At 54.1% G+C, this 262,795-nt stretch overlaps 9 protein-coding genes, 2 long non-coding RNA genes, 1 other non-coding gene and 10 gene segments (V, D, J or C); 12 read left to right on the top strand and 10 right to left on the bottom strand.

The window, feature by feature from the left end:
* Nucleotides 1-10,714: 10,714 nt before the first annotated feature.
* LOC136789504 (immunoglobulin heavy constant alpha-like) lies at nt 10,715-14,506 on the top strand (the record flags this gene model as incomplete). The annotated part of the segment is given in 4 exon segments: nt 10,715-11,225; nt 11,540-11,863; nt 12,452-12,763; nt 13,982-14,506. Coding segments are annotated over 4 exon segments (1,536 nt in total), but the record flags the coding sequence as incomplete, so codon positions are not given.
* A 6,587-nt stretch (nt 14,507-21,093) lies between these two features.
* LOC136789526 (Ig mu chain C region-like) lies at nt 21,094-44,300 on the bottom strand. The segment is given in 7 exon segments: nt 21,094-21,219; nt 22,025-22,152; nt 26,696-27,028; nt 28,140-28,463; nt 29,575-29,892; nt 31,531-31,836; nt 44,161-44,300. Coding segments are annotated over 7 exon segments (1,494 nt in total).
* A 10,924-nt stretch (nt 44,301-55,224) lies between these two features.
* Nucleotides 55,225-55,873, bottom strand: LOC136789532 (immunoglobulin heavy variable 3-23-like). The segment is given in 2 exon segments: nt 55,225-55,667; nt 55,774-55,873. Coding segments are annotated over 2 exon segments (474 nt in total).
* A 3,354-nt stretch (nt 55,874-59,227) lies between these two features.
* LOC136789529 (uncharacterized) lies at nt 59,228-60,515 on the top strand. The gene has a single exon (XM_066989585.1). The coding sequence runs from the start codon at nt 59,232-59,234 to the stop codon at nt 60,060-60,062; it is 831 nt and encodes a 276-aa protein (XP_066845686.1). The 5' UTR covers nt 59,228-59,231; the 3' UTR covers nt 60,063-60,515.
* Nucleotides 60,516-60,689: 174 nt separating this feature from the next.
* On the bottom strand, nt 60,690-70,716 carry LOC125181919 (immunoglobulin heavy variable 3-74-like). The segment is given in 2 exon segments: nt 60,690-61,546; nt 70,632-70,716. Coding segments are annotated over 2 exon segments (474 nt in total).
* LOC136789531 (immunoglobulin heavy variable 3-23-like) lies at nt 61,578-62,656 on the top strand. The segment is given in 2 exon segments: nt 61,578-61,942; nt 62,049-62,656. Coding segments are annotated over 2 exon segments (579 nt in total).
* LOC136789530 (immunoglobulin heavy variable 3-64D-like) lies at nt 64,549-65,506 on the top strand. The segment is given in 2 exon segments: nt 64,549-64,696; nt 64,803-65,506. Coding segments are annotated over 2 exon segments (669 nt in total).
* A 2,383-nt stretch (nt 70,717-73,099) lies between the features above and the next one.
* LOC106049916 (immunoglobulin heavy variable 3-23-like) lies at nt 73,100-73,905 on the top strand. The segment is given in 2 exon segments: nt 73,100-73,209; nt 73,316-73,905. Coding segments are annotated over 2 exon segments (642 nt in total).
* An 835-nt stretch (nt 73,906-74,740) lies between these two features.
* Nucleotides 74,741-76,694, bottom strand: LOC125181912 (uncharacterized). Its single transcript, XM_066989597.1, has 2 exons — nt 76,490-76,694; nt 74,741-76,376 (listed from the first exon to the last, which is right to left on the bottom strand). The coding sequence occupies exons 1-2, from the start codon at nt 76,692-76,694 to the stop codon at nt 75,229-75,231; spliced, it is 1,353 nt and encodes a 450-aa protein (XP_066845698.1). The 3' UTR covers nt 74,741-75,228.
* LOC125179674 (immunoglobulin heavy variable 3-23-like) lies at nt 76,499-77,617 on the bottom strand. The segment is given in 2 exon segments: nt 76,499-77,206; nt 77,313-77,617. Coding segments are annotated over 2 exon segments (612 nt in total).
* Nucleotides 77,618-78,825: 1,208 nt separating this feature from the next.
* LOC136789505 (immunoglobulin heavy variable 3-23-like) lies at nt 78,826-79,606 on the bottom strand. The segment is given in 2 exon segments: nt 78,826-79,331; nt 79,438-79,606. Coding segments are annotated over 2 exon segments (639 nt in total).
* A 958-nt stretch (nt 79,607-80,564) lies between these two features.
* On the bottom strand, nt 80,565-81,573 carry LOC125181846 (immunoglobulin heavy variable 3-21-like). The segment is given in 2 exon segments: nt 80,565-81,034; nt 81,141-81,573. Coding segments are annotated over 2 exon segments (489 nt in total).
* A 10,325-nt stretch (nt 81,574-91,898) lies between these two features.
* LOC106029528 (uncharacterized) lies at nt 91,899-104,673 on the top strand. Of its 3 annotated transcripts, none has more exons than XM_066989578.1 (4): nt 91,899-92,071; nt 97,676-101,767; nt 102,784-103,008; nt 104,448-104,673. In XM_066989578.1, the coding sequence occupies exons 2-3, from the start codon at nt 98,576-98,578 to the stop codon at nt 102,994-102,996; spliced, it is 3,405 nt and encodes a 1,134-aa protein (XP_066845679.1). In that variant the 5' UTR covers nt 91,899-92,071; nt 97,676-98,575; the 3' UTR covers nt 102,997-103,008; nt 104,448-104,673. The 3 variants fall into 3 exon arrangements, with proteins under 3 accessions (XP_066845679.1, XP_066845680.1, XP_066845678.1); XM_066989579.1 differs by lacking the exon at nt 91,899-92,071 and adding an exon at nt 94,354-94,372; XM_066989577.1 differs by lacking the exon at nt 91,899-92,071 and adding an exon at nt 95,111-96,968 and having other exon boundaries at nt 97,378-101,767.
* Nucleotides 104,674-105,186: 513 nt separating this feature from the next.
* Nucleotides 105,187-121,945, top strand: LOC136789534 (N6-adenosine-methyltransferase catalytic subunit-like). The gene is given in 13 exon segments (XM_066989591.1): nt 105,187-105,361; nt 105,397-105,401; nt 105,868-105,947; nt 105,949-106,132; nt 107,889-108,266; nt 109,695-109,870; nt 109,965-110,178; nt 111,510-111,697; nt 114,905-114,943; nt 115,051-115,159; nt 121,418-121,483; nt 121,559-121,671; nt 121,764-121,945. Coding segments are annotated over 13 exon segments (1,758 nt in total). The 5' UTR covers nt 105,187-105,267; the 3' UTR covers nt 121,876-121,945.
* A 63-nt stretch (nt 121,946-122,008) lies between these two features.
* LOC136789535 (TOX high mobility group box family member 4-like) lies at nt 122,009-137,373 on the bottom strand. The gene is given in 14 exon segments (XM_066989593.1): nt 122,009-122,207; nt 122,322-122,491; nt 125,516-126,175; nt 126,177-126,308; nt 126,446-126,517; nt 128,963-129,162; nt 132,752-132,781; nt 132,894-132,941; nt 132,944-133,087; nt 133,090-133,151; nt 135,038-135,245; nt 135,248-135,284; nt 135,379-135,447; nt 136,827-137,373. Coding segments are annotated over 14 exon segments (2,106 nt in total). The 5' UTR covers nt 137,043-137,373; the 3' UTR covers nt 122,009-122,149.
* Nucleotides 137,374-140,255: 2,882 nt separating this feature from the next.
* On the top strand, nt 140,256-194,028 carry LOC106029424 (chromodomain-helicase-DNA-binding protein 8-like). The gene is made up of 38 exons (XM_066989554.1): nt 140,256-140,723; nt 152,049-152,765; nt 156,216-156,605; nt 157,917-158,293; nt 160,058-160,172; nt 160,258-160,452; nt 160,598-160,666; nt 160,759-160,814; nt 161,201-161,318; nt 161,628-161,711; nt 161,809-161,946; nt 162,039-162,160; nt 162,267-162,510; nt 164,242-164,418; nt 165,673-165,816; nt 165,966-166,221; nt 166,500-166,713; nt 166,807-167,002; nt 169,694-169,861; nt 171,116-171,295; nt 171,394-171,504; nt 171,604-171,869; nt 173,270-173,469; nt 173,550-173,706; nt 175,436-175,525; nt 176,531-176,634; nt 176,733-176,847; nt 177,854-177,929; nt 178,023-178,077; nt 179,282-179,480; nt 180,919-181,127; nt 183,257-183,745; nt 188,528-188,703; nt 190,431-190,622; nt 190,769-190,900; nt 192,301-192,444; nt 192,592-192,636; nt 193,774-194,028. The coding sequence occupies exons 1-38, from the start codon at nt 140,256-140,258 to the stop codon at nt 194,026-194,028; spliced, it is 7,443 nt and encodes a 2,480-aa protein (XP_066845655.1).
* On the top strand, nt 177,649-177,731 carry LOC136789542 (small nucleolar RNA U6-53/MBII-28). The gene has a single exon (XR_010828233.1). It is a non-coding gene; the product is annotated as a small nucleolar RNA U6-53/MBII-28 (small nucleolar RNA).
* Nucleotides 194,029-194,990: 962 nt separating the features above from the next.
* LOC106029506 (FACT complex subunit SPT16) lies at nt 194,991-214,863 on the top strand. Its single transcript, XM_066989547.1, is given in 28 exon segments — nt 194,991-195,167; nt 196,986-197,078; nt 197,165-197,335; nt 198,573-198,750; nt 198,829-198,968; nt 199,055-199,153; nt 199,156-199,208; nt 200,010-200,182; nt 200,267-200,357; nt 200,448-200,521; nt 200,622-200,713; nt 200,715-200,735; nt 200,869-200,934; nt 201,792-201,887; nt 201,965-202,080; nt 202,158-202,311; nt 203,998-204,125; nt 204,229-204,364; nt 204,462-204,588; nt 204,681-204,799; nt 204,875-205,000; nt 208,504-208,616; nt 208,720-208,795; nt 208,945-209,114; nt 209,218-209,347; nt 210,712-210,841; nt 213,704-213,781; nt 213,883-214,863. Coding segments are annotated over 28 exon segments (3,381 nt in total). The 5' UTR covers nt 194,991-195,101; the 3' UTR covers nt 214,248-214,863.
* Nucleotides 214,864-215,238: 375 nt separating this feature from the next.
* Nucleotides 215,239-233,391, top strand: LOC136789500 (heterogeneous nuclear ribonucleoprotein C). Of its 7 annotated transcripts, none has more exons than XM_066989541.1 (10): nt 215,239-215,360; nt 218,011-218,028; nt 221,143-221,189; nt 225,003-225,246; nt 227,719-227,794; nt 227,976-228,023; nt 229,314-229,474; nt 230,968-231,069; nt 232,787-232,938; nt 233,056-233,391. In XM_066989541.1, the coding sequence occupies exons 1-9, from the start codon at nt 215,254-215,256 to the stop codon at nt 232,905-232,907; spliced, it is 924 nt and encodes a 307-aa protein (XP_066845642.1). In that variant the 5' UTR covers nt 215,239-215,253; the 3' UTR covers nt 232,908-232,938; nt 233,056-233,391. The 7 variants fall into 7 exon arrangements, with proteins under 7 accessions (XP_066845642.1, XP_066845641.1, XP_066845645.1 ...); XM_066989540.1 differs by having other exon boundaries at nt 227,719-227,833; XM_066989543.1 differs by lacking the exon at nt 215,239-215,360 and having other exon boundaries at nt 217,911-218,028; nt 227,719-227,833.
* LOC136789501 (uncharacterized) lies at nt 218,370-220,999 on the top strand. The gene is made up of 2 exons (XR_010828224.1): nt 218,370-220,904; nt 220,935-220,999. It is a non-coding gene; the product is annotated as an uncharacterized lncRNA (long non-coding RNA).
* Nucleotides 233,392-234,610: 1,219 nt separating the features above from the next.
* On the bottom strand, nt 234,611-248,141 carry LOC136789499 (tetratricopeptide repeat protein 5-like). The gene is given in 14 exon segments (XM_066989538.1): nt 234,611-234,765; nt 236,234-236,304; nt 236,307-236,377; nt 238,252-238,427; nt 240,424-240,570; nt 240,737-240,793; nt 241,650-241,694; nt 241,696-241,742; nt 242,397-242,471; nt 242,474-242,519; nt 245,251-245,280; nt 245,282-245,460; nt 246,725-246,956; nt 247,986-248,141. Coding segments are annotated over 14 exon segments (1,419 nt in total). The 5' UTR covers nt 248,079-248,141; the 3' UTR covers nt 234,611-234,615.
* Nucleotides 248,142-248,905: 764 nt separating this feature from the next.
* On the bottom strand, nt 248,906-250,680 carry LOC136789539 (uncharacterized). The gene is made up of 2 exons (XR_010828231.1): nt 250,540-250,680; nt 248,906-250,253 (listed from the first exon to the last, which is right to left on the bottom strand). It is a non-coding gene; the product is annotated as an uncharacterized lncRNA (long non-coding RNA).
* Nucleotides 250,681-262,795: the final 12,115 nt, after the last annotated feature.

Below are 262,795 nucleotides of genomic sequence, written 5' to 3'. Positions count from 1 at the left end.
CCTGGCCCCATACCCAGGCTCCCCCATTTCTTTGTCCATGCCGGAGATTTGGGCTCAGTTCTGGAGGTTTTGGGTCCGTGGCGGATCCCCTGGGATTGCTGAGGAGTCTTGGGTCCAAAAACGGAGATTTTTGGGGTCCGTCCCAGAGCCCCTGCGGTCCTGCTGCTGTTTTGGGGTCATTTTGGACATTCTGGGACCGTGATAAGATTTTTGGGTCCGTAATGGAGATTTTTGGGTCCATACCGGAGATTTTTGGAGCCCTTCGATCTTTGCTTGAGATTTTGGGATCAGATTGGAGATTTTGGGGTCCAAAACGGAGATTTTGGGTCCGTGATGAAGATCAAGAGTCCATGACGAAGTTTTTGGGTCCTTAACAGAGGTTTTTGGGTCCACGCTGAAGCTTCTTGACCTTCGGTGGAGTTTTGGGGTCTATGTTGGATTTTTTGGGTCCATAATGGAGATTTTTTGGTCCATCTTGGATTTTTGGGGTCCTCCATGGACATTTTGGGGTCCTTGCTGGAGATTCTGAGTCCATAATGTAGATTTTTGGGTCCGTGATGGAGGTTTTGCAGTCAAAAATGGAGATTTTTGTGTCCATGATGGAGGTTTTGCAGTCAAAAACGGAGATTTTGGGTCCACGATGGAGGTTTTGGAGTCAGAAATGGAGATTTTGGGTCCATGCTGTTGATCTTGAGCCTTGCTGGAATTTTGGGGTAGATACTGGAGTTTTGGGGTCCGTGGCAGAGTTTTGGAGCCCATAATTGAGGTTTTCGAGCCCAGATGCAAATTTTGAGGTCCGCAACGGAGATTTTGGGGTCCACGTGGGCTTTTTTGGGTCCTCCTCAAATCCCCTCGACCCGCGCTGAGATTTTGGGGTCAAGAGCGGCGATTTTGGGTCCCCACCGGCGATTTTGGGCAACGAGCTCTGCCCGGAGCCGCGAGCGACAAAAACCTGCGATAACAGAAATAACCCAAAATTACCCAAAACAACCCCATTGGCCGCCTCCCCCGGGGTGGAAAAAAAAACAAGCTGTCAGGGCCGATGACGTCATCACCACCCCCACCCTTTCCCGCGTTTGGGTGAATTTCTGCAGAAATTGGCCACCGTGGCAGCAGGGGGGCAGGAGAGGCCCAAAATTGCCATTTCTGTCCCCGTTTTGGTGCCGTTTGGGGGTGTTTTCGCGCGGTGGCCGCTGGGGGTCGCTACGGGACCGCTGTGGGGCGATCAATAACCAGTGGGGTCAGTTATGGGGTCAATAACCCGTAGGATCGATAACCAATAGGGTCAATAACTGATAGGGCCAATAACCCGTAGGATCGATAACCAATAGGGCCAATAATGGGTAGGGCTAATAACCCGTAGGATCAATAACCAATAGGGTCAATAACTGATAGGACCAATAACCAATAGGGTCAATAACGGGTAGGACCAATAACCAATAGGGCCAATAACGGGTAGGATCGATAACCAATAGGGTCAATAACGGGTAGGATCGATAACCAATAGGGTCAATAAACCATAGGATCAATAACCAATAGGGTCAATAACTGATAGGGCCAATAACCAATAGGGTCAATAATGGGTAGGATCGATAACCAATAGGGTCAATAAACCATAGGATCAATAACCAATAGGGTCAATAACTGATAGGGCCAATAACCAATAGGGTCAATAATGGGTAGGATCGATAACCAATAGGGTCAATAATGGGTAGGATCGATAACCCATAGGATCAATAACCAATAGGGTCAATAACTGATAGGGCCAATAACCAATAGGGTCAATAATGGGTAGGATCAATAACCAATAGGGTCAATAAACCGTAGGACCAATAACTAATAGGGTCAATAAACCATAGGATCAATAACCAATAGGGTCAATAATGGGTAGGATCAATAACCAATAGGGTCAATAAACCATAGGATCAATAACCAATAGGGTCAATAAACCATAGGATCAATAACCAATAGGGTCAATAACTGATAGGGCCAATAACCAATAGGGTCAATAATGGGTAGGATCGATAACCAATAGGATCAATAACTGATAGGGCCAATAACCCATAGGATCAATAACCAATAGGGTCAATAAACCGTAGGATCAATAACCAATAGGGTCAATAATGGGTGGGATCGATAACCAATATGGTCAATAACCTATACGGCCAATAACCCATAGGACCAATAATCAATGGGGTCAGTAAATAATAGGGTCAATAACCAAAGGGATCAATAACCAATAGAACTGATAACCACTAGGGGCCATAAAATACAGGATTGATGACCAATAGAGTCAATAATCAATAGGACTGGCAATCAATAAGGTCAATAATCAATAGGACTGACAACCGATAGGGCCAATAACTGATAGGATTAAGCACAGAGAGCCCGTATAATGAACGAATTGATCCCAAACCCAGGTAATTCACCCCAAAACCCAGGTAATTTACCCAAACCCCAAGTAATTCACCTCAAAATCCAGTTATTTTACCCCCAAATTCCAGTAATTTACCCCCAAATCCTGGTATTTTACCCCAAAATCCAAGTACTTTACCCCAAAACCCAGGTAATTCACCCCAAAATCCAGGTAATTTGCCCCCAAATCCAAGTAATTCACCCCAAAATCCTAGTATTTCATCCCCAATCCCAAGGAATTCACCCCAAAATCCAAGGAATTCACCCCAAAATCCAGGTATTTTACCCCAAAACGCAGGTAATTCACCCCAAAACCCAGGTAATTTGCCCCCAAATCCAAAGTAATTCACCCCAAAATCCTAGTATTTCATCCCCAATCCCAAGTAATTCAACCCAAAATGCAGGTATTTTACCCCAAATCCAGGTAACTCACCCCAAAATCGCAGTCACCCCAAAATCTGTGTAATTCACCTCAAAATCCAGGTAGTTTACCCCCAAATCCATGCATTTTACCCCCAAATCCAGGGAATTCACCCCAAAACCCATGTCACATCCCAAATCCAGGTAATTACCCCAAATCCAAGTAATTCAACCCAAAACCCAGTTAATTTACCCCAAAATCGATGTCACTCCAAAATCCGGGTAATTTACCCCCAAAATACGCATATTTTACCCCCCAAATCCAGGTATTTTACCCAAAATCTGCGTATTTTACCCCCAAATCCAGGTAATTTACCCAACATCTGCGTATTTTATCCCAAATCCAGGTACTTTACCCAAAATCCGGGGAATTCGCCCCAATTTTTCTTCTCTCCCCCTCCAGGTGGGTGCCGGCGGTGGAGGAGAAGACGCGTGGTGAGAGGTGGGTGCGGGAGGGCCACCAAGAGGTCACCTTGGTGGGCCACCATGGGCCACCAAGAGGTCACGGGGGCCACCGAGAGGTCACGGTGGTGGCCACCAGGAGGTGATGGTGGCCACCAGGAGGAGGTGGTGGCCACCAGGAGGAGGTGGTGGCCACTAGGAGGAGGTGGTGGCCACCAAGAGGTCGTGGTGGCCACCAAGAGGTCGTGGTGGTGGCCACTAGGAGGAGGTGGTGGCCACCAAGAGGTCGTGGTGGCCACCAAGAGGTCGTGGTGGTGGCCACTAGGAGGAGGTGGTGGCCACCAAGAGGTCATGGTGGCCACCAAGAGGTCATGGTGGCCGCTAGGAGGAGGTGGTGGCCACCAAGAGGTCATGGTGGTGGCCACTAGGAGGAGGTGGTGGCCACCAAGAGGTCATGGTGGTGGCCACTAGGAGGAGGTGGTGGCCACCAAGAGGTCATGGTGGCCACCAAGAGGTCATGGTGGCCACTAGGAGGAGGTGGTGGCCACCAAGAGGTCATGGTGGCCACCAAGAGGTCACGGTGGTGGCGGCCACCAAGAGGTCATGGTGGCCACTAGGAGGAGGTGGTGGCCACCAGGAGGTCATGGTGGTGGCCACCAGGAGGAGGAGTTGGTCACCAAGAGGTCATGGTGGCCACCAAGAGGTATTAATGGTGACGGCCACCAATGGTGGTGGTCACCTACACGTTCTCATGGTGGTGGCCACCAAGAGGAGGTCACGGTGGCCACCAAGAGGTGCCACCGAGCGTCACCTGCAGGTTCCAAAGATGGCCACCTAGACCTGATGGCCGTGGCCACCCAGATGTTCTGGTCACGGCCACCAAGATCTTCTGGCCATGGCCACCCGGATGTGACGGCGACGCTCGTGGGCGTCGAGCTTCTCCAGGACCTCGATGTCACGTCCGTAAGCTACGTACGCTTAGAGCTCTGACGGTGGTGGTCGCCTGGACCTGCTAGCCATGGCCACCTCGACGTGGGATGGAAGCCCACCTGGACGTGCTAGGGAAGCCCACCCAGGTTTGCTGGCCATGCTCACCTGGACGTGGGATGGAAGCCCACCTAGATGAGCAAGCAAAGCTCCCCTAGATGTGCTAGGGAAGCCCACCTAGGTTTGCTGGCCCTGCTGCCCTAGAGGTCCTACGGAAGCCCACCTAGATCTGCTGGGGAAGCTCCCCTAGACGTGCTAGGGAAGCCCACCCAGATTTTCTGGCCATGCTCACCTAGCTGTGCTACGGAAGCCCACCTAGATGTGCTACGGAAGCCCACCTCGATTTTCTAGCAATACTCAACGAGCTGCTCAAGCAAAGCCCACCAAGATGCACTAGGGAAGCCCACCTAGACGTGCTATGGAAGCCCACCTAGGTGTGCTAGGGAAGCCCACCCAGATTTTCTGGCCATACTCACCTAGATGAGCTATGGAAACCCACCTAGACATGCTAGCAAAGCCCACCCAGATTTTCTGGCCATGCTCACCGAGGTGTGCTAGGGAAGCTCAACTCGACACGCTGGGGAAGCCCACCAAGATGTGTTATGGAAGCCCACCTAGATGTGCTAGCAAAGCTTACCTAGGTTTTCTGGCCATGCTCCCCTAGATGTGATATGGAAGCCCACCGAGATGTGCTGACCATGCTCCCCTGGCTTTTCTGACCATGCTCACCTAGCTGTGCTAGGGAAGCTCAACTGGACATGCTAGGGAAGCCCACCAAGGTGTACTATGGAAGCCCACCAAGGTGTGCTGGCTATGCCCACCTGGATCTGCTGGGGAAGCTCCCCTAGATGTGCTAGGGAAACCCACCTCGATTTTCTAGCAATACTCAAAGAGCTGCTCATGCAAAGCCCACCTAGACGTGCTATGGAAGCCCACCTAGCTTTTCTGGCCATGCTTCCCTAGACATGCTAGGGAAGCTCACCTGGATGTGCTGGCCATGCCCACCTAGGTTTTCTGGCCATGCTCACCGAGATGTGCTATGGATCCCACCCAGATTTTCCTGCCATGCTCACCCAGATGAGCTAGGGAAGCCTACCGAGGTGTGCTAGCAAAGCTCATCCAGGTTTTCTGGCCATGCTCCCCTAGATGTGCTAGCCATGCCCACCTAGACGTGCTATGGAAGCCCACCTCGATTTTCTAGCAATACTCAACGAGCTGCTCAAGCAAAGCCCACCAAGATGCACTAGGGAAGCCCACCTAGACGTGCTCTGGAAGCCCACCTAGGTTTGCTGGCCATGCTCGCCTAAATTTTTCTGGCCATGCTCGCCTAGGTGTGCTAGGGAAGCCCACCCAGTTTTTCTGGCCATGCTCACCTAGATGAGCTAGGGAAGCCCACCTAGGTGTGCTATGGAAGCCCACCTAGATGTGCTAGCAAAGCTTACCTAGGTTTTCTGGCCGTGCTCACCGAGATGTGCTAGGGAAGGCCACCTAGACGGGCTCTGGAAGCCCACCTAGGTTTGCTGGCCATGCTCACCTAGCTGCGCTAGGGAAGCCCACCTAGATGTGCTATGGAAGCCCACCTCGATGTGCTGCCCATGCTCCCCTAGGTTTTCTGACCATCCTCACCTAGACGTGCTATGGAAGCCCACCTAGACGTGCTATGGAAGCCCACCTAGACGTGCTATGGAAGCCCATCCAGATTTTCTGGCCGTCCTCACCTAGATGTGCTAGGGAAGCCCACCTAGACATGCTAGCAAAGCCCACCCACATTTTCTGGCCATGCTCACCGAGGTGTGCTAGGGAAGCTCGACTCAACATGCTATGGAAGCCCACCTAGATGTGCTAGCAAAGCTTACCTAGGTTTTCTGGCCATGCTCACCTAGACGTGCTAGGGAAGCCCACCTAGGTGTACTAGCAAAGCCCACCCGGATTTTCTGGCCACGCTCGCCTAGATGTGCTATGGAAGCCCACCTAGACATGCCATGGAAGCCCACCTAGCTTTTCTGGCCATGCTCACCTAGACGTGCTAGGGAAGCTCACCTAGATGTGCTCTGGAAGCCCACCTAGGTTTCCTGGCCATGCTCGCCTAGATTTTTCTGGCCATGCTCACCTCGATGTGCTAGGGAAACCCACCTAGACGTGCTAAGTAAGCCCACCTAGATTTTCTGGCCATGCTCACCGAGATGTGCTAGGCAAGCCCACCAAGCAGTGCTGGCCAAGCCCACCTAGATCTGCTAGGGAAGCTCACCTCGATTTTCTAGCAATACTCAACCAGATGCTCAAGCAAAGCCCACCGAGATGTGCTAGGGAAGCCCACCCAGATTTTCTGGCCATGCTCCCCTAGATGTGCTAGCGAAGCCCACCTAGACGTGCTACGGAAGCCCTCCTCGATTTTCTAGCAACACTCAACAAGCTGCTCAAGCAAAGCCCACCGAGATGCACTAGGGAATCCCACCTAGACGTGCTCTGGAAGCCCACCTAGGTGTGCTAGCAAAGCCCACCTGGATTTTCTGGCCACGCTCCCCTAGCTGTGCTATGGAAGCCCACCTAGCTTTTCTGGCCATGCTCACCAATATGTGCTAGGGAAGCCCACCTCGATTTTCTAGCAATGCTCAACCAGATGCTCAAGCAAAGCCCACCAAGATGTGCTAGGGAAGCCCACCTAGACATGCTAGCAAAGCCCACCCAGATTTTCTGGCCATGCTCACTGAGGTGTGCTAGGGAAGCTCAACTCGACGTGCTAGGGAAGCCCACCTCGATGTGCTAGGGAAGCTCCCCTACATTTTCTGGCCGTGCTCAGCTGGATGTGCTAGCAAAGCTCCCCAGATGTCCTATGGAAGCCCACCTAGATGTGCTAGGAATGCTCACCTGGATTTTCTGGCCATGCTCTCCTAGATGAGCTAGGGAAGCTCACCGAGATGTGCTATGGAAGCCCACCAAGCAATGCTGGCCATGCTCACCTAGATCTGCTGGGGAAGCTCCCCTAGATGTGCTAGGGAAGCCCACCTAGATGTGATATGGAAGCCCACCTAGGTGTGCTAGCAAAGCCCACCCAGATTTTCTGGCCATCCTCACCTAGATCTGCTAGAGAAGCTCACCTGGATGTGCTGGCCATGCTCCCCTGGCTTTTCTGGCCATGCTCACCTAGATGAGCTAGGGAAGCCCACCTAGACGTGCTATGGAAGCCCACCTAGATGTGCTATGGAAGCCCATCCAGATTTTCTGGCCGTCCTCATCTAGATGGGCTAGGGAAGCCCACCTAGACATGCTAGCAAAGCCCACCCACATTTTCTGGCCATGCTCACCGAGGTGTGCTAGGGAAGCTCGACTCGACACGCTGGGGAAGCCCACCAAGATATGTTATGGAAGCCCACCTAGATGTGCTAGCAAAGCTTACCTAGGTTTTCTGGCCATGCTCACCTAGACGTGCTAGGGAAGCCCACCTAGACATGCCATGGAAGCCCACCTAGGTTTTCTGGCCATGCTCACCTAGATGCGCTAGGGAAGCTCACCTAGATGTGCTCTGGAAGCCCACCTAGGTTTGCTGGCCATGCTCGCCTAGATTTTTCTGGCCATGCTCACCTCGATGTGCTAGGGAAACCTACCTAGACGTGCTAAGTAAGCCCACCTAGGTGTGCTAGGGAAGCCCACCCAGATGAGCTAGCAAAGCCTACCAAGGTGTGCTAGCAAAGCTCATCCAGATTTTCTGGCCATCCTCACCTAGATCTGCTAGAGAAGCCCACCGAGATGCGCTAGGAAAGCTCACCTAGGTTTTCTGGCCATGCTCACCTAGACGTGCTCTGGACGCCCACCTAGGTGAGCTAGGGAAGCCCGCCTGGATGTACCAGCAAAGCTCACCCAGGTTCTCTGGCCATGCTCCCCTAGATGAGCTAGGGAAGCCCACCGAGATGTGCTGGCCATGCCCTCCTAGATTTTTCTGGCCATGCTCACCTCGATGTGCTATGGAAGCCCACCTAGGTGTGCTAGCAGAGTTCCCCTACATTTTCTGGTCATGCTCGGCTGGATGTGCAAGCAAAGCTCCCCTAGATGTGCTAGGGAAGCCCACCTAGGTTTTCTGGCCATGCTGCCCTAGAGGTCCTATGGAAGCCCACCTACGTGTGCTAGCAAAGCTCATCCAGGTTTTCTGGCCATGCTCACCTAGCTGTGCTAGGGAAGCTCAACTGGACATGCTAGGGAAGCCCACCAAGGTGTGCTATGGAAGCCCACCTAGATGTGCTAGCAATGCCTGCCCGGATTTTCTGGCCATGCTCACCTAGACGTGCTAGAGAAGCCCACCTAGACGTGCTATGGAAGCCCACCGAGGAGTGCTGGCCATGCCCACCTAGATCTGCTGGGGAAGCTCCCCTAGATGTGCTAGGGAAGCCCACCTAGACGTGCTATGGAAGCCCACCTAGGTGTGCTAGCAAAGCCCATCCAGATTTTCTGGCCATGCTCACCTAGATGTGCTAGGGAAGCCCACCTAGACGTGCTATGGAAGCCCACCTAGGTTTGCTGGCCATGCCCACCTAGCTGTGCTAGGGAAGCCCACCTAGACGTGCTATGGAAGCCCACCTAGGTTTGCTGGCCATGCCCACCTAGATGTGCTAGGGAAGCCCACCTAGACGGGCTAGGGAAGCTCATCCAGGTTTTCTGGCCATGCTCCCCCTAGATGTGCTAGCAAAGCCCCCCGAGATGAGCTATGGAAGCCCACCTAGCTGTTTTAGCAAAGCTCACCCAAAAAATTCCCCCATGAAACCCACCGTGCTCAGGTTCCATCCAAGCCAGCGGTGCTCAGCCTTGAGACTTTTCTAGAAAAAAAACCCAGCTTGGAGCTGTGCTGGAGGTCCTCACCTCGACCTTCTTCACGAAGCTCAAGTGCGAGCCATGCTAGCGATGCTCAACCTCGATTTTCTCAGAAAAAAGAAAAAAAAAATCCAAATTTTGAGGTTTTTGAGGGACTCTCAGCCTTGAAGTTCCATGGAAAAATCGAGTTTAAGCCGTGCACAGCTTCAATACTATCTCAAAATTATCTCAGCTTCAATATTTTTGGAGGAAATCCCATTTTTGAGCTGTTCAGTGGTGCTCAGCTTCAATATTTTTGGAGGAAATCCCATTTTTGAGCTGTTCAGAATCGATATTTTTGGAGGAAATCTTGTTTTTGAGCTGCACAGAGATGGTCAGATTCGATATTTTGGGAGGAAATCCCATTTTTGAACTCTTCAGTGGTGCTCAGAATCGATATTTTTAGAGGAAATCTCGTTTTTAAGCTGCACAGAGATGGTCAGATTCGATATTTTGGGAGGAAATCCCATCTTTGAGCTACTCGGTGAAGCGCAGATTTGATATTTTAAGAAGAAATCTCAATTTTGAGCTGCTCAATGACCCTCAGAATTGATATTTTTAGAGGAAATCTCATTTTTAAGCTGTTCAGTGATGCTCCGAATTGATATTTTTAGAGGAAATCTCATCTCTGAGCTGTTGAGTGATGCTCAGCTTTGATATTTTTGGAGGAAATCTCAATTTTGAGCTGCGCAGAGATGCTCAGAATCGATATTTTTAGAGGAAATCTTGTCTTTGAGCTGCTCAGTGATGCTCAGAATTTATATTTTTGGAGGAAATCCCATCTTTGAGCTAGTCGGTGAAGCGCAGATTTGATATATTTAGAGGAAATCTCATTTTTGAGCTGCGCAGAGATGCTCAGAATCGATATTTTTAGAGGAAATCTTGTCTTTGAGCTGTTCAGTGATGCTCAGAATTGATATTTTTAGAGGAAATCTCGTGTTTAAGCTGCGCAGAGATGCTCCGAATCAATATTTTTAGAGGAAATCCCATCTCTGAGCCGTCAGTGAGTGATGCTCAGCTTCGATATTTTTAGAGGCAATCTCAATTTTGAGCTGTTCAGTGACGCTCAGCTTCGATATTTTTGGAGGAAATCTCGCTTTTTCAGCTGTGCGGTGATGCTCAACCTCGATCTTCTCTAGGAAACTCCAATTTTGGGTTGCGCTTGCGCTGTTCAACCCCAGTTCTCTCTAGAAAAATCTGATTTTGAGCCCTACCAGAAATACTCAGCCTCGATTTTCTCTAGAAAAGCCAATTTTGAGGTCTTCGAGCAACGCTCAGCTGCAAAATTATTTTTTAAAAAAATCAGTTTTGAGCCATTTCGGTGGTGCTCAACCTCGACCTCTTCTAGGAACCTCAAATTTTTGCCATTTTTGTGAGGCTCAGCCTCAATTTTTGATAGAAAAACCCCAATTTTCAGCCAATCAAGCCACCTTTTTCCTCCAGCCCCGCTCAGCAAAAGCAGCCCCGTGTCCTCTCCAGACCACCCCCCACCCCAGCATCTCCTTACCATCAGAAGGTCCCAAAACGAGTAGAAGAACCCAAAATGGGACGAGGGCAGGGGAGCGGCGCAGCCGACGCCGCGCGCCGAAATATTTCGGGGTCGGGGGCGGGCGGGTGGGTGGGAGACCTCGGTGCGACGCCGTGACGTGGGGGTGGGTTTTTTTGGGGTGAGAAACGGCGTCGGGAGGAAACTCTTTGCCCTTGTGAACTTCCCCCCCTGTCTGGCCACGAGGTCCCCCGGGGCCCGGCGTCTCGGGGTCGCTTTCACATCGCCTTTCGGCGGAGGTCCTCCACCTGCTGGGGGTGGCGGACGGTCCTCCGGCCGCCACCGAAATTTGGGGGTTCTCCTCCTGCTCCCGCAGTCTCCGCCACCGCCCCCACCGCCTACTCGCTGGTCCCCTGCCCCGGCGACTGCGAGGGCAACGTCACCATCGGCTGCTTCGTGAGCGACTTCTTCCCCGAGCCCGTCACCATCAGCTGGGTGTCCAACGTCGCGGGTGACCAGGTGACCTTCCCGGCCGTCCAGGGCAGCGACAGCTTCTACAGCGCCAGCAGCCAGCTCACGGTGCCGGCCAGCAGCCTCCAGGGCAACTCCTTCGAGTGCAAGGTCAACCACGCGGCCACCTCCACCTCTCACACCGAAGTCATCAATGGAGACGGTGAGGAAGACGTCGGTCCTGGTGTTGTGGGATGGTTTGGTCGGCACCTAGATGGGTTGGGGGTGGTGTCAGCCTTGATCTTGGTCTTCCATGATGACCTGGTTATCTCCTAGTTGGGTTGGTGCTGCTCCTGGCCTTGCTCTTGGCCTTCCATGATGACTTGGCCAAGTCCTAGTTGGGTTGATGTTGGACTTGGCCTTCAGTGAAGACTTGGTCAACTCCTAGATGGGTTGGAAGTGCTTTCAACCTTGCTCCTGGCCTTGCACGATGACTTGGTCAACTCCTAGTTGGGTTCTGATCCTTTTCTTCTGCAGACGTGTGTCGTGTTGACCCACCGGAGGTGAAGCTCCTCAGCTACCCGACCCAAGAAGACCCCGAGAAGAAGGTCCTGCTGGTGTGCCTCATCGAGGGGCTGGAGGGCAGCAACGCCCAGGTGGAGTGGCTGGTGAACGGGGTGGTCCAGAACCTGGAGGAGGACAACTACAGCTGCAGCGGGTGCTCCAACAAGAAGGCCACGCAGTGGAGCCAGGTCAACGTCAGCCGGCAGAGCTGGGACCAGGGGGCCGAGTTCTCCTGCAGGGTGTCCCACGCGTCGCTCAAGGAGCCCATCGTCAAGTCCATCAGCACCTACTGCACAGGTGAGGGCCGTGGTGTGGGCGGGAGGTTGGATGGAGTCTTTGGAGGTGGATGGATGGGTAGAAGGTCGGGATGGATGGTTGGATGGAGTCTTTGGAGATGGATGGTCAAGATGGATGGTTGGGTGGGGTCTTTGGAGGTGGATGGACACCACGAGACGACACGCGGCCAGGTGAGTGACACCGCGATGCCAGGAAGCGAAGTGGCGACGGTGGCTTTCGGACCTAAAAAAGCAGAAATTAAGAAAATAGGTGGACGAAGCCACAAAAATTAAGGAAAAAGCGCGTTGCGGTCGCAATTTTCTGGGAAAACGCCCCAATTCCCGTCTTCTGGGGTGGGTTTTTAAGGGTCAGGTGCTCGGCCAAGAGGTCCCAGGGGGGATTCGCGCCCCCGGAGATCTGTTTTTTGGTGGGAATGAGGTCCCAAAATCTGCCCCAAAAGGGGAAATGGGGAAATATGGGGAAATGCCCCAAAACTCTGTATTTTTGGTGGGATCGAGAAGTCGGGGAGAGCGTTCGGATGCAGAATTCGGTGTCCCCTGCCCCCCCCCGCCCTGCTCAACGCCGCTCCCTGCTCCCCACCCCACCCAGATGACAAAACCAAGCTGGAGGTCTCCATCCTCCCCCCGTCCTTGGAGGACCTCTACCTCAGCCAGAACGCCAGCATCACCTGCGTGGCGGCCAACGCCCCCGAAGACCTGAAGTTCTCCTGGTCCCGGAGCGCCGGGACCGCCTTGGACGTGTCCTCCGGGGAGCCTGAGAAGCAGGAGAACGGCCTCTACCGCCTCACCAGCGTCCTGAAGGTCTGCGCCGAGGAGTGGAACAGCGGTGAGACCTTCTCCTGCACCGTGTCCGGCTCGGAGCTCCAAGAACCCATCGAGAAGTCGGTGAAGAAAGACCTAGGTAGGAAGCCGCCGTTCCTCTCCCGCCCCCGCTCGCAAGCCCCGGTGGGGAAGGAGAAGTTTGGGGCGAGGGCAGAGGTGTTTGGGGCGAAAGGTGGAGAAGTTTGGGGTGAGGACGGAGACGTTTGGGACAAAGGTGGAGAAGTTTGGGCCAAGAGAAGTTTGGGGCAAGTGGAAGCAGTTGGCTGGAGGAGCTGAGTGGAAAGGGGTTGGCCTACTGGAAGAGGTTCTAGATGGAGAGCAAGGGCTTCTGGGAGAGTCGCCGTGGCCGGTCCGATGGAAGGGTGTGGTCTCCTGGAAGGAACGTGCCCACCAGAAGGTGTTGTCCAGCAGAAGGGTCCACTGGGAGGGTGTACTGGGAGGACCTAGCCTACTGGGAAGGTCTATCGATCTGGAAGGACCTAGCCAACTGGGAAGGTCTTACTGGGAGGACCTAGCCAACTGGAAGGGTCTAGCCAACTGGAAAAGTCTTACTGGGAGGACCTAGGCAACTGGAAGGGTCTATCAATCTGGAAGGACCTAGCCAACTGGAAGGGTCTTACTGGGAGGACCTAGCCAACTGGGAAGGTCTAGCCTACTGGGAAGGTCTATCCAACTGGAAGGACCTAGCCAACTGGAAAAGTCTTACTGGGAGGACCTAGCCAACTGGAAGGACCTAGCCTACTGGAGAGGTCTATCAGTCTGGAAGGACCTAGCCTACTGGAAGGGTCTTACTGGAAGAACCTAGCCTACTGGAAGGGTCTATGAAGCTGGAAGGACCTATCCTACTGGAAGGGTCTTACTGGGAGGACCTAGGCAACTGGAAGGACGTAGCCTACTGGAAGGGTCTAGCCAACTGGAAGGACCTATCCTACTGGAAGGGTCTTACTGGGAGGACCTAGCCTACTGGAGAGGTCTATCAATCTGGAAGGACCTAGCCAACTGGAAGGGTCTTACTGGGAGGACCTAGCCAACTGGAAGGACCTATCCAACTGGAAGGGTCTTACTGGGAGGACCTAGGCAACTGGAAGGACCTATCCTACTGGAAGGGTCTTAATGTGAGGACCTAGCCTACTGGAGAAGTCTATCAATCTGGAAGGACCTAGCCTACTGGAAGGGTCTTATTGGAAGAACCTAGCCTACTGGAAGGGTCTATCAAGCTGGAAGGACCTAGCCAACTGGAAGGGTCTTACTGGGAGGCCTCCCCCGGCCCACCCTGACCTTCTCTTGCGCCCCGCAGCCGTCTCGGTGCAGGCGCCCTCCGTCTACGTCTTCCACCCGCCGGCGGAGGAGCTGGCCCGCCAGGAGACCGCGACCTTGACCTGCCTTGCCTCGGGCTTCCGTCCCCGCGACATCTTGGTCACCTGGACCCAGCAGGACCGTCCGGTGCCTTCCGGCAGCTTCTCGACCTTCGGCCCCCAGGAAGGCGACGGCGGGCTCTTCAGCGTCTACAGCAAGCTGAGCGTGCCGGCGTCCGAGTGGCAGCGGGGGGACAGCTTCGCCTGCGTGGTGGGGCACGAGGGGATCCCGCTGAACTTCGTGCAGAAGAGCCTGGACAAGAGCACGGGTAAACCCACCAACGTCAACGTCTCGGTGATCCTCACCGATTCCGACAGCACCTGCTACTGAGCGCGGGCCGGGGGGGGGCTGTAAATCCGGAAAAAGAAAAAAAAGAAAAAAAAAGTACGGTGAAAAAAATATAAGTCCGGTGGGAAAAAAAAATAAGTATGATAATAAAAAAAAAAGATGGAAATCGTGCACAAAAGTTGCGGCGCTGGCGTCTTCATCCGGTGCGTCCACCTCCTCCCAATCCCCGTCCGAAAAAAAATAAATAACGGTAATAATTCCGAAAAAAAATAATAATTCCAGAAAAAATAATGATAATGATGGAAAAAATGATGGAAAAAAAAGAGATGATAATAAGAAAAATCATGGAAATCACGCAGAAACATGACGGCGCTGGTGGCTTCATCCGGTGCATCCACCTCCTCCCAATCCCCGCCCGAAAAAAAAAAATAATAACGGTAATAATTCCAAAAAAAAAAATAATAACTCCAAAAAAAAAATAATGGTAATAATAATGATAATGATGAAAAAAAAAGATGGAAAAAAAAAAAGATGATAATAAAAAAAATCATGGAAATCACGCACAAAAGTTGCGGCGCTGGTGTCTTCATCCGGTGCGTCCACCTCCTCCCAATCCCCGTCCGAAAAAAAAAATAATAACGGTAATAATTCCGAAAAAAAATAATAATTCCAAAAATAATAATAATAATAATGATGATAATGATGAAAAAAAGTTGGATTAAAAAAAAAGATGATGATAAAAAAAAAATGGAAATCATGCAGAAACATAATGGCACTGGTGTCTTCAGCCGGTGCGTCCACCTCCTCCCAATCCCTTCCAAAAAAACAATTAATGATGATAATTCCAAAAAAAAATTAATGATGATAATTCTGAAAATCAGAATAACGATGATAATGATGAAAAAAATAAAGATAATAGTAAAAAAAAAAAAAAAAAAAAACAAAAAACAGAGAAATCACACAGAAACATGCCGGTGCCTTCACCCAGCACATCCACCTCCTCCCAAACCCACCCATCTCCCAGCCCCAATTAGCGACGGGGCTAATTAAATAGGGGTGGGGCTAATCAGTTAGGGATGGGGCTAATTAATTAAGGACAGAGCAAACCCATTAGAGATGGGGCTAATCTATTAAGGATGGGGCAAATCAATTAGGAATTGGGCAAATCAATTAGGAATTGGGCTAATCAATTAGGAATGGGGCTAATCAATTAGGGATGGGGGAAATCAATTAGGAATTGGGCAAATCAATTAGGAATTGGGCAAATCAATTAGGAATTGGGCAAATCAATTAGGAATTGGGCAAATCAATTAGGAATTGGGCAAATCAATCAGGGATGGGGGAAATCAATTAAGGACGGGGTAAATCAATTAGGGATGGGGCTAATCAATTAGGAATTGGGCTAATCAATTAGGAATGGGGCAAATCAATTAAGGACGGGGTAAATCAATTAGGGATGGGGCTAATCAATTAGGAATTGGGCAAATCAATTAGGAATGGGGCAAATCAATTAAGGACGGGGTAAATCAATTAGGGATGGGGCTAATCAATTAGGAATTGGGCTAATCAATTAGGAATTGGGCAAATCAATTAGGAATTGGGCTCATCAATTAGGAATTGGGTTAATCAATTAGGGATGGGGAAATCAATTAGGAATTGGGCTCATCAATTAGGAATTGGGTTAATCAGTTAGGGATGGGGGAAATCAATTAGGAATTGGGCTAATAAATTAGGAATTGGGCTCATCAATTAGGAATTGGGCTAATCAATTAGGAATTGGGCTAATCAATTAGAAATGGGGCAAATCAATTAGGAATTGGGCTCATCAATTAGGAATTGGGTTAATCAATTAGGAATGGGGCAAATCAATTAAGGACAGGGTAAATGAATTAGGGATGGGGCTAATCAATTAGGAATTGGGCAAATCAATTTTCCATTTCCCCTCTTTTTTTTTTGCCTATTTTTTTTAGGAAGTGGTGAGAAAGAGCAGGACGAAATGACCCGTTTTCCCCTCTTTTTTGCCCATTTTTTTAATCAAGAGAGGTGAGAAAGAGCAGGATTTACACAAATTAGGGATTCCCAGTTTGCTCCCAGCAGGGTTTTGGCCAAGAATTGGGTAGAAAACGGGGGAAAATGGGGTCTTTGTTGCACGCAGCAAAAATTTTGTAAAAAATCTGCTTTTTTGCGGCAAGGTTTTAGAGAGAAACGAGAGAAAAAAAAAAAGGGTGGAAATGTGGCTTTTTGCTGCACTCGCCCCAAAAAAATAATAATAAAATCTCACTTCCCCTTTTCTCGCCGCAGGGTTTTAGACGCGAATTGAGTAGAAAACAGGCGGAAATGGGGTTTTTTGCTGCGTGCACCAAAAATCCCTCCTTGCTGGGAGGGTTTTGGAGAGGGATTTGGTGAGGAAATAGGTGAAAAAGTGACCTGCGTAAAAAAAAAATGGGTGAAAATGTGAAATTTGGCTACCTGCATCAAAAAAATCCTACTTCCACTTTGCAGCGGGGTCGTGGACACGAATTGGGTGGAAAATGGGCAAAAATTATTATTATTGTTACTTTTTTTGCACGCACCTAAAAAACAACCCACTGCTCTTTTGCTCACGGTGGGGTTTTGCCCAATAATTGGGTGGGAAATGGGTGAAAACACGGCTTTTTGGTGCATGCACCAGAAGTCTTTGTGGCCCCGTCGCTTCTAAAAGGCCTTTGGACCGGGATTGGGTGGAAAAATGGGTGAAAATGTAGGTTTTTGATACATGCACCAAAAATCCTCATGATCCCATTGCTTGCAGAAGGGTTTTGGGGAGGAATTGGGTGGAAAAATGGGTTAAAATGTAGCTTTTTAGTGCATGCACTAAAATCCTCATGGCCCCATTGCTTGCAGAAGGGTTTTGAGGAGGAATTGGGTGGAAAAATGGGTGAAAATACAGCTTTTTGATGTATACACCAAAAATCCTCTTGGCCCTGTTGCTTGTTGAAGGGTTTTGGAGGAGGATTGTGTGGAAAATGGGTGAAAATGTGGCTTTTTGGTACATGCACCAAAAATTCTCCTGGTTCTTTTGCCTGTAGAAGGGTTTTGGAGAAAGATTGGCTGGGAAATGGGTGAAAATATGACTTTTTGGTGCATGCACCAAAAATCCTCATGGTCCCATTGCTTGCAGAACGGATTTTGAGGAGGAATTGGGTGGAAAAATGGGTGAAAATGTGGCTTTTTGGTGCATGCACTAAAATCCTCATGATCCCATTGCTTGTGGAAGGGTTTTGGAGAGGAATTGTGTGGAAAAATGGGTGAAAATGTGGCTTTTTGATGCATGCACTAAAATCCTCATGGTCCTATTGCTTGCAGAAGGGTTTTGAGGAGGAATTATGTGGAAAAATGGGTGAAAATGTAGCTTTTTGATACATGTACCAAAAAATCCTCATGGCCCCGTTGCTTATAGAAGAGGTCTGGAGAGGAATTGGGTGGAAAACGGGTGAAAATATGGGGTTTTGGTGCATGTACCAAAAATCCTCATGATCCCATTGCTTGCAGAAGGGTTTTGGAGAGGAATTGGGTGAAAATACGTCTTTTTGGTGCTGACTCCCGCCCCTTTTTTTGTCAGCCTCCCCAGAACGCATCATGGTGGTCCTGGGCAAGGAGCCGGAGCTGGAGCTGGAGGAAGACGTCACCGACCTCTGGACCGCCGTGGCCTTCGTCATCCTCTTCCTCCTCAGCCTCTGCTACAGCACCGGCGTCACCCTCTTCAAGGTACTCCCCCCCTGCACCCCCCAACAATAATAATTAGCGTTAATTAAGGCCGAGCAATTTAACGTTGGTGTCTCCCCAGGTCCTCTGAGTGCTGAAGGTCTTCGCCCATGGGTGCCCCCTCCATTGTCCCAGGGGTTGGACCGGGAATTTTTGTGCTTTTCTCGAAAATGCACAGAATAAAACGATTTTTCAGACCGTTTCCGCGGGCTTCGAGAAACCCCTTTTCCACCCCAAAATAGAGCCACGTTGCCTCGGTGATCTCCGGCAGGCTTCAAGAGACTGTTTTTCCCCCAGGCGAAGACACGTTGTTTGGTGCGTCACACCCTAATCTCCTTAAATCTCCAAAAAACCCTTTCCCCCCCCAAAAAACAAAGCCCTGTTGCGTTGGTGCTTCCTATTCAATTTCCATTGGGTTACCAAAAAAGACGATTTTCCCCCCAAAATGAAGCCTCATCGTGTCGCTCCATCTCAGCCTAATCTTCATCCAGCTTCAGGAAACCCATTTTTTCCCCCCAAAAAAGCCCTGTTGTATCGGTTTATCGCACCCCAGTGTCCACCGGGTTGCCAAAAAAACCCCTTTTCCCCCCAAAATGAAAGCACTTTGTGTTCATATGTCTCATCCTAATAAAAAAAGCTTCAAAAAACCCATTTTCCCCCAAAATGACGTCCCTGTTACATTGGTGCATCACACTAAGAACCCCCCCTTTTCTTCATCACGTTGCCTCGATGCACCCCAAACAAGTTGCCCAAAACCTCCCTTTTTTCCCCCATTTTCCTCCCCAGCCCTACACCCCTCCATGGGCTGATTGCGTGCCGGGGACCCAATATTTCAGTTTTTCCCCCCATTTTCCTTCCCAACCCCACACCCCCCCAGGGGTTGATTGCATGCCAGGGACCCAATATTTCATTTTTTTCCCCCGTTTTCCTCCCTGGCCCTGCACCCCTCCGTGGCTTGATTGCGTGCCGGGGAGCCAAAATTTCATTTTTTGGACCAAAAACCTCAAAATCCTGTTTACGATAAAAGCCATTTTCATTTCTCCTCTTTCCTCCCCGTCGTGGTTTCTTGGGCCGCTGCCTGAGTCATTCGGGGAGCAGAAACTGGTTGTTTTCCCCCCAAAAAAAGCAGCGCCGAACATCTGGATTTTGGCGTCACCCCGGCCAGATGTGTCCTGTTTACCTGAACCGCGCTTCTCCCTCTGAGTCACCGCACCCAAAATAGCCGTTTCCTGCCCCAAAACCGCCCCCGGCGCCTTTCGCACGGAGGGACGCGGTGCGTGATGGGAAAAAACATGGCAGGAGCGCGGGGAAATGCGGATTTTTTATCGAAAATACGGAAACGGAGAAGCAAAGATGGGAAATTTGGTAATAAAGTGGGATTTGAACGGTTTTTGGGGCATTTTCTGGTGGATTTCGCCCTGTTTCGTGGCTTGTTCTCCCTCCGAGGCCGTTGGCCAATGGGAAGGTGGGGACGGAGGGGGCGGGGCCTGGGCTCTGCTGTAGAAGATGAGGAAGAAGAGCATGATGAAGGTGGAGATTGTGGTTATTGCTCCTCCTCCGCCCCATTTCACGAAGCTCGGCCCACCGCAATCCCAGAGGTCCGTTGGGCAGGGGACGCCATCATTAACCCATCTAATTAACCCCTAACGACCCTTTCCCGATGCTAATTGGCTGCCCGGTCATGGTCTTGGAAGACCCAACGTGGTCTTGGAAGACCCAACGCGGTCTTGGAAGACCCAACGCGGTCTTGGAAGACCCAACGTGGTCTTGGGAAACTCAATGTGGTCTTGGAAGATCCAACAAGGTCTTGGGAAACTCAACGTGGTCTTGGAAGACCCAACGCGGTCTTGGGAGACCCAACGTGGGCTTGGAAGACCCAACAAGGTCTTGGGAGACTCAACGTGGTCTTGGAAGACCCAACAAGGTCTTGCAGGACCCAACGTGGTCTTGGAAAACCCAAGGTGGTCTTGGAAGACCCCACAAAGTCTTGGAAGACCCAACAAGGTCTTGCAGGACGCAACGTGGTCTTGGAAGACCCAACATGGCCTTGGAAGACCCAACAAGGTCTTGCAGGACCCAAGGTGGTCTTGGAAGACCCAACAAGGTCTTGGAAGACCCATCGTGGTCTTGGAAGACCCAATGCGGCCTTGGAAGACCCAACATGGCCTTGGAAGACCCAACATAGCCTTGGAAGACCCAACAAGGTCTTGGAAGACCCAACGTGGTCTTGGAAGACCCAACAAGGTCTTGGGAAACTCAACGTGGTCTTGGAAGACCCAACAAGGTCTTTCAGGACCCAACGTGGCCTTGGAAGACCCAACAAGATCTTGGAAGGCCCAACACGATCTTATCTTAATAAAATAAAATAAAAAAAATAAAATTAAAATAAAATAAAATAAAATAAAATAAAATAAAATAAAATAAAATAAAATATTACAAGGGCATGCAATCCGTTGCAAAACCCCCCAAATAAATTGCAAAAGCATGCAATCCATTGCAAAAAAAAACAAATTAATTGGAAGAGCATGTAATCCATCGCAAAAAAAAAATTAAAACAAATTGGAAGAGCATGTAATTCATTGCAAAATAATAATCATAATCATAATCATAATAATAAATAAATAATAATAATAATAAAATTGCAAAAGCATGCAATCCACTGCAAAAAATAACCAAATAAATTGCAAGAGCAAGCAATCCATTGCAAAACCTTCCCCATTAATTGCAAGAGCATGAAATCCGTTGCAAAAAAAAAACAAAAACAAATTGCAAGAGCATGAAATCCATTGCAAAAAATAATAATAATTTTTAAAATTGCAAAAGCATGCAATCCATTGCAAAAAAACCCCCAAATAAATTGCAAGAGCATGCAATCCACTGCGAAAAAAAAAAAATAAAAAATAAAAAATAAATTGCAAAAACATGAAAATCAATTTCTTTTCCAAAAAAAAAATCCCAAATCCTGGCACGATGCACGGCGCACGCACAAAACCACACGGAGCCCGGAGGGAAAAAAAAAAAAAAAAAAGTTTATTTTTCGCGGCGACTATTTACAAGGAAAAGGGAAGGGGAGGGGGGTCGCACCACGTGGAGAAGGCGTCTGGCGACGGCGGGCAGCAAAATCCGACAGGAGCCGGGTTATTTCACCTGGAGATGGGGAAAATGAGGCTTTCGGTTAATTAAAAATTCAGATTTTTGCAAAATTTGGGTGAAAATTTGAATTTATGAGTGCGAGGAAGAGGTGGGAGGTTGTGTTGTTACAACTCAACAGCTCGTTGCATGTGGTGGATCCAATTCTTCATCTTTCAACCCAATTCTGTGTAAATAAAAGTCATTAGGAGATGGGATTGATGCTAAAAAGTCTTGAAATGGGGTAAAAAATGGAGAGTTTTGCAAAATTGGGGGGAAAATTTGAATTTATGAGTGCGAGGAAGAGATAGGAGGTTATGTTGTTGCAACTTAATGGCTCGTTACATGTGCTGGATCCAATTCTTCATCTTTTAACCCAATTTTTAGTAAATAAAAGTCATTAGGAGATGGGATTGATGCTAAAAAGTCTTGAAATGGGGTAAAAAATGGAGATTTTTGCAAAACTGGGGGGAAAATTTGAATTTATGGGTGTGAGGAAGAGGTGGGAGGTTGTGTTGTTACAACTTAATGGCTCGTTGCATGTGCTGGATCCAATTCTTCATCTTTCAACCCAATTCTGCGTAAATAAAAGTCGATAGGAGATGGGATTGATGCTAAAAAGTCTTGAAATGGGGTAAAAAACAGAGATTTTTGCAAAATTTTGAGGGTAAAATGTATTTATGAGTGTGGGAGGTGATGGGAGGTTGCACCATCGCAACTCAATGGCTCTTGGACGTGGTGGATCTCATCCCCACGTCCCTCGTCTCCCGGTGACCACCCAACCAGCCCCATTTTGGGGCGTTTTCCCCCCCAAAATCCGTACCTTGATCAAGGTGACAGTGGCGCTGTAGAAGAGGCTGAGGATGAAGAGGACGATGAAGGTCGACGCCGTCGTCCACAGGTTGTTGAGGTCGTCGTCCTCCTCCACCTCCGTGTAGGCGTCCAGGAAGGCTTGGGACAAGAGGCGAGAGCGAGTTAGCGCCGTCGCCGCGGGAGTACGAAAAAAATAAATAAATAAAAGGGGGCTGGTTTTGGGTCAATTTTGAGCGATTTTAGGTCCGGCTGTCACCAGGGACGGAAAATCCCTGGGGTTTCAGGGGCTGCGAGCGGTGAACGCGGCGGCGCGGCATCCACGGGCTGGGAAACGCGGGGCGCTGAGCAAGCCTGGCCGAAAATAACCCCCCAAAATCCTCAAAAATGAAAAGTTTAACTCAAAATCATGAGATGTGAGGCCCCAAAAATGGAAGAATTCACCCCAAAAGCGGGTTGGGGGGTTGGGGGGGGCAGGGCCATGCCAATCCCTTGCGCAGCTGGATTTCTCCATGTTGTGCGTCAGAGGGTGGTCCTGTTCCTCGTTGTTTATTTATTTATTTTTTACCTAAATTGGCTTTTTTAGACCCAAAATGCCGGGTTTGGGGAATCCCATGGGGTGCCCGCCCTGCATTTGGCTCCCTTACACAGGCCGCCCCCCTTTTTTTGCAGTCAGTCGCTGCAGCGTGTGCCTGACCTCCAAAAAAAAAAAAAAAAGCCAATTTTGCATTTTTCTCCCCCAAAAATAAGCGAAGGGTCTTCTGGGAGAGGTAGATTAACCGATTTTGTGGGATTTTAGGGGGGAAAAAAGGGCCAGAATCTCGGGCAAGCTGCAGCAAGGGGAAGCGAGGCTGAGGGTGGTGTAAGGTGAGGACGCGAGGAGGACGTGAGGAGGAGGAGGACACGACGAGGAGGAGGACACGAAGACGAGGAGGACATGAGGATGAGGAGGACATGAAGAGGAGGAGGACATGAGGATGAGGAGGACACGAGGAAGAGGAGGACACGAGGAAGAGGAGGACACAGAGGAGGAGGACACGAGGACAAGGAGGAGATGAAGAGGAGGAGGACACGAAGACGAGGAGGACATGAGGATGAGGAGGACATGAAGAGGAGGAGGACATGAGGATGAGGAGGACACGAGGAAGAGGAGGACACGAGGAAGAGGAGGACACAGAGGAGGAGGACACGAGGACAAGGAGGAGACGAAGAGGAGGAGGACACGAAGAGGAGGAGGACACGGGGAGGAGGAGGACACGGGGAGGAGGAGGACACGAGGATGAGGAGGACACGAGGAAGAGGAGGAAACGAGGAGGAGGAGGACACAAGGAAGAGGAGGAGGACACGAGGAAGAGGAGGACACGAAGAAGAGGAGGACACGAAGAGGAGGACATGAGGATGAGGTGGACACGAGGATGAGGACAACACGAGGATGAGGACATGAAGAGGAGGAGGACACAAGGAAGAGGAGGACACGAGGATGAGGAGGAAGACAAGAAATTGAGGACACGAAGATGGGGAGGACACAAGGACAAGGAGGACACAAAGATGACGAGGACAGGAGGAGGAGGAGGACACGAAGATGACGAGGACACGAGGACGAGGAGGACACGAAGAGGAGGAGGACATGAGGATGAGGAGGACACGAAGAAGAGGAGGACACAAAGAGGAGGAGGACACGAGGACGAGGAGGACACGAGGATGAGGAGGACACGAGGACGAGGAGGACACGAGGACGAGGAGGACACGAGGACGAGGAGGATGCAAGAAAACGAGGACAGGGGAAGATGAGGAGGACACGAGGACAAGGAGGACACGAGGACAAGGAGGCTGCGGAAGGCGGAGGCTGCAGGAGCTGCAGAGGGCGCTGCGGGAACGAAGAGCGCGGTGCGAGGGACGCGAAGGGTCTGCGAGGAGCACGAAGTGGAGGACCTGCAAAGAGGACGGTGCAAAGAGCAAGGTGCAAAGGATTTGCAAAGAGCAAGGTGCAAAGGATTTGCAAAGAGCAAGGTGCAAAGGATTTGCAAGGACCATGATGCAAAGAGCACGAAGCGAAGGGTTTGGAAAGAGCGCGACGCAAGGACCTTCCTGCAAAGAGGTGCAAGGGATTTGCGAAGGGGGTAGTGGGAAGACCAAGACGCAACGACCGAGACGCAAAGGACTTGCAAAGACCATGATGGAAAGAGCACGATGCAAGGGGCAGGATGCGAGGGGGTGGAAAGCAGTTGCAAAGACCAAGGTGCGAAGACCAAGGAGCAAGAATTTCCAAAGACCATGATGCAAAGGATCTGCAAAGACCATGACGCAAAGACCAAGGTACGAAGAGGACGAAGGAAAGATTTGTGAAGCCCACGACACAAAGATTTCCAAAGGCCATGATCCAAAGAGGACGAAGCAAAGGATTTGCAAAAAACACGACCAAGATGCGAAGAGGACGAAGGAAAGATTTGCAAAGACCATGATGCAAAGACCAAGATGCAAAGACCAGGATGCAAGGAGATGCAAGAAAAAGGATTTACAAAGACCAAGATGCAAAGACCAAGACACAAAGACCAAGATGCAAAGACCAAGACGCAAAGATTTGCAAGGACCATGATCCAAAGAGGACCAAGCAAAGGATTTGCAAAGACCACGACGCAAGGAGAAGGCTGCGAGGAGACGCAAAGGATTTACAAAGACCAAGATGCAAAGATTTGCAAAGACCGAGGTGCAAAGACGAAGATACAAAGAGGACGAAGGAAAGATTTGCAAAGAACACGATGCAAAGACCAAGATGCAAAGAGCAAGAGGCAAAGATTTCCAAAGACCATGATCCAAAGAGGATTAAGCAAAGGATTTGCAAAGACCAAGATGCAAAGACCAAGACACAAAGAGGACGAAGGAAGGATTTACAAAGACCTTGATGCGAAGACCATGATGCAAGGATTTGCAAAGAACAGGATGCAAAGAACAGGATGCAAAGACCGAGATGCAAAGAGATGGAAAGGATTTGCAAAGACCAAGACGCAAAGAGGACGAAGGAAGGATTTACAAAGACCTTGATGCGAAGACCATGATGCAAGGATTTGCAAAGAACGGGATGCAAAACCGAGATGCAAAGAGATGGAAAGGATTTGCAAAGACCAAGACGCAAAGACCACGATGCAAAGAGGATGAAGGAAAAAATCGCAAAGCCCACGACACAAAGATTTCCAAAGGCCACGATCCGAAGAGGACGAAGCAAAGGATTTGCAAAAAACATGATGCAAAGACCAAGATGCGAAGAGGACGAAGGGAAGATTTGCAAAGACCACGCTGCAAAGAGCAAGAGGAAAAGATTTCCAAAGGCCATGATCCAAAGAGGATTACGCAAAGGATTTGCAAAGGCCACGACGCAAAGAGCACGAAGCAAAGGATCAGCAGGGCCCGCGATGCACAGAGCCGCCGCCTGCACCGCCGCGCGCCCCCCGCCCTGCCCAGCCCGGACAAAAGTGAGCTTTTGGTCTGCTTTCCAACAAAAATCCATCGTTTTGCTTTATTTCCGTCGGTTCGCCCCCGGGGAGGGGGCAGGGGGGGGGTCACAGGTTTTGCACCGCGGATACAAGTCTCGAGGGGGGGAGGTTGACAAGTTTTGGGGTTGCAGAAACAGAGTTTTGGGGGATCTGGGGTACATTTCGCATCGAAGGAACAAGGCTTTTTTTTGCACTGCAGAAACATTTCTGGGGAATTTTTAAACATTTTGCATTGCAGAAACATTTTTTTGGGGCATTGCAGAAACATTTTGAGGGGCTTTTTGGCACATTTTGCCCTGCAGAAACACGTTTTGGTGGAATCTGGACACTTTTCCCACTGCAAAAACCAGCTTTTGGGGGGACTTTAACACATTTAACAACGCAAAAAGCCGTTTGGGTGGATATTTTAGCACGTTTCCCATCGCAAAAACACATTTTTAGGGGACTTTATGAGATTTTGCACGGCAAAAAACAGCTTCTGGGGGACTTTAACACATTTTGCATTGCAGAAACACGTTTTTTAAGGGATGTTTGGCACCGCAAAATGAAATTTTGGGGAGACTTGAACGTGTTCCTGGTCGCAAAAACCCATTTTCAGGGATGTTTTCACACATTTTGCATCGGAAAAGCCAAGTTTTGGGAGACTTCAACGCGTTTCACACTGCAAAATGAAAGCTGGGGGGGATCTCAACACATCCCACGTTGAAAGAAAACGAATTTTGGGGGCGGTTGAAGGCGTTTTGTGTTGCGGAAAAGAGTTTCGATGGATGTTTTAATATGTTTTGCACAGCAAAAAGCAGATTTTGGGGAGAATCAGGCATGTTTGGGTGTTGAAAAAAAAAACAGATTTTAATGGAGGTTTTGAGAAGTTCCACCCTGTAAAATGAATTCTGGGGGGATTATAACATCCCACGTTGGAAAAAAAAAAACGAATTATGGGGGGGCAGTTGAAGACGTTCTGCATTGCAAAAAAAAAAAAAACAACAGTTTTTTGGGGGAGAGGAAGAGAGTTAAATACATTTTGCACTGAAACAACTGGTTTTTGGGGGGGGGGGGGCGTCTTGAACACGTTGATGCGAAACCGATGGAGGGAGGAGGAGGAGGAGGGGGGGATGATGATGATGATTTTTTTTAATAGCAGGAGCTGGCGGTGTCGGAGAGCACCAGGGAGACGTTGACCGAGGTGGGTTTACCCGAGGACTTGTCCACCGACTTCTGGGCCACCTGCAAGGGCAACCGCTCGTGGCCGACCAAGCAGGTGAAGACGTTGCCGGCCCCCCAGTCGTCGGTGGCCACGCTGAGGGCGCTGTAGGTGAAGTAGGTGCGCGCCGACTGCGATTCGGCGGCGGGCGGCATGGTGACGTAGTCGGAGGCCGGCAAGGGCTCGCCGTTGCGCAGCCAGCGGATGAAGAGGTCCGGAGGGTTGAAGCCCTTGGCCAAGCAGGTGACGGTGGCGGTCTCGTGGGCGCTGAGCTGCTCCGGAGGAGGGGGGAAGACGTAGAGGGCGGGGGGCTTGGCGTCGCGCTCTGCAAGGAAGGGAGACGGGGGGGTGGGATGCAATTGGAGCGCTCGTTATTCACTTTTCTTGCCAATCCGCGGTGAGATTGCTACGCTTTTTCTTTGTTTTTGCAAATTTCCAGTGCGATTTCTGTGCTTTTTCTTTGTTTTTGCAAATTTCAGATGCAATTTCAATGCTTTTTCTTTGTTTTTGCAAATTTCAGATGTGATTGCAATGCTTTTTCTTTGTTTTTGCAAATTTCAGGTGCGATTGCAACGCTTTTTCTTTGTTTTTCCAAATTTCAGATGCGATTGCAACGTTTTTTCTTTGTTTTGCCAAATCTGAGATGCGATTGCAATGTTTTTTCTTCGATTTTTACTAATTTGGGATGGAACTGCAACACCTTTTCTTAATTTTTGCAAATTTGCAATGCAATTGCAACACCTTTTCTTTGTTTTTTTATGAATTTGCGGTGCAATTGCAATGCTTTTTCTTTGTTATTGCAAAATTGTGATGTAATTGGAACACATTTTCTTTGTTTTTCCAAATTTGCAGTGCGATTGCGACACGTTTTCTTTGTTCTTGCAAAGTTGAGATGAAATTTCAATGCCTTTTCTTCATTTTTTTGCAAATTTGTGATACAATCACACCACACTTTTTCTGTTTTTTTTTTTTTTTCGAATCTGTGATGCAATTGCAGCACTTTTTCCCTACATTTCCGAATCCTCGATGAATTCGCAGCGCTCTTTCCCTACGTTCGCAAATCCGCGACGCAATCACACCTCCTTTTTTTTTTTTTTTGCAGATATGGGGAAAAAAAATAGCATCAGCGACACCAACACCACCTTTTCTCCCCAAAACTAGCAAAAAAAATCAAGGAGCGATGCGATCGCGTTCTCATTTCTTAATTTTTTGGTGAAATAAACTCAATAAATGGAGGAAGAGGGCCGCAAGCAATCGATCGCGTTCTCGTTTCTTAATTTTTTGGTGAAATAAATTCAATAAATGGAGGAAGAGAGCCACAAGCAATCGATCGCGTTCCCATTTCTCAATTTTTTGGTGAAATAAATTCAATAAATGGAGGAGGAGAGTTGCGATTTCCCCCTTCCCCCCCCCCCCAATTTGGCGAGAGGACTCACCGGTGGCCTTCTGCAGCTTCTCCTCGACGGGGAAGAGCAGCTCAGGGTGGCTGACCTTGCAGGTGTAGACCTCCTCCTTGTTCCACTCGTCGGCGCAGACGCTGGCCACCCCTTCCACCCAGTAGAGGCCGTTGGCTTGGAGGACGCGGGGTGTGGTCTTGGTCTCCAGCTTCTGCCTGTCCTCCTTGAACCAGGAGATGACCAGCCCCTCCACGGTGGGCAGGTTGCTCACCTTGCAGGTCAGCTTGGCCACCTTCTCATTGAAGATGTCCACGAAGGACGGGGGGAGCACGCGGACCGTGATGTCGCTGCTCTCGGGTTTATCTACCGGAAGAGGTCGGTGAGCAGGGGCGTTGGGGTTTAGTTGGGTTTTTTTTTTCCCCCCGCCCCCCAAAAAAATAAGCAGGTGTGCCCAAACGATGAGAAAGACAGGGTTGGTGGCACTAAAGTTGGGATTTTGCCTGTTTTTTCCCCAAAAAATAAGGGTAAGGGCAGCACTTCTACCTTCTCTAAGGTTCAAGGATGGGTTTAGTGGAACCAAAGTTGGGATTTTCCCTGTTTCTTCCCCAAAAATAAGGGTGGGGGCATAATTTCTACCTCATCTAAGGTTCAGGGATGGGGTTGGTGGAACCAAAATTGGGATTTTGGCTGGTTCCTCCCCAAAAATAAGGGTGAAGGCATCACTTCTATCTTACCTAAGGTTCAGGGATGGGTTTGGTGGCACCAAAATTGGGATTTTGCCTGGTTCCCCCCCAGAAATAAAGGTGAAGGCATCACTTCTATCTTACTTAAGGTTCAAGGATGGGTTTGGAGGCACCAAAATTGGGATTTTGGCTGGTTCCTCCCCAAAAATAAGGCTGAAGATATCGTTTCTACCTGACTTAAGGTTCAGGGATGGGTTTGGTGGCACCAAAATTTGGATTTTGGCTGGTTCCTCCCCAAAAATAAAGGTGAGGGCATTACTTCTTTCTTACTTAAGGTTCAAGGATGGGTTTGGTGGCACCAAAATCGGGATTTTGCCTGGTTTCTCCCCAAAAATAAAGGTGAGGGCATTACTTCTGACTTATCTAAGGTTCAAGGATGGGTTTGGAGGCACCAAAATTGGGATTTTGCCTGGTTCCTCCCCAAAAATAAAGGTGAGAGCATCACTTCTGCTTGACCTAAGTTTCAAGGATGGGTTTGGTGGAACCAAAATTTGGATTTTGCTTGGTTTCTCCCCAAAAATAAAGGTGAGGGCATCACTTCTGCCTGACCTAAGTTTCAAGGATGGGTTTGGTGGAACCAAAATTTGGATTTTGGCTGGTTCCTCCCCAAAAATAAGGCTGAAGATATCGTTTCTACCTGACCTTAGTTTCAAGGATGGGTTTGGTGGCACCAAAATTGGGATTTTGGTCATTTCCCCCCCAAAAAAAACCAACGTGAGGTGACCACTTACAGCCGCACTCCAGGGCCTTGCTGGTGTTCCTCATCTCCCCGTCCACCTGGCAGGTGTAGATGGTGCCGGCGTCCCACTCGGCCTCGGTGACGCTCAGGTGGCTGTCGGTGACGTAGGCGCCGGTGCCCTCGGTCACCGCCCCGGTGGTGACGGCGCCGGAGGTGACGGCGGCGCCGTTCTTCAGCCAGGAGACGGCGGTGAGGCGGCGAGGCCCGTGGACGCGGCAGAGGAGGCTGGAGTTCCTGTAGGGGCCCTCGAAGTCCTCGCGGGACGGGGGGTGGATGGAGACGACCGGGGGGACGGGGACGACCGGGAAGCCTGGTTTTTTTGGGGGGGGGAGGGGAGAGGGTTAAGGGGGGGTGGGGGAGAAGAGGAGGAGGAGGTGGAGGAGCAGGAGGAAGTTCAGGAGGAGGTGGAGGGTGGAGAAGGGTCAAGAGGAGGTTCAGGAGGAGGTGGAGGAGAAGACCAGGAGAAGGAGAAGGACCAAGAAGGGCCAAGAAGGGCCAAGAAGGGCCAAGAAGGGCCAAGAAGGGCCAAGAAGGGCCAAGAAGGGCCAAGAGGAGGACTCGGGAGAAGATCGGAGGAGATGAAGGACCAAGAGGAGGCTCAGGTGGAGGAGGATCAAGAAGGACCAAAAAGAGGTTCAGGAGAAGGTGGAGGACCAAGAGGAGGCTCAGGAGATGGAGAAGGACCAAGAAGGACCAAGAGGAGGCTCGGGAGAAGATGGAGAAGACCAAGAGGAGGCTCAGGAGATGATGGAGGACAAAGAGGAGGCTCAGGAGATGGAGAAGGACCAAGAAGGACCAAGAGGAGGCTCAGGAGAAGATGGAGGACCAAGAGGAGGCTCAGGAGAAGATGGAGGACAAACCAAGAGGAGGCTCAGGAGAAGGAGAAGGACCAAGGACCAAGAGGAGGCTCAGGAGAAGATGGAGGACCAAGAAGGACCAAGAGGAGGCTCAGGAGAAGACCGAGGAGGCCACCAACGAGGAAGATACAATAAGGAGTACGGGAATGAGGAGGCCACCAACGAGGAGGACACCAACGAGGAGGCCACCAATGAGGAGGACGATACTACAAGGAGACCCACAAGGAAGATACAACAAGGAGGACACCAATGAGGGGGCTACAACGAGGAGGACACCAATGAGTAGGACACAATGAGGAGGCCACCAACGAGGAGGACAAAACAAGAAGGCCACCAACGAGGAAGATACTACAAGGAGACCCACAAGGAAGATACAACGAGGAGGCCACCAACGAGGAGGATGGGAACGAGGAGGATGGGAGCGAGGAGGATGGGAATGAGGAGGATACAATGAGGATACCAACAAGGAGGACACCAATGAGCGGGCTACAATGAGGAGGACACAGTGAGGAGGCCACCAATGAGGAGGCCACCAATGAGGAGGACATGAATGAGGAAGATACAACGAGGAGGACACCAACGAGGAGGACATGAATGAGGAAGATACAACGAGGAGGACACCAACGAGGAGGACATGAATGAGGAAGATACAACGAGGAGGACACCAACGAGGAGGACATGAATGAGGAAGATACAATGAGGAGGACACAGCGACAAGGATACTACAAGGAGGACACCAACAAGGAGGACACCAACAAGGAGGACACCAACAAGGAGGACACCAACAAGGAGGACGTGAACGAGGAGACCCACAAGGAAGATACTACAAGGAGGACACCAATGAGGGGGCTACAATGACGAGGACACCAATGAGTAGGACACAATGAGGAGGCCACCAACGAGGAGGCCACCAACGAGGAGGCATGAATGAGGAAGATACACCAACGAGGAGGCCAAAACAAGAAGGACGGGAACGAGGAAGACACAACGAGGAGGCCACCAACGAGGAGGACGCCCAGGAGGAAGATACAACAAGGAGGATACACTGAGGAGGATACACTGAGGAGGAGGAGGCCACCACCGCTACTCACCGGGGTTGATGATCTTCACCACGGCGTTGCCGTGTGGGTGGGCGGCGCGGCAGTAGAAGGGCTGCTGCGCCTTCCCGTCCTGCAGCGGCAGCTGCAGCCGGCTGGCGGCCATGTTGCCCCCGGCCCCGCGGGCTTCTGGGAAGGCGACGGCTTTGGGGGCGGCCACGCTGTCGTTGATCGCGTTCGTCCAGGTGAGGGTGACGCCGCCGGGGACGTAGCCCACGGCCACGCAGCCCACGGCGTAGAGCGACGAGGAGGACGAGCCGCAGGAGAGCAGCGGGAAGAGGGTGGGGCCGCGGGGGGAGTCTGGGGGAGGGAAAAGGGGGAGGGGGGGGGTCAGACTGGGACGTACTGGGACGTACTGGGATGTACTGGGTCATACTGGGCCATACTGGGTCATACGGGGCCTTACTGGGCCTTACTGGGCCTTACTGGGCCTTACTGGGACATACTGGGACATACTGGGACATACTGGGACATACTGGGACATACTGGGCCTTATGGGTCCTTACTGGTCAAGTACGAGCACCCCATAGCTCTAGTAGACCCAGTTTAGTACTACCAGTACCAGAAATCCCCGTACTGGGCCTTACTGGTGCTCACTGGACTCTGTTGTCCCTTATGGGTCTTTACTGGTCCTTACTGGTTCCAGTACTAGCACCCCATAGGCTCAGTAGACCCAGTTCAGTACCACCAGTACCAGAAATCCCCATACTGGTCCTTACTGGTCCCTATTGGGCTTTACTGGTTCATACTGGTCAAGTACTAGCACCCCATAGCCTCAGTACACCCAGTTCAGTACCACCAGTATCAGAGATCCCCATACTGGTCCTTACTGGTCCCTATTGGCCTTTACTGGTTCATACTGGGCCTTACTGGTTCATACTGGTCAAGTACTAGCACACCATAGCTCTAGTAGACCCAGTTTAGTACTACCAGTACCAGAAATCCCCGTACTGGTCCTTACTGGTCCTCACTGGACTCTGTTGTCCCTTATGGGTCTTTACTGGTCCTTACTGGTTCCAGTACTAGCACCCCATAGGCTCAGTAGACCCGGTTCAGTACCACCAGTATCAGAGATCCCCATACTGGGTCTTACTGGTCCCTATTGGCCTTTACTGGTTCATACTGGTTCATACTGGTTCATACTGGTCAAGTACTAGCACCCCATAGCCTCAGTACACCCAGTTTAGTACTACCAGTACCAGAAATCCCCATACTGATCCTTACTGGTCCCTATTGGGCTTTACTGGTTCATACTGGTTCATACTGGTCAAGTACTAGCACCCCATAGCCTCAGTACACCCAGTTCAGTACCACCAGTATCAGAGATCCCCATACTGGTCCTTACTGGTCCCTATTGGCCTTTACTGGTTCATACTGGGCCTTACTGGTTCATACTGGTCAAGTACTAGCACCCCATAGCTCTAGTACACCCAGTTCAGTACGACCAGTATCAGAGATCCCCACACTGGTCCTTACTGGTCCCTATTGGGCTTTACTGGTTCATACTGGTCAAGTACTAGCACCCCATAGCCTCAGTACACCCAGTTCAGTACCACCAGTATCAGAGATCCCCATACTGGTCCTTACTGGTCCCTATTGGCCTTTACTGGTTCATACTGGGCCTTACTGGTTCATACTGGTCAAGTACTAGCACACCATAGCTCTAGTAGACCCAGTTTAGTACTACCAGTACCAGAAATCCCCGTACTGGTCCTTACTGGTCCTCACTGGACTCTGTTGTCCCTTATGGGTCTTTACTGGTCCTTACTGGTTCCAGTACTAGCACCCCATAGCTTCAGTACACCCAATTCAGTACGACCAGTATCAGAGATCCCCATACTGGTCCTTACTGGTCCCTATTGGGCTTTACTGGTTCATACTGGTTCATACTGGTCAAGTACTAGCACACCATAGCTCTAGTAGACCCAGTTTAGTACTACCAGTACCAGAAATCCCCATACTGGTCCTTACTGGTCCTCACTGGACTCTGTTGTCCCTTATGGGTCTTTACTGGTCCTTACTGGTTCCAGTACTAGCACCCCATAGGCTCAGTAGACCCAGTTCAGTACCACCAGTATGAGAGATCCCCATACTGGGTCTTACTGGTCCCTATTGGCCTTTACTGGTTCATACTGGGCCTTACTGGTTCATACTGGTCAAGTACTAGCACGCCATAGCCTCAGTACACCCAGTTTAGTACTACCAGTATCAGAAATCCCCATACTGGGCCTTACTGGTCCCTATTGGCCTTTACTGATTCATACTGGTCAAGTACTAGCACCCCATAGCCTCAGTACACCCGGCTCAGTACCACCAGTATCAGAGAGCCCCATACTGGGCCTTACTGGTCCTTATTGGCCTTTACTGGTTCATACTGGGCCTTACTGGTTCATACTGGTCAAGTACTAGCACCCCATAGCCTCAGTACACCCAGTTTAGTACTACCAGTACCAGAAATCCCCATACTGGTCCTTACTGGTGCCTATTGGCCTTTACTGGTTCATACTGGGCCTTACTGGTCAAGTATGAGCATCCCATAGCCTCAGTACACCCAGTTCGGTACTACCAGTACCAGAAATCCCCGTACTGGTCCTTACTGGTTCATACTGGGCCTCACTGGTCCCTATTGTCCATTATGGGTTTTTACTGGTCCTTACTGGTTCAGTACAAGCACTCCATAGCCTCAGTACACCCAGTTCGGCGCCACAGCCCACATACTGGTCCTTACTGGTTTATACTGGTCCCTATTGGCACTCACTGGTCCGTACTGGCCCTTACTGGTCCGTACTGGTCAAGTATGGGCATCCCATAGCCTCAGTAGACCCGGTTCAGTACAACCAGTACCAGAGATCCCCATACTGGTCCCAGTACCACCAGAACGGGTGCCACAGACCCCTACTGGTCCCAGGACCACCAGTACTGGTGCCGGAGCCCCCGTACTGGTCCCAGTATGAGCAGTACTGGTGCCGGAACCCCTGCACTGGTCCCAGTATGGGCAGTAATGATGCTGGAGCTCCTGTACTGGTTCCAGTACCACCAGTACTGGTGCTGGCACTCCCATACTGGTCCCAGCACCACCAGTACAGGTGCTGGGTCCCCCATAATGGTCCCAGTACAACCAGTAATGGTGCCGGAACCCCCTGTACTGGTTCCAGTACCACCAGTACTGGTGCCGGGGCTCCTGTACTGGTCCCAGTACCACCAGTACGGGTGCTGGGTCCCACATACTGGTCCCAGTACGAGCAGTACTGGTGCCGGAGCTCCCGTACAGGTCCCAGTACGGGCAGTACAGGTGCTGGGTCCCCCGTAATGGTCCCAGTACCACCAGTACTGGTGCCGGAACCCCCGTACTGGCTCAAGTACCACCAGTACTGGTGCTGGCGCTCCTCTACTGGTCCCAGTATCACCAGTACAGGTGCTGGGTCCCCCGTACTGGTCCCAGTACCACCAGTACTGGTGCCGGGGCCCCCGTACTGGTCCCAGTATGGGCAGTAGAGGTGCCGGAGCTCCCGTACTGGTCCCAGTACGGGCAGTACAGGTGCCAGACCTCTTGTACTGGTCCCAGTACAGGCATTACTGGTGCCGGAACCCTAGAACTGGTCCCAGTACCACCAGAACAGGTGCCGGGGCCCCCGTACTGGTCCCAGTACAGGCAGTACAGGTGCCGGGGCCCCCGTACTTGTCCCTGTACCACCAGTACTGGTGCCAGAGCTCCCGTACTGGTCCCAGTACCACCAGTACAGGTGCAGGGACCCCGTACTGGTCCCAGTACGGGCAGTAGAAGTGCCGGAGCTCCCGTACTGGTCCCAGTACCACCAGAACAGGTGCCGGAGCTCCCGTACTGGTCCCAGTACCACCAGAACAGGTGCCGGGGCCCCCGTACTGGTCCCAGTACGGGCAGTACTGGTGCCGGAGCTCCCGTACTGGTCCCAGTACCACCAGTACAGGTGCCGGGGCCCCCGTACTGGTCCCAGTACGGGCAGTACTGGTGCCGGAGCTCCTGTACTGGTCCCAGTACCACCAGTAGAGGTGCCGGAGCTCCCGTACTGGTCCCAGTACGGGCAGTACTGGTGCCAGAGCTCCCATATTGGTCCCAGTACGGGCAGTAGAGGTGCCGGAGCTCCCGTACTGGTCCCAGTACCACCAGTACAGGTGCCGGAGCTCCCGTACTGGTCCCAGTACGGGCAGGAGAGGTGCCGGAGCTCCCGTACTGGTCCCAGTACAGGCAGTACTGGGGCCGGAGCTCCTGTACTGTTCCCAGTACCACCAGTAGAGGTGCCGGAGCTCCCGTACTGGTCCCAGTACCACCAGTACTGTTGCTGGAGCTCCCGTACTGGTCCCAGTACCACCAGAACAGGTGCCGGAGCTCCCGTACTGGGACCAGTACAGGCAGTACTGTTGCCGGAGTTCCCGTACTGGTCCCAGTACGGGCAGTACTGGTGCCGGAGCTCCCATACTGGTCCCAGTACCACCAGTACTGTTGCTGGAGCTCCCGTACTGGTCCCAGTACCACCAGAACAGGTGCCGGAGCTCCCGTACTGGGACCAGTACAGGCAGTACTGTTGCCGGAGCTCCCGTACTGGTCCCAGTACGGGCAGTACTGGTGCCGGAGCTCCCGTACTGGTCCCAGTACCACCAGTACTGGTGCCGGGGCCCCCGTACTGGTCCCAGTATGGGCAGTAGAGGTGCCGGAGCTCCCGTACTGGTCCCAGTACGGGCAGTACAGGTGCCAGACCTCTTGTACTGGTCCCAGTACAGGCATTACTGGTGCCGGAACCCTAGAACTGGTCCCAGTACCACCAGAACAGGTGCCGGGGCCCCCGTACTGGTCCCAGTACAGGCAGTACAGGTGCCGGGGCCCCCGTACTTGTCCCTGTACCACCAGTACTGGTGCCAGAGTTCCCGTACTGGTCCCAGTACCACCAGTACAGGTGCAGGGACCCCGTACTGGTCCCAGTACGGGCAGTAGAAGTGCCGGAGCTCCAGTACTGGTCCCAGTACCACCAGTACAGGTGCCGGAGCTCCCGTACTGGTCCCAGTACCACCAGAACAGGTGCCGGGGCCCCCGTACTGGTCCCAGTACGGGCAGTACTGGTGCCGGAGCTCCCGTACTGGTCCCAGTACCACCAGTACAGGTGCCGGGGCCCCCGTACTGGTCCCAGTACAGGCAGTACTGGTGCCGGAGCTCCCGTACTGGTCCCAGTACCACCAGTAGAGGTGCCGGAGCTCCCGTACTGGTCCCAGTACGGGCAGTACTGGTGCCAGAGCTCCCATACTGGTCCCAGTACGGGCAGTAGAGGTGCCGGAGCTCCCGTACTGGTCCCAGTACCACCAGTACAGGTGCCGGAGCTCCCGTACTGGTCCCAGTACGGGCAGTACTGGGGCCGGAGCTCCTGTACTGTTCCCAGTACTACCAGTAGAGGTGCCGGAGCTCCCGTACTGGTCCCAGTACGGGCAGTACTGGTGCCGGAGCTCCCGTACTGGTCCCAGTACGGGCAGTAGAGGTGCCGGAGCTCCCGTACTGGTCCCAGTACCACCAGTACAGGTGCCGGGGCCCCCGTACTGGTCCCCGTACCACCAGTACTGGTGCCGGAGCTCCTGTACTGGTCCCAGTACGGGCAGTACAGGTGCTGGAGCTCCCATACTGGTCCCAGTACGGGCAGTACTGGTGCCGGAGCTCCCGCACTGGGACCAGTACAGGCAGTACTGGTGCCGGAGCTCCCGTACTGGTCCCAGTACGGGCAGTACAGGTGCCGGGGCCCCCATACTGGTCCCAGTACGGGCAGTACTGGTGCCGGGGCCCCCGTACTGGTCCCAGTACGGGCAGTACTGGTGCTGGGGCCCCTGTACTGGTCCCAGTACCACCAGTACAGGTGCCAGAGCTCCCGTACTGCTCCCAGTACAGGCAGTACTGTTGCCGGAGCTCCCATACTGGTCCCAGTACCACCAGTACAGGTGCCGGAGCTCCCGTACTGGTCCCAGGACGGCCAGTACAGGTGCCGGAGCTCCCGTACTGGTCCCAGTACAGGCAGTACTGGTGCCGGAGCTCCCATACTGGTCCCAGTACGGGCAGTAGAGGTGCCGGAGCTCCCGTACTGGTCCCAGTACCACCAGTACAGGTGCCGGGGCCCCCGTACTGGTCCCAGTATGGGCAGTAGAGGTGCCGGAGCTCCTGTACTGGTCCCAGTACGGGCAGTACTGGTGCCGGGTCCCCCGTACTGGTCCCAGTATGGGCAGTACAGGTGCCGGAGCTCCTGTAATGGTCCCGGTACCACCAGAACAGGTGCCGGGGCCCCCGTACTGGTCCCAGTACAGGCAGTAGAGGTGCCGGAGCTCCCGTACTGGTCCCAGTACCACCAGTACAGGTGCAGGGACCCCGTACTGGTCCCAGTACGGGCAGTAGAGGTGCCGGAGCTCCCGTACTGGTCCCAGTACCACCAGTACAGGTGCCGGAGCTCCCGTGCTGGTCCCAGTACCACCAGTACAGGTGCCGGAGCTCCCGTGCTGGTCCCAGTACCACCCGTACAGGTGCCGGGACCCTGTACTGGTCCCAGTACCACCAGTACAGGTGCCGGAGCTCCTGTGCTGGTCCCGGTACCACCAGTACAGGTGCTGGGGCCCCTGTACTGTTCCCAGTACCAGTAGTACAGGGGCCGGGACCCCGTACTGGTCCCAGTACAGGCAGTACTGGTGCCAGGACCCCTGTACTGGTCCCAGTACAGGCAGTACAGGGGCCGGAGCTCCTGTACTGGTCCCAGTACCACCAGTGCAGGGGCCAGAGCCCCCGTACTGGTCCCAGTATGGGCAGTACTAGCACTGGTGCTCCCGTACTGGTCCCAGTACCACCAGTGCAGGTGCCAGATTCCCCGTACTGGTCCCAGTATGGGCAGTACTGGTGCCGGGGCCCCCATACTGGTCCCAGTACAGGCAGTACTGGTGCCACAGCCCCTCTACTGGTCTGTACTGGTCCAGTACCAGCAGCCTATAGCCCCAGTACATCCAGTTTAGTATCTCCAGTTCCAGAGCCCTCATACTGGTCCATACTGGGCCAGTCCCAGCAACCAGTGCATTTAAACTCATCCAATTACAACAATCAATTAGTGCAATTAGTCCCTAGCAGCCTCTAATTAACCCAGCTCATTAAGTCCCCACACCAGCCTCGTTAAGCGCGAAGCGTTAATTGCTTTGAAAAAGTCCAAATTGGGGCAAAAGCCAAATAAATGTGGTTTGAGGACTGGGTTCAGTGGCTTAATGTAAAATTTGGAAAATTAATCAAGCTAATTAGTGCTAATTAATCCCTTCGGAAAGGTTGAAATTAAAAAAAACTTGCGGTTTTTCACCTTTCCGCACCCAAATCTTGCATTTTTGGGGGCAGGTTGGGTGGCTTTCTTTAATTTTTGCACTTTCCTGTCCCCTCATTTGTCTGTTTTAATGTCTTTCGATTTTAGCTAAAAACGGCTGAATTTGGTTAAATTGGGGCCTATAGGTTGTCGATCAAGAATGTCTAATTTGTATCTCGCCTATTTATTAATATAGAGATAATTAATAAATTTTCTATAAATTTAGTGGGCATAATTAGTTTTATAAAGATTAAAATCTCGTTAATATAGAAATATTTACTGCCGATTAATTAATGTTTAGATTTACAAATATCTCTATAAAAATATATAGGTTTCCTTCAGCTCATTAATTAAATTAAATTAGTTTATCTATCGTGATATAAATCATTAAATAGCCTATAGTAGGTCCATAAAATATAATATATATTTGATATATTCGATATATATATATTATATATAATATATATTTTATATATATCATATATATTATATATATTCCATATATCTGTTATATCTCCAATATCCTCTCTCTATATCATATTCATTAAATATTAATTACAATATTCGTTATATATTCGTTATGATATGTGGTATACATATTAGATATATTACACGCATTAGATATATCCATTAATTATATCTATTATATATTATATATAGCTATTATATATTACAGATATCCATTATATGTATTATATTAATATATTATATATTATATATTATATATTATATATTATATATTATATATTATATATATTCTATATTCTATATTCTATATTCTATATTCTATATTCTATATTCTATATTCTATATAATTCTATATTCTATATTATATATTATATATTTATATTAGATATATCCGTTAAATATATATATTATATTATATAATTATTATATATTAGATATATCCATTAATTATATCCAATATCTATTATATATTATATATGTCTATTATATATTATATATATATCTGTTATATCTACCTAATATCTATCTTATATATTAGATATACAAACTATATACATAAAATATGTATTTTATGTTATGTTTCTATACAAAAAATGTATATCTTGTATATATACGAAAAAATATATCTAATATATGCGATAGATATTAGATATAATATATATATCGATATATACATCTATGTATCTAATAAATACAACAGATTTTAGATATAATGCATATAATAAATATATCTAATATATTTATTTTTTAGATATTAAACATAGCCGGTTTATCTAATATATATAACATATATATAATATATATTAAATATGACAGATATATCTAATAGATATATATATTAGAAGCCTGACATATATATAGGATGCATTTGTTATATATATATATATATATATTAGAAATAATTACTATTATGTGCTTGCTATATTTGATATTTATATTAAATCTAATAATTCTATCTATGTATTTATTCTAGTAATTAAATCTAATTATTCTATCTATTATCTCTCCATATTTAATATATTATAAGGTATGTTATACATAAACTATACATTTCTATACGTTAAACGAGGTAGAGTGGTGTATGTATACATTAAAGCACGTAGCTAGGCTTAGAAATTGTCGATATTTTTCGAGGTGAATCCCTCAATTTTCAGGGAAATGAAACCCGGCCAGAATCAAATGAATTTGCCTGAAACCCGCTGGTTTTAGCCCAAAGCTGCTGTTTACCCCAGCCACCTGCAAAGCGGGTTATTTTTCCCCAAAAAAACAGGTGCTTTTTTTCAGACAGGATTTGCTCTCTGTTTTTCTTTTTTTTTTCGTATATTTAACATGCAAAAATGGTGAAAAACCCCCGCTTCCCCTTTTTTTGCTGTTTTCGAAACCAGAACCGAGCTATTTCGGGCAATTCTAACCTCAAAATAAAGCCAGCTGAAAAACAAGCGCAGCTGCCACTTCCGGCCACCAAGCTGGGCTGAAATCAGCCATTTTAGGTGGAAAAGAGGAGGAAAAAAAAAAAAAAAGTGACTTTTAATTTAATTTCTTTATATTTTTAAAGCTTTGGGCCGCAGTGTTGGAAATTCGTGGTGGAAAAAGAAGAAAAAAACAACAACTTTTTAATAATATTTTTTCACCAACTCCAGGCAAATAATTAAGCTCCTGGAGTCGATTTTGGGTTAAAATAAATTAAAATTATTTTAAATGATGATAATTATAATAATATCATTATACATAATTCTTATACACTATATATAACACATATTTAATATATATAATATATATAATATATAATATATATAATATATATAATATATATAATATATATAATATATATAATATATATAATATATAATATATAATATATATAACATATATTATATATAATATATAATATATATAATATATATAATATATATTATATAATATATATAACATATATTATATATAATATATAATATATATAATATATATAATATATATAATATATATAATATATATTATATAATGTACATATAATATATAATATATATAATATAATGCATTATATATTTTATATATTTGTTATATTATTATATAATATCACACTATATATTGTTATTATTATTATAATTACCAATTTAAAATAATTTTAAGCAATAAATGGAACCTGCAACCTCAAATAACCCCCCTTTTTTTTGACCTAAAAACCTTAAACATCACAAATTACTCCTTTTTTTTTCTTTTTCTGCTATAATTGGGTGCTTGCTTTTTTTGGGGGGAAAGCAGATTATTGCGTGAATTTAGCTAAAATTCTCGTATCTGCAGCCGGAGAGGTAAAAAGTCTAATTATCTTTTTACGGCTTAATTAAGAAATGCAATAAAATGGGTTCCCCCTCTAAAAATGTGCCTCTCTGCTCTTAAAAACCCCAATTCCTGGCTCTTTTCAACCTAGAACGACTAAGACTCTAAGGAGAAACTCTCCAAAAATCACTATTTTGCCCTAAACACCAGAAAAATCACTATTTAAGCACAAAATGCCTCCTTCCAAGCCTGCCTACTGCGTAAGACCCTTAGAAACTGCCGTGCCGGAAACCCTAATTTTGGATATTAAATTAAAAATGAGACTTGCGGGGAGATTTTGTGGAGTTATTGGCGAATAAAGGCAAAACTGTGCCCAAAATCGACAATAATGGGTGAAAAACGCAGGCTTAAGCCTCATTTAAAAATTAAGAGCATCAAAATTTATCGTTAAATAGCCAAATTTGGAGGGGAGGAAAAGAATAACTAACAGTCCCAAGCCACTCCTGTTTTTTGTCTAAATTAATGAAGTCCCTATTAATTAATGAATTAAAAATAAGGGTTATGATATAATATTATTTAAGGGATCTTTGTCCAAAACAAGTCAAACTCCTCCAAAACTGCCCCAAAAAATGTCCTATTAAACTTTTTTCTGGGTAAAAAAGGGATTAGATTTTGACTTGGGTGAACTTTTAACAACACTAAAATCCCCTAAAACTGCCTCAAAAGCGATTGTCAATAAAATTAAGATATTTTTAGCCACCAAGACCCCCTGAAAGTCACCCAAGAGCCCCCAAAATGCCTCATTTCAGAGAAAATCCGTGAAAAAAAAGCCACAAAATCCGAAGGATTTGGGGGGACCTAGACTTAGGGACGTCAGCCTGGCAAATTTAACTCAAACCACCCCAAAAACAGCCCAAAGAAAAAGGGAGACGTTACCTGAAATTTCGTCCTTCAGCCTCAATCTTCACCCACTATTTTGGGTCAGGTCACAATAATTTTTTCAGTTAATTAACCTCCCTGGCCATTTTCGCTAAAAACAGGGACTTTTCTGTCCTTTCGCCCGAAACGCTCTCAAAAAGCCTCAATTAGGGCTCGACGCCAAGACTAATATAATATATAATAATCAAATTGTCCTATTAAATAGAAATCTCTATTTCTTTTTTCTTAGAAACTCAAACTTTGGGACCAAACCACCGAGAAAATTAACTCCCTAGGGACGACCCAACTGCCAAACCCTAAAAAAAAAAAACACTGAAAAACTGCAAAATTCAAAGTCCTCTCTCTTCCCCTGTCAGAAATATATTTATCAAAATATATTTTCTGACATAATTTTGCGTGAAAAGTCCTTTTTTTTCCTCCCCATCTTGCCCAAACAAAGCAATTTCTCCCCCAGAAAAAAATTATAAATTTTAAATTATAAATTTTATAAATTTTAAATTATAAATTATAAATTATAAAAAATTTTATAAATATATATATATAATTTCTATATATATATAAACATATATATATTATATAATTTATATATTATATAATTTATATATTATATATAAAATATATAAACTGGGGAGAGAAAAAAATCGACATTTCCACTCTACACAAAACCTCTATTAAACTCAACTCAACAAAAACGCCAAGTTAAGCCCCAAAACCTTCCCCTGGGTGCCTTTGGCCCTCACACGTCCTTTTTTCCCCACCCCCCCCCCCAAAAAAAAATCTAAAAATAGACATTTTAGGGCTGACAAAGACTTTTTGACCTAATCCTGCCGACAAATCACCTCCGCGTGATTTGTTTTTTTTCTAAAAGACTCCCAAATCGACTTTTTGACCCAATCCTGACATCAAACTGCCTTCGGTTAATTTTTTGCCCCTAAAAAGACCCTAAAATCATATTTTTGACATGATCCTGCCATCAAGTCATCTCCACATGATTTTTTTCCCCCAAAAAAAGACCTGAAAATTAACTTTTTGACCCAATCCTGACATCAAACTGCCTTCGGTTAATTTTTCGCCCCTAAAAACACCCTAAAATCATATTTTTGACATGATCCTGCCATCAAGTCATCTCCACATGATTTTTTCCCCCCCAAAAAAGACCTGAAAATTAACTTTTTGACCCAATCCTGACATCAAACTGCCTTCAGTTCATTTTTGCCCCCTAAAAAGACCCTAAAATCATATTTTTGACATGATCCTGCCACCAAGTCACCGCCACATGAAATTTTTCCCCCCGAAAGACCTGAAAATCGACATTTTCACCCAGTCCTGACATCAAACTCCCCTGGACCGAATATCCCCCCATCAAAATCGACCCAAAAATCGACATTTTGACCCAATTCTGCCACGAAAACACCCTCCAGACGAAAATTCCCCCCCAAGTCGACCCCAAATCGGGCATTTCGACCCATCGACGGCCGGTTTGCCCCATTTTCGGCCCCCGAGGCGGGGGGCCGCCCGCCCTCCGGCCCCCCACCTGGCCCAAAATTTGAGAAAATTGTCCCAAATTCGCCGTGGCGAGACGTTCGGCAGGAGGACTTACCGGAGGAGACGGTCACCTCGGTCCCGTGGCCCCACAGGTCAATGCTACCAGCATTACCACAACGGGGCGAAGGCATCGAACCGCCGCTCAAAAACCCCTCCCACCTCTATTTTGCAGCCAAAAATATACATTTTAGCCAATTCAGGGCGTTTTCGCCTCAATTCGGGCCCCTCGGGGCACCCTGCGGGCTTAAAAATGTGGGTTTTTGTCTTCTTGGGTGTTTTCTAGAGGGATAAAATGAGGGTTTTGCTTCTTGAGTGCAGGCTGATGAGGTAGAAATGGGCAATAAATGGCTGAAAAAAGTAAAGAATGGCAACAAAAGGCAAAATAATCAACGTATCTGGGGTAAAACTGGATGCAAAGGGCAAAAAAATGCCCATATTTGGGGAGAAAACTGCAATAAAGGGCAAAGCAACACCATATTGGGGGCAAAAATGGACTTTAAGGGCATGACACCGGCATATTTCAGGAATAGCTGGCCGAAAAAATGTTGAGGAATGCCAATATTTGGGGCAAAAATGGCCAAAAAAGGTTAAACATCCCGATATTTGAGTCACAGTGGCAGAGAAATGTCCATATTGGGGGCAAAAATTGGGGATGGAGTGGGAAATATCCCCATGTTTTGGGGAAAAATGGCCATAAAGGGGAAAACTTCGTCGTATTTGGGGTAAAGAATTGTCGTATTTGGTTGAAAACATGTCGAACGGGGTAAAAACTGGCATTTGGAGACATAAGAGGTAGGGAAATGGGAATATTGGGAGAAAAATGGCCATAAAGGGTGAAATGTCCCCAGAATGCTGAGCATGGTTTTTTGTCATGGGACGTAGCACGGTGATAAACACTACTACAAGTAAAACCAGCACAACCCACAGTGACACGGGGCGGAACAAAATCCCCCAGCAGAGCCAAAACTGATGGTTTTCGGCTCAAACTTCCTCCTGCGGCGCTGCTGAGGTCATCGGCGGTGCCCAAGGGATGCTGAAATGGGCAAAAATGGGTAAAATGGCTCGTAAAAGTCTCCAGCATCCATACGGCCTCATACGGGTGTTCGAGGCAGAAATGGGTAAAAATGGCTATAAAGGACAAAAACGTTTCCATAATAGGGGGGGAAATGGCCTTAAAAGGAAAAGCATCCCCGTATTTGCTGCAAAACTGGCCATAAAGGGCAAAAATATCACAGTATCTAGGGGAAATATGGCCAGAAAAAGGGAAATGTGCATATATTTGAGGCAAAAACAGCAAAAAGAGGTAAATCATCCCCATATTTGCTGGAGAAACGCCCACGATGGGAAAAGAAACATCCGTATCTGGAGGAAAGCTTGCCCAAAATGTGAAGAAACGTCAATATTTGGGGTAAAAATGGCTATAAAGAGTGAAATGCCCCCGTATTTAGGGCTAAATTGTCCATAAAAAGGAATGGTCGTATTTGGGGTAAAGAAGGTGGAAAGGGCAAAAGTTTCCCCAACAGTGCTGCAAAACCAGCCGTAAAAGGCAAAAGTGTCCCCATATTTAGAGCCAAACTGGCCAGAAAACGTAAAATCTCGCAATATTTGGGGGAAAATGGGCCGGAAGAGGAAGAACATCAGAAGACTTGCTGGAAAACTTGCCAAAAAAGGTGAAAGCGACCTCACTATGAGGTTAAAAACTGGACTTAAAGGGAAAAATATCCCCATATGTAGAGAAAGAGTGTCCATAAAGGATACGGGAGTCTTCATATTTGGGGTAAAAATGGCCATAAATGGCAAAACACCCTCAGATTTGCTCAAGTAGAGAAAAATGACGGTTTTTGTCATGGGATGTAGCACCGTGTAATAAGCACCGTAACCACTACTAGCACCCACGGTGACACAGCAGGGACCAAAATCCCCCGGCAGAGCGGCTGCAGGCAGAGCATCTCGCGCCCCAAAATATCCTGTTTTTGCGGCAAAAAAGACAGCCCCACATTCTGGAAAAAGAAAGGCCATGAAGTGCAAAATTGTTCCCATATTTGGGTCAAAAATGGTCATAAAGGGGGATAGCAGCCCCAAACGTCGTTAAAACGGGTGATAACGAGCAAAAATATCCCCGTAAACAGGCAAGAAGTGACCACAGGGAGCAAAAGATCCCCAGATTTGGGGCAAAATGACAGTAAAAGGGAAAAAATCCTCTGTTGGGTGCTGAAAAGAGCATGGAGGCCCTTATTTAGTTAATTATTTAAATGTGAAAAGTCCGTATTTAGGGCAGCACTGGCCACTGAATGTGAAGAAATGCCAATTTGGGGGAAAAATGGTCATAAGAGGTGAAAAAAAAAACATATATAGTGCTACAAGGTCCATTAAAGGTCCATATTTGGGAAAAAGTTGGCCATAAAGTATAAAAACACTCCTATATTTGGGGCAAAACTGGCCATAAAAGGGCAAAAGGCCACAAATGGTGAAGAAGCGCCAATATTTGAGGCAAAAATAACCATAATGGGCAGGGCAACCTAAATATTTGAAGATTCAGTGGCCAAATAAAGGAAATGGTCACAACGGAGCAAAAAGAGTGGGAAAATGGTAAAATATCCCCATATTCGGGGCACAACTGGCCATGAAGGGCAAACCACCCAATTTTTGGCACGTAAGAGGCGAAACGACCCCAAAGTTTTGAGGTGGTCCCGGGGGGACTTGGGGCTCCGGGGACACCACTGGGTTGGTGGCAGATGTCCCAAAACCCGTGTTTCCTGCCCCAAAATGGCATTTGTCCCCCGGGAAAGGCCCCCCCCCAAGTGCGGCAGCGGTGGGGAGCGGAGCCGGGACCGGAATATGGTTTTTGTCATGGGATGAAGCACTGTGATAACCATAAGCCACGCACATAGCAAACACCCTAGTAACACAAGCACCCACAGTGACACAAAGCGGACCAAAATCCCCCGGCGATGTGGGGCCGCACGCCCGAGCGGCTGCAGGCTGAGCACCTCCCCCTCGTGCCCAAAATACCCCATATTTGCAGCAAAAGTGACCATAAAGGACAAAATATCCCCACATTTGCGGCAAAAAAAAAAAAAAGAGATTTTTTTTTTCAACGTGTTTTCTGCAAAATGGGCCCCATTGGATAAAAGTGTCTCTACTTTTGGGACAAAACTGGTTATAAAGGGCAAATGTATCCCAATATTTTGAGAAAAATTGTCATTATAGGAAAAACAACCATAAATGCATAGCAGAAAGAACAAAAATTCACAAAATGATCCTATTAGGTGCTGGAATGAAACAAAAAAGGGCAAATTATCCCCATGTTGTAGGCAAATCTTGCCACAAAAGCCTAAGAAATGTCCACTTTTGGTGCAAAAATTGGCCATACAGGGCAAAACACCTCAACCACTGGCATAGAAATGAGAGAAGAAGGGGAAATTCCACATATTTGGAGTAAATCTAGCCATAAAACATAAAATATCCCCATCCTTCTTGGCCAACACTGGCTTTAAAGGGCAAAAAATCTCCATATTTCTTGCAAAAATGTCATTAAAAGGCAAAACATCCCCAAATTTGAAGCAAATATTACAATAAAAAACAAAGGCACCTCCACACTTGAGGAATAACTTGAAAGAAAGGCCAAAGTATTTCCTCATATTTGGGGAAAAATGGTAGTAAGAGGACCAATATTCCTGAATTTCCAGAAAAAAATGACCACAAATGGTAAAGTGCCAATATTTAAGGCAAAAATGGCTATAAGGAGCACGGGCACCCCAATATGCAGTATAAAAGTGACCATAAAGTGAAAATCATCCACAAATCTGAGTCAGAATTAAGCATAAAGGCAACAAACAGTCCATGGAAGTTGCCAAAATTGGTCATACAGGGTAAAAAATTGGCCATTTGGAGCAAAAGTAGCCAAAAAGGCAACGAAAATCCTATCTGTGTTGGAAAAATGGCCATGGAGGGCAAAACATCTCAACTCTTGGCAAAGAAGTGGCTGGAAGAGGCAAATTTACCCATATTTGGGTAAAAATAGCCATAAAATATGAAATCTCTCCGGACATGTTGACTAAATGACCATCAAGGGCAACATTTTCCTGTATTTTGGGCCAAAATAACCAAAAATGCTCATGTTTGGGGCCAAACTGGTCATAAAGGGTGAAATGTTCCCAGATTTGGAGCCACCATGCCCATCAAGGACATGGAAATCTTCATGTTTGGGACAAAACTGGCCATAAATGGGAAAAATCCTGAGATTTTGAGCCACCGTGGCCATAAAGGGAGTGGAAATCCTTGCGTTTGGGACAAAATTGGCCGTAAAGGTCAAAAAATCCCCAGTTTTGCTCAAGTAGAGCCGAGCATCGTTTTTGTCATGGGATGTAACACCGTGTAATAACCACAACAAGCACCAGTACTCACGGTGACACAGAGAGGATCAAAATCCCCCGAAACGTCCCCCAGTGCCACGAAGCTCCACGCCCGAGCGGTCGCAAGCTGAGTTCCTTCCTCCCAAATGGCCCCAAACGGCCCCAAAAAAAGGACAAAAACATCCCTGATTTGGGGGAAGAGTGGCGAGAAAGGGCAAAATATCACGACGTTTGGGGCAACAGTGATCTTAAACAACATAAAATCTCAGTATTTAGGGAAAAAATAGACATTAAAGGCCAAACATTCACGAATTTGGGGCAAAACAGGAAAAAAAAAGTCAAGAGATGCCTATGTGAGGTGTCAATATGTCAATAAAAGGACATTTTGACCCCACTTGGGATAAAATTCACCACAAAAGGCAAAGAAATATCCTTAGTTGAAGCAGAAATGGTCATAAAGGGCAAAACATCCGATTCTTGCCACGGAGATAAAATATCCCCACATTCAGTGGAAAAAAATGGCCACGAAGGGCAAACATCCACATATTTGGTGGCAAATTGACAATAAAAGGCAAAATCATCCCCGTATTTTTTGCAAATATGAACATGAAAGACAAAGACGATTCCATATTTGGCTAAAATGTGCAATAAAGGTCCAAAAGATCCTGGTGTCTGGGGCAAAACTGGCCTTAAGAGGCAACACGGCCCCAAATCTTGGGGAAAATAGGCCAAGAAGTGCAAAAGCATCCAATATTTAAAGGGGTCAAAAGCTGGCCATAAAAGGGCAAAAAGGGCCCCAAAACTGGCCAGATTTGCTCGTTGGCCACCAAGAATCATTTTTGTTACGGGATGAAGCACTGTGTGTATCAGCACCACCCCAAGTACCACTACCCACGGTGACACAAAAGGGACCAAAATCCCCCCATGTGACCCCAAAGCTGCGGGGCTGCACGCCCGAGCGGCTGCAAGATCAGTTCCTTCCTCTGAAATGGTCCCAAATGGCCCCAAAAAGGAAAAAATGTACCATATTTGGAGCTAAAACGCCCACAAAGGGCAAAACGTCCACAGATTTTCTGCAGAGCTTGATTTTAAAGGTAGAGAAAATTCCTAGATTTTCCGCAAAAGGGGCGGTAGTGGGCAAAAGTCTCCCAGTGTTTTGAGATTTGAGAAATATTGGTAAATATTCGAGGAAAAAAAAAAAAAAGTTATTACAGGAAAAGCATTCACAAATTCATGGCAAAAAAAAAAAAAAGAAAAATCACAAAATGTTCCTATTAGGTGTTGGGATGGAAAAAAAAATAAAAAGGAAATTATCCCCATGTTTTGGGCAAACCTAGCCACAAAAGTCCTAAGAAATGTCTGAATTGGGTGCAAAATTGGCCATATAGGGCAAAATATCACAACATTTGGCATGAAATTTGGTAGAAAAAGGGAAATTTTCATCTTCTTGGGGTAAATCTATCCGTAAGACAAAAAACATCCCAATTTTCTTTGAGCAAATGACCCAAAAGGGGAAAAACACCCCCGTAATTCGGGGTTCAAATGCCTGTAATGGGCAGAGAAGCACTCATCTTTGGGGCAAAAATGGACATAATGGGTAAAACGTGCCAGGATTGGCTCAAAGAGCCCTAAACACCGTTTTTGTCATGGGATGTAGCACCGTGTCATTAGCGTAACCACCAGCACCACGGTGACACAGAGGGGACCAAAATCCCCCGGCGCCCGCCAAAGAGGCCACACACCCGAGCCACTGCGAGCTGAGCTCCTCCTTTTTCTGCCTAAAATAGCCAAAATATCCCATATTTTCAGCAAAAACATGCCATAAATACTGCATCTCCGGACACGTTGACCAAAAGACCACCAAGGGCAAAATATCCCTGAATCTGGGTCCAAAACAGTCATAAATGGCAGAAAAATGCTCATGGTTGGGGCCAAACTGGTCCTAAAGGTGAAAAATCCCCAAATTTGGAACCATCATGCCCGTCAAGGACATGTAAATTCTTATATTTTGGGCAAAATTGGCCATAAGGGGCAAAATATCCCCAAATTTGGAGCCACCATGCCCATCGGAGACATGGAAATTTTTATATTTTTTGGAAAACTGGTCATAAAGGGTGAAACGTCCCAAGATTTGGAACCACGAGAGCCGTAAAGGACATGGAAATTCTTGTATTTTGGGCAAAATTGGCCATAAAGGGTGAAATGTCCCCAGGTTTGGAGCCACCATGGCCATAAAGGACACAAAAATCCTTGTATTTGGGCAAAACTGGCCATAAAGGGTGAAATGTCTCCAGATTTGGGGCCACTGTGACCATCAAAGACACGAAAATTCTTCTATTTTGGCCATAAAGAGTGAAATGTCCCAAGATTTGGGACATTTTATGGTCCACGAGGGCCATAAAGGACTTGTAAATTCTTATATTTTGGGCAAAACTGGCCACAGAGGTCAAAAAATCCTCAGATTTTCTCAAGTAGAGCAGAATATCAATTTTTGTCATGGGTTGTAGCACCGTGTAACCCAACCAGCAGCACCACCCACGGTGACACAGGGGGGACCAAAATCCCCCAAAGCGTCCCCCGACGCCGCGAAGCTCCACGCCCGAGCGGCCTCAAGCTGATTTCCTTCCTCCCAAAGGGCCCCAAATGGGGAAAAAAAAAAACAACAGGTTTCCTCTAAAAATGTCATCTCAACATTTGTTGCTCGTATGACAACAAAATGCGAAGAGTTCTCCAAATTGGAGCAAAAGTTTGCATTAAAATTCAAAAACATCATCATTTGGGGGTGAAGATGATCATAAAGGGTAAAGCATCCCCATAAAGGGCCGAGCGTGGCTGTATTCGGGTCTAAAACGGCCACAAAAGGTAAAAATCCCTGTATTATTGGCAAAACTGGCCATGAAAGGTGAAGGCATGCTAATCTGGGAGAAAACTCAGTCTACATGGCAAAACATCATGATATTGGGGGTAAAATGGGCAATAGGAGACAAAACAACCCCAAATTTGCTGCAAACCTGGCCAAAAGAGGCAATACATTCCCACATTTGGGGGAAAATGGCCATAAAAGTGAATAAATGGCCAAATCTGGGACCAAAAAACTGCACTAGGAGTAAAATATTGTAAATTTTAGGGTGAAGCTGGCAATAAAAGGCAAGGAATTCCCGTATTTGTTGCAAACATGACCACAAAAACCAAACACATCTCCATACCTGGGGAAGAACTTGCAAGAAAGGTCAAAAGCATCCTTGTGTTTGGGGTAAAAATGGTCATAATATCCATATTTCTGGTTAAAATATCCATAAATGGACTAACAAGACCATATTGGGGTCCACCATGTTCTTAAAAGACAAACAAATGATAATTCTGGGGGGCAAACTGGCCATAAAGGGCAAAAGATCCTTCTGTCTGCTGAGAATAGGGCAATAGAGAGATAAAACTCACTATATTTGGGGTAAAAATGGCAATAAATGGGAAAATACTTCAATTTTTGAAGCCTGAATGCCCACAAAAGGCAGAGAAATGCCTGTATTTGGGATCTAAGTGGCCAAAAGGGCAAAAACATTCCCATTTTGGGGGCAGAAATGTCTCTAAATCACAAAACATCTCCATCCTTGGGGCAAAACTACCCAAAAGAGGCAAAATGTGTCGATATTTGGGTAGGTATCAAGACTGGAGGCTTGGTGTAGAAAATCTGGTCCTGGTTCAGGAATTTGGGGCATGGTTCAGGAAATTTGAGCATATTGAGAGAAATTTGAACTCAGAACAAGACTGTGGGCTCGGTTAAGAAATTTTGGGCACGGTTCATCAAATTTGGGCACATTGAGAGAAATTTGGACTCAGAACAAGACTGCGGGTTTGGTTCAGGAAATTTGGGCACGGTTCAGTAAATTTGAGCATATTGAAAGAAATTTAAACTCAGACCAAAACTGCGGGTTTGGTTCAGTAAATTTAGGCCTGGTTCAGTAAATTTGAGCATATTGAGAGAAATTTGATGAGCTTTGGCTCCGTGCAGGAAATTTGGGTTGGGTGCAGGAAATTTAGACATGGTTCAGCAAATTTGAGCATGTTGAGAGAAATTTAGACGTAGAACAAGACTGTGGGCACGGTTCAGTAAATTTGGGCACGGTTCAGTAAATTTGAGCATACTGAGAGAAATTTAAACTCAGACCAAAACTGTGGGTTTCGTTCAGGAAATTTGGTTATGGTTCAGCAAATTTGGGCATACTGAGAGAAATTTGAACTCAGACCAAAACTGTGGGCTCAATTCAGAAAGTTTGGGCACGGTTCAGTAAATTTGGGCCTGGTTCAGTAAATTTGAGCATATTGAGAGAAATTTGAAGACTGTTGGCTCAGTGCAGGAAATTTGGGTTAGGTGCAGGAAATTTAGACATGGTTCAGCAAATTTGAGCATATTGAGAGAAATTTAGACGTAGAAGAAGATTGTGGGCACGGTTCAGTAAATTTGGGCAGGGTTCAGTAAATTTGAGCATACTGAGAGAAATTTAAACTCAGACCAAAACTGCGGGTTCAGTTCAGGAAGTTTGGGCATGGTTCAGTAAATTTGAGAATACTGAGAGAAATTTAAACTCAGACCAAAACTGCGGGTTTCGTTCAGGAAATTTGGGCCTGGTTCAGTAAATTTGAGCATATTGAGAGAAATTTGAACTCAGACCAAAACTGTGGGCTCAGTTAAGAAAGTTTGGGCCTGGTTCAGTAAATTTGGGCCTGGTTCAGTAAATTTGGGCATGGTTCAGTAAATTTGAGAATACTGAGAGAAATTTGAACTCAGACCAAAACTGTGGGCTCAGTTCAGAAAGTTTGGGCCTGGTTCAGTAAATTTGAGCATATTGAGAGAAATTTGAACTCAGACCAAAACTTTGGGCTCAGTTCAGAAAGTTTGGGCCTGGTTCAGTAAATTTGGGCCTGGTTCAGTAAATTTGGGCACGGTTCAGTAAATTTGAAAATACTGAGAGAAATTTGAACTCAGACCAAAACTGTGGGCTCAGTTCAGAAAGTTTGGGCATGGTTCAGTAAATTTGGGCCTGGTTCAGTAAATTTGAGCATATTGAGAGAAATTTGAAGACCGTTGGCTCAGTGCAGGAAATTTGGGTTAGGTGCAGGAAATTTAGACATGGTTCAGCAAATCTGAGCATGTTGAGAGAAATTTAGACTTAGAACAAGACTGTGGGCAAGGTTCAGTAAATTTGGGCACGGTTCAGTAAATTTGAGCATACTGAGAGAAATTTAAACTCAGACCAAAACTGCGGGTTCAGTTCAGGAAGTTTGGGCATGGTTCAGTAAATTTGAGAATACTGAGAGAAATTTAAACTCAGACCAAGACTGCGGATTTCGTTCAGGAAATTTGGGCCTGGTTCAGTAAATTTGAGCATATTGAGAGAAATTTGAACTCAGACCAAAACTGTGGGCTCAGTTAAGAAAGTTTGGGCCTGGTTCAGTAAATTTGGGCCTGGTTCAGTAAATTTGGGCACGGTTCAGTAAATTTGAGAATACTGAGAGAAATTTAAACTCAGACCAAAACTGTGGGCTCAGTTCAGAAAGTTTGGGCACGGTTCAGTAAATTTGAGCATACTGAGAGAAATTTAAACTCAGACCAAGACTGCGGGTTTCGTTCAGGAAATTTGGGCACGGTTCAGTAAATTTGAGCATATTGAGAGAAATTTGAACTCAGACCAAAACTGTGGGCTCAGTTCAGAAAGTTTGGGCCTGGTTCAGTAAATTTGAGCATATTGAGAGAAATTTGAACTCAGACCAAAACTTTGGGCTCAGTTCAGAAAGTTTGGGCACGGTTCAGTAAATTTGGGCCTGGTTCAGTAAATTTGGGCACGGTTCAGTAAATTTGAAAATACTGAGAGAAATTTGAACTCAGACCAAAACTGTGGGCTCAGTTAAGAAAGTTTGGGCACGGTTCAGTAAATTTGGGCCTGGTTCAGTAAACTTGAGCATATTGAGAGAAATTTGAAGACTGTTGGCTCAGTGCAGGAAATTTGGGTTAGGTGCAGGAAATTTAGACATGGTTCAGCAAATCTGAGCATGTTGAGAGAAATTTAGACTTAGAACAAGACTGTGGGCAAATTTCAGTAAATCTGGGCATGGTTCAGCAAATTAGAGCATACTGAAAGAAATTTAAACTCAGACCAAAACTTGGGGTTCATTTCAGGAAGTTTGGGCACGGTTCAGTAAATTTGGGCACGGTTCAGTAAATCTGAGTGTGTTGCAAAAAAATGTAAACTCAGACCAAACCTTGGGGTTCATTTCAGGAAGTTTGGCTATGGTTCAGTAAATTTGAGCATATTGAGAGAAATTTGAACTCAGACCAAAATTGCGGGTTTGGTTCCGGAAATTTGGTCTCGGTTCATCAAATGTGGGCAAACTGTGAGAAATTTGGACTCAGAGCAGGACTGTGGGCATGGTTCAGTAATTTTGGGCGCTGTTGAGGAAACTTGGGCACGGTTCAGTAAATTTTGGGTGGTATTGAGGAAACTCGGACATGGTTCAGTAAATTTTGGGTGGTATTGAGGAAACTTGGACATGGTTCAGTAAATTTTGGGTGGTATTGAGGAAACTTGGGCACGGTTCAGTAAATTTGGGTGCTGTTGAGGAAATTTGGGCACGGTGCAGTAAATTCGGGTGCTGTTGAGGAAACTTGGGCATGGTTCAGTAAATTCGGGTTCTGTTGAGGAAACTTGGGCACGGTTCAGTAAATCTGAACACATAGCGAAAAATTCAACCTCAAACCAAGACCGTGGAGGAAATTTGGGCACGGTTCATGAGGCTCGGGCACGGTGCAAGGTTCTGGGCGCGCTTGGAACTCCAGATGGGCAGATATCGCCGCGGTGGGTTTTGTGACAGCTGCGCACGGGCTCTGAGCCACCGTGAGCAGTGCTTTTCGCGCAGTAGTAGGTGGCGGTGTCTTCGGCCTTGAGGCTGTTCATCTGCAGGGTGAGCGTGCTCTGCCCGTTGTTCCTGGAGATGGTGAAGCGTCCCTTCACCGCCGACGCGTAGTTTGTGCTACTACCACCGCTGTTAATACCCGCGACGTATTCGAGCGCCTTCCCGGGTGCCTGTCGCACCCAGTTCATGCTGAAGCTGCTGAAGGTGTATCCGGAGCCCTTGCAGACCAGGGTCAGGGACCCCTCGGGCTTCACGAGGCCCCCTCCGGACTCGTCCAACGTCGCGGCCGCCCGCAGCCCTGGGGAGGAAGGACAGAGAGCGGTGGGCTCAGCCGCACGGCACGGGCCCCCGCACGGCCGTGGGGAGCCGGGGCCGCCGGCAGCCTCCGCGGGACCGGGCCCTACCTGGGACGGCGGCCAGGAGGAGGAGGAGGGCGAAGGCGTGAGGACTCATGGTGGGCAGGGGAAGGGGGCGCCGGGTGCTGTGGGGCGCTGGGGACGGGCGTATTTGAAGGCGCCCGGAGGGGGTATTTGCATGGGGAGCGGGCTCCAAGGCGGGGGGGTCGGTTTCGTGGGGAGGGGCCGGGACCGGGTTTCGCGCCACGCTCGTTAGCGGCGTGCATCGAGATGTTTAATTACCATCCTTGATTGGCACCTGACAGTTGAGCGCGTTGATTCGTTTCATTGCGCTCTCTGCCATGCGTTAATTGGGCGCGCTGAGTTGTTTAATTGCCGGCCTTGGCATGGACTCATCGTGTTCCATTGTTATTTCATTGCATTCCCTACCATGTTCTAATTAATTGGATGCATTTAATTCTTTAATTGCAATCTTTGACATGAATTTATCATGTTTCCTCGTTGAATTATTTAATTTTAATCTCCATTATGACTCTAATTGAGCACACTTAATTATTTCGTTGCAATGTTCAACATAAACTCATCGTGTTCCCTTGTTGACTTCTTTCATTGCATTCCCTACCATGTTCTAATTAATTGTGTGTGCTTAATTATTTAATTGCATTCTTTGACAGGAACTTATCATGTTTCCCCATTGAGTTATTTTATTACATTAACTACAATGGACTCATTAATTGGGACCATTGACTTATTGCATTGTAATCTTTGATGAACTCTCATTGTTTTTTCTTCGTTGACTTATTTAATTGTAATTTCAACTATACAATCACTAATTGAGTGCACAGAATTATTTAATTGCAATCTTTGACATGAACTCATCGCCTTTCCTCGTTATTTTGTTGTAATCTTCACCGTGCTCTCGTTAATTGGGTGCACCTAATTATTTCCTTGCCATGTTTGACATGAACTCATCATTTTTGTGCATGGGGTTATCCCACACCAATCCCCACCATCTTCTCATTACTTTTGTGCACTGGATTAATTAATTAATTGCAATCATTTCCGCATGCTCATTGCTTGTGTGCATTATTTCGTTGCATCCACTGCCTGATGAGTTGATTAATTACAGCCTCATCAGCGCCCTCATCCTGTGCACACGTCAAATTGCAGAGTCTCAGACCGGGTTTTTTAATTTCGGTCTCTGCACAGAGCTAATTGCAGGTGTGCAGGGAGATTTTTAATTGCAATCAGGAGCTCATCACCTACGTGGAATGAATTATTTAATTGCAACCTCTTCCACGCAATCATCACTTACAGACCTTTAATTATTTAATTGCAATCTCTGTAGCCTGCTCATCAATTATGGAGAATCAATTATTTAATTATAATTTCCCCCATGCACTAATGGATAATGAATTATTTAATTGCAATCTCCTTTATGTAATCAACACTTATTGGGAACAAATTACTTAATTACTTTTTTTTTTTTCCCCCCCACGTAATCATTACTCAAGGACTTGGAATTGTCTAATTGCAAACTCTGGGGTCTGCTCATAACTTAATTATTTAACAATTTATTTATTTATTTATTTATTTATGTTATTTATTTATTTAAGCATTCGAACATTTAACCATTTAATTATTTAATAAATATATCAATTATTTATTTATTTATTTATTGTTTGATTATTTAATTATTCGATTATTTAATTATTCATTTATTTAATTATTTGATTGCAGTTTTCACCATGTAATCATCACATATTGAGAATGAATTATTTAATTGTGATTTCTCCCATGCAATCATCACTTATGGACGTGGAATTATTTAATTGCAATTTCTCCCATCCAGTTATCACTTATGGAAACTTAATTATTTAATTGCAATCTCTGTGATATGCTCATTAATTATGGAGACTCAATTGTTTAATTCCAATCTCTCCCATGCAATTATCACTTATGGACACTGAATTAATTAATTGCAATTTCTCCCATGCAATTATCACTGATGGACATGTAATTAATTAATTGCAATCTTTCCCATGCAATTATCATTTATGGATGTGTAATCAATTAATTACAATCTCTCCCATCACCTCATCATCACTTAAGGGCACTGAGTTATTTAATTGCAATCTCTCCCATACAATTATCACTCGTGGAAGTGTAATTAATTAATTGCAATATTTATGGACGTGTAATCAATTAATTTATGGATGTGTAATCAATTAATTACAATTAATTGTGTGTAATCAATTAATTACAATCTCTCCCATCACGTCATCATCACTTATGGACATTGAATTGTTTAATTGCAATCCCTCCCATGCACTCATCACTTATGGATATTGAATTATTTAATTACAATCTCTCCCATGCAACTATCACTTATGGACGTGTAATTAATTAATTGCAATCTCTCCCATGCAGCTTCCTCCCCTAAAATCTTCCCGGCAAGCTCCACGCTCCCTGCACGGAGCTTTTGTGCCCATGGCGCCTCCCCGCCCCCGGCCCCAGGTGTGGAGGCAAAAAATGGGTCCAGAAAACAGAAAGCGGCCACGTTTCGGGGCTGCTCCAGCTGCTGAGGTTTCAGGCAGTACCAAAATAACTCGTTTTCTGCCCAGAAATAGCCCCCGCGCAGACACCTGGCTGGCCGCGCTTGGGTGGGCGCCCGAGGCAGCGCCGAAGGTCTCAGCAAAAACTTCTCAAATTGGGGGTTTCCAGCCCAGAAGTGGGATGACATTCCCACATTTTGGACTCAGCTGGCCCAAAGATGTTAAAAATATATCTGTATTCTGTAAAAAATGGGAAAAAGAGGAAAAAAATCCATGCGATAGGTGTGTAAATGGCAAGAATAACAATAAACATCCAATTTTGATGAAAATTAGTGTTAAAAAGTAGGAATTGTGTGTTACTTGAACCAAAAAATATCAATAAAAGGCAAAGAACCCCCATCATGGGGCCACAATGCCCCCCAGAATGAGTCAAATATTCGCGTTTTGTGGCAAAGAAGGCATGTAGAGCCAAACACAACCATATTTGGGGCAAAAATAGACATGGAAGGGCAAAAAATGCCCCTACTGAGGCCAATAGGCAACGTGTCCCTCTCTTTGGGGCAAAGACGAATGGAAATGGGAAAACACTTTTATTTTTGGAGTCTGGATGCTCAGAAAAATGCCTGTATTTGGGGTCCAAACGGACAAAGGGGCAAAAGTGTTCCCATCTTTGGGGCAAATTCCCTGAGCTCAAATTCCCTTCAGTGAACCTAAATTCCCTTCTCTGAGCCCAAATTCTCTCCACTGAGCCCAAATTCCCTTCACTGAACCCAAAGTCTCTTCGCTAAGCTCAAATTCCCTTCTCTGAGCCCAATTTCCCTTAACTGAACCCAAATCCCCTACTCTGAGTCCAACACCTTGCACCAAGCCCAAACCCAGGCTCTCCCCATTGACTCGATGGCCACTTTTCACCCATGAGTTTGGGCCCATATATTGAGTTTTGAGGCAAATATGGAGATGCTTTTGCTTTGGACACATTTTTTTTTACCAAAACACATGAACATTTTGGCCCTTTATGGTACTTTCTTGCAGCGACCACCACAGAATGGGTTAAATCTGCCCAGATTCGGCTCCGGCTCGGCCTTTTTATGTTCACCCAGCGATGGCCGGGCGGTGACTCTGCTCCTCCAGGTCCCCCCAGGGCTGCGGGCGGCCGAGACGTTGGACGAGTCCGGAGGGGGCCTCGTGAAGCCCGGGGGGTCCCTGACCCTGGTCTGCAAGGGCTCCGGATACACCTTCAGCAGCTACCAAATGCACTGGGTGCGACAGGCGCCCGGAAAGGGGCTCGAGTGGGTCGCTACTATTAACAACGATGGTAGTAGCACATACTACGCGTCGGCGGTGAAGGGACGCTTCACCATCTCCAGGAACGACGGGCAGAGCACGCTCACCCTGCAGATGAACAGCCTCAAGGCCGAAGACACCGCCACCTACTACTGCATGAAAGGTGCTAGTAGTGGTTGTGGTACTGGTGCTAGTGGGATTGATGGTGCTGCTGGTGCTGGAGCTGCCGGTGATATTGGTTGTGGAACTGCTCATGAATACGGTGTTGGTGATGGTCTTTGTGATGTTCATGATGGTGTTGGTGATGTGAATACTGTCAGCCATCAACACCACCAGCACTATCACCACTCCAACCACTACACCATGCTGCCTCGCATCGTCATGTCTAGCATCACCATCGCTACTAACTCCTCCGTCACCATCGCAATCACCATCAGCACCACCAGTACCACCAGCAGCACTACCAGCACATCCCATGGCATAGCTGCTGAGTCATAGCCGGAGCCCTTGCAGACCACGGTCAGGGATCCCCCACGCTGATCCCCCCACTCTCTGTCCTTACCCACAGGGCTGCGGGTGGTTGAGACATTGGCCTCGTGAAGCCTGGGGGGTTCCTGACCCTGGTCTGCAAGGGCTCCGGATACACCTTCAGCAGCTACGCCATGGAGTGGGTGCGACAGGCGCCTGGGAAGGCACTCGAGTTTGTCGCGCTTATTAACAGCGGTGGCAGTAGCACATACTATGCGCCCGCGGTGAAGGGACGCTTCACCATCTCCAGGAGCTACTGGTACAGCACGGCCACCCTGCAGATGAACAGTGTCAAGGCCAACGACACCGCCATCTACTACTGCACGAAAGGTGCTGGTAGTGGTGGTGGTGCTGAAGAGACTGCTGGTGCTGCTGGTGCTGCTGGTGCTGCTGGTGCTGCTGGTGCTGCTGGTGCTGGTGTTGCTGGTGATGTTGACGGTGATTCCGGTCGCCATGATGGTGTTGGTGATGTTAATCGTGTTGTTAATCGCGTTGTCGTGTAGTCACCGGGACTGGCCCACCACGGAGAGCAGCCTCGCGAGGCCTTTTCCGGGTCTCTCAGCACCTGCGGGTCCTGAGGGAGCCAACGGCCTCATCGACGGTTGGGACCGGTGGATGTCCAGCTCCAGTGTTCCTTGTCTTGGTCCTCTCCCAGCACGGGAACACCTCCCTCTCTCCAGGCTTACTCCGTGGCATTCCTGAAGGCCGGTCTTGGTGGAGAAGGCCGAGGTGAAGGAGGCATTCGGACCTCAGCCTTCTCCACACCCCGCCCCATCAGGTCCCGGCCTCCTTCAGCAGCGAGCCAACGTTCTCCCGGTCCTCCTTTTGTCACCGATGTCCTCACAGAAGACCTTTGCATCGTCCTTGTCATCCCTGACCGCTCCAGCGGGCCATTTGGGTTCCCAGCTTCATGCCGGGATGCTCAGACAACAGCTCGGTGTTCCTCCCACGTACTTCCACCCCCCTGTAGGCTGCCTTTTGTGTGCGACTTGGCCCAGGAGCTCCACGTTCCTCCGTGCGGACCTCCTGGCATCATTGCCTGATTCCCTCTTTGCAGCGACGCACGGCTGCCGAGCTTGGAGGAGGTGACCCTCGAGGATCTCCGTCAATGAAACCAGCACCAGGAGCAGCACCAGCACCACCGTTGTCTCTCGCGCAGTAGTAGGTGGCGGTGTCTTCGGCCTTGAGGCTGTTCATCTGCAGGGTGGCCGTGCTCTGCCCGTTGTTCCTGGAGATGGTGAAGCATCCCTGCACCGCCGGCGCGTAGCTTGTGTAACCACCATCGCTGCTAATAAGCGCGATGTCTTCGAGCCCCTTCCCAGGTGCCTGTTGCACCCAGTGCATTTGGTAGCTGCTGAAGGTGAAGCCGGAGCCCTTGCAGACCAGGGTCAGGGACCCCCCGGGCTTTACGAGGCCCCCTCCGGACTCGTCCAACGTCTCGGCCGCCCGCAGCCCTGGGGAGGAAGGACAGAGAGCGGTGGGCTCAGCCTGGGGGGTCCAGAGTTCTTGGCAGGGAACGGAAGGAAATAACTCAACAAGGAAACACGATGAGCGCTCCTGAAATGGAGCAAGGAAATAATTCAAGGAGCCCAATTAACGACCCCATTGTAGAGAATGCAATGAAAGAAGTCAAGTCAACGAAATAACTCAGGGCCATGAAGTAACTCAGTGCAATGAAATAACTCAGGGCAATGAAATGCCCCAAGGAGGAAACGCGATGAACGCTCCTCCAGGTGCCTTCAAATGCTCCCGTCCCCAGCGTCCCCACAGCACCCGGCGCCCCCTTCCCCTACCCACCATGAGTCCTCACGCCTTCGCCCTCCTCCTCCTCCTCCTGGCCGCCGTCCCAGGTAGGGCCCGGTCCCGCGGAGGCTGCCGGCGGCCCCAGCTCCCCACGGCCGTGCGGGGGCCCGTGCCGTGCGGCTGAGCCCACCGCTCTCTGTCCTTCCTCCCCAGGGCTGCGGGCAGCCGCGACGTTGGACGAGTCCGGAGGGCGCCTCGTGAAGCCCGGGGGGTCCCTGACCCTGGTCTGCAAGGGCTCCGGCTTCACCTTCAGCAGCTACTGCATGTATTGGGTGCGACAGGCACCTGGGAAGGGGCTTGAATACGTCGCAGCTATTAACAGTGGTGGTGGCACATTCTACGCGTCGGCGGTGCGGGGACGCTTCACCATCTCCAAGAACAACGGGCAGAGCACGGCCACCCTCGTGATGAACAGCCTCAAGGCCGAAGACACCGCCACCTACTACTGCACGAGAAGTTACGCTTGTACTGGTTGTACTGCTCTTGGTTGGATTGGTGGTGCTGCTGGCGCTGCTGGCCTCATCCACGGCCCATGGAAAGGTCCCGACACAACTCGTCCCGGCACCGCCGGCGTCTAGGCTGTGCTACCACTGCTCATAGCGGGTTCGTGATGTGCTACCATCGCTCTGAATACCCGCAAACCACTCAAGCCTCTTCCTGGGTGCCTTTCGCACCTAATCCATGCTGTAGCTGCTGAAGGTGAAGCCGGAGCCCTTGCAGACCAGGGTCAGGGACCCCCTGGGCTGATCCCACCTCTTTCTGTCCTTCCTCCCCAGTGCTGCGGGCGGCCGCGACGTTGGACGAGTCCGGAGGGGCCTCGTGAAGCCGGGGGGGGCCCGGACCCTGGTCTGTAAGGGCTCCGGCTTCACCTTCAGCAGCTTCAGCATGGGATGGATGCGAGAGGCGCCCGAGAAAGCGCTCGAGTTGGTGGCGAGTATTGACAGCGAGGGTGGTAGCACATGGTACTTGCCGGCCGTGGAGGGACGCTTCACCCTCTCCAGGAGCAACTGGTACAGCACGCTTACCCTGCAGATGAACAGCCTCAAGGCCGAAGACACCGCCACCTACTACTGCGCAAAAAGTGCTTACGGTGGTGGTGGTGCTGCTGAAAATATTGATGGTGCTGTTGGTACCGGTGCTGCTCTTGGTGTTGGTTGTGGTGCTGGTCATGGTGATGGTGCTGGAGTTGTTAAGACTGTCAGCCGTCAACAGCACCAGCGCTCTCACCACCCCAACCACCAGCAGCTCTCGTGTAGTGGGAGGTGGCGGTGTCTTCGGCCTTGAGGCTGGTCATCACGAGGGTGAGCGTGCTCTACCAGTTGCTCCTGGAGATGGTGAAGCGTCCCTGCACCGCCAGCGCGTAGTATGTGCCACTACCATCCTTGCTAATATCTGCGACGTATTCAAGCCCCTCCCCAGGCGCCTGTCGCACCCAAACCACGAGGTAGCTGCTGAAGGTGAAGCCGGAGATGTTTGGGACTACCCCCGGACTGCAGCGAGGTCTGCTTTACCCACACTATTGGAACATTTTGCTCCAAAAGTTAAAGGATTTTCCCATTCGTGGCCACCCTTGCCCCAAATAGAAGGACGCGTTGCCTCTTATGCTTACTCTTGACCTCAGTATGGGCATGCTTTTGCCCTCTCATGGCTATTTTTGCCCCAAATACAGAGGTGTTTGGCTCTGTATGCCCTCTTTGCCCCAAAAATAAGCACCTGGCTCATTTTCAGGGGCACTGTGGCCCCACGATGCGGGTCCCTTGCCCTTTATGGATGTTTTTCGATGCAAATAATACACATTTCCTACTTTTTGACACCAATTTGAATGAAATTGGGGTGTTGATTATTATTCTTGCCATTTACACAGCTATCACATAGAAATTTTTCCTCTTTTTTTCCATTTATTCCGGAATGCGAGAGTATTTTTAAGATTTTGGGGCCAGCTGACTCCAAAATGTGGGAATGTCACCCCACTTCAGGGCTAAAAACCCCCAATTTGAGAATTTTTTGCCAAGACCTTCAGCGCTGCCCACCCAAGCATAGCCAGCCAGATGTTTGTGCGGGGGCTATTTCTGGGCAGAAAAAAAGTTATTTTCACACTTCCTGAAACCTCAGCAGCTGGAGCAGCCCCGAAACACGGCCGCTTTCTGTTTCCTGTGTCCATTTTAGAGAGACTGCAATTAAATTACTCAGCATCCATATTAAATAATCCATCCAATTAAATAATTCTGTGTCACGAGTGATCAGGGATCACGATGAAATAACTCAAAGCACCCCATGAATTAGTGCATGGTAGAGAATTAAATGAAATGACAAAGAAACACAACGAATGCTTGTCAAAGATCAAAATAAAATAATTCCACACGTCTTATTAATTAGGGCATAGCAGAAAATGCAACAAGTCTCAAGTTTGTTGAGTTGTTTCTACTCAGCAAAGAAACACGATGAGTCCTGCTCAAGGATCGCCCTGAAATAATTCAGTGCATGCAATTAATGAGTGCGTGGCAGGGAATGCAATGACATAATGAGGAAACTCGATGAGTGCTCCGGAAATGGAACAAGAAAAAAATCTAACGAGCCCAATTAATGAGCCCATCGTAGAGAATGTAATGAAGTAACTCAGTGCAATGAAATAACTCAGGGCAATGAAATGCCCCAAGGAGGGAACGCGATGAACACCCCTCCAGGTGACTTCAAATGCGCCCGTCCCCAGTCTCCCCACAGCACCCGGCTCCCCCTTCCCCTGCCCACCATGAGTCCTCACTTCTTCGCCCTCCTCCTCCTCCTCCTGGCCGCCGTCCCAGGTAGGGCCCGGTCCCGCGGAGGCTGCCGGCGGCCCCGGCTCCCCACGGCCGTGCGGGGCCCCGTGCTGTGCGGCTGAGCCCACCGCTCTCTGTCCTTCCTCCCCAGGGCTGCGGGCGGCCGCGACGTTGGATGAGTCCGGAGGGGGCCTCGTGAAGCCCGGGGGGTCCCTTGCCCTGTTCTGCAAGGGCTCCGGATACACCTTCAGCAGCTTCAGCATGGGATGGATCCGACAAGCACCCGGGAAGGGGCTCGAGTGGGTCGCTACTATTAACAGCGCTGGTAGTAGCACATGGTACGCATCGGCGGTGAAGGGACGCTTCACCATCTCCAGGAACAACGGGCAGAGCACGCTCACCCTGCAGATGAACAGCCTCAAGGCCGAAGACACCGCCACCTACTACTGCACGAGGGGTGGTGCTGGTGGTTATACTACAGCTGATGGTAGTGGCATTGGTGGTGCTGCTGTTGCTGGTTACGTTCGTGGTGGTGGTGACGTTGACGGCGTTGCTATTGATGGCGGTGGTGGTGATGTTGATGGTGCTGGTCACATCGGTCATCCTGATCACCCAAATCCCTGGCATTTCACCCCAAATCATTTGTTGAACCCAACTCATTCCATTGACCCCAAGGTTCTGAACTAAGCCCAAATTTCCTGCTCCGTGCCCCAACCTTGCACCCAGGGGTCCCTGACCCTGGTCTGCAAGGGCTCCGGCTTCACCTTCAGCAGCTTCGGCATGGGATGGGCGCGACAGGCGCCTGGGAAGGGGCTCGAGGCGGTCGCAGGTATTAGGAGCGATGGTAGCACAGGCTACGCGTCGGCAGTGAAGGGACGCTTCACCATCTCCAGGAACAACGGGCAGAGCACGGCCACCCTCGTGATGAACAGCCTCAAGGCCGAAGACACCGCCACCTACTACTGCACGAAAAGTGCTGATAGTGGTGCTGGTGCAATCATTGCTGGTGGTGCTGGTGCTGGTGGTGATGTTGGTTGTGGTGCTGGTCATGATGACGGTGTTGGTGATGGGTTTTGTGTTTTTCGTCATGGCCTTGGTGATGTTGATATAGTCAGGCATCAACACCACCAGCACCAGCAGTGCTCCAACCACTACCAACATCCTCCCTCACGCAGTAGTAGGTGGTGGTGTCGCTGCCCTTGAGGCTGTTCATCTCCAGCGTGACAATGTGCTACTATCACCCACTCCAAATACTCGCAACCCACTCGAGCCCCGTCCCGAGCGCCTCTCTCACACACTGCATGTCGTAGTCGCTGAAGGTAGCAGCAGCTACACCATGTACTGGGTGTGACAGGCACCCGGGAAGGGGCTCGAGGTCGTCGCGGGTATTAACACCGGTGGTGGAACATGGTACTTGCCGGCGGTGCAGGGACGCTTCACCCTCTCCAGGAACAACGGGCAGAGCACGGCCACCCTGCAGATGAACAGCCTCAAGGCCGAAGACACCGCCACCTACTACTGCGTGAAAGAAGATGGTGGTAGTGGTTACGCTTATGGTGCTAGGATTGGTGGTGCTGCTGGTGCTGGTGACATTATTCATGGCCCAGGGAAAGGCCCCGACACAACTCACCGCGGCCATGAGCACCAGCAGCACCATCAATATCTTCAGCAGTGCCACCACCAGTGTAAGCACGTTTCGCGCAGTAGTAGGTGGCGGTGTCTTCGGCCTTGAGGCTGTTCATCTGCAGGGTGATCGTGCTCTGCCCGTTGTTCCTGGAGATGGTGAAGCGTCCCTGCACTGCCGGCGCGTATTCTGTGTAACTACCACTGCTGTAAATACCCGCGACGAACTCAAGCCCCTTCCCGGGCGCCTGTCGCACACAAAACATGCCAAAGCTGCAGTAGGTGAAGCCGGAGGCCTTGCAGACCAGGGTCAGGGACCCCCCGGGCTTCACGAGGCCCCTTCTGGACTCGTCCAACGTCTCGGCCACCTGCAGCCCTGGGGAGCAAGGCCTCTGGATACACCTTCAGCAGCTACCAAATGGACTGGGTGCGACAGGCGCCCGGGAAGGGGCTCGAGTACGTTGCGGGTATTGAGAACGATGGTAGTTGGACAGGCTACGCGCCGGCGGTGAAGGGACGCTTCACCATCTCCACGAACAACGGGCAGAGCACGGCCACCCTCGTGATGACCAGACTCAAGGCCGAAGACACCGCCACCTACTACTGCGCGAAAAAAGCTCGTAGTGGTGGTAGTTGGGGTTATGCTTATGCAACTGACGGTGCTTCTGGTGCTGCTCTCATTCTTCATGGCCAAGGGAAAGGCCCCGACACAACTCACCCCGGCCACCAGCAGGTTCTCCACCCATATCTCTTCTCATTCAGTGCTGGGCTCTGGGGTCGTCGCTCCTGAGGCTTTCCACCCAGGAAGCCCTCAGGCTGACGGATGTCGCCCTGGGCGTCTGCAGGGCTGGGGCATCGAGGGCCCAGGATCCTCCTGGACAAGCATCAGCTGATGTTGGATGAGTCCGGAGGGGGCCTCGTGAAGCCCGGGGGGTCCTTGACCCTGGTCTGCAAGGCCTCCGGCTTCACCTTCAGCAGCGTCGGCATGAACTGGGTGCGACAGGCGCCCAGAAAGGGGCTCGAGTGGGTCGCGAGTATTAGCACCAGTGGTAGTACCACAAGATACGCGCCGGCGGTGAAGGGACGCTTCACCATCTCCAGAAACGACGGGCAGAGCACGCTCACCCTGCAGATGAACAGCCTCAAGGCTGAAGACACCGCCACCTACTACTGCACGAAAGGTGCTAGTAGTGGTTGTGGTACTGCTGCTAGTGGGCTTGATGGTGCTGCTGGTGCTGGAGCTGCCGGTGATATTGGTTGTGGAACTGCTCATGAATACGGTGTTGGTGATGGTCTTTGTGATGTTCATGATGGTGTTGGTGATGTGAATACTGTCAGCCATCAACACCACCAGCCCTATCACCACTCCAACCACTACCACCATGCTCTCTTGCATCATCATGTCTAGAATCACCATCGCTACTAACTCCTCCGTCACCATCACAATCACCATCAGCACCACCAGCACCACCAGCAGCACTACCAGCACATCCCATGGCATAGCTGCTGAAGTCATAGCCGGAGCCCTTGCAGACCAGATTCAAGGATCCCCCAGGCTGGTCCCCCCACTGTCTGTCCTTACCCACAGGGCTGCGCGCGGCCGAGACGTTGGCCTCGTGAAGCCCGGGGGGTCCCTGACCCTGGTCTGCAAGGGCTCCGGATACACCTTCAGCAGCTACTACATGGCATGGATGCGACAGGCACCTGGGAAGGGGCTCGAGTGGTTCGCGGGTATTAGCAGCACTGGTAGTAGCACATACTACGCGCCGGCGGTGAAGGGACGCTTCACCATCTCCAGGAACAACGGGCAGAGCACGGCCACCCTGCAGATGAACAGCCTCAAGGCCGAAGACACCGCCACCTACTACTGCGCGAAAAGTACTGGTGGTTATGCTGGTGGTGCTGGTTATTGTATCGATGCTGCGTGTGGCGGTGCTGATGGCCTCGTGCAGAGAACAGTGGAGGACTTTGGACATGGATTCTGGGGTCTCCACCCCCATCACCACTTCATTTTGTTTTGTTTTCTGACCACCCTTCATCCATTGGCCAACCTCCATCACCCTCTGCCCCCCCCGCCCATCCATCAGGAGGGTCTCCAGCAGGATCCTAGGCCCTCGATGGCCCAGCCATGCCAAAGCCCGGGGCGACATCCGTCAGCCTGAGGGCTTCAGGGGTGGAAAGCCTCAGGAGCGACGAGCCCAGAGCCCAGCGCCGAGTGAGAAGAGGTGCGGGTGGAGAACCTGCTGGTGGCCGGGGTGAGTTGTGTCGGGGCCTTTCCCTGAGTTATGGACAATGCCAGCAGCACCAGCAGCACCATCAGTCGCATAAGCATAACCCCAACTACCACCACTACCAGCACTTTTCGCGCAGTAGTAGGTGGCGGTGTCTTCGGCCTTGAGGCTGTTCATCTGCAGGGTGAGCGTGCTCTGCCCGTTGTTCCTGGAGATGGTGAAGCGTCCCTTCACCGCTGGTGCGTAGTATGTGCTACTACCACCGCTGTTAATACTAGCGACGTATTCCAGCCCCTTCCCGGGCGCCTGTCGCATCCATCCCATGGTGAAGCTGCTGAAGGTGAAGCCGGAGCCCTTGCAGAACAGGGCCAAGGACCCCCCGGGCTTCACGAGGCCCCCTCCGGACTCATCCAACGTCGCGGCCGCCCACAGCCCTGGGGAGGAAGGACAGAGAGCGGTGGGCTCAGCCTGGGGGGGTCCCTGACCCTGGTCTGCAAGGGCTCCGGCTTCAGCTTCAGCAGCTACCACATGGCATGGGTGCGACAGGCACCCGGGAACGGACTCGAAAACTTCACAAAAATTAGCAAGGATGGTAGTGACACAGACTATGCGCCGGCGGTGCAGGGATGCTTCACCATCTCCAGGAACGACGGGCAGAGCACGGCCACCCTGCAGATGAACAGCCTCAAGGCCGAAGACACCGCCACCTACTACTGCACGAAAGAAGCTGGTAGTGGTTGGTGTGGTGGTAGTGCTGGTGGTGTTGATGGCTGACAGTATTCACATCACCAACACAGTCATCATGACCAGCACCAGAACCAAGATCACCAGCACAACCAGCACCAGCAGCACCAGGAAGAGCAGCACGAGCAATACCATCACCACCACCACTCTAACCACCAGCTTGTTTCGCGCAGTAGTAGGTGGCGGTGTCTTCGGCCTTGAGGCTGTTCATCTGCAGGGTGGCCGTGCTCTGCCCGTCGTTCCTGGAGAGGGTGAAGCGTCCCTGCACCGCCGGCGTGTAGAATGTGCTACTACCACTGTCGCTAATACTCGCGACGTACTCGAGCCCCTTCCCTGGTGCCTGTCGCACCCACATCATTGTGTAGCTGCTGAAGGGGAAGCCGGAGATGTTTGGGACTATCCACGGACTGCAGTGAGCTCTGAGGAGATGAGATGTGGTGCCGGATGGCCACACGGCAGCAGGAGTTGGCTGGGAAGGGAGATGTGGAGGTGCTGGGTGGCACGAAGCACGGTGCTCGGGTTCTCTGAGTGCAGAGGGGGCCTCGTGAAGCCCGGGGGGTCCCTGACCCTGGTCTGCAAGGCCTCCGGCTTCACCTTCAGCGACTACAACATGTTTTGGGTGCGACAGGCGCCTGGGAAGGGGCACGAGTACGTCGCGAGTATTGAGAGCGACGGTAGTTGGACAGGCCACGCGCCGGCGGTGAAGGGACGCTTCACCCTCTCCAGGAGCAACTGGTACAGCACGCTCACCCTGCAGATGAACAGCCTCAAGGTCGAAGACACCGCCACCTACTACTGCGCAAAAAGTGCTTACACTGGTGTTGGTACTGCTGAAGATATTGATGGTGCTGCTGCTGCTGGTGGCTAGGGTGAGTTGTGCTGGGGCCTTTCCCTGGGCCATGAACAATGCCAGCAGCAGCAGCAGCACCACCAATCCTAGCACCATAAGCGTAACCACTACCACCATCTGCTTTCGCGCAGTAGTAGGTGGCGGTGTCTTCGGCCTTGAGGCTGTTCATCTGCAGGGTGAGCGTGCTGTGCCCGTTGTCCCTGGAGATGGTGAAGCGTCCCTGCACTGCTGGCGAGTAATATGTGCTATAACTACCGTCGGTGATGCTCGCGACAAACTCGAGCCCCTTCCCAGACGCCTGTCGCACCCACTGCATGTTGTAGGTGCTGAAGTCAAAGCCGGAGCCTTTGCAGAACAGGGCAAGGGACCCCCCGGGCTTCGCGAGGCCCCCTCCGGACTCGTCCAACGTCGCGGCCGCCCGCAGCCCTGGGGAGGAAGGACAGAGAGCGGTGGGCTCAGCCGCACGGCACGGGCCCCCGCACGGCCGTGGGGAGCCGGGGCCGCCGGCAGCCTCCGCGGGACCGGGCCCTACCTGGGACGGCGGCCAGGAGGAGGAGGAGGAGGGCGAAGGCGTGAGGACTCATGGTGGGTAGGGGAAGGGGGCGCCGGGTGCTGTGGGGATGCTGCGGACGGGAGCATTTGAAGGCGCCCGGAGGGGTGTTCATCGCGTTTCCTCCTTGAGTTATTTCATTGCCCTGAGTTATTTCATTGCACTGAGTTACTTCATTACATTCTCTACGATGGGCTCATTAATTGGGCTCGTTAAATTTTTTCCTTGCTCCATTTCAGGAGCACTCATCGTGTTTCCTCGTTATGTCATTGCATTCCCTGCCACGCACTCATTAATTGCATGCACTGAATTATTTCAGGGCGATCCTTGAGCAGGACTCATCGTGTTTCTTTGCTGAGTAGAAACAACTCAACAAACTTGAGATTTGTTGCATTTTCTACCATGCCCTAATTAATAAGACATGGAATTATTTCATTTTGATCTTTGACAAACATTCATTGTGTTTCTTCATCATTTCATTTAATTCTCTACCATGCACTAATTCATGGGGTGCTTTGAGTTATTTCATCGTGATCCCTGATCACTCGTGACACGGAATTACTTAATGGGATGGATTACTTAATATGCATGCTGAGTAATTTAACTGCAGTCTCTCTAAAATGGACACAGGAAACAGAAAGCGGCCGTGTTTCGGGGCTGCTCCAGCTGCTGAGGTTTCAGGCGGTACCAAAATAACTCGTTTTCTGCCCAGAAATAGCCCCCGCACAAACATCTGCCTGGCTATGCTTGGGTGGGCAGCGCTGAAGGTCTTGGCAAAAATTTCTCAAATTGGGGGTTTTTAGTCCAGAAGTGGGATGACATTCCCACATTCTGCACTCAGCTGGCCCCAAAGTGTTAAAAATACTCTCGTATTCTGTAATAAATGGAAAAAGGAGGAAAAATTTCTATATGATAGATGTGTAAATGGCAAGAATAATAATCAACACCCCAATTTCATTCAAATTGGTGTCAAAAAGTAGGAAATGTGTATTATTTGCATCGAAAAACATCCATAAAGGGCAAGGGACCCCCATCGTGGGGCCACAGTGCCCCTGAAAATGAGCCAGGTGCTCATTTTTGGGGCAAAGAGGGCATATAGAGCCAAACACCTCTGTATTTGGGGCAAAAATAGCCATGAGAGGGCAAAAGCATGCCCATACTGAGGTCGAGAGTAAGCATAAGAGGCAACGCATCCTTCTATTTGGGGCAAGGGTGGCCACGAATGGGAAAATCCTTTAATTTTTGGAGCAAAATGTTCCAATAGTGTGGGTAAAGCAGACCTCGCTGCAGTCCGTGGGTAGTCCCAAACATCTCCAGCATCACCTTCAGCAGCTACCTCGTGGTTTGGGTGCGACAGGCGCCTTGGGAGGGGCTTGAATACGTCGCAGATATTAGCAAGGATGGTAGTGGCACATCCTACGCGCCGGCGGTGCAGGGACGCTTCACCCTCTCCAGGAACAACAGGCAGAGCACGGCCACCCTGCAGATGAACAGCCTCAAGGCCGAAGACACCGCCACCTACTACTGCGCGAAAGCTGCTGGTAGTGGTGGTAGTTGGGGTTATGCTTATGCGACTGATGGTGCTGCTGGTGCTGCTGGCATTGTTCATGGCCCAGGGAAAGGCCCCGACACAACTCACCCCGGCCACCAGCAGGTTCTCCACTCGCACCTCTTCTCACTCGGCGCTGGGCTCTGGGGTCGTCTCTCCTGAGGCTTTTTACCCACGAAGCCCTCAGGCTGATGGATGTCGCCCCGGGCTTGGGCAGGTCTGGGCCATCGAGGGCCCAGGACCCTGATGGAGACCCTCCTGATGGATGGGCTGGGGGGGGGTCAGAGGGTGATGGAGGTTGGCCAATGGATGAAGGGTGGACAGAAAACAAAACAAAATGCAATGGTGATGGTGGTGGAGACCCCAGAATCCATGTCCAAGGTCTGTCCCTGTGCTCTGCACAAGGCCATCAGCACCACCAGAAGCAGCATCGATACAATAACCAGCACCACCAGCATAACCACCAGTACTTTTCGCGCAGTAGTAGGTGGCGGTGTCTTCGGCCTTGAGGCTGTTCATCTGCAGGGTGGCCGTGCTCTGCCCGTTGTTCCTGGAGATGGTGAAGCGTCCCTTCACCGCCAGCGCGTAGTTTGTGTAACTACCAGTGCTGGTAATAAGCGCAACCCACTCGAGCCCCTTCCCAGGTGCCTGTCGCACCCACTCCATGGCGTAGCTGCTGAAGGTGAAGCCGGAGCCCTTGCAGACCAGGGTCAGGGACACCCCAGGAGTCACACGGCCCCCTCCAGACTCGTCCAACGTCGCGGCCGCCCGCAGCCCTGGGGAGGAAGGACAGAGAACGGTGCTCTGTCGATAATAAGGCTCAGGCGCCTTACTATGAAATAACTCAGGGCAAGGAAATACCCCAAGGAGGAAACGTGATGAACGCCCCTCCGGGCGCCTTCAAATGCACCCGTCCCCAGCGTCCCCACAGCACTTGGCGCCCCCTTCCCCTGCCTACCATGAGTCCTCACGCCTTCGCCCTCCTCCTCCTCCTCCTGGCCGCCGTCCCAGGTAGGGCCCGGTCCCGCGGAGGCTGCCGGCGGCCCCGGCTCCCCACGGCCGTGCGGGGGCCCGTGCCGTGCGGCTGAGTCCACCGCTCTCTGTCCTTCCTCCCCAGGGCTGCGGGCGGCCGCGACATTGGACGAGTCCGGAGGGGGCCTCGTGAAGCCCGGGGGGTCCCTGACCCTGGTCTGCAAGGGCTCCGGATACACCTTCAGCAGCTTCGGCATGGGATGGATGCGACAGGCACCTGGGAAGGGGCTCGAATACGTCGCGAGTATTACCAGCAGTGGTGGTAGCACATACTACGCGCCGGCGGTGAAGGGACGCTTCACCATCTCCAGGAACAACGGGCAGAGCACGGCCACCCTGCAGATGAACAGCCTCAAGGCCGAAGACACCGCCACCTACTACTGCGCGAAAAGTGCTGATGGTTATGCTGCTGGTGGTGGTTATTGTATTGATGCTGCGTGTGGTGGTGCTGATGGGCTCGTGCAGAGCACAGGGAAGGACCTTGGACATGGATTCTGGGGTCTCCACCACCACCACCATTTCAATTTGTTTTGTTTTCTGACCACCCTTCATCCATTGGCCAACCTCCATCACCCTCTGCCCCCCCCGCCCATCCATCAGGAGGGTCTCCAGCAGGATCCTGGGCCCTCGATGCCCCAGTCCTGCAGAAGCCCAGGGCGACATCCATCAGCCTGAGGGCTTCGTGGGTGAAAAGCCTCAGGAGCAACGACCCCAGAGCCCAGCGCCGAGTGAGAAGAGCTGCGAGTGGAGAACCTGCTGGTGGCCGGGGTGAGTTGTGTCGGGGCCTTTCCCTGGGCCATGAACAATGCCAGCAGCACCAGCAGCACCATCAGTCGCATAAGCATAACCCCAACTACCACCACTACCAGCAGCTTTCGCGCAGTAGTAGGTGGCGGTGTCTTCGGCCTTGAGGCTGTTCATCTGCAGGGTGGCTGTGCTCTGCCCGTTGTTCCTGGAGATGGTGAAGCGTCCCTGCACTGCCGGCGCGTAGGCTGTGCTACTACCATCGTTGTTAATATGCGCGACGAACTCGAGCCCCTTCCCGGGCGTCTGTCGGATCCGTCCCATGCTGACGCTGCTGAAGGTGAAGCCGGAGCCCTTGCAGACCAGGGTCAGGGACCCCCCGGGACTCACACGGCCCCCTCTGGACTCGTCCAACGTCGCGGCCGCCCGCAGCCCTGGGGAGGAAGGACAGAGAGACCTCTGACGATACTAAGGCTGAGGTGCCTTACTATAAAGTAACTCAGGGCAATGAAATACCCCAAGGAGGAAACGCGATGAACGCCCCTCCAGGAGCCTTCAAATGTGCCCGTCCCCAGCGTCCCCACAGCACCCGGCTCCCCCTTCCCCTGCCCACCATGAGTCCTCACGCCTTCGCCCTCCTCCTCCTCCTCCTGGCCGCCGTCCCAGGTAGGGCCCGGTCCCGCGGAGGCTGCCGGCGGCCCCGGCTCCCCACGGCCGTGCGGGGGCCCGTGCCATGCGGCTGAGCCCACCGCTCTCTGTCCTTCCTCCCCAGGGCTGCGGGCGGCCGCGACGTTGGACGAGTCCGGAGGGGGCCTCGTGAAGCCCGGGGGGTCCCTGACCCTGGTCTGCAAGGGCTCCGGCTTCACCTTCAGCAGCTACGAAATGCACTGGGTGCGACAGGCACCTGGGAAGGGGCTCGAGTGGGTCGCGCTTATTACCAGCACTGGTAGTTACACAAAATATGCGTCGGCGGTGGAGGGACGCTTCACCATCTCCAGGAACGATGGGCAGAGCTGGTGGTGCTGATGGACATGCTTCTTGTGGCCAGGAGAATTTGTGTCCGGGCCCTTTCCCTGTGCCGTGCATGAGGGCAGCAGCACCGTCAGCCTCATCAACATCGCGCTCTCTATCAGCGTGAGCAGCGCCTTCATCATCATCGACCCCGTCGTCATGTAGTAGCTCAGTGGGTAGCAGTGGTGGTAGGAGGATGGTGGGAGTGGGTGACCTGGTAGGTCCTTTTCCAAACTTGGGTTTTTATGAGTCCGTGGTTCTGTGATCATTATCAACACCATCGACATCATCGACACCGTGATAATTATCAATGCCATCACCATCACCGACAACGGCATCAAAGTTACCAACACCACCAATCTTGCCGGAACCATCAATTTCACTAAAAGCATCATCGCCTACACCTCCAACATCATCCATACCATCACCAACATCACCAGCACTATCATCAACACCATCAGCACCATCACCAACATCCCCAGCAGCATCACCACAGCCAGTGGCAGCACCACCACACCAACCACTGCCAGAACTTTTCGCGCAGTAGTAGGTGGCGGTGTCTTCGGCCTTGAGGCTGTTCATCTGCAGGGTGGCCGTGCTCTGCCCGTTGTTCCTGGAGATGGTGAAGCGTCCCTGCACCGCCGGCGCGTAGCCTGTGCTACTACCACTGTCGCTAATACTCGCGACGTACTTGAGCCCCTTCCCTGGTGCCTGTCGCACCCACATCATGGTGTAGCTGCTGAAGGGGAAGCCGGAGATGTTTGGGAGTATCCAGGGACTGCAGTGAGCTCTGAGGAGATGAGATGTGGTGCCGGATGGGCGCACGGCAGCAGGAGTTGGCTGGGAAGGGAGATGTGGAGGTGCTGGGTGGCACCAAGCAAGGTTCTCGGGTTCTCTGAGTGCAGAGGGGGCCTCGTGAAGCCCGGGGGGTCCCTGACCCTGGTCTGCAAGGGCTCCGGATACACCTTCAGCAGCTACGACATGTTTTGGGTGCGACAGGCACCCGGGAAGGGGCTTGAGTTCGTCGCGGGTATTTACAGCAGTGGTAGTGACACAGCCTACGCGCCGGCGGTGCAGGGACGCTTCACCATCTCCAGGAACGATGGGCAGAGCACGCTCACCCTGCAGATGAACAGCCTCAAGGCCGAAGACACCGCCACCTACTACTGCGCGAAACATTATAGCACTGGTTGGAGTGGTGATAGAGCTCGTTCTGTTGGTGGCTGACAATATTAACATCACCAGCACCATCATCATGACCAGCACTACAGCCAACAGCACCAGCAGCACCAGCACCAGCAGCACCACCAATACCTTCAGCATAAACCCAACTACCACTACCACCAGCTTCTTTCGCGCAGTAGTAGGTGGCGGTGTCTTCGGCCTTGAGGCTGGTCATCACGAGGGCGAGCATGCTCTGATCGTTGTTCCTGTAGATGGTGAAGCGTCCCTTCACTGCTGACGCGTACCCTGTGTAACTACCATCGCTGTAAAAAAATCGCGCCGAACTCAAGCCCCTTCCCGGGTGCCTGTCGCATCCATCCCATGTAGTAGTCGCTGAAGGTGTATCCAGAGCCCTTGCAGACCAGGGTCAGGGACCCCCCGGGCTTCACGAGGCCCCCTCCAGACTCATCCAACATCAGCTGCTGCTTGTCCAGGAGGAACTTTGGCCCTTGTTGGCCCAGCCCTGCAGAAGCCCAGGGCGACATCCGTCAGCCTGAGGGCTTCGTGGGTGGAAAGCCTCAGGAGCAACGATCCCAGAGCCCAGTGCTCAGTGAGAAGAGCTGCGGGTGGAGAACGTGCAGGTGGCCGGGGTGAGTTGTGTCGGGGCCTTTCCCTGGGCCATGAACAATGCCAGCAGCACCAGCAGCACCACCAATCGCATAAGCATAACTCCAAGCACCACTATCAGCAGCTTTCGCGCAGTAGTAGGTGGCAGTGACTTCGGCCTTTAGGCTGTTCATCTGCAGGGTGGCCGTGCTCTGCCCGTTGTTCCTGGAGATGGTGAAGCCTCCCCGCACTGCCAGCGCGTAGTATGTGCTACTACCATCGTTGCTAATATATGCGACCTCCTCAAGCCCCTTCCCAGGTGCCTGTCGCACCCAATACATGGCGTAGCTGCTGAAGGTGAAGCCGGAGCCCTTGCAGACCAGGGTCAGGGACCCCCCGGGCTTCGCGAGGCCCCCTCCGGACTCATCCAACGTCGCGGCCGCCCGCAGCCCTGGGGAGGAAGGACAGAGAGCGGTGGGCTCAGCCGCACGGCACGGGCCCCCACACGGCCGTGGGGAGCCGGGGCCGCCGGCAGCCTCCGCGGGACCGGGCCCTACCTGGGACAGCGGCCAGGAGGAGGAGGAGGAGGGCGAAGGCGTGAGGACTCATGGTGGGCAGGGGATGGGGGCGCCGGGTGCTGTGGGGACGCTGGGGACGGGCACATTTGAAGGTTCCTGGAGGGGCGTTCATCGCGTTTCCTCCTTGGGGTATTTCATTGCCCTGAGTTACTTCATTACATTCTCTACGATGGGCTCATTAATTGGGCTCGTTAGATTTTTTCCTTGCTCCATTTCAGGAGCACTCATCGTGTTTCCTCGTTATGTCATTGCATTCCCTGCCACGCACTCATTAATTGCAAGCACTGAATTATTTCACGGCGATCCTTGAGCAGGACTCATCGTGTTTCTTTGCTGAGTAGAAACCACTCAACAAACTTGAGATTTGTTGCATTTTTCTACCATGCTCTAATTAATAAGACATGTGGAATTATTTCATTTTGATCTTTGACAAGCATTCGTTGTGTTTCTTCGTCATTTCATTTAATTCTCTACCATGCACTAATTCATAGGGTGCTTTGAGTTATTTCGTCGTGATCCCTGACCACTCATGACACGGAATTATTTAATTGGATCGATTATTTCATTTGGAGTCTGAGTAATTTAATTGCAATCTCCCTAAAACGGACACAGGAAACAGAAAGCGGCCGTGTTTCGGGGCTGCTCCAGCTGCTGAGGTTTCCAGGCAGTACCAAAATAACTCGTTTTCTGCCCAGAAATAGCCCCCGCACAAACATCTGCCTGGCTATGCTTGGGTGGGCACTGGAGGGAGTGCTGAATGTCTCACTTAAAAAATCTAAAATTTGGGGGTTTCTAGCCCTGAAGTGGGGTGACATTCCCACATTTTGGAGTCAGCTGGCCCCAAAGTCTTAAAAATACTCTCGTATTCCGGAATAAATGGAAAAAAAGAGGAAAAAATTTCTAAGTGGTAGGTGTGTAAATGGCAAGAATAATAATCAACACCCCAATTTCATTCAAAATTGTTGTCAAAAAGTAGGAAATGTGTATTATTTGCATCGAAAAGCATCCATAAAGGGCAAGGGACCCCCATCGTGGGGCCACAGTGCCCCTGAAAATGAGCCAGGTGCTCATTTTTGGGGCAAAGAGGGCATATAGAGCCAAACACCTCTGTATTTGGGGCAAAAATAGCCATGAGAGGGCAAAAGCATGCCCATACTGAGGTCAAGAGTAAGCATAAGAGGCAACGCGTCCTTCTATTTGGGGCAAGGGTGGCCACGAATGGGAAAATCCTTTAATTTTTGGAGCAAAATGTTCCAATAGTGTGGGTAAAGCAGACCTCGCTGCAGTCTGGGGGTAGTCCCAAACATCTCCGGCTTCACCTTCAGCAGCTACCTCGTGGTTTGGGTGCGACAGGCGCCTGGGGAGGGGCTCGAGTACGTCGCAGATATTAGCAAGGATGGTAGTGGCACATCCTATGCGCCGGCGGTGCAGGGACGCTTCACCCTCTCCAGGAACAACGGGCAGAGCACGGCCACCCTGCAGATGAACAGCCTCAAGGCCGAAGACACCGCCACCTACTACTGCACGAGAGCTGCTGGTGGTTGGGGTGGTGAGAGCGCTGGTGCTGTTGACGGCTGACAGTCTTAACAACTCCAGCACCATCACCATGACCAGCACCACAACCAACACCAAGAGCAGCACCGGTACCAACAGCACCATCAATATTTTCAGCAGAACCACCACCACCGTAAGCACTTTTCGCGCAGTAGTAGGTGGCGGTGTCTTCGGCCTTGAGGCTGTTCATCTGCAGGGTGAGCGTGCTCTGCCCGTTGTTCCTGGAGATGGTGAAGCGTCCCTTCACCGCCGGCGCGTAGGCTGTGCCACCATAGCTATCAATACCCGCGACGTATTCGAGCCCCTTCCCAGGTGCCTGTCGCACCCACTGCATGGTGTAGCTGCTGAAGGTGAAGCCGGAGCCCTTGCAGACCAGGGTCAGGGACCCCCCGGGCTTCACGAGGCCCCCTCCGGACTCGTCCAACGTCGCGGCCGCCCGCAGCCCTGGGGAGGAAGGACAGAGAGCGGTGGGCTCAGCCACACGGCACGGGCCCCCGCACGGCCGTGGGGAGCCGGGGCCGCCGGCAGCCTCCGCGGGACCGGGCCCTACCTGGGACGGCGGCCAGGAGGAGGAGGAGGAGGGCGAGCGCGTGAGGACTCATGGTGGGCAGGGGAAGGGGGCGCCGGGTGCTGTGGGGACGCTGGGGACGGGTGCATTTGAAGGCGCCTGAAGGGGCGTTCATCGCGTTTCCTCCTTGGGGTATTTCATTGCCCTGAGTTACTTCATAGTAAGGCGCCTGATCCTTTTTATCGACGGAGCACCGCTCTCTGTCCTTCCTCCCCAGGGCTGTGGGCGGCCGCGACGTTGGACGAGTCCGGAGGGGGCCTCGTGAAGCCCGGGGGGGTCCCTGACCCTGGTCTGCAAGGGCTCCGGGTACACCTTCAGCAGCTTCGGCATGAGCTGGGTGTGACAGGCGCCCGGGAAGGCGCTTGAGTGGGTCGCGAGTATTGACAGCGGTGGTAGTACCACAATATACGCGCCGGCAGTGCAGGGACGCTTCACCATCTCCAGGAACGACGGGCAGAGCACGGCCACCCTGCAGATGAACAGCCTCAAGGCCGAAGACACCGCCACCTACTACTGCGCGAAAAAAGTTGGTGGTTACGGTGATGCTTATGGTCATGCTGGTGAGATTGGTGGTGCTGCTGGTGCTGCTCTCATTCTTCATGGCCAAGGGAAAGGCCCCGACACAACTCACCCTGGCCACCAGCGGGTTCTCCACCTGCAGCTCTTCTCACTCGGCGCTGGGCTCTGGGGTCGTCGCTCCTGAGGCTTTCCACCCACGAAGCCCTCAGGCTGACGGACGTCGCCCTGGGCTTCTGCAGGGCTGGGCAATCGAGGGCCCAGGATCCTCCTGGACAAGCAGCAGCTGATGTTGGATGAGTCCGGAGGGAGCCTCGTGAAGCCCGGGGGGTCCCTGACCCTGGTCTGCAAGGGCTCCGGATACACCTTCAGCAGCTTCAGCATGGGATAGATCCGACAGGCGCCCGGAAAGGGGCTCGAGTGGGTCGCTACTATTAACAGTGCTGGTAGTAGCACATGGTACGCGTCGGCGGTGAAGGGACGCTTCACCATCTCCAGGAACAACGGGCAGAGCACGGCCACCCTGCAGATGAACAACCTCAAGGCCGAAGACACTGCCACCTACTACTGCGCGAAAAGTGCTGATGGTTATGCTGGTCCTGGTCCTGCTGAGAATGCTGGTGCTACTGGTGCTGGTGCTGCTGGTGCTGCTGGTGACGTTCGTTGTGGTGCTGGTCGTGATGATGGTGTTGGTGATGTGAATACTGTCAGCCATCAACACCACCAGCACTATCACCACACCAACTACTGCTAGAACTTTTCGCGCAGTAGTAGGTGGCGGTGTCTTCGGCCTTGAGGCTGTTCATCTGCAGGGTGGCCGTGCTCTGCCCGTTGTTCCTGGAGATGGTGAAGCGTCCCTTCACCGCCGATGCGTAGTCTGTGTAGCTACCACCGTTGTGAATACTCGCAACGTATTCGAGCCCCTTCCCGGGTGCCTGTCGCATCCATCCCATGCCGAAGCTGCTGAAGGTGAAGCCGGAGCCCTTGCAGACCAGGGTCAGGGACCCCCCGGGCTTCACGAGGCCCCCTCCGGACTCGTCCAACGTCGCGGCCGCCCGCAGCCCTGGGGAGGAAGGACAGAGAGCGGTGGGCTCAGCCGCACTGCACGGGCCCCCGCACGGCCGTGGGGAGCCGGGGCCGCCGGCAGCCTCCGCGGGACCGGGCCCTACCTGGGACGGTGGCCAGGAGGAGGAGGAGGAGGGCGAAGGCGTGAGGACTCATGGTGGGTAGGGGAAGGGGGCGCCGGGTGCTGTGGGGACGCTGGGGACGGGCGCATTTGAAGGTGCCCGGAGGGGCATTCATCGCGTTCCCTCCTTGGGGTATTTCATTGCCCTCAGTTATTTCATTGCACTGAGTTACTTCATTACATTCTCTACGATGGGCTCATTAATTGGGCTCGTTAGATTTTTTCCTTGTTCCATTTCAGGAGCACTCATCGTGTTTCCTCGTTATGTCATTGCATTCCCTGCCACGCACTCATTAATTGCACGCACTGAATTATTTCAGGGCGATCCTTGACCAGGACTCATCGTGTTTCTTTGCTGAGTAGAAACCACTCAATAAACTTGAGGTTTGTTGCATTTCCTACCATGCCCTAATTAATAAGACGTGTGGAATTATTTTATTTTGATCTTTGACAAGCATTCGTTGTGTTTCTTTGTCATTTCATTTAATTCTCTACCATGCACTAATTCATGGGGTGCTTTGAGTTATTTCATCGTGACCCCTGATCACTTATGACACGGAATTATTTAATGGGATGGATTACTTAATATGCATGCTGAGTAATTTAATTGCAGTCTCTCTAAAATGGACACAGGAAACAGAAAGCGGCCGTGTTTCGGGGCTGCTCCAGCTGCTGAGGTTTCAGGCAGTACCAAAATAACTCATTTTCTGCCCAGAAATAGCCCCCGCACAAACATCTGCCTGGCTATGCTTGGGTGGGCAGCGCTGAAGGTCTTGGCAAAAAATTCTCAAATTGGGGGTTTTGTAGCCCAGAAGTGGGATGACATTCCCACATTCTGGACTCACCTGGCCCCAAAGTGTTCAAAATACTCTCGTATTCTGGAATAAATGGAAAAAAAGAGGAAAAAAATTCTATGTGGTAGGTGTGTAAATGGCAAGAATAATAATCAACACCCCAATTTCATTCAAATTCACCTACTACTGCGCAAAAGGTTATAGCAGTGGTTGGAGTGGCGATAGAGCTCGTAGTGTTGATGGCTGACAGTATCCACATCACCAGCACCATCATCATGACCAGCACCACAGCCAACAGCACCAGCAGCATCAGCACCAGCAGCACCAGCACCAGCAGTAGCAGCACCAGCACCACCATCAATCTCACCAGCATAACCACAAGCACCACTACGAGCATATTTCGCGCAGTAGTAGGTGGCGGTGTCTTCGGCCTTGAGGCTGTTCATCTGCAGGGTGAGCGTGCTCTGCCCGTTGTTCCTGGAGATGGTGAAGCGTCCCTTCACCGCCGACGCGTAGTCTGTGCCACTACCAGTGCTGCCAATTTGTGCGACCCACTCGAGCCCCTTCCCGGGTGCCTGTCGCACCCAATACATGGGGTAGCTGCTGAAGGTGAAGCCGGAGCCCTTGCAGACCAGGGTCAGGAACCCCCCGGGCTTCACGAGGCCAATCTCTGCACTGCCCGCAGCCCTGTGGGTAAGGACAGAGAGTGGGGGATCAGCCTGGGGGATCCCTGACCCTGGTCTGCAAGGGCTCCGGCAATGACTTCAGCAGCTACACCATGGGATGGATGCCACAGGAGCCTGGGAAGGGGCTCGAGTACGTCGCGAGTATTAGCTACAGTGGTAGTTACACAGCCTACGCGCCGGCGGTGAAGGGACGCTTCACCATCTCCAGGAACGACGGGCAGAGCACGGCCACCCTGCAGATGAACAGCCTCAAGGCCGAAGACACCGCCACCTACTACTGCGCGAAAAGTTCTAGCAGTAGTTGGTGTGGTGATAGTGCTGGTGGTTTTGATGGCTGACAGTATTCACATCACCAACACCATCATCACGACCAGCACCACAACGAACGTCACCAGCAGCACCAGCAGCACCAGCACCAGTAGCACCAGCATTCTCAGCAGGACCAGGACCAGCATAACCATCATAACTTCTCACGCAGTAGTAGGTGGCGGTGTCTTCGGCCTTGAGGCTGGTCATCTGCAGGGTGGCCGTGCTCTGCCCGTTGTTCCTGGAGATGGTGAAGCGTCCCTGCACCGCCGGCGCGTAGAATGTGCTACTACCACTGTCGCTAATACTCGCGACGTACTTGAGCCCCTTCCATGGTGCCTGTCGCACCCACATCATGGTGTAGCTGCTGAAGGGGAAGCCGGAGATGTTTGGGACTATCCAGGGACTGCAGTGAGCTCTGAGGAGATGAGATGTGGTGCCGGATGGGCACACGGCAGCAGGAGTTGGCTGGGAAGGGAGATGTGGAGGTGCTGGGTGGCACCAAGCAAGGTGCTCGGGTTCTCTGAGTGCAGAGGGGGCCTCGTGAAGCCCGGGGGGTCCCTGACCCTGGTCTGCAAGGGCTCCGGCTTCACCTTCAGCAGCTACCACATGTATTGGGTGCGACAGGCGCCCGGGAAGGGGCTCGAATACGTCGCGGGTATTGACAGCGGTGGTAGTTGGACAGGCTACGCGTCGGCGGTGAAGGGACGCTTCACCATCTCCAGGAACAACGGGCAGAGCACGGCCACCCTGCAGATGAACAGCCTCAAGGCCGAAGACACCGCCACCTACTACTGCGCGGGAGGCTATGATGGTGGTTGGGCTCTTGATGGTGCTGGTTGTGGTGTTGAAAGCGTTGGAGATGTTGCTGGCGGTGCTCTTTATGGTGATGGTGTTGGTGGTGTTGCTGTTCATGATGATGATCACGGTGATGTTGGTGGCGGCGATGGTGCTGTCGGTAGTGATGGGGCTGAGAAGAGCTGCGGGTGGAGAACCCGCTGGTGGCCGGGGTGAGTTGTGTCGGGGCCTTTCCCTGGGCCACGAACAATGCCAGCAGCACCAGCAGCACCATCAGTCGCATAAGCATAACTCCAAGCACCACTACCAGCAGGTCTCGCGCAGTAGTAGGTGGCGGTGTCTTCGGCCTTGAGGCTGTTCATCACGAGGGTGGCCGTGCTCTGCCCGTCGTTCTTGGAGATGGTGAAGCGTCCCTTCACCGCCGACGCGTAGTATGTGCTACTACCATCGTTGTTAATAGTAGCAACCCACTCGAGCGCCTTCCCGGGCGCCTGTCGCACCCAAAACATGTTGTAGCTGCTGAAGGTGAAGCCGGAGCCCTTGCAGACCAGGGTCAGGGACCCCCCGGGCTTCACGAGGCCCCCTCCGGACTCGTCCAACGTCGCGGCCGCCTGCAGCCCTGGGGGGACCTGGAGGAGCAGAGTCACCGCCCGGCCATCGCTGGGTGAACATAAAAAGGCCCAGCCGGAGCCGAATCTGGGCAGATTCAACCCATTCTGCGGTGGTCGCTGCAGGAAAGAACCGTAAAGGGCCAAAATGTTCATGTGTTTTGGTAAAATCGTGTTCAAAGCAAAAACGTCTGCGTATTTGCCTGAAAATTCAACATACGGGCCAAAATTCATGGGTATTAGTGAAGGGAATTTGGGTTCAATGTAGGGAATTTGGGTTTAATAAAGGGGATTTGGGCTCAGCGAAGGGAATTTGGGCCCAGTGGAGGGAATTTGGGATCAGTGGAGGGAATTTGGGGTCAGTGGAGGGAATTTGGGGTCAGAGAAGGGAATTTGGGGTCAGTGGAGGGAATTTGGGGTCATAGAAGGGGATTTGGGGTCAGAAGGGAATTTGGGGTCATAGAAGGGGATTTGGGGTCAGAAGGGAATTTGGGGTCATAGAAGGGGATTTGAGGTTGGAGAAGGGAATTTAGGCTCAGTGAAGGGAATTTGGGATCAGTGGAGGGAATTTGGGGTCAGTGAAGGGAATTTGGGCTCAGTGAAGGGAATTTGGGTTCAATGAAGGAAATTTGGGGTTAATTAGGGGAATTTGGGGTCAGTGAAGAGAATTTCGGCTCAGTGAAGGGGATTTGGGTTCAGTGAAGGGAATTTGGGCTCAGTGAAGAGAATTTGGGCCCAGTGAAGAGAATTTGGGCCCAGTGAAGGGAATTTGGGATCAGTGGAGGGAATTTGGGGTCAGAGAAGGGAATTTGGGGTCAGAGAAGGGAATTTGGGGTTGGAGAAGGGAATTTGGGGTCAGTGAAGGGAATTTGGGCTCAGAGAAGGGAATTTGGGATCAGCGAAGGGAATTTGGGTTCAGTGAAGGGAATTTGGGTTTAATTAGGGGAATTTGGGCTCAGTGAAGAGAATTTGGGCTCAGTGAAGGGAATTTGGGATCAGAGAAGGGAATTTGGGATCAGAGAAGGGAATTTGGGCTCAGTAAAGGGAATTTGGGGTCATAGAAGGGGATTTGGGGTTGGAGAAGGGAATTTGGGCTCAGTGAAGGGGATTTGGGCTCAGTGAAGGGGATTTGGGTTTAATTAGGGGAATTTGGGCTCAGTGAAGAGAATTTGGGCTCAGTGAAGGGAATTTAGGTTTCAGTGAAGGGAATTTGGGTTTAATGAAGGGAGTTTGGGTTTAACGAAGGGAATTTGGGCTCAGTGAAGGGAATTTGGGCTCCCAGGTCAGGGAGCCCCTGGCCTGCCCGAGAAGGGACTCGAAGGTCACGGGTATTGGACGGGGTGAGGTGAAGGCAGAGGCCTACAGCAGGCCGCACCGACCGTCGTTGGTTCCCCTGGGACTTTGAGGACGTCCCTCCTCCTCCCGTATCTCCGCTATGGGGCTGGAGGACCTTACGGGCACCGCTATGGGGCTGGGGGACCCCGTGGTCACTGCTATGGGGCTGGAGGACTCCTTGGAGGACTTCTATGGGGTTGGTGGACACCATGAGCGCTGCTATGGGGCTGAAGGCCTCCATGGAGGATCACTATGGGGTTGGTGGACACCACGGACACCGCTATGGGGCTGGGGGACCCTATGGCCACCGCTATGGGGCTGGAGGACCCCATGGTCATCGCTATGGGGCAGGAGGACCCTATGGGCACCGCTATGGGGCTGGAGGACTCTATGGGCCCGCCGTGGGTCCACCATAACCCTTCAAAGCTCCCCTCATTTGCATACACTCAAGCCCCGCCCCCCTCGTTTGCGTGCAGTGCGGGGCATCCTCGTTTGCATATGCAAATGAGCCCCCCCCCCCCCCCCCGCCCCGCCTCCGGCACAGCAGGTGCGTGTCAGGGTTGACTTGGCAGCCAGAAGGATTTAATTTTAAACACGGTTAATTAAAAACATAATTAAAAATCACAATCAAATATAAATATAGTTGAACATGATTAATATATATAATTAAATATATATAATATATAAGATATTATATATAAATATATAACTAAATATATAATTAAATATATAATTAATGATGTGTAATTATAAAAATTAATCGATGTGTTTAATTAAAAGGGTTTGATTATACCTACACTTAATTAGCAATACATGGAATTATCAACAATTAAAAACGTTAATTTATATATGTGTTAAACTATAAAAACACTTAATTATAGTTAATTAAATCTGCAATAATGATAAATTAATTGAAATATAGGAGCGCTTAAGTATAAATGATTTTAATTAGAGGTACATTAAGTTATAAATATATAAATGAAACATAAATAATCTATATATTGAATTATGACATATTTAAATAAATTAGCTTTTATAATTAATAAATTGTTAGCTTTTAAATATTTTTAAATGATTATATTTTTATAAATTATAGATATTCAATATATACTATATATATTGTATAGTATTATTATAGTATATAATATATAATTATATATAATTATTATTATTAATTATTATTTTATAATTAATTAATAATTTTATACTTAATTGATTATTATATTATTAATTATTATATAATTAATTATATATAATATATAATAAATTATAAATATAATATATATTTATGACTATAAATATATAATAAATTAATATATAATTATAAAATAATTACAAATCTACTTATTAATCAAATTTATAATAGCTTTGCCTATTAAGGAGCTTAATTAAGAATATATTCGAGTATAAATATATTTGATTAAAAATATATTTTATTACAAATATGTCTTATGATAAAAATACTGATAAATATATTTAATTTTATTTAATTACATCAGCATTTAGATTTCCATTTAATTATGATTAATTACAACTACTTTTAATTACAACTAATTTAATTAAAAAGGATTTAATTAAAATTAAAAAGGATTTAATTAAAATTAAAAAGGATTTAATTAAATCCTATTTTTAACCAAAATCCTGGAATTTAGGTGGGCAGGAAAGTATCGGAAATGATAAGCTCCGAATTTACCGAATATCGAGTAATTACCCCAAATTCCGGGGCAAGTTGGGAAAAACGTAATTAGCAGGTGCCTGGGAAAAAAAAAAAATAGAAATTTAACGAAAATCGCAACTTTCGGGGGGGGAATGGATTTATTTCTAAGCACCCAGCTGGCACAAAAGTAAGAAATGTGCAAAAAAAAAAAGGCATTTTTGGGTCTTTCGGCTTCGATTCTTGCTATTTTCGGGCCGGGCACCTGCGCGGTGGGGAAACCCCAAATTGGGGTGAAATGACAGAAAAATGGGGCCGCGGCGCGGGCGGGCCTCAGAAGGAGGCGACGAGCTCAAAAACTCACCTCGGGGCCCAGATTCTTCTGGGTTTGGCTAATTTTGCTTAAAAAGCGGTATTTTTATTATTTTATTTCAATTATTATTTTTTATTATTATTTTTTAATTATTTTTTATTATTATTTATTATTTATTATTTATTATTTTTTATTTATTTTTTATTATATTTTTATTATTTTTTATTTATTATTTTTTATTTATTATTAATTATTTTTTTAATTATTATTTTTTTAATTATTATTTTTTATTTGATTTTTTAATCAATTAAAATCAATTTAATTTTTTTTATTTGGGTTTATTTTTATTGTTTTATTCGAATTTAATTGTATTATTTTATTCAAATTTATTTTTATTATTTTATCTCAGAATTGCCGATGTCTTACAAAATATTTATTTTTATTTATGTATTTTATTGTTATTCCGTATGAAATACTTGCTACCTTAAAATTATTATTAGAAATTATTATTATTACTGAAGAAATGACTATTTAAAAATTGTCATTATTAGAAATACGTGTTTTTATATTGCTTTTAAGAAATACACGTTTTAATATTATTATTAGAAACACCTCTTTTGTTATTAATTTCAAGAAATACTCGCTACTTTAAAACTATTAGAAATATCGCTTATTAATTTATTATTTTTAAGAAATCATTGCCTTTATTATATTAGAAAGAATCCCATTGTTATTATTAATTATTAATTATTATTGTTAATGAAATATTAGAAATAGAATGACAATATTAGAAATATCATTTCTATTTTATTAGATTTATTATTATTAGAAATATTAGAAAAATTTAATCCGTATTTTAGCAGAAATTGGTGCTATCATAGTTTTTAATTTATTAATTTATTATTAGTAGTATTATTATTTTATTTTATTATTTTTTATTTTTTATTTTTTAATTTTTAATTTATTAATAAAATTTATTAATTTTATTAATGTATTTCCTCATTAATAATTTCAGCGGAAATAAGGGATGTCTTAGAATTCTTATTTTATTGAATTCCTATTTTATGAAAAATATTTTTGAATAAAAAAATAAAATTGAATTGAAAATTGAAAATTGAAAATTGAAAATTGAAATTCAAATTGAAAATTTGAATAAAAAAATAAAATTTTATTGGAAACACGGATTTTTTAATTGTATTATTATTTTTTTTCTTATTTAATTATCTACATTTTTTCTTTATTGTTTTTTTAAAGAAACACGAACTTTTTGCTATTATCTTGATTTTGATTAATATTATCATTATTTTATTAGAAATACATGACCACTATTATTAGAAGTAGGTGCTATTTATTATGATTTTTAGTATAAATAAATCTTTATATTTATTAATATGAATATATTTATATTTACATTAATTTTTATTTTTAGCATTATACATTTAATATGTATCTATCATATATATTTTATAAATTATTTATTATATACTATGATATAATGTTTATAATTTATTCTATTTTAAATAATAATATCAAATAATAAAATATAAATAATAATATAATTCATTAAAATAATGAATTTGATTAAAAATAATAGAATTAATTATGTTATTATATATTATTTATTGCTCATTTTATTAGAAATGCTCATTTTTTTATTGCTCATTTTATTAGAAATGCACCAATTCTTAGAAATTTTTACCCCAAAAGCTGCCGTTTTCTTGATTTTGCTCGAATTATTTTATTATTAATTTCATTATAATTATTATTTTTTTATCATCCTAGCGGAGGATAAAACATTATATTTGTAACAATTTTGATTATATTATCAGAAATACCTTTAAATATTTTTTATAATTTCATAATTTTTTATAATTTCATAATAATTTCATCTTCTTGTTACATTTTACAAATACTTTTTATTAAAATTATTTTTAATATTTTAATAAATAAATGTTTTTGCTCTTATTTCACAGAAAAAGCTCTTCTTTATTATTATATTTTTATTACTTTTTATTTATATTTTTAAATAAAATTGTATTTACATTTATAAATTATTCTTTTATATATTTATTAATTATTATTTATATATTTATTAATTATTATTAATAATGATTCTATTAATAATTATATTATTAATTCTGTTAATAATTATATTATTAATTCTATTCGATTATTTTATATTTCTGTTATATTAGCTACCCAACATTTTACCAAATTCGGTAAAATATCTAAAATTTCATTGAAAATAACCAAAACATAAAATTCGGAGAAAAACAAAGCCGGGATTTTCAGCGCTGTTTTTAACCCAAACCGCCTGTTTTTTTCCCCAAAAGGCCTCATTTGCCTGGGGCAGCTGCTTTTGACCAAAAACACCCCGTTTTAGCCCAAAACACGGCCCCCGAGGGGGGGAGGAGAAACTCGTAAACAACAATAAAGGTTAAAAATAGGGGGAAAAAAATAAGGTTAAAAATAGGAATTTGACCATTTCGGGCTCTTTTTTCGCGCCACTGGCAAGTGAAGCCCAGGGGAGTTGTGGGGTGGACTGGTTCATACTGGGACGTACTGGGACATACTGGGAGACCACAAACACCCCATACCCTGCTGCTAGAGGCTTACTGGGGCATACTGGGACGTACTGGGACATACTGGGAGACCCCAAACACCCCATACCCTGCTGCTGGAGGCTTACTGGGGCATACTGGGACATACTGGGGGACACCAAACACCCCCTACACTGCTGCAGGAGGCTTACTGGTTCATACTGGGACGTACTGGGACATACTGAGAGAACCCAAACACCCCATACCCTGCTGCTGTGGGCTTACTGGGGCATACTGGGACGTACTGGGATATACTGGGGGACACCAAACACCCCCTACACTGCTGCAGGAGGCTTACTGGGCCGTACTGGGCCATACTGGGAGGCATCTGTACCCCATAACCAGCTGCAGGAGGCTTACTGGGCCACACTGGGATGTACTGGGCCATACTGGGCCATACTGGGCCATACTGGGCCATACTGGGAGACCCCAAACACCCCCTACTCTGCTGCTGGAGGCTTACTGGGCCATACTGGGAAGCATCTGTACCCCATAACCCACTGCAGGAGGCTTACTGGGCCAAACTGGGATATACTGGGCCACACTGGGATATTCTGGGCCATACTGGGATATACGGGGACATACTGGGAGACCGCAAACACCCCCTACACTGCTGCAGGAGGCTTACTGGGCCACGCTGGGCTATACTGGGCCATACTGGGAGGCATCTGTACCCCATAACCAGCTGCACGAGCCTTGCTGGGGCATAGTGGGATATACTGGGCCATACTGGGCTATACTGGGAGGCATCCATACTCCATAACCAGCGGCAGGAGGCTTACTGGGGCCATACTGGGCTATACTGGGAGGCAACATTACCTTATAACCAGCCGCAGAAGCTTTACTGGGCCATACTGGGATATACTGGGCCATACTGGGCTATACTGGGAGGCAGCCATACCCCATAACCAGCGGCAGGAGGCTTACTGGGGCCATACTGGGCTATACTGGGAGGCAACATTACCCTATAACCAGCCGCAGAAGCTTTACTGGGCCATACTGGGGCATACTGGGATATACTGGGCCATACTGGGCTATACTGGGAGGCATCCATACCCCATAACCAGCGGCAGGAGGCTTACTGGGGCCATACTGGGCTATACTGGGAGGTAACATTACCCTATTAGCAGCCGCAGAAGCTTTACTGGGCCATACTGGGTCATACTGGGCCATACTGGGAAGCAACACAAGCCCAACCCGCAGCGAACGCACTCCGAGGTCTTTTGTCCACTCTGAGCCACCGTAGCGTTTGCATAGGGGGGGCATCCCGAAGCCCTTAATCTACCTAGCAACGCGCTCTGATTGGCCCCGCCGCACTCGCAGGGGGCGCGGCCTGGAGGCGTGCCGTTTCCCCTAGCAACCGCGTCCCACCCCTAGCAACCGCGTCCCTCCCCCTAGCAACGACGCGACGCCCCCTGGCAACGGCGCACCGCCCCTAGCAACAGCGCACCGCCCCTAGCAACGCCGCACCGCCCCCTAGCAACAGCGCACCGCCCCCTAGCAACAACGCCGTCCTCCCCTAGCGACGGCGCCGTTCCCATAGCAACGGCGCCGTTTCCCTTAGCAACCGCCCCGGGGGCGGCCGAGTCCATTGGGGACTGCGGGGGGGGGGGGGGAGGAGAAGGGAAGGAAAGGGTTAAAAGGGACAAAAGCTGAGGGAAAAAGGGCAAATAAAGGAATTTTAAGGGAAAAAAAAAAAGGGGGGGGCGTGTCCCGGAGGGGCCGGGGTTGGGGACAGCGGGGTGGCCCCCCCCCGGCCTTGTGGCCCCCCCCCCCGATGCCTCGCCGCAAGCAGCGCCGGCCTCAGCCGCTCCGACACGGTGGGTGGGGGGGGGGGGGCGGTGTTTTTTGGGGGGTTTTGAGAGGATTTTGGGGGGTTTTTGGGGGGTGGAGGGGTTGGGGGGGGTCCTTCGGGGTCCCCCGCGTGTTGTGGGGTCGGGAAATGGGGTTGGGGACCCCGAACGGGTGAGGGGGTGTGGGGGTGGGGGAAAAGTTGGTAAAAATGCCCCAAAAAAGTTGTGGGGTGAGGTCAGAAAGCATCGGGACCCCCCACCCCCCTCAAAAAAACTTAGGAACACCTCAAAATATCTTCAGGATCCTCCAAAACCCTCAAAAAATAACAAAATCCTGTCAGGATCTCCCCTAAAAGACCCCAAAACTCTCCCAAAATAAGAAAATCCTGTCAGGATCCACCCCAAAACCCCCCAAAACTCCCCCAAATCCACACAGAACCCCCCCAAACCCCTGAAGACCCCCCTAAACTCCCTCAAAATAACAAAATCCTGTCAGGGTCCACCCCAAAAGACCCCAAAACTCCCCCAAATCCACACAGAACCCCCCAAAAAAACTCTTTAAACCATCCAAAACTCCCCAAAATAACAAAATCCTGTCAGGATCCACCTCAAAAGACCCCAAAACTCCCCCAAATCCACAGAGAACCCCCTAAAAAAGACTTAAGACCCCCCAAAATAACAAAATCCTGTCAGGATCTCCCCCAAAAGACCCCAAAACTCCCCCAAATCCACACAGAACCCCCCAAAAAAAACTCTTAAAACCATCCAAAACTCCCCAAAATAACAAAATCCTGTCAGGGTCCACCCCAAAAGACCCCAAAACTCCCCCAAATCCACACAGAACCCCCCAAAAAAACTCTTTAAACCATCCAAAACTCCCCAAAATAACAAAATCCTGTCAGGATCTCCCCCAAAAGACCCCAAAACTCCCCCAAATCCACAGAGAACCCCCCCAAAAAAACTCTTAAAACCATCCAAAACTCCCCAAAATAACAAAATCCTGTCAGGATCTCCCATAAAAGACCCCAAAACTCCCCCAAATCCACACAGAACCCCCCCAAAAAAACTCTTAAAACCATCCAAAACTCCCCAAAATAACAAAATCCTGTCAGGATCTCCCATAAAAGACCCCAAAACTCCCCCAAATCCACACAGAACCCTCCAAAAAACCTCTTAAAACCATCCAAAACTCCCCAAAATAACAAAATCCTGTCAGGATCTCCCCCAAAAGACCCCAAAACTCCCCCAAATCCACAGAGAACCCCCCAAAAAAACTCTTAAAACCATCCAAAACTCCCCAAAATAACAAAATCCTGTCAGGATCTCCCATAAAAGACCCCAAAACTCCCCCAAATCCACAGAGAACCCCCCAAAAAAACTCTTAAAACCATCCAAAACTCCCCAAAATAACAAAATCCTGTCAGGATCTCCCCCAAAAGACCCCAAAACTCCCCCAAATCCACACAGAACCCCCCAAAAAAAACTCTTAAAACCATCCAAAACTCCCCAAAATAACAAAATCCTGTCAGGGTCCACCCCAAAAGACCCCAAAACTCCCCCAAATCCACACAGAACCCCCCAAAAAAACTCTTTAAACCATCCAAAACTCCCCAAAATAACAAAATCCTGTCAGGATCCACCTCAAAAGACCCCAAAACTCCCCCAAATCCACAGAGAACCCCCTAAAAAAGACTTAAGACCCCCCAAAATAACAAAATCCTGTCAGGATCTCCCCCAAAAGACCCCAAAACTCCCCCAAATCCACACAGAACCCCCCAAAAAAAACTCTTAAAACCATCCAAAACTCCCCAAAATAACAAAATCCTGTCAGGGTCCACCCCAAAAGACCCCAAAACTCCCCCAAATCCACACAGAACCCCCCAAAAAAACTCTTTAAACCATCCAAAACTCCCCAAAATAACAAAATCCTGTCAGGATCTCCCCCAAAAGACCCCAAAACTCCCCCAAATCCACAGAGAACCCCCCCAAAAAAACTCTTAAAACCATCCAAAACTCCCCAAAATAACAAAATCCTGTCAGGATCTCCCATAAAAGCCCCCAAAACTCCCCCAAATCCCCCTAAAACCCCCCAAAACTCCCCAAAACCCCTAAAAATTGCCCCAAAAACTCCCCAGGACCCCCCCCCAAAACCCCTTAAGCCCCCCCCCCCCCCGAACCTGCCCAAATCCCCTAAAATCCGCCCCAAAAATCCGCCCCAAATCCCCCTAAAATTCCCCCAAACCCCCCTCAGGACCCCCCCCCCCGGTCAGTGACGTCATCATGACGTCACTTTTCGGGGGGGGGGGGGTGCCATGGCCGAGCCGGGAGGTGGGTGACGGACGAGGGGCCTGCCCCCGCTCGGGGCTGGGTTTTGGGGTGAAAAATGGGGATTTTGGGGAAGTTTTGCACGGGGGGGGTTGTTTAGTGGGAGGGGGGATTCATTTTGGGGTGAATAACGGGGATTTTGGGGGCTTTGAGGGGGGGAAATTGGCTACGGGGAGGGGGAATCGATTTTGGGGTGGATAAGGGGGATTTTGGGGCCTCTGGGGTGGGAAAATTGTTTATGGGGAAGGGGAGTCAATTTTGGGGTGAATAAGGAGGATTTTGGGGCTGCTGGGGAAGGGAAAAATCATTTATTTTGAAAGGGAATCGATTTTGAGGTGAAAAATGTGGATTTGGGGGGTTTTGCAGAGTGATAAACTGTTGACGGGGACGGGGAATTGATTTTGGGGTGAATAAAGGGGATTTGGGGGCCTCTGGGGTGGGGGGGATCGATTTTGAGGGGAAAAATGTGGATTTTGGGGGTTCTGCAGGAGGGGAATGGTTTATTTGGAAGGGGGAAATGTTTTGGGGTGAATAACGCTGATTTTGGGGGCTTTTAGGGGGGAAATCATTTATGGGGAAGGGGAGTTGATTTTGGGGTGAATAACGTGGATTTCGGGGGTTTTGCTGTTAGGAAATTGTTTATGGGGAGGAGATTTTGGGGTGAAAACCGGGGATTTAGGGGTTTGGGGGGGGGAACTATTTGGAATGTGAGTTGATTTTGGGGTGAATAATGAGGATTTTGGGGCCTCTCGGGGGAGATCTTTATGGGGAGGGGGAGAGGATTTTGGGGTGAATAACGGGGATTTGGGGGATTCGGGGGGGGATTGTTTATGGGGGTGATTTTGGGGGTAATTTTGGCGATTTTGGGGGTAGGAAATCCTTGAAGATAATTTAGGGTTAGGGGGGAGAATTTTGGGTGCAAAACCTGCGATTTTGGGCGCGATATCGGCGATTTTGGGCGCGATATCAGCAGTTTTGGGTGCAATTTCTGGAATTTTGGGTCCAATTGCAGGAATTTTGGGTGCAATTTCAGCAATTTTGGGTGTGAATCCGCAATTTTGGGGGCGATATCAGCAAATTTAGGCCTGGATCAGCAATTTTGGGAGGAATTTCATCAGTTTTGGGTGCAATATCAGCAATTTTAGGTGTGAATCAGCAATTTTGGGCACAATATCAGCGATTTTGGGCACAATATCAGCAATTTTAAGTGTGAATCAGCAATTTGGGGAAAAATATCAGCAATTTTTTTGTCACAATATCAGCAATTTTAGGTGTGAATAAGCGATTTTGGGCAAAATATCAACGATTTTGGGCAAAATATCAGCAATTTTGGCACAACATCAGCATTTTGGGGCACAATCTCAGCAATTTTGGGCACAATATCAGCAATTTTGGCACAATTTCAGCACTTTGGAGTGCAATATCAGAGAATTTGGGCACAATATCAGCAATTTTGGGCACAATATCGGCAATTTTAGGTGTGAATCAGCAATTTTGGGGAAAATATCAGCAATTTTTGGCACAATCTCAGCAATTTTGGGCACAATATCAGCAATTTTAAGTGTGAATCAGCAATTTTGGGCACAATATCAGCAATTTTGGGCACAATTTCAGCAATTTTAAGTGTGAATCAGCAATTTTGGGCACGATATCAGTGATTTTGGGCACAATATCAGCAATTTTGGGCACAATTTCAGCAATTTTAAGTGTGAATCAGCAATTTTGGGCACGATATCAGTGATTTTGGGCACAATACCAGCAATTTTTGGCACAATATCAGCAATTTTGAGCACAATTTCAGCATTTTTTGTCACAATATCAGCAATTTTAGGTGTGAATCAGCAATTTTGGGAAAAATATCAAGGGTTTTGGGCACAATCTCAGCAATTTTGGGCACTATATCAGCAATTTTAGGTGTGAATAAGTGATTTTGGGAAAAATATCAAAGATTTTGGGCAAAATATCAGCAATTTTGGCACAATATCAGCATTTTGGGGCACAATATCAGCAATTTTGGGCACAATACCAGCAATTTTGGGCACAATCTCAGCAATTTTGGGCACAATATCAGCAATTTTAGGTGTGAAGTAGCGATTTTGGGCAAAATATCGCCAATTTGGGGCAAAATATCGACGATTTGGGGCAAAATATCGTCGATTTGGGGCAAAATATCAGCAATTTTGGCACAACCTCAGCATTTTGGGGCACAATCTCAGCAATTTTGGGCACAATATCAGCAATTTTAAGTGTGAATCAGCAATTTTGGGCACAATATCAGCGATTTTAGGCACAACACCAACAATTTTGGGCACAATATCAGCAATTTTAGGTGTGAATTAGCGATTTTGGCCAAAACATCAATGATTTTGGGCAAAATATCAGCAATTTTGACCCAACATCAGCATTTTGGGGCACAATCTCAGCAATTTTGGGCACAATATCAGCGATTTGGGGCACAATACCAGCAATTTTTGGCACTATATCAGTAATTATGAGCACAATTTCAGCAATTTTGGGCACAATATCAGCAATTTTAAGTGTGAATAAGCAATTTTGGGAAAAATATCAGCAATTTTTGTCACAATATCAGCAATTTTAGGTGTGAATCAGCAATTTTGGGGAAAACATCAGCAATTTTGGTCACAATATCAGCAATTTTAGGTGTGAATTAGCGATTTTGGGCAAAACATCAACGATTTGGGGCAAAATATCGCCGATTTGGGGAAAATCTCAGCAATTTTGGCACAATATCAGCAATTTTGGGCACAATATCATAATTTTGGCACAATATCAGCAATTTTAGGTGTGAATCAGCAATTTTGGGGAAAATATCAGCAATTTTGGTCACAATATCAGCAATTTTAGGTGTGAATTAGCGATTTTGGGCAAAACATCAACGATTTGGGGCAAAATATCGCCGATTTGGGGCAAAATCTCAGCAATTTTGGCACAATATCAGCAATTTTGGGCACAATATCATAATTTTGGCACAATATCAGCAATTTTAGGTGTGAATCAGAAATTTTGGGGAAAAACATCAGCAATTTTGGTCACAATATCAGCAATTTTAGGTGTGAAGTAGCGATTTTGGGTTAAATATCGCCGATTTGGGGCAAAACATCGCCGATTTGGGGCAAAATCTCAGCAATTTTGGCACGCCCTCAGCATTTTGGGGCGCAAGCTCAGCGATTTCGCGTCTCCGGGGTCGGGAAATCCCCCTCGGGCCGCGCTTGTGCCGTGCCGGGGGTGGGGGGCGTCTATTTTGGGGTAAAACACCACTAATTTGGTTCTTTCCCCCCCCCGCAGCCTCCCCGGCCCCGCGCCGCCCCGCCGCCAAGGAGCCTTCCTCCACCTCCTCCTCCTCCTCCTCCTCGGGACCCCCCGCGGCGATGCCCCCGGAACCGGACCCCCGCCGCCGCCGCTGCCCGCCCCCGCCGCCGCCGCCGCCCCCTCCCCGCCCCCCCGCGCCCCCGAACCCCCTTTTTCCGCCCCAAACCCTCGACATCCCCCTCCTGCTGGAGGAGCTGCGGGTGCTGCGGCAGCGCCAGCTCCGCCAGATGCAGCTGACCGAGGAGATTTGCCGCCACCTCCTCCTTTTGGGGGCGCCGGGACCCCCCAAAAGCCACCCCCCCCCGCAAAAAACCCCCCGCCGCCCCCTCGGCCAAAGCCTTTTTCCCCTTTTTCCCCCCCAAAACCCAACGCGCCGCCGCCCTTTGCTTCGCCGCCCCCTACCGCCTCGCGCCGGCTGCCGGCGGGCGGGCGCCCGACGCCCCGACGGGGCCGGGGGAGGCGCCCCCCGTCCCCGGGCGCCCCCCGAATTTTACGGGGGGGGATTCGGGGGTCCCCCAGCACGGGTGCGGGGTGTGCGGGAAGGGTTTCGGCAGCGAGAGCGCGCGCCAGATCCACCTGCGGTCGCACACCGGCGAGCGGCCCTACGGCTGCGGCGTCTGCGGCAACCGCTTCACCACCCGCGGCAACCTCAAGGTCCACCTGCATCGGCACCGCGAGAAAAACCCCCAGGTGGCCACCGACGGGTCGCGGGCAGCCGGCGCCGGCCCTCGGCCTCCCGACGCGGCGCCGGAGGGCGGCGCCGGCACGTGGCGCGGAGGGTGCGAGGCGGCGGAGGGTGGGAGAGGGGCGGCGGTGGCCAACGGCGGGCAGCTGGTGGCCAACGGTGGGCACGTGGTGGCCGGCGGCGCCCAACTGATGGCCAACAGCGCCCAAGCGGTGGCCAACAGCACCCAATCGATGGCCAACAGCGCCCAATCGATGATCAATAGTGGTCAACCGATGGCCAACAGTGGCCCAACGATGGCCAACAGTGGCCCAACGATGACCAACAGCAGTCAACCAATGGCCAACAGTGGCCCAACGATGGCCAACAGTGGCCCGACAATGGCCAACAAGGTCCAATTGATGGCCAACGCCCAATCGATGATCAATAGTGGTCAACCGATGGCCAACAGTGGCCCAACGATGGCCAACAGTGGCCCAACGATGGCCAACAGTGGCCCGACAATGGCCAACAGCGGTCAACCGATGGCCAACAGTGGCCCAATGATGACCAACAGTGGCCCAACCATGGCCAACAGCGGTCAACCGATGGCCAACAGTGGCCCAACGATGGCCAACAAGGTTCAATCGATGGCCAACGCCCAACCAATGGCCAACAGCAGTCAACCGATGGCCAACAGTGGTCAACCGATGGCCAACAGTGGCCCAATGATGACCAACAGTGGCCCAACGATGGCCAACAGCGGTCAACCGATGGCCAACAGTGGCCCAATGATGACCAACAGTGGCCCAACGATGGCCAACAGCGGTCAACCGATGGCCAACAGTGGCCCAACGATGGCCAACAAGGTCCAATTGATGGCCAACGCCCAACCGATGGCCAACAGCGGTCAACCGATGGCCAACAGTGGCCCAACGATGGCCAACAGCGGTCAACCGATGGCCAACAGTGGCCCAACAATGGCCAACAAGGTCCAATCGATGGCCAACGCCCAACCGATGTCCTCCAACACCCAAGTGATGACCAACAGTGGCCAACCGATGGCCAACAGCGGCCCAAACATGGCCAGCAGTGGTCAACCGATGGCCAACAGTGGCCCAACGATGGACAACTGTGGTCAACGGATGGCCAACGCCCAACCGATGTCCTCCAACGCTCAACTGATGGCTAGTACTGGCCCAACGATGGCCAACAGTGGCCAAACGATGACCAGCAGTGGCCCAACGATGGCCAACAGTGGCCAACCGATGGCCAACAACGCCCAACTGATGGCCAACAACGTCCAATCGATGGCCAACAGTGGCCAACTGATGGCCAACGCCCAACCGATGTCCTCCAACACCCAAGCGATGACCAACAGTGGCCAACTGATGACCAACGATGGCCAACTGATGACCAACAGTTGCCCACTGATGACCAACAGTGGCCAACCGATGGCCAACAACGCCCAACTGATGGCCAACAACGCCCAACCGTTGGCCAACAACACCCAAATGCTCTCTACCAGCACCCAACCATTGGCCAACGCCCAACCGATGACCTCCACCACCCAACTGATGACCCCCAACGCCCAAATGATGCCCTCCAATGCCCAAATGGTGTCCTCCACCACCCAACCGACCTCCAACGCGCAACCGATGACCTCCACCACCCAACCGACGTCCTCCAACCCCCAACTGGCCTCCATCACCCAACCAATGACCTCCACCACCCAACTGATGACCCCCAACGCCCAACCGATGTCCTCCAATGCCCAGCTGATGTCCTCCACCACCCGACTGATGCCCTTCGACACCCAACTGACGTCCTCCAACCCCCAGCTGATGGCCTCCACCACCCAACCTGCCTCCACCAACGCCCAGCCGATGTCCTCCACCCCCCAACCGACGACCTCCACCCCCCAACCGGCCTCCGCCACCCAACCGATGACCTCCAACCCCCAACCGATGACCTCCAACGCCCATCTGATGGCCTCCACCACCCACCTGACCTCCACCAACGTCCAACCGATGTCCTCCACCACCCAGCTGATGTCCTCCAACACCCAACCGGCCTCTACCACCCAACTGATGACCTCCAACCCCCAACTGATGTCCTCCAACCATCAATTGATGACCTCCAACCCCCAACTGACGATCTCCAAACCCCAACCGGACTCTACCATCCAACTGACGTCCTCCAACCCCCAACTGATGACCTCCACCCCCCATCTCATGACCTCCAACCCCCAACCGACGTCCTCCACCACCCAACCGGCCTCTACCATCCAACTGATGACCTCCAACCCCCATCTGATGACCTCCAACCCCCAACCGATGACCTCCAACCCCCAACTGACGTCCTCCAACCCCCATCTGATGACCTCCAACCCCCAACCGATGACCTCCACCCCCCATCTCATGACCTCCAACCCCCAACCGACGTCCTCCACCACCCAACCGGCCTCTACCATCCAACTGATGACCTCCAACCCCCATCTGATGACCTCCAACCCCCAACCGATGACCTCCACCACCCACCTGATGACCTCCACCCCCCAACCGACGTCCTCCACCACCCAACCGGCCTCTACTACCCAACCGATGACCTCCAACCCCCACCTGATGACCTCCAACCCCCAACCGACGTCCTCCACCCCCCACCCGATGACCTCCACCCCCCACCCGGCCTCCGCCCACCTCCTCCTCCTCACCCGCCGCCCCGGGCCCGGCGGTGGCGGCCCCCCGGAGAACCCGGAGGCCGGCCTCCCCCCGGGCCTCCCCCCGGGCCTCCCCCCGGCCTCCCCCCGCCGCCAGTGCCCCGTTTGCCGCCGGGCTTTGGCTCGGCCCCGGCCTCCGCCCCGCCGGGGCCTCCACCACGGAGGCCGGCGGCGGTGCGAAGGCTGCGGGAGGCCGATTTTAGGGGGGGCCCACCGGGGGGGGCCCCCCCCAAATTCTTGCCCCCTCTGCCGGGAGAGGCTGGAGGAGGCCGGCGGCCTCTGGGGCGGAGGGCGGAGGCCGAAGGGCGAGGGGAGGCTGAAGGGAGGAGGGGGGGAGGCCCGAAATGGGGGGGGGGAGGCCCAAAGTGGGGGGAGGGAGGCCCGAATTTTGGGGGGGGGGGGCAAAAATGACGAAGAGGAGGAGGAGGAGGAGGAGGAGGAGGAGGAGGAGGATGAAGGCTCGGAGGACGAGGGCGGAGGCTCGGAGGATGATTCGGATTCGGAGGCCGGCGGCCTCCGGCATGAGGAGGAAGAGGAGGAGGAGGAGGAGGAGGAGGAGGAGGAGGAGGAAGTAAGGGGGGGACCCCGAAGCGGGGGGGACCCCAAATTGGAGGCCGGAGGAGGAGGAGGAGGAGGCCGGGAGGAAGGCCGCGAGGACGGAGGCTGCGAGGCCGCCAGGAAGCGGGTAAGGGGAAAGGGTTTTTTGGGCCCCCGAAATCACCTTTTTTGGGGGTCTCCCCCCAAAATTTGGGGGGATTATTTGCCCTATTTAACATTTTGGGGTGGATTTCCCCCGTCTTAGGTTTTTTGGGGTCTCCAAATATCGTTTTTTGGGGCGATTTCCCCCCATTTGAGGTTTTTTGGGGGTTTCCTCCCCATTTAGGATTTTTGGGGTCTCCCAACGTAAGATTTTTGGGGTATTTCCCCCCATTTAAGTTTTTTTTAGGGGGATCCTCCCCGTTTTAGGTTTTTGGGGTCTCCAAATGTAGTTTTTTGGGGCGATTTCCCCCCATTTGAGTTTTTTTTGGGGGTTTCCTCCCCATTTAGGATTTTTGTGGGGTCTCCCAACATAAATTTTTGGGGGATTTCCTCCCATTTAAAGTTTCTGGGGGTCTCCCTGTTTAAGATTTTTGGGGCAATTTCCCCCCATTTAAGTTTTTTTAGGGGGATTTCCCCTATTTAAGGTTTTTGGGGTCTCCAAATGTAAGATTTTTTGGGGCAATTTCCCCCCATTTGAGGGTTTTTGGGGCGTTTCCTCCCCATTTAGGATTTTTGGGGTCTCCCAACGTAAGATTTTTGGGGTATTTCCCCCCATTTAGTTTTTTTTAGGGGAATCCTCCCCATTTAAATATTTTTGGGGCCTCCAAATGTAAAGTTTTGGGGCAATTTCCCCCAATTTAAGTTTTTTGGGCGGGATTCTCCCTATTTAATTTTTTTTTTTAGGGAATTCTCCCCAATTTAATTTTTTTGGGGTCCCCCAATTTAAGTTCTTGGGGTCTCCCCACCGAAATTTTTGGGATCTTCCCCCTTCAACCCCCCCCCCACCCCCAATAACTTTTGGGGTTTTCCCCCCTTTTTCAATCATTTTCGGGCTCCCCCACTACAAATTTTTGTGCCCCCTCCCCAAACCCTTTTAGGGCCCTATTTGGGGTCCCCACCCCCAAAAATTTGGGGTGCTGACCCCCGCCTTTTCCCCCACAGCCCCCCCAGCGATGGAACCGGGGGGGTCCCCCCAGCGGGACCCCCCCTTTTCCCGTCTGCTTTTGGGGCCCGAAACTCCCCCGGGGACCCCCCGAAACCCCCCGGGGACCCCCCGAGACCCCCCCGGGGACCCCTGAGGGCCCCCAAGAGCCCGGGGGGGTCCCGGAGGACCCCGAGGGGCCCCCCCAAAAGCAGGGGAAGGGGGAGGAGTAGGGGCGCCGGCAGGTAAGGCCCCGCACCCCAAAGATTTGGGGGGATTTGGGGGGAATTTGGGGTCTTGAGGGGGTTGGGGGGGGGGATTTGGGGTGCCCCAGATGGGATTTGGGGGGAATTTGGGGGATTTGGGGTGCCCCAGATGGGATTTTGGGGGGGAATTTGGGGGATTTGGGGTGCCCCAGATGGGATTTGGGGGGAATTTGGGGGATTTGGGGTGCCCCAGGTGGGATTTGGGGGGATTTTGGAGGATTTGGGGTGCCCCAGATGGGGTTTTGGGGGTGTCTGGGGGGATCTGGGGGAGGATTCGGGGGATTTGGGGTGTCCAAGAAGGGTTTTTGGGGTGTCTGGGGGGATTTTGGGGGGAATTGCGGGATTTGGGGTGTCCCAGATGGGATTTTGGGGGGGATTTGGGAGATTTGAGGTGTCCTAGATTGGATTTTGGGGTGTCTGGGAGGATTTGGGGGATTTGGGGTGCCCCAGGTGGGACTTGGGGGGATTTTGGAGGATTTGGGGTGCCCCAGGTGGGGTTTTGGGGTGTCTGGGGGGATTTGGGGGGAGTTTTGGGGGGATTTGGGGTGTCCAAGAAGGGTTTTTGGGGTGTCTGGGGGGATTTGGGGGGATTTGGGGTGTCCCAGATGGGGTTTTGGGGTGTCCAGGGGGGGATTTTGGGGGGAATTGGGGGATTTGGGGTGCCCCAGGTGGGATTTTGGGGGATTTTGGAGGATTTGGGGTGCCCCAGGTGGGGTTTTGGGGTGTCTGGGGGGATTTGGGGGGAGTTTTGGGGGGATTTGGGGTGTCCAAGAAGGGTTTTTGGGGTGTCTGGGGGGCATTTTGGGGGGGAATTGGGGGATTTGGGGTGTCCTAGATTGGATTTTGGGGTGTCTGGGAGGGTTTGGGGGACTTGGGGTGCCCCAGGTGGGATTTTGGGGGAATTTGGGGGATTTGGGGTGTCCCAGATGGGATTTGGGGGGATTTTGGAGGATTTGGGGTGCCCCAGATGGGGTTTTGGGGGTGTCTGGGGGGTTTGGGGAAGGATTTGGGGGATTAGGGGTGTCCAAGAAGGGTTTTTGGGGTGTCTGGGGGGGCATTTTGGGGGGGAATTGGGGGATTTGGGGTGACCCAGATGGGGTTTTGGGGGAATTTGGGGGATTTCGGGTGTCCCAGGTGGGGTTTTGGGGTGTCTGAGGGGATTTGGGGGATTTTGGGGTGGTATTTTTTTTGGGGGGGGGGGGATTTGGGGTTCCCCAAATGGGGTTTTCGGGGTGTCTGGGGGGGCATCCGGGGGGATTTTGGGGTTTATTTGGGTTTCTGAGGGGGGAATTGGGGAATTCGGGAGGATTTGGGGGTGTCCAAATGTTATTTGGGGGGGATTTTGGGGTGATATTTTGGGGGCACCCCCCCCAAATTTTGGGGTCTTCACCCCCCCCCCCCCCCCCAACCTCCCACAGGAGCCCCCCAGGACGAGGACGCCGCGACCTAATTAACGCTAATTAAACACATGGAGTGCGGGGGGGGGAGGGGGCTGCACCCCCCCCCCGCACCCCAAAATCTTCCTTTTCCACCCCAACCCCCCCCCCCGCACCCCAAAATCCCCCTTTTCCACCCCAAAATCCCCCCCACCCGATAGCATAGAGCGAGGGCTTGGGGCCCTATTAAAGCCGTTTCCTGACTCTATCGCCGCCTCCCGCTTTTAATTTTGGGCTTAAAAAGCCTTTTCTGGGGTTAACAAGTGGGTTTGGGGGTTAAAAAGTGTTCTTTTTGGGGCGAAAAAGGGCGGTTTTGGGGGTGGGGGGGGCGGCCGCCGCCATCTTGTCCCCCTTCCCCCTCAGGGGGGCGCCGCTCCCTCACAAGATGGCGGCGGTTGCCCTCAGCCAAGATGGCGGCAGGCGCGACGTTGCCCGTCTCCAAGATGGCGGCGGGCGGGGAGGGGGGAGGAGCCAATCGCGGCGCGCGGCGGCGGGCGTTGCCATGGCAGCGGGGCGGGGCGGGACCGGGGAAGGACCAAAATGGCGGGCGTTGCCATGGCGCCCGCTGCCAGTAACCAACATGGCGCCCGTTGCCATGGCAGCGGAGCGGCGGGGAATCGGAACGGGGAGGGGGAAAAATGGCGGCGGTTGCTACGGCAACGCCCGGTTCCAAGATGGCGGGCGCGGCTTCCGGGCCTTCCGGGGGGGGGCCGCGGGGCCGGGGCGGGTTCGGGGAGGCCGGGAAGGGGCTCGGGGAGGCCGGGGACGGGCGGAGAGGCCCGGGGGGGCTCCGGGGGAGGCGATGTCGGACACTTGGAGCTCCATCCAGGCCCACAAGAAGCAGCTCGACTCGCTGCGGGAGCGGCTGCAGCGGCGGCGGAAGCAGGACCCCTTGGGTGAGGGGGACGGGGGGGGGAAGGGGGGGGCGGAGGGGGGGTCAAGGGTCAAAGTTCAGGGGGGGTTTGGGGGGGGGTCCAAGGGGATTTGGGGGGTTTGGGGGCGTCAGGGGTTAAGGGTCGGGGGGGGTTGGGGGTGAGGGGGTCAAAGTTCAGGAGGATTTCGGGGGGTTCTGGGAAATTTGGGGGGGGTTTGGGGAGTTAAGGGGGGTTCGGGGGGGATTGGGGGGTCAGGGGTTAAAGTTCAGGGGGGTTTGGGGTGTCAAAGGTCAGAGTTCAGGGGGGTTTGGGGGGGATTCAGGGGGGTTGGGAGGGGATTTGGGGGGTTGGGGGGTCAAGGGTTAAAGTTCAGGGGGGTTTGGGGGGTTTGGGGGTCAGGGGTCAAAGTTCAGGGGGCTTTGGGGGGTCAGGGGTCAAAGTTCAGGGGGATTCAGGGGGATTTGGGGGTATTTTGGGGGGTTTCAGCGGGATTCACCCCCATTTACCCCCCCTCCCCCCAGCAGCAGACCCCCGCCATGCCGCCCCCTCCCTCCCCCCCCCCTCCCCGCACCTCCAGCCCGGCCCCCCCACCCCCCTCAGGTCCCGGGGGGGGGCGGGGGGATTTTGGGGGACGGCGGGGGGTCGGGGGTCGGGGGGGGCAGCAGCCCCCCCGGGGGGGGGGAGGACCTGGCCCCCGACCCGGCGCTGGAGCGGCGCCTGCTGCTGCACCTCGCCGACCTGGCGCTGCCGCTGCCCACCGACGCCGCCGCCATCTGCCGAGCCATCGCCGCCGTGAGTGACCCGAAAATATCAATGATAGGGCGGGGCGGGGCTGAAAGGGCCGAAATCCCACCCGAAATAGAGCTGGGGGGGACCGAAAGGGGAGAAATCCCTGCCAAAATGCACCGAAGGGACCCAAAATGGCAGAAATCCCACCCAAAATGGCAGAAATCCCACCCGAAATAGAGCTGGGGGGGACCGAAAGGGCAGAAATCCCAGCCAAAATGCACCAGATGGACCCAAAGTAGCCGAAATCTCACCCAAAATGGCAGAAATCCCACCCAAAATGCACCAAAGGGACCCCAAATGGCCGAAATCCCACCCAAAATGGCAGAAATCCCAGCTAAAATGCACCAAAGGAACCCAAAATAGCTGAAATCCCACCCAAATTAGCCAAAATCCCACCCAAAATGCACCAAAGAGACACGAAATAGCCAAAATCCCACCCAAAATGGCAGAAATCCCACCCAAATTGGCAGAAATCCCACCCAAAATGCACCAAAGGGACCCAAAATGGCAGAAATCCCACCCAAAATGCACCAAAGGGACCCAAAGTAGCCGAAATCCCACCCAAAATGGCAGAAATCCCACCCAAAATGCACCAGAGGGACCCAGTGTAGCCGAAATCCCAGCCAAAATGCACCAGAGGGACCCAAAGTAGCCGAAATCCCACCCAAAATGGCAGAAATCCCAGCCAAAATGCACCAAAGGGACCCAAAGTAGCTGAAATCCCACCTAAAATGGCAGAAATCCCACCCAAAATGCACCAAAGGGACCCAAAATAGCCAAAATCCCACCCAAAATGGCAGAAATCCCACCCAAAATAGCCAAAATCCCACCCAAAATGCATCAAAGGGACACAAAATAGCCAAAATCCCACCCAAAATGGCAGAAATCCCACCCAAAATGGCAGAAATCCCACCCAAAATGCACCAGAGGGACCCAAAGTAGCCAAAATCCCACCCAAAATGGCAGAAATCCCACCCAAAATGCACCAAATGGACCCAAAGTAGCCAAAATCCCACCCAAAATGGCAGAAATCCCACCCAAAATGCACCAAATGGACCCAAAGTAGCCAAAATCCCACCCAAAATGGCAGAAATCCCACCCAAAATGCATCAAAGGGACACAAAATAGCCAAAATCCCACCCAAAATGGCAGAAATCCCACCCAAAATGGCAGAAATCCTACCCAAAATGCACCAGAGGGACCCAAAGTAGCCAAAATCCCACCCAAAATGGCAGAAATCCCACCCAAAATGCACCAAACGGACCCAAAGTAGCCGAAATCCCACCCAAAATAGCTGAAATCCCACCCAAAATACACCAAAGGGACCCAAAATCGCCAAAATCCCACCCAAAACGTACCGCAGATAACCCTAAATAATCAAAATCTCACTCAAAATACACCGAGGGGTTGCCAAAATAGTCGAAATCCCTCCCAAAATATATTTCGGGGCCACAAAGTAACCGAAATCCCACCCAAAATACAACAAAATCCCCCCAAAAACCCCCAAACCCCCCAAATTTCCCCCAAAACTCCCTGTTTCCCCCCCCCTTTAGCCTGACGCGCCAGCCGCCCCGCGCACGGTAGCCACAAATGTCTTCCAAAATCCCCCAAATCCCTCAAACAAGCCCCAAAACCCCCAAACAAAGCCCCAAAATCCCCTCCAAAAAAACCAAAAATCCCCCCAAAATCCCCCAAAAGCCCCAAAACCCCCCAAATTTCCCCCAAAACTCCCCGTTTCCCCCCCCCCCCCCCTTTCCAGCCCGACGCGCCGGCCGCCCCGCGCACGGTGGAGAGCCTCCTGCAGAAGTTCGCGGCGCAGGAGCTGATCGAGGTGCGCCGGGGGCTTCTGGCCGAAGGGCCCACCCTGGTCACCTACGCCGACCACTCCAAGCTGGCCGCCATGACCGGCGCCGAGCGGCACGGCGACGCCGACGCCGACGGCCCCGGCAGGAAACGGCGGGCGGAGCACGAGCCCGGCAGCGGCGGTGCCGGCGGCGGCGCCGGCGGCGGCCCGGGGACGGGCGCCGACGCCGGGAAGGAGGCGGCGAAGAAGTCGCGGAAGCAGGCGTCTGACGTGGACCTGGAGATCGAGAGCTTGCTCAGCCAGCAGTCCACCAAGGAGCAGCAGAGCAAGAAGGTGGGGGAGGACGGAAGCGGGGGCCATCAACCCCAAAAAGTGTTGAGGCGTGGCTTGGTGGCACCTAAGATGGCTTGGTGGCATCTAAAGGTTGAGCTTCTACCGTGAAAAAGTCAAAGGAAAGGTTGGGTTCAACCCAAAAGTCTTGAGGGACGTCTTGGTGGCACCTAAAAGGTTGAGGTTCTTACGGGTTCTACCAAGAAAAAGCTGAAGGAAGAGTTGGGTTCAACCTAAAAGGGTTGAGGGACGTCTTGGTGGCACCTAAAAGGTTGAGGTTCTTCAACATTTCTTGGTAGAACCACAAGAAAGAGTTGGGTTCAACCCAAAGGTCTTGAGGGACGTCTTGGTGGCACCTACAAGGTTGAGGTTCTTGAGGTTCTACCATGAAAACATCGAAGGAAGAGTTGGGTTCAACCCAAAAGTCTTGAGGGACGTCTTGGTGGCACCTAAAAGGTTGAGGTTCTTACGGGTTCTACCAAGAAAAAGCTGAAGGAAGAGTTGGGTTCAACCTAAAAGGGTTGAGGGACGTCTTGGTGGCACCTAAAAGGTTGAGGTTCTTGAGATTCTACCAAGTAAAAGTTGAAGAAAGAGTTGAGTTCAACCTAAAAGGGTTGAGGGACGTCTTGGTGGCACCTAAAAGGTTGAGGTTCTTGAGGTTCTAACATGAAAACATCGAAGGAAGAGCTGGGTTCAACCTAAAAGGGTTGAGGGACGTCTTGGTGGCACCTAAAAGGTTGAGATTTTTGAGGTTCTACCAGGAAAAAGTTGAAGGAAGAGTTCAATTCAACCCAAAAGTCTTGAGGAACGTCTTGGTGGTACCTAAAAGGTTGAGGTTCTTCAGGTTCTACCATGAAAACATCGAAGGAAGAGTTGGGTTCAACCTAAAAGGGTTGAGGAACATCTTGGTGGCATCTAAAAGGTTGAGGTTCTTGAGGTTCTACCATGAAAACGTCGAAGGAAGAGTTGGGTTCAACCCAAAAGTCTTGAGGGACATCTTGGTGGCACCTAAAAGGTTGAGGTTCTTACGGGTTCTACCAAGAAAAAGTCGAAGGAAGAGTTGGGTTCACCCCAAAAGTCTTGAGGGACATCACGTCTCTACAAGGCTTGAGGTTCTCGAGATGGTTTCCCCCCAAAATCTGGAGGAACGTCTTCGCGTCCCCAAAGGTTTGAGGTCCTCCTGGTCCCACCGAGCCGCGCTGACCCCAAAAAACCTGGAGGAACCCCTCCACGTCCCCAGAAGCCCCTCGAGATGCCACCGAGGCGCCTGGAGATGCCACCAGGGCGCCTCGAGATGCCACCAAGGTGCCTCGAGATGCCACCAAGGCGCCTCGAGATGCCACCAAGGCGCCTTGAGATGCCACCAAGGCTCCTCGAGATGCCACCAAGGCTCCTCGAGATGCCACCAGGGCGCCTCTTGTCCCCTTGCAGGTGAGCCAGGAGATCCTGGAGCTCCTCAACACCACCACGGCCAAGGAGCAGTCCATCGTGGAGAAGTTCCGCTCGCGGGGCCGGGCGCAGGTGCAGGAGTTCTGCGACCACGGCACCAAGGAGGAGTGCGTCAAGGCCACCGGCGCCGAGCGCCCGTGCCGCAAGCTCCACTTCCGGTGAGAGAAAACCCCCCAAAACCCCCAAAATCGTCGCTTTTCGCCCCGAAACGTCCGTCTTGGGGTGTCATCTTCTGGTGGCCCACCCCACCAGGAGGATCATCAACAAGCACACGGACGAGTCCCTGGGGGACTGCTCCTTCCTCAACACCTGCTTCCACATGGACACCTGCAAGTACGTCCACTACGAGATCGACGCCTGCGCCGAGGCCGCCGGCGAGGCCACCGCGCCGCCGGGCCGCGACCACGGCCAGGAGCTCGCCCGGCCCCAGCCCGACGCCGGCGCTGACCGACTCTTCCCGCCCCAGGTAGGAGAGACCATGGGGGGGTTGGTGGACCTCCATCAGGATGTTCTTCATCCTAAATAGCAGTTAGGATGATGGTGGACCTCCATCGGGATGTTCTTCATCCCCACAAGTAGAACCTAAGATGGTGGTGGACCTCCATCGGGATGTATCTTCATCCTAAGTTGGAGCTATGGTGGTGGTGGACCTCCATCGGGATGTTCTTCACCCCAAAAGTAGGAGCTATGATGGTGGTGGATCTCCATCGGGATGTATCTTCATCCCAAGTTGGAGCTATGATGGTGGTGGACCTCCATCGGGATGTATCGTCATCCTAAATAGCAGTTAGGATGGTGGTGGACCTCCATGGGGATGTTCTTCACCCCAAAAGTAGGAGTTAGGATGGTGGTGGACCTCCATCGGGATGTTCTTCATCCTAATCAGGAGCTATGGTGGTGGTGGTGGACCTCCATGGGGATGTTCTTCATCCCAAGTTGGAGCTATGGTGGTGGTGGACCTCCATGGGGATGTTCTTCACCCCAAAAGTAGGAGCTATGATGGTGGTGGCCCCCCATGGGGACGTTCCTCACCCCAAGTAGAACCTAAGGTGCTGGTGGCCCTCCATGGGGACGTTCCTCGCCCCACATAGAACCTAAGATGCTGGTGGCCCTCCATGGGGACGTTCCTCGCCCCAAGTAGATCCTACCATGCTGGTGGACCTCCATTAGGGTGTTCTTCACCCAAAATTGGATCTACCATTATGATGGTGGCCCTCCATGGGGACGTTCTTCACCCCAAGTAGAACCTAAGGAGCTGGTGGCCCTCCACGGGGACGTTCCTCGCCCCAAGTAGAACCTAAGGTGCTGGTGGCCCTCCACGGGGACGTTCCTCGCCCCACGTAGAACCTAAGGTGCTGGTGGCCCTCCATGGGGACGTTCCTCGCCCCACATAGAACCTAAGATGCTGGTGGCCCTCCATGGGGACGTTCCTCACCCCAAGTAGAACTTATGATGGTGGCCCTCCATTAGGGTGTTCTTCACCCAAAATTGGATCTACCATTATGCTGGTGGCCCTCCATGGGGACATTCCTCGCCCCAAGTAGAACCTAAGATGGTGGTGGCCCTCCACGGGGATGTTCCTCACCCCAAGTAGAACCTAAGGTGCTGGTGGCCCTCCATGGGGACGTTCCTCACCCCAAGTAGAATCTAAGGTGCTGGTGGCCCTCCACGGGGACGTTCCTCGCCCCAAGTAGAACCTAAGGTGCTGTTGGCCCTCCATGGGGACGTTCCTCGCCCCAAGCGGGCCCGACCCCAGTGGCCAACCTTCACCGCGGTGTCTCGGTCTCCCGCCGGCAGTGGATCTGCTGCGACATCCGCTACCTGGACGTCAGCATCCTGGGCAAGTTCGCGGTGGTGATGGCCGACCCGCCGTGGGACATCCACATGGAGCTGCCCTACGGCACGCTGACCGACGACGAGATGCGGCGCCTCAACATCCCCGTCCTCCAGGACGAGGGCTTCCTCTTCCTCTGGGTCACCGGGCGGTGAGTGGGGGGAGGGGGCCTCCTGGAGGTCCCCCCGTGGAGGTCCTCCTTGGTTGGAGGTCTTGGAGGTCCTCCTGGATTGGAGTTCTTGGAGGTTCCCCTGGAGATCCTCCTTGGTTGGAGCTCCTGGAGGTTCTCCTAGATTGGAGTTCTTGGAGGTTCTCTTGGAGGTCCTCCTTGGTTGGACCTCTTGGAGGTTCTTCTTGGAGGTCCTCCTTGGTTGGAGCTCTTGGAGGTCCTCATGGATTGGCCTTCTTGAGGTTCTCCTGGAGGTCCTCCTTGGTTGGACCTCTTGGAGGTCGTCCTGGATTGGGCCTCTTGGAGGTCCTCCTTGATTGACCTCCTCCTTTGGACCTCCTGGAGGTCCTCCTGGAGGTCCTCCCTGATTGACCTTCTTGATTGGACCTCGTGGAGGTCATCTTGGAGGTCCTCCTTGATTGACCTCCTTATTTGCACCTCCTGGAGGTCATCTTGGAGGTCCTCCTTGATTGGCCTCCTTGATTGCACCTCCTGGAGGTCCTCCTTGCTTGGACCTCTATCTTTTGGGCCTCCTGGAGGTCCTCCTTGATTGGCCTCCTTGATTGGCCTCCTGGAGGTCCTTTAGGAGGTCACACTGGATGGGCCTCCCGGAGGTCATCTTGGAGGTCCTCCTTGATTGACCTCCTTGATTGGGCCTCCTGGAGGTCCTCCATGGTTGGCCTCCTGGAGGTTCTCCTGGAGTTCCTCCTTCATTGGCCTCTGTGTTTGGGCCTCCTGGAGGTCCTCCTTGATTGACCTCCTTATTTGGACCTCCTGGAGGTCCACCTGGAGGTCCTCCTTGATTGGCCTCCTTTTTTGCACCTCGTGGAGGTCCTCCTGGAGGTCCTCCTTGATTGACCTCCTTGATTGCACCTCCTGGAGGTCATCTTGGAGGTCCTCCTTGATTGACCTCCTTGTTTGGGCCTCCTGGAGGTCCTCCTTGATTGGCCTCCTTATTTGGACCTCCTGGAGGTCATCTTGGAGGTCCTCCTTGATTGACCTCCTTGATTGCACCTCCTGGAGGTCATCTTGGAGGTCCTCCTTGATTGACCTCCTTGTTTGGGCCTCCTGGAGGTCCTCCTTGATTGGCCTCCTTATTTGGACCTCCTGGAGGTCATCTTGGAGGTCCTCCTTGATTGACCTCCTTGTTTGGACCTCCTGGAGGTCCTCCTGGAGGTCCTCCTTGGTTGGACCTCTATCTTTTGGGCCTCCTGGAGGTCCTCCTTGATTGGCCTCCTTGTTTGGGCCTCCTGGAGGTCCTCCATGGTTGGCCTCCTAGAGGTCCTCCTTGGTTGGCCTCCATTTTTGGACCTCCTGGAGGTCCTCCTTGATTGACCTCCTTGTTTGGACCTCCTGGAGGTCATCTTGGAGGTCCTCCTTGATTGACCTCCTTATTTGCACCTCCTGGAGGTCATCTTGGAGGTCCTCCTTGATTGACCTCCTTGTTTGGGCCTCCTGGAGGTCCTCCTTGATTGGCCTCCTTGGTTTGGCCTCCTGGAGGTCCTCCTTGATTGACCTCCTTATTTGCACCTCCTGGAGGTCATCTTGGAGGTCCTCCTTGATTGACTTCCTTGGTTTGGCCTCCTGGAGGTGCTTCTGGAGATCCTCCTTGATTGTTCTCCTTATTTGGACCTCCTGGAGGTCCTCCTTGATTGGCCTCCTTGTTTGGGCCTCCTGGAGGTCCTCTATGGTTGGCCTGCTGGAGGTCCTCCTTGGTTGGCCTCCATTTTTGGGCCTCTTGGAGGTCCTCCTTGATTGGCCTCCCGGATTGGACCTCCTGGAGGTCCTCCTGGAGGTCCTCCTTGATTGACCTTCTTGATTGGACCTCCTGGATGTCCTCCTGGAGATCCTCCTTGATTGGCCTCCTTATTTGGACCTCCTGGAGGTCATCTCGGAGGTCCTCCTTGATTGACCTCCTTGACTGGACCTCCTGGAGGTCATCTTGGAGGTCCTCCTTGATTGACCTCCTTGGTTTGGCCTCCTGGAGGTCCTCCTGGAGGTCCTCCTTGATTGACCTCCTTGTTTGGGCCTCCTGGAGGTCCTCTATGGTTGGCCTGCTGGAGGTCCTCCTTGGTTGGCCTCCATTTTTGGGCCTCTTGGAGGACCTCCTTGATTGGCCTCCTTGTTTACACCTCCTGGAGGTCCTCCTGGAGCTCCTCCTTGATTGACCTTCTTGATTGGACCTCCTGGAGGTCCTCCTTGATTGGCCTCCTTATTTGCACCTCCTGGAGGTCCTCCTGGAGGTCCTCCTTGATTGACCTCCTTGGTTTGGTCTCCTGGAGGTCATCTTGGAGGTCCTCCTTGATTGGCCTCCTGGAGGTCCTCCTTGATTGGCCTCCTGGAGGTCCTTTAGGAGGTCACACTGGAGGGGCCTCCTGGATGGCCTCTTGGAGGTCCTCCTTGATTGGGCCTCCTGGAGGTCCTCCTTGATTGACCTCCTTGATTGGGCCTCCTGGAGGTCCTCCTTGATTGACCTCCATTTTTGGGCCTCTTGGAGGTCCTCCTTGATTGGCCTCCTTGGTTTGGCCTCCTGGAGGTCCTCCTTGTTTGGCCTCCATTTTTGGACCTCCTGGAGCTCCTCCTTGATTGACCTCCTTGACTGGACCTCCTGGAGCTCCTCCTTGATTGGCCTCCTTATTTGGACCTCCTGGAGGTCATCTCGGAGGTCCTCCTTGATTGACCTCCTTGATTGGACCTCCTGGAGGTCCTCCTGGAGGTCCTCCTTGATCGACCTCCTTGATTGGACCTCCTGGAGGTCCTCTTGGAGATCCTCCATGGGTGACCTCCTTGATTGGACCTCCTGGAGGTCATCTTGGAGGTCCTCCTTGATTGACCTCCTTGACTGGACCTCCTGGAGGTCATCTTGGAGGTCCTCCTTGATTGACCTCCTTGGTTTGGCCTCCTGGAGGTCCTCCTGGAGGTCCTCCTTGATTGACCTCCTTGGTTTGGTCTCCTGGAGGTCATCTTGGAGGTCCTCCTTGATTGACCTCCTTGTTTGGGCCTCCTGGAGGTCCTCCATGGTTGGCCTCCTGGAGCTCCTCCTTGGTTGGCCTCCATTTTTGGACCTCCTGGAGCTCCTCCTTGATTGGCCTCCTTGATTGGACCTCCTGGAGGTCCTCCTGGAGGTCCTCCACGGTTGACCTCCACGGCTGGCCTCCGCGGAGGCCCCTCACCGCCCCCTCCCCGCAGGGCCATGGAGCTGGGCCGCGAGTGCCTCAACCTCTGGGGGTGAGTAGATCGGGGCTCCCCGTGGCTCCGCCCCCTCGCGGCCACACCCCGTTAGGCCCCGCCCCCTCGGTGACCACGCCCTCCTTGGCTCCGCCCCCCACCCCCAGGTACGAGCGGGTGGACGAGATCATCTGGGTGAAGACCAACCAGCTGCAGCGCATCATCCGCACCGGCCGCACCGGCCACTGGCTCAACCACGGCAAGGAGCACTGCCTGGTAGGCGGCCCCAAAAACCCCCCAAACGGCCCCGAAACAACCCAGGGGGAAAAAACGGCCCCTAAAGACCCCAAAACGGCCCCTAAAGACCCCAAAACGGCCCCTAAAGACCCCAAAACGGCCCCTAAAGACCCCAAAATGGCCCCTAAAGACCTCAAGAAAATAAAAGGCCCCTAAAGACCCAAAAACGGCCCCTAAAGACCCAAAAACGGCCCCTAAAGACCCAAAAACGGCCCCTAAAGACCCAAAAACGGCCCCTAAAGACCCAAAAACGGACCCAAAATGGCCCCAAAATGGACCTGAAATAACCTAGGGGGAAAAAGCGGTCTCTAAGGACCCAAAAAAGACCCCTAAAGACCCAAAATGGACCCCTAAAGACCCAAAAACGGCCCCTAAAGACCCAAAAACGGCCCCTAAAGACCTCAAGAAAAAATGCCCCTAAAGACCCCAAAATGGCCCCTAAAGACCCCAAAATGGCCCCTAAAGACCCCAAGAAAATAAAAGGCCCCTGAAGACCCAAAAACGGCACCTAAAGACCCAAAAACGGACCCAAAAGACCCAAAAACGGACCCAAAATGGACCTGAAATAACTTAGGGGGAAAAAGCGGTCTCTAAGGACCCAAAAACGGCCCCAAAGGCCCAAAAACGGCCTGTAAAGACCCAAAATGGACCCAAAAGACCCAAAAACGGACCCAAAATGGCCCCAAAATGGACCTGAAATAACCTAGGGGGAAAAAACGGCCCCTAAAGACCCCAAAACGGCCCCTAAAGACCCCAAAACGGCCCCTAAAGACCTCAAGAAAAAATGCCCCTAAAGACCCCAAAATGGCCCCTAAAGACCCCAAAATGGCCCCTAAAGACCCCAAAATGGCCCCTAAAGACCCCAAAACGGCCCCTAAAGACCCCAAGAAAAAATGGCCCTAAACACCCCAAAATGGCCCCTAAAGACCCAAAAACGGCACCTAAAGACCCAAAAATGGCACCTAAAGACCCAAACACGGCACCTAAAGACCCAAAAGCGGACCCAAAAGACCCAAAAACGGACCCAAAATGGCCCCAAAATGGACCTGAAATAACCTAGGGGGAAAAAGCGGTCTCTAAGGACCCAAAAACGGCCCCTAAACACCCAAAAACAGCCCCTAAAGACCCAAAATGGACCCCTAAAGACCCAAAAACGGCCCTGAAAGACCTCAAGAAAAAATGGCCCTAAAGACCCCAAAATGGCCCCAAAAGACCCCAGAATGGCCCCTAAAGACCCCAAAATGGCCCCTAAAGACCCCAAAATGGCACCTAAAGACCCCAAAATGGCCCCTAAAGACCTCAAGAAAATAAAAGGCCCCTGAAGACCCAAAAACGGCACCTAAAGACCCAAAAACGGCACCTAAAGACCCAAAAACAGACCCAAAATGGCCCCAAAATGGACCCAAAATGGCCCCAAAATGGACCTGAAATAACCTAGGGGGAAAAAGCGGTCTCTAAGGACCCAAAAACGGCCCCTAAAGACCCCAAAACGGCCCCTAAAGACCCCAAAACGGCCCCTAAAGACCCAAAAACGGCCCCTAAAGACCCAAAATGGACCCCTAAAGACCCAAAAACGGCCCTGAAAGACCTCAAGAAACAATGGCCCTAAAGACCCCAAAATGGCCCCAAAAGACCCCAGAATGGCCCCAAAAGACCTCAAGAAAATAAAAGGCCCCAAAATGGACCCAAAAACGGCCCCAAAATGGACCCAAAAACGGCCCCAAAATAACCTAGGGGAAAAAAGTGGTCTCTAAAGACCCCAAAACGGCCCCCAAACACCCCAAAATGGACCCAAAGTAACCTAGGAAAAAAAACAGCCCCTAAAGACCCAAAAACGGCCCCTAAAGACCCCAAAATGGACCCAAAATAACCTAGGGGAAAAAAATGGTCTCTAAAGACCCCAAAACGGCCCCTAAAGACCCCAAAACGGACCCCTAAAGACCCCAAAATGGACCCCAAAATGGCCCTGAAATAACCTAGGAGGAAAAGTGGCCCCTAAAGACCCGAAAATGGCCCCAAAATACCCCAAAATGGACCCCCCAAAACGCCAAAACAGCCCTAAAATACCCCAGAAAAAGAAAATGGCCTCTGAAGACCCCGAAATACCCCAAAATGGACCCCAAAATCCCCCAAATGGCCCCAAAAGAACCAAAATGGCCCCCCAAAATAAAATGGCCCCAAAACACCCCAAAAAGACCCCAAAATCGACACCAAAAGACCCCAAAATCGACGCCAAAAAGACCCCAAAATCGACGCCAAAAAGACCCCAAAATCGACGCCAAAAAGACCCCAAAATGGACCCAACCCCCGCCAAAACTGACCCAAACCCCTTTGAGACGACCCCAAAACTGCCAGAAATCCCCCTAAATGACCCCAAAACGGCCCCAAATCCCCCAAAACGGCCCCAAACCCTCTGGAGATGCCCCAAACCCCCCGAAACGGCCCCGAACCCCCTTGAGGCGCCCCAAACCCCCCCAAAACGGCCCCAAATCCCCCAAAACGGCCCCAAATCCCCCCAAAACGGCCCCAAACCCTTTCGAGATGGCCCTAAACCCCCCGAAACGGCCCCAAACCCCTTCGAGACGCCCCAAATCCCCCTCAAAAGGCGCCGAACCGCCCCAAAACGACTCCAAATCCCCCAAAACGACCCCAAATCCCCCCCCAAACGGCCCCAAACCCCCCCCAAAACGGCCCCAAACCCCCCCCAAAACGGCCCCAAACCCTTTCGAGATGCCCCAAATCCCCCCAAAACGGACCCAAACCCCCCCAAAACGGCCCCGAACCCTTTCGAGATGCCCCAAATCCCCCCAAAACGGCCCCAAATCCCCCCAAAACGGCCCCAAACCCTTTCGAGACGCCGCAAACCCCCTGAAACGGCCCCAAATCCCCCAAAACAGCCCCAAATCCCCCAAAACGGCCCCAAACCCCCCCAAAACGGCCCCAAACCCCCCCAAAACGGCCCCAAACCCCCCCAAAACGGCCCCAAATCCCCCAAAACGGCCCCAAACCCCCCCAAAACGGCCCCAAACCCTTTCGAGACGCCGCAAACCCCCTGAAACGGCCCCAAATCCCCCAAAACAGCCCCAAATCCCCCAAAACGGCCCCAAACCCCCCCAAAACGGCCCCAAACCCCCCCAAAACGGCCCCAAACCCCCCCAAAACGGCCCCAAATCCCCCAAAACGGCCCCAAACCCCCCCAAAACGGCCCCAAACCCCCCCAAAACGGCCCCAAACCCCCCCAAAACGGCCCCAAACCCTTTCGAGACGCCGCAAACCCCCCGAAACAGCCCCAAACCCCCCAAAACGGCCCCAAATCCCCCAAAACGGCCCCAAATCCCCCAAAACGGCCCCAAACCCCCCCAAAACGGCCCCAAACCCCCCCAAAACGGCCCCAAACCCCTTTGAGACGCCGCAAACCCCCCGAAACGGCCCCGAACCCCCTTGAGGCGCCCCAAACCCCCCCAAACGGCCCCAAATCCCCCCCCAAAACGGCCCCAAACCCTTTCGAGACGCCGCAACCCCCCCGAAACAGCCCCAAACCCCCCAAAACGGCCCCAAATCCCCCCAAAACGGCCCCAAATCCCCCCAAAACGGCCCCAAATCCCCCCAAAACGGCCCCAAACCCCCCCAAAACGGCCCCAAACCCCCCCAAAACGGCCCCAAACCCCCCAAAACGGCCCCAAACCCCCCAAAACGGCCCCAAATCCCCCAAAACGGCCCCAAACCCCCCCGAGACGCCCCAAATCCCCCCAAAACGGCCCCAAATCCCCCCAAAACGGCCCCAAACCCTTTTGAGACGCCGCAAACCCCCTGAAACGGCCCCAAATCCCCCCAAAACGGCCCTGAACCTCCTCGAGACGCCCCAACCCCCCCCCAAAACGGCCCCAAATCCCCCAAAACGGCCCCGAACCCCCCCGAAACGGCCCCAAATCCCCCCCAAAACGGCCCCAAATCCCCCCCAAACGGCCCCAAATCCCCCCAAAACGGCCCCAAACCCCTTCGAGACGCCCCAAATCCCCCTCAAAAGGCGCCGAACCGCCCCGAAACGACCCCAAATCCCCCGAAACGACCCCAAATCCCCCCCAAATGGCCCCAAATCCCCCAAAACGGCCCCAAATCCCCCCAAAACGGCCCCAAACCCCTTCGAGACGCCCCAAATCCCCCTCAAAAGGCGCCGAACTGCCCCCAAACGGCCCCAAATCCCCCCCAAACGGCCCCAAACCCCCCAAAACGGCCCCAAATCCCCCCAAAACGGCCCCAAATCCCCCCAAAACGGCCCCAAATCCCCCCAAAACGGCCCCGAACCCCCTGGAAACGCCCCAAATCCCCCTCAAAAGGCGCCAAACCGCCCCAAAACGGCCCCAAACCCCCCCAAAATGGCCCCAAACCCTTTCGAGACGCCGCAAACCCCCCGAAACAGCCCTGAACCCCCTCGAGACGCCCCAAACCCCCCCAAAACGGCCCCAAACCCCCCCAAACGGCCCCAAACCCTTTCGAGACGCCCCAAATCCCCCTCAAAAGGCGCCGAACCGCCCCGAAACGACCCCAAATCCCCCCAAAACGGCCCCAAATCCCCCCAAAACGGCCCCAAACCCTTTTGAGACGCCGCAAACCCCCCGAAACGGCCCCAAACCCCCCCAAAACGGCCCCAAACCCCCCCAAAACGGCCCCAAACCCCCCCAAAACGGCCCCAAACCCCCCCAAAACGGCCCCAAACCCCCCCAAAACGGCCCCAAACCCTTTCGAGACGCCGCAAACCCCCTGAAATGGCCCCAAATCCCCCAAAACAGCCCCAAATCCCCCAAAACGGCCCCAAACCCCCCCAAAACGGCCCCAAACCCCCCCAAAACGGCCCCAAACCCCCCCAAAACGGCCCCAAATCCCCCAAAACGGCCCCAAACCCCCCCAAAACGGCCCCAAACCCTTTCGAGACGCCGCAAACCCCCTGAAACGGCCCCAAATCCCCCAAAACAGCCCCAAATCCCCCAAAACGGCCCCAAACCCCCCCAAAACGGCCCCAAACCCCCCCAAAACGGCCCCAAACCCCCCCAAAACGGCCCCAAATCCCCCAAAACGGCCCCAAACCCCCCCAAAACGGCCCCAAACCCCCCCAAAACGGCCCCAAACCCCCCCAAAACGGCCCCAAACCCTTTCGAGACGCCGCAAACCCCCCGAAACAGCCCCAAACCCCCCAAAACGGCCCCAAACCCCCCAAAACGGCCCCAAATCCCCCAAAACGGCCCCAAATCCCCCAAAACGGCCCCAAATCCCCCAAAACGGCCCCAAACCCCCCCAAAACGGCCCCAAACCCCTTTGAGACGCCGCAAACCCCCCGAAACGGCCCCGAACCCCCTTGAGGCGCCCCAAACCCCCCCAAACGGCCCCAAATCCCCCCCCAAAACGGCCCCAAACCCTTTCGAGACGCCGCAACCCCCCCGAAACAGCCCCAAACCCCCCAAAACGGCCCCAAATCCCCCCAAAACGGCCCCAAACCCCCCCAAACGGCCCCAAATCCCCCCCAAACGGCCCCAAATCCCCCCAAAACGGCCCCAAATCCCCCCAAAACGGCCCCAAACCCCCCCAAAACGGCCCCAAATCCCCCAAAACGGCCCCAAATCCCCCAAAACGGCCCCAAATCCCCCAAAACGGCCCCAAATCCCCCAAAACGGCCCCAAATCCCCCCAAAACGGCCCCAAACCCTTTTGAGACGCCGCAAACCCCCTGAAACGGCCCCAAATCCCCCAAAACGGCCCCAAACCCCCTTGAGATGCCCCAAACCCCCCGAAACGGCCCCGAACCCCCTCGAGACGCCCCAAATCCCCCTCAAAAGGCGCCGAACCGCCCCGAACCGACCCCAAATCCCCCCAAACGGCCCCAAACCCCCCCAAACGGCCCCAAATCCCCCCCAAACGGCCCCAAATCCCCCCAAAACGGCCCCAAATCCCCCCAAAACGGCCCCAAACCCCCCCAAAACGGCCCCAAATCCCCCAAAACGGCCCCAAATCCCCCAAAACGGCCCCAAATCCCCCAAAACGGCCCCAAATCCCCCAAAACGGCCCCAAATCCCCCCAAAACGGCCCCAAACCCCCCCGAGACGCCCCAAATCCCCCTCAAAAGGCGCCGAACCGCCCCGAAACGACCCCAAATCCCCCCAAACGGCCCCAAATCCCCCCGAGGCGCCCCCAACCACCCCAAAACCCCGCTAAAACCCCCCGATTTTTTTATTCCCCCCTCCAGGTCGGGGTGAAAGGAAACCCCCAAGGCTTCAACCGGGGCTTGGACTGCGACGTCATCGTGGCCGAGGCGAGTCGACGCGCCCCAAAAAAAAACCCCAAAAGCCCCAAAATCCTATAAATTAACCCCGAATCCCCTCTTTAGGTCCGCTCCACCAGTCACAAACCCGATGAGATCTACGGGATGATCGAGCGCCTCTCCCCCGGCACCCGCAAAATCGAGCTTTTCGGGCGACCCCATAACGTCCAGCCCAACTGGTGAGCGACCCTATAAATTTTTCGGACCCCCCCCCGTGCCCGTTGAACTCTTTTTTAGGGTTTTTAACCAAAAACGCCCCTTTTTGCCCCAGGATCACCTTGGGGAACCAGCTGGACGGGATCCACCTGCTCGACCCCGATGTGGTGGCGCAGTTCAAGCAGCATTACCCCGACGGGATCATCTCGAAACCCAAAAACATGTGAAAAAACAAAAAAAAGGAGAAGTTTAGGGCGGGCTTTTTGGGGCGAATTTTAATAAATTCGGGGCGGAGGAGCGGCCGTTTTTCGATCGCTTCCGGGGTTTTTAGGGTGCGGGGTTTGGGGGTTTCGGGGCGCGGACGGGAAGAAAACGCAGGTTTTCCGTTTGGCTCGAAACGGGCGGAAATTACCCCGAAAGGCGGCCAAGGGGTTCTTCGGCTTTTGGGGTCGCGGGTTGAGGGGGGGGAGGGGGAGGGTTTTTTTTGGGGTGAATCCTCCCTTATTTGACGAAAACCACGCTGGCGTTGCGGGCGGCCAGCCAGGCCAGGAAGACGTCCCTGGGGGGGCGGAACGGGGCGGGTTATAGGGTTTTTTTGTAGGGTGAACGACCCAAAGGGGGGTTTTGGGGTGAAAAAAGGGGATTTAGGGTTTTTTTTTTTTTGGGGTCTTACCGGCAGTGTTTGACGACGCACTCGCTGCTGCAGTACTCGTTGTCCCAGTCGGAGCTGGGGACGGGGGCGTTGTCGCACCCCGAGCGGACGCAGCGGGGTCGGGGGGATTCGGGGCCGGGCGCCGGGGATTCGGCCACCAGCTCCAGGGACATCTGGGTGGGGGATTCCACCTGGGGGGGGGCGGGGAAAAAAAAGGGGGTTTTGGGGTTTTTTTTTTGGGGTGAGGGGAAGGGCGAGGGTCTTCAAGGAGGGGTAGGGGATCCTAAAAGGGGTCCGCGAGATCCTAAAGGGCCTCGGAAGAGCCCCGAAATGCAGGCAGGAGTTGGTAAATCCTGCCGAGAGGCCCCAAAATGCGTCCAGGAGACCCCAAAATCCCTCAAAAAGACCCCAAAATCCCTCCAAGAGGCCCCAAAATCCACCCAGGAATTCATAAATCCCTCCAAGAGGCCCCAAAATCCCTCCAAGAGAAACCAAAATCCATCAAAAAGACCCCAAAATCCCTCCAAGAGACCCCAAAATCCCTCCAGGAGACCCCAAAATCCCTCCAGGAGACCCAAAATCCCTCCAAGAGACCCCAAAATCCCTCCAAGAGACCCCAAAAGCCCTCCAAGAGATCCCAAAATCCCTCAAAGAATTCATAAATCCCTCCAAGAGATCCCAAAATCCTTCAAAAAGACCCCAAAATCCACCCAGGAATTCCTAAATCCCTCCAAGAGACCCCAAAATCCATCAAAAAGACCCCAAAATCCCTCCAAGAGGCCCCAAAATCCCTCCAAGAGACCCCGAAATCCCTCAAAAAGACCCCAAAATCCACCCAGGAATTCCTAAATCCCTCCAAGAGGCCCCAAAAGCCCTCCAAGAGATCCCAAAATCCCTCAAAGAGACCCCAAAATCCCTCAAAGAATTCATAAATCCCTCCAAGAGATCCCAAAATCCTTCAGAAAGACCCCAAAATCCACCCAGGAATTCCTAAATCCCTCCAGGAGACCCCAAAATCCTTCCAAGAGACCCCAAAATTCCTCCAAGAGACCCCAAAATTCCTCCAATAGACCCCAAAATCCACCCAGGAATTCCTAAATCTCTCCAAGAGGCCCCAAAATCCCTCAAAAGGACCCCAAAATCCCTCAAAGAGACCCCAAAATCCACCCAGGTATTCGTAAATCCCTCCAAGAGACCCCAAAATCCTTCAAAAAGACCCCAAAATCCCTCCAAGAGACCCCAAAATCCTTCAAAAAGACCCCAAAATCCCTCCAAGAGACCCCAAAATCCCTCAAAGGGACCCCAAAATCCCTCCAAGAGGGATCCCCGAAATTTTCAAATCCCCGTTTTCCCTAAATTCCCCCAAATTTCCCCAAAATTTACCCTAAATCCCTCAATTTTCCCCAAATTTTCCCCTAAGCCCCAAGCTTTCCCCAAACCCCCCAAATTTCCCTAAATTCCTCCAAATTCTCCCCAAATTTCCCCCAATGCCTCTAAATTTTCTGAAAATGTTCCCCAAATTTCCCCCAAATTCCCAAAATTTCCCCCAAATCCCAAGTTTTCCCAATTTTTTCCCCCAATCCCCCCCAATTTTCCCCAACCCCCCCAAATCCCTCCAAATTTTCCCGATTTTTCTCCAAATCCCCCCAATTTTACCCAGATCCCCCAAATTTCCCATTTTTTCCCCAAATCCACAATTTTTCCCCAGATCCCTCCAAAATTCCCAATTTTCCCCAAATTGCCAGAATTTTCCCCAAATCGTTTCCCCAGTTTTCCCCGCCATTTTTCCCCAAAGCTCTTCAAATTTTCCCACTTTTCCTAAATCCCCCCAAATTTTCCTAAGTCTCAAAATTTTCCCCCAAATTTTCTCAAAATCTCAATTTTTTCCCAAAATTTTCTCCAAATCCCCAAATTTTCCCAATTTTCCCCAAATCCTTCCAATTTTCCCAGAATTTTCCCCAAATCCCTGAAATTGTCCAAAATCTCCCCCGAATCCCCCAAATTGTCCAAAACTTTCCCCAAACCCCCACAACCCCCCAAATTTTCCTCCCAATTTTCACCAAATCCCTAAAATTTCCCCAAATCCCAAAAATTTTCCAATTTTTCCCAAATTTCCCCCAAACCCCCAAATTTCCCAAATTTCCCTGAAATCACGCAAATTTCCCCCACATTTCCCCCCACCCCCCCATATTTTCCCCAAATCCCCCAAATTTCTGAAAATTTCCCCAAATCCCAAAAATTTTCCCAATTTTTCCCCCAAATTTCCCCCAAATCCCCCCAAATTTCCCCCAAATCCCCCCAAATTTCCCCCCAACCCCCATATTTCTGAAAATTTCCCCAAATCCCAAGTTTTCCCAATTTTTCCCTCAAATTTTCCCCAAATCCCCCCAAATTTCCCCCAAATTCCTCCAAATTTCCCTCAAACCCCTCCAAATTTCCCCCAAATCCCCAAATTTCCCCCCAAATTTCCCTGAAATCCCCCCAAATTTCCCCCCACCCCCCATTTTCCCCAAATCCCCCATATTTCTGAAAATTTCCCCAAACCCCCAAAATTTTCCCAATTTTTCCCCCAAATTTCCCCCAAACCCCCCCAAATTTCCCCCCAACCCCTATATTTCTGAAAATTTCCCCAAATCCCAAAAATTTTCCCAATTTTTCCCCCAAATTTCCCCCAAACCCCTCCAAATTTCCCCCAAGTCCCTCCAAATTTCCCCCAAGTCCCCCCAAATTTCCCCCCAACCCCCATATTTCTGAAAATTTCCCCAAATCCCAAAAATTTTCCCAATTTTTCCCCCAAATTTCCCCCAAACCCCTCCAAATTTCCCCCAAGCCCCCAAATTTCCCCCCAAATTTCCCTGAAATCCCCCCAAATTTCCCCCCACCCCCCATTTTCCCCAAATCCCCCAAATTTCTAAAAATTTCCCCAAATCCCAAAAATTTTCCCAATTTTTCCCCCAAATTTCCCCCAAACCTCTCCAAATTTTCCCCCAAATCCCCCCAAATTCCTCCAAATTTCCCCCAAATCCCCCAAATTTCCCCCAAATCTCCCCAAATTTCCCCCAAACCCCCCCAAATTCCTCCAAATTTCCCCAAATCCCCCCAAATCCCCCAAATTTCCTCCCAAATCCCCCAAATTTCCCCCAAATCCCCCCAAATTCCTCCAAATTTCCCCCAAATCCCCCAAATTTCCCCCAAATCCCCCCGAATCCCCTCACCTCCGGCACCACGTCGCCCGCGATCATCTCCACGGCCTCCGGCGAGGCCGGCCCCGCCGCCGAGGCCGGGGGCCCGCCTTGGGCGGAGGCCGCCGGGCCGCCGGCGGGGGAGCGTTGGGGAGGCCGCCCCCGCCGCCCCTCCCCCGCCGCCGCCCCTCCCCGGCCCCGGGGCCTCCGGGAGGGCCAAAGTTTGGAGGTGGAGGCCGGGGGGGGCAGGATCTTGATTTGGAGGGGGGGGAGGCTGCTGGGGGAGGCGGCCTCCCTTGGGCTGGGGCGGAGGCTGCTGCATGGCCTGGAGGGGGGAGGAGGCTGGAGGACGGCCAAGGCCGGGCCGGGGGCTGCGGGGGGGCATTTGTTGGAGGGGGGGGAGGCTGGAGGCGAGGGGAGGCACGGCGGAGGCCGAAGAAGAGGAGGAGGAGGAGGAGGAAGAGGAGGAGGCCGCGGCGGCGGCGGCGGCGGCCGCCAGGACGGAGCGGGTGACGATCTGCGTCCCCGTGCCCAGGTGGAGGCCGCGGGAGGTGACGACGGTGGCCGGGATGACGGTGACGAGGCCGGAGGCCGGGCCTCCGCCGCTTGCGGCCGTCGTGGAGGCCGCGGAGGCCGCGGCGAGGAAGGAGGCAGCATCTGCTTGGGGATGATGATCTTGGTGATGCCCGGCGGCGGAGGCGGCGCCGGCGGCGGCGGCGAGGCCCGGCGGAGGCTCGGAGGCCGAGGGAGGCTGGGAGGCCGCGGGAGGAGGAGGAGGAGGAGGAGGAGGCGGCGGCGGGTCCGGCTCCGAAGGCTCCGCCGTGGTCTGCGAGGCCCCACCGGAGGTTAACGAAAAAGATAACGAATTATCGGGTTAATTAGAGGCTGGCGAGGGAGGTTAAGGGCGAGCCGGGGTCGATCGGAGGCCCGGCCTCCGTTTTGGGGGGGGGGGGGGAGGCCCACCTGGATGGCGCGGTAGGCGGCCAGGGCCTTGAGGTACTCCTTCTTGGCGGCCTCCGTTTTACGCTTGTAGACCTGGGGGAAATAATTAAAAAAAAAAAAAAAGGGAGGTCGAGGGCGAGGCCCAGTTGGGCCTCCAGGCCTCTAAGGCTGAAACGGAGGCCGGGCTGCTGAAACGGAGGCCCCTTGGCCTCCAGGAGACAGAACGGAGGCCTCCTGGCCTCTAGGAGACAAAATGGAGGCCTCCTGGCCTCTAGGAGACAAGATGGAGGCCACCCGGCCTCCCGAATTGTGAGGCTACGTCCTCGAACCCCGGCCTCCGGGCCTCCGCGGCCCTAAGCGACGAGGTTGAGTCCTCGTGTGACCTCAGAAGTGGCCTCCTCAGCCTCTACGTGCTCCAAATCTGAAGTTCTGAGCCTCCACGTCCTCTGAATGAAGGCTCCCGAGCCTCCACGTCCCCCAAACCAAAATTCCTGAGCCTCCACATCCCCTAAACCAAAATTCCTGAGCCTCCACATCCCCCAAACCAAATTTCCTGAGCCTCCACATCCCTGAAACCAAAGTTCCTGAGCCTCCACGTCCCCCAAACCAAAGTTCCTGAGCCTCCACCTCCCCAAATGGAGACTCCTGAGCCTCTACGTCCTCCAAACCCAAACTCCTGAGCCTCCACGTGCCTAAAACCAAATTTCCTGAGCCTCTACATCCCCCAAACCAAATTTCCTGAGCCTCCACATCCCTGAAACCAAATTTCCTGAGCCTCTACATCCCCTAAACCAAAATTCTTGAGCCTCCACATCCCCCAAACCAAATTTCCTGAGCCTCCACCTCCCCAAATGGAGACTCCTGAGCCTCTACGTCCTCCAAACCCAAACTCCTGAGCCTCCACGTGCCTGAAACCAAATTTCCTGAGCCTCTACGTCCTCCAAACCAAAATTCCTGAGCCTCCACATGCCTGAAACCAAAATTCTTGAGCCTCCATCTCCCCCAAACCAAATTTCCTGAGCCTCCACATCCCTGAAACCAAATTTCCTGAGCCTCCACCTCCCCCAAACCAAAATTCCTGAGCCTCTACGTCCCCAAAACCACAATTCTTGAGCCTCCACATCCCCCAAACCAAATTTCCTGAGCCTCCACTTCCCCAAATGGAGACTCCTGAGCCTCTACGTCCTCCAAACCCAAACTCCTGAGCCTCCACGTGCCTGAAACCAAATTTCCTGAGCCTCTACATCCCCCAAACCAAATTTCCTGAGCCTCCACGTGCCTGAAAACAAATTTCCTGAGCCTCCACATCTCCCAAATTAAAACTTCTGATCCTCCACGTTCTCCAAACCAAATCTCCTGATCCTCCACGTCCTCCAAACCAAAATTCCTGAGCCTCCACGTGCCTGAAACCAAATTTCCTGAGCCTCCACATCCCCAAATGGAGACTTCTCATCCTCCACGTCCTCCAAACCAAATCTCCTGAGCCTCCACCTCCCCCAAACCAAATCTCCTGAGCCTCCACGTCCCCCAAACCCAAATTCCTGAGCCTCCACGTGCCTGAAACCAAATTTCCTGAGCCTCCACATCCCCTAAACCAAAATTCTTGAGCCTCCACCTCCCCAAACCAAATTTCCTGAGCCTCCACGTCCCCCAAACCAAAATTCCTGAGCCTCCTCCTCCCCAAATGGAGACTCCTGAGCCTCTACGTCCTCCAAACCCAAATTCCTGAGCCTCCACGTGCCTGAAACCAAATTTCCTGAGCCTCCACATCCCTGAAACCAAATTTCCTGAGCCTCTACGTCCTCTAAACCGAAATTCTTGAGCCTCTACGTCCCCAAACCCAACCTCCTGAGCCTCCACGTGCCTGAAACCAAATTTCCTGAGCCTCCACATCCCCCAAATTAAAACTTCTGATCCTCCATGTCCTCCAAACCAAAGTTCCTGAGCCTCCACCTCCCCAAATGGAGACTCCTGAGCCTCTACGTCCTCCAAACCCAAATTCCTGAGCCTCCACGTGCCTGAAACCAAATTTCCTGAGCCTCTACATCCCCCAAACCAAATTTCCTGAGCCTCCACATCCCTGAAACCAAATTTCCTGAGCCTCTACATCCCCTAAACCAAAATTCGAGCCTCCACCTCCCCCAAACCAAATTTCCTGAGCCTCTACGTCCCCAAAACCACAATTCTTGAGCCTCCACATCCCCCAAACCATATTTCCTGAGCCTCCACCTCCCCAAATGGAGACTCCTGAGCCTCTACATCCTCCAAACCAAAATTCCTGAGCCTCCACATGCCTGAAACCAAAATTCTTGAGCCTCCGCCTCCCCCAAACCAAATTTTCTGAGCCTCTATCTCCCCCAAACCAAAATTCCTGAGCCTCCACATGCCTGAAACCAAATTTCCTGAGCCTCTACATCCCTGAAACCAAACTTCCTGAGCCTCCACCTCCCCAGACGAACCCTTCTGGGCCTCTACCCCCGAAACCGCCTCACTCCCCGTCCCCAACGCCCCCCGGAAGCCTCCCCGCCGCCCCGTCACCTGCTTCTGCTCCTCGCCGAGGCTGTCCCACATGGAGGCCACGATCTTGGAGACCTCGCCGAAGGTGGCGTTGGGGTTCTGGCCCTTGATGGCCGCCTGCGTGTCGCGGAAGAAGAGGGCGTAGGCGGAGAGCGGCTTCTGGGGCTCGTTGGGGTCCTTCTTCTTCTTCTGCTTCTTGGGGGGCTTGGGCTTGCGGCCCCCTCGGGGGCGGCCGGAGGCGCCGGGCGGCCTTCTGGGCCGGGAGCTGCCGGGGGAGGGGAGGGAGTGAGGAAAGGGGGGGAAAAGGGGGGAAAAGGGGAAAAAAGGGGAAAAAAAGGGGGAAAAGGGGGGGGAAAAGAAAGGGGGGGAAAAAGAAGGGAAAAGGGGAAAAAAAGGGGGAAAAGGGGAAAAAAGGGGGGAAAAGGGGAAAAAAGGGGGAAAAGGGGGAAAAAAAGGGGGGAAAAGGGGAAAAAAGGGGGGAAAAGGGGGAAAAAGGGGGAAAAGGGGAAAAAAAAGGGGGGAAAAGGGGGAAAAAAAGGGGGGGAAAAGGGAAAAAAAGGGGGGAAAAGGGGGAAAAAAAGGGGGAAAAGGGGAAAAAAAGGGGGGAAAAGGGGAAAAAGGGGGAAAAGGGGAAAAAAGGGGGAAAAGGGGAAAAAAGGGGGGAAAAGGGGAAAAAAGGGGGGAAAAGGGGAAAAAAAGGGGGGAAAAGGGGGAAAAAAAGGGGAGAGAAAAGGGGGAAAAAAAGGGGGGAAAAGGGGGAAAAAAGGGGGGAAAAGGGGGGAAAAAAGGGGGGAAAAGGGAAAAAAAGGGGGGAAAAAGGGGAGAAAAAGGGGGAAAAGGGGGAAAAAAAGGGGGGAAAAGGGGGAAAAAAAAGGGGGGAAAAGGGGAAAAAAAGGGGGGGGGAAAAGGGGGGAAAAAAAGGGGGGAAAGGGGGAAAAAAAGGGGGGGAAAAGGGGGGAAAAAAGGGGGAAAAGGGGAAAAAGGGGGGAAAAGGGGAAAAAGGGGGGAAAAGGGGAAAAAAGGGGGGAAAAGGGGAAAAAAAGGGGGAAAAGGGAGAGAAAAAAGGGGGGAAAAGGGGGAAAAAAAGGGGGAAAAGGGGGGGGAAAAAAAGGGGGAAAAGGGGAAAAAAGGGGGGAAAAGGGGAAAAAAAGGGGGGGGAAAAGGGGGAAAAAGGGAAAAGGAAAAAAAGGGGGGAAAAGGGGAAAAAAAAAGGGGGAAAAGGGGAAAAAAAGGGGGGGAAAAGGGGAAAAAAGGGGGGAAAAGGGGGAAAAAAAGGGGGAAAAGGGGGAAAAAAGGAAAAGGGGAAAAAAAGGGGGGAAAAGGGGGAAAAAAAGGGGGAAAAGGGGAAAAGGGAAAAGGAAAAGGAAAAGGGAAAAGGGGAGGATTTTGGGGGGGAAGTAGAGAATTTTAGGGGAAAAGGGGAAAGGAAAAGACAGGGGAAAAAGGAAAGAAACGAGAAAAAGGAGAAGAGAAAAAGGAAAAGGAAAAAACAAAAAAAAAAGAAAAAAGAAAAGAGAAAAAAATAAAAAATAAAAAAGAAAATAGAAAAAAAGAAAAAGAACAAAAAGAACAGAAAAAAGAAAAGAAAAAAAGAAAAAAAGAAAAAAAGAAAAAAGAAAAAAAGACAAGACAAAAAAAACAAAACAAAGAAAAAAAACAAGAACAAAAAAAGAAAAGAAAAAAGAACAAAAAAGGAAAAAAAAAGAAAAAAAGGAAAGAAAAGAGAAAAAAGAAAAAGAAAAAGAAAAGAAAAAATAAAAAAAGAAAAAAACAAAAAAGGAAAAAAAATAAAAAGAAAAAACAAACAAAGGAGGAAAAAAACAAAAGACAAAACAAGAAAATATTAAAAAAGAGAAAAAAGGAAAAACAAAAAACAAGGAAAAGAAAAAAATAAAAACCAAAAAAAAGAACAAATAGAGAAAAAAAGAAAAATAAAGAGAAAAAAAGAGAAATGAGAAAAAAAGAAAAAATAAAAAAAGGAATTAAAAAAACAGCAAAAAAGAGGAAAAAGAGAATAAGAATGAAAGGGAAGTGGGATTTTGGGATCAGAAAGCGACAAAAGAGTGGGATTTGGGGTCAGAAAGTGAAAAAAGTGGGATTTGGGGTTGGAAAGTGAAAGAACAGTGGGATTTGGGGTTGGAAAGTGGAAAAACCAGTGGGATTTTTAGGAAAAAGTGGGATTTGGGGCCAGAAAGTAGAAAAAGAGTGGGATTTGGGGTAGAAAAATGGAAAAAAAATAGGATTTTGAATTGAAAAGTGGAAAAAAATTGGGGTTTTGGGTCGGAAAGGGGGATTTTGGGGTAGAGACGTGGGAAAAAAGTAGGATTTGTGGTCAGCCAGCGGAAAAAAAGTGGGATTAGGGATTAGAAAGTGAAAAAAGTGGGATTTGGGGTCGGAATGTGGAAAAATATGGGATTTTGGGTCGGAAAGCAGAAAAAAGTGAGATTTGGGGTCGAAAAGTGCAAAGAGTGGGATTTTGGGTCAGAAAGCGGAAAAAACGTGGGATTTCGGGTCGGAAAGTGGGGAAAAAGTTGGATTTGGGGTTGGAAAGTGGAAAAAAGTGGGATTTTGGGTCAGTAGTCAGAAAAGATGTGGGATTTTGGGTCAGAAAGCAGAAAAAAAGGAGGATTTTTGGTCAGAAAGGGGGAAAAAAGTGGGATTTTGGCCCAGGAAGAGGAATAAAAGTGGGATTTGGGGTCGGAAAGCGGAAAAAAGTGGGATTTGGGGTGGGAAAGCGGGAAAAAAGTGGGATTTGGGGTCAGAAAGCGGGAAAAAAGTGGGATTTGGGGTCAGAAAGGGGAATAAAAGGAGGATTTGGGGTCAGAAAGCAGAAAAAAGTGGGATTTGGGGTCGGAAAGCAGAAAAAAGTGGGATTTTGGGTTGGAAAGCGGAAAAAAGGAGGATTTTGGGTCGGAAAGTGGGAAAAAAGGCGGATTTGGGATCGGAAAGCGTAAAAAAGGAGGATTTTGGGTCGGAAAGTGGGAAAAAAAGGGGATTTGGGGTCGGAAAGCAGAAAAAAGGAGGATTTCGGGTCGGAAAGTGGGAAAAAAGGGGGATTTGGGGTCGGAAAGCGGAAAAAAGGAGGATTTTGGGTCAGAAAGCGGAAAAAAGGAGGATTTGGGGTCGGAAAAAAAGCGGAGGAAAAAAGGAGGATTTTGGGTCGGAAAGTGGGAAAAAGGGGGATTTGGGATCGGAAAGCGGAAAAAAGGAGGATTTTGGGTCAGAAAGCGGGAAAAAACGGGGATTTGGGGTCGGAAAGTGGGAAAAAAGGCGGATTTGGGATCGGAAAGCGTAAAAAGGAGGATTTGGGGTCGGAAAGTGGGAAAAAAGGGGGATTTGGGATCGGAAAGCGGAAAAAGGAGGATTTTGGGTCAGAAAGCGGGAAAAAACGGGGATTTGGGGTCAGAAAGCGTAAAAAAGGAGGATTTGGGGTCGGAAAGTGGGAAAAAAGGCGGATTTGGGATCGGAAAGCGTAAAAAGGAGGATTTGGGGTCGGAAAGTGGGAAAAAAAGGGGGATTTGGGGTCAGAAAGCGTAAAAAAGGAGGATTTGGGGTCGGAAAGTGGGAAAGAAAGGGGATTTGGGATTGGAAAGCGGAAAAAAGGAGGATTTTGGGTCGGAAAGTGGGAAAAAAAGGGGGATTTGGGGTCGGAAAGTGGAAAAAAGGAGGATTTTGGGTCGGAAAGCGGGAAAAAAGGGCGGATTTGGGGTCGGAAAGTGGAAAAAAGGACGATTTTGGGTCAGAAAGTGGGAAAAAAGGGGGATTTGGTGTCAGAAAGCATAAAAAAGGAGGATTTTTGGGTCGGAAAGCGGGAAAAAAGGGTGGATTTGGGATCGGAAAGCATAAAAAAGGAGGATTTTGGGTCGGAAAGTGGGAAAAAAGGGGGATTTGGGCTTGGAAAGCGGGAAAAAAATTGTAATTTAGGATTCTGGGGGGGGGTCGTCGGCCTCACCCCTGCGGAAGTCTTCGGCCTCCTCGTCGGGCAGCGAGGGGGTGGGCGAGGGGTGGCGGAGAGGCGCTCGTCCGGGGAGGGCTCCGGGGCCGGGGGGGCAGCGTGGGGGCGCCCCCCGAGGCTGAGCCCCAGCTGGGAGCTGAGCTCGCTCTGGTCGATGGTGGTGAGGGCGCCGGGGGCCAGGAGCCCCCCGGGCTCATCGGCACCTCGATGGTGACGGGGGCGGCGGCGTAGGGGGCGGCCAGGGGGGTCCAGTTCCTGAGCAGGGGGAGAAAAATGGGGGAGACACGAAAAGGTCTCAAAACGCCGCTCCAAACCCCCCCAAAAAATAAAGATAATGTGGGATCCCCCTCTAAAATATAGGGGAGAAATTGCCCCCCGATCCTAATCCGCCCCCCCAAATCCCTTTATTTTCCCCCAAATCCCATCTAACCATCCTAAATCCCCTCTAACCCCCCCCCCAAATTCCCTCTAACCCCCCCAAATGCCCCCATTCCCCCTCAAAACCCCCCCAAATCCCCCTATTTCCCCCCAAATCCCCATATTCCACCCCAAATTCCCCCCCAAATCCCCCCATTTCCCCTAAATGACCCCCAAACCCCCTCAAAAGCCCCCCAAATCCCCCTATTACCCCCCAATCCCCTCTAACACCCCCAAATCTCCTCAATTACCCCCAAATACCCCTATTTTCCCCCCAAAAGCCCCATTTCCCCGCCAATCCCCTCTAATGCCCCCTAAACCTCCCTTTTCGCCCCTAAATCCCCCCAAATCCCTCCCTTTTCCCCCAAATCCCCCCCAAATCCCTCCCAAATTCCCCCTAACCCCCCCCAAATCCCCTCTAAGCCCCCCTAAATCCCCCTCAATCCTCCCATTTTTCCCCCTAAATCCCCCCAAATCCCCCAAATCCCCCTTCAATCCCCCCAAACCTCCCATTTTTCCCCCTAAATCCCCCCAAATCCCCCAAATCCCCCAAATTTCCCCCAAATCACCCTAAACACCCCCAAATCCCCCTGTAAGCCCCCCAAATCCCCCTATAACCCCCCAAACCTCCCATTTTTCCTCCTAAATCCCCCCAAATCCCCCAAATTCCTCCCAAATCACCCCACATCCCCCACAAATCCCCTAAACCTCCCCAAATCCCCCTATAACCCCCAAACCTCCCATTTTTCCCCCTAAATCCCCCCAAATCCCCCAGATTCCCCCCAAATCACCCCACATCCCCCGCAAGTCCCCTAAACCCCCCAAATCCCCCTATAACACTCTCAAATCCCCCTATAACCCCCCAAACCTTCCATTTTTCCCCCTAATCCCCCCAAATCCCCCTCTAAGCCCCCCTAAACCCCCAATCCTCCCAAATCCCCCTCAATCCCCCCCAAACCTCCCATTTTTCCCCCTAAATCCCCCCAAATCCCCCCAAATCCCCCAAATCACCCTAAACACCCCCAAATCCCCCTCTAAGCCCCCCAAATCCCCCTATAACCCCCAAACCTCCCATTTTTCCCCCCAAATACCCCAAATTCCTCCCAAATCACCCTAAATCCCCCCAAATCCCCCTATAACACCCCCATATCCCCCTATAACACCCCCATATCCCCCTATAACACCCCCAAACCCCCCATTTTTCCCCCCAAATCCCCCCAAATCCCCAAAATTTCCCCCAAATCATCCTAAATCCCCCCTAAATCCCCCTAATCCTCCCAAATCCACCTCAATTCCCCCCAAACCTCCCATTTTTCCCCCTAAATCCCCCCAAATCCCCCAAATTCCCCCCAAATCACCGCAAATCCGCTAAGCCCCCCAAATTCCCCTGTAAGCCCCCCCAAATCCCCCTATAACCCCCCCCCCAAACCTCCCATTTTTCCTCCTAAATCCCCCAAATCCCCCCAAATCCCCCAAATTTCCCCCAAATTACCCTAAACACCCCCAAATCACCTCTAAGCCCCCCAAATCCCCCTATAACCCCCAAACCTCCCATTTTTCCCCCTAAATCCCCCCAAATCCCCCAAATTCCCCCCAAATCACGCTAAATCCCCCCCAAGTCCCCCTATAACCCCCCAAATCCCCCTATAACCCCCCAAACCTCCCATTTTTCCCCCAAATCCCCCCAACCCCCCCAAATCCCCCCAACCCCCCCAAAACCCCGCTCACCATGGAGAGCCCCCCGGCAGCAGCCCCCGCCCTGCTCCATCAGGCCGGGCCCGATCCCCACGGGCATGTCGAGGGGCCTGCACCCCGTAGGGGGGGCGAAAGGCGGCCTCGGGGGGGGGCGCCGGGGGTCCCCCAGCTCGTCGAAGTGGGCGACGACGTCGGCCACGGCCAGCGAGGGGTCGGCGTCGAGGGCGATGGGGGGATCTCGAACTCCTCGTCCCCCAAGCTGGGCGTGTGGAAGGTCTGCGGGGAGGAAAGGGTTAAAAAGGACGGGGAAACGGGTAAAAATGGGGTTTTCGGGGCTTTTTTTTGGGGGTTTTCCGGCCCCGATTCGTACCTCGGCGCCCGTCAGGAAGGGGTGAGCCGCGCCGGTGATGGCCAGGTAGTTGTCGTTGCCGCCGGGGAACTGGAAGGGGTTTGGGGGGAAAAAGGGGGGTTTTGGGGTGAAAAAGGGGGGTTTTGGGGAATCGGAGGGAAGAACACGACATGAAGAATCTCCTCTCAAGGGAACAGGTGGGGATGACCCCATAAAACGGTGAAAAAAGACGAAAAACAAGCAAAACGGAGAGAAATAGACCAAAATCCTAAAAGATTTCCCTAAACGTGCCCCAAAACGGCCCCAAATACATCAAAATAACCCTAAATATCCCCAAATCGCCCCCAAGTCTCAGAAATCTCCCCAAAAGTACCCCTAAATTGCTCCCAAACCTCCCCCAAATACCCCAAAACTGCCCCAGACTTCCCCCAAGTACCCTGAGAACACTCAAACCTCCCCCAAATACACCAAGACCCCCCCAAAAACGCCCCCAAATAACCTAAAAGCCCCCAAATGCCCCTAAACACCCCCAAATCTCCCCAAATCCCCCTGAAAAAAAACCCAAATCTCCCTAAATACACCAAAATCCCCCCAAACCTCCCCCAAACCCCAAAACCTCCCCCCAAATCTCTCCAAATAACCCCAAAGTCCCCCAAAACACCCCAAAACCTCCCCGCAAAACCCTCAAAACCCCTCAAAACCTCCCCAAATGACCCCAAACTTCCCCCAAACTCCCCCTAATACCCCAGGACCCCCAAAACCTCCCCAAATCCCCCAAAACCACCCCAAAACCTCCCCCAAATCCCCCAAAAACCCCCAAAACTACCCCAAAACGCCCCCAACCCCCCAAATCCCCCCAAAACAGTCCCCAAACCTCCCCCAAATCCCCCAAGACCCCCCAAAACCTCCCCAAATCCCCCAAAACCACCCCAAAACCTCTCCCAACCCCCCCAAAATCCCCCCAAACAGCCCCAAAACCTCCCGCAAATACCCCAAAAGCTCCCCGAATCCCCCCAAATCCCCTCAAATCCCCAAAAAAGCCCCAAAACCTCCACCAACCCCCCAAATCCCCCAAAACCTCCCCAAAGCCTCCCCCAATGCTCCCCCAAACAGCCCCAAAACCAGTCCCAAATACCCCAAAATCTCCCCGAATCCCCCCAAATCCCCTCAAATCCCCCCAAATACCCCAAAACCTCCCCCAAACGCCCCCAAACCCCCCCAAATCCCCCCAAACCTCCCCCAATGCCCCCAAACCTCCCCCAATTGCCCCCAAACAGCCCCAAAACCTCCCCCAAACCGCCCCGCCCCCCCCCAAGCAGCCCCAAAATCCCCCCAAACCGCCCCAAAACCTCCCCCCTCCCCCGCCCCCTCCCCTCCCCAAGCCCCCCGGTCTCCATAGCAACGCCCCCCCCTTGGAGGACCGCCCCCCCCCTTGGAGGACTCCCCCCGGCCACAAAGCCGCCGCTCACCTCCATGGCTCCGCCGCCCCGGCCAGGCCGCCGCCCGGAAGCGGAAGTGCGGCCTCCCCCTTCCCCCCCCTCTTCCGGTTTACTTCCGGCGTGGAACCATAGAGACGGGCGGGGTCGGTCCTCCGAGCTGGAGGACTGGGGGCTCCACCTGGAAAATTGGGCGAAATTTAGGAAATTTGGGAAATTTTCCGGGTGGAGGCCCCAAATATTTATCATTGGAGGCCTCCAAGTATTTTTTAGCGTAGGCCACCGAATATTTTGAGGTGGAGGCCTCCAAAAATCCCTGAGTGGAGGCCTCCCGATTTCTTTAAAACCCCTCCAAAACAAAATTTTAAGGAAAATTTTTAATTAAATATCGCTTTTTGTCTCCCTAGAAGACTCAAAATTTCTTATAAGTGGGCTTTAGGCACCATAAGTGAGTTTAAAATTCTCCCTGCAAATAAAAATCCCTCAGAAAAGGGTTTTTAGTCGTTGAAAAATCAACATCAAATGTTCTACAAAACATAAAACACCGAAAAATTAAAATTTTAAGGAGTTTTAACTGCCGTCGTTCATTTACAAACTCCTTATGAGGCATGAAATCTCTTAAAAAATTAAATATAAAGCTTTTTCAGTCATTATAAGTCAATTTAAATTGTTTACGCTATTTTAAATGCCAAAAATAAAATTTTAAGTGAATTTTAAGCATTAAAAACAAATTTTAAATCATTTGCATAACTTAAAATTGATTATAAATTAATTTTAAAGCATTTTTAGCTATCATAAATGGTCTTAAGTTTGTTTTAAAAAAGGCCTAAAATGGGTTTTGAAAGCATTTTTACTCACCCAAAATGCATTTTAATCTCATTACAAGTCAGAAATTCTTAAAATTTAAAATTTAATTTCATTTTTAAAAACCAAATCTCTGAAAATGGGGTTTCAAGGCATTTTAAAATATATTTTCAAACTATAATTTTATTTCTTAACAGGTGCTACAGGTGCGATGACAAAGCGCTTCTGGTCATCTTTTGAAATAAAGAACCTGAAAAACAATAATTTTGAGAAATTTTGAGCTAAAAACTGGAATTTTTAGTGGAAAGTGGAAAAATCGCACTTAACAATCTCTATAGTAAAAATGCACATTTAAAAATGTTTAAAAATGCGAAATATTTACTTGTGTCTGCCTCGTTTCATCAATTCCGTGAAAAATTTTTGTTTAAATTAGATTTTATTCAATTTTTTCATGAGAATTTGATTATTTGTAAAAAAAAACAGGTAATTTGGGGGCTAAAAACTGCATTTGGGGGATTTAAATTAATTTTACGGGGTGAAAATTCGTATTTTGGGGGTTAAAACCGAACTCGTAGGATTATAAATTATTTGGGGGGAAATATTGGTATTTTAGGGGGGATAAAATCAATTTTCGGGGATGAAAATTAATTTTGAGGGATAAAAGTGATATTTTGGGACGTTAAAATCAGTTTGGGGGAGGTTAAAAACAAATTTTAGGGGTTAAAATCAATTTTTTGGAGATTAAAATCAGTTTTTGAGGGTTTAAATGTGATTTTGGGGGGCTTTAAAGGTCAAATTGGGAAAATAAAATGAATTTATAATTAATTTGGCGGGGTTCAAATCGATTTTGAGAGGTTAAAGTTGATATTTTGGGGGCTAAAGTCAATTTTGGGGGTTAAAATTAACGTTGGGAGGGCTATAATAAATTTAAGGTGATTAAAGTTAATTTGGAGAGTTCATAATTAATATTTGGGGGTCTTTAATCAATTTGAGGGGGTTAAAAGCGATTTTGAGGGATTAAAGCCTTTTTTGGAGAGGCAAAAACGTATTTTGGGAGGTAAAAGTGAATTTTTGCATTTAAACTGAATCTACGGGGATTTATAATTAATTTTAGGGGATTTCAAAGCGATTTGGGGGCTTAAGAGGAATTTTGGGAGGCTAAAGTTGATATTTTTGAGGGTTAAAATGAATTTTGTGGGGCAAAAAATCAAATTTTATGGAGTAAAAATGGATTTTTCTGTAGTAATAATGAATTTTTGCGAGGTAAAAATCTAACTTTGTATGGTAAATATGATTTTTACTGTAGTAAAAGGCTTTTTCTGCGGTAAAACTCAAATTTTCTGTGGCAAAAATGACTTTGTGTGAGGTAAAAATGAATTTTTGTGAGATAAAGAAGATTTTTGTGGCAAAAAAAATCAAGTTTTGTGTGGTAAAGATCAATTTTTGTGTATTAAAATCATTTTGGGGGCAATCAAGTCAATTTTGGGGAGTTAAAAATGATATTTTGGGGTTTAATCTGAATCTAAGGGATTTATAATTAATTTGGGGGGGCTTCGAACCAATTTGGGGGGCTTAATGTTAATTTTGGGGAGGGTAAGATTGATATTTTTGAGGATTAAATTGAATTTTGTGTGACAAAAATGATTTATTGTGCTGTAAAAATGTTTTTTGTGTGCTAAAAATGAGGATTTCTGAGGTAAAAACGAATATTTGTGGGGTAAAGATGGATATTTGTGGGGTAAAAACGAGGTTTTGTGAGATAAAATTATTTTTTATGAAGGAAAAATGAGTTTATGTGAGGTAAAAATCAATTTTTGTGTGGTAATAATAATTTGGGGGGGCATTCAAATCAATTTTGGGGGGTTAAAAGTGATATTTTGGGGGTTAAAAGTGATATTTTGGGGGTTAAAAGGAATCTGTGTGGATTTATAATCTGGGGGGGCTCCAATTTGGGGAGCTTAACATTAATTTTGGGGAGGGTAAATTGGATATTTTTGAGGGTCGAATTGAGTTTTGTGTGGAAAAATAAAATTTTATGTGGTAAAAACGATTTTTTGCGTTTTTGTGTGGTAGAAGAGAATATGAGGTAAAGATGAATATCTGTGAGGTAAAGATGAATATCTTGTGAGGTAAAAACGAATATTTGTGAGATAAAAACTGATTTATGTGAAGTAAAAATAAATTTGTGTGAGGTAAAAATGAGGTGTTGTGAGAGAAAATTAATTTTTCTTAAGTAAAAATGGATTTATGAGGTAAAAATCAATTTTTCTGTGGTAAAAATCAATTTCTGTGCGGTAAAAATCATTTGGGGGGGGGCGCTCAAATCAATTTCGGGGGCGTCACAAGCGATTTTGGGGCTGTTCAAAGCGATTTTGAGGCCTGAAAATTAATTACGATGAATTTTGGGGGGCTGAAAGCCGATTTTTAGCGTTTTGGGGCGTCTCCGGGCTTCGTTTTGGGGCGTTTTTTTTTGGGGGGGGGCTGCGCCGCCTTTCCCGTCAGGCTCAAAGCCTGAGGGGAGGTGGGGGGGGGGGGGGCGTGACGTCACGACGCCGCTTTGGGGCGTTTCGTGCCGATTTGCCTCTTTTCGCCCCCCCCCCCACCTCAGCGAGCCGCCCCCGGGGCCGCCATGGCGGGGCGGGGGTTAACCGCGGCAAGATGGCGGCGCGGGGCTGCCCGGCGCTACGCCTGAGGGCGCGCCGCGCTTTCCCCCCCGTTTTTCACCGCGGGGAAAGGCGCCGGGAGAATTTTAGAGGCGAGGGGGGGGGGGTAAAAAAATGTAAAAAGCGGCAAAAAACCGCCGCGGGGTTGAAAACGGAGAGGCGAAACGATCAGGCAGCGCCGCGGGCAGCCCGGGCTCCCGAGGACCCCCCGTTTCCTCGAGGGGAGGGGGGGAGCGAAGGGAGGGGGCGCGGGGGCGCAGCCGAACCTGCTGGCAAGCCCCGCCCCCTTCCCCTGCCCTTTCCCCGCCTCCCATTGGCTGCGCGGGGGAGGGGGGCGGGGCTTAGGGGCTGCGCGGGGGGGCGTGGCCAGCGGCCGCCGCGTTGCGTTGCGCCGCGCGGGCGCCGCCGCCGTCGTCGTCTCGCGCCGCGGCCGGAGGGGCGGGGGCGCCGCCGCGCGCGCCGGGTGAGGCCGGACCCCTCCCCCCCCTCCCTCCCCCCCCCCCCCCCCCCCCCTTTTCCCGCCTCAGGTAAGGCCACGCCCCCTTTTAGCGCCCCCTCACGCGCTGCCCCCCCCCGCGGTCCCCTCGGGGTGGGGGTGGGGGAAGGTAATCTTTTTTTTAATCCGTTTTAACCTTTTTTGGGCGTTTTTGACCCAGGGTCCTGTCAGGGGTAAGGGGGAGGGGGGGCGGGGAAGGGGTTGGGGGGGGTTGGGGGGGGGATGGGCCGTACTGGGATCCCAGTTAGCCCTTACTGGGAGGCCTCAGGGCCCCCATTTCCCTCTTACTGGGGCTCCCAGTTAGCCCAGTTTCCTCTTACTGGGGTTCCCAGTTAGCCCAGTTTCCTCTTATTGAGCCTCCCAGTTGCCCTGTTACTGGGGCTCCCAGTTACCGTGTTTCTGGGCCTCCCAGTAACGCAATTTGCTTCTTACTGGGGCTCCCAGTTAGCCCAGTTCCCATATTACTGGGTTTCCCAGTTACCGTGTTACTGGGCCTCCCAATAACCCCATTTGCCTCTTTCTGGGGTTCCCAGTTAGCCCAGTTTCCTCTTACTGGGAGGCCTAAGGATCCCCTTTGCATGTTACTGGGGCTCCCAGTTCCCCCATTTGCCTCTTATTGGGATTCCCAGTTACCCCAGTTTCCTCTTACTGAGGCTCCCAGTTGCCCTGTTACTGGGGCTCCCAGTTACCCATTTGTCTCTTACTGGGGCTCCCAGTTAGCCCAGTTTCCTGTTACTGGGATTCCCAGTTACCCCAGTTTCCTCTTACTGAGGCTCCCAGTTGCCCTGTTACTGGATCTCCCAGTTACCGTGGTACTGGGCCTCCCAGTAATCCCATTTGCCTCTTACTGGGGCTCCCAGTTAGCCCAGTCCCCTCTTACTGGGACTCCCAGTCCCCCAGTTCCCATATTACTGGGTCTCCCAGTTACCATGTTACTGGGCCTCCCAGTAACCCCATTTGCCTCTTACTGGGGCTCCCAGTTAGCCCAGTTCCCATATTACTGGGTCTCCCAGTTACCGTGTTATTGGGGCTCCCAGTAATCCCATTTGCCTCTTACTGGGGCTCCCAGTTCCCCCATTCTCCTCTAACTGGGGCTCCCAGTCCCCTCTTACGGGGACTCCCAGTTCCCCCATTTGCCTCTTATTGGGATTCCCAGTTACCCCAGTTTCCTCTTATGGAGGCTCCCAGTTGCCCTGTTACTGGGGCTCCCAGTTACCCATTTGTCTCTTACTGGGGCTCCCAGTTAGCCCAGTTTCCTCTTACTGGGATTCCCAGTTACCCCAGTTTCCTCTTACTGAGGCTCCCAGTTGCCCTGTTACTGGGTCTCCCAGTTACAGTGGTACTGGGCCTCCCAGTAACCCCATTTGCCTCTTACTGGGGCTCCCAGTTCCCCCAGTTCCCATATTACTGGGTCTCTCAGTTACTGTGGTACTGGGCCTCCCAGTAACCCCATTTGCCTCTTACTGGGGCTCCCAGTTCCCCCAATTCCCATATTATTGGGTCTCCCAGTTACCGTGTTACTGGGCCTCCCAATAACCCCATTTGCCTCTTACTGGGGTTCCCAGTTACCCCAGTTTCCTCTTACCGAGGCTCCCAGTTGCCCTGTTACTGGGGCTCCCAGTTACCACGTTACTGGGCCTCCCAGTAAGCCCATTTGCCTCTTAGTAGGGCTCCCAGTTCCCCCAGTTCCCATATTACTGGGTCTCTCAGTTACTGTGGTACTGGGCCTCCCAGTAACCCCATTTGCCTCTTACTGGGGCTCCCAGTTCCCCCAATTCCCATATTATTGGGTCTCCCAGTTACCGTGTTACTGGGCCTCCCAATAACCCCATTTGCCTCTTACTGGGGTTCCCAGTTACCCCAGTTTCCTCTTACCGAGGCTCCCAGTTGCCCTGTTACTGGGGCTCCCAGTTACCGTGGTACTGGGCCTCCCAGTAACCCCATTTGCCTCTTACTGGGGCTCCCAGTTAGCCCAGTTCCCATATTACTGGGTCTCCCAGTTACCGTGTTATTGGGGCTCCCAGTAATCCCATTTGCCTCTTACTGGGGCTCCCAGTTCCCCCATTCTCCTCTAACTGGGGCTCCCAGTCCCCTCTTACGGGGACTCCCAGTTCCCCCAGTTCCCATATTACTGGGTCTCCCAGTTACTGTGGTACTGGGCCTCCCAGTAACCCCATTTGCCTCTTACTGGGGCTCCCAGTTAGCCCAGTTCCCATATTACTGGGTCTCCCAGTTACCGTGTTATTGGGGCTCCCAGTAATCCCATTTGCCTCTTACTGGGGCTCCCAGTTCCCCCATTCTCCTCTAACTGGGGCTCCCAGTCCCCTCTTACGGGGACTCCCAGTTCCCCCAGTTCCCATATTACTGGGTCTCTCAGTTACCGTGGTACTGGGCCTTCCAGTAACCCCATTTGCCTCTTACTGGGGTTCCCAGTTAGCCCAGTTTCCTCTTACCGGGAGGCCTAAGGATCCCCTTTGCATGTTACTGGGGCTCCCAGTTCCCCCATTTGCTTCTTACTGGGATTCCCAGTTCCCCCAGTTTGCTCTTACTGAGGCTCCCAGTTGCCCTGTTACTGGGGCTCCCAGTTACCCCGTTTGTCTGTTACTGGGGCTCCCAGTTAGCCCAGTTTCCTCTTACTGGGATTCCCAGTTACCCCAGTTTCCTCTTACCGAGGCTCCCAGTTGCCCTGTTACTGGGTCTCCTAGTTACCATAGTACCGGACCTCCCAGTAAGCCCATTTGGCTGTTACTGGGGTTCCCAGTTCCCCCATTCTCCTCTAACTGGGATTCCCAGTTAGCCCAGTCCCCTCTTATTGGGACTCCCAGTTCCCCCAGTTCCCATATTACTGGGTCTCCCAGTAATCCCATTTGCCTCTTACTTGGGCTCCCAGTTAGCCCAGTTTCCTCTTACTGGGAGGCCTAAGGATCCCCTTTGCATGTTACTGGGGCTCCCAGTTCCCCCATTTGCTTCTTACTGGGATTCCCAGTTACCCCAGTTTCCTCTTACGGAGGCTCCCAGTTGCCCCGTTACTGGATCTCCCAGTTACCGTGGTACTGGGGCTCCCAGTAAGCCCATTTGCCTCTTACTGGGGCTCCCAGTTCCCCCAGTTCCCATATTACTGGGGCTCCCAGTTACCATGTTACTGGGTCTCCCAGTAACCCCATTTGCCTCTTACTGGGGCTCCCAGTTCCCCCATTCTCCTCTAACTGCGATTCCCAGTCCCCTCTTACTGGGACTCCCAGTTCCCCCATTTGTCTCTTATTGGGATTCCCAGTTACCCCAGTTTCCTCTTACTGAGGCTCCCAGTTGCCCTGTTACTGGGTCTCCCAGTTACCATGGTACTGGGGCTCCCAGTAAGCCCATTTGGCTCTTACTGGGGCTCCCAGTTCCCCCATTGCCCTCATAGTGGGGCTCCCAGTTCCCCCATTCCTCTCCTGCTGGATCTCCCAGTTCCCTCTTACTAGGACTCCCAGTTACCCTGTTACTGGGGCTCCCAGTAATCCCATTTGCCTCTTACTGGGAGGCCTAAGGACCCCATTTGCATGTTATTGGGGTCCCAGTTCTCCCATTTGCCTCTTACTGGGATTCCCAGTTCCCCCAGTTCCCCTATTACTGGGTCTCCCAGTTGCCATTTTACTGAGATTCCCAGTTATCCCATTCCCCTCTTACTGGTGCTCCCAGTTCCCCCAGCTCCCTCTTACTGGGACTTTCAGTTACCCTGTTACTGGGATTCCCACTTACCATGGTACTGGGCCTCCCAGTTACCCCATTTTCCCCTTACTGGGAGACCCTGGGACCCTGTTACCCATATTACTGGGGCTCCCAGTTCCTCCAGTTCCCTATTACTGGGACTCCCAGTAACCCCTTTTCCCTCTTACTGGGGCTCCCAGTTGCCTTGTTAATGGGATTCCCAGTTACTGTGTAACTGGAGCTCCCAGTAACCCCATTTGCCTCTTACTGGGAGGCCCAGGGACCCCATTCCCATGTTACTGGGGCTTCCAGTTCCCCCAGTTCCCTCTTACTGGGGTTCCCAGTTCCCCCAATCACCTCTTACTGGGCCTGCCAGTTACCCTCTTACTGGGATTCCCAGTTATCATGGTACTGGGGCTCCCAGTAACCCCATTTGCCTCATACTGGGGCTCCCAGTTCCCCCAGTTCCCTCTTAGTGGGGCTCCCAGTTCCCCCATTCCGCTCTTACTGGGACTCCCAGTTGCCCAATTACTGGGATTCCCAGTTACTGTGTTACTGGGACTCCCAGTTCCCCCAGTCCCCTCTTACTGGGAGGCCTAAGGACCCCAGTCCCATATTACTGGGGCTCCCAGTTCCCCCAGTCCCATATTACTGGGATTCCCAGTTCCCCCAGTCCCATGTTACTTGGTCTTCCAGTTCACCCAGTCCCCTCTTACTGGGGCTCCCAGTTGCCTTGTTACTGGAATTCCCAGTTCCCATGTTACTGGGCTCCCAGTTTCCCCATTCTCCTCTCACTGGGATCCCCAGTTAGCCCAGTCCCCTCTTACTGGGGCTCCCAGTTACCCCAGTTGCCCTGTTACTGGGTCTCCCAGTTGCCCTTTTGCTGAGATTCCCAGTAATCCCATTTGCCTCTTACTGGGATTCCCAGTTACCCCATTCCCATGTTACTGGGATTGCCAGTTCTCCCAGTCCCCTCTTAGTGGGTCTCCCAGTTACCCCCAGTTCCCTCTTACTGGGTCTCCCAGTTGCCCTGTTATTGGGTCTCCCAGTTCCCCCAGTCCCATGTTACTGGGGCTCCCAGTTGCCTTGTTACTGGGGTTCCCAGTTACTGTTACTGGGCCTCCCAGTTCCCCCAGTCTACTCTTACTGGGGCTCCCAGTTACCCTGTTACTGGGATTCCCAGTTACCACGTTACTGGGGCTGCCCGTAACCCCATTTGCCTCTTACTGGGACTCCCAGTTACCCTATTACTGGGATTTCCAGTTACCCTGTTACTGGGGCTCCCAGTTCCCCCAGTTCTCCCTTCCTGGGGCTCCCAGTTGCCCCATTTCCCTCTTACTGGGGCTCCCAGTTCCCTCTTACTGGGGCTCCCAGTTACCCCATTTCCCCCTTACTGGGGCTCCCAGTTCCCCCAGTCCCCTCTTACTGGGGCTCCCAGTTCCCCCAGTCCCCCCTTACCGGCCTCCCAGTCCCGCACCCCCCCCCGCCCCTCCCAGTGCTCCCAGTATGGCCCAGTCCCCCCAGGGCTCGGGTTTTGGGGGGGGAGGGGGCAAATCCTATAGGGTCTGGGGGTTCCCCTATAGGGTTTGGCGGGTCCCCTATAGGATTTAGGGTCCCCTATAGGATTCTGGGGGGGTTCCCCTGTAGGGTTTGGGGTCCCCTATAGATTGGGGGGGCGACCCTATAGCTTTTGCGGGGGCCCCTATAGGATTTTGGGGGGGGGGGGGGCCTATAGGATTTGGGCTCACCTATAGGACTGGGGGGCTCCCCTATAGGATTTGGGCGTTAGCCTATAGGATTTGGGGGGGCAACCCTATAGGATTTGGGCTCACCTATAGGATTGGGGGGGCTCCCCTATAGGATTTGGGGGGTCCCCTATAGGATTTAGGATCACCTATAGGATTTGGGGGGGCTTTCCTATAGGGTTTGGGGTCCCTATGGGTTTTTGGGGGGCCCCTATAGGATTTGGGCATTACCCTATAGGTTTGGGGGGTCCCCTATAGGATTTGGGGGGGCGACCCTATAGGATTTGGGGTCCTCTATAGGGTTTGGGGGGGCTTCCTTATAGGGTTTGGGGTCACCTATAGGATTTGGGGGGGGCTTCCCTATAGGGTTTGGGGTCACCTATAGGGTTTGGGGGGTCTCGTATAGGATTTGGGGTCCCCTACATGATTCTGGAGGGTTCCCCTATAGGATTTGGGGGGGCTACCCTATAGGATTTGGGCATTACCCTAGAGGGTTTGGGGTGCCCTATAGGATTTGGGGGGGTCCTGTATAGGATTTAGGGTCCCCTATAGGATTGGGGGGGGGGGGGTACCCTATAGGGTTTGGGGTTCCCTATAGGACTGGGGGGGCGACCCTATAGGATTTGGGGTCCCCTATAGGATTTGGGGGGTCCCCTATAGGATTTAGGGTCACCTATAGGATTGGGGGGGCTCCCCTATAGGATTTGGGGTCCCCTATAGGGTTTGGGGGGGCTCCCCTATAGGATTTGGGTGTTATTCTGTAGGATTTGGGGTCCCCTATAGGATTGCGGGGGTCTCGTATAGGATTTGGGGTCCCCTATATGATTCTGGAGGGTTCCCCCATAGGATTTGGGGGGGCTACCCTATAGGATTTGGGCGTTACCTTAGAGGGTTTGGGGTCCCCTATAGGATTTGGGGGGTCCTGTATAGGATTTAGGGTCCCCTATAGGATTGGGGGGGGTACCCTATAGGGTTTGGGGTTCCCTATAGGATTGGTGGGGCGACCCTATAGGATTTGGGGTCCCCTATAGGATTTAGGGCCACCTATAGGATTTGGGGGGGCTTCCCTATAGGGTTTGGGGTCCCCTATAGATTGGGGGGTCCCCTATAGAATTTGGTATTCTCCTATGAGATTTTAAGGGTTACTCTATAGGATTTGGGGTCCCTATAGTTTTTTTGGGGGGGGGGTCCCATATAGGATTTCGGGTCCCCTATAGATTGGGGGGGCTACCCTATAGGTTTTGGGTGTTACCCTATAGGATTTGGGGTCCCTATAGGGTTTGGGGGCTCCCATATAGGATTTAGGATCATCTATAGGTTTTGTGGGAGTTCCCCTATAGGATTTGGGGCCCCTATAGATTTTGAGGGGGGTCCCTATAGGATTTGGGGGTTACCCCATAGAATTTGGGGTCCCTATAGGTTTGGGGAGGGTCCCTATAGTTTTTTTTTGGGGGGGGTCTTTATAGGTTTTGAGGGGGTCCCCTATAGGATTGGGGGGGGGTTACCCTATAGGATTTGCGGTCCCTATAGGTATTTTGGGAGGTCCCTATAGGTTTTGGGGCAGTTCCCCTATAGGATTTGGGGTCCCCTATAGGTTTTGGGAGGGTTCCCTATAGGATTCGGGGGGTCACGCACAGCATTTTTGGTCCCTATAGGTTTGGGGGGGGGGTCTTTATAGGATTCTGGGGGGTTCCCCTATAGGATTTGGGGTTTCCCTATAGGATTGGGGGGGTTCCCTATAGGATTTGGGGTCCCTATATTTTTTTTTTGGCGAGTCCCTATAGGTTTTTGGGGGGGTGCTCCTAGGTTTGGGGGTTCCCCTATAGGATTTGGGGTCTCATATAGATTTTGAGGGGGGTCCCTATAGGATTTGGGGGTTACCCTATAGGATTTGGGGGGGTCCCCTATAGGATTTCAGGTCCCCTATGGGATTGGGATGTTTCCCCAATAGGATTTGGGGGTTACCCTATAGGATTTGGGGGTCCCTATAGGTCTGGGGGGGTCCCTATAGGTTTTGGGCCAATTATCCTATAGGGTTTGGGGGGGGGTTCCTATAGTTTTTTGGGGGGCTCTTAATAGTTTCTTGGGGATTCCCCTATAGGATTTGGGGGGTTACCCTATAGGATTTGGGGTCCCTGTAGGTTTGGGGCATGTTCCCTTATAGGGTTTGGGGTTTCCCTATAAGATTTTAGGGCTTACCCTATAGGATTTGGGGTCCATATGGGTTTTTGGGGGTCCCTATAGGTTTTTTGGGAGATTCCCCTATAGGGTTTGGGGTCCCCTATAGGATTTGGAGGGGTTCCCCTATAGGATTTGGGGTCCACATAGGTATTTTGGGGGGTCCTTACAGGTTTGGGGGGGTTAGCCTATAGGATTTGGGGTCTCTGGTAGGATTTGGTGTCCCTATAGAATTTGGGGGGGGTCCCTATAGGTTTTTGGGGGGGGTCCCTATAGATTTTGGGCGGTTCCTTATAGATCTTGGGGTGGTCTTTGTACGTTTTTTTTTGGGGTCTTTATAGAATTTGGAGCGTCCTTTATAGGATTTGGGGTGTCCCTTATAGGATTTGGGATCCCTATAGGTTTTGGGGGGGGGATCCTTATAGGATTGGGGGGTCCCTATAGATTTCGGGGGGGGGTTATAGGATTTGGGGGGGGGGTCCTTTATAGGGTTGGGGGCATCCCTTATAGGATTTGGGGTCCCTATAGATTTTGGGGGGGGTCACTATAGATTTTTGGGGGGTTCCTATAGATTTGGGGGGGGTCCTATAGATTTGGGGTGGGGTTTATAGGATTTGGGGCATCCCTTATAGGACTTGGGGTGTCCCTTATAGGATTTGGGGTGTCCCTTATAGGAATTGGGGTGTCCCTTATAGGATTTGGGGTCCGTATAGGTTTGGGGGGGGGTCCTTATAGGATTGGGGGGTCCCTATAGATTTTGGAGGGGTTCCTATAGATTTGGGGGGGTCCCTATAGATTTTGGGGGGGCCTTTATAGGATTTGGGGCGTCCCTTATAGGATTTTGGGTGTCCCTTATAGGATTTGGGGTCCCTATAGATTTGGGGGGGGGGGGCTTATAGGATCGGGGGGTCCCTATAGATTTTGGGGGGGTTCCTATAGATTGGGGGGGGGGTTCCTATAGATTTGGGGGGGTTTATAGGATTTGGGGCGTCCCTTATAGGATTTTGGGTGTCCCTTATAGGATTGGGGGGTCCCTATAGATTTTGGGGGGGTCCTATAGATTTTTGGGGGGGTCCCTATAGATTTTGGGGGGGGGTTATAGGATTTGGGGCGTCCTTTATAGGATTTGGGGCGTCCTTTATAGGGTTTGGGGTGTCCCTTATAGGATTTGGGATCCCTATAGGTTTTGGGGGGTCCCTATAGATTTGGGGGGGGGGTTATAGGATTTGGGGCGTCCTTTATAGGATTTGGGGTGTCCCTTATAGGATTTGGGGTCCCTATACGTTTGGGGGGGGGTCCTTATAGGATTGGGGGGTTCCTATAGATTTGGGGGGGGTTCCTATAGATTTTTTGGTGGGTTCCTATAGATTTTGGGGGGGTCCCTATAGATTTGGGGGTGTCCTTTATAGGATTTTGGGTGTCCCTTATAGGATTTGGGGTGTCTCTTTTTGGATTTGGTGTCCCTATAGGTTTTGGGGGGGGATCCTTATAGGATTGGGGGGTCCCTATAGATTTTTGGGGGGGTCCCTATAGATTTTGGGGGGGCCTTTATAGGATTTGGGGCATCCTTTATAGGGTTTGGGGTGTCACTTATAGGATTTGGGGTCCCTATAGGTTTTGGGGGGGTCCCTATAGATTTTGGGGGGGGTTATAGGATTTGGGGCGTCCTTTATAGGATTTGGGGCGTCCCTTATAGGATTTGGGGTCCCTATAGGTTTTGGGGGGATCCTTATAGGATTGGGGGGTCCCTATAGATTTTGGGGGGGGTTCCTATAGATTTTTGGTGGGGTCCCTATAGATTTTGGTGGGGCCTTTATAGGATTTGGGGCATCCTTTATAGGGTTTGGGGTGTCCCTTATAGGATTTGGGGTCCCTATAGGTTTTGGGGGGGGTCCTTATAGGATTGGGGAGTCCCCTATAGATTTCAGGGGGGGTTATAGGATTTGGGGGGGGGTCCTTTATAGGGTTTGGGGCGTCCCTTATAGGATTTGGGGTCCCTATAGATTTTGGGGGCTTACTATAGATTTTGGGGGGGTCCCTATAGATTTGGGGGGGGGTATAGGATTTGGGGCGTCCTTTATAGGATTTGGGGCATCCCTTATAGGATTTGGGGTCCCTATAGGTTTTGGGGGGATCGTTATAGGATTGGGGGGTCCCTATAGATTTTGGGGGGGTTCCTATAGATTTTTGGGGGGGTCCCTATAGATTTTGGGGTGTCCCTTATAGGATTTGGGGTGTGCCTTATAGGATTTCGGGTGTCCCTTATAGGATTTGAGGTCTTTATAGGTTTTGGGGGGTCCGTATAGATTTGGGGGGGGTCCCTATAGATTTCAGGGTTTTTTTTTAGGATTTGGGGCGTCCTTTATAGGGTTTGGGGTCCCTATAGGTTTTGGGGGGGCCCTATAGATTTTTGGGGGGTTCCTATAGATTTTGGGGGGGTTCCTATAGATTTGGGTGTCCCTTATAGGATTTTGGGTGTCCCTTATAGGATTTTGGGTGTCCCTTATAGGATTTGGGGTCCCTATAGGTTTTGGGGGGGTCCCTATAGATTTTTGGGGGGTTCCTATAGATTTTGGGGGGGGTCCCTATAGATTTCGGGGGGGGGTTATAGGATTTGGGGCGTCTTTTATAGGATTTTGGGTGTCCCTTATAGGATTTGGGGTCCCTATAGGTTTTGGGGGGATCCTTATAGGATTGGGGGGTCCCTATAGATTTTGGGGGGGTTCCTATAGATTTTTGGTGGGGTCCCTATAGATTTTGGGGGGGCCTTTATAGGATTTGGGGCATCCTTTATAGGGTTTGGGGTGTCCCTTATAGGATTTGGGGTCCCTATAGGTTTTGGGGGGGGTCCTTATAGGATTGGGGAGTCCCCTATAGATTTCAGGGGGGGTTATAGGATTTGGGGGGGGGTCCTTTATAGGGTTTGGGGCGTCCCTTATAGGATTTGGGGTCCCTATAGATTTTGGGGGCTTACTATAGATTTTGGGGGGGTTCCTATAGATTTTGGGGGGGGTCCCTATAGATTTGGGGGGGGGGGTTATAGGATTTGGGGTGTCCTTTATAGGATTTGGAGTGTTCCTTATAGGATTTGGGGTCCCTATAGGTTTTGGGGGGGTCCTTATGGGATTGGGGGGTTCCTATAGATTTTGGGGGGGGTCCCTATAGATTTTGGGGTGTCCCTTATAGGATTTGGGGTGTGCCTTATAGGATTTCGGGTGTTCCTTATAGGATTTGAGGTCCCTATAGGTTTTGGGGGGTCCCTATAGATTTGGGGGGGGGTCCCTATAGATTTCAGGGGGGTTTTTTAGGATTTGGGGCGTCCTTTATTATAGGGTTTGGGGCGTCCCTTATAGGATTCGGTGTCCCTCACCCCTCGGGGCGCCCCCGCGATGCCGGGGGGCGGCCCTATAGGATCGGGGGGGGGGTGCCCTATGTATTTTAGGGGGGGCCTCACCCCACCCCCCCTTATAGTTAAATCTGGGGGGGGGACCCCAAAAATTTATAGGGCCGCCCTCCTCACCCCCTTTCTTTTTCCCCTACGGGCCCTATAGGATCGGGGGGGGGGTCCCCTATATATTTTAGGGGGGCCTCACCCCGCCCCCTCTATATTTAAACGGGGGGGGGGACCCCAAAAATTTATAGGGCCGCCCTCCTCACCCCGTTTCTTTTTCCCCTACAGGCCCGGACCCCAAAAGCCGCCGTCCGTCCGTCGCCCCCCCCGAAATCTCCTCGTGCTTGGGGGGGGGGGGGGGGGAGGATCCGAGACCCTATAGAAAAAAGGGGGTGGGGGGGGGGGGGGGGACACCCCGAAGATGGCCGACCCCATCATGGACCTCTTCGACGACCCCAATCTTTTCGGGCTCGACCCCCTGGGCGACGACGCCCGCGACCCTATAGAGGAGGCTTTGGGGTTGGGCCCCCCCCCGGCCCCCCAAAACGACCCCGCGCCCCCCCCGCCGCCCCCGCAGCCCCCCCAAAACGAAGCCCCCACCCCACAACCCCCCCCCCCGCAACCCCAAAACCCCGAGGTGCTGAGCCAGGGCAACCCCTTTATGGGGGTGTCGGCCGCCCCCGCCCCAAAAATCGTCATCCTAAAAGCGCCCCCCCCCCCCCCCAAAATTCCCCTATAAGCCCCGGGGGGGTCAACGGGGGCAAAATCACCTTGGCCAAAGTCCTCCCCGCCCCCCCCGTAAGGCCCGGGGGGGCCGGCGGCCCTATAGGGGCGGTAACGGGGCCGGGGGGGGTTATAGGGTCGGGGGGGGCGGTTATAGGGTCCGGGGGGGGCGGGGGGGGCCGCCCCCCCGTCAAGCAGTTGGTGCTGCAGCCCCTAAAAGCCGGGGCGGGCGGGGGGGCGCCCCTAAAACCGGCCGTCACGCTCACCTCGGCGCCGGGGCAGGTGAGGGGGGGGTTACGGGGTTTTTTTTGGGGTTTTGGGGGGGTTTGGGGGGTTATGGGGTTGGGGGATTTGGGGCATTTGGGTGGGGGCTTCGGGGTCTTTGGGTTGGGGTTTTGGGGTCATTGGGGGATTTGGGGCCTTGGGGTTTTGGGGTCTTTGGGGTCTTGGGGTTGGGGGTCTTCAGATTTGGGTCTTCGGGTTGGGGTCTTCGGTTTAGGGTCATTGGGGTTTTGGGGGTCTTTGGGTTGGGGTCTTCGGGGTCATTGGGGGATTTGGGGCCTTGGGGTTTTGGGGTCTTTGGGGTCTTGGGGTTGGGGGTCTTCAGATTTGGGTCTTCGGGTTGGGGTCTTCGGTTTAGGGTCATTGGGGTTTTGGGGGTCTTTGGGTTGGGGTCTTCGGGGTCATTGGGGGATTTGGGGCCTTGGGGTCTTGGGGTTGGGGGTCTTCAGATTTGGGTCTTCGGGTTGGGGTCTTCGGTTTAGGGTCATTGGGGTTTTGGGGGTCTTTGGGTTGGGGTCTTCGGGGTCATTGGGGGATTTGGGGTCTGGGGATTGGGGTCTTTGGGGTCTTGGGGTTGGGGGTCTTCAGATTTGGGTCTTCGGGTTGGGGTCTTCGGTTTAGGGTCATTGGGGTTTTGGGGGTCTTTGGGTTGGGGTCTTCGGGGTCATTGGGGGATTTGGGGCCTTGGGGTTTTGGGGTCTTTGGGGTCTTGGGGTTGGGGGTCTTCAGATTTGGGTCTTCGGGTTGGGGTCTTCGGTTTAGGGTCATTGGGGTTTTGGGGGTCTTTGGGTTGGGGTCTTCGGGGTCTTTGGGGGATTTGGGGCCTTGGGGTTTTGGGGTCTTTGGGGTCTTGGGGTTGGGGGTCTTCAGATTTGGGTCTTCGGGTTGGGGTCTTCGGTTTAGGGTCATTGGGGTTTTGGGGGTCTTTGGGTTGGGGTCTTCGGGGTCATTGGGGGATTTGGGGCCTTGGGGTTTTGGGGTCTTTGGGGTCTTGGGGTTGGGGGTCTTCAGATTTGGGTCTTCGGGTTGGGGTCTTCGGTTTAGGGTCATTGGGGTTTTGGGGGTCTTTGGGTTGGGGTCTTCGGGGTCATTGGGGGATTTGGGGCCTTGGGGTTTTGGGGTCTTTGGGGTCTTGGGGTTGGGGGTCTTCAGATTTGGGTCTTCGGGTTGGGGTCTTCGGTTTAGGGTCATTGGGGTTTTGGGGGTCTTTGGGTTGGGGTCTTCGGGGTCATTGGGGGATTTGGGGCCTTGGGGTTTTGGGGTCTTTGGGGTCTTGGGGTTGGGGGTCTTCAGATTTGGGTCTTCGGGTTGGGGTCTTCGGTTTAGGGTCATTGGGGTTTTGGGGGTCTTTGGGTTGGGGTTTTGGGGTCTTTGGGGGATTTGGGGCCTTGGGGTTTTGGGGTCTTTGGGGTCTTGGGGTTGGGGGTCTTCAGATTTGGGTCTTCGGGTTGGGGTCTTCGGTTTAGGGTCATTGGGGTTTTGGGGGTCTTTGGGTTGGGGTCTTCGGGGTCATTGGGGGATTTGGGGCCTTGGGGTTTTGGGGTCTTTGGGGTCTTGGGGTTGGGGGTCTTCAGATTTGGGTCTTCGGGTTGGGGTCTTCGGTTTAGGGTCATTGGGGTTTTGGGGGTCTTTGGGTTGGGGTCTTCGGGGTCTTCGGCTTGGGGTCTTTGGGGTTTCGGGGTTGGGGTTTTTGGGGTCACTGGGTTCGGGGTCGTTGGGTCGGGGTCTTCGGGTTGGGGTCTTTGGGGGTGTTGGGGTCATTGGGGTCGGGGTTTTTGGGTTGGGGTCTTCGGGGTCTCCAGGGTTGGGTTTTGGGGTCTCCGGGGTTGGGTTTTGGGGTCTCCAGGCTCGTTTTTTGGGGGGTCTTCAGGGTTGGGTTTTGGGGTCTCCGGGGTTGTTTTTTTTGGGGTCTTTGGGGGTTTGGCTGTTTTGGGGTCTCCATTTTGGGTGTTTTTGGGTTCTCTGGGCTTGTTTTTTTTGGGTTCTCTGGGGCTGGTTTTGGGGTCTTCAGGGTTGGGTTTTGGGGTCTCCGGGGTTTTTTTTTTTGGGGTTTTTGGGGTTTGGATGTTTTGGGGTGTCCGCATATGGGTGTTTTTGGGGGTCTCCGGGCTCGTTTTTTTGGGGGTCTTTGGGGTTGGGTTTCGGGGTCCCTGGGGCTGGGCGTTTTGGGGTCTTTGGGGTTGGGTTTTGGGGTCTCCGGGGTTGGGTTTTGGGGTCTTTGGGGTTGGGTTTTGGGGTCTCCGGGTTTGGGTTTTGGGGTCTCCGGGGTTGTTTTTTTTGGGGGTCTTTGGGGTTTGGATGTTTTGGGGTCTCCGGGGTTGGGTTTTGGGGTCTTTGGGGTTGGGTTTTGGGGTCTCCGGGGTTTTTTTTTGGGGGGTTCTTTGGGTTTGGGTTTTGGGGTCTCCAGGGTTGGGTTTTGGGGTCTCCGGGGTTGTTTTTTTGGGGGTCTTTGGGGTTTGGCTGTTTTGGGGTCTCCACATTTGGGTGTTTTTGTGTTCTCCAGGCTCGTTTTTTTGGGGGTCTCCAGGGTTGGGTTTTGGGGTCTTCCGGGTTGGGTTTTGGGGTCTCCAGGGTTGTTTTTTTGGGGGTCTTTGGGGTTTGGATGTTTTGGGGTCTCCGCATATGGGTGTTTTTGGGTTCTCCGGGCTCGTTTTTTTTGGGTTCTTTGGGTTTGGGTTTTGGGGTCTCCGGGGTTGGGTTTTGGGGTCTCTGGGCTTGTTTTTTTTGGGGTCTCCAGGATTATTTCTTTTGGGGTCTTCCGGGTTGGGTTTTGGGGTCTCCGCGGTTGTTTTTTTGGGGGTCTCTGGGGTTTGGCTGTTTTGGGGTCTCTGCATTTGGGTGTTTTTGGGTTCTCCGGGCTCGTTTTTTGGGGGTCTTCAGGGTTGGGTTTTGGGGTCTCCGGGGTTGGGTTTTGGGGTCTCCGGGGTTGTTTTTTTTGGGGTCTTTGGGGTTTGGATGTTTTGGGGTGTCCGCATTTGGGTGTTTTTGGGTTCTCCGGGCTCGTTTTTTTGGGGGTCTCCGGGGTTGGGTTTTGGGTTCTTTGGGGTTGGGTTTTGGGGTCTCCAGGATTATTTCTTTTGGGGTCTTCCGGGTTGGGTTTTGGGGTCTCCGGGGTTGTTTTTTTTGGGGTCTTTGGGGTTTGGATGTTTTGGGGTCTCCGCATTTGGGTGTTTTTGGGTTCTCCGGGCTTGTTTTTTTTGGGTTCTCCGGGCTCGTTTTTTTGGGGTTCTTTGGGTTTGGGTTTTGGGGTCTCTGGGGTTGTTTTTTTGGGGTTTTTGGGGTTTGGCTGTTTCGGGGTCTCCACATTTGGGTGTTTTTGGGTTCTCGGGGCTCGTTTTTTTGGCGGTCTCCGGGGTTTGGAAGTTTTTGGGTCTTTGGCTTTGTTTTTTTCGGGCTCTCTGGCGTATTTCTCCCCCCCTAAACCCCCCCGCGCCCCGAAATATCTTGCAGGGCGAATCGAAACGCATCACCCTGGTCCTCCAACAACCCCCCGCGGCTGGGGGCGGCTCGGCGGCGCCCCCCCAGGGCCAACGCCACCTGGTCCTCGGTAGCCTCCCCGGCAAGATCGTCCTGCAGGGCAACCAGCTGGCCGCCCTGGGCCAGTCCAAGGGGGCACCGGGGCAACCGGCCAAGGTGGTCACCATCCAGCTGCAGGTCCAGCAGCCCCCCGGGACCCCCGGGCAAGGCGGGGGGGGTGCCGCGACCCCCCCCAAAATCCAGCTCCTCCAGCAGCCCCCCAACGCCGGCGGCGGGGCGGCCCCGGTGGCGGTGGTGCCGCAGGTGGTGGGGGGCGCGGGGCAGCGCCTGACGGTGCCGCTCAAGGTGGTGCTGCAGCCGCAGGTGGGTTCGGGGCGGGGGGGGTTTTGGGGGGAAACGAGGGGGTTTGGGGGGGCGGGGGGGGAGGGGAGGGGGTTGGGGGGGGTTGGGGGCGGGGAGAGGGGGTTTTGGGGGGTTTTGGGGCGGGAGGAGGGGGTTTGGGGGGGTTTTGGGGCAGGAGGAGGGAGTTTGGGGTTGGTTTTGGGTGAGAAAAAGTTTTGGGGTGGGAGGAGGGGGCTTGGGGGAGGGGAGCATCGTTGGGTGGTTTTGGGGTGGGACAGGCTTCGTTGGGTTGTTTTGGGGTGAAATAAGGGGTTTTGGGGGTTTTGGGGTGGGAGGAAGGGTTTTGGGGGGACTTTGGGGTTAGAGGAGGGGGTTTGGATTGGTTTTGGGGAAGAAGAGCGGTGTTGGGTGGGATGGGCATCGTTGGGTGGTTTGGGGGGGGTGAAATAAGGGGTTTTGGGGTGGGGGGAGGGGTTTGGGGTTGTTTTGGGGTGCGATGAACATCGTTGGGTGGTTTTGGGGTGGAGATGAGCACATTTGGGTTGGTTTTGGGTAGAGATGAGCGCATTTGGGTTGGTTTTGGGTAGAGATGAGCGCATTTGGGTTGGTTTTGGGTAGAAATGAGCGCATTTGGGTTGGTTTTGGGTAGAGATGAGCGCATTTGGGTTGGTTTTGGGTAGAGATGAGCGCATTTGGGTTGGTTTTGGGTAGAGATGAGCGCATTTGGGTTGGTTTTGGGTAGAAATGAGCGCATTTGGGTTGGTTTTGGGTAGAAATGAGCGCATTTGGGCTGGTTCTGGGGATGGAGATGAGCGGAATTAAGTTGGTTTTGGGTGAAGAAGAGCACATTTGGGTTGGTTTTGGGTAGGATAAATGCCGTTGGGTTGATTTTGGGGTGGAGAAGAGCACATTTGGGTTGTTTTTGGGTAGAGATGAGCACATTTGGGTTGGTTTTGGGTAGAAATGAGCACATTTGGGTTGTTTTTGGGTAGAGATGAGCACATTTGGGCTGGTTTTGGGTAGAAATGAGCGCATTTGGGTTAGTTTTGGGTAGAAATGAGCGCATTTGGGTTGATTTTGAGTAGGATAAATGCTGATGGGTTGTTTTTGAGTGGAGATGAGCACAGTTAAGTTGGTTTTGGGTAGAGAAGAGTACATTTGGGTTGTTTTTGGGTAGAAATGAGCATATTTGCATTGGTTTTGTGTGGGATAAATGCCATTGGGTTGGTTTTGGGGTGGAGAAGAGCGCATTTGGGTTGTCCTCCACGGAGAACCTATCACACCGGAGAGGCCCCTCCATTTTGGGATTGTCTCCCCCCCCCCCCCCCGCAGGCGGGCTCGTCGCAGGGCGGCTCGGCGGGCTTGTCGGTGGTCAAAGTCCTCAGCAGCACTGAGGTGGCCGCCCTGGCCGGCCCCCCCGGCTCGCGGGGCGCCTCGGAGGAGAGCCGCAAGCTGGAGCACCAGAAGAAGCAGGAGAAAGCCAACCGCATCGTGGCCGAGGCCATCGCCCGCGCCCGCGCCCGGGGCGAGCAGAACATCCCCCGGGTCCTCAACGAGGACGAGCTGCCCAGCGTCCGGCCCGAGGAGGAGGGCGAGCGCAAGCGGCGGCGGAAAGGGGCCGGCGAGCGCGGCGGTCCCAAGGAGGAGCGACCCCGCAAGGGCAAGGGGCAGGGGGGCTCCGGCAAGAGCAAGGGGCGCAGCAAACCCAGGTGAGGACGGGGTGGGCCTTTGTAGCCAAACGGTGGCCACCGTTGTCCTTTGTGACCATCGTTGGTCTTCGTGGTGGCCATCGTTGAGCCTTTGTGGCCATCGTTGGTATTTGTGGTGGCCATCATTGAGCCTTTGTGGCCAACGTGGGTCTTCATGGTGGCCATCGTTCAGCTTTTGTGGCCATCATTGGTCTTCATGGTGGTCATCGTTGAGCCTTTGTGGCCAACATGGGTCTTCGTGGTGGCCATCGTTGAGCCTTTGTGGCCAATGTGGGTCTTCGTGGTGGCCATTGTTGACCTTTGTGGCCAGCATGGGTCTTCGTGGTGGCCATCGTTGAGCCTTTGTGGCCAGCATGGGTCTTCGTGGTGGCCATCGTTGAGCCTTTGTGGCCATCGTTGGTCTTCATGGTGGCCATTGTTGACCTTTGTAGCCAACGTTGGTCATCGTTGAGGCCATCGTTGAGCCTTTGTGGCCAACGTGGGTCTTCGTGGTGGCCATCATTGAGCCTTTGTGGCCAACGTGGGTCTTCATGGTGGCCATTGTTGACCTTTGTGGCCAAAGTTGACCATCGTTGAGGCCATCGATGAGCCTTTGTGGCCAACATTGGTCTTTGTAGTGGCCATTGTTGAGCCTTGTGGCCATCGTTGGTCTTCATGGTGGCCATCGTTGGCCATCGTTGACGCCATCATTGAGCCTTGTGGCCATCGTTGGTCTTCGTGGTGGCCATCGTTGACCTTTGTAGCCAACGTTGGTCATCATTGAGACCATTGTTGAGCCTTTGTGGCCATCGTTGGTCTTTGTGGTGGCCATCGTTGAGCCTTTGTGGCCAATGTGGGTCTTCGTGGTGGCCATCGTTGACCTTTGTGGCCAACACTGACCCTTGCCATGTCCATTATTGACCCTTGAGGCCAACGTTGGTCTTCGTGGTGGCCATCGTTGACCCTGGTGGCCATCGTTGACCTTCGTCATGTCCATTTTTGATCTTTTTGGCCAACGTTGACCTTTGTCATGTCCATCGTTGACTCTGATGGCCACCGTTGGCCTTCATCATGTCCATCGTTGACCCTCATGGCCAACATTGACCATCATCATGTCCATCGTTGACCTTCATGGCCAATTTTGGTCTTCATCATGTCCATCATTGACCTTTTTGGCCAACGTTGACCTTTGTTATGTCCATCGTTGACTCTAATGGCCGCCGTTGGCCTTCATCATGTCCATCGTTGACCCTCATGGCCAACATTGACCATCATCATGTCCATCGTTGACCTTCATGGCCAACTTTGGTCTTCATCATGTCCGTCATTGACCTTTTTGGCCAACGTTGACCTTTGTCATGTCCATTGTTGACCTTCATGGCCAACTTTGGTCTTCATCATGTCCATCGTTGACCCTCATGGCCAACATTGACCTTCATCGTTGACTCCAACGTCGGTTCTGTTGCACCCACCATCGGCGTTTTTGGCCCCTAAACCAAATTTTGGCCTCGTTGACCCCAAATTTTGGCCTCGTTGACCCCAAATTTTGGCTTCTTTGACCCCAACCTTTGGGCCTCGTTGTCCCCAACCCTCGTCCCACCACCCCTCGCCGCCGTTGCCCCCAACCCTTGGTTCTCATCGTCAACCTCCCCGCGTTTTGCCCCGACCTCCTCCCCGTTGCCCCAATTCCTGGCCTTTTTGCCCCAAATCTCCGCCCGTGGGGCCAACCCCGCGGGCGAGCCGCCTGTCCCCTGTCCTCCTAACCCCCCGCCCCGTGTCCCCCAGCACCATCACGCCGGTGGTGGGCAAGAAGCGGAAGCGCAACGCCTCCTCCGACAACTCCGACGCCGAGGTGATGCCGGCGCAGTCGCCGCGGGAGGAAGAGGAGACCAGCGTGCAGGTACGGAGATGAAGGCCACTGGGGGCCGGGGGGGGGTCTCCACGGGGGCGCGGCCCCCCCTCACCGCCTCCTTCCTTCCCCGCAGAAGCGGCGCTCCAACCGGCAGGTGAAGCGCAAGAAGTACACCGAGGACTTGGACATCAAGATCACCGACGACGAGGAGGACGAGGAGCTGGACGTGACGGGGCCCGTGCGGCCCGAGCAGCCCCCGGCCCCGCAGCCCCCAGCCCCGGAACCGGAGCCCGAGGGCGAGACGTTGCCCTCCATGCAGTTTTTTGTGGTGCGGGGAGGGGTCTTCTCTTTTTAAACCCCCCCCCCCCCGGGTTTTGGGGGGTGGGGGGGGGGGTCTTCGCGTCCCGTTTTTAGCTCCGCCTTCACCGCGGGCTTCATCGTTTCGTCTCCGTTTGCTCCTCCTCCTCCTCCAGGAGAACCCCAGCGAGGAGGACGCGGCCATCGTGGACAAGGTCCTCTCCATGCGCGTGGTCAAGAAGGAGGTGAGGGACCCCCCGGGTGGGGGGGACCCCAAAAAAGGGCGGGGGGGGACGGCGTTTGGCCAACGTTGACGCCCCCGCCTTGCTCCCCGCAGCTCCCGTCGGGGCAGTTTACGGAATCCGAAGAGTTTTTCGTCAAATATAAGAATTAGTAAGTGGTCGGCCAAGAGGGAGGCTTGGGGCGGGGTTCGCCATCTTCTCAGACCCTTTTTTGGGGTCTTTTTATGGGGTTTTAGTCTTCTCGTAGACTTCTACAGCATTGGTGGGGGGAGAAACCCAACCGGGGGGCGCATAGATGAGCCCAACGTTCAACGGGGCGACCCGTTGACGTCTTGGGGTGCTTCTAGGACGCGACGACCCCCTTTAATAAGAGGCCGGGGGTTGAAATCGCGTTTTTTTGGCCCAAAATAGCTTCGCCGGAGGGTTGCCAGGGGATTTTTTTTTTGGTGGGTGCCGTGGGGGTGTCGACGCCGCGGATGTTTGGGGGTCCGGGTGATTTACTCGCGATTTACTCGGCGGTTTACTGTCCCGTGGTAGCTCCTACTTGCACTGCGAGTGGGCCACCATCGACCAGCTGGAGAAGGACAAGAGGATCCACCAGAAGCTGAAGCGCTTCAAGACGAAGATGACGCAGATGCGGCACTTCTTCCACGAGGTGCCCGGTTTTGGGGCCGGGGGGGGCGCTTTTGGGGGCTCGGGGATGAGTTTTTTTTTATAAAATCATAAAAAGGGGGATTCTCAGCTTTCAAGAGTTTTTTGGGGGGATTCTTTGCGTCTCACCACATCTTTTTTTTTCTAAAATAATAAGGGATCGGGAACAGAGGGGACGTTTTGGGGGCTCGGGGATGAGTTTTTTGGGGGATTCTAACCTCTCAAGAGGTTTTTTTTTTGGGGGATTCTCTTAAAGGGACGAATCCTTGCATCTCACCACCTTTTTCTTTTTAAAAATCATAAAAAAATAAAGGACGAGGAACCTTTCAACCCCGATTACGTGGAGGTGGACCGCATCCTGGACGAGTCGCACAGCGTCGACAAGGACAACGGGGAGGTGAGCGGGGAAGGAGGAACGGGGACGCGGCGGGCCCCCGACCCCGTAAACGACGTCCCCTGACGGCCCCGTCCTTTTGGGGTTCCTCCTCCTCCAGCCCGTGGTCTACTACCTGGTGAAGTGGTGCTCCCTGCCCTACGAGGACAGCACCTGGGAGCTGAAGGAGGACGTGGACGAGGGGAAAATCGGCGAGTTCAAGCGCATCCAGGCCCGGCACCCCGAGCTCAAGCGCCTGGTGAGAGCGGCCGCGTCTTCTCCTCGCCTCCCCACCGTGGCGGCAGCTCCGTCATCCCCTAATCTTTTAATTTTTCCCCCCCAAAAAACAAGCCCCGTCCCCAAGCCGGCTCCTGGAAGAAGCTGGAGCTGTCCCACGAGTACAAGAACCACAACCAGTTGCGGGAATATCAGCTGGAGGGGGTCAACTGGTTGCTCTTCAACTGGTACAACAGGCGAGTTAACGGGGCGGCGAGGGGGAAACGGGGTCGGGGCCCGACCCCGTAGGGTTTCGGGCCGCCAACGGGCCACCAACCCGGCGTCCCCGGTGCCACCCCGCAGGCAGAACTGCATCCTGGCCGACGAGATGGGGTTGGGCAAGACGATCCAGTCCATCGCCTTCCTGCAGGAGGTCTACAACGTGGGCATCCGCGGCCCCTTCCTGGTCATCGCGCCCCTCTCCACCATCACCAACTGGGAGCGGGAGTTCAACACCTGGACGGAGATGAACAGCATCGTCTACCACGGCAGCCTGGCCTCGCGGCAGATGATCCAGCAGTACGAGATGTACTGCAAGGACTCGCGGGTACGGGCGGCTTCGGGGTCTTCCGGAAGCTCCCGTGGTGGAAGGGAGGGCGAGGGTGACTCTTAGGTTCTCCAAAAACTCTTGGAGAACCTCCCAAAGGTGGTTTTTAGGTCTCCAGAAGCTCCTGGAGAACCTCCTGAAGGTGGAAGGAGGATGAGGGTGGCTTTGAGGTCCTCCTAAAGCTCTCGGAGAAGCTCCCGAGGGTGGTTTTTAGGTCCTCCAGAAGCTCCTGGAGAACCTCCTGGTGATAGAAGGAGGGCGAGGATGGCTTTGAGGTCCCTCAAAAGCCCCCGGAGAACTTCCTCATGGTAGAAGGAGGGCGAGAGTGGCTTTAGGTCTTCCAGAAAGCCCTGTGGAACCTCCTGAAGATGGTAGGAGGTCAAGGGTGGCTTTGAGGTCCTCCTAAAGCTCCCGGAGAACCTCCCGAGGGGGGTTTTTAGGTCCTCCAGAAGCTCCTGGAGAACCTCCTTGTGATAGAAGGAGGGCGAGGGTGGCTTTGACGTCCTCCTAAAGCTCCTGTAGAACCTCCCAAGGGCAGAAGGAGGTTGAGGGTGGTTTTGAGGTCCTCCAGAAGCCCCCGTAGAACCTCCTGAGGTGGCCTTTAGGTCCTCCAGAAGCTCCCGGAGACCTTCCTAAGGGTAGAAGTAGGGCGAGGGTGGCTTTGAGGTCCTCCAAAAGCTCCTGTAGAACCTCCTGAGGTGGCTTTTAGGTCCTCCAGAAGCTCCCGGAGACCTTCCTAAGGGTAGAAGGGGGGCAAGGGTGGCTTTGAGGTACTCCAAAAGCCCCTGTAGAACCTCCTGAGGTGGCTTTTAGGTCCTCCAGAAGCCCCAAGGGTGGTTTTGAGAACCCCCGGAGAACCTCCTGAGGTGGCTTTTAGGTCCTCCAGAAGCTCCTGGAGACCTTCCTAAGGGTAGAAGGAGGGTGAGGGTGGCTTTGAGGTCCTCCAAAAGCCCCCGGAGAACCTCCTGAGGGCGGAGGGAGGCTAAGGGTGGCTTTGAAGTCCTCCAAAAGCCCCCGGAGAACCTCCTGAGGTGGCCATTAGGTCCTCCAGAAGCTCCTGGAGACCTTCCTAAGGGTAGAAGGAGGGCGAGGGTGGCTTTGAGGTCCTCCAAAAGCCCCTGTAGAACCTCCTGAGGTGGCTTTTAGGTTCTCTAGAAGCTCCTGGAGATCTTCCTAAAGGTAAAAGGAGGGCGAGGGTGGCTTTGAGGTCCCCCAAAAGCCCCCTTAGAACCTCCTGAGGTGGCCTTTAGGTCCTCCAGAAGCTCCTGGAGACCTTCCTGAGGGTAGAAGGAGGACAAGGGTGGCTTTGAGGTCCTCCAGAAGCCCCCGTAGAACCTCCTGAGGGTGGAGGGAGGCCGAGGGTGGCTTTGAGGTCCTCCAAAAGCCCCCATAGAACCTCCTGAGGTGGCCTTTAGGTCCTCCAGAAGCTCCTGGAGACCTTCCTAAGGGTAGAAGGAGGGCGAGGGTGGCTTTGAAGTCCTCCCAAAGCCCCCGTAGAACCTCCTGAGGCCGGAGGGAGGCTGAGGGTGGCCTTGAGGTCCTCCAAAAGCCCCCGTAAAACCTACTGAGGTGGCCTTTAGGTCCTTCAGAAGCTCCTGGAGATCTTCCTAAGGGTAGAAGGAGGGCGAGGGTGGCTTTGAGGTCCTCCAAGAAGCCCCATTAGGACCTCCCGAGGATGAGGAGCCGCGGCTGGAGCCTTCCTCTTCCTCCCCCCCCCCCCCCCCCCCCCAGGGCCGCCTGATCCCCGGGGCCTACAAGTTTGACGCGCTGATCACCACCTTCGAGATGATCCTGTCCGACTGCCCCGAGCTGCGGGAGATCGAGTGGCGCTGCGTCATCATCGACGAGGCGCATCGCCTCAAGAACCGCAACTGCAAGCTCCTCGACAGCCTCAAGCACATGGACCTGGTGAGGGCCTGGAGAAGGCTTCCTTGCGGGGGGGGACGAGGAGACCTCCTCACCCCTCCTTGGGTCAGGTTTGGGTTCCCTGGAGGGCGTTGGAGGGGCTCTCGGTGGTGTCCGGAGGTGTTCGGGTCGGTGCCGTGCGGCGGGAGGTGGTTTTGGAGGTCTTTATGGGGTCTTGGTTGGGTTTGGAGGTGTTTGGGTTCATCCCACGTCCCTTGGGGATGGTCCTGAAGGTCCTTGTGGGGTCTTGGTTGGGTTTGGAGATGTTTGGGTTCATCCCATGTCCCTTGGGGATGGTTCTGAAGGAGTTTGTGGGGTCTTGGTTGGGTTTGGAGGTGTTTGGGTTCATCTCGTGGTCCTTGGGGGATGGTCCTGAAGGTGTTTTTGGGGTTTTTGGTTGAGTTTGGAGATGTTTGGGTTGACCTTGTGTCCCTTGGGGATGGTCCTGAAGGTGTTTGTGGGGTTTTGGTTGGGTTTGGAGATGTTTGGGTTCATCCTGTGTCCGTTGGGGATGGTCCTGAAGGTCCTTATGGGTCTTGGTTGAGTTTGGAGGTGTTTGGGTTCATCTCGTGGTCCTTGGGGGATGGTCCTGAAGGTGTTTGTGGGGTCTTGGTTGGGTTTGGAGGTGTTTGGGCTCATCTCACATCCCTTGGAGATGGTTCTGAAGGTGTTTTGGGGGTTTTTGGTTGAGTTTGGAGGTGTTTGGGTTGACCTTGTGTTCCTTGGGGATGGTCCTGAAGGTGTTTTGGGGGTTTTTGGTGGGGTTTGGAGATGTTTGGGTTCATTCTGTGTCCATTGGGGATGGTCCTGAAGGTCCTTATGGGGTCTTGGTTGGGTTTGGAGGTGTTTGGGTTCATCTCGTGGTCCTTGGGGGATGGTCCTGAAGGTGTTTTTGGGGTTTTTGGTTGAGTTTGGAGCTGTTTGGGTTGATCCCATGTCCCTTGGGGATGGTCCTGAAGGTCCTTATGGGGTCTTGGTTGGGTTTGGAAATGTTTGGGTTCATCTTGTGGTCCTTGGGGAATGGTCCTGAAGGTCCTTATGGGGTTTTGGTTGGGTTTGGAGATGTTTGGGTTGATCTCGTGGTCCTTGGGGATGGTCCTGAAGGAGTTTGTGGGCTTTTTGGTTGGGTTTGGAGACGTTTGGGCTCCGTCCACGTGTCCCGGCCGAGGACAGCCACACGGGGCCACCCCGGGACCTGGAGGGCCTCATCCTGCTCCCCCCCCTAACGCTCTGCCCCCCCCCCCCTTTGGACGGCAGGAGCACAAGGTCCTCCTGACGGGCACGCCGCTGCAGAACACGGTGGAGGAGCTCTTCAGCCTCCTGCACTTCCTGGAGCCCTCCCAGTTCCCGTCCGAGGCGGAATTCCTCAAGGACTTCGGTGACCTCAAGACGGAGGAGCAGGTGAGGAGGAAGAGGATGAGGAGGAGGAGGAGGAGGAGGAGGAGGAGGAGGAGGAGGAGGAGGAGGAGGAGGAGAGGACCCCGGTCCCTCACGTGGCCACCGGGGTCGGGTTCTACTCGTGGTGACTCTTCCTTCCCCCCTGCCTCTAGGTGCAAAAGCTCCAGGCCATCCTCAAACCCATGATGCTCCGCCGGCTGAAGGAGGACGTGGAGAAGAACCTGGCGCCCAAGCAGGAGACCATCATCGAGGTGGAGCTGACCAACATCCAGAAGAAATACTACCGGGCCATCCTGGAGAAGAACTTCTCCTTCCTCTCCAAGGGCGCCGGCCACACCAACATGCCCAACCTCCTCAACACCATGATGGAGCTGCGCAAGTGCTGCAACCACCCCTACCTCATCAACGGTGAGGGGCACGGCGGCGGCCTCCTCCTCCTCCTCTTCCCACCAAGTAGACATCTCGGGGGCCAAAAGGAGATGTTTTGGGGGGCAAACGCGCCCCGAGGGGTCCGCCAGAAGCTCAGGGTTGGGGTTCTCCTCCTCCTGGTGGGCGCGGAGAAGGTTCTCCAAGCCTTCCAGCTCGGCGGCGCTGCCCCCAGGCGGCGTTCGGTGGGGTTGAGGGGCGAGCGGCGCCCCGAAACGCCCCGCTGATGGTCCCGTCCCCCCCCCGACTCCCCCCCCCAGGCGCGGAGGAGAAGATCCTGGCCGAGTTCCGCGAGTCCTGCCACCACCACGTGCCCCACGACTTCCACCTCCAGGCCATGGTGCGCTCCGCCGGCAAGCTGGTGCTCATCGACAAGCTCCTCCCCAAGCTGAAGGCCGGCGGCCACAAGGTGCTCATCTTCTCCCAGATGGTGCGCTGCCTCGACATCTTGGAGGACTACCTCATCCAGAAGAGGTGAGATGGGGGCGCGGAGGGCGGCGGGGAGGGGGCACGGGGCCGCCCGGGGCCTCCCCCACCCCGACACGTGTTTTTTTGGGGCGTCGGCAGGTACCTGTACGAGCGGATCGACGGGCGGGTGCGGGGCAACCTGCGGCAAGCCGCCATCGACCGCTTCAGCAAGCCCGACTCGGATCGCTTCGTCTTCCTGCTGTGCACGCGGGCGGGGGGGCTGGGCATCAACCTGACCGCCGCCGACACCTGCATCATCTTCGACTCCGACTGGAACCCCCAAAACGACCTCCAGGTGAGCCCCCCCCGGGGGGGGGGGCTCCTCCCACCTCGCCGCCGCCCCCGCTTCGGCCGCGGGGTCTCGGGTTTTTGGGGGGCCCCGTTGAGTTTGAGTCGATGGGGTCTTGGGTTTTGGGGTCCTCTTGAGTTTGAGTCAACGGGGTCTTGGGTTTTGGAGCCCTGTTGAGTTTGAGTCAAGGGGGTCGTGGGTTTTGGGGTCCCGTTGAGTTTGAGTCAACTGGGTTTTGGGTTTTGGGGGCCCTGTTGGGTTTGAGTCGAGGGGGTCTTGGGTTTTGGGGTCCCGTTGAGTTTGAGTCAAGGGGATCTTGGGTTTTGGGGTCCTGTTGAGTTTGAGTCGAGGGGGTCTTGGGTTTCGGGGCCCCGTTGAGTTTGTCATGATGGGATTTGGGGTTTGGTGCCCCATTGAGTCAAACTCAACGGGGTTTGGGGTCCCATTGAGTTTGACCCAAAGGGATTTGGGTTTCGGGGCCCCGTTGAGTTTGAGTCGAGGGGGTCTTGGGTTTGGGGGGAGTTTGAGTCCGTTGAGTTTGACTCGAGGGGATTTGGGTTTTGGGGCCCCGTTGAGTTTGAGTCGAGGGGGTCTTGGGTTTGGGGGCCCCGTTGAGTTTGTCTTGATGGGATTTGGGGTTTGGTGCCCCATTGAGTCAAACTCAACGGGGTTTGGGGTCTCATGGAGTTTGACCCAAAGGGATTTGGGGTTTGGTGCCCCATTGAGTTTGAGTTGAGGGGGTCTTGGGTTTTGGGCCCCGTTGAGTTTGAGTCGAGGGGGTCTTGGGTTTGGGGGCCCCGTTGAGTTTGAGTCGACGGGGTTTGGGGTCTCATGGAGTTTGACCCAAAGGGATTTGGGTTTAGGGGCCCCGTTGAGTTTGAGTCAAGGGGATTTGGGGTTTGGGGTCCTGTTGAGTTTGAGTCGAGGGGGTCTTGGGTTTCGGGGCCCCGTTGAGTTTGTCTTGATGGGATTTGGGGTTTGGTGCCCCATTGAGTCAAACTCAACGGGGTTTGGGGTCTCATTGAGTTTGACTCATTGGGATTTGGGTTTTGGGGCCCCATTGAGTTTGTCTCAATGGGGTTTTGGGTTTGGCGTACCCTTGAGATTATCCCAATGGGGTCTTGGGTTTCGGGGCCCCGTTGAGTTTGAGTCAACGGGGTCTTGGGTTTTGGGGCCCCGTTGAGTTTGAGTCGACGGGGTCTTGGGGTTCGGGGCCCCGTTGAGTTTGAGTCAAGGGGATTTGGGGTTTGGGGTCCTGTTGAGTTTGAGTCAAGGGGGTCTTGGGTTTGGGGGCCCCGTTGAGTTTGAGATGAGCGGGTCTTGGGTTTTGCGGCCCCGTTGAGTTTGAGTCGAGGGGATTTGGGGTTTGGGGTCTTGTTGAGTTTGAGTCGATGGGGTCTTGGGTTTTGGGGGGCCCGTTGAGTTTGAGTCGAGGGGGTCTTGGGTTTCGGGGCCCCGTTGAGTTTGAGTCAAGGCGATTTGGGGTTTGGGGCCCCGTTGAGTTTGAGTCGAGGGGGTCTTGGGTTTTGGGCCCCATTGAGTTTGAGTCAAGGGGGTCTTGGGTTTCGGGGCCCCGTTGAGTTTGAGTTGACGGGGTCTTGGGTTTCGGGGCCCCGCTGAGTTTGTCTTGATGGGGTCTTGGGTTTCGGGGTCCCGTTGAGTTTGAGTCGAGGGGGTCTTGGGTTTCGGGGCCCCGCTGAGTTTGATCTTGATGGGATTTGGGGTTTGGTACCCCACTGAGTCAAACTCAACGGGATCTTGGGTTTGGAGCCCCCTTGGTTTGACCTTGATGGGATTTGGGGTTTGGGGCCCGGCTGAGTTTGACCCAATGGGATTTGGGGTTTGGTGTCCCGTTGAGTTTGACTCAATAGGGTCTTAGGTTTGATGCCCCATTGAGTTCATCTTGATGGGATCTTGGGTTGGGGGCCCCGTTGAGGTCACCTCAAAGAGGTTTGGGGTTCGGCGCCCCGTTGAGTTTGACTCAGTGGAATTTGGGGTTTGGCGCCCCGTTGAGTTCGACTCAACGGGATTTGGGGTTCGGCGCCCCGTTGAGTTTGACTCAATGGGATTTGGGGTTCAGCGCCCCGTTGAGTTTGACTCAACGGGATTTGGGGTTCAGCGCCCCGTTGAGTTTGAGTCAGCGGGATTTGGGGTTTGGACCCCGTTGAGTTTGAGTCAAGGGGATTTGGGGTTCGGCGCCCCGTTGAGTTCGACTCAACGGGATTTGGGGTTCGGCGCCCCGTTGAGTTTAAGTCAACGGGATTTGGGGTTTGGACCCCCTTGAGTTTGACCCAATGGGATTTGGGGTTTGGTGTCCTGTTGAGTCAAACTCAACGGGATCTTGGGTTTGGAGCCCCCTTGGTTTGACCTCGATGGGATTTGGGGTTCGGCGCCCCGTTTCGTTCGACTCAACGGGATTTGGGGTTCGGCGCCCCGTTGAGTTCGACTCAACGGGATTTGGGGTTTGGCACCCAGTTGAGTTTGAGTCAAGGGGATTTGGGGTTTGGACCCCGTTGAGTTTGACCCAAAGGGATTTGGGGTTTGGTGCCCTGTTGATGTCATCCCAAAGAGATTTGGGGTTCGGCGCCCCCTTGAGTTCGACCCAACGGGATTTGGGGTTCGCTGCCCCGAGGGGCTTTGGGGTTTGGGTGCCCCGCTGACCCCGCCTCGCCGCGCTTCCCCCCCCACCCCCCCCAGGCCCAGGCGCGGTGCCACCGCATCGGGCAGAGCAAGGCGGTGAAGGTGTACCGCCTCATCACGCGCAACTCCTACGAGCGGGAGATGTTCGACAAGGCCAGCCTCAAGCTGGGCCTCGACAAGGCCGTGCTGCAGTCCATGAGCGGCCGCGAGGGCAACATCGCGGGGGTAAGGGGGCCTTGGGGGGGGGATACGGGGGGTGGAGACCCCGTAAAAAGGAGTCCTGGGAGGGATACGGGGGGTGGAAACCCCGTAAAAAGGGGTCCTGGGGGGAAAACGGGGGGTGGAGACCCCATAAAAAGGGGTCCTGGGGGGGAAATTTGGGGTGGAGACCCCGTGGGAGGGGGTTCTGGGGGGGAAATGTGGGGTGGAGAACCCATGGGAGATGTTCTTCAAGGGGAATGAGGGGTGGAGAACCCATGGAAAGGGGTCCCTGGGGGGAAATGGGAGGTGGAGACCCCATAAAAAGGGGTCCTGGGGGGGAAATTTGGGGTGGAGACCCCGTGGAAGGGGTTCTTCAAGGAAAAATGTGGGGTGGAGAACCCATGGGAGATGTTCTTCAAGGGAAACGAGGGGTGAAGACCCCATGGAAGGGGTTTTTTGAGGAAAAATGTGGGGTGAAGACCCCATGGAAGGGGTTCTTCAAGGGAAATGGGTCTTGAAGACCCCATGGAAGGGGTTCTTCGAGGACAAATGTGGGGTAAAGAACCCATGGAAGATGTTCTTCAAGGGAAATGGGGTGTGAAGATGTCATGGAAGGGGTTCTTCAAAGAAATGGGTCTTGAAGACCCCATGGGAGGGGTTCTTCAAGGAAAAATGAGGGGTGGAGAACCCATGGAAGATGTTCTTCAAGGGAAACGAGGGGTGAAGACCCCATGGAAGGGGTTCTTCAAGGACAAATGTGGGGTGGAGAACCCATGGAAGATGTTCTTCAAGGGAAATGGGTCGTGAAGACCCCATGGGAGGGGTTCTTCGAGGATAAATGTGGGGTGGAGAACCCATGGGAGATGTTCTTCAAGGGGAATGTGGGGTGAAGACCCCATGGAAGGGGTTCTTCAAGGAAAAATGTGGGGTGGACACCCTATGGAAGGGGTTCTTCAAGGGGAATGTGGGGTGGAGACCCCATGGAAGATGTTCTTCAAGGAGAATGAGGGGTGAAGACTCCATGGAAGGGGTTCTTCGAGGAAAAATGTGGAGTGGAGACCCCGTGGAAGGGGTTCTTCAAAGAACAATGTGGGGTGGAGAACCCATGGGAGATGTTCTTCAAGGGGAATGAGGGGTGAAGACCCCATGGGAGGGGTTCTTGGAGGAAAAATGTGGGGTGGAGACCCCATGGAAAGGGGTCCTGGGGGGGCGCCCAGCGGCGTCTGTTTCCCAATCGCTCTCCTCCTCCTCCTCCTCCTCCTCCTCCTCCCTCGGCAGATCCAGCAGTTCTCCAAGAAGGAGATTGAGGACCTCCTGCGCAAGGGGGCCTACGCGGCCATCATGGAGGAGGACGACGAAGGCTCCAAGTTCTGCGAGGAGGACATCGACCAGATCCTGCTGCGCCGCACCACCACCATCACCATCGAGAGCGAGGGGAAGGGCTCCACCTTCGCCAAGGTAACCCTCCACCTTCTCCCGGGTCCCCTCCCCACCGCCCCGCGGTGGTGGGCGAGCACCTCCCCACCCCACCCCACCCACCCGTCGCCCTCCTCCAGGCGAGCTTCGTGGCGTCGGAAAACCGCAGCGACATCGCCTTGGACGACCCCAACTTCTGGCAGAAGTGGGCCAAGAAAGCCGACCTGGACCTGGACCTCCTCAACAGCAAGGTCGGGAGGAGGAGGAGGAGGAGGAGGAGAGGGCGGCGGGGGTGGGGGAGGACCCTGTCCCCCCCCCTCACCCTTCCCTGCTTCTCCTCCTCGCCCCAGAACAACCTGGTGATCGACACGCCGCGGGTGCGCAAGCAGACGCGGCACTTCAGCACCCTGCGCGACGACGACCTGGTGGAGTTCTCCGACCTGGAGAGCGAGGACGAGGAGAGGCCCCGCTCCCGGCGCCACGACCGCCACCACCACCACCACCACCACCACCACCACCCCCACCACCACCACCAGCAGCAGCAGCACGCCTTGCACCACCACGCCTACGGCCGCACCGACTGCTTCCGCGTGGAGAAGCACCTCCTGGTCTACGGGTGAGGAGCGGGGAGCGGGGACGTTGTCCCCTCCCACCCCGGGGGGACTTTTGGGGTTGGGGGAGGACGAGGTTCAGGTGGTTCGTGGTGGAAACCACGAGGAGGCGGTCGGAGGGAAGAGCGGGCCTCGGTTTTGGTTCGCCTCTGGTGGCAACCGCGGTTGATGTGGAGGAAAAACGCCTCCAACTCCTCGGTGGCAACCATGAGTAGAAGCTTGACGTAGAGAAAGACCATCTCCAACTCTATGGTGGCAACCATGAGTAGAAGCTTGATGTAGAGAAAAGCCACCTCCAACTCTTTGGTGTCAACCATGAGTAGAAGCTTGTAGAGAAAGACCATCTCCAACTCTTTGGTGGCACCCACGAGGAGATGGTTGACATAGAGAAAGACCCAACTCCAACTCTTTGGTGGCAACCACGAGTAGAAGCTTGATGTAGAGAAAAGCCACCTCCAACTCTCTGGTGGCAACCATGAGTAGAAGCTTGACGTAGAGAAAGACCAACTCCAACTCCTTGGTGGCAACCATGAGTAGAAGCTTGGCATAGAGAAAAACCATCTCAAGCTCTTCTGGCATCAACCATGAGGAGATGGTTGACGTAGACCAAACAATGGTTGCAACCACGAGTAGATGCTTGATGTAGAGGAAAGCCAACTCCAACTCTTTGGTGCCAACCATGAGTAGAAGCTTGACGTAGAGAAAGACCAACTCCAACTCTTTGGTGGCAACCATGCCTGACGTAGGGAAAAACCACCTCCAGCTCTTCTTGGTGGCAACCACGAGTAGAAGCTTGGAGTAGAGTAAACCAACTCTTACTATTGGTTCTTCTCTGGTTTCAACCACGAGTAGATGGTTGACGTAGAGAAAAACCATCTCGAGCTCTTCTCTGGTGGCAACCACGAGTAGATGCACAGTGGCCACGCCGTCTCCATCTCTCTGGTGGCAACCATGAGTAGAAGCTTGATGTAGAGAAAGACCAACTCCAACTTTCTGGTGTCAACCATGCCTGACATAGGGAAAAACCACCTCCAGCTCTTCTCTGGTGGCCACCACGAGTAGATGCTTGAAGAGTAGAGTAAACCAACTCTTATTTTTGGTTCTTCTCTGGTGTCAACCAAGAGTAGATGGTTGACGTAGAGAAAAACCATCGCGAGCTCTTCTCTGGTGGCAACCACGAGTAGAAGCTTGACGTAGAGAAAGACCAACTCCAACTTTCTGGTGTCAGCCATGCTTGACGTAGAGAAAAACCACCTCCAGCTCTTCTCTGGTGGCAACCACGAGTAGATGCGTGGTGGCCACGCCATCTCCACCTCTCTGGCGGCAACCAAGAGGAGAGGAGATGACGGGAGGCGGGGATGCGCCGAGCCGAGGGCCGTATCGGTGACCCCTCGTCCTCCGGCAGCTGGGGCCGGTGGCGGGAGATCCTGTCGCACGGGAGGTTCAAGCGGCGCCTGTCGGAGCGGGACGTGGAGACCATCTGCCGCGCCATCCTGGTCTACTGCCTCCTCCACTACCGGGGCGACGAGAACATCAAGGGCTTCATCTGGGACCTCATCAGCCCCAGCGAGAACGGCAAGGCTAAGGAGCTCCAAAACCACTCGGGTGAGGGGGCTCCCGCAAGCCCCGGGGTGGATGGGGACCCCCCGCCGGGTCCCCCGCTGACGGCCTCCGGTCTTCTCCAGGGCTCTCCATCCCCGTCCCCCGGGGCCGCAAGGGGAAGAAGGTGAAGTCCCAGAGCACCTTCGACGTCCACAAGGCCGAGTGGATCCGCAAGTACAACCCCGACACGCTCTTCCAGGACGAGAGCTACAAGAAGCACCTCAAGCACCAGTGCAACAAGTGAGCGGGGGGTGGGGGTGGGGGGGCACGGGGCGTCACCAGGTCCCCGAACCCGTCCCAGGTCCCCAGAATCCATCCGAGGTCCTCAAAATCCATCTCGCGTCCCCAAAATCTATCTGAGGTCCCCAAAATCCATCTCGCGTCCCCAAAATATATCTGAGGTCCCCAAAATCCATCTTGCGTCCCCAAAATCCATCCGAGGTCCCCCAAATCCATCTCGCATCCCCAAAATCCATCTCATGTCCCCCAAATCCATCTCGCGTCCCCAAAACCCATCTGAGGTCCCCAAAATCCATCCTAGGTCCCCAAAGTCCATCCCACATCCCCAAAGCCATCCCACATCCCAAAAGCCATCTGAGGTCCCCCAAATCCATCCCATGTTCTCAAATTCTATCCCATGTTCCCCAAATCCATCTCACGTCCCCAAAATCCATCTCGCGTCCCCAAAATCCATCTCACGTCCCCAAAATCCATCCGAGGTCCCCAAAATTCATCCCAAAATCCATCTCACGTCCCCAAAATCCATGTGAGGTCCCCAAAATCCATCCCACGTCCCCAAATCTGTCCCTTGTCCTCAAATTCTATCCCATGTTCCCCAAATCCATCTCGCGTCCCCCAAATCCATCTCATGTCCCCCAAATCCATCCCACATCCCCAAAATCCATCTCAGGTCCCCCAAATCCATCCCATGTCCTCAAATTCTATCCCATGTTCCCCAAATCCATCTCGCATCCCCCAAATCCGTCTCCATCCCAAAATCCATCCGAGGTCCCCCAAATCCATCCCACGTCCCCAAATCTGTCCCATGTCCTCAAATTCTATCCCATGTTCCCCAAATCCATCTCACGTCCCCCAAAATCTCATGTCCCCCAGGTCCCCAAAATCCATCCCAGGTCCCCAAAATCCATCCCAGGTCTCCGAATCCGTCCCAGGTCCTCGAACCTGTCCCCAAACTTGTCCCGTGCCCCCAAAGCTGTCCCCCATCCCCAAATCCATCCGAGGTCCCCGAATCCATCCATCCCAAGTCCCCAAATCCGTCCCAAGTCCCATCTGAGGAAGTCCCCAAATCCATCCCGTGTCCCCAAACCCATCCCCAAATCCATCCGAGGTCCCCCAAAATCCATCGCAGGTCCCCGAATTCATCCGAGGTCCCCAAATCCGTCCCAAGTCCCCAGATCCGAACCCATCTGAAGTCCCCAAATCCATCCCGTGTCCCCAAATCCATCCCCCAGTGTCCCCCCAAATCCCCGAGGTCCCCGAATCCATCCCAGGTCCCCAAATCTGAAGTCGTCCCATGTCCCCCAAATCCATCCGAGAGTCCCCCCGTCCCAAAATCCATCTGAAGTCCCCAGGTCCCCGAATTCATCCCCAAATCCGAGTCCCCAAATCCATCCGTCCCCAAATCCATGCCCAAATCGAGGTCCCCGTCCCCGAACCTGTCCCCCGTCCCCAAATCCGTCCCAGGTCCCCAAATCCATCCAAGGTCCCCGGTCCCCGAACCCGTCCCTGGTCCTCGAATCCATCCGAGGTCCCCAAATCCATCCCGCGGCCCCAAATCCATCCGAGGTCCCCGAATCCGTCCTGCGGCCCCAAATCCATCCCAGGTCCCCAAATCCGTCCCAGGTCCCGGGTCCCCAAACCCGTCCTGGGTCCCCGAATCCCTCCCGCGGCCCCAAACCCGCCCCCGGTCCCGTTCCTGACGCCTTTTTCTCCTCCTTGCCCCCGCCAGGGTGCTGCTCCGCGTGCGGATGCTCTACTACCTGCGGCAGGAGGTGATCGGGGACCAGGCGGAGAAGGTGCTGGCGGGGGCCATGGCCAGGTGAGGGCCCCGCACCTCGTGGACCCGTTTTGGGGTGCTCCAGACCCATTTTGGGGTTCTACAGACCCATTTTGGGGTGTTCCAGATACATTTTGGGTGCCCTGGACCCATTTTGGGGGGCTCCAGACCCATTTTGGGTTCTTTGGGGTTCTCCAGATGCACTTTGGGGTTCTCCAGATGCACTTTGGGGTTCTCCGGACCCATTTTGGGGTGTTCCGGACCCATTTTGGGGTGTTCCAGACCCATTTTTGAGTGCTCCAGACCCATCTTGGGGTTCTTTGGGGTTCTCCAGACCCATTTTGGGGTTCTCCAGACCCATTTTGAGGTTCTTCAGACCCACTTTGGGGTTCTTCAGACTCACTTTGGGGTTCTTTGAGGTTCTCTGGAGCAATTTTGGGGTTCTCCAGACCCATTTTAAGGTGCTCCTGGCCCGTTTTGAGGTTCTCCAACCCCATTTTGAGGTTCTTTGAGGTTCTCCAACCCCACTTTGGGGTTCTCCATCCCCACTTTTGAGGTTCTTTGAGGTTCTCCAACCCCACTTTGATGTTCTCCATCCCCACTTTTGAGGTTCTTTGAGGTTCTCCAAGGTTCCCCACTTTGAGGTTCTCCAGCAGCCCCATTTTGAGGTTCTTTGAGGTTCTCCAGCCCCACTTTGAGGTTCTCCAGCCCCATTTTGAGGTTCTTTGAGGTTCTCCAGCCCCACTTTGGGGTTCTCCAGCCCCACTTTGAGGTTCTTTGAGGTTCTCCAGCCCCACTTTGAGGTACTTTGAGGTTCTTTGAGGTTCTCCAGCCCCACTTCGGGGTTCTCCAACCCCATTTTGAGGTCCTTTGAGGTTCTTCAGCCCCATTTTGAGGTTCTTTGAGGTGAGGTGCTCCAGCCCCACTTTGACCTTCCCCAACCCCAATTCATGACCGTTCCTGGAGCCCCAGCCCCATTTTGGGGGTTCCCCCTCCCCGTTTTGGGGTCCTCTGGCTTCCCGAGCCCCCCCCGCTTCTACCCCACAGCGAGATCGACATCTGGTTCCCGCTGGTGGAGCAGCTGGAGGTGCCGACCGCCTGGTGGGACGCCGAGGCCGACAAATCCCTCCTCATCGGCGTCTTCAAGCACGGTGCGTACTTCTCAGGCCGGGCGCTGAGGTTTCGGGGCGAAATCCGAAGGATTTGGGTCGCCGACGGTCTTCCTCGCCCCTTTTTTTTGGCTTTGTAGGGTACGAGAAGTACAACACCATGCGGGCCGACCCCGCGCTCTGCTTCCTGGAGAAGGCCGGCCGCCCCGACGAGAAGGCGATCGCTGCCGAGCAGCGCCTGGACGTCGGGGAAGGGTGAGACCCCAGCGGTGTCCCCGAAACCCCGACGGTGTCCCCGAAACCCCGACGGTGTCCCCAAAACCCCAACGATGTCCCTAAGACCCCAACGATATCCTCAAAACCCCATCAATGTCTCCAAAACCCCAACAGTGTCCCCAAAACCCCAACGATGTCTCCAAAACCCCAGTGATGTCCCCAAAACCCCGACAGTGTCCCCAAAACCCCAACGGTGTCCCCAAAACCCCAACGGTGTCCCCAAAACCCCAGTGTCCCCACGGTGTCCCCAAAACCCCAACAATTTCCTCAAAATCCCGACCCCAACAATGTCCTCAAAACCCCAACGATGTCCCCAAAACCCCAACTTTGTCCCCAAAACCCCGACAGTGTCTCCAAAACCCCAACGACGTCCCCAAAACCCCCAACGATGACACCAAGAACCCAACGATGTCCCAAAGCCCCCGACAATGCCCCCAAGAGTGTCACAAAGACCCCAAGAGTGTCCCCAAGACCCCAGCGATGTCCCAGAGAGTGTCCCCAAGCCCTCAAGGATGTCCCCAAGACCCCAAGAGTGTCCCCAAGACCCCAAGAGTGTCCCCAAGACCCCAGATGTCCCCAAGACCCCGATGACGTCCCCAAGAGTGTCCCCAATGTCCCCAAGATGTCCCCAGGACCCCAACGATGTCCCCAAGACCCCAGCGATGTCCCCAAGAGTGTCCCCAGGCCCCCAACGATGTCCCCAAGACCCCAACGATGTCCCCAAGGATGTCCCCAAGCCCCCGAGGATGTCCCCAAGCCCCCGAGGGTGCCCCCGCCGGGTGCCGGTGATGACTGTGCCATGCTAATACCGACGGGCGGTGGCCCGGCTGAGTTCAACGTCTTCTCGGGATGGTCTGAGGCACCCCGGGGGAGGTCGTGGTGGCATCTCGGGGGGCTTCCGGGGGGGGCGGGGGGCTTCCAGGGGGTGCGGGGGGCTTCCAGGGGGGTGGGGGCTCACGGTTGTCCCCTCTGTCCCCACCCCCAGCGTGGATTTCGACAAGGACTGCGAGGACCCCGAGTACAAGCCCCTGCCGGGGACGGCGAAGGAGGTGGACGAGGAGGTGAGCCGGGGGTGGAGACCCCCCCCCCCCAAAATTTGGGGGTCTTGGGGGCACGAGAAGGTCCCCACGGTCCCCCCTTTTTTGTCCCCGCAGAGTGACCCCCTGATGCTGCTGGACGAGGAGATCTCGGTGGTGGACGGGGACGAAGGTAACCACGATGTCCTGGAGGCGTCCCCAGCCCCACGGGGGTGTCCCCAACCCCACGGAGGTGTCCCCAACCCCGTGAGGTGTCCCCAACCCTATGGGGGTGTCCCCAACCCCATGGAGATGTCCCCAGCCCCTTTATCCCCATGAAGAACCCAACCACGACGTCGTGGAGATGTCCACCATGCCCGTGGCACCCAACAGGTGCTTGTAGGACCCCCTGGAGGTGTCCCCAACCCCCTGGAGATGTCCCCAACCCCATGGAGGTGTCCCCAACCCCTTTATCCCCACGAAGAACCCAACCACGATGGGTTTGAGATGTCCCCAACCCCTTTATGACCATGAAGAACCCAACCACGACGTCGTGGAGATGTTCACCATGCCTGTGGCACCCAACGGGTGCTTGTAGGACCCCATGGAGGTGTCCCCAACCCCTTTATGACCATGAAGAACCCAACCATGGCGTCGTGGAGATGTCCACCATGCCCATGTCACCCAATGGGTGCTTGTAGGACCCCATGGAGGTGCCCCCAACCCCCTGGAGATGTCCCCAACATAATGGAGATGTCCCCAACCCCTTTATCCCCACGAAGAACCCTACCACGATGGGTTTGAGATGTCCCCAACCCCATTGTCCCCATGAAGAACCCAACCACGACGTTGTGGAGGTGTCCACCATGCCCGTGGCACCCAACGGGTGCTTGTAGGACCCCATGGAGGTGTCCCCAACCCCCCGGAGATGTCCCCAACCCCATGGAGATGTCCCTAACCCCTTTATGCCCATGAAGAATCCCACCACGATGGGATTGAGATGTCCCCAACCCCATTGTCCCCATGAAGAACCCAACCACGACATCGTGGAGATGTCCACCATGCCCGTGGCACCCAACGGGTGCTTGTAGGACTCCATGGAGGTGTCCCCAACCCCCTGGAGATGTCCCCAACCCCTTTATCCCCACGAAGAATCCTACCACGATGGGTTTGAGATGTCCCCAACTCCATTGTCCCCATGAAGAACCCCACCACGATGTCGTGGAGATGTCCACCATGCCCATGGCACCCAACGGGTGCTTGTAGGACCTCATGGAGATGTCCCCAACCCCTTTATGACCATGAAGAACCCAACCACGACGCCACGGAGACATCCACCATGCCCGTGGCACCCAACGGGTACGTGTAGGACCTCATGGAGATGTCTCCTCCACCAGGTCCTCCGGGACAGCCGCCGGCGTGGCCGGCGGGCTCAGTGCTGACGGCCCGGCTGCGGCGCTTGGTGGCCGCGTGCCAACGCTCGTGCCAACGCCAGCGCCTACGGGCCGAGGCGGCCGCCCGGGGCGAGCGGCGCCGGCGACGCTGCGAGGCCGCCTGCAAGCTCAAGGAGATGGCGCGGAGGCAGAAACAGCAACGGTACGGGGGGGCCTGGGGGGCCAGGGGGGTGGCCGGTAGGTTTTGGGGGTTCTCGGGGGTCATATTTGAGGTTCTGGGGGTGGTGGGACCCCATACATGGGGTTTTTGGGGTGGTGGGACCCATAAATTTTGGTTTTGGGGGTTCTCGGGGCTCATACGTGAGGTTCTGGGGGTGGTGGGACCCCATATGTTGGGTTTTTGGGGTTCTGTAGGCATCTGCATGGGGTTTCGAGGATGCTAGGAGACACTTAGTAGGGTTTTTGGGGTGTTGGGATCGATAAGTTGGGTTTTGGGGGTTCTCGGAGGTCATATTTGAGGTTCTGGGGGTGGTGAACCCCATGCGTTGGGTTTTTGGGGTGGTGGGACCCATAAATTTTGGTTTTGGGGGTTCTTGGGGGGCCATACGTGAGGTTCTGGGGGTGGTGGGACCCCATAAGTTGGGTTTTTGGGGTTCTGTAGGCATCTGCATGGGGTTTTGAGGGTGCTAGGAGACACTTAGTAGGGTTTTTGGGGTGTTGGGATCGATAAGTTGGGTTTTGGGGGTTCTCGGAGGTCATATTTTAGGTTCTGGGGGCAGTGGGACCCCATACATGGGGTTTTTGGGGTTCTGTAGGCATCTGCATGGGGTTTTGAGGGTGCTAGGAGACACTTAGTAGGGTTTTTGGGGTGTTGGGATCGATAAGTTGGGTTTTGGGGGTTCTCCGAGGTCATATTTGAGGTTCTGGAAGTGGTAGGACCCCACGCTTTGGGTTTTTGGGGTAGTGGGACCCATAAATTTTGGTTTTGGGGGTTCTGGGAGGTCATAATTGAGGTTCTGGGGGTGGTGGGACCCCATGCGTTGGTTTTTTGGGTTGGTGGGACCCATAAATTTTGGTTTTGGGGGTTCTCGGGGGTCATATTTGAGGTTCTGGGGGTGGTGGGACCCCATGCGTTGGGTTTTTGGGGTGGTGGGACCCTGAAGTTAGGTTTTGGGGGTTCTTGGGGGTCATATTTGAGGTTCTGGGGGCAGTGGGACCCCACGCGTTGGGTTTTTGGGGTGGTGGGACCCTGAAGTTAGGGTTTGGGGGTTCTTGGGGGTCATATTTGAGGTTCTGGGGGCAGTGGGACCCCACGCGTTGGGTTTTTGGGGTGGTGGGACCCTGAAGTTAGGGTTTGGGGGTTCTTGGGGGTCATACGTGAGGTTCTGGGGGTGGTGGGACCCCGTACATTGGGTTTTGGGGGTTCTGTAGGCATCTCCATGGGGTTTTGAGGGCGGTGGGACACCATAATAAAGGTTTTTGGGGTGTTGGGAGCCCCTTTGTGGTTTTTTGGGGGTTCCAGGACCCCACACATTGGGTTTTTCGAACCCACACCTGAATTTTCGGGATGTCCCGAACCCCCCTTTGATCCCCACGTCCGTTTCGGGGTCCCACCGCTTTCTCCTTGCCCCCCGCCCCAGGTGGACGCGGCGGGAGCAGGCCGACTTCTACCGGGTGGTGTCCACTTTCGGGGTGGAGTTCGACCCCGAGACCCGTCGCTTCCGCTGGGGTCGCTTCCGCGCCCTGGCCCGGCTGGAGCGCAAGACGGACGAGAGCTTGGCCAAGTTCTTCCACGGCTTCGTGGCCATGTGCCGGCAGGTCTGCCGCCTGCCGCCGGCGCCCGGGGACGGTGAGGAGATGGGGGCGCGGCCCCCTCGGGGGGTCCCCTGGGTTGGGGCGGAGGGGACGGGTGGGGGTGGCGGGGACGTCCCCGTGGGCGTGGAGAACGTCTTGAGAAGGTGGCGGCGGGGTTTCCGATGAGGTCGTTGGGTTGGGGTCATCTCCATGGCCATGGGGGACATCTTCATGGCCATGGAGGACATCTCCAACCCATAGGGATGGGGTTCCTGTTGAGGTCGTTGGGTTGGGGTCATCTTCGTGGTCGTGGAGAACATCTCCAGAAGGTAGCGATGGGGTTTCCGGTGAGGTCGTTGGGTTGGGGACATCTCCACGGCCATGGGGGACATCTTCAAGGTCATGGAGAACATCTCCAGGAGGTAGTGATGGGGTTTCCAAGGAGGTCGTCGGGTTGGGGTCATCTCCATGGCCATGGGGGACATCTCCAACCCCATAAATCTGGATGTCCTAAAGGGGACAATGGGTTGGGGACATCTTCATGGCCATGGAGGACGTCTCCAACCCATAGCGATGGGGTTTCCGGTGAGGTCGTTGGGTTGGGGTCATCTCCATGGCCATGGGGGACATCTTCATGGTCATGGAGAACATCTCCAGAAGGTGGCGATGGGGTTTCCGGTGAGGTCGTTGGGTTGGGGTCATCTCCATGGCCATGGAGGACATCTTCGTGGCCATGGAGAACATCTCCAGAAGGTGGCGATGGGGTTTCCGATGAGGTCGTTGGGTTGGGGACATCTCCATGGCCGTGGAGAACATCTCCAACCCCATAAATCTGGATGTCCTAAAGGGGACAATGGGTTGGGGACATCTCCATGGCCATGGGGGACATCTCCAACCCGTTAGGATGGGGTTTCCAAGGAGGTCGTTGGGTTGGGGTCATCTCCATGGCCATGGGGGACATCGGCCATGGAGGACGTCTCCAACCCATAGGGATGGGGTTCCTGTTGAGGTCGTTGGGTTGGGGTCATCTTCATGGCCATGGAGGCTATGGGGCCAAGAGGTTGAGGCCATCTCCACAGGGATGGAGGCCATGGGGACGAGTTGAGGCCACCTCCATGGGGATGGAGGCCATGGGGATGTAGAGGTTGAGGCCACCTCCATGGGCATGGGGCCAAGAGGTTGAGGCCATCTCCATGAGGATGGAGGCCATGGGGACGAGTTGAGGCCATCTCCACAGGGACGGAGGCCATGGGGACGAGTTGAGGCCACCTCCAGGAGGACGGAGGCCATGGGGCCAAGAGGTTGAGGCCATCTCCACAGGGATGGAGGCCATGGGGACGAGTTGAGGCCATCTCCACGGGGATGGAGGCCATGGGGATGTAGAGGTTGAGGCCACCTCCATGGGCACGGGGCCAAGAGGTTGAGGCCACCTCCATGGGGACGGAGGCCATGGGGATGTAGAGGTTGAGGCCACCTCCATGGGCATGGGGCCAAGAGGTTGAGGCCATCTCCATGAGGATGGAGGCCATGGGGACGAGTTGAGGCCATCTCCACGGGGATGGAGGCCATGGGGCCAAGAGGTTGAGGCCACCTCCACAGGGATGGAGGCCATGGGGATGAGTTGAGGCCACCTCCACAAGGACAGAGGCCATGGGGCCAAGAGGTTGAGGCCATCTCCACGGGGATGGAGGCCATGGGGACAAGTTGAGGCCATCTCCATGGGGACGGAGGCCATGGGGATGTAGAGGTTGAGGCCACCTCCATGGGGATGGAGGCCATGGGGCCAAGAGGTTGAGGCCACCTCCATGGGCATGGGGCCAAGAGGTTGAGGCCATCTCCACGGGGACGGAGGCCATGGGGGTGTAGAGGTTGAGGCCACCTCCATGGGCATGGGGCCAAGAGGTTGAGGCCATCTCCATGAGGATGGAGGCCATGGGGACGAGTTGAGGCCACCTCCACGGGGACGGAGGCCATGGGGATGTAGAGGTTGAGGCCACCTCCATGGGCACGGGGCCAAGAGGTTGAGGCCACCTCCACGCCGGGTGGAGGCCGCCTCCAACCCCCCGGTCACGAGGCCTCCGAACGAGGCCGAGACCTCGAGGCCACCCCCCGGGGGGGGGAGGACGGAGGCCACCTCCGCCCCGCGGAGGCCGCCTCGCTGACGCTTCCCCCCCCCCTTACCAGAGCCCCCGGACCCCTCGGTCCCCGTCACCCCCGTCTCGGCCGAGCGGGCCTCCCGCAGCCTCCGCCGCCTGGCCCTCCTGCGGCGCCTCCGCGAGCAGGTCCTGCGCCACCCGCTGCTCCCCGCCCGCCTGGCCCTGTGTCCCCAGCCGGGCCCCGAGCTCCCCGCCTGGTGGCAGCGGGGCCGGCACGACGGCGAGCTCCTGCGCGGGGCCGCCCGCCACGGCCTTGCCCGCCCGGAGGCCGCCATCATCGGAGACCCGGACTTCTCCTTCCTGTCCTCCCGCTGCCGCTTCCTCCGCGCCCAGGGCGGAGGCGGAGGCGGCGCCGGGGGAGCCCCGCCGGGGACGTCGGGGGGGACGTCGGGAGGCCCGGCCCCGGCCCCGGCCGCGGCGGGCGACGAGGACGAGGACTCGGAGCTGGAGCTCGGCAAGCTCTCGGCCTCCGCCTCCGAGTCGTCCTCCGGGGAAGAGGACAGCGACGAGGAGAGGGGTGAGACGGGCCTCTTTTTTTTTTTTTGGGGGGGTGGGGGGACATTTGGGGACACCCCCGACCGCTTTTAGGGGACCGCCGCCATTTATGGGACCCCAAATTTCTTGTAGGGCCTCCCAATTCCTTGTAGAACGTCGAATTTTGTAGAGGCCGGCTCTTTTCTTGGAGGACGTTTGTTTTCTGTAGGGCCTCCTATTTTTGTGGGACCCCCCCGTTTTATTTTGGGGACCCCCCCCGAAGCTTCTAGGACCCCCAAAATTCTTCTAGGACCCCCAATTTTTTCGTAGGACCCCAAATTTCTTGTAGGGCCTCCCAATTTCGTGTAGAACATCGAATTTTGTAGAGGCCGCCTCTTTTCGTGGAGGACGTTTGTTTTCTGTAGGGTCTCCCGACCTTTGTAGGGCCTCCTATTTTTGTAGGACCCCCCCTGTTTTGTTTTGGGACCCCCCCCGGCTCCCCCGAAGCTTTTAGGACCCCAAATTTTCTTGTAGGACCTTCCAAATTCTTGTAGGACCCCAAATTTCTTTAGGGCCTCCCAATTTCGTGTAGAACATCGAATTTTGTAGAGACCGCCTCTTCCTGGAGGACGTTTGTTTTCTGTAGGGCCTCCTATTTTTGTGGGACCCCCCCGTTTTATTTTTGTAGGACCCCCCCGAATCTTTTAGGACCCCCAAAATTCTTCTAGGACCCCCAATTTTCTTGTAGGACCCCCACATTCTTGTAGGGCCTCCCAATTTCGTGTAGAACGTCGGATTTTGTAGAGGCCGCCTCTTCTTGGAGGACGTTTGTTTTTTGTAGGGCCTCCTATTTTTGTAGGACCCCCCCCCGTTTTATTTCGGGGACCCCCAGTTTTTTTCTAGGACCCCCCAAATTCTCGTAGGACCCCAAATTTCTGGTAGGGCCTCCCAATTCCTTGTAGAACATCGGATTTTGTAGAGGCCGCCTCTTTTCTTGGAGGACGTTTGTTTTCTGTAGGGTCTCCCGACCTTTGTAGGGCCTCCTATTTTTGTAGGACCCCCCCACGTTTTATTTTGGGGACCCCCCCGAAGCTTTTAGGACCCCCAAAATTCTTCTAGGACCCCCCAAATTCTTGTAGGACCCCAAATTTCTTGTAGGGCCTCCCAATTTCGTGTAGAACGTCGGATTTTGTAGAGGCCGCCTCCTTTTGTGGAGGATGTTTGTTTTTTGTAGGGCCTCCTATTTTTGTAGGACCCCCCCCGTTTTATTTTGGGGACCCCCCCCAAAGCTTTTAGGACCCCCAAAATTCTTCTAGGACCCCCAATTTTCTCGTAGGACCCCAAATTTCTTGTAGGGCCTCCCAATTCCTTGTAGAACATCGAATTTTGTAGAGGCCGCCTCTTTTCGTGGAGGACGTTTGTTTTCTGTAGGGTCTCCCGACCTTTGTAGGGCCTCCTATTTTTGTAGGACCCCCCCGTTTTATTTTGGTGACCCCCCCGATTCTTTTAGGACCCCCAAAATTCTCGTAGGACCCCAAATTTCTTGTAGGGCCTCCCAATTTCGTGTAGAACATCGAATTTTGTAGAGACCGCCTCTTCCTGGAGGACGTTTGTTTTCTGTAGGGCCTCCTATTTTTGTGGGACCCCCCCGTTTTATTTTGGGGACCCCCCCGAATCTTTTAGGACCCCCAAAATTCTTCTAGGACCCCCAATTTTCTTGTAGGACCCCCACATTCTTGTAGGGCCTCCCAATTTCGTGTAGAACGTCGGATTTTGTAGAGGCCGCCTCTTCTTGGGGGACGTTTGTTTTTTGTAGGGCCTCCTATTTTTGTAGGACCCCCCCCCGTTTTATTTCGGGGACCCCCAATTTTTTTCTAGGACCCCCCAGATTCTCATAGGACCCCAAATTTCTTGTAGGGCCTCCCAATTCCTTGTAGAACATTGAATTTTGTAGAGGCCGCCTCTTTTCGTGGAGGACGTTTGTTTTCTGTAGGGTCTCCCGACCTTTGTAGGGCCTCCTATTTTTGTAGGACCCCCCCGTTTTATTTTGGGGACCCCCCCGAAACTTTTAGGACCCCCAATTTTCTTCTAGGACCCCCCAAATTCTTGTAGGACCCCAAAATTCTTGTAGGGCCTCCCAATTTCGTGTAGAACGTCGGATTTTGTAGAGGCCGCCTCTTTTCTTGGAGGACGTTTGTTTTCTGTAGGGCCTCCTATTTTTGTGGGACCCCCCCCGTTTTATTTCGGGGACCCACAATTTTCTTGTAGGACCCCCCAAATTCTTGTAGGACCCCCCCGAAATTTCTTGTAGGGCCTCCCAATTTCGTGTAGAACATCGAATTTTGTAGAGGCCGCCTCTTTTCGTGGAGGACGTTTGTTTTCTGTAGGGTCTCCCGATCTTTGTAGGGCCTCCTATTTTTGTAGGACCCCCCCTGTTTTGTTTTGGGGGCTCCCCCGAAGCTTTTAGGACCCCAAATTTTCTTGTAGGACCTTCCAAATTCTTGTAGGACCCCAAATTTCTTGTAGGGCCTCCCGGTTTCGTGTAGAACGTCGAATTTTGTAGAGGCCGCCTCTTCCTGGAGGACGTTTGTTTTTTGTAGGGCCTCCTATTTTTGTAGGACCCCCCCATTTTGTTTTGGTGACCCCCCCCGAAGCTTTTAGGACCCCCCAAATTCTTGTAGGACCCCAAATTTCTTGTAGGGCCTCCCAATTTCGTGTAGAACATCGAATTTTGTAGAGGCCGCCTCTTTTCGTGGAGGACGTTTGTTTTCTGTAGGGTCTCCCGACCTTTGTAGGGCCTCCTATTTTTGTAGGACCCCCCCTGTTTTGTTTTGGGGGCTCCCCCGAAGCTTTTAGGACCCCCCGAAATTTTCTTGTAGGACCCCAAATTTCTTGTAGGGCCTCCCGGTTTTGTGTAGAACGTCGGATTTTGTAGAGGCCGCCTCTTCCTGGAGGACGTTTGTTTTTTGTAGGGCCTCCTATTTTTGTAGGACCCCCCCGTTTTATTTCGGGGACCCCCAATTTTCTTGTAGGACCCCCCAAATTCTTGTAGGACCCCCCAAATTCTTGTAGGGCCTCCCGGTTTCGTGTAGAACGTCGGATTTTGTAGAGGCCGCCTCTTTTCTTGGAGGACGTTTGTTTTTGTAGTAGGGCCTCCTATTTTTGTAGGACCCCCCCCGTTTTATTTTGGGGACCCCCCCCGAAGCTTTTAGGACCCCCAAAATTCTTCTAGGACCCCCAATTTTCTCGTAGGACCCCAAATTTCTTGTAGGGTCTCCCAATTCCTTGTAGAACATCGAATTTTGTAGAGGCCGCCTCTTTTCGTGGAGGACGTTTGTTTTCTGTAGGGTCTCCCGACCTTTGTAGGGCCTCCTATTTTTGTAGGACCCCCCCTGTTTTGTTTTGGGGGCTCCCCCGAAGCTTTTAGGACCCCCTAAATTTTCTTGTAGGACCTTCCAAATTCTTGTAGGACCCCAAATTTCTTTAGGGCCTCCCAATTTCGTGTAGAACGTCGGATTTTGTAGAGGCCGCCTCCTTTTGTGGAGGATGTTTGTTTTTTGTAGGGCCTCCTATTTTTGTAGGACCCCCCCCGTTTTATTTTGGGGACCCCCCCCAAAGCTTTTAGGACCCCCAAAATTCTTCTAGGACCCCCAATTTTCTCGTAGGACCCCAAATTTCTTGTAGGGCCTCACGATTCCTTGTAGAACATTGAATTTTGTAGAGGCCGCCTCTTTTCGTGGAGGACGTTTGTTTTCTGTAGGGTCTCCCGACCTTTGTAGGGCCTCCTATTTTTGTAGGACCCCCCCCCGTTTTATTTTGGGGACCCCCCCGAAGCTTTTAGGACCCCCAAAATTCTTCTAGGACCCCCAATTTTCTTGTAGGACCCCCACATTCTTGTAGGGCCTCCCAATTTCGTGTAGAACGTCGGATTTTGTAGAGGCCGCCTCTTCTTGGAGGACGTTTGTTTTTTGTAGGGCCTCCTATTTTTGTAGGACCCCCCAGTTTATTTCAGGGACCCCCCCCAAAACTTTTAGGACCCCCCATTTTCCTTTAGGACCCCCACATTTCCTCTTAGACCCCCCAAATTTCTTCCAGAACCTCCCAAATTTTCGGAGGCCACCTCCTTTTTTCGGCCTCCAACCCTTGTAGGACCTCCAATTTTCGTAGGACCCCCCCTTTTTTTTTCGGGACCCCCCCAATTTATTTTGGGGACCCCCCCAATTCTTTTAGGACCCCCAATTTTCCTTTAGGACCCCCAAATTTCCTCTTAGACCCCCAAATTTTTGTAGAACCTCCCAAATTTTCAGAGGCCACCTCCTTTTTTCGGCCTCCAAACCCTTGTAGGACCTCCAATTTTTTCGCGACCCCCCCCCCATTTTTTTTTCGGGACTTCCCCCCCCCCCCCCCAATTAATTTTGGGGACCCCCCCAAATCTTCTAAGACCCCCAAATTTCCTCCAAAACCCCCCAAATTTCTTCCAGAACCTCCCAAATTTTCGGAGGCCACCTCCTTTTTTCGGCCTCCAACCCTTGTAGGACCTCCTATTTTTGTAGGACCCCCCCCTTTTTTTTGGGACCCCCCCCAATTTATTTTGGGGACCCCCCCGATTCTTTTAGGACCCCCAATTTTCTCATAGGACCCCCAAATTTCCTCCAAAACCCCCCAAATTTCTTCCAGAACCTCCCAAATTTTCGGAGGCCACCTCCTTTTTTCGGCCTCCAAACCCTTGTAGGACCTCCAATTTTTTCGGGACCCCCCCTTTTTTTTTCGGGACTTCCCCCCCCCCCCCAATTAATTTCGGGGACCCCCCCCCTCCCCCCCCCAGGTCCGGAGCCTTCCTGCGGGGGGGCCAAGCTGTCGGAGGACGAGGAGGACGAGGACGAGGAGGAGGAGGAGGAGGACGAAGACGAGGATGAGGACGAGGAGGACGAGTCCCCCCCGCCCCCCCACGGCGCCGCCGCCCCCCCGGGACCCCCCCGGCACCTCCACGAGTGGCCCAAGGTAACCCCCCCCCCCCCCCCCAAAAAAAAAATTGGGGGGACCCCAAAATATTTTGGGGTCAAATCCGCAGATTTCGGTAAATTTTCGGTGCCCCCCCTCGTTTTTTTTGCAGGGTTTCCCCTCGTTTTTTGAGGGCCCCCCCCCATTTTTTAAGGTTTCCCCTCAATTTTTGGGGGGCCCCCCCCATTTTTTTTTACCTCCCCTCCAATTTTTGGGGTGCCCCCCCCCCGAATTTTTAGGGCACGCCAAAATTTTGGGAACCCCCTTTTTTGCCTAATTTTTGTTTTTTTTTTCCCCAATTTTTAGTTTTCTCCCGATTTTGTTGTTGCCCCCCCCAAATTTTTGGGGTATACCCCTAATTTTTTGCCCCCCCCCCCCCCCCCCCCATTTTGGACACCCCTAAATTTTGGGTGCCCCCAAATTTTTGTATTTTCCCTCCAAATTTTGGTATTTTCCCTCCAAATTTTGGTATTTTCCCTCCAAATGTTGGTATTTTCATCAAAATTTCTGTATTTCCCCCCAAATTTCTGTATTACCCCCCAAAATTTTATATATTTCCTCCCAAATTTCTGTATTTTCCCCACAATTTTTTCTATTTCCCCCCATTTTTTCAATTTTCCCCACAATTTTGTATTTCTCTCATTTTTTCAATTTTCCCTTTTTTTGTATTCCCAATTTTTTTTTTTCCCCCAATTTTTTTAAAATTTCCCCCCAATTTTTAAAAATGTTTTTAAAAAAAATCCCCCCATTTTTTTTAAATGTCCCCCAAAAGTTTTATATTTCCTCTTAATTTTTGTAATTTCCCACCTAATTTTTGTAATTTTCCTTCTTTTCTGTATTCCCCTCAATTTTTATAATTTTTCCCAAATTTTCACAATTTTCCCTCCGCATTTTGTATTTCTCCCCCAATTTTTGTGGTCTCTCCTATTTTTATGCCCCCTCCATTTTTTTGCAATTTCTCTCCAAAATTTTATCCATTTTCCCCCAAATTTTGTAATTCCCCTCCAATTTTTGTAATTTCTCTCCAAAATTTTAGATTTCCTCCTCAATTTTTCCATATTTACCCCCCAATTTTCTAATTTCCCCCTAATTTTTGTATTTCGCCCCCAATTTTTACAATTCCCCCCAATTTTTACAATTCCCCCGATTTTTTCCATGTCCCCCCCCAATTTTTTATATTTCCTCCTTCAATTTTTTCTCCCCCCCGTATTTTTATGACCCCCCCCCATTTTTAACCCCCCCCATCCCCCGAAAACCCCCTCATGCCCCCACAAAATTCCCCCCCAAACTTTTTACCCCCTCCCCTAATTTTTTAACCCCCCCCCAATATTTTTTTTGGACCCCCCCATATTTTTAAGACCCCCCCCCCCCCCCCATATTTTTATGACCCCTCCATATTTTTCACCCCCCCAACCCCCTCCCACACCCCCCCAAATTTTCCATCCCCCCTCCCCAAACTTTTTACCCCCTCCCCTAATTTTTTACCCCCCCAATATTTTTTTTGGACCCCCCCCCCAATATTTTTAAGACCCCCCCATATTTTTAAGACCCCCCCTTATTTTTATGACCCCCCCCCCCATATTTTTCACCCCCCAACCCCCTCCCACCCCTCCCAAAATTTTTTTAACCACCCCCCCCAAACTTTTTACCCACCCCCCCAATTTCTTAGCCCCCCCCCCTAATTTTTAACACCCCCCCCCCAAATTTTTTTGTGCCCCCCCCCGCAGGATCGCGCCCTGATCCGCCGCCTGGACCTGGTGTGCCAGGCCGTGCTCACCGGCGAGTGGCCCCCCGAGGAACCCCCCCCGTCACCGGGGGGGGGGGGCACCGAGCTCCCCGGGGGGGGCGCCCCCGAATCGCCCCCCCCCTACACCCGCCTGCGCCCCCCCGAGAAGGAATTCACCGTGCAGATCAAGGACGTGAGTACCTCCCCCCCCCCATTTTGGGGCCGTTTCCTTGAATTTTATCACCCCGAAAATTCCCAAAATTGGGGGGGGGGCCTCCGAAGGGCCCCCCCCGAAATATTTTGGGGTCCCCCCCCCCGAAATTTCTCCCCCCCCCCCAGGAGGAGGGGCTGAAGCTGACCTTCCAGAAGCACCGCCTGGTCCCCAACGGGGCCCTGCGGGAGCCCCCCCCCGCCGCCCCCCCCCCGGGGCCCCCCCCCGGCCCCAAAAAGAGCAGCAAGAAGCTGGTGGAGGTGAGTTTCGGGGAGCCCCCCCCCCAAAAATTCTGGGGACCCCCCCCTACTTTTTGGGACCCCCCCTATTTTAGGGGACACCCCCACCTTTCATTTTGCCCCCCCCTTTTAATTTTGGGACCCCCCCTTTAATTTAGGCCCCCCCCTTTTAATTTTGGGACCCCCCCTTTTGATTTTGGGACCCCCCCCCTTTAATTTAGGCCCCCCCCTTTTAATTTTGGGACCCCCCCTTTAATTTAGGCCCCCCCCTTTTAATTTTGGGACCCCCCCTTTTGATTTTGGGACCCCCCCCCTTTAATTTAGGCCCCCCCCTTTTAATTTTGGGACCCCCCCTTTTGATTTTGGGACCCCCCCCCTTTAATTTTGGGACCCCCCCCTTTAATTTTAGACCCCCCCCCATTAATTTTGGGACCCCCCCTTTAATTTTAGACCCCCCCCATTAATTTGGGACCCCCCCCCTTAAATTTTAGGACCCCCCCTTTTAATTTTCGGACCCCCCTTTAATTTTTAGCCCCCCCCCTTTCTTTTGGGACCCCCCCTTTAATCTTTGGACCCCCCCCCATTAATTTGGGGACCCCCCCCTTTAATTTTAGGACCCCCCCTTTAATTTGGGGACCCCCCTTTTAATTTTGGGACCCCCCCTTTAATTTTAGGACCCCCCCCTTTTGATTTTGGGACCCCCCCCTTTAATTTTGGGACCCCCCCCTTTAATTTTAGGACCCCCCCTTTAATTTGGGGACCCCCCTTTTAATTTTGGGACCCCCCCATTAATTTTAGCCCCCCCCCCTTTAATTTTAGGACCCCCCCTTTTAATTTTGAGCCCCCCCCCTTTTGATTTTGGGACCCCCCCCTTTAATTTTGGGACCCCCCCCTTTAATTTTAGCCCCCCCCTTTTAATTTTGGGACCCCCCTTTTAATTTTTAGCCCCCCCCCATTAATTTTTAGCCCCCCCCTTTAATTTTGGGACCCCCCCTTTACCTTTTACCCCCCCCCTTTAATTTTGGGACCCCCCCCTTTAATTTTGGGACCCCCCCTTTAATTTTAGCCCCCCCCTTTTAATTTTGGGACCCCCCCTTTTAATTTTTAGCCCCCCCCCCATTAACTTTTAGCCCCCCCCTTTTAATTTTAGGACCCCCCCCTTTAATTTGGGGCCCCCCCTTTTAATTTTGGGACCCCCCCTTTTAATTTTAGCCCCCCCCCCTTTAATTTTGGGACCCCCCTTTTAATTTTTAGCCCCCCCTTTTAATTTTAGGCCCCCCCTTTTGATTTTGAGACCCCCCCCTTTAATTTTGGGACCCCCCCATTTTAATTTTTAGCCCCCCCCCCATTAATTTTTACCCCCCCCCTTTAATTTTGGGACCCCCCCCTTTAATTTTGGGGTCCTTCCCCCCCCCCCCCAGCTGGAGCTGCGCTGCCTGGAGGGCCTGGGGGGGGACCCGGGGGGGGGGGACCCCGAAAACCGGGGAGGGGGGGGGCCCGAGCTGCCCCCCCCCCGCCGCCCCCCCCCGCCCCCCGAATTCGCCGCTGAGCCCCGCTTCCTGCCGGTGAGTGCCCCCCCCCCGCCCCAAAACCCCCCCAAAACCCCCCCAAATTTTCTCGTAACCCCCCCAAATTTTTCTCGTGCCCCCCCCCAAATTTTTCGTGCCCCCCCCGCCCCAAAAATTTTTGTGCCCCCCCCCCCCCCCCCCCAGTTCGTGGACGAGCGCCGGGAGCAGCACAAGTGGCACCGCAAGAAGGTGAGGGGGGGGGCCCCAAAAATTCGGGGGGGGGGGCCCCAAAAATTCGGGGGGGGGGCCCAAAAATTCGGGGGGGGGGTCCCAAGAAATTGGGGGGGGCCCAAAAAATTGGGGGGGTCCCAAAAAATGGGGGAGGGTCCCCAGAATTTGGGGGGGGGGGGGGGCAGAAAGGGCTCGGGGGGGTGGGTTCTGAGCCCCCCCCCAAGATTTTGGGGCCCCCCCATGAATTTTAGGCCCCCCCCCCTTTAATTTTAGGACCCTTTTTGCCCCCCCCCTTTAATTTTCTGACCCTATTCCCCCCCCAATTAATTTTAGGACCCCTTTTGCCCCCCCCAATTAATTTTAAGGCCCCTTTTTGCCCCCCCCCATTAATTTTAACCCCCCCCTTTTTGACCCCCCCTTTAATTTTAGGACCCCTTTTGCCCCCCCCTCTTTAATTTTAGGACCCCTTTTGCCCCCCCCAATTAATTTTAACCCCCCTCTTTGCCCCCCCCTTTAATTTTAGGACCCTCTTCCCCCCCCCCTTTTAATTTTACGACCCTTTTTGCCCCCCCCATTAATTTTAAGCCCCCTTCTGCCCCCCCAATAAATTTTAAGCCCCCCTTTTGCCCCCCCCCATTAATTTTATCACCTTATTTCCCCCCCCCCATAATTTTAGGGACCCCTTTTGCCCCCCCCAATAAATTTTAACCCCCCTTTTTGCCCCCCCCCTTACAATTTATGACCCTTTTGCCCCCCCCCCGTTAATTTTAAGCCCCCTTCCCCCCCCCCCATAATTTTAGGGACCCCTTTTGCCCCCCCCCTTTAATTTTCTGACCCCCCCAATTAATTTTAACCCCCCTTTTCGCCCCCCCCAATTAATTTTAAGCCCCCCTTTTGCCCCCCCCCCCATTAATTTTATCACCTTATTTCCCCCCCCCATAATTTTAGGGACCCCTTTTGCCCCCCCCAATAAATTTTAACCCCCCTTTTTGCCCTCCCCCTTACAATTTATGACCCTTTTGCCCCCCCCCGTTAATTTTAAGCCCCCTTCCCCCCCCCCCCCATAATTTTAGGGACCCCTTTCGCCCCCCCCCTTTTAAAATTTTGGGGTCCCCCCCCCCCAAAAATTAACCCCCCCCCCCCCTTTCTCCGCAGACCTTCCTGCCGGCCCCCCCGCTGCGCCGCCTGGGCCCGGAGCCGCCCCCCCCCTTGGACCTCTCCCACATGGTGGCCCTGATGGGGGGGGCCCAAAAAATCTCGCCCCCCCCCCAGAAATCGGGGCCCCAAAAAGCCACGGGGGGGCCCCAAAAAGCCGGGGGGGGCCCCCCCCGTTTCGGCCCCCCCCCCCCCCGACGCCTTCGGCCTCCTGCGGGACCTGCCCCCCCCCCCCTCCTTGAAGAAATTAATTAATTTTTGGCCCCCCCCCCCCCCCCCCAGACCCTAAAAATGAGCAATTTTGGGGTTTTTGCCGCGGGGGGGGGGCCGCGGTATTTATATAAATATGTAAAATGTCTCCGGGGGGGGGGGGGGGGAGGCGGGGGGGGGGCGGCTCTGAGGTGATTTGGGGGAGTGGGGGGGGTAAAAGGGGGAGGGGGGGCAGCGGGTTTTGGGGCGACTTACGGGGTTTCGGGGGCTTTCCGGGGGGAGAGGGGGGCGCGCCGCACGCGGAGGCTGTTGGTTTTTTAATAAAATGAGGTGAAACGCGGCGATTTTGGGTCATTTTTTTCCCGGGGGGGGGGCGCTTTTTGTCCCCCCCCCCCCCCCCCCCCTTTTACATTCCCCTCAGGGAAAATGGCGGCTGTGGCGCTGCCAGGAGTGTGGCGCTGCGCGGCGCCCTCCCTTTGCCCACTGCGCATGCGCGCGCGAGCCGCGCTGCCCTTACTTCCTCACTGCGCACGCGCACGGGTTGCCAGGCGGCGGGAGCACCTTCGGCTGCTTCATTACGCATGCGCACCGCGCGCTGTGCGCATGCGCAGTGCGTTTTGTGTATGCTTATGACGAATTTACCTCAAATTTTTAGTTTTTAGGGTAAAAAAGTGAGGGGTGGCGGGGGATAGAAGGGGTTCGGGCGCCATGTGAGGGGTTTAAACGGGGATTTAGACGGGGGGATTCTGCGTTTTAAAAGGATTGAGCGCGGTTCGAGTGCGCTTTGCGCGTATTTAGGAGGAATTTACCTCAAAATTTTAATTTCAAGGGTAAAAACTGAGGAGTTGGGGGGGTTTGTAAGGGGGGGGAGGGGGTTGGGGGCGGTTTTGAGGCGTTTAAAGCGGGGATTTAGGAAGGGGGACACTGCGCACGCGCGGTTGCCATGGCGACGACCCGGAAGCGGAAGCGGCGGCGCGCGCGCGCCGGCCCGGCGGCGGCGGAAGCGCTTCCGGGGGGGCGCCGTGAGGAGGAGGAGGAGGAAGGCGGCGTGAGGAGGAGGAGGAGAGGGGGAGGAGGAGGAGGAGGAGGAAGGCGGAGGCCGCGCCGGGGCCGCCCCCATGGCGCTCAGCCTCGACCGCGAGGCCTACTACCGCCGGGTCCGCCGCCTCTATGGCAACTGGCAGGTGGGGGAGGGGGCGGGGGGGGTTCTGGAAGGTTCTGTGGGGGGTGGGGGGGGAGCTGGGGGGGGTGTGAGGGGGGTTCGGGGCTTTGGGGAGGGGGCTTAGAGGGGTTATTGGGGGATTTGGGGGGGGTTGGGGGAGTTTAGGGGGGATTTGGGGTTTTGTTTGGGGTTGGGGGGGGATCTGGGGGGTTATTGGGGGATTTGGGGGGGTTACGAGGGGAGTTTGGGGCTTTGCTGGGGATTTAGGGGGGTTATGGGTTGCTTTGGGGCTTTATTTGGGGCTTTGGGGGAGGTTGGGGGTTATGAGGGGTTGGGGGGGATTTGGGGGGAATTAAGAGGGTTTAGGGGGGATTTGAGGGGGATTTGGGGTTTTATTGGGGGTTTGGGGGGCCGTAGAGGCGTTACTGAGGGATTTGCGGGGGTTATGGGGGGATTTGGGGCTTTATTTGGGGTTTAAGGGGGGCTCAGGGCCTTTATTGGAGGGTTTGGGGGGGATTTGGGGACTTGTTGGGGATTTGGGGGTGTGTTTGTGGGGTTACGGGGGTTTTTAGAGGCATTATTGGGGGGATTTGGGGTTTTATTGGGGATTTGGGGGGTCTTCGAGGGATTATGAGGGGTTTGGGGGGATTTAGGGGAGAATTGGGGCTTTATTTGGGATTTGGGGGGGCTTAGAGGCGTTATTGGGGGATTTGGGGGGGTTGTGGGGGAGATTTGGGGATTTATTGGGGATTTTGGGGGGTCTTTGAGGCGTTATGAGGGGTTGGGGGGGATTTACAGGGGATTTGGGGCTTTATTTCGGGTTTGGGTGGGCTTTGAGGGCTTTTATGGGGCGCTCAGGAGCTTTATTGGGGTATTTGGGGGGAGGATTTAGGGTTTTATTGGGGATTTGGGGGGCTTATGGGGGGGATTTGGGGCTTTATTTGGGGTTTAAGGGGGCTTAAAGGGATTTCAGGGGGCTTAGGGCAGGCTCAGAGGCTTTATTGGGGGATTTGGGGTGGATTTGGGGCTTTATTTGGGGTTTGGGGTGGCCTTTGAGGAGTTTAGGGGAGGCTCGGGGGCTTTACAGGGGGATTTGGGGTGGATTTGGGGTTTTATTTGGGGTTTCGGGGGGCTCAGAGGCGTTATTGCGGAATTTGGGAGGGTTATGGGGGGGGGGATTGGGGATTTATTTGGGATTTGGGGGGGCTTTAAGGGGTTATTTGGGGATTTGGGGGGATTTAGGGGGTATTTGGGGTTTTATTGGGGATTTGGAGGGGATTAGAGAGATTTGAGGGGGGTTTGGAGGGCTCCAGAGGCTTTATTGGGGGATTTGGGGTGGATTTGGGGCTTTATTTGGGGTTCGGGGGGGGGGCTTAAAGATGTTACTGGGGGATTTGCGGGGTTGTGGGGGGATTTGGGGGTTTATTTGGGGTTTGGAGGGGTCTTTGTAGGATTTTGGGAGGATTTGGGGCTTTTGCAGGGGGCTTGGGGGGTCCCTGAAAGTTTATTGGGGGATTTAGAGAGATTTTGGGGGGCTTTAGGGGGGCTCAGGGGCTTTATTGGGGGATTTGGGGGGGTTTTGGGGGGCTTGAGGGGGATTTGGGGGTTTATTGGGGTTTTTGGGTGGTCTTTTGGGAGGTTTGGGGGCGATTCGGGGTTTTATTGGGGGTATTGGGGGGGCTCAGAGACGTTTTGGGGGGATTTTGGTGGGTCTGGAGGTCCTTGTGAGGGGACTTTTGGGCTCTGTAGGATTTTGGGGTCCTCCGGGGGGTCTGTAGGATTTCGGGGCACCCACGGAGGGGGTCCCCGCCCCCAAATCTCTCCCCCTTCCCCCCCCCAGAAAGGCGAGGAGGAGTTCGGGGCCGTCGACGCCATCGTGGTGTCGGTGGGGGTGGACGAGGAGATTGTCTACGCCAAGTCCACCGCCCTCCAGGTGAGCCCCCCGGGGACCCTTTTTGGGGTCACTTCGACCTTTTGGGGTCTCGGAACCCCCCAAAAAACCCTAAAACGCCCCCCCAGACCTGGCTTTTTGGGTACGAGCTGACCGACACCATCATGGCCTTCTGCGAGGACAAGATCCTCTTCATGGCCAGCAAGAAGAAGGTGGAGTTCCTCAAGCAGGTGGCCACCGGCAAGGGGGGGACAACGCCAACGGGGTCCCCGCCATCACCCTGCTGGTGCGGGGAGAAGGTGAGGGGGGCGAGCGGGGGCGGGGTTGCGGGGTTTTGGGGTTCGGGGGGCAGAGGTGGGCGGCGGGAGGCGGGGTGTTGAGGTGGGGACGTGGTTTTGGGGTCTCGCGGGGTAGAAATGGGCGTTGGGATGACCAAGGTTGAGGTGGGGACGTGGTTCTGGGGTCTTGGGGGGTGGAAATGGGCGTTGGGATGGCCAAGGTTGAGGTGGGGACGTGGTTTTGGGGTCTTGGGGGTGGAAATGGGCGTTGGGATGGCCAAGGTTGAGGTGGGGACGTGGTTTTGGGGTCTTGGGGGGTGGAAATGGGCGTTGGGATGGCCAAGGTTGAGGTGGGGATGTGGTTTTGGGGTCTTGGGGGGTGGAAATGGGCGTTGGGATGGCCAAGGTTGAGGTGGGGACGTGGTTTTGGGGTCTTGGGGGTAGAAATGGGCGTTGGGACGACCAAGGTTGAGGTGGGGACGTGGTTTTGGGGTCTTGGGGGGTGGAAATGGGCGTTGGGATGCCCAATTTTGAGGTGGGGACGTGGTTTTGGGGTCTTGGGGGTGGAAATGGGCGTTGGGATGGCCAAGGTTGAGGTGGGGACGCGGTTTTGGGGTCTTGGGGGGTGGAAATGGGCGTTGGGATGGCCAAGGTTGAGGTGGGGACGTGGTTTTGGGGTCTTGGGGGGTGGAAACGGGCGTTGGGATGGCCAAGGTTGAGGTGGGGACGTGGTTTTGGGGTCTTGGGGGGTGAAAATGGGCGTTGGGATGGCCAAGGTTGAGGTGGGGATGTGGTTTTGGGGTCTCGGGGGTAGAAACGGGCGTTGGGATGACCAAGGTTGAGGTGGGGACGTCCGGCGCTTTTAACCGTTTTCCGCGCTTTTCGGCCCAGAACGAGAGCAACAAGGCCAACTTCGAGAAGATGGTGGAGGCCCTGAAGGTTGAGGGTGGCGGCAAGCGTGGTTTTGGGGTCTTGGGGGGGTGAGGAGGGCGGAACGACTTGGGATGACCAAGGTTGAGGTGGGGACGTGGTGTTGGGGTCTTGGGGGGTAGAAACGGGCATTGGGACCCCAATTTTGAGGTGGGGACGTGCTTTTGGGGTCCCACCACCCTGACGGAGACGCCGTGTCCTCCGGCGTCTAGGTGGGGACGTGGTTTTGGGGTCCCACCACCTCGAGGTGATGCCCGGCGGTGGACGCCGGGGGACAGGAGGGCAGCTTCCGGCGCTTTTAACCGTTTCTCTTCGCTTTTCGGCCCAGAACGAGAGCAACAAGGCCAACTTCGAGAAGATGGTGGAGGCCCTGAAGGCCAGCAAGGGCGGCAAGCGCATCGGGGTCTTCAGCAAGGACAAGTTCCCCGGCGACTTCATGAGGAGCTGGAACGACTGCCTGGGCAAGGAGGGCTTCGAGAAGGTTCGAAGGTTCTCCCCACCCCCGCGTGGCCCCCCCGGGGGGGGGAGGAGAGGGGGCTCGTGCGTCACCCCGATGTCCCCCTCCACCCCAGGTGGACATCCAGCGCCGTGGCTTTGGCCTCACACCATGGCGGCCAAGGAGGACGGCGAGCTGCAGCTGATGCGCAAGGCGGCCGCCATCACCTCCGAGGTCTTCTCCAAGTTCTTCAAGGAGCGGGTGATGGAGATCGTGGACGCCGACGAGGTTTGGGGGGGGGGGGGGACACGCGGGGGGTGGGGGGTGGGGCAGCAGCGAGGGGACACGAGGCCACCGCCGCGTCCTCCCCGCAGAAGGTGCGGCACAGCAAGCTGGCCGAGTCGGTGGAGAAGGCCATCGAGGAGAAGAAGTACCTGGCGGGGGCCGACCCGTCCACCGTGGAGATGTGCTACCCCCCCCCATCATCCAGAGCGGCGGCAACTACAACCTCAAGTTCAGCGTGGTCAGGTGGGCCGGCCCCAAAAGTCGTCCCCCCCCCCCCAAAAACTTCTTCTCCCCGAGATTGGGCCCCAAAACCGTCCCCGTCCCGAGGCTGGTGGCATCTGGGGGGGCTTTGGTGCAAGGGTTCCATCATGGTGGCATCTGGGGGGGCTTCAGTGCAAGGGTTGCGGCATGGTGGCATCTAAGGGGGCTTCGGCGTTGGGGTTCCATCACGGTGGCATCTGAGGGGGCTTTGGTGCAAGGGTTCCATCATGGTGGCATCTAAGGGGGCTTTGCCAGGGCATCTGAGGGGGCTTTGGTGCAAGGGTTCCATCATGGTGGCATCTAAGGGGGCTTCGGTGTTGGGGTTCCATCATGGCGGCATCTAAGGGGGCTTTGGTGCAAGGGTTCCATCATGGTGGCATCTAAGGGGGCTTGGCCGTTGGGGTTCCATCATGGTGGCATCTAAGGGGGCTTCGGTGTTGGGGTTCCATCATGGTGGCATCTGAGGGGGCTTCGCTGTTGGGGTTCCATGGTGGTGGCATCTAAGGGGGCTTCGCCGTTGGGGTTCCATTGTGGTGGCATCTAAGGGGCTTGGCCGTTGGGGTTCCATCATGGTGGCATCTAAGGGGGCTTCGCCGTTGGGGTTCCATGGTGGTGGCATCTAAGGGGGCTTCGCCGTTGGGGTTCCATGGTGGTGGCATCTAAGGGGGCTTCGCCGCCGGGCTTCGCGTTCCACCGTGAAGACCTCAGGGAGGGTTTTGGAGAATCTCAAGGGGGTTTTGGGGTCGGGGAGGGCGTCATTGTCCCCCGCTGTCCCCCCCCCAGTGACAAGAACCACATGCACTTCGGGGCCATCACCTGCGCCATGGGCATCCGCTACAAGTCCTACTGCTCCAACCTGGTGCGCACGCTGATGGTGGACCCCCCGCAGGAGATGCAGGACCACTACGCCTTCCTCCTGCAGCTGCAGGAGGAGATGCTGAAGGAGATGCGGCACGGTGGGGACCTCGGGGTGGGGTTGGGGTGGGGGGGACGCCTCGGGGCCGCCGGGAGGTCCTCAGCGCCCTCCTTCTCCTCGGCAGGGGCGCGGCTCTGCGACGTCTACGGGGCGGTGATGGAGGTGGTGAAGAAGCAGAAGCCGGAGCTGCTGAGCAAGATCACCAAGAACTTGGGGTGAGAAGGGGGAGGGGCACCTCGGGGACGTTTTGGGGACGTTTTGGGGACGTTTCGGGGAGGTCTTGAGGACCTTCTGGTGGTCTCCAGCTTCGCCATGGGGATCGAGTTCCGGGAAGGCTCGCTCGTCATCAACAGCAAGAACCAGCAGCGCCTCAAGAAGGGTGAGGAGCACTTCCACGGCGACGTCCCCCCTTTTTTCGGGGGGGGTCCCCGCGGTGTCCCCCCCAACGTCCCCAACGTCCCCGCCGCCTCCTTCTCCAGGCATGGTCTTCAGCATCAACGTGGGCTTCTCGGACCTGCCCAACAAGGAGGGCAAGAAGCCGGAGGAGCGCACCTACGCCATGTTCATCGGCGGACACCGTGCTGGTGGACGAGGTGGGGACGCCGGTGGCGTCGGGCCCCACCCCGAGGGGCCGCCACCCGGCCGCGACCCCACGCTCTTCTTCTTCTTCTTCTTCTTCTTCTTCTTCTTCTTCTCTCCTCCTTCTCCTCCTCTTCCTCCTCGCAGGACGGCCCCGCCGTCATCCTGACCGCCGTCAAGAAGAAGGTCAAGAATGTCGGGATCTTCCTCAAGGTGATGCCCGGAGGATGTTTTGGGGGGGCAAAAACTCTTTTTTTTTCTCCTAATTTGGTCAAAATTCACGGTTTTCTGACGCGGTTTGGGCAAAAATCACATTTTTCCGACGTGGTTTGGGCAAAATTCACATTTTTCCGACGTGGGGATTGGGCAAAATTGGCTTTTTTCTGTCATGGTTTGGGCAAAATTTAGCTTTTTTCTGACGTGGTTTGGGCAAAATTTAGCTTTTTTCGCGCTAGGTTTGGGCAAAACGGACATTCCCCTGACGTGATTTGGGTAAAATTGACTTTTTTTCTGATAGGAATTGGGCAAAATTGGCTTTTTTCTGACACGGTTGGGGCCAAATTGACTTTCTTTCAACATGGTTTGGGCGAAATTGGTGTTTTCCTGACACAATTTGGGCAAAATTGACTTTTTCTGATAGGATTTGGGCAAAATAGAGGTTTTCCTGATGCGATTTGGGCAAAATTGACTTTTTTTGCCAGGATTTGGGCAAAATAGAGGTTTTCCTGATGCGATTTGGGCAAAATTGATTTTTTTCCTGACACGATTTGGGCAAATTGGCATTTTCCTGACATGATTTGGGCAAAATTGACTTTTTTCTGATGTGATTCAGGCAAAACTGGCTCTTTTCTGTTGGGGTTTGGGCAAAATTGATGGTTTTGTGATGTGATTTGGGCAAAATTGACTTTTTTCACGCTCGATTTGGGCAAAATTGACATTTTCCTGACGCGATTTGGGAAAAATCGACGTTTTTTGACGGGGTTTGGGCAAAACCAGCGTTTTTCTGACGCGATTTGGGCAGAACCAGCGTATTTTGCCAATTTGGCGTGAAAACGCCCTCTTTCCCCCAGAACGAGGACGAGGAGGAGGAGGAAGAGGAGAAAGACGAAGCCGAAGACCTCTTGGGCCGCAGCTCCCGGGCGGCGCTGCTGACGGAGCGGACGCGGGTAAGGCTTGGGGCTGGGGTTTTTTGGGCAAAAAAGGGGGAAATCGGGTCCGCCACGCCCTTCCCGGTGTCCTCCAGAACGAGCTGACGGCGGAGGAGAAGCGCCGGGCCCACCAGAAGGAGCTGGCCACCCAACTCAATGAAGAAGCCCGCCGCCGCCTGACCGAGCAGAAGGGCGAGCAGCAGATCCAAAAGTGAGCCTCGCTTTCCCGATTTCCCTGTTTTTTTCCCCAAAACGGCCCCTTTTTGACCCGTTTTCCCCTCCTTTCAGAGCCCGGAAGTCCAACATCTCCTACAAGAACCCGGCGCTGATGCCCAAGGAGCCCCACATCCGCGAGATGAAGATCTACATCGACAAGAAGTACGAGACCGTCATCATGCCCGTCTTCGGCATCGCCACCCCCTTCCACATCGCCACCATCAAGGTGGGGGCTTTGGGGACGTTTTGGGGGGTTTTGGGGACATTTTGGGGGGTTTGGGGACGTTCTGGGGGGCTTGGGGACACCTCGGGGTGCCCCAAGTTCTCTGAGGCGGCCAAAGGTTCGTCCAGCCTTGGAGAACCTCAAGGTTGGGTTTTGGGCTGGAGAAACGTTGGGTTTCGGGTTGGAGAACCTCAACGTAGGGTTTTTGGGGTGGAGAACCCCAATGTTGGGCTTTGGGGTGAAGAACCTCAACTTTGGGTTTTGGGGTGGAGAAACATTGAGTTTTGGGATTGGAGAACCTCAACATTGGGTTTTGGGGTGGGAAAATGTTGAGTTTTGAGGTGGAGAAACTCAGTTGAGTTTTGGGGTTGGAGAACCTCAACGTTGGGCTTTGGGGTGGAAAACGTTGAGTTTTGGGGTGAAGAAACTCAACGTTGGGTTTTGGGGTGAAGAACCTCAACGTTGGGTTTTGAGTGGAGAAATGTTGAATTTTAGGGTTGGAGAACCTCAACATCGGGTTTTGGGGTGGAAAACGTTGAGTTTTGAGGTGGAGAAACATTGAGTTTTGGGATTGGAGAACCTCAACGTTGGGCTTTGGGGTGGAAAACGTTGAGTTTTGGGGATGAAGAACCTCAACGTTGGGTTTTGGGGTGAAGAACCTCAACGTTGGGTTTTGAGGTGGAGAAATGTTGAATTTTAGGGTTGGAGAACCTCAACATCGGGTTTTGGGGTGGAAAACGTTGAGTTTTGGGGTTGGAGAACCTCAGCATGTTGAGTTTTGGGGTGAAGAACCTCAACGTTGGGTTTTGGGGTTGGAGAAAACGTTGGGTTTTGGGGTGAAGAACCTCAACATCGGGTTTCGGGGTGGGGTTGGGGTTAGAACCTCAACGTTGGGTTTTGAGGTGGAAAAACGTTGAGTTTCGAGGTGGAAAATGTTGGGTTTTGGGGTGAAGAGCCTCAACATTGGGTTTTGGGGTGGATAAATGTTGGCTTTTGGGGTGGAGAACCTCAATGTTGGGTTTTGGGGTGAAGAACCTCGACGTTGGGTTTCGGGGTTGGAGAAAACATGTAGGGTTTTGGGGTTGGAGAACCTCAACGTTGGGTTTTGGGGTGGAAAACCTTGACTTTTGGGGTGAAAAAACGTTGGGTTTTGGGGTGAAGAAAACCTTGAGGTTTGAGGTGGAAAAATGTTGACTTTTGGGGTTGGAGAACCTCAACGTTGGGTTTTGGGGTTGGAGAAAATGTTGGGTTTTGGGGTTGGAGAACTTCAACGTTGGGTTTTGGGGTGAAAACCTCAACATCAGGTTTTGGGGTTGGAGAACCTCAATGTTGGGTTTTGGGGTGGAAAACGTTGAGTTTTGAGGTGGAAAAATGTTGAGTTTTGGGGCTGCAGAACCTCAATGTTGGGTTTTGGGGTTGCAGAACCTCGACGTTTTGGGTTTTGGGGGGTTGCAGAACCTCAAAGTTGGCTTTTGGGGTGAAGAACCTCAGCATCGAGCTTTTGGGTTTTGGGGTGAGAACCTCAACATTGGGTTTTGGGGTCGGAGAACCTCAACGTCGGTCTTTTTGGGGTGAAATCGGGCGGATTTGACGCCGCGAGGCGCCGTTTGGCATCTCGGGGGGACGTAAAGCGCCGTAACTCCCCCCCCCCCTCCCTTTTTGGGTTCAAACCGTCCGTTTTTGGCGCAGAACATCAGCATGTCGGTGGAAGGAGACTACACCTACCTCCGCATCAACTTCTACTGCCCCGGCAGCGCCTTGGGGCGCAACGAAGGCAACATCTTCCCCAACCCCGAGGCCACCTTCGTCAAGGAGATGTGAGGGACGGGGTGGGGTGGTGGACACCTCGGGGACACCCTGGGGACACCCCGGGGACGTTTTCGGGGGGGGGTGACCCCGCGGTTGTCCACCTCCTGGCAGAACCTACCGGGCGTCCAACATGAAGACGCCGGGCGAGCAGACGGTGCCGGCGCTCAACCTGCAGAACGCCTTCCGCATCATCAAGGAGGTCCAGAAGCGCTACAAGACGCGGGAGGCCGAGGAGAAGGAGAAGGAGGTGACCGAAAAAAGGGGGGGGGGGAAGGCCCCGGCGGGCGGAGGTCCCCGCGGGTGTCGCCTAGGGGGCTGGTGGCACCCGTCGCGGTCTTCTCCAGGGGATAGTGAAGCAGGACTCGTTGGTCATCAACCTCAACCGGAGCAACCCCAAGCTGAAGGACCTCTACATCCGGCCCAACATCGCGCAGAAGAGGATGCAGGGCTCGCTGGAGGCCCACGTCAACGGTACCTGGTGGTGGAGATGGTGGAGGAGGTGGTGGAGATGAAGGTGGCGGTGATGACGATGATGATGGAGGCCGCCTCGGTTGTCCCCGCAGGGTTCCGCTTCACCTCGGTGCGCGGCGACAAGGTGGACATCCTCTACAACAACATCAAGCACGCCGTCTTCCAGCCCTGCGACGGCGAGATGATCATCGTGCTCCACTTCCACCTCAAGGTCCTCCACCGACGGGGCTCCCGGGGTCCTTTTTTGGGGAAAAAACACTAAAATTTGTGATTTTTTGGGTCGCAGAACGCCATCATGTTCGGGAAGAAGCGCCACACGGACGTCCAGTTCTACACGGAGGTGGGCGAGATCACCACCGACCTGGGCAAGCACCAGCACATGCACGACCGAGATGACCTCTACGCCGAGCAGGTGGGCTTTTGGGGGTCCTCAGGGTGGGCTTTTGGGTTCTTGGGTGGTGTTTTGGGGTCTCGGGGTGGTTTTAAGAGTTCTTGGGTGGTATTTTGGGGTCTCGGGTGGTCTTGGAGGTTCTCCGGGAGGTGTTTTGGGTCTCGGGGTGGTTTTGGGGGGTTCTCGGGGTAGTTTTCAGGGTTCTGGAAGAGTGTTTTGGTTTCTTGGGGTGGTATTTTGGGTTCTCGGGGTGGTTTTGGGTTCTTCAGTGGTGTTTTGGGGGTCTTGGGGTGGTTTTGAGGGTTCTTGGGTGGTGTTTTGGGTCTCGGGGTGGTCTTGGAGGTCCTCCAGGAGGTGTTTTGGAGTCTCGGGGTGGTTTTGAGGGTTCTTGGGGAGGTGTTTTGGGGTCTCGGGGTGGTCTTGGAGGTCCTCCCGGAGGTATTTTGGGGGTTCTCGGGGTAGTTTTGGGGTTCTCGGGTGTAGTTTTGGGGTTCTCGGGGTAGTTTTGGGGGTTCTGGAGAGTGTTTTGGGGTTTCTTGGAGGTGGTATTTTGGGGTCTCGGGGTGGTTTTGGGGGTTCTTCAGTGGTGTTTTGGGGGTCTTGGGGTGGTTTTGAGGGTTCTTGGTGGTGTTTTGGGGTCTCGGGGTGGTCTTGGAGGTCCTCCAGGGGTGTTTTGGGTCTCGGGGTGGTTTTGAGGGTTCTTGGGGTGGTGTTTTGGGTTCTTCAGTGGTGTTTTGGGGTCTTGGGGTGGTCTTGGAGGTTCTCCAGGAGGTGTTTTGGGGTCTCGGGGTGGTTTTGAGGGTTCTTGGGTGGTGTTTTGGGGTCTTGGGGTGGTCTTGGAGGTTCTCCAGGAGGTGTTTTGGGTTCTCGGGGTGGGTTTAAGGGTTCTTCAGTGGTGTTTTGGGTTCTCGGGGTGGGTTTAAGGGTTCTTGGGTGGTGTTTTGTGTTCTCAGGGTGGTCTTTTGGGTTCTTGGGTGGTGTTTTGGGGTCTCGGGGTGGTCTTGGAGGCTCTCCGGAAGGTGTTTTGGGGTCTCGGGGTGGTTTTTGAGGATCTCCGGGGGGCGTTTTGGGTTTTTGAGGTGTTTTTAAGGTTTCTTGGGTGGTGTTCTGGGTTCTTCAGTGGTGTTTTGGGGTCTTGGGGTGGTTTTTGAGGTTCTCCGGGAGGTGTTTTGGGTGTCTCGGGGTGGTTTTGAGGGTTCCTGGGAGGTGTTTTGGGTTCTGGACGAGTCTTTTGGTTTCTTGGGGTGGTTTTGGGTTCTTCAGTGGTGCTTTGGGGTCTCAGGGTGGTTTTTGAGGTTCTCCAGGAGGTGTTTTGGGGTCTTGGGGTGGTTTTGAGGGTTCTTGGGTGGTGTTTTGAGTTCTTCAGTGGTGTTTTGGGGTCTTGGGGTGGTCTTGGAGGTTCTCTGGGAGGTGTCTTGGGGTCTCAGGGTGGTTTTTGAGGTTCTCCAGGAGGTGTTTTGGGGTCTCGGGGTGGTTTTGAGGGTTCCTGGGAGGTGTTTTGGCTTCTGGGAGTCTTTTGGTTTCTTGGGGGGTTTTGGGACTTCAGTGGTGCTTTGGGGTCTCGGGGTGGTTTTTGAGGGTTCTCCGGGAGGTGTTTTGGGGTCTCGGGGTGGTTTTGAGGGTTCTTGGGAGGTGTTTTGGGGTCTCGGGGTGGTCTTTTGGGTTCTTCAGTGGTGTTTTGGGGTCTCGGGGTGGTCTTGGAGGTTCTCCAGGAGGTGTTTTGGGTGTCGGGGTGGTTTAGAGGGTTCTTGGGTGGTGTTTTGGGGTCTCGGGAGGTCTTGAGGGTTTCTGTGAGGTGTTTTGAGGTGTCGGGGTGGTTTTGAGGGTTCTTGGGTGGTGTTTTGGGGTCTCGGGGTGGTCTTGGAGGTTTCCGGGAGGTGTTTTGGGGACTCGGGGTGGTTTTGAGGGTTCTTCGGTGGTGTTTTGGGGTCTCGGGGTGGTCTTGGAGGTTCTCCAGGAGGTGTTTTGGGATCTCGGGGTGGTTTAGAGGGTTCTTCAGTGGTGTTTTGGGGTCTTGGGGTGGTCTTGGAGGTTCTCCAGGAGGTGTTTTGGGGTCTCGGGGTGGTTTAGAGGGTTCTTGGGTGGTGTCTTGGGGTCTCAGGGTGGTTTTCGAGGTTCTCCAGGGAGGTGTTTTGGGTTCTTGGGGTGGTTTTAAGGGTTCTTGGTGGTGTTTTGAGTTCTTCAGTGGTGTTTTGGGGTCTTGGGGTGGTCTTGGAGGTTCTCCAGGAGGTGTTTTGGGTCTCGAGGTGGTTTAGAGGGTTCTTGGGTGGTGTTTTGGGGTCTCGGGGTGGTTTTGAGTGTCCTTGAGTGGTGTTTTGGGGTCTCGGGGTGGTCTTGGAGGTCCTCCCGGAGGTATTTTGGGGTCTCAGGGTGGTTTTGAGGGTTCTCGGGGTAGTTTTCAGGGTTCTGGGAGTCTTTTGGTTTTTGAGGGGTATTTTGGGTTCTCGGGGTGAGTTCTTTTGGTGTTTTGGGGTCTTGGGGTGGTTTTTGAGGTTTCCGGGCGGTGTTTTGGGTCTCGGGGTGGTTTTGAGGGTTCTTGGGTGGTGTTTTGGGTTCTTCAGTGGTGTTTTGGGGTCTTGGGGTGGTCTTGGAGGTTCTCCGGGAGGTGTTTTGGGTTCTGGAAGAGTCTTTTGGTTTCTTGGGGTGGTATCTTGGGTTCTCGGGGTGGTTTTGAGCATTATCTGGTGGTGTTTTGTGTTGTCCAGGTGGTATTTTGGGTTCTTGGGGTGGTTTTAGAGGTTCTTGAGGTCTTTTGGGTTCCTGGGGTGGTCTTTTGGGTTCTCGGGGTGCTTTTGGGCGTTCTCAGGTTTTTTGGGTTCTCAGCGTCGTTTTGGAGGTTCTTGGGGTGGTTTCGAGGGTTCTGGAAGAGTCTTTTGGGGTCTTGGATGGTGCTTTGGGTTCTTGAGGTGGTTTTGAGGGTTCTCGAGTGGGTTTTGGGTGGGTGGTCTTCTGGGGTCTTGGGTGGTCTTTTGGGTTCCTGGGGAGGTGTTTTCAGTTTTAGGGTGGTGTTTTGGGTTCTTGGGGTGGTTTTGAGGGTTCTGGGGGTGTGTTTTGGGTTCTAGAAGAGTCTTTTCTGTTCTGGGGGTGGTCTTGGAGGTTCTGGGAGTGTCTTTTGGGTTCCGGAAGAGTCTTTTGGGGTCTTAGAGGTTCTTGGAGCAGTCTGGGAGGTTCTCGGGCTGTCTTTTGGGTTCTTCGGGTGGTTTTTTGCCTTTGGGGGGGGGGTCTTTTGTTTTTTTAGGGTGCTTGGGGGAGTTCTTGGGGAGGTTTTTAGGATTCTGGAGATGCTTTTGACCATTGGGGTGGTTTTTGGGGGTCCTCGGGGTGGCTTTGGGGGTCCTCGGGGTGGCTTTGGGGAGTTCTTGGGGAGGTTTTCAGGATTCAGGAGATGTTTTTGACCATTGGGGTGGGTTTGGAGGTCCTTGGGGTGTTTCGGGGCGATCTTGGGGTGCTTTTGGGTGTTCTGGGGTGGTTTTGGGGGTTCTGGTGGTGGTTTTGGGGCCGCTGACCCCCCAGGTCCCCCCCAGATGGAGCGGGAGATGCGCCACAAGCTGAAGACGGCCTTCAAGAACTTCATCGAGAAGGTGGAGGCCCTCACCAAGGAGGAGCTGGAGTTCGAGGTGCCCTTCCGGGAGCTGGGGTGAGTAGGGCCTCCGGGGCGAGGAGACCCCAAAATACCTCTTTTTTCCCCCAAAAAAACCCCACCTTTGGAGCCCCCCGAGCCCACCGCGCGTCTCCTCCAGGTTCAACGGCGCCCCGTACCGCAGCACCTGCCTCCTCCAACCCACCAGCAGCGCCTTGGTGAACTGCACGGAATGGGTGAGGGCCTTCGCTTTTTTTTTTTGGGGGGGGCCGAAACGAAGCGGGTTCGGAGGCCGGCGGGACCTCCCGCTTGACGGTTGCCTCCTCCTCCTCCTCCTCCTCCTCCTCCTCCTCCTCCTCCTCCTCCTCCTCCTCCTCCTCCCCAGCCTCCCTTCGTGGTGACCCTGGACGAGGTGGAGCTGATCCACTTCGAGCGGGTGCAGTTCCACCTCAAGAACTTCGACATGGTCATCGTCTACAAGGACTACAGCAAGAAGGTCACCATGATCAACGCCATCCCCGTCGCCTCCCTCGACCCCATCAAGGAGTGGCTCAAGTCAGTGTCCTCCCCCCACCCCACCCCACCCCACCCCACCCCGAGGCCCCACCGCCTCCTCCAGCCTCCTCTTCCTCCTCACCCTCCCCCCTTCCTCGCCCAGCTCCTGCGACCTCAAGTACACCGAGGGCGTCCAGTCGCTCAACTGGACCAAGATCATGAAGACCATCGTGGACGACCCCGAGGGCTTCTTCGAGCAGGGCGGGTGGTCCTTCTTGGAGCCCGAAGGCGAGGTGAGGACCTCCCTGGGCAACTTGGGGACCTCCCCGGGGCAGTTGGGGTCCTCCTGGGGGCAGTTTTGGACCTCCAGGGGCAGTTGAGGTCCACCTGGGGGCAGTGTTGGACCTCCAGGGGTAGTTTTGGTCTTAATGGGAGTAGTTTTGGACCTCCTGGGTTAGTTGAGGTCCTCCTGGGGGTAGTTTTGGACCTCCTGGGGCAGTTGAGGTCCTCTAGGGTTAGTTGAGGTCCTCCTGGGGGCAATTTGGGAACCTCCCGGGGCAGTTTTGGTCCTCCCGGGGGCAATTTGGGGACCTCCCGGGGGCAGTTTTAGACCTCCAGGGTTAGTTGAGGTCCTCCCAGGGCAGTTTTGGACCTCCTGGGGGCAGTTTTTGGACCTCCTGGGGGCAGTTTTGGACCTCCTGGGGGCAGTTGAGGTCCTTGCGGGGGCAGTTTTGGACCTCCTGTGGGCAGTTGAGGTCCTTGCGGGGGCAGTTTTGGACCTCCAGGGTTAGTTGAGGTCCTCCGGGGGTAGTTTTGGACCTCCAGGGGTAGTTGAGGTCCTCCTGGGGCAGTTTTGGACCTCCAGGGCTAGTTGAGGTCCTCCTGGGGACAGTTTTGGACCTCCAGGGCTAGTTGAGGTCCTCCAGGGGCAGTTGAGGTCCTCCCGGGGGCAGTTTTGGACCTCCATGGGCAGTTGAGGTCCTCCTGGGGACAGTTTTGGACCTCCAGGGCTAGTTGAGGTCCTCCTGGGGCAGTTGAGGTCCTCCTGGGGGCAGTTTTGGACCTCCTGGGGGCAGTTGAGGTCCTTGTGGGGGCAGTTTTGGACCTCCAGGGCTAGTTGAGGTCCTCCCGGGGGTAGTTTTGGACCTCCATGGGCAGTTGAGGTCCTCCTGGGGACAGTTTTGGACCTCCAGGGCTAGTTGAGGTCCTTCTGGGGCAGTTGAGGTCCTCCTCGGGGTAGTTTTGGACCTCCAGGGTTAGTTGAGGTCCTCCTGGGGCAGTTTTGGACCTCCATGGGCAGTTGAGGTCCTCCTGGGGACAGTTTTGGACCTCCAGGGCTAGTTGAGGTCCTCCTGGGGCAGTTGAGGTCCTCCTCGGGGTAGTTTTGGACCTCCAGGGTTAGTTGAGGTCCTCCTGGGAGCAGTTTTGGACCTCCAGGGTTAGTTTTGGACCTCCTGGGGCAGTTTTGGACCTCCAGGGCTAGTTGAGGTCCTCCTGGGAGCAGCTGAGGTCCTCCCAGGGGTAGTTTTGGACCTCCAGGGTTAGTTGAGGTCCTCCCGGGGGCAGTTTAGGACCTCCCGGGGCAGTTTCGGACCTCCCGGGGGCAGTTGAGGCCCTTCGTTGCCCTCCAACGTCGCGCCGTGTCCCCCCCCGGCAGGGCAGCGACGCGGAGGTGGGCGAGTCGGAGTCGGAGATCGAGGACGAGACCTTCAACCCCTCGGAGGAGGACTACGAGGAGGAGGAGGAGGACAGCGACGAGGATTACTCCTCCGAGGCCGAGGAGTCCGGTACGCGCCCGCCCAGACCCCAGGGAGCCTCCACGTCCCCGGGGAGGTGGCCTCCACGTCCCCAAGAGTCAAGGTGCCACATCCTCCAGGAGGTGGCCTCTAAATGCCCAAGGAGGTGGCCTCTAAATCGGAGGTGGCCTCTAAATCCCTAAGGAGGTGGCCTCCATGTCCCCAAAGAAGTGGCCTCCATGTCCCAAAGGAGGTGGCCTCCACATCCCCAAGGAGGTGGCCTCTAAATCCTCAAGGAGGCGGCCTCCACATCCCCAAAGAAGTAGCCTCCATGTCCCCAAGGAGGTGGCCTCTAAAATCCCCAAAGAAGTAGCCTCCGTGTCCCCAAGGAGGTGGCCTCCATCTCCCCAAGAGACAAGATGTCCCCAAGGAGGTAGCCGCCACCTCCCATTGAGGTGGCCTCTAAATCCCCAGGGAGGTGGCCTCCATGGCCCCAAAGATCCCGGTGCCATGTCCCCAAAGAAGTGGCCTCCATGTCCCAAAGGAAGTGGCCTCCACATTCCTAAGGAGTTGGCCTCCACCTCCCCAAGAGTCAAGGTGTCATGTCCCCAAGGAGGTGGCCTCTAAAGCCTCGAGGAGGTGGCCTCCACATCCCCAAAGAAGGGGCCTCCATGTCCCCAAGGAGGTTGCCTCCAAATCCCCAAGGAGGTGGCCTCCATGTCCCCAAAGAAGTGGCCCTCCATGTCCCCAAGGAGGTGGCCTCCACATTCCTAAGGAGGTGGCCTCTATGTCCCCAAAGAAGTAGCCTCCACGTCCCCAAGAGTCAAGGTGTCACGTCCCCAAGGAGGTGGCCTCTACATCCCCAAGAGTCAAGACACCATGTCCCCAAGGAGGTGGCCTCCATGTCCCCAAGGAGGTGGCCTCCATGTCCCCAAGGAGGTGGCCTCCATGTCCCCAAGGAGGTGGCCTCCAAATCCCCAAGGAGGTAGCCTCCACGTCCCCAAGAGTCAAGGTGTCACGTCCCCAAGGAGGTGGCCTCTACATCCCCAAGAGTCAAGACGCCATGTCCTCAAGGAGGTTGCCTCCAAATCCCCAAGGAGGTGGCCTCCTTGTCCCCAAAGAAGTAGCCTCCATGTCCCCAAGGAGGTGGCCTCTACATCCCCAAGAGTCAAGACACCATGTCCCCAAGGAGGTGGCCTCTAAATCCCCAAGGAGGTGGCTTCCATGTCCCCAAGGAGGTGGCTTCCATGTTCCCAAGGAGGTGGCCTCTAAATGCCCAAAGAAGTAGCCTCCACATCCCCAAGGAGGTGGCCTCCACGTCCCCAAAGAAGTGGCCTCCATGACCCCAAGGAGGTGGCCTCTACATCCCCAAGAGTCAAGACACCACGTCCCCAAGGAGGTGGCCTCCACATTCCTGAGGAGGTGGCCTCCATGTCCTCAAGAGTCAAGACACCAGGTCCCATGGAGGTGGCCTCCACATTCCTAAGGAGGTGGCCTCCATGTCCTCAAGAGTCAAGGCGCCATGTCCCCAAGGAGGTGGCCTCCAAATCCCCAAGGAGGTGGCCTCCTTGTCCCCAAAGAAGTAGCCTCCACATCCCCAAAAGTCAAGGTGTCATGTCCTCAAGTAGGTGGCCTCTAAATCCCCAAGGAGGTGGCTTCCATGTCCCCAAGGAGGTGGCTTCCATGTCCCCAAGGAGGTGGCTTCCATGTTCCCAAGGAGGTGGCCTCTAAATGCCCAAAGAAGTAGCCTCCACATCCCCAAGGAGGTGGCCTCCACATCCCCAAAGAAGTGGCCTCCATCTCCCCAAGAGACAAGATGTCCCCCAGAAGGTAGCCACCACCTCCCGAGGAGGTGGCCTCTACATCCCCAAGGAGGCGGCCTCCACGTCCCCAAAGAAGTGGCCTCCATGACCCCAAGGAGGTGGCCTCTACATCCCCAAGGAGGCGGCCTCCACGTCCCCAAAGAAGTGGCCTCCATGACCCCAAGGAGGTGGCCTCTACATCCCCAAGAGTCAAGACACCACGTCCCCAAGGAGGTGGCCTCCACATTCCTGAGGAGGTGGCCTCCATGTCCTCAAGAGTCAAGACGCCAGGTCCCCAAGGAGGTGGCCTCCACATCCCCAAAGTAGCCTCCACGTCCCCATGGAGCTGGCCTCCACCTCCCCAAGAGTCAAGATGCCACGTCCCCATGGAGGTGGCCTCCATGTCCCCAAGAGTCAAGGTGTCACGTCCCCAAGGAGGTGGCCTCTAAATCCCCAAGGAGGTGGCCTCCACCTCCCCAAGAGTCAAGGCGCCACGTCCCCATGGAGGTGGCCTCCACATTCCTAAGGAGGTGGCCTCCATGTCCCCAAGAGTCAAGGCGCCATGTCCCCAAGGAGGTGGCCTCCAAATCCCCAAGGAGGTGGCCTCCTTGTCCCCAAAAGAAGTAGCCTCCACGTCCCCAAAAGTCAAGGTGTCACGTCCCCAAGTAGGTGGCCTCTAAATCCCCAAGGAGGTGGCTTCCATGTCCCCAAAGAAGTAGCCTCCACATCCCCAAGGAGGTGGCCTCCAAATCCCCAAGGAGATGGCCTCCTTGTCCCCAAAGAAGTAGCCTCCACGTCCCGATGGAGCTGGCCTCCACCTCCTCAAGAGTCAAGATGCCACGTCCCCAAGGAGGTGGCCTCTACATCCCCAAGGAGGTGGCCTCTACATCCCCAAGGAGGTGGCCTCCATGTCCCCATGGAGATGGCCTCCATGTCCTCAAGAGTCAAGACATAATGTCCCCAAGGAGGTGGCCTCCATGTCCCCAAAGAAGTGGCCTCCACGTCCCCATGGAGGCGGCCTCCATCTTCCCAAGGAGGTGGCCTCCACATCCCCGAGGAGGCGGCCTCCACGTCCCCGGTGTCCCCCCCTAACCCCCGTCGTCCCCCCCAGAATACTCCAAGGAGTCCCTGGGGAGCGAGGAGGAGAGCGGCAAGGACTGGGACGAGCTGGAGGAGGAGGCCCGCAAAGGTGAGGCCGCGGAGGCTCTTTTTCGGGTCAATTTTTTGGCGGGTTTGGGGGTTCTCCTTTAACCGTTTTCGGCCTTTTTCCCCCCAAAAAACCACCCAAAGCCGACCGCGAGAGCCAGTACGAGGAGGAGGAGGAGCACGGCCGCAGCCGCAAGAGGAAGGCTCCGGCTCACGGCCGCCACAGCGCCCGCAGCCCCGGCCGCAGCGGGGGCCCCCGAAAAAGAAGAGGAAGTAAGGATCGGGGGGCCGGGGGGCCCGTCCCCCCGAAATCCTTCACGGACTCGTTTTTTTGCCCCCGTTTTCCTGGGTTTTGGGGTTTTTTTGGGGGGTTGTTTTTGGCGTTTTTTTGGTTTTTTTCCTCGCGGGGGGGGGGGGGGGGGCCGGACCAAGGCTTGGCGCGGGGTTGGGGTTGTGTTTGTTTTGTTGTTGTTTTTTTTTTTGGGGTGCGGGGGTCACCCCCTTTTTAAGGGGACGAACTTGGGAGCCCCAAAAGCCCCAAATCCCCAAGATTTGGGCTCAAAAACCCCAAGATTTGGGCTCGGAAACCCCAAAAACGGGGGCGCGGGGGCCTCAAAATGGCGGCCGCGGACCCCCCAAAATGGCGGCCGCGGGCCCCAAAGCGAGCCCCGAAATCGGGGTTAACGACCCCAAAACGGGGGCCGAACCCCCCCCCCCGCCCAGCTTCGGGCTGGGGGGTCCCCAAAAAGCCATAGAGGTGGGGGGGGGGGACCCCAAAACCCCCAGATTCACCCCAAAATTTGCGTGCGTCCCCCCCCCCCCCCCCCCCCCAAAGTTTCTGAATTTGGGGAGGGGGGACCCCTAAAACGCCCCTGAGACGGGCCCAAAATGCGCTGGGACAATACTGGGGGGGGTCCCCCAAAATTTTTAGGGGGGGCACCCCAAAAACAAAAAAAACACCCCAAAACCCCAAATTCCGCCCTATTTATCCCCCTGCCCCGCAGGAGGATAAATATTTATTTTTTTTTAACGTTTTTTGGCCCCCCCCGACTTTGGCCGTAGCCGGTAGCCCTCGGTCTTTTCCACGCGCCGCGTTCAATAAAAGACAAGTGGTGTTTTTTGTAACTTTTTGGGGTGAAAAGTGCTTGTTTTAGGACATTCGGGGCGGGGGGGGGGGGGGGGGCGCACCTGAGGAGACCGCTCGGGGAGGGAGGGGGGAGTGACAGGGCCGCCGGCCAATCGCGTCGCGGCGTTCTTGAAGCGTCAGCCAATCACAGCGCGCGTTCCGCCGAGGGCCCGCCCTCCCGCCGCCTCAGCCCGTTGGCCTCCCCCCTCCCTTCGAGCCAAGAGGCGGGCCCTCCCCACCGCTCTCCCTTCCTATTGGCTAACCCGCCTGACGAGCAGCCCCGCCGCCCAATCCCCGCGCCGACCCCCACCGCAGTCTCTCCCCCTCAGCCCTCCTCCCGCGCTTCGCCTCGCTCTCCCTCCTCCCCGCCCCTCCCATTGGCCGCCGGGATGATTGGCGCCGCGCTCAGCCAATCGCCGCGCGTCCTGAGGGGAAAGGGGGCGGGGCCGCGGGCTCCCGGCCGGAGCGGCGCAGAGGGCGGCGCGGGCGCCATTTTGTGAGCAGGCGGCGGCGGCGGCGGCGGCGGCGGAGCGGCGGGGCCCAGGGGTGAGGCCGCCGCTGAGGGGCCGGGGGGCTTCGGGGGGGTCCCCGAAACGATTTTGGGGCAAATCTGAGGGGTTTTGGGTTTTTATTCGCCCTCACGGGGCTTTGAGGGGGGGGGGGGGGGGGGGGGAGCGGCGCTGAGGGGGACGGGGCCGAGGCTGAGGGGGGAGGAGCGGGGATCGAGGCCGGGGAGGGGGGGGGAATAAGGCCGAGGGGGGGGCATAAAAAGGGGATATATCGCGATAGCGGCGCGACACGGCCGCGATAAGGCCGCTCAAAGCCCGCTGAGGCCTTCGGGGGGGGGGGGGGGGGGGGGGGGGCGGCTCTGTGAGGAGAAAGGGGGCGGGGCCTGGCTGGGGGCGGGGCTCGGCTCCTCCCCCCGTTTTTTAACCCCCCCCACACTAAATTTTGGAGCCCCCCCCCCCCCTTTTCCTGCCCCCGCTCTTCCCCCCCCCCTTCCCGGCCCCGTTTCTTTTGCAGGGGAAGGCTCCGAGCGCCGAGGGGACCCCCTCCAAATAAACCCCCTCCCCCCAAAACCCCCCCAGACACCCGTGTACTCCCCCATTTCCCCCCCCCGACCCCCCCATTTGCCCCCCAGACCCCCCCCCCCCCCCCATTTACCCCCCCAAACTCTCCATTTACCCCCCCAGACGCCCCATTTGCCCCCCGACCCCCCCGTTTCTCCCTTTAATCCCCCCAACCCCCCCGTTTCGCCCTATAGCCCCCCCATTTCACCGTCTAAGCCCCCTAATTCCCCCCCCCCAACCCCCCCCGTTTCACCCCATAACTCCCCCTAAACCCCCCAATTCACCCTCTAGCCCCCCCATAAGCCCCCCCATTTTCCCCCATAGCCCCCCCATTTCCCCCAGTACCCCCCAACTTCACCCCCTTTCCCCCTAACCCCCCTTACCCCCTCGTTTCCCTCTCTAACCCCCCTATTGCCCCCCCAACCCCCTTCTAACCCCCCGTTTCCCCCTAACCCCGTCACCCCCCCCACGTCCCCCCAGCCCCCCATTTTCCCCTCTAACCCCCCCATTTTCCCCCTCTAACCCCCCCCACCCCCCCCCCTCTAACCCCCCATTTTCTCTCTCTAACTCCCCATTAACCCCCCCCCCACCCCCCCATTTCCCCCTCTAACTGCCCTTTACCCCCCCATAACCCCCCCATTTTCTCCTCTAACCCCCGATTTTCCCCCGTAACCCCCCCCCCATTTTCCCCCTCTAACCCCTTATTAACCCCCCGATGACCCCCAGTTTCCCCCATAACCCCCCCATTTCCACCTCTAACCCCTCATTGCCCCCCCATAACCCCCCATTTCCCCCCAATTTCCCCCATAACCCCCCCATTTCCCCTTTAACCCCCCCATAACGCCCCCCATTTCCCCCTTTAACCCCCCCCATAACCCCCCATTTCCCCCCTCTAACCCCCCACCCCCCCCCCGCAACCCCCCCATTTCCCTCTCTAATCCCTCACTAACGCCCCAAACCCCCCCCCAATTTCCCCCACAGCCCCCCCATAACCCCCATTTCCCCCTTTAACTCCCCCATTTCCCCCCATTTTCTCCTCTAAACCCCCAGTTTCCCCATAACCCCCAATTTCCCTCTCTAACCCCCCCCCATTTCCCCCCAAACCCCCCCATTTCCCCCACAGCCCCCCCCGTAACCCCCATTTTCCCCTCTAATCCCTCATTAACACCCCTAACCCCCCAATTTCGTCTCTAACCCCCCAACCCCCCAAATTCCCCCCGTAACCCCCCCCCCCCATAACCCCCCCCCCATTCCCCCATAACCCCCCAATTCCCCCATAACCCCCCCAACCCACCCCATTTCCCCTATAACCCCCCTGTAACCCCCCCATTCCCCCCTTTACCCCCCCCGTAACCCCCCCATTTCCCCCATAACCCCCCCATTCCCCCTTACCCCCCAACCCGCCCCATTTCCCCTATAACCCCCCGTAACCCCCCATTTCCCCTATAACCCCCCGTAACCCCCCCATTTCCCCTATAACCCCCCCCATTTCCCCTATAACCCCCCTCTCGTAACCCCCCCGCACCCTATTTCCCCTATAACCCCCCCCCGCAACCCCCCATTTCCCCCTATAACCCCCCTGCAACCCCCCCATTTCCCCCATAACCCCATCTCCCCCCCCCCCATCTCCCTATAACCCCCCCGGCGCACCGCCCGCCCGCCCCCCCCGGGGGGGGGGGGGGGGGATGCTCTCTCGCTCTCTCGGGACGCCGGCCGCAGACGACGCGCGCGTGCGACCCCCCGGGGGCGGCGGGGCGGCGGGGGGGGGCCCCCGCGGCCGGCCCCCCCCCACCTGACTCACGCCTCTCCCTTCTCCTTCCGCAGGGGCAGCGAGGCCGACACCCCGGAGCCCAGCTTCGCCTGGCCCCCCCCCCTAAAAAAAAAAAACCCCAAAACCCCCCCCCAAAACCCCCTTCCCTCCCCCTCCCCCCCCTCCCACCCTTAGCGATTTTACCCCCGCCCCGCTTCACGTTTTAACCCCCCCCCCGGCACCGTTTTGAGGGGAAAAAGGGCTTTTCGGGGACCGTCCTAACCCGGGCTGTTGCCGTTGTGTTTTTCTCCCTTGCAGCGCCATTTTTTGAGCCGCCAGCCACAGTAAGTGACCGTGTCCCCCCCTCGTGCCCCCCCCCCCTTGAACCTTTCCCCTACCCCCCCTCAATTTTGCCCTTTTCCCCCCCCTTTTCGCCCCAAAAAACAACCGCCGGTGTGGCCGCGGGGGGGGGAGAGCGGGAGCCGGGGGTTGGGGCGCGGGGGGCTTTTTAACCCGTTTTTTATTTTTTTATTTTTTTATTTTTTATTTTTTATTTTTTCTCAGCGGTTTTTCCTAAAGGAGGGGCGAGGCTGTTCAAAAGAGGGAGGTCAGGGAGAGGCGAGGAGGAGGGAAAAGAGCTCGGAGAGGGCAAAAAGGGCGAAAAGAGGCCGAAAAAAGGGCAAGTAGAGGCCAGAGAGAGGCCGAAAGGGCCAAAAGTAGAGGCCGCTAGAGGCCGACAACAAAAAGGGGCCAAAAAGGCCAAAAAAGGGGAAGGTAGAGGCCGAAAAGGCCAAAAGTTAGAGGCCGAAAACAAAAAAGAGGCCGAAAAAGCCAAAAAAGGGCAGGTAGAGGCCAAAAAGGGCAAAAGCTAGAGGCCGAAAACAAAAAAGAGGCCAAAAAGGCCAAAAAAGGGGAAGGTAGAGGCCGAAAAGGCCAAAAGTTAGAGGTTGAAAACAAAAAAAAGGCCAAAAAAGGGGAAGGTAGAGGCCGAAAAGGCCAAAGTTAGAGGCCGAAAACAAAAAAGAGGCTAAAAAGGCCAGAAAAAGGGCAGGTAGAGGCCGAAAAGGCCAAAAGTTAGAGGCCGACAACAAAAAAGAGGCCAGAAAAGGGCAGGTAGAGGCCAAAAAGGCCAAAAGGTAGAGGCCGACAACAAAAAAGAGGCCAAAAAGGCCAAAAAAGGGGAAGGTAGAGGCCGAAAAGGCCAAAAGTTAGAGGCCGACAACAAAAAAGAGGCCAAAAAAGGGCAGGTAGAGGCCAAAAAGGCCAAAAGTTAGAGGCTGACAGCAAAAAGAGGCCAAAAAAGGGCAGGTAGAGGCTGAAAAGGCCAAAAGTTAGAGACCGACAACAAAAAAGAGGCCAAAAAGGCCAAAAGTTAGAGGCTGAAAACAAAAAAGAGGTCAGAAGAGGGCAGGTAGAGGCCAAAAAGGCCAAAAGGTAGAGGCCGACAACAAAAAGAGGCCAAAAAGGCCAAAAAAGGGGAAGGTAGAGGCCGAAAAGGGCAAAAGTTAGAGGCCGGAAACAAAAAGAGGCCAAAAAGGCCAGAAAAGGGCAGGTAGACGTCGAAAAGGGCAAAAGTTAGAGGTCGAAAACAAAAAAGAGGCCAAAAAAGGACAAATAGAGGCCGAAAAGGCCAAAAGTTAGAGGCTGACAGCAAAAAGAGGCCAAAAAAGTGCAGGTAGAGGCTGAAAAGGCCAAAAGTTAGAGGCCGACAACAAAAAGAGGCCAAAAAGGCCAAAAGTTAGAGGCTGAAAACAAAAAGAGGTCAGAAAAGGGCAGGTAGAGGCCAAAAAGGCCAAAAGTTAGAGGCCGACAACAAAAAAGAGGCCAAAAAGGCCAAAAAAGAGCATGTAGAGGCCGAAAAGGCCAAAAGTTAGAGGCCGACAACAAAAAAGAGACCAAAAAAGGGCAGGTAGAGGCCAAAAAGGCCAAAAGGTAGAGGCCGACAACAAAAAAAGAGGCCAAAAAGGTCAAAAACAGACAAATAGAGGCCAAAAAGGCCAAAAGCGAGAGGGCAAAACGGAAAAAGAGGCCAAAAACCAGAGGCCAAAACAGAAAAACAGGTCAAAAAGGCCAAAAATAGGAGGTCAAAAAACAAAAAAGAGGCCAGAAAAGGCAAATAGAGGCCGAAAAGGCCAAAAAGTAGAGGCCAAAAACAAAAAGAGGCCAAAGAAGGCCAAGAAAAGGCAAACAGAGGCCGAAAAGGCCGAAAAGTTTGAGGCCGGAAACAAAAGGAGGCCAAAAGGCCAAGAAAAGGCAAGTAGGGGCCAAAGAGCCCAAAAGTTTGAGGCCAGAAACAAAAGAGTGGCCAAAAAGGCCAAAAATTAGAGGCCAAAAACAAAAAAGAGGGAAAAAAGAGGTCAAAAAGGCCAAAAATTGGAGGCCAGAAGCAAGAAGGAGGTCAAAAGGCTGAAAAGTGGAGGCCATAAAGAAAAAAGAGGCCAAAAACTAGAGGCCAAAATAAAAGAGGCGAAGAAGAGGCCAAAAGGGCCAAAAATTGGAGGCCAAAGACGGACAAAGAGGCCAAAAACTTAAAGGCCAAAACCAAGAAGACTGAAAAGACCAAAAATTGGAGGCCAAAGACAAAAAAGAGGCCAAAAACTAGAAACCAAAACAAAAAAAGATGCCCAAAAGACCCAAAATTAGAGGCCAGAAACAAAAAAAAAGGCCGAAAGGAGGTCAGAAAGTTCGAAAATTGGAGGCCAACAGCAAAAGCAGGTGAAAACCACAAAAAATCAGAAGCCGTAAAGAAAAAGAAGCCAAAAACTAGAGGCCAAATCCAAAAAAAGGAGGCCAAAAAGACCAAAAGTTAGAGGATAGAAACAAAAGAGAGGTCAAAAAGGCCAGAAAGCGGAGGCCAAAACCAAAAAAGAGGCCAAAAGGAGGTCAAAAGGCCAAAAACCGGAGGCCATAAAAATAGAGACCAAGAACTGGGGGCCAAAAAGGCCAGAAATTAGAGGCCAAAAGCAAAAAGAAGGCCAAAAAGGCCAAAAGTTGGAGGCTGAAAGCAAAAAAAGAGGCCGAAAAAGAGCTGAAGAAGGCCAAATAAGAGAGGCCGGGGAAAAAAGAGGCCGAAAAGGCCAAAAAGAGGCCAAATTAGGGAGGCCAGAGGAAAAGAGGCCAAAGAGAGGTGGCGGAGGTCAGAAATGAGGCCAAAAAGGGCAAAAAAAAGGGGTAAAAAAGATAAAAGAGGGCAAAAAAGAGGCAGAAAAGGGTGAGAGAGGCCGAAAAGGTCAGAGAGGCCAAAAAAGAGGCCGAAAAAGGTCAAAGAGGCCGAAAAAGGTAGAAAAGGTCAAAAAGAGGGCGAAAAGGCAAAAAGAGGTCAAAAGGCAAAAAGAGGCCAGAAAGGCGAAAATGGAGGCCGGAAGCAGGCGAGGGAGGCCAGGGAAGCGAAGAATAGGGCAAATTGCCCAAAAAAGGCCGAAACCCCCCAAAAACCCTGCCCCGTTTTTCCTCCCCAGCGCAGAGCGGGACCCGGTTGCTCCTCGGCTGTTTTGCGCCTCCGGAAGTCGGTGATTTTTCCTCCTTTTCACTCCTTTTTCACAATTCCTCTCGTTTTTTTTTAATTTTCACATTCAAATTTTGGTTTTTTGTTTTTAAATTTTGGTTTTTTTTTTTAAATTTTGGTTTTTGTTTTTAAATTTTGGTTTTTTTTTTAAATTTTGGTTTTGTTTTTATTTTTTTATTTTTAAATTTTAGTTTTTGGTTTTTGTTTTTAAATTTTTTGGTTTTGTTTTTAATTTTGGTTTTTGGTTTTTATTTTTTTGGTTTTTTGTTTTTAAATTTTGGTTTTTATTTTTAAATTTTGTTTTTTTTGTTTTTCTGTTTTTCTTGATTGTTTTTCTTTTCAAATTTGGGTTTTTGCTTTGGACTTTCTGTTTTTAGTTTGAATTTCCATTTTTTGTTTTGACGTTTTCGGTTTTCTTTGTAAATTCTGCTTTTCGTTTCGGACTTTTGCTTTTTTGTTTTCACTTTCGCTTTTTTGTTTTAAATTTTGCTTTTTTAAAGTTTTTGCTTTTTTGTTTTTAAATTTTGTTTTTTATTTTCAAGTTTTGCTTTTCTATTTTTAAATTCTGTTTTTTTTTAATTTTGTTTTTTATTTTTAAATTTTATTTTTTATTTTTAAGTTTTGCTTTTTTGTTTTCAAATTTTGTTTTTTATTTTTCAATTTTGCTTTTTTGTTTTTAAAATTTTTTGTTTTTGAGTTTTCATTTTTTATTTTTCAATTTTGCTTTTTTGTTTTTAAATTTTGATTTTTTGTTTTTAAATTTTGATTTTTTATTTTTAAATTTTGATTTTTTTATTTTCAAATTTCGATTTTTTTCCCCAAATTTTCCTTTCCGGATTATTTTTCCCCCGATTTTTTTATTCCCCCCCCCCCCCCATCGCCCTCGCTCCTTCTCTCTCTATTTTCTCTCACCCCCCCCAACCCCCCCCCCCCCCAAACCCCCCCCCCCCCCCCACGGTCGTCGTTGGTCGGTCCCCGATTTTTAAGCCCCGCCCCCTCGCCCTTAAGCCCCGCCCCCTCCCCTTAAGCCCCGCCCCCTCCGCGCCGATGGGGGGGGGCCCCCACCCCGCCCCCCTCCCCACGGACCCACGGACACCCCCGGACCCCCGGCCACGGTAAGAGGGGGGGCCCCCCCCTTGGCCCTTCCCCCCCCCGCCCAATTAGCGCCGCTAATTAGCGCCGCTCATGGGGGGGGGGCGGGGCGCCACTCCCGCCCCTCGCAGCGCCCTCCGGGGGCCCCCCCCCCCCCCCCCAATTACCCCTCCCCCCCCCACTTCATCCCCTCCTAATTAATCGCTCCCTGGTGACCTTCTTAATTAATGCCCGCGCTAATTAGCGCCACTAATTAACAACGAGGTGAGTGCCCCCAGGTGGTCATTAAAGGACCCCCCTCCAAATTTCACCCCCCTCATTAGCAGATGAGGGTAATTAGCGGCCCCTCGTTAGCATGGAACAGTAATTAAACACTCCTCATTAGCATAAAGCGGTAATTAATGTCTGTCATTAGCACGTAACGGTAATTAGCATCGCCTTATTAGCATACGAGGGTGGTTATCGGACCCTAATTAACACACAAAGGGTAATTAGCGGCCCCTCGTTAACGTGCAGCGGTAATTAAGACCCTCGTTAGCACATAACGTCAATTGTTATTCTCTAATTAGTGTGTAATTAGCAGCACCTCATTGGCATATAATGCTAATTATGATCTCCATAATCAGCACATAATAGTAATTATTGCTCCCCTCATTAGCATATGAGGGTAGGGGAACCCCTCTGATTAGCATACAAGGGTAATTAGCAGCCTATCGTTAACACGCAGTGGTAATTAACACTCTCATTAGCATACAATTAGCATACAATGCCCCTCATCAGCACATGAAGGTGATTACTGCCCCCTAATTAGCATACAAAGGTAATTGGAGTTGTCCTCATTAACACTCAAGTCCAATTAGCAGCCCCTAATTAGTATGCAGGGGTAATTAACACCCTCATTAGCATATAATGGTCTTTATCGTCAACGCATTAGCATATAGCGGTAATTAACAGCCCCTCATTAGCACCCAGTGTTAATTAGCTGCCCCTCATTAACACGGGAGGGTGCTGAGCCCCTCATTACCCCCAACCCTAATTAAGGACCCATCCTGCTAATTAGCTAACGGGGGGTGGAGCTCTGGGGCTTAATTAGTTGGGGTAATTAGTGGCCTTAACGAGCAAGGGGACCTAATTAGACCCTAATTAGCGGCCCCCAAACCCTAATTAGCGGCCCCCAACCCTAATTAGACCCCCCCATGCCCTAATTAGTGGCGCTAACGAGCGCCGGTAACGAGCCCCGCCCCCAGGCCGAGCCCCGCCCCCCTCCCCCAGGCCCCCCCTCTCATTAGCGCCGCTAACGAGCTCGGGCTCCGCCCCCTCCATCTCCCTCCCCTCCCTCCTCGCCCCTTGGCTCCGCCCCCTTTGGCCCCGCCCCCTTTGGCCCCGCCCCCTTCCCCTCCCCCTTTCCCCTCCCCTCCCCTCCCCCTTCTCCTCCTCCTCACCCTCCCCCTCCCTCCCCTTTCCCCTCCCTCACCCCATCCCCTCCCCCGTCCCCATCACCCTTCCCCTCCCCCTTCCCATTACCCTTCCCCTCCCCTGCCCCTTCCCCCTCCCCTTCCCCTCCCCCTTCCTCACCCTTCCCCTCCCCTTCCCATTACCTTTCCCCTCCCCTTCCCCTCCCTCCCCCTCCCCATCCCCTCTCTTTCCCCCCTTCCTCACCCTTCCCCTCCCCCTTCCCATTACCTTTCCCCTCCCCGTCCCCCTCCCTCTCCCTCCCCCTCCCCATCCCTTCCCCTCCCCTATCCCCTATCCCTCCCCCTCCCCATCCCCTCTCTTTCCCCCCTTCCTCACCCTTCCCTTCCCCCTTCCCATTACCTTTCCCCTCCCCACCCCCTCACCCTCCCTCACCCTTCCCCTCCCCCTCCCTGCCCCTCCCCCTCCCCTCCCCTTCCCCTCTCCCTCCCTCACTCTTCCCCTCCCCATCCCCTCCCTTTCCCCCTTCCTCACCCTTCCCCTCCCCATCCCCTCCCTTTCCCCCTTCCTCACCTTCCCTTCCCCCTTCCCATTACCTTTCCCCTCCCCTTCCCTCCCCCTCCCTCACCCTTCTCCTCCCCATCCCCACCCTCACCCTTCCCCCTCCCCTCCCCCTCCCTCACCCTCCCCATCCCCTTCCCTCCCCTCCCCCTTCTCTCTCTCACCCTTCCCCACCCCTTCCCCTCCCCCCACCCTCACCCTTCCCCTCCCCATCCCCTCCCCCTCCCTCACCCTTCCCCTCCCCCCTCCTTCACCCCTTCCCATCCCCTTCTCCTCCCCCTCCCCATTCCCTTCCCTTCCCCTCCCCATCCCCTCCCTTTCCCCCTTCCTCACCCTTCCCTTCCCCCTTCCCATTACCTTTCCCCTCCCCTTCCCCTCCCCCTCCCTCACCCTTCTCCTCCCCATCCCCTCTCCCACACCCTCACCCTCCCCATCCCCTTCCCTCCCCCTCCCCCTTCTCTCTCTCACCCTTCCCCACCCCTTCCCCTCCCCCCACCCTCACCCTTCCCCTCCCCATCCCCTCCCTCACCCTTCCCCTCCCCTTCCCTCACCCTTCCCATCCCCTTCTCCTCCCCCTCCCCACCCCTTCCCCTCCCCATCCCCTTCCCCTCCCCCACCAACCTCCCCCACGCCCCCCCCCCCTCCCTCACCGACCTCCCTGCCCCCCCCACGACCCCCCCATGACGTCACACCCCCCTGCTGACGTCACGCCCCCCCCCTTCTCCCCCCCGCCCCCGTTTCCTGCAGGCGATGGCGAGCAACGTGACGAACAAGACGGACCCGCGCTCGCTCAACTCGCGGGTGTTCATCGGGAACCTCAACACGCTGGTGGTGAAGAAGAGCGACGTGGAGGCCATCTTCGCCAAGTACGGCAAGATCGTCGGCTGCTCCGTGCACAAGGGCTTCGCCTTCGTCCAGTTCGTCGCCGAGCGCAACGCCCGCGCCGCCGTCGCCGGCGAGGACGGCCGCATGATCGCCGGGCAGGTGCTGGGTGAGCGCTGGGTCAGACTGGGAGGGGACTGGGTTATACTGGGAGGGAACTGGGGGGCACTGGGAGGGGACTGGGTTATACTGGAAGCGGACTGGGAGGGACTGGGAGGGGAGTGGGAGGGACTGGGAGGGGACTCAGAGGGGATTGGGGGGGACTGGGAGGCACTGGGAGGGACTGGGATATACTGGGAGGGGACTGGGTGGGGACTGGATACACTGGGAGGGGACTGCGAAGGGACTGGGATAGACTGGGGGGCACTGGGATAGACTGGGAGGGCACTGGGATAGACTGGGGAGGGCACTGGGATAGACTGGGAGGGCACTGGGAGGGGACTGGGGGTTGGGAGGCACTGGGAGGGACTGGGAGGCACTGGGAGGGGACTGGGTTATACTGGGAGGGACTGGGAGGCACTGGGTTATACTGGGAGGGGACTGGGGGACACTAGGAGGGCACTGGGAGGGCACTGGGAGGCACTGGGAGGGCACTGGGAGCGGATTGCGGGGGGCTGGGGGGGGCTGGGAGGGACTGGGAGGCACTGGGAGGGAGTTGGAGGGAGTGGGATATACTGGGAGGGACTGGGAGGGGACTGGGATATACTGGGAGGGGACTGGGAAGGGACTGGGAGGGGACTGGGATAGACTGGGATGGACTGGGAGGGGACTGGGGTAGACTGGGAGGGCACTGGGAGGGGGTTTGGGGGGACTGGGATATACTGGGAGGGGACGGGGGGGACTGGGAGGGGCTGGGAGGGGGGTAATGGGGGCACATGGAGGCACTGGGGTATACTGGGAGAGGACAGGTATACTGGGAGGGGACTGGGGTATACTGGGAGGGGACTGGGAGGGGACTGGGTTATACTGGGAGGGACTGGGAGGCACTGGAGTTATACTGGGAGGGGACTGGGGGACACTGGGAGGCACTGGGGAGGGCACTGGGAGCGGATTGCGGGGGACTGGGGGGGCTGGGAGGGTCTGGGGAGGCACTGGGGTACACTGGGAGGCACTGGGAGGGAGTTGGGGGGAGTGGGATATACTGGGAGGGGACTGGGATATACTGGGAGGGACTGGGAGGGGACTGGGTAATACTGGGAGGGGACTGGGATAGACTGGGATATACTGGGAGGGGACTGGGATAGAATGAGAGGGGACTGGGATAGAGTGGGAAGGGACTGGGGGGCACTGGGAGGGGGTTTGGGGGGACTGGGATGGACTGGGAGGGGACTGGGAGGGGACTGGGTTATACTGGGAGGGGACTGGGGGGACATCGGGAGGGGGACTGGGAGGCACTGGGATAGAGTGGGAGGGGACTGGGATAGACTGGGAGGGGGTTTGAGGGGACTGGGAGGCACTGGGATAGACTGGGAGGGGACTGGGAGGGACTGGGAGGGGAACTGGGGGGGACTGGGAGGGGACGGGGATAGACTGGGAGGCACTGGGAGGCACTGGGAGGGGACTGGGTGGGGACTGGATACACTGGGAGGGGACTGCGAAGGGACTGGGATAGACTGGGGGGTACTGGGATAGACTGGGAGGGAACTGGGAGGGGACTGGGGGGGTTGGGAGGCACTGGGAGGGACTGGGAGGGGACTGGGGTATACTGGGAGGGACTGGGAGGCACTGGGAGGGGACTGGGAGGGGACTGGGGGACACTAGGAGGGCACTGGGAGGCACTGGGAGGGCACTGGGAGCGGATTGTGGGGGACTGGGGGGGCTGGGAGGGACTGGGAGGCACTGGGGTACACTGGGAGGCACTGGGAGGGAGTTGGGGGGAGTGGGATATACTGGGAGGGGACTGGGATATACTGGGAGGGAACTGGGATAGACTGGGAGGGGACTGGGATAGACTGGGAGGGGACTGGGATAGACTGGGATGGACTGGGAGGGGACTGGGGTAGACTGGGAGGGCACTGGGAGGGGATTTGGGGGGACTGGGATATACTGGGAGGGAACTGGGAGGCACTGGGAGGGGACTGGGATAGACTGGGGAGGGGACTGGGATAGACTGGGAGGGGACTGGGATAGACTGGGATGGACTGGGAGGGGGACTGGGGTAGACTGGGGAGGGCACTGGGAGGGGATTTGGGGGGACTGGGATATACTGGGAGGGAACTGGGAGGCACTGGGAGGGGCCGGGGGGGCACTGGGAGGGGCCGGGGGGGCACTGGGGGGCACTGGGAGGCACTGGGAGGGGCCGGGGGGCACTGGGAGGGGCCGGGGGGGGGCACTGGGAGGGGCCGGGGGGCACTGGGAGGGGCCGGGGGGCACTGGGAGGGGACTGGGAGGGAACTGGGAGGCACTGGGCGGGGCCGGGGGGGCACTGGGGAGGGGCCGGGGGGCACTGGGAGGGGCCGGGGGGGCACTGGGCGGGGCCGGGGGGCACTGGGAGGGGACTGGGATATACTGGGAGGGGCCGGGGGGCACTGGGAGGGGCCGGGGGGCACTGGGCGGGGTAATGCCCCCCCCCCTCCCCCAGACATCAACCTGGCGGCCGAGCCCAAGGTGAACCGCGGCAAGGCGGGCGTCAAGCGCTCGGCGGCGGAGATGTACGGGTCAGTAGCAGCCCCACCTTCTCCGGCCCCCCTCGTCAGGTCGGGCCCCCCTTTTTTTTACTCTTTTTTCCCCAAAACGCCCCCCCGATCCCCTCCCCCGCCCCCCGAAAAAATTTCCCCCGAAAAACCGGAAAAATCCCCAAAAACGCCCCCGAAAGAAAAAATAACTATTTTTTTTCAGGTCCTCCTTCGACTTGGATTACGACTTCCAGCGGGATTATTACGACAGGTAACGCCCTAACTCCCCCAAATCTCGCCGGTTTAGGGGTTTTTGGAGCAAAAAAACGCCCCGTTATTTCCTCGAGTCACTCTTTTCCCCAAAAAAATGCCATTATTTTGGTCATTTCTCGTTAATTTTCCCCAAAAATCCCATTATTTTGGTCATTTCTTGTTAATTTTCCCCAAAAATCCCATTATTTTGGTCATTTCTCGTTAATTTTCCCCAAAAATCCCATTATTTTGGTCATTTCTTGTTAATTTTCCCCAAAAATCCCATTATTTTGGTCATTTCTCGTTAATTTTCCCCAAAAATCCCATTATTTTGGTCATTTCTCGTTAATTTTCCCCAAAAATCCCATTATTTTGGTCATTTCTCGTTAATTTTCCCCAAAATCCCATTATTTTGATCACCCTTGCTAAATTTCCCCCCCAAAATCCCATTATTTGGATCATTCCTGCTTAATTTTCCCCAAAATTCCCATTATTTTGCTCATTTCCACTTATTTTTTTCCCCCAAATCCCCTTATTTTGCTCATTTCTTGTTAATTTTCCCCCAAAACCCCCTTATTTTGCACATTTCTGCTTATTTTTCCCCAAAAATCCCATTATTTTGGTCATTTCCGCTTATTTTTTTGCAAAAATCCCATTATTCTGGTCGTTTCTTGTTAATTTCCCCCAAAAATCCCCTTATTTTGCTCATTCCCGCTTATTTTCCCCCAAAAATCCCCTTATTTTGCTCATTTCCGCTTATTTTCCCCCAAAATCCCCTTATTTTGCTCATTCCCGCTTATTTTCCCCCAAAATCCCATTATTTTGCTCATTCCCGCTTATTTTTCCCCAAAATCCCCTTATTTTGCTCATTCCCGCTTATTTTTCCCCAAAATCCCATTATTTTGCTCATTCCCGCTTATTTTCCCCCAAAATCCCCTTATTTTGCTCATTTCCGCTTACTTTTTCCCCAAAACCCCGTTACTTCCCTCACGCGTATTCCTCAATTTCCCCCCCCCCAGAATCCCGTTATTTGCATCATTCCTCCTTATTTTTCCCCCAAAACTCCCCGTTATTTTGCTCATCCCTGGTCATTTTTCCCCCAAAATCCCACTATTTTGATCAACTTTCTCATTTCCTGCTGAATTCCCCCAAAAAATCCCGTTATTCCACTCGTTTCTCCTTATTCCCCCCAAGCCCCCTCCCTCCCTCCCCCCCCCCCCCCGAACCCCGTTACCCCCCCTCCCTCCTTCCCTGAGCGCCCGTTAACCGCCCTTTTTGACCAAAACCGCCCTTTTTCGCCCCAAACCAGGATGTACAGCTACCCGGCGCGCGTGCCGCCGCCGCCGCCCATCGCGCGCGCCGTGGTGCCCTCCAAGCGGCAGCGGGTCTCCGGCAACACCTCGCGGCGCGGCAAGAGCGGCTTCAACTCCAAGAGCGGCCAGCGCGGCTCCTCCTCCAAATCCGGCAAATGTGCGCGCCCCGTTTTCCCCGGAATTCACCCCAAAGCCGCTCGGGCCCCCCCCGCTTAATTAGCGCCGCTAATTGGCTAGCTGACGGAGCGGGAGCGCCACTCCCGGCCCTCCTCCGAGGACCCCCCGCTCTAAAAGTCACCCCCTGGTTAGCGTTCGAACCTAATTAGCAGCCCCTCGTTAGCGTGAGACGGTAATTAGCGCCCCTCATTAGCATTCACGCCTAATTAGCGGCCCCTCGTTAGCACGAAATGGTAATTAATAGCCCTCATTAGCACGTAACGGTAACTATCATCGCCTTATTAGCATATTAAGCTGGTTACCAGCCCCTAATTAACATACAAAGGGTAAGTAGCAGTCCCTAATTAACATTCAAAGGGTAATTAGCGCCTAATTATCATACAAAGGGTAGTTAGCGGCCCCTCATTAGCATGACATAGTAATTATGGTTGCCCTATTGGTATAAGAGGGTGGTTAGCAGAACCTAACTGACACGCAGAGGGTAATTAGCAGCCCCTCATTAGCATGAGACGGTAATTAGCACCCCTCATTAGCATTCACGCCTAATTAGCAGCCCCACATTAGCACAAAATGGTAATTAATAGCCCATCATTAGCACGTAACGGTAACTATCATCGCCTTATTAGCATATTAAGCTGGTTACCAGCCCCTAATTAACATACAAAGGGTGATTAGCAGGCCCTCGTTAGCATGAGACGGTAATTAGCACCCCTCATTAGCGGTCAAGCCTAATTAGCAGACCTTCATTGGCATGAAATGCTATTTAACACTCCTCATTAGCATGTAATGGTGATTATCGTTGCCTTATTGGGATATGAGGGCGGTTAACAGACCCTAATTAACATACAAAAGGTAATCAGCAGCCCCTCATTAGCATGGAATGGTAATTAATACCCTATCATTAAGAATAGGGTAATTAATACCCTATCGTTAGCATGAAATTGTAATTAATATCCCCTCATTAGCACGTAATGGTAATTATCATTGCCTTATTAGCATATGGGGGTGATTGGCAGCCCCTAATTAGCATACAAAGGGTAATTAGCACGCGGTGGTAATCAATTAAGCATATGATGGCAATTGTTATCCCCTAATTAGCATATAAGCGTAATTAGCAGGCCTTTGTTATCAGGCAGTGGGGATTAACGCCCCTCGTTAGCACATAACGCTAATTTAAATCACCTAATTAGCATACAGTGCTAATCATCGCTCCCTCGTTAGCGTACAAGGGTAGGAGGAACCCCTAATTAGCACGCGAGGCTAATTAACAGCTCGACGGCGGTAATTAACGCTGATTACTCTCCCTGCGCCAGCAGGCGAAGGCGATCGTCGCCCCCTCATTAGCATAGGGGGGCCCCCCTCGTTAGCGCGCGGGCCTGATGAGCCGCCTAACGAGCCTGATGAGCCGCCTAACGAGCCTAATTAGCCGCCTAACGAGCCTAATTAGCCTAACGAGCTCTCCCCCCCCCGCAGTGAAAGGCGACGACCTGCAGGCCATCAAGAAGGAGCTGAGCCAGATCAAGCAGAAGGTGGACGCGCTGCTCGAGAGCCTCGAGAAGATCGAGAAGGAGCAGAGTAAGGCCCCAAAACGCCCCTTTTCGCCCCAAAATCCCCCCCGGGGGGGCCCCGGCCCCGCTTCCCCTTAAAAATCCCATTATTTTGGTCATTCCTGCCTAATTTCCCCCAAAATTCCCATTATTTTGGTCATTTCTGCTTAATCCCCCCCAAATTCCCATTATTTTATCATCTCTCTCATTTATTCCTTAATTTCCCCAAAAATCCCCCATTATTTGCTTTAAATTCTTCGTTTCCCATTTATTTCCCCCAAAATCCCATTATTTGGGTCACTCCTGCTTATTTTTTCCCCAAAATCCCGTTATTTTGGTCATTCCCGCTTATTTTCCCCAAAAATCCCCTTATTTTGGTTATTCCCGCTTATTTTTCCCCCAAACCCCATTATTTTGGTCGTTCCTGCCAAAATTTTCCCCAAAAATCCCATTATTTTGGTCATTCCCGCTTATTTTTCCCCCCAAATCCCATTATTTTGGTCGTTCCTGCCAAATTTTTCCCCAAAATCCCATCATTTTGGTCATCCCCGCTTATTTTTCCCCCAAAATTCCATTATTTTGGTCATTCCTGCTTAATTCCCCCCATAATCCCATTACTTTGGTCATCCCCAATTAATTTTTCCCCAAAAATCCCATTATTTTCATCATTCCCACTTAATTTTCCCCAAAAAAATCCCATTATTTGGCCGTTCCCGCTTATTTTTTCCCCCAAAATCCCATTATTTTTGGTCATCCCTGCCAAATTTTTCCACAAAAACCCCGTTATTTTGGTCGCTCCCCTCATTTATTGCCCAATTTCCCCCCAAAATCCCATTATTTTGGTCATCCCCACTTAATTTCCCCCAAAATCTCATTATTTTTGGTTATCCCCACTTCATTTTTCCCCCAAAATCCCATTATTTTGGTCATTCCTGCTTAATTTTTCCCCCCAAAATCCCATTATTTTGGTCATTCCTGCTTATTTTTCCCCCCAAAATCCCATTATTTTGGTCATTCCTGCCAAATTTTTCCCCAAAAATCCCATTATTTTGTTCATCCCCACTTAATTTTCCCCTCAAAAATCCCATTATTTTGGTCATTCCTGCCTAATTTCCCCCAAAATTCCCATTATTTTGGTCATTCCTGCTTATTTTTTCCCCAAAATCTCATTATTTTGGTTACTCCCCTCATTTATTGCTGGATTTCCCCAAAATCCCATTATTTTGGTCATCCCCACTTAATTTTTCCCCAAAAATCCCGTTATTTTCGTCATTCCCACTTAATTTTCCCCAAAAAAATCCCATTATTTTGCTCATTCCTGCTTATTTTTCCCCCAAAATCCCATTATTTTGGTCATTCCCACTTAATTTTCCCCAAAAATCCCATTATTTTGGTTATCCCCACTTCATTTTTCCCCCAAAATCCCATTATTTTGGTCATCCCAATTAATTTTTTCCCCCCAAACCCCATTATTTTGGTCATTCCTGCTTCATTTTTCCCCAAAATCCCCTTATTTTGGTCATTCCCCCTTATTTTTCCCCAAACCCCCATTATTTCGGCCGCCCCGTCCTTCCCCCCCCCCCCCCCCCCCGTTACTCCTCCCATTTTCCCCCTTATCCCCCCAAAACCTCCCCCTCCCCCCCCAACCTCTCCCTCCCCCCTCCCCTCCCCTCGCCCCCCGCCCCCGATTCCGCCGGGACCCGCCCCCGAAACGCCCCCCCCCCCCCCCCCCCCCCCCCCCGCAGAGCAGAAGGGCGACAAGGCGGAGGAGGAGCAGGGCGGGGGCTCGGCCAAGAAGGAGGAGGCCGGCGCCAAGCCCGAGGCCGGGGCCGACGACTCGGCGGAGGAGGGCGACCTCCTGGATGACGACGACGCCGAGGAGCGGGGCGACGACCAGGTGCGAAGCCCCGAATCCGCCCGTTTTCACCCAAATCCCCCTTTTTTCTACCCAAAATCCCGCTCCAAATCCCGTCCTCCCCCTCAAAATTTGGGCCTCTTCCCCCGCCCCCCGCAGCTGGAATCCATCAAAGGCGACGAGAAGGAGGCCGAGGAGGGCGAGGACGACCGGGACAGCGCCAACGGCGAGGACGACTCCTAAAAACGCCGCTTTTCGCCCCAAAAATAAACCTTAACACGGGAACGGTGAAGGCTGGGAGCCCCCCTCCCCTCCCCCTCCCCCCTCCCCCTCCCCCCGTGTTCGTGGTGTTGTGACCCCGCCCCTCCCCCCCCTAGTTCCGGCTCGGCCCCGCCCCCTGTAATTGGCCCCGCCCCCCCCCCCGCCCCCTCCCCCTCCTGTTAATTTTGATACCTCGTTAACGACTTAACGATTAAAGGACGGATGGTTTTTAGAGAGGCTGCCTCCGCCAAGATGGCCGCCCCCGGGGGAGGGCGGGGGGGGGGATGGGACGGGCCACGCCCAACATGGCCGACTTCGTGTGACTGTGCCACACCCAAGATGGCCGCTTCCATTGGGGACACGCCCATCCAAGATGGCTGCCCCCGTGGGGTTTGCCACACCCAACATGGCCGACTTCGTGTGACTGTGCCACACCCAAGATGGCGGCCGCCATTGGCACACATCCCACAAGATGGCCGCTTCCATGGGGGACACGCCCATCCAAGATGGCCACCCCCAGGGGGACATGCCTACCCAAGATGGCGGCATCCACGGGGCTTGCCACGCCCAACATGGCCGCCTTCGTGTGGGTTGGCCGCACCCAAGATGGCGGTCTCTGTGGTGAATGCCACGCCCAACATGGCTGCCTTCATGTGACTGTGCCACGCCCAAGATGGCGGCCTCCATGGGGACACGCCCACACAAGATGGCGGCCTCCACGGGGTTTGCCCCACCCAACATGGCTGCCTTAATAGGGTGGGGTTACTGCCACACCCACCATGGCTGCCTTCGTGCGAGGTGGCCACACCCAAGATGGCGGTCTCCGTGGTGATTGCCACGCCCAACATGGCTGCCTTCATGTGACTGTGCCACACCCAACATGGCTGCCTCCATGGGAGGGGATACACGCACTCAAGATGGCTGCCCTCGGGGGGGGGTTGCCACACCCAACATGGCGGCCTCCATAGGACGTGCCCCACCCAAAATGGCCACGCCCATGATGGCTAGCCCCACCCACCCCAACATGGCTGCCTTGATGGGGGGGTGGAGGTACCGCCACACCCAACATGGCCGTCCTCATGTGAAATTGCCACACCCAAGATGGCGCCCCTCACCTGACTGAGCCCCACCCAACGTGGCTACTTCGATGGGGGTGGGGTCACCGCCACACCCAACATGGCCGCCTCCATGGGGAGGGGAGGGTGAAGCTCTTGCCACACCCAACATGGCCGCCCTCATCCCATGTGCCCCGCCCAACATGGCCGTCTTCACGCGAGCCGGCCCCACCCAAGATGGCTGCCTCCCATAGGGGGGCTCTAAACCCACCCAAGATGGCCGCCCCCAGGACACCGCCACACCCAACATGGCCGCCCCCACGGCCCCCCTCTCCGTACAAGATGGCGGCGCCCAGTCCCCCTCCCCCCCCCCATGAAGGAGACGTCCGAGGCCGGGCCGCAATTAGCAGGGGCCGTTAATTGGCGGGGGAGGGGCGGGGCTCGGGGGGAGGAGCACTGCAGGCGGGGGGGGCCGCGGCCGAGGGGGGGGGCGGCGCCCGTTCACCACCAGCGCCAGCGGCGTCGCCACGCGGATGCCCAGGAAGGAGAAGGTCTGCGCCAGTATAAACCAGTATAAACCAGTATAGACCAGTATACACCAGTATAAACCAGTATAGACCAGTATAAACCAGTATACACCGGTATGCACCAGTATACACCAGTACGGACTGGTAGACACTGGTACGGACCGGTATAAACCAGTATAGACTGGTAGAAACCAGTATAGACCAGGAGGGGCCCACCCAGGAGGTGGGTCTCGCCCTCCCAGTATATCCCAGTGTCCGCCCAGTACAGCCCAGTCCCGCCCCCAAACCCCCTCCCAGTCCCTCCCAGTGTCCCTTAACCCCCCTCCCAGTCCGTCCCAGTTCTTCCCAGTCCATCCCAGTTCCCTCCCAGTCCGTCCCAGTGCCTCCCAGTCCCCTCCCAGTCCATCCCAGTTCCCTCCCAGTACGTCCCAGTGCCTCCCAGTCCCCTCCCAGTCCATCCCAGTTCCCTCCCAGTACATCCCAGTGCCTCCCCAGTCCCCTCCCAGTACATCCCAGTGCCTCCCAGTTCCCTCCCAGTACATCCCAGTGCCCCCAAACCCCCTCCCAGTCCCCTCCCCAGCCCCCCCAGTGCCCCACAACCCCTTCCCACTGCCTTCCCAGTCCCTCCCAGTGCTCCCAGTTCCCCCTCCCAGTCCTTCCCAGTACATCCCAGTCCCCTCCCAGTGCCCTAGAACCCCCCTCCCAATCCCTCCCAGTACCCTCCCAGTATAGCCCAGTGTCCCCCCAGTGACCCCAACCCCCCTCCCAGTCCCTTCTCACCCCCCTCCAGCCCACTACCCCCTCCCAGTCCCTCCCAGTGCCTCCCAGTCCTCTCCCAGTATATCCCAGTATACCCCAGTCTCCTCCCAGTAGACCCCCAGTACCCCCCCAGTCCCTCCCAGTATCTCCCAGTACCCCACCAGTGCCCCCAAACCCTTTCCCCAGACCCTCCCAGTCCCTCCCAGTATATCCCAGTGTCCTCCCAGTATATCCCAGTATCCCCCAGTCCCCTCCCAGTGCCCCGAAACCCCCCAACCCCCCCCCGTAAAGCCCCCCAAACCCCCCCATAACCCCCTCCCAGTCCCTCCCAGTTCCCTCCCAGTACATCCCAGTCTCCTCCCAGTATATCCCAGTCCCTCCCAGTCCCCTCCCAGTATATCCCAGTGCCTCCCAGTCTCCTTGCAGTATACCCCAGTCCCCTCCCAGTCCCTCCCAGTCCCTCCCAGTCCCCTCCCAGTACCCCAAACCCCCCAAATCCCCCTATAACCCCCTCCCAGCCCCTCCCAGTCCCCCCCAATCCCCTCCCAGTCCCTCCCAGTCCCTCCCAGTCCCCTCCCAGTATATCCCAGTCTCCTCCCAGTCCCTCCCAGTATCTCCCAGTCCCCTCCCAGTACCCCAAACCCCCCCAAATCCCCCCCCAACCCCCTCCCAGCCCCCTCCCAGCCCCCCCAGCCCCCCCCAGTCCCTCCCAGTGCCCCCCAGTGCCCCCAGTACCTTGCCCTGGTGCTGCACCAGGTGCTGGCGCAGGCGGGGCTCGGGCAGCCCCAGGGCGTCCCCCACCAGCACCCCCAGCTCGGCGCCGCGTTGAACACGCTCACGGCCGCCACCGCCCCCGCCCCGTCCGCCACCCCCAGCGTGCTGCGCCAGTACAAACCAGTACAAACCAGTAAGGGCCAGTACGGACCACTAGGGACCAGTACAGACCACTAGGGACCAGTAGAAACCAGTAAGGGGCAGTACAAACCACTAGGGGCCAGTACGAACCAGTAGGGGCCAGTATGGACCAGTAAGGGGCAGGACGGACCACTAAGGGGCTGCACCAGTAAGGACCAGTACTAACCAGTAAGGACCAGTACAAACCAGTAAGGGCCAGTACAGACCACTAGGGACCAGTACAGACCACTAAGGGCCAGAACGAACCAGTAGGGGCCAGTATGAACCAGTAGGGGCCAGTATGGACCAGTAGGAGCCAGTACGGACCAGGAAGGGGCTGTGCCAGTAAGGACCAGTACTAACCAGTAAGGACCAGTACAAACCAGTAAGGGCCGGGACGGACCACTAGGGACCAGTACAAACCACTAGGGACCAGTATGAACCAGTAGGGGCCAGTACGGACCAGTAGGGGCCAGTATGAACCAGTAGGGGCCAGTACGGACCAGTAGGGGCCAGTACAGACCAGGAAGGGGCTGTGCCAGTAAGGACCAGTACTAACCAGTAAGGACTAGTACAAACCAGTAACGGCCGGGACAGACCACTAGGGACCAGTACATATCACTAGGGACCAGTATGGACCACTAAGGGGCAGTACGAACCAGTAGGGGCCAGTATGAACCAGTAGGGGCCAGTATGGACCAGTAAGGGCCAGTACGGACCAGTAAGGGCCAGTACAGACCAGTATGGGCTAGTACGGACCAGGAAGGACCAGTACAAACCAGTAAGGGCCAGTACGGACCACTAAGGACCAGTACAAACCAGTAAGGGCCAGTACAAACCAGTAAGGGCCAGTACAAACCAGTAAGGGCCAGTACGGACCAGTAAAGGCCAGTACGGACCAGTAAGGGCCAGTACGGACCAGTAGGGGCCAGTACGGACCAGTAAGGACCAGTACAGGCCCCTACGGAGCTGTAGGGCCCAGTATGGGGGGGGGGGAAGGGGATGGGGCGCTTATAGGGGCAGGAGGGCGCTTATGGGGTTGTTTATGGGGAGATTTGGGGACAGTTATGGGGTCGTGGGGACACTTATGGGGGCACTTATGGGGACATTTGGGCACTTATAGGGTCGTGGGGGCACTTATGGGGTCATTTATGGGGACATTTGGGCACTTATAGGGTCGTGGGGGCACTTATGGGGTCATTTTGGGGGACATTCGGGCATTATAGGGTCACGGGGACACTTATGGGGTCATTTATGGGGATATGAGGGCAGTTATAGGGTCGTGGGGACAGTTATAGGGTCACTGATGGGGACTTTCAGACACTTATAGGGTCATGGGGGCACTTATGGGGTCATTTATGGGGACATTTGGGGCCTTATGGGGTCATGGGGAGCCTTATGGGGTCATTTATGGGGTCGTGGGGACAGTTATAGGGTCGTGGGGCCACTTATAGGGTCACTTATGGGGACACTGGGGTACTTATGGGGTCGTTTATGGGGTCTTCCAGGCACTTATAGGGTCGTGGGGCCGCTTATAGGGACATTTTGGGGGACATTCGGGCATTATAGGGCCGTGGGGGCACTTATGGGGTCGTTTATGGGGACATTTGGGCACTTATAGGGTCGTGGGGGCACTTACGGGGTCCTGGGGCCGCTTATAGGGCCATAGGGACCGCTTATAGGGCCACAGGGACGCTTATAGGGCCATAGGGATGCTTATAGGATCACCCACGCGAAGCCCCCCAAATCCCCCAAACCCCCCCCAAACCCCCAACCCCCGACCCCCCCAAACCCCATAACCCCCCCCCCCCGACCCCCCCGAAACCCCAAAAACCCCACAAACGGCCCCAAAAACTCACAAGGGGACGCGCTCCTCGGGGGTGAGGCTGAAGAGGACGCGGCCCAGCAGCGCCCGCCCCGGGTTGGCCCCGAGCCGCAGCGACCCCAAAAGGGCCGGGGACCCCCCCAGCGGCCCCAAAAGGGACGGGGGCAGCGACCCCAAAAGGCCCCGCAGCCGCTTGCCCCGCACCTTGCCCTAAAAAGGGGGAAACGGCCCCAAAACGGGCTCAGGCGGCCCCAAAAGGCCCCTCCGGGGCCCTAAAAGGCGGCGAACGGCCCCAAATCCACCCTGAATGGCCCCAAAACCACCCCAAATTGCCCTAAATCCACCCAAAATAACCCCAAATGGCCTCAAATCCACCCCAAACAACCCCAAAACTGCCCCAAAACCACCCTAAATGGCCCCAAATCCACCCAAAACCGCCCCAAAACCACCCAAATCCGCCCCAATGGCCCCAAATCCGCCCCGAATGACCCCAAAATAACCCCAAATTGCCCTAAATCCACCCAAAATAACCCCAAATGGCCCCAAATCCACCCCCGAACGGCCCCAAATCCACCCCGAATGGCCCCAAAAAGGCCCCAAAAGCACCCTAAATCCACCCAAAAAGGCCCCAAAACCACGCCAAATGGTCCCAAAAGGCCCCAAATCCACCCTAAATGGCCCCAAATCCACCCCAAATGGCCCCAAAACCACCCCGAATGGCCCCAAATCCGCCCCGAACGGCCCCAAATCCGCCCCGAACGGCCCCAAAATAACCCCAAATTGCCCTAAATCCACCCAAAATAACCCCAAATGGCCCCAAATCCACCCCAAACAACCCCAAAACTGCCCCAAAACCACCCTAAATGGCCCCAAATCCACCCAAAACCGCCCCAAAACCACCCAAATCCGCCCCAATGGCCCCAAATCCGCCCCGAATGGCCCCAAAATAACCCCAAATTGCCCTAAATCCACCCAAAATAACCCCAAATGGCCCCAAATCCGCCCCGAACGGCCCCAAATCCACCCAAAATGGCCCCAAAAGGCCCCAAAAGTGCCCCAAAAGGCCCCAAAAGTACCCCAAAAGACCCCAAATTGCCCTAAATCCACCGAAAAAGGCCCCAAAACCACCCCAAATGGTCCCAAAAGGCCCCAAATCCACCCTAAATGGCCCCAAATCCACCCCAAAGTGCCCCAAAATAACCCCAAATGGCCCCGAAACCACCCCAAATCCACCCCAAAATGGCCCCAAATCCACCCCAAATTGTGTTAAATGGCCCCAAAATAACCCCAAATGGCCCCAAATCTGCCCCAAATAGCCCCAAAACCACCCGAAATGGCCCCAAAACCGCCCAAAACGGCCCCAAAACCGCCCAAAATCCGCCAAATAGTCTTAGTCTTAAATGGCCCCAAATCCACCCAAAATAGCCCCAAATCCACCCCAAATGACCCCAAGTCCCCCCAAAAGATACTTAAAACCCCCAAAAGACCCCAAATCCCCTCCCAAAAAAGCTCCAAAATCCCCCAAAATGCCCCAAATCCCCCAAAATTCCCCAAAATTATCCCAAAAATCCCCGAAGTCCCCCCAAAATCCCCAAAATCCCCCAAAATCCCCCAAATCCCCCCAAAATGCCCCAAATCCCCCAAAATGCCCCAAATCCCCCAAAATGCCCCAAATCCCCCCAAATGCCCCAAATCCCCCAAAATCCCCCAAATCCCCCCAAAATGCCCCAAATCCCCCAATTTTCCCCCCAAATCCCCCAAAATGCCCCAAAATCCCCCAAAATGCCCCAAATCCCTCCAAAATCCCCCAAATCCCCCAAAATGCCCCAAAATCCCCCAAAATGCCCCAAATCCCCCAAAATGCCCCAAATCCCCCCAAAACGCCCCCAAAATCCCCCAAATCCCCCCAAAATCCCCCAAATCCCCCAAAATGCCCCAAATCCCCCCAAAATGCCCCAAATGCCCCCAAAATGCCCCAAATCCCCCCAAAATGCCCCAAATGCCCCCAAAATGCCCCAAATCCCCCAAAATGCCCCAAATCCCCCCAAAATGCCCCAAATCCCCCCAAAATGCCCCAAATCCCCCCGTTTTCCCCCCAAATCCCCCCCCACAAAATGGCCGCCGCCCTCCCCTCACGCCAAGCCCCGCCCCTTCCCCCGTAAGCCCCGCCCCCTCCCCCAAGCCCCGCCCCCCGGCTGTCACTCACGCGGTTGCTCAGCAACGTGCAGAGCCGCCCCAGGTAGTCCAGCAGCCGCGCGTGGCGCATGCGCGGCTCCGCCCAGTCCGGCGCCAGCGCCGCCGCCCGCGCCAGCCCCTCCAGCGCCGCCCCGTAGCGCTCCTGGTACTGCAGCAGCTGCGCGCCCATTGGCTGAGCCGCGCGGCCCGCGCGCGCCCATTGGCTGAGCCGCGCCGCGCCGCGCGCCCGTTGGCCGCCGCCTCGGCGCTCGTCCCGCCCCCTCCCCCGGTTCCGCCCGCCCCCTCCTGGCCCCGCCCACCTCGCTCCCCATTGGCTGCCGTACCGTGGCGCGGTTGGGGTGGAGGTCGGGATTGGCTGCGGCGGCCGGGTCGATTTTCTCCTGGGGGGCGGGGCCGCGTCACCATGGCGACGGGACCCCGCCCCCTAGCAACGGGGCCTGCCCCTAGCGACGGGGCCTGCCCCTAGCAACGGGGCCTGCCCCTAGCAACGGGGGCCTGCCCCATAGGTTCCACCAGGCCCTATAGGGACCCCATAGCAACCGTAGGGCCCTAAGGGGACTATAGGGCCCCACAGCGACCCTATAGCGACCATAGGGCCCCACGGAGACCCCATAGCGACCCCAGGCCCTATAGTGGCCATAGGGCCCCACAGTGACCCCACAGACACCCCCGGCCCTATAGGGACCCCATAGCAAACCCCCGACCCTATAACAACTATAGGGCCCCACGACAACCCTATGGCGACTATAGGGCCCCATAGCGACCCCACAAACACCCCTGGCCCTATAGGGACCCCATAGCAACTATAGGGCCCCACCGTGACCCTATAGCGCCTATAGGGCCCCATAGCGACCCCATAGACATCCCTGGCCCCATAGGGACCCCATAGCAAACCCCGACCCTATAACAACTATAGGGCCCCATAGGGACCCCATAGAGCCCCATAGTGACCCCATAGCGACCCCAGGCCCTACAGTGGTCATAGGGCCCCATAGCGACCCCATAGACACCCCCGGCCCTATAGGGACCCCATAGCAAACCCCCGACCCTATAGCGACCATAGGGCCCCATAGTGACCCCATAGCGACCCCAGGCCCTATAGTGACCATAGGGCCCCATAGCGACCCCATAGACACCCCCGGCCCTAGGGACCCCCAGGCCCTACAGGGACCCCCCAGGCCCTATAGGGACCCCCGGGCCCTATAGGGACCCCCCGAGCCCTATAGGGCCGCGTACCGCCTGTGCGTAGGCACCCAGCGCGCGGCGCGCGGCCTCGGGGGCTCTGCCCCCCGGCGAAGAAGAGCGAGACGTAGGCGTTGCCCAGCACGTCTGGGGGGGGGCGTTATTAGGGACCCCCGTCCCCGTCCCCCTCACCCCACAGGGACCCCCCAAAACCCCCCCGACCCTATAAGACCCCCCCGACCCCATAAAAACCCCGTAACGACCCTATAAGACCCCATAACCCCCCCTTTACCCCAAACACCCCCCCCCCCCGACCCCAATAACCCCCCACCACCCCCCCACCAACCCCCCAAACCCCCCTCCCCCTCACCCCAGCGGGACCCCCAAAACCCCCCCGACCCTATAAAACCCTATAACGACCCCATAAGACCCCATAACCCCCCCAGGCCCCCATAACCCCCCCCAACCCCCACCGACCCCCCCCGACCCCAATAACCCCCCACCCCCCCCCACCAACCCCCAAACCCCCTCCCCCTCACCCCACAGGGACCCCCCAAACCCCCCCGACCCTATAAAACCCTATAACGACCCCATAAGACCCCATAACCCCCCAGGCCCCCATAACCCCCCCTTAACCCCCAACGACCCCCCCGACCCCAATAACCCCCCACCACCCCCCCCACCAACCCCCAAACCCCCCGTCCCCCTCACCACAGGGACCCCCAAAACCCCCCGACCCTATAAGACCCTATAACGACCCCGTAAGGCCCCTATAGGGCCCTATAAGGCCCCCCGACTCACACCAGGACCGCCCGTCGGTGGGGGCGCAGCGCACGGCGGCCTCGGCCTGGGCCAGGCTCTCCCCCAGGGCCCCCCCCGGCGCAGGGCCATGGAGAGCAGGCGGCGCGCCTCCGCGTCCTCGCCCTATAGGGTTTTGGGGGAGAAAAACCCCAAAAAGGGACCCCAAAAAAGGTCGAAATCCTATAAAAAAGCCCCCGATCCTATAGGGGGACCCTAAAGGTATAGGGGGCGGTTAGGCATAGGGGGCGCTCGGGGGGCGGCAATACCGAAATCCTATAAAATAAGGGCGCGACCCTATAAGCGACCCTAAAAGGTCAGCGGGGCCCCAAATCCCCCGTAACCCCCCGAACCCGCCCCAAATCCCCCCGAATCCGCCCCAAATCCCCCCCCATAGCCCCCCCCCGACCCCATAAATCCCCTATAACCACCCCAACCCCCCCAGCCCTCGAATCGGCCCTATAAGGCTCCGCACCGACCCCATAACCCCGGTACGGACCCTATAGCCCCCGTACTGACCCTATAACCCCCCAAACCTCCCCCAAATCCCCCCATACCGACCCTATAACCCCAATAATCGACCCTATAACCCCCATACCGACCCTATAACCCCCATACTGACCCTATAACCCCTCATGCTGACCCTATAACCCCCCAAATCGACCCTATAACCTCAAAATCGACCCTATAACCCTAATAATTGACCCTATAACCCCTTACATCGACCCTATAACCCCTTACATCGACCCTATAACCCCTTATGTTGACCCTATAACCCCCGACATTGACCCTATAACCCCCCATATTGACCCTATAACCCCCCAAATTGACCCTATAACTCCTGAGATTGACCCTATAACCCCCATATTGACCCTATAAGCCCTGAGATTGACCCTATAACCCCCCATATTGACCCTATAACCCCCCATACTGACCCTATAACCCCTGACATTGACCCTATAACCCCTTACATCGACCCTATAACCTCTATATTGACCCTATAACCCCTGATATTGACCCCATAAGCTCCCATACTGACCCTATAACCCCTCATATTGACCCTATAACCCCCAAATCGACCCTATAACCCCCAAATTAACCCTATAACCGCCCATATTGACCCTATAACCCCTCATACTGACCCTATAACCCCCATATTGACCCCATAACCCCTCATATTGACCCTATAACCCCCAAATTAACCCTATAACCCCCAAATTAACCCTATAACCGCCCATATTGACCCTATAACCCCTCATACTGACCCTATAACCCTTCATATTGACCATATAACCCCTTTCATTGACCCTATAACCTCAAAATCAACCCTATAACCCCTCATACTGACCCTATAACCCCTGACATTGACCCTATAACCCCTTACATCGACCCTATAACCTCTATATTGACCCTATAACCTCTAAATTGACCCTATAACCCCTGATATTGACCCTATAACCCTGAAATCGACCCTATAACCTCTGATATTGACCCTATAACCTCTAAATTGACCCTATAACCCCTCATATTGATCCTATAACCCTGAAATCGACCATATAACCCCTGATATTGACCCTATAACCCCTTACATCGACCCTATAACCCCTCATACTGACCCTATAACCCCCATATTGACCCTATAACCTCAAAATCGACCCTATAACCCTTCATACTGACCCTATAACCCCCCATATTGACCCTATAACCTCAAAATTGACCCTATAACCCCTCATACTGACCCTATAACCCCCGATATTGACCCTATAACCCCCGATATTGACCCTATAACCCCTTACATCGACCCTATAACCCCTGATATTGACCCTATAACCCCCGATATTGACCCTATAACCCCTTACATCGACCCTATAACCCCTGATATTGACCCTATAACCCCTGACATTGACCCTATAACCCTGAAATCGACCATATAACCCCTGATATTGACCCTATAACCCCTTACATCGACCCTATAACCCCTCATACTGACCCTATAACCCCCCATATTGACCCTATAACCTCAAAATCGACCCTATAACCCTTCATACTGACCCTATAACCCCCCATATTGACCCTATAACCTCAAAATTGACCCTATAACCCCTCATACTGACCCTGTAACCCCCGATATTGACCCTATAACCCCTGATATTGACCCTATAACCCTGAAATCGACCCTATAACCCCCATATTGACCCTATAACCCCTCATACTGACCCTATAACCCCCGATATTGACCCTATAACCCCTGATATTGACCCTATAACCCTGAAATCGACCCTATAACCCCTGATATTGACCCTATAACCCCCATATTGACCCTATAACTCCTGATATTGACCCTATAACCCCCGATATTGACCCTATAACCCCTGACATTGACCCTATAACCCTGAAATCGACCCTATAACCCCTGATATTGACCCTATAACCCCTTACATCGCCCCTATAACCCCTTATATTGACCCCATAACCCCCCATATTGACCCCATAACCCCCATACTGACCCCATAACCCCCATACTGACCCCATAACCCCCCATACTGACCCCATAACCCCCCATACTGACCCCATAAGCCCCCATACTGACCCCATAACCCCCCATACTGACCCCATAACCCCCCATACTGACCCCATAACCCCCATACTGACCCCATAACCCCCGCTATCGCCCCCATAACCCCCCATACTGACCCCATAACCCCCCATACTGACCCCATAACCCCCGCTATCGCCCCTATAACCCCTTACACCGACCCCATAACCCCTTACACCGACCCTATAACCCCTTACACCGACCCTATAACCCCTGACACCGCCCCCGTAACCCCCCACCCCCCCCCCGAGCCCCGCTCACGTGCGCCAGGGCCCCTCGGAAGCAGCCGCGGGGCGCCGTCCAGGTCCCCGCGGCGCCAGCGGGCCTCCCCGAGGCGGGTCCAGGCGGGCGCCAGCCCCGGCTGCAGCTTCAGCGCCCGGCCCAGCGCCGCCTCCGCCCGGCCCCGGCCCCCGGCGCGCCTCCGCGCCCGCGCCCGCAGCAGCAGCGCCCGCGCCCGGCCCTGCGGGGAGACTGGGGGGGGCGGGGCAGGCGGGGGCGGGGCTTAACGGAGGGGGCGGGGCTTAATGGAGGGGCGGGGCTTAACGGAGGGGTGGGGCTTAGACGGGGGGCGGGGCTTAATGGAGGGGGCGGGGCTTAGAAAGGGGGCGTGGCTTAGAAAGGGCGGGGCTTAATGGAGGGGGCGTGGCTTAAAGTGAGGGGCGGGGCTTAGAAAGGGGGCGGGGCTTAACGGAGGGGGCGGGGCTTAATGGATGGGGCGGGCTTAGAAAGGGGGCGGGGCTTAATGGAGGGGCGGGGCTTAATGGAGGGTGCGGGGCTTAATGGAGGGGAGGGGATTATGGGAGGGGGCGGGGCTTAATGGAGGGGGCGTGGCTTAGAAGGGGGCGGGGCTTAATGGAGGGGGCGGGGCTTAGACAGGGGCGGGGCTTAGAGAGGGGGCGGGGCTTAGACGGGGGCGGGGCTTAGACAGGGGGCGGGGCTTGGACGGGGGCGGGGCTTAATGGAGGGGGCGGGGCTTGGACAGGGGGCGGGGCTAGGACAGGGGCGGGGCTTAATGGAGGGGGCGGGGCTTAATGGAGGGGCGGGGCTTAATGGAAGGGTGGGGCTTAGGGAGGGGCAGGGCTTAAAGTGATGGGCGGGGCTTAAAGTGAGGGGCGGGGCTTAAAGTGGGGGCGGGGCTTAATGGAGGAGGCGGGGCTTAGAAAGGGGTGGGGCTTAATGGAGGGGGCTTAATGGGGGCGGGGCTTAAAGTGATGGGCGGGGCTTAATGGAGGGGGCAGGGCTTAGAAAGGGGTGGGGCTTAATGGAGGAGGCGGGGCTTAGGGGAGGGGCGGGGCTTAATGGGGGCGGGGCTTAAAGCGAGGGGGCGGTGCTTAAAGTGAGGGGCGGGGCTTAAAGAGAGGGGCGGGGCTTAAAGCGAAGGGGCGGGGCTTAAAGTGAGGGGGCGGGGCTTGAAGTGAAGGGGTGGGGCTTAAAGTGAAGGGGCGGGGCTTAAGGTGAGGGGCGGGGCTTAATGGAGGGGGCGGGGCTTAAAGGGAGGAGGCGGGGCCTATTGGTGGGGCGGGGCCGGGGGGGCGTGGCCTGTGGAGTGGGGGGCGTGGTCTGGCAGGGGCGGGGTCTGGTAAGGGGGCGGAGCCAGGGGGGCCCAGGGGGCGGGGCTACGCGAAGGGGGGCGGGGCCAGAGGGGGCGGGGCTTAGGGAGGGGGCGGGGCTTAGGGAGGGGGCGGGGCTTGGGGAGGTGGGCGTGGCTTGGGGAGGTGGGCGGGGCTTGGCTCACCCTGGACGGCCTCCATGCGCTGCACCGTGCGCTCCATCGCCTCCTCCAGCGCCGCCAGCGCCTCGCTGCGGGGGGCGCCGCCGGCACCGGGGGGGGCGCCGCCGTCGCCGGCGGGGGAGCCGGGGGGGGGGGTCGGGGCCGTCGGCGTCGCCGGGGGGTCGCCGAGGCCCGGGGGGTCGCCGTCGGGCAGCCGCAGGGTGTCCTTGAAGCGGTACAGCTCGGCCACCATCTCCTGGGGGGGGCAAAAAAGAAAAGGGGGGGTGTTTGGGGGGGTTGGGGGGGGGTTGGGGGGGTATTGGGGGGGGTTGGGGGGTATTGGGGGGGATTTGGGGGGGATTTGGGGGGGGATTTGGGGGGATTTGGGGGGGTTTGGGGGGGTTGGGGGGGGGTTGGGGGGGTATTGGGGGGGATTTGGGGGGGGGGGTTGGGGGGATTTGGGGGGGATTTGGGGGGTTTTGGGGGGGGTTTTGGGGGTTGTCAGGCGGCTGTTGTCATGGTGACAGGGTGTTGTCACCCCCCTCCCCCCCCGGGGGGGGTGATGTGGGGGTGACGGGGCACAGGCAGCCAAAGTCGCCCCGGCAACCGGGCCCTGTCACCCCCCGTTTCCATAGCAACCAGGCCCTGTCACCCCAAATCGCCCTGGCAACCAGGCCTTGTCACCCCTAGGCCTCGTCCCCATGGCAACCGGGCCTTGTCACCCCTTGTCACCCCGTTTCCATAGCAACCAGGCCCTGTCACCCCAAATCTCCATAGCAACCAGGCCCTGTCACCCTAAATCGCCATGGAAACCGGGCCCTGTCACCCCTTGTCACCCTGTTCCCATAGCAACTAGGCCCTGTCACCCTAAATCGCCATGGAAACCGGGCCCTGTCACCCCTTGTCACCCCGTTCCCATAGCAACCAGGCCCTGTCACCCTAAATCGCCATGGAAACCGGGCCCTGTCACCCCTTGTCACCCTGTTCCCATAGCAACCAGGCCCTGTCACCCTAAATCGCCATGGAAACCGAGCCCTGTCACCCCTTGTCACCCCGTTCCCATAGCAACCAGGCCCTGTCACCCCAAATCACCACGGCAACCAGGCCTGGTCACCCCTAGGCCTTGTTCCCATGGCAACCAGGCCCTGTCACCCCGTTCCCCTAGCAACCAGGCCCCGTCACCCCCTAGCAACCGGCCCCCCGCCCCACCCCCACCCCAGCGCCGTCCCCATGGCAACCAGGCCCCGCCCCCGCGTCCCCATGGCAACCAGCGCCCTCCCCCCACCTCCAGGGCCTTCAGGGCCTCCTCGTCGCCCCCTTCCCCGTCCCCCTCGGCCGCCGCCGCCGCCTCCTCCGGGGCCTCCTCGGCCGCCGCCATTGCTGCCGTGGCCACGCCCCCTCCCGCTGGCCACGCCCCCTCCCTCTGGCCACGCCCCCTCCCGCTGGCCACGCCCCCAGCCCCCACAGCGCCCCTGGCCCCACGGAGGCCTACAGCGGCCGCGCGACCTCCCCAAGATGGCGGCGCCCCCCGCGCTGCCACACTCAAGATGGCGGCGCAAGCCCGCGAAAATTAGGCCAATAGGGAAGCAGGGCTCGGCGGGGCATCTCCATATATGGGCAAGGCCGCACCCAAAATGGCGCCTGCCTCATGGCTGTAGCCGAGCCCCACTCAAAATGGCGGCCAGCCCGCCAAAACCGGACCAATAGGAACGCGGGGCTCAGGCGCCCCGCTCCATATACGGGCAACGCCACACCCAACATGGCGTCGCCCTGCGGCCGTAGCGGGCGCCGCGCTCAAAATGGCGGCGCTGCGCATGCGCAGTCACCCGAGTGTCTCAGCCCTCTCCCCCTCCCCAGGGGCATCCCAAAATGAGGCAAAATCGGCGATTTTCACTATTTTATTTAAATTTTCACCACTTCTTCCCGTCCCTTTTCAATTCTTTTCCTCCCCGTTTCCTCCCCCTGGCTTTTAACGCCAGCCAGCGGCTCCAAGCCGCGCCGTAAAGCCGGGACCGGCCCCGAGCAGCCCAGCGCTGAGGTAAAAAAACCAAAATTCCCCCAAATTTTTGACCGTTTTTGACCGTTTTTACACATTTTCAGCTCCCAACGCCCTCGAAATCCCCCTCAGAAAGACGTCCGCGAAAAACCCCCGCTTCTAGACCCGATTTTAAGCCTGAGGCGCTAAGAGTGAGAGACACAGGACGCTTTTTTTTAAAAAATAAAATATTTTTATTAACATTTTTATTAATTTTTCTTATTTTTTAAATATTTCACCCCAAATTTCAACTCTTGCTGCTCCTCCGCGCGGCCACAGGGCGTTTATTGCGCTGAAAAGCTCCAAAAACGGTGATGTTTACCCAGATGCGGAGGTTGGTAGAGCCTCCTCTGGGTGCTCAGGGCTCGGAAAGGGGAATAAAATTACTCAAAAATTAATAAAATACAAAAAAAAAAAGGGAAAAAATGAGGAAAAAATGGGTTTAAAAGGGAAAAATTTGGGGTGAAAAGGGGGAAAAAGGGATAAAAATGGGGATAAAAGGGGGGGGTTGAAGGGGTGGGAGGCTTACCTGAGCGCTGTGGGCTTAAAAATATTAACTAATAAATTTAAAGAATTATAAAAAAATGAAGAAAAAAGGGAAAAAATGGTTTAAAAGGAAAAAAATGAGTTTAAAAGGGAAAAATTTGGGGTGAAAAGGGGGAAAAAGGGATAAAAATGGGGATAAGAGGGGGGGGTTGAAGGGGTGTGAGGCTTACCTGAGCGCTCCGGGATTAAAAATGGGGATTGAAATTTAAGGAAATAATTAAAAACGAAGGAAAAAAAAAAAAGAAATAAATTTAAAAGGGAAAAAAAAGGGGTTTTAAAAGGGAAAATTTAGGGGAAAAAAAGGGGAAAAAGGGTAAAAAGGGGAAGGAGGAAGGGAAGGGGGGGGTTGAAGGGGTGTGAGGCTTACCTGAGCGCTCCGGGCTCGGAAATAGTCATTAAAACACAGAAAATGATAAAAAATGGGAAAAAAAAAGGAAAAAAGGAGTTTAAAGTGAAAAAAAAAGGTAATTTGAAAGGGAAAAGTTAGGGGTTAAAAGGAGGAGGAGGAGGGTTCGAAGCTTAGGGGAGCGCTCCGGGCTCGGAAACAGCGATCAAAACACAGAAAGTGACGGGAAAATGAAGAAAAAAATGATAAAAAAGGGGAAAAAAGGGAAAATTGGGGGGTTAAAAGGGGAAAAAAAGGGAAAAAAGGGAAAATTGGGGGTTAAAAGGGGAAGGAGGAAGGGAAACGGGGAGGGGTTGAAGGGGGGTGCGGGGCTTACCTGGAGCGCTCCGGGCTCGGAAACAGCGATCGGAACACAGAAAGTGACGGAAAATGAAGAAAAAAATGATAAAAAAGGGGTAAATTAGGGAGTTAAAAGGGAAAAAAAAAGGGAAAAAAGGGAAAATTGGGGGGTTAAAAGGGGAGAAAAAGAGATGAAAAGGGGAAAAAGAGGAATAAAAAGGGGGGGGGGGGGGAAGTACCTCCACAAAATGGCCGCCGCCGCCATCTTGTGCCTCACGGAGCGGGACCTGCGGGAGAAGGCGGGAGCTCGGCACCGGCACCGGGACCGGGACCGGGGACCGAGGACCGGGACCGGGACCGGGGACCGGGGCCCCCCCGGAGGCCGCTGTGTACGAGCCCGTGAAATCCGCGCTGCCTCCCCGCTGCGGGCAGCGCGAGCGAAGCCACCGAGCCGCCGCTGTCCCCTTTTTTGCTCTGCGACGCCGCTGAAAGCCCGGCGCCCGCGGCTGGCGGCGGCGGGAGGAACGCGGGTCGCCCCCGGAGCCCTCCCCGCTTCCCGCCCCCCATCCGCACCCTTCGGCGTCCCGCCGCCGACTGAGCTCCGCCCGCCGCCCGCCGCCGCCAGCCACGCCCCCGCGGCGCGCTATTGGCTGAGGGGGGACGGGGGGCGGGGACGGCGAAGGGGATTGGCTGAGGGGCGGGAGGGGGCGTGGCTTGTAGGGGGTGCACGGAGGGAGGGGGAGGGGGGTGAGAAGGGGGCGGGGCTTGGAGGGGGCGGGGCTTGGAGGGGGCGTGGCCTCGTCCGGGGGCGTGGCTTTGCCGGAAGGGGGCGTGGCTCGTGCGCAAGGGGGCGGGGCTTCCGGGATCCCCTGCCCCATAGATCCTGCCCCATAGATCCTGCCCCATAGATCCCTGCCCCATAGATCCTGCCCCATAGATCCTGCCCCACAGATCCCTGCCCCATAGATCCCTGCCCCATAGATCCTGCCCCATAGATCCTGCCCCATAGATCCTACCCCATAGATCCTGCCCCATAGATCCTGCCCCATAGATCCTGCCCCATACATCTCTGCCCCATAGATCCTACCCCATAGATCCCCAGCCCCATAGATCCCCAGCCCCATAGATCCCCTGCCCCATAGATCCTGCCCCATTAAATCCCCTGCCCCATAGATCCCTGCCCCATAGATCCTGCCCCATAGATCCTGCCCCATGGATCCTGCCCCATAGATCCCGCCCCATAGATCCTGCCCCATAGATCCCTGCCCCATAGATCCCAGCCCCATAGATCCCCTGCCCCATAGATCCTGCCCCATAGATCCCAGCCCCATAGATCCCCTGCCCCATAGATCCTGCCCCATGGATCCTGCCCCATAGATCCCAGCCCCATAGATCCTGCCCCATAGATCCTGCCCCATGGATCCCAGCCCCAGAGATCCCTGCCCCATAGATCCCTGCCCCATAGATCCCCTGCCCCATAGATCCCAGCCCCATAGATCCTGCCCCATAGATCCCCAGCCCCATAGATCCTGCCCCATGGATCCTGCCCCATAGATCCTGCCCCATAGATCCCCAGCCCCATAGATCCTGCCCCATGGATCCTGCCCCATAGATCCTGCCCCATAGATCCCCAGCCCCATAGATCCTGCCCCATGGATCCTGCCCCATAGATCCCCAGCCCCATAGATCCTGCCCCATAGATCCTGCCCCATGGATCCTGCCCCATAGATCCCTGCCCCATAGATCCTGCCCCATGGATCCTGCCCCATAGATCCCAGCCCCATAGATCCTGCCCCATAGATCCCAGCCCATAGATCCCGCCCCATAGATCCTGCCCCATAGATCCCAGCCCCATAGATCCTGCCCCATAGATCCTGCCCCATAGATCCCAGCCCCATAGATCCTGCCCCATAGATCCCCTGCCCCATAGATCCCCTGCCCCATAGATCCCCCTGCCCCATAGATCCTGCCCCATGGATCCCCTGCCCCATAGATCCTGCCCCATAGATCCTGCCCCATAGATCCCCTGCCCCATAGATCCTGCCCCATAGATCCCTGCCCCATAGATCCCCCGCCCCATAGATCCCTGCCCCATAGATCCTGCCCCATAGATCCTGCCCCATAGATCCCGCCCCATAGATCCTGCCCCATAGATCCCCAGCCCCATAGATCCCTGCCCCATAGATCCTGCCCCATAGATCCTGCCCCATAGATCCCAGCCCCATAGATCCTGCCCCATAGATCCCAGCCCCATAGATCCTGCCCCATAGATCCTGCCCCATAGATCCCTGCCCCATAGATCCCCAGCCCCATAGATCGCTGCCCCATAGATCCCCTGCCCCATGGATCCTGCCCCATAGATCCCTGCCCCATAGATCCTGCCCCATAATCCCCAGCCCCATAGATCCCCTGCCCCATAGATCCTGCCCCATGGATCCTGCCCCATAGATCCCAGCCCCATAGATCCTGCCCCATGGATCCTGCCCCATAGATCCCAGCCCCATAGATCCTGCCCCATAGATCCCTGCCCCATAGATCCTGCCCCACAGATCCTGCCCCATAGATCCCAGCCCCATAGATCCCCTGCCCCATAGATCCCTGCCCCATAGATCCCCCTGCCCCATAGATCCCAGCCCCACAGATCCTGCCCCATAGATCCCAGCCCCATAGATCCCCCTGCCCCATAGATCCCTGCCCCATAGATCCCCTGCCCCATAGATCCCAGCCCCATAGATCCCTGCCCCATAGATCCCCTGCCCCATAGATCCCAGCCCCATAGATCCTGCCCCATGGATCCTGCCCCATAGATCCCAGCCCCATAGATCCTGCCCCATAGATCCTGCCCCATAGATCCTGCCCCATAGATCCCCTGCCCCATAGATCCCCAGCCCCATAGATCCCTGCCCCATAGATCCTGCCCCATAGATCCTGCCCCATAGATCCCCAGCCCCATAGATCCTGCCCCATAGATCCTGCCCCATAGATCCCCAGCCCCATAGATCCTGCCCCATAGATCCTGCCCCATAGATCCCCTGCCCCATAGATCCCTGCCCCATAGATCCTGCCCCATAGATCCCAGCCCCATAGATCCTGCCCCATAGATCCTGCCCCATAGATCCCAGCCCCCATAGATCCCCAGCCCCATAGATCCCTGCCCCATAGATCCCCTGCCCCATAGATCCCAGCCCCATAGATCCTGCCCCATGGATCCTGCCCCATAGATCCCCAGCCCCATAGATCCTGCCCCATAGATCCTGACCCATAGATCCCTGACCCATAGATCCTGCCCCATAGATCCTGCCCCATAGATCCCCTGCCCCATAGATCCTGCCCCATGGATCCTGCCCCATAGATCCCTGCCCCATAGATCCCGCCCCATAGATCCCAGCCCCATAGATCCCAGCCCCATAGATCCTGCCCCATAGATCCCCAGCCCCATAGATCCTGCCCCATAGATCCTGCCCCATAGATCCCCAGCCCCATAGATCCTGCCCCATAGATCCTGACCCATAGATCCCTGACCCATAGATCCTGCCCCATAGATCCTGCCCCATAGATCCCCTGCCCCATAGATCCTGCCCCATGGATCCTGCCCCATAGATCCCTGCCCCATAGATCCCGCCCCATAGATCCCAGCCCCATAGATCCCTGCCCCATAGATCCTGCCCCATAGATCCCCAGCCCCATAGATCCTGCCCCATAGATCCTGCCCCATAGATCCCCAGCCCCATAGATCCTGCCCCATAGATCCTGCCCCATAGATCCCTGACCCATAGATCCTGCCCCATAGATCCTGCCCCATGGATCCTGCCCCATAGATCCCTGCCCCATAGATCCCTGCCCCATAGATCCCCTGCCCCATAGATCCCAGCCCCATAGATCCCAGCCCCATAGATCCTGCCCCATAGATCCCTGCCCCATGGATCCTGCCCATAGATCCCCAGCCCCATAGATCCCAGCCCCATAGATCCCAGCCCCATAGATCCTGCCCCATAGATCCTGCCCCACAGATCCCCAGCCCCATAGATCCCCAGCCCCATAGATCCCCTGCCCCATAGATCCTGCCCCATAGATCCTGCCCCATAGATCCCAGCCCCATAGATCCCCTGCCCCATAGATCCCCTGCCCCATAGATCCCAGCCCCATAGATCCTGCCCCATAGATCCTGCCCCATGGATCCTGCCCCATAGATCCCAGCCCCATAGATCCTGCCCCATAGATCCCCTGCCCCATAGATCCTGCCCCATAGACCCTGCCCCATAGATCCTGCCCCATAGATCCCTGCCCCATAGATCCTGCCCCATAGATCCCTGCCCCATAGATCCTGCCCCATAGATCCCCTGCCCCATAGATCCTGCCCCATAGATCCCTGCCCCATAGATCCCTGCCCCATAGATCCCTGCCCCATAGATCCTGCCCCATAGATCCTGCCCCATAGATCCCAGCCCCATAGATCCTGCCCCATAGATCCCCCTGCCCCATAGATCCCTGCCCCATGGATCCTGCCCCATAGATCCCCAGCCCCATAGACCCTGCCCCATAGGTCCTGCCCCACAGATCCCTGCCCCATAGATCCTGCCCCATAGATCCCAGCCCCATAGATCCCAGCCCCATAGATCCTGCCCCATAGATCCTGCCCCACAGATCCCCAGCCCCATAGATCCCCAGCCCCATAGATCCCCTGCCCCATAGATCCTGCCCCATAGATCCTGCCCCATAGATCCCAGCCCCATAGATCCCCTGCCCCATAGATCCCCTGCCCCATAGATCCCAGCCCCATAGATCCTGCCCCATAGATCCTGCCCCATGGATCCTGCCCCATAGATCCCAGCCCCATAGATCCTGCCCCATAGATCCCCTGCCCCATAGATCCCTGCCCCATAGATCCTGCCCCATAGATCCCAGCCCCATAGATCCCCTGCCCCATAGATCCCCTGCCCCATAGATCCCAGCCCCATAGATCCTGCCCCATAGATCCTGCCCCATGGATCCTGCCCCATAGATCCCAGCCCCATAGATCCTGCCCCATAGATCCCCTGCCCCATAGATCCCTGCCCCATAGATCCTGCCCCATAGATCCCAGCCCCATAGATCCTGCCCCATAGATCCCCTGCCCCATAGATCCCTGCCCCATGGATCCTGCCCCATAGATCCCTGCCCCATAGATCCCAGCCCCATAGATCCTGCCCCATAGATCCCCTGCCCCACAGATCCTGCCCCATAGATCCCAGCCCCATAGATCCCAGCCCCATAGATCCCTGCCCCATAGATCCTGCCCCATAGATCCTGCCCCATAGATCCCCTGCCCCATAGATCCCAGCCCCATAGATCCTGCCCCATAGATCCCCTGCCCCATAGATCCCAGCCCCATAGATCCTGCCCCATAGATCCCCTGCCCCGACAGATCCTGCCCCATAGATCCCAGCCCCATAGATCCCAGCCCCATAGATCCCTGCCCCATAGATCCCAGCCCCATAGATCCCCTGCCCCATAGATCCCAGCCCCATAGATCCTGCCCCATAGATCCCCTGCCCCACAGATCCTGCCCCATAGATCCCAGCCCCATAGATCCCAGCCCATAGATCCCTGCCCCATAGATCCTGCCCCATAGATCCCGCCCCATAGATCCCGCCCCATAGATCCCAGCCCCATAGATCCCGCCCCATAGATCCCAGCCCCATAGATCCCCAGCCCCATAGATCCCTGCCCCACAGATCCCAGCCCCATAGATCCTGCCCCATAGATCCCAGCCCCATAGATCCCCTGCCCCATAGATCCCAGCCCCATAGATCCCCTGCCCCATAGATCCCAGCCCCATAGATCCCAGCCCCATAGATCCCTGCCCCATAGATCCTGCCCATAGATCCAGCCCCATATATCCAGCCCCATAGATCCTGCCCCATAGATCCCCTGCCCCATGGATCCTGCCCCATAGATCCTGCCCCATAGATCCCCTGCCCCATAGATCCTGCCCCATAGATCCCTGCCCCATAGATCCCCTGCCCCATGCATCCCCTGCCCCATAGATCCCCAGCCCCATAGATCCCCTGCCCCATAGATCCCAGCCCCATAGATCTTGCCCCATAGATCCTGCCCCATGGATCCTGCCCCATAGATCCCAGCCCCATAGATCCTGCCCCATAGATCCCTGCCCCATAGATCCCTGCCCCATAGATCCCCTGCCCCATAGATCCCCTGCCCCATAGATCCTGCCCCATAGATCCCCAGCCCCATAGATCCCTGCCCCATAGATCCCCTGCCCCATAGATCCTACCCCATAGATCCCAGCGCCATAGATCCCTGCCCCATAGATCCCCTGCCCCATAGATCCTGCCCCATAGATCCCCAGCCCCATAGACCCTGCCCCATAGATCCTGCCCCATGGATCCCCTGCCCCATAGATCCTGCCCCATAGATCCTGCCCCATAGATCCGCTGCCCCATAGATCCTGCCCCATAGATCCTGCCCCATAGATCCCCAGCCCCATAGATCCCCAGCCCCATGTATCCCTGCCCCATAGATCCTGCCCCATGGATCCTGCCCCATGGATCCCCTGCCCCATAGACCCAGCCCCATAGACCCTGCCCCATAGATCCCCAGCCCCATAGATCCCCAGCCCCATAGATCCCCAGCCCCATAGATCCTGCCCCATAGATCCTGCCCCATAGATCCCTGCCCCATAGACCCTGCCCCATATATCCCAGCCCCATAGATCCAGCCCCATAGATCCTGCCCCATAGATCCTGCCCCATAGATCCCAGCCCCATAGATCCTGCCCCATAGATCCCCTGCCCCATAGATTCCCAGCCCCATAGATCCCTGCCCCATAGATCCTGCCCCATAGATCCAGCCCCATACATCTCTGCCCCATAGATCCCCAGCCCCATAGATCCCTGCCCCATAGATCCTGCCCCATAGATCCCAGCCCCATAGATCCTGCCCCATAGATCCCCTGCCCCATAGATCCCCTGCCCCATAGATCCTGCCCCATGGATCCTGCCCCATAGATCCCTGACCCATAGATACTGCCCCATAGATCCCCTGCCCCATAGATCCCCTGCCCCATAGATCCCGCCCCATAGATCCAGCCCCATAGATCCTGCCCCATAGATCCCTGCCCCATAGATCCTGCCCCACAGATCCTGCCCCATAGATCCCAGCCCCATAGATCCCCTGCCCCATAGATCCTGCCCCATAGATCCTGCCCCATAGATCCGCTGCCCCATAGATCCCAGCCCCATAGATCCTGCCCCATAGATCCCTGCCCCATAGATCCTGCCCCACAGATCCTACCCCATGGATCCCCTGCCCCATAGATCCCCTGCCCCATAGATCCTGCCCCATAGATCCGCTGCCCCATAGATCCCAGCCCCATAGATCCTGCCCATAGATCCCCAGCCCCATAGATCCCCAGCCCCATATATCCAGCCCCATAGATCCTGCCCCATGGATCCTGCCCCATGGATCCCCTGCCCCATAGACCCAGCCCCATAGACCCTGCCCCATAGATCCCCAGCCCCATAGATCCCCTGCCCCATAGATCCCCCACCCCATAGATCCCAGCCCCATAGATCCCAGCCCCATAGATCCTGCCCCATAGATCCTGCCCCATAGATCCCGCCCCATAGATCCCCTGCCCCATAGATCCTGCCCCATAGATCCTGCCCCATAGATCCGCTGCCCCATAGATCCCAGCCCCATAGATCCTGCCCCATAGATCCCCAGCCCCATAGATCCCCAGCCCCATAGATCCCAGCCCCATAGATCCCCTGCCCCATAGATCCTGCCCCATAGATCCCCTGCCCCATAGACCCAGCCCCATAGACCCTGCCCCATAGATCATACCCCATAGATCCTGCCCCATGGATCCTGCCCCATGGATCCCCTGCCCCATAGATCCCTGCCCCATAGATCCCCAGCCCCATAGATCCCCAGCCCCATAGATCCTGCCCCATAGATCCCCTGCCCCATGGATCCTGCCCCATAGATCCTGCCCCATAGATCCCTGCCCCATAGATCCTGCCCCATAGATCCAGCCCCATACATCTCTGCCCCATAGATCCTGCCCCATAGATCCTGCCCCATAGATCCCCTGCCCCATAGATCCTGCCCCATAGATCCAGCCCCATACATCTCTGCCCCATAGATCCTGCCCCATAGATCCTGCCCCATAGATCCCCTGCCCCATAGATCCTGCCCCATAGATCCTGCCCCATAGATCCCCTGCCCCATAGATCCTGCCCCATAGATCCAGCCCCATACATCTCTGCCCCATAGATCCTGCCCCATAGATCCTGCCCCATAGATCCCCTGCCCCATAGATCCCCTGCCCCATAGATCCTGCCCCATAGATCCCCTGCCCCATAGATCCTGCCCCATAGATCCTACCCCATAGATCGCTGCCCCATAGATCCTGCCCCATAGATCCCTGCCCCATAGATCCCCTGCCACATAGATCCTGCCCCATAGATCCTGCCCCATAGATCCCGCCCCAAACTTGGGGGGTGACCCCAGCCCCACAAGTGACCCCAGCCCCAATAGTGACCCCTGCCCCACAAGTGACCCCAGCCCCACAAGTGACCCCAGCCCCACAAGTGACACCTGCCCCATAAGTGACCCCAGCCCCACAAGTGACCCCAGCCCCACAAGTGACCCCTGCCCCACAAGTGACCCCAGCCCCACAAGTGACCCCAGCCCCACAAGTGACACCTGCCCCATAAGTGACCCCAGCCCCACAAGTGACCCCAGCCCCACAAGTGACACCTGCCCCACAAGTGACCCCTGCCCCATAAGTGACCCCTGCCCCACAAGTAACCCCAGCCCCACAAGTGACCCCAGCCCACAAGTGACCCCTGCCCCACAAGTGACCCGAGCCCCACAAGTTACCCCTGCCCCACAAGTGACCCCAGCCCCATAAGTGACCCCTGCCCCACAAGTGACCCCTGCCCCACAAGTGACTCCAGCCCCATAAGTGACCCCAGCCCCACAAGTGACCCCTGCCCCACAAGTGACCCCTGCCCCACAAGTGACCCCAGCCCCACAAGTGACCCCTGCCCCACAAGTGACCCCTGCCCCACAAGTGACCCCAGCCCCATAAGCAGCCCCTGCCCCACAAGTGACCCCTGCCCCACAAGTGACCCCAGCCCCACAAGTGACCCCAGCCCCATAACTGGACCCAGCCCCACAAGTGACCCCAGCCCCACAAGTGCCCCAGCCCCACAAGTGACCCCTGCCCCACAAGTGACCCCTGCCCCATAAGTGACCCTGCCCCACAAGTGACCCCAGCCCCACAAGTTACCCCTGCCCCATAAGTAGACCCTGCCCCACAAGTGACCCCAGCCCCATAAGTGACCCCTGCCCCACAAGTGACCCCTGCCCCACAAGTGACCCCTGCCCCCACAAGTGACCCCTGCCCCATAACTGGACCCTGCCCCACAAGTGACCCCAGCCCCATAAGTGACCCCTGCCCCACAAGTGACCCCAGCCCCACAAGTGACCCCTGCCCCACAAGTGACCCCTGCCCCACAAGTGACCCCTGCCCCATAAGTGACCCCTGCCCAAGTGACCCCAGCCCCACAAGTGACCCCAGCCCCACAAGTGACCCCAGCCCCATAAGTAGCCCCTGACCCATAAGTGACCCCAGCCCCACAAGTGACCCCTGCCCCATAAGTGACCCCAGCCCCACAAGTGACCCCTGCCCCACAAGTGACCCCAGCCCCACAAGTGAGCCGTGCCCCACAAGTGACCCCTGCCCCACAAGTAGCCCCTGCCCCACAAGTGACCCCTGCCCCACAACTGACCCCAGCCCCACAAGTGACCCCTGCCCCATAAGTGACCCCTGCCCCACAAGTGACCCCTGCCCAAGTGACCCCAGCCCCACAAGTGACCCCAGCCCCACAAGTGACCCCTGCCCCATAAGTGACCCCTGCCCCACAAGTGACCCCTGCCCAAGTGACCCCAGCCCCACAAGTGACCCCTGCCCCACAAGTGACCCCTGCCCAAGTGACCCCAGCCCCAGAACTGGACCCAGCCCCACAAGTGACCCCTGCCCCACAAGTGACCCCAGCCCCATAAGTAGCCCCTGACCCACAAGTGACCCCAGCCCCACAAGTGACCCCAGCCCCATAAGTAGCCCCTGCCCCTTAAGTGACCCCAGCCCCACAAGTGACCCCAGCCCCACAAGTGACCCCTGCCCCACAAGTGACCCCAGCCCCACAAGTGACCCCAGCCCCACAAGTGACCCCAGCCCCAGAACTGGACCCAGCCCCACAAGTGACCCCAGCCCAAGTGACCCCTGCCCCATAAGTGACCCCAGCCCCACAAGTGACCCCAGCCCCACAAGTGACCCCTGCCCCACAAGTGACCCCAGCCCCACAAGTGACCCCAGCCCAAGTGACCCCTGCCCCACAAGTGACCCCAGCCCCACAAGTGACCCCAGCCCCATAACTGGACCCAGCCCCACAAGTGACCCCAGCCCCACAAGTGCCCCAGCCCCACAAGTGACCCCTGCCCCACAAGTGACCCCAGCCCCACAAGTTACCCCTGCCCCACAAGTGACCCCTGCCCCACAAGTGACCCCTGCCCCATAACTGGACCCTGCCCCACAAGTGACCCCAGCCCCATAAGTGACCCCAGCCCCACAAGTGACCCCAGCCCCACAAGTGACCCCAGCCCCACAAGTGACCCCTGCCCCACAAGTGACCCCTGCCCCATAAGTGACCCCTGCCCCATAAGTGACCCCTGCCCAAGTGACCCCAGCCCCACAAGTGACCCCAGCCCCATAAGTAGCCCCTGACCCATAAGTGACCCCAGCCCCACAAGTGACCCCTGCCCCATAAGTGACCCCAGCCCCACAAGTGACCCCTGCCCCACAAGTGACCCCAGCCCCACAAGTGAGCCGTGCCCCACAAGTGACCCCTGCCCCACAAGTAGCCCCTGCCCCACAAGTGACCCCTGCCCCACAACTGACCCCAGCCCCACAAGTGACCCCTGCCCCATAAGTGACCCCTGCCCCACAAGTGACCCCTGCCCAAGTGACCCCAGCCCCACAAGTGACCCCAGCCCCACAAGTGACCCCAGCCCCACAAGTGACCCCAGCCCCATAAGTAGCCCCTGACCCATAAGTGACCCCAGCCCCACAAGTGACCCCTGCCCCACAAGTGACCCCTGACCCATAAGTGACCCCAGCCCCACAAGTGACCCCAGCCCCAGAACTGGACCCAGCCCCACAAGTGACCCCAGCCCCACAAGTGACCCCAGCCCCATAAGTAGCCCCTGACCCACAAGTGACCCCAGCCCCACAAGTGACCCCAGCCCCATAAGTAGCCCCTGCCCCTTAAGTGACCCCAGCCCCACAAGTGACCCCAGCCCCACAAGTGACCCCACCCCAAGTGACCCCTGCCCCACAAGTGACCCCTGCCCCATAAGTAGCCCCTGCCCCATAAGTGACCCCAGCCCCATAAGTAACCCCTGCCCCACAAGTGACCCCAGCCCCATAAGTAGCCCCTGCCCCACAAGTGACCCCAGCCCCACAAGTGACCCCAGCCCCACAAGTGACCCCAGCCCAAGTGACCCCAGCCCCACAAGTGACCCCAGCCCCACAAGTGACCCCTGCCCCATAAGTGACCCCAGCCCCACAAGTGACCCCAGCCCCACAAGTGACCCCAGCCCCACAAGTGACCCCAGCCCCACAAGTGACCCCTGCCCCACAAGTGACCCCTGCCCCACAAGTGACCCCAGCCCCACAAGTGAGCCGTGCCCCACAAGTGACCCCAGCCCCACAAGTGACCCCAGCCCAAGTGACCCCAGCCCCATAAGTGACCCCTGCCCCACAAGTGACCCCAGCCCCACAAGTGACCCCAGCCCCACAAGTGACCCCTGCCCCACAAGTGACCCCAGCCCCACAAGTGACCCCTGCCCCACAAGTGACCCCAGCCCAAGTGACCCCAGCCCCACAAGTGACCCCACAGGGACCCCACATTGGGGTCGCTGCGGGGTTGGGACGGGGTCAGGGCGCCGGGGCCGAAACGGGGCCGGAAAGGGGGAAATCGGGCAAAAAGGGGAAATGGGGCCAAAATGGGGAAAAAAAAGGGGATAATGGGGACCAAAAGGGGACAATGGGGCCAAAAAGGGGACAATGGGGACAAAATGGGGACAAAAAGGGGAAAATGGGGACGAAAAGGGGCCAAAAAGGGGAGAACGGGGACAAGAAGGAGACAGTGGGGCTGAAAAGGGGACAATGGGGCCAAAAAGGGGCCAAAAAGGGTCAAAAAGGGGACAATGGGGCCAAAATGGGGAAAAAAGGGGACAATGGGGCCAAAGAGGACAATGGGGCTGAAAAGGGGCCAAAAAGGGGAAAATGGGGATGAAAAGGGGATGTTGGGGCCAAGACGGGGGCAATGGGGCCAAAAGGGGGAAATGGGGCCGAAAAGGGGCCAATGGGGCCGCAGAGGGTCCGGGGCCAGGCTCTGCGGGGACACCGGGAGCATCACGAAGACCTCGGCGGCCACCACGAGGGGCCTCGGGGGCCACCTTGGCGACCTCGGTGGCCGTTTTGGGGGGCTTTGGTGGCCATCTCGGGGGCTTTGGTGGCCATCATGAAGACCTCGGTGGCCATTCTGATCGCGTTGGCCATCACAAAGACCTTGGTGGCCACCACGAGGACCTTGGTGGCCAGCATGGGGACCTTGGTGGCCACCACGAAGACCTCGGTGGCCATTTTAGGGCTCTTGGTGGCCCCCACGAAGACCTCAGTGGCCATTTTAGGGCTCTTGGTGGCCACCACGAGGACCTCGGTGGCCATTCCGACCTTGTTGGCCATCACGAAGAC

This window comes from Anser cygnoides, unplaced genomic scaffold (assembly GCF_040182565.1).
Source record: "Anser cygnoides isolate HZ-2024a breed goose unplaced genomic scaffold, Taihu_goose_T2T_genome scaffold_52_1, whole genome shotgun sequence".
Lineage (NCBI taxonomy): Eukaryota > Metazoa > Chordata > Aves > Anseriformes > Anatidae > Anser > Anser cygnoides.
Note: the sequence above shows the minus strand (reverse complement) of the source record. Positions and strands in the feature narration are given on the sequence as shown.

Excerpts from the sequence above, each read along its gene's own strand:
- LOC136789529 (XM_066989585.1), top strand. The coding sequence starts at position 59,232 with ATGGAGATGCTTTTGCTTTGGACACATTTTTTTTTACCAAAACACATG.
- LOC125181912 (XM_066989597.1), bottom strand. The coding sequence starts at position 76,694 with ATGTCGCCCTGGGCTTCTGCAGGGCTGGGCCAACAAGGGCCAAAGTTC. Across the intron at positions 76,377-76,489 it reads CGGGAAGGGGCTTGAGTTCG|CCTCAAGGCCGAAGACACCG; the intron begins GCGCGATTTTTT and ends CGTGATGACCAG.
- LOC106029528 (XM_066989578.1), top strand. The coding sequence starts at position 98,576 with ATGGCCAACAGCGCCCAAGCGGTGGCCAACAGCACCCAATCGATGGCC. Across the intron at positions 101,768-102,783 it reads GCGAGGCCGCCAGGAAGCGG|CCCCCCCAGCGATGGAACCG; the intron begins GTAAGGGGAAAG and ends TTTCCCCCACAG.
- LOC106029424 (XM_066989554.1), top strand. The coding sequence starts at position 140,256 with ATGGCGGCGCGGGGCTGCCCGGCGCTACGCCTGAGGGCGCGCCGCGCT. Across the intron at positions 166,222-166,499 it reads CCACCCCTACCTCATCAACG|GCGCGGAGGAGAAGATCCTG; the intron begins GTGAGGGGCACG and ends TCCCCCCCCCAG. Across the intron at positions 171,296-171,393 it reads AGGGCTCCACCTTCGCCAAG|GCGAGCTTCGTGGCGTCGGA; the intron begins GTAACCCTCCAC and ends GCCCTCCTCCAG.
- LOC136789500 (XM_066989540.1), top strand. The coding sequence starts at position 215,254 with ATGATTGGCGCCGCGCTCAGCCAATCGCCGCGCGTCCTGAGGGGAAAG. Across the intron at positions 227,834-227,975 it reads TCTCCGGCCCCCCTCGTCAG|GTCCTCCTTCGACTTGGATT; the intron begins GTCGGGCCCCCC and ends ATTTTTTTTCAG. Across the intron at positions 229,475-230,967 it reads CTCCTCCAAATCCGGCAAAT|TGAAAGGCGACGACCTGCAG; the intron begins GTGCGCGCCCCG and ends CCCCCCCCGCAG.